This window comes from Phocoena phocoena, chromosome 7, assembly GCF_963924675.1.
Source record: "Phocoena phocoena chromosome 7, mPhoPho1.1, whole genome shotgun sequence".
Taxonomy (NCBI): domain Eukaryota; kingdom Metazoa; phylum Chordata; class Mammalia; order Artiodactyla; family Phocoenidae; genus Phocoena; species Phocoena phocoena.
In genome coordinates, this window is record NC_089225.1 from 53,765,911 (window position 1) to 54,054,268 (window position 288,358).

The 288,358-nt window shown below is 38.1% G+C and overlaps 1 protein-coding gene and 1 non-coding gene across 2 annotated transcripts; one reads left to right on the forward strand and one right to left on the reverse strand.

Moving 5' to 3' along the window:
• Window positions 1–17,105: 17,105 nt before the first annotated feature.
• TLK1 (tousled like kinase 1) lies at window positions 17,106–166,347 on the reverse strand. The gene is made up of 21 exons (XM_065880125.1): window positions 166,102–166,347; window positions 121,187–121,305; window positions 98,265–98,336; window positions 77,828–77,903; window positions 74,773–74,819; window positions 73,177–73,272; window positions 71,362–71,451; window positions 70,236–70,328; window positions 65,840–65,950; window positions 65,589–65,725; window positions 62,159–62,347; window positions 47,294–47,360; window positions 35,740–35,837; window positions 33,419–33,500; window positions 29,522–29,613; window positions 29,347–29,436; window positions 29,018–29,187; window positions 28,569–28,704; window positions 25,384–25,495; window positions 23,849–23,956; window positions 17,106–18,870 (listed from the first exon to the last, which is right to left on the reverse strand). Exons 1-21 carry the CDS (start codon window positions 166,238–166,240, stop codon window positions 18,694–18,696), a joined length of 2,301 nt encoding a protein of 766 aa, XP_065736197.1. The 5' UTR covers window positions 166,241–166,347; the 3' UTR covers window positions 17,106–18,693.
• Window positions 34,406–34,477, forward strand: TRNAE-UUC (transfer RNA glutamic acid (anticodon UUC)). Its single transcript has one exon. It is a non-coding gene; the product is annotated as a tRNA-Glu (tRNA).
• Window positions 166,348–288,358: the final 122,011 nt, after the last annotated feature.

The following is a 288,358-nucleotide window of genomic DNA, read 5'->3' on the forward strand; positions in this document are numbered from 1 at the left end:
CAACCACTGCGCCACCAGGGAAGCCCCCCTGTATTTAGTTTTTAAAGGAACCTCCAAACTGTTCTCCGTAATGGTTGTACCAATTTGCATTCCCACCAAAAGTGTAGGAGGATCCCCTTTTCTCCACACCTTCTCCAGCATTTATTGTTTGTAGATTTTTTAACGATGGCCATTCTGTCCAGTGTGAAGTGATAACTTCATTGTAGTTTTGATTTGCATTTCTCTAGTAATTAGCGATGTTGAGCATCTTTTCATTTGCTTGTTAGCCATCCATACGTATTCTTTGGAGAAATGTCTATATAGATCTTCTGCCCATTTTTTTATTGGGTTTTTTAAAAAATTTATTTATTTATTGGCTGTGTTAGGACTTCATTGTTGTGTGTGGGCTTTCTCTAGTTGCAGCGAGTGGGAGCTACTCTTCGTTGCAGTGCACAGGCTTCTCATTGTGGTGGCTCCTCTTGTTGCAGAGCACAGGCTGTAGGCGCACGGGCTTCAGTAGTTGTGGCATGGGGGCTCACTAGTTGTGGCTCGCAGGCTCTAGAGTGCAGGCTCAGTAGTTGTGGCGCATGTGGTTAGTTGCTGCATGGCATGTGGGATCTTCCCAGACCAGGGCTTGAACCCGTGTCTCCCTGCATTGGCAGGCAGATTCTTAACCACTGCACCATCAGGGAAGCCCAGGTTGTTTGCTTTCTTTTTTTTTACAATTTTTTTTTTTTGCGGTATGCGGGCCTCTCACTGTTGTGGCCTCTCCCATTGCGGAGCACAGGCTCCGGACGCGCAGGCCCAGCGGCCATGGTTCACGGGCCCAGCCACTCCGCGGCATGCAGGATCCTCCCGGACCGGGGCACGAACCGGTATCCCCTGCATCGGCAGGCGGACTCTCAACCACTGCGCCACCAGGGAAGCCCTGTTTGCTTTCTTGATAGTGAGCTGCATCAACTGTTTATATATTTTGGAGATTAATCCCTTGTCAGTCACTTCATTTGCCAATATTTTCTCCTATTCTGTGGGTTGTCTTTTTGTTTATGGTTTCCTGTGTTGTGCAAAACCTTTTTTTTTTTGCGGTACACGGGCCTCTCACTGTTGTAGCCTCGCAGACTCAGGGCCATGGCTCACGGGCACAGCCGCTCCGCGGCACGTGGGATCCTCCCGGACCGGGGCACGAACCCGTGTCCCCTGCATCGGCAGGCGGACTCTCAACCACTGCGCCACCAGGGAAGCCCTGCAAAAGCTTTTAAGTTTAATTATGTCCCGTTTGTGTGTTTTTGTTTTTATTTTCATTACTCTAGGAGGTGGACCCAAAAAGATATTGCTGCAGTTTATGTCAAAGAGTGTTCTGCCTGTGTTTTCCTCTAAGAGTTTTATAGTACCCAGTCTTATATTTAGGTCTTTAATGCATTTTGAGTTTATTTTGGGGTATGGTGTTAGAGAATGTTCTAGTTTCATTCTTGTACATGTAGCTGTCCAGTTTTCCGAGCACCACTTATTGAAGAGACTATCTTTTCTCCGCTGTATATTCTTGCCTCCTTTGTTGTAGATTAACTGACCATAGGTGTGTGGGTTTATTTCTAGTCTTTCTATCCTGTTCCATTGATCTATATTTCTGTTTTTGTGCCAGTACCATACTGTTTTGACTACTGTAGAGTTGTAGCATAGTCTGAAGTCAGGGAGCCTGATTCCTCCAGCTCTGTTTTTCTTTCTCAAGATTGCTTTGGCTATTTGGGGTCTTTTGTGTTTCCATACAAATTTTAAAATTTGTTGTTCTACTTCTGTGAAAAATGCCATTGGTAGTTTAATAGAGATTGCATTGAATATGTAGATTGCCTTGGGTAATATAGTCATTTTGACAATATTGATTCTTTTAGTCTAAGAACATGGTATATCTTTCCATCTGTTTGTGTCATCTTCAGATTCTTTCATCAGCGTCTTATAGTTCTCATAGTACAAGTCTTTTGCCTCCTTAGATAGGTTTATTCCTAGGTATTTTATTCTTTTTGATTCAATGGTAAATGGATTGTTTGCCTAATTTCTTTTTCTGATCTTTCATCGTTAGTGTATAGAAATGCAACCAATTTCGATGTATTAATTTTATATCCTGCAACCTCATCAAATTCATGATGAGCTCTAGTAGTTTTCTGGTAGCATCTTTAGGATTTTCTATATATAATATCATGTCATCTGCAAACAGTGACAGTTTTACTTCTTTTCCAGTTTGGATTCCTTTTATTTCTTTTTCTTTGACTACTGTGGCTAGAACTTCCAAGACTATGTTGAATAAAAGTGATGAGAGTGGACATCCTTGTCTTGTTCCTGATCTTGGAGGAAATGCTTTCAGCTTTTCATCATTGAGTGTGATGTTAGCTATGGCTTTGTCATATATGGCTTTTATTATGTTGAGGTAGGTTGTCTCTATTCCCACTTTCTGGAGAGTTTTTATCATAAATGGGTGTTAAATCTCGTCAAAAGCTTTTTCTACATCTACTGAGATGATCATATAATTTTTATTCTTCAATTTGTTTTGTTTTTGTTTTTGGCCATGCCACCACACAGCTTGCAGGATTTTAGTTCCCTATCCAGGGATTGAACCCAGCTCATGGCAGTGAAAGCTCAGAATCCTGACCACTAGGCCACCAGGGACCTCCCCTCTTCAATTTGTTAATGTGGGCTATCACACTGATTGACTTGCAGATATTGAAACATCCTTGCATCCCTGGGATAAACCCCACTTGATCATGGTGTATGATCCTTTTAATGTGCTGCTGGATTCAGTTTGCTAGTATTTTGTTGAGGATTTTTGCGTCTTTGTTCATCAGTGATATTGGTCTGTAATTTTCTTTTTTTGTGATATTTTTGCCTGGTTTTGGTATCAGGGTGATGGTGGCCTCGTAGAACGAATTTGGGAGTGTTCCATCCTCTGCAATTTTTTTTGGAAGAGTTTGAGAAGGATGGGTGTTAATTTCTTCTCTAAATATTTGCTAGAATTCAGCTGTGAAGCTGTCTGGTCCTGGACTTTTGTTTGTTGGAAGATTTTTAATCAGTTTCAATGTCATTGCTTGTGATTGGTCTGTTCATATTTTCTATTTCTTCCTGGTTCAGTCTTGGAAGGTTGTACTTTTCTAAGAATTTGTCCATTTCTTCCAGGTTGCCCATTTTAGTGGCATAGAATTGCTTGTAGTAGTCACTCATGATCCTCTGTATTTCTGTGATGTCAGTTGTTACTTCTCCTTTTTCATTTCTAATTTTATTGATTTGAGTCCTCTCCCTCTTTTTCTTGATGAGTCTGGCTAAAGGTTTATCAATTTTGTTTATCTTCTCAAAGAACCAGCTTTTAGTTTTATTGATCTTTGCTACTGTTTTCTTTGTTTCTATTTCATTTATTTCTGCTCTGATCTTTATGATTTCTTTCCTTCTACTAACTTGGGGGTTCTTTTTTTTGTTCTTTCTCTAGTAAGGTTAGATTGTTTATTTGAGATTTTTCTTATTTCTTGAGGTAGGATTGTATTGCCATAAACTTCCCTTTTAGAATTGCTTTTGCTGCATCCTATAGGTTTTGGGTCATCTTGTTTTCATTGTATTTGTTTCTAGGTATTTTTTGATTTCTTCAGTGATCTCTTGGTTATTTAGTAGCCTATTGTTTAGCTTCCGTGTGTTTATATTTTTTACAGTTTTTTTTCCTGTAATTGATTTCTAATCTCATAGCATTGTGGTCGGAAAAGATGCTTGATATGATTTTAATTTTCTTAAATTTACCAAGGCTTTATTTGTGACCCAAGATGTGATCTATCCTGGAGAATGTTTTGTGAGCATTTGAGAAGAAACTGTATTCTGCCGCTTTCATGAGGAGTGTCCTATAAATATTAATTAAATCTATTTGGTCTGTTGTGCCATTTAAAGCTTGTGTTTCCTTATTTATTTTTTGTCTGGATAATCTGTCCATTGGTGTAAGTGGGGTGTTAAAGTCCCCCACTATTTTTTTTTTTAATATTAAGACATAGCTTCATCTCTCCATTTCATTATTCATTTATTTTTGGCTGCGTTGGGTCTTCATTGCTGCACGTGGGCTTTCTCTAGTTGCGGCTAGCGGGAGCCACTCCTCATTGCAGTGTGTGGGCTTCTCACTGTGGTGGCTTCTTGTGTAGTGGAACACAGGCTCTAGGTGCACGGGCTTCAGCAGTTGTGGCACGTGGGCTCAGTAGTTGTGGTTTGTGGGCTCTAGAGTGCAGGCTTAGCAGCTGTAGTGCATGGGCTTAGTTGCTCCATGGCATGTAGGATCCTCCCAGACCAGGGCTTGAACCTGTGTCCCCTGCATTGGCAGGCGGACCCCCAACCACTGTGCCACCAGGGAATTCCCCCCACTATTATTGTGCTACTGTCTGTTTCCCCTTTTATGTTAGCATTTGCCTTATGTATTAAGGTTCTCCTGTGTTGGATTCATAAGTATTTACGATTGTTATATCTTCTTCTTGGATTGATCCCTTGATCATTATGTAATGTCCTTCCTTGTCTCTTATAATAGTCTTTATTTTAAAGTCTATCTTGTCTGATATGACTGTTGCTACTCCAGCTTTCTTCTGATTTCCATTTGCATGGAATATCTTTTTCCATCCCCTCACTTTCAGTCTGTATGTGTCCCTAGATCTGAAGTGGGTCTCTTGTAGACAATATATATATGGGTCTTGTTTTTCTATCCATTCAGCCAGTCTACGTCTTTTGGTTGAAGCATTTAATCCATTTACATTTAAGGTAATTATATGTGTTCTTATTACCTTCTTGTTAATTGTTTTGGATTTGTTTTTGTAGGTCTTTTTTCTTCCCTTCCTCTTTTGTTCTCTTGTGATTTGATGACTACATTTAGTGTTGTGTTTGGATTGCTTTTTCTTTTTTGCATGTCTATCTATTGTAGATTTTTGCTTTGTGGTTACTATGAGGTTTTGATATAGCAGTCTGTATATATACAAGTTTGTTTTAAGTTGCTGGTCTCTTAATTTCAAATGCATTTCCAGTATCCTGCATTTGTACTCTCCTCTTCTCACGATTGCTGGTTTTAATATCATATTTGTTTGTTGAAGAGTCCTACCTTTACTGTATGTTTGCCTTTACTGGTGAGCTTTCCCATTCATAATTTTCTTGTTTCTAGTTGTGTCTGTTTCTTTTCCATCTAGAGAAGCTCCTATAGCATTTGTTGTGAAACTGGTTTGGTGGTGCTGAATTCTTTTAGCTTTTGCTTGTCTGTAAAGCTTTTTATTTCTCCATTGAATCTGAATGAGAGCCTTGGTGGTAGAGTGTTCTTGGTTGTCGGTTTTTGCCTTTCATCACTTTACATATATCATGCCACTCCCTTCTAGCCTGCAGTGTTTCTGCTGAAAAATCAGCAGATAACCTTACAGGGATTCCCTTGTATGTTATTTGTTGCTTTTCCCTTGTTGCTTTTAATATTTTCTCTTTGTCTTTAATTTTTGTCAGCTTGATTATTATGTGTCTCAGTGTGTTCCTCCTTGGGTTTATCCTGCATGGGACTTTCTGCACTTCCTGGACTCAAGTGAGTGTTTCCTTTCTCATGTTAGGGATGTTTTGGGCTATTATCTCTTCAGATAATTTCTCAGGCCTTTTCTCTTCTCCTTCTGGGACTCCTATAATATGAATGTTGTTGCGTTTAATGTTGTCCCAGAGGTCTCTTAGACTGTCCTCATTTCTTTTCATCCTTTTTTCTTTATTCTGTTCCCCGGCAGTGATTTCCACCAGTCTTTCTTCCAGCTAGCTCACTTATTCGTTCTGTCCCATTTATTCTACTATTGATTCATTCTAGTGTATTTTTCATTTCAGTTATTGTATTGTTTATTTCTGTTTGTTCCTTAAAACTTCTAGCTCTTTATTAAACATTTCTTGGATTCTCTAGGTCTGTGCCTCCATTCTCTTTTGACGGTCTTGGATCATCTTTACTGTCATTACTCTGAATTCTTTTTCAGGTAGATTGCCTGTCTCCACTTCACTTAGTTCTTCTGGGGTTTTATCTTGTTCCTTCATCTGGAACGTATATCATACTGTTTAACTTTCTGTGTTTGTGGTCTCCATTCCTCAGCCTGCAGGATGGTAATTCTTCTTGGTTCTGGTGTCTGCCCCCAGGTGTGTGAGGTTGGTCTAGGGGCTTGTGTAGGCCTCCTGGTGGAAGGGACTGGTGCCTGCCCACTGGTGGCTAAAGCTGGGTCTTATCCCTCTGGTGGGCAGGGCCATGTCAAGGAGTGTGTTTATAGGTGGATTTTGGCTCAGGGTGACTTTAGGCAGCCTGTCTGCTGATGGGCATTGGTTTGTGTTCCCACCCTGGGGTGCTGAGGCATCCCAGCACTGGAGCCTGCAGGCTGTTGGGTAGGGTCGGGTGTTGGTGCCAAAATGGCAACCTCCGGGAGAGCTTATGCTGATGGGTATTCCCTGGGGTGTCTGCTAGTGTCCTTGTCCCTACAGTGAGCCACAGCCAGCCCCTGCCTCCCCGGGAGACCCTCCACACCTCTCAGGGAGGTGTGGCCCCAGCTCCTATGGAGTGACTGCTTTGCCCTGGGTCCCAGTGCACATAAAAAACTTGTGTGCACTCTCCAAGAGTGGAGTATCTGTTTCCCCCAGTCTTGTGGAGCTCTGGCACTCAAGCCCCACTGGCCTTCAAAACCAGCTCTGGGGGGCTCCTCCTCCCAATGCCAGACCCGCCAGGCTGGGGAGCCTGATATGGGGCTTAGAACTCTCATTCCTATGGGAGATCCTCTGCAATATAATTACTTTCCAGTTTGTGGATTGCCCACCTGGCAGGTGTGGAATTGGATTAGATCATGACAGCACCCCTCCTATCACCTTGTTGTGGCTACTTCTTTGTCTTTGGGTATAGAATGTCTTTTTTTTTTTTTTTTGGTAGATTCAAGTCTTTTTTTGTTGATGGTTCTTTAGCAGTTCATTGTGATTCTGGTGTTTTTGTGAGAGGAGGTGAGCTCAAGTACTTCTACTCTGCCATCTTGTCTCCAGCTCCTGAATCACTGCAGAAATATTCTGGAAATGAAGCATGCTAATCTCCTAAGCCCATTTAGAAATACCTTTGATCATAAGATTTTTATTCATTTTGTTAATGCAGCATATTATATTGAATTACAGATGATTTACTCCTTCCATTCCTGGAGTTAAATCCCACTTATTCAGTCATGGTGCATGATTTTTTTTAATGCATTGTTGAATTAGGTTGGCTAATATTTTGTTGAGGATTTTCACATTTGTGTACATTAGGGATATTTCCTTGTAATTATCTTTTCTGGTGTCATCCTTGTCTGGTTTTGGTGTCAGGGTAATGTTAGCCTTGTAAAATGAGTTTGGAAGTGTTCTCTTCTTTTCTGTCTTTTTTTTTGGATGAGTTTAAGAAGAATTGGTGTGTATTGTTTAATGTTTGGTAGAATTCAGCAGTAAAGCCATCTGTTCCTGGACTTTTGTTTGTTGGGAGGTTTTTTTTGTTTGTTTGTTTGTTTTGTTTTTTTGGCGGTACGTGGGCCTCTCACTGCTGTGGCCTCTCCCGCTGCAGAGCACAGGCTCTGGATGCGCAGGCTCAGCGGCCATGGCTCACAGGCCCAGCCGCTCTGCGGCATGTGGGATCCTCCCGGACCGGGGCACGAACACGTGTCCCCTGAATCGGCAGGTGGACTCTCAACCACTGTGCCACCAGGGAAGCCCACGTTGGGAGGTTTTTGATTACTGATTCAATCTCCTTATTAGTAATTGGTGTGTTCAGATTTTCTATTTCTTCATAATTCAGTCTTGGTAGGTTGTATGTTACTAGGAATTTATCCTTTAGGTTGTCAAATTTGTTGATGTATAATTATTCATAGCAGTCTCTATGATCCTTTGTATTTCTTTGGTATCAGTTGTAACATCTTTTTCATTTCTGATTTTGAGTCCTCTTTTTTGTTGGTTAGTCTAGCTAAAGTTTTGTCAATTTTTGTTTATCTTTTCAAAGAACCAGCTTAGTTTCATGTTTTCTATTGTTTTTTTAAGCCCCTGTTTTATTTCTGCTGATTTCATAATTTCCTTTCTTCTAACTTTGGGTTTTGTTTGTTCTTCTTTTGCTTGAAGTGTAAAGTAAGATTGTGATTTGAAATTTTTCTTGTTTCTTAAGATAGGCATTTATCACTATGAACCTCTCTTAGAACAGCTTTTGATGCATCTCTTAAGTTTTGCTATGTTGCATTTCCATTTTCGTTTGTCTCAAGGTATTTTAATTTTTATTTTGAGTTATTCTTTGACTCATTGGTTGTTCAGTAGTATGTTGTTTAATCTCCACATACTTGTGAATTTTCCAGTTTTCTTCTTGTAATTGATTTCTAGTTTCAAGCCATTGTGGATGGAAAAGATTCTTGATATGATTTCAATCTTACATTTATTAAGACTTGTTTTGTGGCCTAACATATGATCTATCCTGGAGAATGTTGCATGTGCAACTTGAGAAGAATGTGTATTTAGCTGCTTTTGGATAGAATGTTCTATGTACAGTTGACTCTTGAACAACATGGGTTTGAGTTGTGTGGGGGCACTTATACATAGATTTTTTTTCAATAAATATATGAAAATATATGTGTAGAACATTGTGCACAAGACTTGTATTGAAGTGGATAGTCTGTCCTTACATAGACATAAGGTGAGTGATATTTAATATGAAACTAATAATGTGTTAGTTTTCTTACTGTTTTATAACTTTGCTTTCAAAGAATTATATTACCATACAGTATGCCTCTCTCTCGTAATTAGAGAATCAACCTATCTTCACAGATAAATTTTTTTAAAATGTGTAACAGTGTTTTCAATACTATATTATGAGTACGACTGATACTTTGTGCCATAAAATTTTCAGTGATTCATTCATTAGTGTGTAGGCTAGGATACTGTGATGTATTCCTATGGATTACACAAGACTACCATAAAACAATCATATTACTGCTTCTTCATTATCAATGCATGAATTGTTATACCTGTAAATAAATATGAATTTTTTCATTTTTGATATCTAGTGTTAATAATACATATATCTGCAGTGTTTTGTATAAGACAGTATTTTACTGACAGATGATTCATCTTGTAAACAATGTAAACTTACGGTATCAACAAGTACAGTACTGTAAATGTATTTTCTCTTCCTTATCATTTTCTTAACATTTCTCTAGCTTTATTTTAGGAATACAGTATATAATACATAGAGCATACAAAATGTGTTGATCGATTGTGTTATCAGCAAGCTTTCTGGCCAATACTAGGCTATTAGTTTTGGAGGAGTCAAAAGTTATACATGAATTTGACTGCATGGGGGGTTGCTGCCCCAACCCATGTTGTTCAAGTCTGTTAAGTCCATCTGGCCCACTGTGTCATTTAAGGCTGATGTTTCCTTGTTTTCTGTCTGGATGATGTATCCATTCATGAAGGTGAATATTTAAGTCCCCCACTGTTATTGTATTACTATTTCTCCCTTTACATCTGTTAATATTTGCTTTATATACTTATATGCTTCTGTTAGGTGTAGAAATAGTTGCAAATGTTATATCCTGTTTATGAATTGATCCCTTTATCATTATATAATGCTCTTCTTTCTCTCTTATTACTTTCTTTGTCTCAAAGTCTATCTTGTCTGATATAAGTATAGCTACTCCAGCTTTTGGTTTCCATTTGCATGAATATCTATTTTCATCCCTTCACTTTCAGTCTGTGTGTGTCCTTACATCTGCATGGGTCTTGCCTTTTTACCTATTCAGCCACTCTTATCTTTTGATTGGAGAATTTAGTCCATATACATTTAAAGTAATTATTGATAGGTATGTACTTATTGCCATTTTGTTAATTGTTTCCTGTTTTGTAGTTCCTTTGTTCCTTTCTTCTTGTTCTCTTCATTTATGCTTTTTCTGTAGTGGTGTGCTTAAATTCTTTCATCTTTTGTGTATCTACTGTAGATTTTTGCTTTGTGGTTACTATCAGGGAAAAAGTTTTTTACTAATAACTATGTGTGGATATATTCCATACCTCTGGGAAGGAAGCTCACAGGAATAAAATTCTAAAACATTCCTACTGATGAAGTCTAAATTGTCAAAAAGAAACATTAATTTTTTTTCATCAGTCCAGCAACCACCATGATGATATTTAATATTCATGGTGGCTTGAACAGAAACAATCTTGAGATCCAAATAGCATTTCTAAAGTGAAGAAAAAATAGTTCTGGAAACAGAGACCAGTTAGGTCTCCAACCCAAAATAGTCATGTGCCTTGGATGTGCAAGTCATTAGTTGTGTAAACTTCCAAAATAGCTGCATGTGCTGGAGTGAATGGAGTCATTTATGGAGTCTACCTTCCGTCACTGATGACAGGGAGGGCTCATACTAAGCAATTATGCAGATATGAGTTAAAATACAGAAACATCTCCACAATGATTGATAAATGGCTGCTGCTTGGAGTCTCCCGAGTTCCTACCCCAACTGGTCCCATCCCTTCCTCAGAGTGTCCCACAATTACTCTTGACCCTCTCTTCTGCACTATGGCCAGCATTTGTTCTGACTGGTTAGAGCTCATGCCATATTAGCTGGAGGACCTTCTGAACCCACTTTTAGTGCTAGGTGCCTGAAAGGCAGGTACTATTTTTTTTTTTCAGTCAATAGTCTTTATTAACATGCAGGTATCATGTGCCACAAAATACAGTTTTTACTAATCTTTCAGTTCTATTTCAATATTTTGAACTTCAGGTAACTTCTGGACCTAACATATAAAGTAACCTACTAAAATGGATCAAAGTTAAACTGTATGCTAGCTATCACCTTGACCTTTAAGATCACCACTTAGGTTTATAATCGGCATTATTGGTCACCAAGTAGCAGAATTTTTTTTTTTTTTTTTTTTTTTTTGCGGTACGCGGGCCTCTCCCGTTGCGGAGCTCAAGCTCCAGACGCGCAGGCTCACCGGCCATGGCTCACGGGCCTAGCCTTTCCATGGCATGTGGGATCCTCCCGGACCGGGACACAAACCTGTGTCCCCTGCATTGGCAGGCAGACTCTCAACCACTGCGCCACCAGGGAAGCCCTGAATTTGTTTTAAATTTTATTTATTTATTATTTATGGCTGTGTTGGGTCTTCGTTTCTGTGCGAGGGCTTTCTCTAGTTGCGGCAAGCGGGGGCCACTCTTCCATCACAGTGCGCGGGCCTCTCACTATCGCGGCCTCTCTTGTTGCGGAGCACAGGTTCCAGACGCGCAGGCTCAGTAATTGTGGCTCACGGGCCCAGTTGCTCTGCGGCATGTGGGATCTTCCCAGACCAGGGCTCGAACCCATGTTCCCTGCATTGGCAGGCAGATTCTCAACCACTGCGCCACCAGAGAAGTCCCCAGAATATAATTCTTGTACTTGATAATTCTATACTAAAATATGTAACAGTATGTCTTAAGATGTTACTAAAATATATGCAATTAACATTTATATTTAATTGCTTTCAATAACAATGTTAGGTCTTCTAAGAGGAAAAATTACTTTCATCGATCTTGGTTGTTTATGGATTTTGCTGGTTCCAGAAAAACTGGTCCATACTGAACCAGTCTTAGAGAAGTAAGCTGAAGACTTAAATTTATAGACCCTATAATAACAGCTTTGTTTTACTACTAAGATAGAGACAATAATAACCCCAACTCTAGTGCTGCTTTTTCCACGACTAGGCAGAGACGCTCTATTATAGTTCTTCAAAATTTTTTTTGTCTTAGCGTAAAAGCTGAATGACCTGTTTTATAAGTTTGAGTTCAGAAGACCCACATTATGGATATCATGTCTAGTGGGACATACATTAATAGAAGATAATTAATATACTATATCAAAGTGCATTATTAGATTTGTACTGCATCTCTCCACGTTTTTCATATTTTATAACATTTCAGTTGATTGGAGGAAGACTGGAATTGTCAGAAGTCTTGTTCTTAGGATCTAGATGAAGTTCACAGTGAGTCTTTTAAAACATATTTAAATAATGAGAAGTGTAATCACAAGGGACTGTATAAGAATGAATATTGCAAAGGAGACATTATAGTCAATGGATTGGCCAAAATGCAAATGAAACTAAAGTCATGTAGTTTACTTGTTGACCATGTGGCTACAGTTCAAAAAGTCTCTGCTCCAAAAGCTGTACCTAGTAACCTTCCAAAACTGATTTTAAATAAGTTCTTAAATTGGATCAAGAAACAAAAAGACAAGATACACTTAAACAATACTGCAGTTTATCAAAAGACACATAAGAAATTTCAACTCTCTTGTCTTTGACAGTTATAAAAATCAATATTTTGGCTAAGTTATAAATTTGTTTATAATGCAATTATATGCAGTTGCGTAAGTCTAGTAATGCTAATGACAGCTATTAAGATCAGAATAGGTTTTTAAAACAACACTAAAAACATAAAAACATGTAGTCCCATTATTTACCTGTAGAACGTGTTGAATTTATGCCTAAATTTTAGCATTTACTATATCACCACTGTTCTAATTTAAAAAATCACATCCAAAGGATAAGGCAAAAACACCTATGAACTGGCCTATTTATTTCTCAATTTGTAAAAATGTCCTTAATTTGTTGATGTAGCAAACAAATTTCAACTCTGATTGCTATGCAAAAGAACAGAAGGCAATCTGCTTTGCAACGAACTTTAAAGTCCAACTGCACACAGGCAACATGCTATATACGAAAAAACTACTAACTACAGGTATTAAATACTGAAAAAAGTTAAGTTTATTATAATTTATTTTATTTAACAAATCTAGGAAGTTTGCAGCCATCAGCAGTTCCAGTGCAATTTCAGGTGCAATTGGAAATTCAGGAATCTCCATGGAGCTGTTAGTGTAGCGAACCTTGTAGGTAAAATACATGCATACTTTTGATAGCACATGTGAAGGGATCTCGCTAAAATTGACTTCATTAGTTTCGTTCTCAGCAAACTGACCTGGGCCACTCAACATGCCTTTTTTGTCCTGATGTTAGCGCATGTTCTCTTTCTATAATAAATTCATGACCATCCGAAGATATCAATTTGACTACATGGCATCAGAGCAGAGCCCTCACAGCCACGATAGGTTTTCACTTCTCCATCCATTATGTTCTTATGAAATTCTACTTTGCGTCCACAGGAACTTTAGTAGCTTCTCTTCAGCCCTGCAGCCACTGTACTGCGTCCCCGCGCACTGCCACAGTCCCTACACCAGCACCCCCACACACACCCCCACCCAGCTGCCTGCCCGCAAGTACTATTAATATATACACTTTACAGATGTGGAAGGTAAGCCGAGAGAGGTTAGTCAGTGACTTCTCTAAGGTCATCCAATTATTAAATAGCAAAGCCAGGTGCAAAGTCAAGTCAGACTTCAAAACCCAGACTTTCCCCACTTTTCACTCTTCTGAATACCTCCTTAAAAGGAAGTTATGAATTTGGTCATTAGCAGACATAAAGAGGTGAAATAGGATCGACAGGACATAAATCAGCCATACTCATTCTTTAGATCAGGTAATTTTAGTATCTAAGTTTGTCCCATCCTAGAAAAAAGTCCTCATCATCTGACCATATCAATGGTATTTAAACCAAATATACCATATACTCCACCAAGAACAGTGGGGGTGCTGGTCACGCACGTATACTGCTTAGCTTAGGTGTTTGGTTACGGGAACAGCCTAAGTTCTTCAGATGAAAATGGATCACATATTTATAGAAAAATTTAATTACAAACAGACTTTTAAAAATCAAAGTGAGAGTCACTTGATAAAGTCAGGATTACTCATTTGTGATCTTGGCACTGGAGCACCACACATGGGTAATTTCATTAGATTTATAAGACTTTCTCAAGTTTTTGACTTAATAGAGTCAGTTTTCCAGATTTATTAGAGACCAACCAGTACCATTGCAGGGAGAGGAAGAATATACCTTCTATGCTCATGAAAGTGGGCTGAGGAGGAGAAAGGTGAACTAACTGATCCCTGCAAGTTAAGCAGAACCTAATCTGATCGTTGACTTAAATTAAAAATGCAATGAAAAACAAGTGTGAGAAGAGGAAAAGGTCTGTGACCCACTCTCTGCCTTGCCTAGAATGAATCTGGACAGAAGCCCTTCTGACATGACTCACAGCCAGCCATCAAGGCACAGCTCAGATGGCACTCCTGATCTAACAGTTGAAGAATTCTTTATATTTGCTCTTTTATGGTGACAGTTACGTTTCTATCTGTTCATTTTTGTCATTTTGAAGAATCATGATAATTTAACACAGTAAACAAGTTTTATAATAAAGAGGCAAGCGAAATGTTAGCATGGTTAAGAACCTGGCTTTAGGACTCCAAAAGCCGGGCTTTAGTTCTGATGTCATTTATTAGTTATGTGGTCTTACCAAGTTATTTCTTTTCTCCAACTGTTTCCCCCTCTGTGAAAAAACTGGGATAATACCACCTATCCTACCTCAAATGGTTGCTACTATCAAGGAAAACCCTAGGATGTACGGTAGAATTTCCTCTGATGAAATAGCCTACATGGTTAGGGTATGATCATTTGGGTAATTACAGTTGAGACAGAGTTACTTTTTCTTGTTGCTGCACCCCACCACCTTCCCTTTTCAGGTAATCTAATCATCATTTGAAATGAATAAAGTATTGTAAAACTGTTTCTTAAAGGAAAATTTATCACAGGAAGCAAAGTAGACTGCATCTTGTATGTAGGATAAAAGCAATAGAACAATTTTTGAGCCTTAAAAATGAAGAGGGCTTCCCTGGTGGCGCAGTGGTTGGGAGTCCGCCTGCCGATGCAGGGGACACGGGTTCGTGCCCCGGTCCGGGAGGATCCCACGTGCCGCGGAGCGGCTGGGCCCGTGAGCCATGGCCGGTGAGCCTGCGCGTCCGGAGCCTGTGCTCCGCAATGGGAGAGGCCACAGCAGTGAGAGGCCCGTGTACCGCCAAAAAAAAAAAAAAATAATAATAATAGCAGCTTTATATACGTGGTATTACAATGTGCTGGGTTTTACATATGTGAGCTCATTTACTCCTTGCAACCACTCTGTATGGTCGCACTGTTATCTTCATTTTCAGATGAGGAACCTGAAACACAGGTAGGAAATGGCAGTCAACATTTAAGCCCAAAGAATCTGGTTCTAAGATATGAATTCTTAACCAGTATTATTATTACTGCCTTTTTAAAAAGTCATAGGTATGTAGGTAACCTACATCTCTAGTATTTTAAATGAGTGAGGATTTCCAAGTGAAAACTATGCATTTTGATCCTAATGAAAGATGACTCTTCTAAGTTCTCCTCTGGCTCTATGCAATCGTTTTGAAGTTAGTTTATATACATTTACTCAAATCTTTCCCATTCAAAAATCCAAGAATTCCCAGGGAGAAAAATCCTCAAAAAAAGAAAAAAAAGGAGGGAAATGAAAGCAGGGGAAGGTAAATGGAGATGTGTATGTTGTAATTCAGATCACCAGATAAGTTATAGAAATTCTAAAACCGTTACAGAATTCCTGAAATCCAAGAACTAGAATTCTAACAATTTTATTTAAAAACTAGGTGCTAAAACACTTTTTGAAACAGATTAAGCTTGGGAAGAAAATGATCAGATAACATGTCAAAATTTAAAGTGGGATTAGAGTAAGACGTGCCAATGTGATTTTAAAGGACTAAGAGTAAGGCTGTCTTTTTCACACAAATCAAACGGTAATGTAAATTCTAAGAGTAAACCCACAATCTAATAGGACTGGACCGTCTGCACTACCACTGCAAAACACAGCTAATAACGTCTGATGGTAATCAGCATTATTGCATTTAATAACAATCAACAGCAAAACACAATATACTCTTTAAATTTGTTTCACTGAAATTCTACCATTTTGGTTTCATGTAATGAGGTATTTGTAGAAGTATCTGTTCACATTTTATGTACTATTTAAATTGAAAATTATTTTTAAGGAGCAGGGGATGGCAGCAAGTAAAAAATAGACTTGAAACTTTATTTCTGAAAAACCATCAGGTATCTACCCAACTCCAGACTTAATAAATTAGGGTGGTTTCTACACTTACTTCCTCTCAACATGCATGCACTAAAGCTAATTCATACCAAACAAAGATTTCAAATTCTATGCAAAAAACTGTACATTTACCTTGCAGTGCTTAAAGGGAGAAGACCTTGGCTACTGTCTTAGGCATATAGGAAATACTTTAATTCTGAGGACAGAATTCAGGAGACCAAAAAATAATGTAAGCTTCAAGATGTTAGAGCCAAAGATTGCCAGAGTGACTGAAACTACTTAGTGACAAATCCCAGTTTCCCAGGTGAAGGTAACAGTACTCACTCTGGCTCAATTAGAGCTATCTTGTACCTGCTGAGATATGGGCATACTACCCCAAATCTGTATCATTTCTTTGGAAAAACTTGGGAAGGAATAGATGGTCTCTAAACTCATTTACTGCCTATACATCTTGGACTCTAAACAGATGATTACCTAAACCCAGGGAAGCACTTTTATTCTATGGCTTGTTTTCCTCCTTTTCCGCATTTTGACAGTAGCAGTCACTTTCATTCATTTGAAAATAGTGTGGTCAAGACCAGTGATCTAGGTCTGTACCACTTCTTCAATCTCATGTTAGATGTACACATCCACTTAAATATCTCACCAAAATTTTAAACAAACTGATGATTTTCTTTTAATTCAGGACTTCAAATAACTGTTACTATATGAACATAGTATTTTAGGATTCAGAAAGATGAAAACTCACTCAAACAAAATTGAAAAATTGGCCGACAGCACCTAAAGCACTCAATTGATGCTACATTCCATTACCACATCAATATTTTTTTTAATAGGATTTCTATCTTCATCTACAGAGGAACAGGTATAGCCCTTAAACCATTCCCGATATGGCTAAGTGTTACTTACCCAGGATTAGCTTTGATAATGGTTATTAGGTATACTTTAACAGCTTGAAACGCTTCATACTTATCCTGAAGTATACTTCAAGAATTTATTCAGTTAATTCTTAAGGAGCCAAGTCAGTCAATGTCCTAAATCTTGAAAGCTCCCTTCAAATGTAACTTCATAGTCTTTAAATTTTAACTGTCATTGTTTATTACTGTTTTGGCTACATTCTCTACAATTTCAGCAGCATCTTAAAGAGACAATGTGTCTATGTACAATGAAAGAACAAAGAGCCATGGTTTAACTGTACAATATTAAGGGGAATCTGTGGTAAGCATAGCCTCCTTTTTCGGCAATATGGGCAATTCACATGTAAGTATCAGCATTATGAATGTGATGATAAGGAAGTTTCTTAGAGGAGTGACATACAGCATCCTGAAAAATAATGGTTTCTACCATACAAGGCAGTTAGAAAATGTTCACATTTTAACAAATCTGTACAAACCACAAGAAACTCGTTTAAGGGACCATCCTCCCACCTTGCTGATAAGAACTTTCTAGAAATGTAGGATTACCATGAACAATTTATAAATCCTAGTATATATGTGCTCCACAGCCCTAGAAACCAAGAAACTGATTTCGAGAGCTCTTTATGTCCAACACGGATCATTTTTACATGCCTTGATTGTTAATAAATGCCTGCTTTTAATAATCTCTCTATAATGTATAGTCAACTTGCACCTTTAAGGAGGTCATTTGATTTTTTTAGCAAAGAAGCAACATCATTTAGCAGCAATTAAAGCGCCTTCAAGAAGACTTAAAAAAAATACAATATCCAATTAGAAAAGGCATTTTTTAAACATTTGTACAAGAATAAGCTGCTGAAACTCGGTAATTGAAATACGACATCTGTACACAATTTACAATAGAGCTAGAAGGGAATTTATCATTATCCTGCATAGAACTGGTCTGCATTTGGTTACGTATTGTCACTTGTTTGAATGAACAAGGCCTGGTAACAAAAGAAAAATACCTGTTAACAATTCTAACATGTTGAGAACACTGGAGATATTATAATTTAGGGACTTCAGCTGATTTCAAAACAAGCAGCTCACTTTGTCAAAGGTGTAATGTATCTAGGAATAGTTCTCCCTTTAACATGACCAGTGAAAAAAGCGGACATGTGATTTCGAGGTACAACTTGGTAAAAGCCAGAATAGGCAAATGACAAAAGTCTAATAACTTTGTCCAAAGAGTCTAACTCTCACATTCTATTACTATAAAACACAACTGTCACTGTCATTCAGTTCTTACTTTGGTTGCAGCAGATAAACTGCTGAATGCTGAAGAATGTATCCAGGCACTAGATAGTTCCTGTGTTAGAAATATGTCTCATATTTTTTCCATGTGTTTTTAAATAATGAAAAACCACCCTTCATATTAGAACTCTCTAGTAACAACCAAATGTATTTAAGTATTATAAACGTTATTTACAGTGTTCCCCCCAAAAAACATTGTTCTTTTATCTTAACATGGTATTCCTGTTTCTGTGCAACAGGCAGTCACCCTTCACTGCTCAAGATTACAGTCAGAAGTGTACATTTATTCACTGCCCATGATCCACTCTCATACAAACGATGCTATGAAGAACTTCAGTTCACAAACAGTCCTCAACCATATCCTGTGTAAAAAAGAAAACAACAAAAACACTCAAAAGCTCTCAAACTCAAGTATGCATCTGGAAGCAATTCAAAGACATCATGCCAATTTTGGAGGAAAGTCAGTAAGTAATTATGCTTGAAGAAGGGGGTGTAGGGGATGCTGTCAGTCCAACCATGTGTAAGTTTCCTGAAGAATTGGATCTTCTCATGTGTGGGAGAAGATAGGGGTCATTTGCCAGTTGGTGCACATCAAACCTATCTTCTTTTCGGTATGCCAAACAGCGTCTTATAAAGGCCTTAAAAAAAAAAAAGTCAGCAATTAAAATCTTTTCCTCTTCTAAATATCAATCAACTAAATATTACAGATGATGGACACATTTAAGACAATAAATAGATTTTACTTCACTGGGGATTCAAATTTTTTAAGAAATTGTAGCAATAGGGCTTCCCTGGTGGTGCAGTGGTTAAGAATCTGCCTGCCAATGCAGGGGACACGGGTTCGAGCCCTGGTCCGGGAAGATCCCACATTGCGCGGAGCAACTAAGCCCATGAGCCACAACTACTGAGCCTGTACTCTAGAGCCTGAGAGCCACAACTACTGAGCCTGCGCTCTAGAGCCTGTGCTCCACAATGAAGAGTAGCCCCCATTTGCCACCACTAGAGAAAGCCCACGTGCAGCAACAAAGACCCAACGCAGCCAAAAATAAATAAGTAAAATAAATTTAAAAACAATTGTAGCAGTAAAATTATCACTCCAAATTCAACTATCAACTCACAGCCTCCTAGTAGTTCACTTTACAATCTAAATACTATTACTACCATTTAAACTTATTGCTGGAAAGCTGCATTTTTTTCCCTTAATTTTTATTGAGATTAAAATATACATAACATAAAAATTAGCATTTTAACCCTTGAGTGTACAATTCAGTGACATTAAGTACTTTCACATTGCTATACAACATCACCACTATACATCTGCAGAACTTTTTCACATCTAAAACTGAAATTCTGCACCCATTGAACAGTATCTCCCCATTGCTCCTTCCTCCAGCCCTTGGTAACCACTTGTGTTCCTTTATGATCTGACTATTCTAGGTACCTTATATGAGTGGAATCATACAATATTTATTTGTCCTTTTGTGTCTTTCACTTAGCATGATGTTTGAGTCATCCATGTTGTAGCATGCATCAGAATTTCATTCCCTTTTTTTTTTTTTTGCAGTATGTGGGCCTCTCACAGTTGTGGCCTCTCCCGTTGCGGAGCACAGGCTCCGGATGGGCAGGCTCAGCGGCCATGGCTCACGGGCCTCATTCCTTTTTAAGGCTGAATAATATTCCACTGCATGTACATACTACATTTTGTTTACCCATTTATCTCTTGGTTGACATTTGGATTGTTTCTACCTTTTAACTACTGTGAATAATGCTGCTATGAATGTTGGTATATAAATATCTGAGTCCTTGCTTCCACTTTTTTTGGTATCTACCTAGAAGTAGAAATGCTGGATCATATGGTAATTAAAAAAAAAAACTGACATATTAGTTTCAGATATACAACATAATGATTCAACATTTGTATCGTGAAAAGATCACCACAATTGTCTAGTTAACATCTGTCACCATACGTGGTTACAAAATTGTTTTTCTTGTGATGAGAACTTTTAAGATCTACTCTTAGCAACTTTCAAATATGCAATATAGTATAATTAACTATAATCCCCAGGCTGTACACTACATCCCCATGACTTATATAACTGGAAGTTTGTACCTTTTGGCCCCCTTCACCCATTTCGCCCACCCCTCACCCACCCACCTCTCTTCTCTGTATCTGTGAGCTTGGTTTTTTTTGTTTGTTGTTTTTTAAGATTCTACATATAATGGCATATGTAGAATCTTATATATGACATATAATGACAAGACATGACATATAATGGCAAGATTTCCTTTTGTTTAATGTCTGAACAGTATTCCATTTTATATATGTATATATATACACACACCACATTTTCTTTATCCATTCATCCCACGATAGACACCTAAGGTTGCTTCCATGTCTTGGGTTTTGTAAATAATGCTGCAATGATCATGGGGATGCACATATCATTTTGAGTTAATGTTTTTGTTTTCTTCAAATATGCAAAAGTGAACTGCTGGATCATATGGTAGTTCTATTTTTAATTTTCCAACGAACCTCCACATTGTCTTCCATATTGGCTGCACCAATTCACAATCCCACCAACAGTGCACACAGGTTCCCTTGTCTCCACATCCTTGCCAACATTCATTTCTTGTCTTTTTGATAACAGCTATTCTACAGGTATGAGGTGATATCTCACTGTGGTTTTGATTTGGATTTCCCTGATTATGAGTGATGTTGAGCATCTTTTCATGCACCTGTTGGCCATATGTAGGTCCTCCTTGGGAAAAAACCTATACAGATCCTCTGTTTGTAATTGGACTGTTTGATTTCTTTATATATTTTGGATATTAATCCCTTATCAGGTATGATTTCCAAATATTTTTCCCATTTGGTAAGTTGTCTTTTCATTTTGTTCATGGTTTCCTTTGCTGTGCAGATTTTTCATTTGATGCAGTCCCACTTGTTTACTTTTACTTCGTTGCCTTTGCTTTTGTTGTCAAATACAAAAATTCCTCACCAAGACCTATGTCAAGGAGCTTACCACCTATGTTTTCTTTTAGGAGTTTTATGATCTTAAGTTCAAGACTGTCATCCATTTTGAGTTACTTTTTGTGTATGGCATAAGATAGTGGTCCAGTTTCATCCTTGTTTATGTGGCTGTCTAGTTTTCCCAGCACCATTTATTGAAGAGACCACCCTTTCCCCATTGTATATTCTTGGCTTCTTTGTCATAAATTGACCATACATGTGTGGGTTTATTCAAGACTCTCAATTATGTTCCATTGATCTGTGTATTTTTATGCCAATACCATATGGTGGTTTTTTTTTTTTTATAAAGAATCAATTTTATTTATTTATTTATTTTTGCTTGTGTTGGGTCTTTGTTGCTGCATGCGGGCTTTCTCTAGTTGTGGCGAGCAGGGGCTACTCTTCATTGTGGTGTGCGGTCTTCTCATTGTGGTGGCTTCTCTTGTTGTGGAGCACAGGCTCTAGGCATGCAGGCTTCAGTAGTTATGGCTCGTGGGCTCTAGAGCACAGGCTCAGTAGTTGTGGCACACAGGCTTAGTTGTTCCACAGCATACCGTACTGTTTGTTTTGAATACTATAGCTTTGAAATGTAGTTTGAAATCATGGAGCATGAGGCCTTCAGCTTTGTTCTCAAGATGGCTTTGACTATTTGGGTCTTTCGTGTTTCCATATGAATTTTAGGACTGTTTGCTCTATTTCTGTGAAAAATACTGTTGGAATTTTGATAGGGATTGCACTGAATCTGTAGATTGCTTTTAGTAGTATGGACATTTTAACATTAATTCTTCCAATCCATGAACATGGAATATCTTTCCATTTACTTGTGCCTTCTTCAATTTCTTTCATCAATGTCTTACAGTTTTATTCTTTCTGATGCGGCTGTAAATGGGATTGTTTTGTTTTCTCTTTGGCTGCACCCCAACCAGGGATTGAACCTGGGCCCCAGCAGTGAAAGCGCCAAGTCCTAACCACTGGACTACCAGGGAAGTCCCTGGGATTGTGTTCTTAATTTCTCTTTCTGCTTTTTTATTATTAGTATATAGAAATACATAAAAATTTGTTGCATTGATTTCATATCCCACAACTTTACTGAATTTGTTGATTAGTTCTAACTTTTTTGGTGGTGTCTTAAGGGTTTTTATATATAAAATGATGTTATCTGCAAATAGTGACAGTTTTTACTTCTTCCTTTCTGATTTGTATGCCTTTTACTTCTTTTTCTTGCCTAACTGTTCTGGCTAGGACTTCCAACACAGGCTCACCTTGTTCTACTGTACTTTGCAAATACTGCGTGTTTTTTTTTTTTTTTTACAAATTGAACGTTTGTGGCAACCCCACATTGAGCAAATCTATCAGCACCATTTTTCCAACAGCTCACTTTGCTCACTTTGTGTCTCTGTGTCACATCTGGTAATTCTAGCAATATTTCAAACTTTCCATTATATTTGTTATGTCACTATTATATTTGTTATGGTGATCAGTGATTTCTGCTACTATTGTAACTGTTTGGGGGAGGTCATGAACTGCATCCATGTAAGACTGCAAACTTAATTGCTCAAATGACAACAAAGGATTTAGAATATTACATAAAGCTAGTTCATAAAGCAGTGGCAGGGTTTAAGAGGACTGACTCCAATTTTGAAAGCTTTTTACCCACAGTAGAACTTCTTTCAAACAGCACTGCATGCTACAGAGAAATGGTTCATGAAAGGAAGAGACCAAGAAATTGCCTCAGCAGCCACCACCCTGCTCAGTCAGCAACCGTCAACAGCAAGGCAAGACCCTCCACAAGCAAAAAGACTACTGGCTGAAGGCTCAGAGGATGGTTAACAGTTTTTAGCAAGCAAGTATTTTTAATTAAGGTATGTACATTATTTTTTTAAGACATAATGCTACTGCAGACTTAACAGACTACATTATAATGTAAACATAACTTTTATATGCACCGGGAAACCAAAAACTATGTGTGACTTCTTTATTGCAATATTCGCCTTATCTGCAGTGGTACAGAACCGAACCCACAGTATCTCTGAGGTATGCCTGTAACTGTGTTGAATGTGGAATACTGCATTTCTCCCTACAAAATTCTGGAGTCTTCTTTTTCTGGAATTTCTCTTCTGTAAAACACTCCTTTCACCCTCATTCCACTTTACTGTCAATTTAGTTTGGCCAAAGGGTATGATGCCATTTTTGCCCTAGTGTTTTCTTCCTATTGAGCATAGAGTGTACAGCACAAAGTGAATATATCTGTGTAACTGGCAAACAGATCAAGAAAAAGAACTTTATCAGAACTCCTAAGACTCTTCATGCCCACTTTCAGGCACTGGCTCTGCCCCCAATCTATTGGGGTAACAGCTATCCTGACTTTTAAACACCATAATTGAGTTCTGCTTGTTTTAAACTTTATGTAAATGTAATCGTAGATTATGTTCTCCTTTGCCTGGCTTCTTAAAAGAATCACAGACCATATTTGGGTCCTTAAAAACTATCACAACCAAAGGCCTAAAGCAACTCTTTTCCAGAGCAAATCACCAGCCCCTACTGGACAGCTTTTCCTGTGGCTGCAATCTTTACTTCACAAAGCTTATTTTCATAAACTTTAGTACCTTTGCTTCACTGCTTACAACCGGTTTTACAGGGAACTGGACATCTGTGGCTTTTAATATTGTATTTTCTTGAAGAATGTCTTGTTGAGATTGATTGTGACCAAATGGCTTAAAAAAAAAAAATACAATGTTGAGAAATTTATCTCACAAAATATTTAAACAGATATTATCAGAGAATCCCCAAGATACAAATGATTTGTGTTCTAAAAAAATCTTACTCTCAGTTACTTGCAAGCTGGGATGCATTCTCATAGAAACAAGGTTATAACTGATAGCAGGCTGAGGAAGAGCATCTGATCAATCCTTAGCATAGCCAAAACATTGTGAATAAGCAACAGAAAATACTACCATTGCCATATAAGTAATTAAGATAAAAATAAAAACAAAACTATTTTAAATTTTATTCTGAATGTTTAAAATTTAAGTTTAATTAGAGAAGAGATGGAGAAGTAGTGGAAACATCCGTGAAAAAAGTCCAAAGAGTGAAATACCTTGAGTATGACACACTAACTTAAATGAATCAGCTCTGGGTTTGGTCCTAACATGCAGTGAGTTCCCAGACAAGTCCCTGAATCTCTCTTTTCACACTGATGGAGGGACTGAATGGGATAAGGATATCTATGGTAGCTTACAGTTCTGACTTCAATGTAAAGAGAGGTTTGGGAAAAATTAGTACTAAGTTTGATGGAGTTTCCCTGAGGAAGCACAGGAGGAAACATGCTCAGGCCAAACTGTGTGTGTGTGGGGTGGGAATGGGGTAGAGGAGGTGAGGAAGTGGAGAGAATGGAGGATCATGAACAGTTTTGACTCCTTTATTCCTAGCAATAGAAAAACGTTAGCACTGTTAACAGATTAGTTACTTCTTCTTCTTAAAAGAAAAAAAGGCAAAGAGCAGGCCAAAGAAGCTGTTGTGACATTAAAATAATTCTGATCCACGGAAATTTTAGGAAGTGATAATATATTTAAGATCATTTAAAAAATCAAATGGAGTAACTATGGTTCAGGCATCCAAAATGGAGCTGGGTGGCCATTGTGGATGTGGTTTCAGACCCATTCCTGCATCAGAGAAAACCTGAACTTTCTGAACTGTATCAAACTAAAGGAAACCACTAGATGTTTTCAAAACCGTATCTATCTGCTAGCAATCGCCAGCTGCAACCTTGTACTTTCAAAGTCCCCCCCTGCAACTATGTCATCATTTCAAACCCCAATCTTTGCTTAACAAGCACCCTTACTTCTCGCCAGCTCCAGTCCTAATTCTTGACAATTTGTGTAAGCTTGCAGTTTTTTGCCTATAAGCACCCTCCTCCGCTTTTGTAGTCCAGCGGAACACAATTCAAGTGCTTTCATGTATTTCTGCTTCCCAGTCTGCTCCTAACCCCAAATAAACGGTTGTTTTGGTTTTTTTTGTTGTTGCCTCAACCAGGTCTGCATTCTTGGAATTCTTGACTAAATTGACTTCAAGTTAATGAAACTTTAAAAGGGGAAAATTCAACTTATCTCCATATAGCTGAATCTGTTATACTTCAACTTACTTTTCTACCATAAAGACACTGAAAGAAGATGACTCCGACTGACCACACATCAACCTTGTTGGAAATCTTCGGTGGTTCCTTTCCAACTACAAAACACTCAGGAGGTAAATACCTAGGTTTTGGGGGGAGAAAAAAAGGAAAGGATATTAACAATTTATAATTTAAAACCTTCTAAATGTAAAATCTTACACTCATTTTATCCATACAAAAACCTTAGGTGATTTTCACTGATTAAAGTCCTAACGTTTAAGGCATTTGTATCCCTGTATCATTTGACTTTAGAGCCAAAACAAACAACTTTGTGGTTAAAGTGTGTAATATACAGTTGACCCTTTTCCAACACGGGTTCACTTATATGAGGATTTTTTTCAATAGTAAATACTGCAGCACTACACAATCCCTGACTGGTTGAATTTCGGGCATGTGGAGGAACCACGTATATGAAGGGCAACTGCAAGCTATACTCAGATTTTTGACTGTGCAGAGGACCGGTGCCCCTGCACTGTTCAAGGGTCAACTTATATACATTTCTGTAGTGTATGAGCTACAGAAATGATAAATTATCATTAGAAATTACAATGTTCTAAGTATCTACTAATAGAAGAAATCCTCTCCTATCCCCCCTTCACCAATCTTCAAACTGTAGGAAGTTCTCTTCCTAAAATACACATCTGATCAGCCAGTTCTTTTGTTTAAAGAACCTCAACCTCACTCACTGCCCAGGCAAGACCTCGTATCTCTTGCTTGTAACACGAGACCTGTCCTAATCTAGCAGCAACTTAAAATTTCCAAAATCTCTTCTCCTGACCCCCAGCCCCTCAAACTGGTTAGGCAAAGCCGATTCACTTGGTTCCCTACACTGTGCTTCCCCTCAATGCTTCTGAATATGACAACCTCTTATGCCTTCCTTAACTACTCCAGTTCACACAGTGACCACCCTTTCTTCTTCAAGACCCGCCCAACTTTCACAAGCCTTCTCCGCTTCCCTCCAGGCAGATGTTACCTCCATTACAGCGTTAATTCATTGTACAGTTTCAAACAGTAGCAGCATCAGAAATATATGGAGCATTCAAAAACACTATTTTTATTTATAAATTTATAATTTTAGATAAAGAAAAGGTAAAAATAGATTGTAAAATTTATTTAAAAGGTAAAAATACATATAAGTAAAAATAAATTTTTACTTTTAACCTTAGGTTATAAGTATTGATAAAAAGCTCCATCAGGATGCAAGCATCTCACACTTCAAAAATTTAGATAAACTACAAAGTCCTGAAAAGGAATAATACAGCTAAATGGGAAGCTACTCTTTTTAGTTTTATACTCACTATGCTAAAATCGTTTAAATTTCAGCAGAACATTCACAGATGACCAATAACTTATTTGTGACGTAAATCCTTTCCTACCCTCCAAATCAAGTAAAAAGCCAGATTTGTTTTATGAATAAAAGCGTATATTTTCTGTAGGTTTATGTGTGTGTAACTGAAACAAGAATGACTCTTAAACACTGTGCTATACCGTCTCTCAAGGTAAAAGGGTATATAAGCAAGGAGAAGAAGTGTAGGAATAGATACCAAAGCTACTCGGGGAAAACGACAGCAGGATTTAGTGGATGCTTGCATTTCAGACCCAAGAGGAAGGGAGAAACAAAACTCGTTTTCTTCTAAGCGATACTGACAAATAATTTAAGCTTCTGGGGATGATGTGTAAAAGCACTACATACCTATATTCTAAAAGTTTGTATATGAATTAAAAACTAACCATTTTGGGGAAAGCTGTTTCTACAAGAAGTATATAATTCCAGGTTCCTAACATGGAAATGCCATGACTGTATCTTCTTCCTGCACAGCACCCTAAAACATAAGCTTCCCTGTCTCATGCCCATCTGTCAGGGGGAAATTTCCTTGCCCTGCCCTGCACTTAGGGAAGCCAGAGTGAGAGGGAAACAGTATGGTGGGAGTCTCTGCAGAGGAAGGATGATCTATTACTTAGAACATGGTTTTCAAGCTGTCTGCCACAGAATACAGGGTTCTACCAAGAAGCCTTATTTTTGTTGGTTTTATTAGGAGTCTAAGATTTTCTGGTGAAAAAAGGAGCCTTGTTGCTAAAAGAAAGAAGCCTAAAGACTACTGACTGAGGGTACTGACTTTTAAGGAGTTACTAGTTTGAATGATAGACTTTTAAAGAATATATATTGAAAGAAAATTATGATACATTATCTTATATTCCTAAAAAATGCCACAAGCATCATTTGAAACTCTAAACTGGCTTTAAATGAATACATGGAACATGACTAATCCTTACTCTGAAAAGTAAGGTCCATACCAACCTGTGGCATTTTATAGAATTGGTTATTATTGCCCAGGCTATGTGAAGATTGTTCTGAAGACTCCAAAGTCACATTTATGTTTGTAGTCACCATCCTGCTCAGTGAAGCTGAGTAGTTATCTCCCTTCCATTTAAGATTTCTTCACTCTTTTTGCTAAACTAATTTATTCTGAAAACTAAATTAGTTTTGAAATTTTATAGTCTATGTGCTCCACTTTGGCAAATTTGATACTAAGTTTGAAAATTCACACTGAAGTAATTTTTGTCAACACGTAGGTCACTCCGAAGGGAATGACATTCATTTAGACTCGTATCAGTGAATCTATGGTTCTATCTAGATTTATATCTGTATGTATGAAGTTATTAAAAAGATTTTTGAGCGTTAAGGCCAAAGACCAAGATTGTACCAAATTTCTCTTTCATTCATTATCGACAAAACATCCATCTTAAACAAAAACTGTAACCACAAAACCTCTACAGAGAGGGCTTAATGCTTATTAGTTATTGCTTTTAATAGCTAAGATATTATATTAAGTATCATTACTCATGATAAACATCACTCCAACGTTACAGAACAAGATTCACAAATTCTCCATGTTAGGAGTTTCTGGCTGGTAGGGAACTAGCTGGTCGTCACCTGCTGATGCCAAGTTTTTCTTCTTCCGGTTTGCTGATAGTTACAGTGAAGACCAGGTGAGAGAGAAACAGGACTGATGATAGTAGTCTCTCAGCTCAGAGACTTCATATCAGTACTCTCATCACACCACAGTAATCTCAAAGGTATGCGAAAATAAACTCTCATTAAAAAGACTGGGCACTAATCTAGGTAATTTTGGTGTTTTTAATAATACACTTACCAGTAAGTGCCTGCCCCTTGGGAAGTTAGATCCATTCCATCTACACCATAGCTGTCATCATCCATAATCTTGGACAGACCAAAATCAGTAATTTTAATTTCTCCGCATGCTGTTCCATCTACCAGAAGGATGTTTCCTAAGAACAAAGTATAAAGTTCTTTTAATGAAACATAAATGAAAAACATTATCTTTACTACTAAGGCTGGACTTTTGGGAAATAATACACTTAACATGCATATGTAAAATTTTTAATCAATTAAGATATACATTTAAAATATAGTTTTAAAATGCAGTGATATAAATTTTAAAAACCCTTCAGCTACTACCACTAGTATTCCATTGACTTTTAAAAACTAAACCAAAAAGCATATTTTCGGATAACTTAGCAAGCATGACTTTTAAAAATTACACTCTTTAAAGCTTATTTAGACAAAAATTTTATTAATTACCTGGTTTAAGATCATAATGTATAATAGGGGGTTTGATTTCATTGAGATATCTTAGTGCATTTACAATCTGCATTACAATAGACCTAGCTTCTTTCTCTGACATTAATTTATGTTGCTTCAGATAGAAATCCAAGTCATTGCCTTCACAGTATTCTAACACTGTACAAAACCTACAATGGAGAAGAGAAAAAAATCAGACATAAAATATTATCCAATAATTCAGAATCACAATGGACAAATGAAGAGTATTTATATTATCACTATGGAATAGGGGAAGCAAAAGCCAACATGTCTTTTCTTAAAAAATAAATCCTTTTATATTCACTTACGTATCTGTATCCAAGGAGAAATAATCATAGAGTTTAACTATTCTGGGGTGATCCAGTTCTTTGTGTATTCTATACTCTCTGCAGGCATGTCTACGAGAAAGAGAATATATTAATTCTCCATGACAATTAAATATATTTTCAAAATTGATAAAAATCATAAAGAATTAATATTTACTTGTGGTAGTTTTCCTTCTTCTCATCCCTCCAGCTTTTATTAAGCTGATGGATCTTCACAGCAGCATATCTTTGTTCATAAAGGTCAAAAGCCTAGGATTCAAGGAATAGAAGAGTTTGGACCAAAGACCAACTGAATAGTGAAGAGATTTTTTTTTTTTTTTGAGTGATAATTTTTGCAATAATATGGAATGAGAATACACATTACGATTTTTGGTAGTCATCTCTGCTAAGGTTATATATAGTTCAGTGGCACATTTATTATCAGAAACAAGATACAAATTCCATGGTGCTAAATCAGAGAAAACCTTAATGTGAATTTTCACGTTCAAGTTTTATAAGTGCCAATATATTGAATCAAGATAAAACAATAAAGCTCTCTGGGTTTTGTTTTTTTTTTTTGGCTGCGTTGGGTCTTTGTTGCTGTGCATGGCCTTTCTCTAGTTGCGGCAAGTGGGGTCTACTCTTTGTTGCGGTGCGCGGGCTTCTCTTGTTGCAGAGCACGGGCTCTAGATGCGAGGACTTCAGTAGTTGTAGCACACGGGCTCAGAAGTTGTGGCACACGGGCTTCAGTAGTTGTGGTGCATGGGCTTAGTTGCTCCGCGGCACGTGGTATCTTCCCGGACCAGGGATCTAACACGTGTCCCTTGCACTGGCAGGTGTATTCTTAACCACTGCACCACCAGGGAAGTCCCAAGCTATCTGTTTTTAACATAGACGTTCTTCTCTATACTGGTAGTAGCAGTAAGTGGCCAGGAAAACAGGCGGCTGTAATACATTTTTGGTGGGTTCCTGTATCCTTTCCTAGCAACTCCACCTTTTTTTTCCCCCCCTTATTTGAAAATTAACAAGTTCCTAACAATTTCCCAACTGTTCTAAAAAAATTCTGAACTTTTATTATGAAACTGTTTAAACATAACCATAACCATTAACCATATGTAATTATCATACCTAACTCTATCAGTAATATTTCCTTAATCTGGGCTCAAAAAAGGTTTTATACTTGTTTGTTCAAATGACCAGACTATTTCTTAAATAAAGAATGATCAATATTTTAAGGCTTCAGGTGACTTATAAATGTTTTTTAAAAACAGTATCATTAAAGAGGAATTTAATAATTTAGGTTCAACTGTGAGTTTTACACAAAAGCGCTCCCTTAAAACACTAAAAGCTTACATATTTATTAGGAAGAAGGTTCCTAGTTCCCACTGCCTCTATCAATTTAACCTTAAAATAAGCAGTAGGGGTAAACTGCTTGTCACGAAATTATAAAAGCATGAGATCAGAAATAATACATGATGCAGAAATTAAGAATATTTACTTTGGAGTCAGATGAACTTATTAGCTGCATGACTTTGTGCTTAATACCCTCTCTAATAGCCTCAGTCTCATGAAGTTTGGGTTGTTGACTAAATGGGGTGAAACATATAAAGTGTTCAGAATAATATATGATTCATAATAAATATCCAATAAACATTAGCTCATTATACTATTAAAAGTTAAGTTTTAAGAAATATAAAAGAAGTTCATGTGAGAGAAAGCAAAAAAGCTTTTATAAAACTCAAAGGCAATCATAGTAAAAAAAATAGGAGAAAATAAAATTCTAAGTACTAATAAAGTTATCATCCATGTATAATGATTATAATAACTGTATATGACACATCTTTCTCCCAAGATTAGGAGAGTAAAGTATACCTTCCCATAAAGCTAAGATGGTAATCACTGATCAACTGATTCAATGCTTTCCACCTTGGTATAGAGAAGAGTCAATTTTTTGACTTACAGTCAGCTACTTTGTTTACCAAGCGACCTGGCAACAATGAAAGGACTTGAAGGGGTCGGAGGGGCTGTCATTAGTATTTAAATCAGTAATGAGGGTTCAAGTCATTAGGGACCCACAATCTGCATTTTCTAATTTCTACAGAAGCCTTTTCTTCCAAAAGAAAAGTCCCTTTTATACCCTATCTATGGGGCTAAAAACAATGGAAATACTATTGGGCAGTGGCAGAAGACTGTCATGAAAGCTATCAGTAGGCTCAGAAGCCAGGCAACTTCTAGGCGGAGCTAGTGCTAGCTAACTATACTTTTGGTGATTTTTAGATCCACAATGAGCAACATTATGACCTTCTTTTCTACCTTGTGGCCTAAGACTACTCAACCATTAAGTGCTTGAGGGTGAACTACCATTAGAATCAGAGAAACAGGAATTGGAAGAGAGCTCACAGATCACTCTTTTTTTTTTTTTTTTTTTTCACAGATCACTCTTGATGGGTGACACTTAATGCTCATCCAAGTTAACAAAACAAAAAATAGTTCACGGTTGAACCAAGATCAGAAATGAAGTTCTCTGAATCCAAATCCCATAATTTGCCCCAGAGTCAGAACTGGATACAGGTTGTCTCGTTGAACAGAGAGGATTTCTAATAACAATCTAATGAGCTTACATTTTCTCAGCAACAAAGTTCTTTGTGATTTTCCTGTGATAGTTCGTTTAATCACTATAATGATCCTATGATGTAGGTACTATAAGCATTACCAGGTGAAGACAGGCAGAGGATGGTAAGCAATAAGCCCAAGTTTATACAGCAGTCAGAATTAGCCAGGATTCAAACCCAGCCTGTCTGGCTTCAGAACCCAAGGTCTTAATTGCTGACTATACCAATACGTAATGAAGCACCAAGTGTTACAAGGAGCTAATCAAAGGCAGACTAACAGGGAAGCCTTCTATAGGAATTGAAGTTTAAGGTGAAGCTATGACCTTCATATGACTTTATGCTAAGAGCAAATGGGAAGCCACTGGGGCTTATAAGCAGGGGAGTGAGATGATCAGACTGCATTTTATAACAAGGCCACTCTAGCTGCAGCATACACAAATGAACTGGAGAAACTCAATGCCCAGAAAAAAGGTGATCAGCTAGGCAATGCAACAAGAGACAATGAGGCCCTGCGCTAAGAGAGAGGGAGAAGGGTCATTGCTGGATTTAGGAGAGCTTAATGACATTAATAATGACAGATACCAGGGACTGGTTATGTTGGGGGAAGGGAGTTAAGGGCAAGGTGAATTGAAGGATGGCTTTTATGTTTTTCACTTGAGGGACTGGGCAGATAAATGGCAGTGCTGTGTATTAAAGTAGGGAGCAGTGTTAAAAGGGGGGGGCGCGCGTTGGGAGAAGAGAGAACTTCTATTTCAGATGTGAGTTTGCAGTGCTTATGAAGCATCCACATGAGGTGAACAGATTAAGTCATATAGACCAGCAGGTACAGGGCTCGGAAGGAAAGTGGGGGGTAGATAGCTATGTATCTAACATCTGTATCTGAAATCAAATAGGTGATAACTTAGTGAATGGGAGGGGGATATATTTGAAAGGAGAACAAGAATGATGAGACCTTAGGAACTTCAATATTTAAAGGTTGGGCAGAAAGATAACATAAAGTGGAAAAAAAGTAAGGTATAAAGCATTAAACATATGAGTAAATATTTCTACATTTATAAATACACATTTGAGAAACACTGGCCTTAAAACAGGTAGAAATTAGGGTAAATTCAGGACATGTAAGACTTGTGACACATGTTTAAATTAAGGGATACAACCTTTCCATAAATGTACTATATTAAATGGCTACCTGCCTATCTTGATTCTAATGGTTGTTATTACTTGTATCAGACTGGCTAGTGATAACCAGGTACCAAATATCAGAGGGACTGCAAAGGCACAAGGATAGTTTTTAGACTCTTGAGATAAGACAGTGTAAGCCACCACAGACTCTTTTTTGTAATGAGAGGACATAAAAACAGTCAAAAAATCATAAAATCAATAAAAAGACATGTACTTCTTAACCACATATTCCTATATCTTTGTCGTATTAGTATGAAGAACAGGAAAAAAATGTACATTACCTTATACACTTCACTAAAGCCACCTCTACCAAGCAGATGGAGTAATAAATATCTTTCATTTAACGTTGGGTGATCTTTGAACCTTAAGGGTGGGGAAAAAAACACTCAGGCACATGAAAACACCCACGAAAAGGTTTCGTCCACAACAAAGTTAGCTCTTATTCTACTCCCAGCTACTTCTTTTTCAGCTACTCTTCTGCTAATTTTGAATTCCATTCCATACTACTTTTCCTTCTCTAACTGCATGACTATCACCCATCTTAACGCTCTGGTGTTCACAAAGCTTAACATTTATAGCCGAATATTCAGGTTCAATGACCAATTATAGCACTGTGATAAAGACCTACCGACTACTGTATTACTAAGAGCTTTATGAAATCCCGTATCTGTTCAGCAGGAATTACTTCCCTTGGAAAAATATACTTTTATTTTGGGAGTTACAGTTAATCAAGTTTTATAATATTGACATATGATTAAAAATAATTATATTTATAAACTGGCTTTCATCCATGGTGAAATTTTACAGCCTTTGCCTTTTATAAATAAAAATTTAATTCCCAATCAAAAAAGAAATCCTTTAAAAAAAACCACCACAGACAATACTGCTATTACTATTTAAAGCTTATTGCACCTGCTATACATTAAGCACTCACCTGTATTATCTCATTTGGTTCTTAACCAACCCTTTGAAGCAGGCCCTGCTACTACCTCTATTTTACAGATGAGGGCACTACTGCACAGAAAGGTTAAGTAACTTGTCCAAGGTCAACAGCTAATACATGGCAGGGGTTAGCAGAAAAATGTGGTTCCAAAATGTACACTCTTGATATTTAAGGAAAAAAAAAAAATCAATGATAGCTTTATAATTCCAGATGCAAACACATGATATTTTATTCAATAGCAACACAGCTTTGATAATTTAAGCTTTTCCTGAGAACTTATAAATAAAAGAGATTTCTGTTAGTTTTAAAGCAAAATGTAGGGAATTCCCTGGTGGTCCAGTGGTTAGGACTTGGCGCTTTCACTGCCATGACCCAGGTTCAATCCCTGGCCGGGGAACTAAAATGCCGCAAGCCACACAGCCAAAAGAAGAAAAAAAGAAAGAAAAGAAAAATGTAAAGCTGTAACAATTTATTTAATTTCCAACAAGTGGATTAAGTAATATCCACAAACAAGTTTGGACATAATTTTCAGAAGAGCCAATTTTAAATTAGTTTTGTCTTATCTGCGTTATCAGAATTTTCATCTGGTACAATTAAGGATATTACATAACTATTATTTCATTGACATTATACATTGGAATGATTGTGTTCATACAGAGATGATCATAAATAGGCCTTCTTTTAAGCAAGATATTTGTATTTCACGGCAGAAATAGGCCACTTGCAATTCTGACACTTGTATTAGGTCATGAAGATTTAAATTACATAAGTCTTAAAGTGTAAAAAGACATCCTTCCTGTCCTCTACATTGACTAAATCCAATTAATTCCTTGTTTAATTTCTATCTTCTTCATAAAGTTCCCACCAGTCCACATATATTTTCTATTCTTTGAATTCCTTTAGCGTTTAATGTCATTTTGATAATTAGGGATTAAGGACAGAGACTATAACTTAAACTACTTTTCTATTTCTTCTCCAGTTTTTACATAATGCTGGATACACGGCTTACTGAAATCCCTTTGGCTGAAATAATTTTTTCCTCACTACAATAATATTAACTTTGGTATTTAGTTAACAAATATTTATTCTGTGCCTACCATATGCCAGGCACTGATCTAGGTTCTGGGGATATAGCAAGAACAAAACTAAGTCCCTGCTCTCATGTAGCTTACATTCGAGTGAAAGGAAACATAAAATAACTGGAAAAAAAAATTTGTAATTCCAAATAGTGATAAATGCTAAGAACAAATAAAGTAAGGCAAGGATACTGAGATAGGGGATGGAGTGAGGCAAGGACTGCTCTTTTAGACAGGGTGGCTTCTCTAATGACCACGGGGAGTGAAATAAGGAGTAAGCCACTCAGATATTTAGAGGAGGAACATTTCAGGAAGAGGAAATGGTGAGCACAAGAGCCTTGAGGGAACAAGTCAGACATGTTTGAGGGGGCCAGTGTGTCTACGACATATAAGTGAGGGGACGATGAGAGAGATGGGGTGGTGAGGTGGCCAGAGACCAGATCAAACGAGGCCTTCTGAGCCATGGGAAGGACTTGAGGTCTATGGTGAGAAGCCCCCCGACAAGGAAATACTCTGTTTATGATCTCCAAGGGGAGAAAAAACTTTTATTATGTAAAACTGTGAAATACAAATAATGACTTACTGTGAATTATCTTCATTATTTATTCTTTTGAGCTCTCGAATGTGAAGATTTCTGACTCTTTCCAAACGTTCAAGTTCTGCCTGAATTTCTGCCTCTTCCTGAAAATGAAGAGAGGGGACTATAACAAGCTCAATTTATTTGTGATATAAAAAAGATATTTTTACTCATGCACCAATTTTTTACAGTGATGGGAAGAACAGTGTATTATAAAGTTCCACTGAGTTAAAAGACCAAAGTGTTCTTTTCAATGCCTGAAAGATAGAAAGAGATAAGGCAAAAGCCTATTTCAAGAAACCATCCTCCACATGAAAATCTTTATACCTAACGAGATGCTGACTTTTATTCTGTACCACAAGAAATCTATTTTTATAATGTCTAAACTGAAAATGACTGCAAGGTAGTCTGAAACTGACTTATAACACAAAATGAGCTGAAAGTTTTATTTCTGGTACATCCAAATTTTAATTTACGAGGGAATAATTTACTAGTACAAAACAAATGAAATGAAGATATGTCACAACAGTCAAAAGAGGAAGAAAGGTAGGAGACAGAACTACTGATTATTCTGAGACCTTACAACATTTGGAATACACACACACACACACACACACACACACACACACACACACACACACACACACAGTCTGACCACTCACTTTGGATAAATCCCACTACAATTTTAAAGAGAAATCCCACTACAATTTTAAAGAGACTCTTAAAACAAAAATTTTACGAATAGCTGTGGCAGATCCTTAGTTATCAGAGCAGACCTAGGCAAATCCTAAAGAAATTTACTTTAACATTCATTTAATCTAAACATTTTGATAAATATTTTTCATGTCTCAAAATATATAATTTTTAGAACATTTAAAAAAATTAGACACCAAAACAAATAAAATCACCCATTACACACATACCTCTTGATTTGTCAATATAAATTTAAGTACTACTTAACAAACAAGAACATACCAAATTTCAGTGAAAAGTTCTATGAATGCCCAATTTTATAATATTTTTGAATAACTATTTATTAAGTAAACAAATCCAGATTGCCTTGGCCTAAATGTGTACCACTACCGTTATAAATCTATACCACATGGAACAGAGGTTATTTAAATATTTGTTTTTCATTAGCACTGTCTCTTAATGATTTATCTTCTGATATATTTTTTTAAATCCTTTATCTCAAAAAATTAATAGTTCTGAAATTTACTTTGAAAATATAGATATTATTTCATTGTAAAGCAGATAATAGAGCTATAAAGTCTATTACACCTGTATCTAAGGCTTAAAGTGAAAGGAATATTCTAAGTATCATAAAGAAAAACAAAAAACAAACGTTCACAGATTAAAAAACTAAATCTAAGTATGTTGTTCATATTCCACCTGACCTTAAGATTATTTGTTATTTTAAAATGAAACAACCACTACTTGTTGCAGAGATATTTAATGTAAATTAGGCATTAGATGATACATAGAAACCTTCAAAATAAAATTTAAGTAAAAAAAGAAAGAATAATAAATTTAAGTGAAGATGAACTTTTCTAAAATTCTGGGGAGCATTTTCTAAAATAGATACACTAAATTCTCTGAAATTTCCTCATTTAATGTAGCTTCAGTTACAAATATTTCTAATTTTAATGAAAAAAGGTAAGATAATGTCCCAGGGGATTAAATAACTGAAGATTCATTATAAGGAGAGGAAATAGATTAAATAGCTTTCAAACAATAAAGTCAAACCACAGTTCAGTTGTCTCCATTTAGTTATATAAAGTAGAATAAGAAACTGGCCATATAGCTGTGCCCATGAGTATGAAACAATTCAAATTCATTTATGCCACAGAACACAGAAAGTGGTAACTTTCTTTCTTCAGATTACTAATGTTTGCTGCCTTAAAACCTGCCATTAATTTCTTATACATGTAGGAAGCTACTAAACACTTAGTAAGTTGGTATAATTTAAAATAATCTGATAAAACAGTGAAATGCCTATTAGAATACCAGCAAAAATACTTGTTTCAGCTTTCATTTGAAAAATGTGGTATGGGGATACTATTTTAAAAACGAATTTACAGATATTAAATTTTATTAACTCATAAATATATAATTATGAGATTCAACTAGATTGTTGACACATAATTACATTTGTTTTATAATTTCTGGTAATCTTCAGATGTTTATACAATGGCAGTAATCAATATCATAATATACTTACTAAAGAAAATAAAATGTATGTCTGTGCCAGCTAAGCAAGCTTTTTACCCTCTATAAAACATGTCAAGTATGCCCCGTAAGATCTTACAATACAAAAGCACAGGCAAGCTTCATTCAGTTTGAATTGTAAAGTTTACAGGAAGAAACAAAATGTCAGGAGCACTAGTTTAAAAGAAAAGCTGGATCCTAGGTATTTAAGAGGCATGTCAGGGGAAGGAACTATAACAAAGTCATATGCAAATAGACATAAATCCTCCATAGTCCTCAGTGAAATATATTTACATCTTCCATATTGTAATTTAATATTTATTCCACAATATCCTGGACCTTAAAGTGACACAATTCTAGAGGAAAGATAATTCAATAACTCTAGGTAACTTCTCTCAAATCCCACTGAGAAAAAGTATACATGCTATTATGGATTGAAGGTTTGTGTTCCTCCCAAATTTTGTATGTCTAAGCCCTAAACCCCAACGTGATAGTACCTGGAGAAGGGGACTCTGTGAGGTAATTAGAGCTAGCTTAGGTCCCGAGAGTGGAGCCCTCAGAATGGGATTAGTGGCTTTTTGAGGAGGAAGAGAAAGAGATCTCTCCTTCCAACCCCACCATCTCTTTGTGGGAGCACAGAGAAGAAAATCATGTGAAGGCTTGAGAAGACGGCCATCTACAGACCAGGAAGAGAGCCCCATCAGAAACTAAACCCTGCTGGACCTTGATCTTAGACTTCCAGCCTCTAAAACTGTGAGGAATAAGTTTCTCTTGTTTAAGCTGTCCAGTCTATGGTATTTTGTTATGGCAGCCTGAACAGATAAATACACATACTTTTAGGCAAACACTAGGCAATACTGCTTAGTATCCTCTCCTTACAGAAAGGGGCAAGGCCCAGTTCTGGTCTAGCCCCAAGGTACAACAGTCTAGAATATGGTAGTCTTAGCAACTAAACTTATCTTTACTGCAGATCATTTCCAAAGATCTATATACTGTAGGCCACGCTCTCCTGGCTTGAGACTGACATTAGCCTCTGGGCCATCCTCAGAATTAATTGTTTTCAGAGGGTTCGGGAGAAGCAAGGCAGACCTGGGCTCAAAACTGATCTGAATCATTATGGAATGGAATCCTGTAATGCATGGCAAAGGTAGTCCAAATTATTAAAATAAAAAAAAGAGGCAATCCAGACAGCTAGATCATGTTTAGTAAGAACACCAAGTTTCAATTCTCAAGTCATCCACCAGCTAAGCAATTAAAGCAGAGAAGGTCTAAGAAGAAACAAACAGCATCTCTGGAAGGGAACTGGTCTCTGTAGACAATTATGGTGTTGAAGGGACGAGTAAGAAAAGATCCCATTAAAGAGAGAGGTAGGTTTGGTAATCACATACAATAAAAGGACGTGGCTCTTTTCCATTTAAACAAAAAGATATAGCAATGGACCTTAACAGTACACACTACAGCTATTTTAACAGTATTTTAAAATAAGATCTAATATTCTGAATTACTTAAATATATTAAAATACCCAGGTTAGACAAGTATACAACAGATCTCAATATTGCCTCATCATTTAAGTAACCTGCAAAACATACCACCTTCTAAAATTTTTAACTTTTAAAAATTTATATGGAAGGTAAAACCAGTTTGTCCCTCACCAGATATTTAGCATAGAAATGCTTTCTATTTGTAATCAAAGTCCTTTCTGGCAACTTAGTATCCTCTTGGCTTAACATTCTAAGCTAAAATTACGTTACAGCAACAGTAGAATCTCTGTAAAATGTCAGATTAAAACTGCTAGGCAGATTTGGGGTATTTTTGAGCATTTCCTTTAATGGCAATTTTGTTTTTTAAGTGGGGGTGTGTAGGCATTAAACTATAAAGCTTAAAGAGTTATAAAATGCATTTTCACATGTAAAACTAATGGATTTCCTGAAAAAGTTAAACATCCTAGTTTAAACTTCTTTAGCAAATCTTTAATGTATGTTACATGTCAGCCCCACAAAAAAACCCTCAATTTCGAAGAGCAGCCTTTCTATAAAGCCAAGATAAGACAGAAAGTATTTTCTGATATATCGTTCTCAGCTTGCCTATAATCCATGAGGGTTGGCAGAAGAATTCTGTGTGGTACATTATGAAGATGGTGAAAGCAGAGAAAAGCTTATCACTTACAATAATATATTCAACAGCACCATAACAGCATTAGTCCATCTGGGAAAACTAGTTCAGAAGGAGGTTTCAGCAAGTTTAACACCAAATTCATTTAGCAGTATGAACAATACGGATCCCTCAAAAGCTAGTATCTCCAGGTCCTCAAATTAAGTTTTAATTTCATTAAATATTTATAATGTCATTCTAAAAGTTTATCACCAGGAGAGTGAAATGTGAAATTAACAAAAAGGCACTATTAAAGGCTAACAGAAAGAGCAGTGCAGAAAAAAAGAACTAAGAAAATTTTTACCGATTTACTTCAAATTTATCCTTATTAAATGTCCTCAAATTTTTCTCCATTATATTCTTTAATATATCTTAAATATGGATATGAGAGACACGAGCCATTGGAAATATGAACCAACCAAAAAAACACGTTCAATGTATAGAGATGGGTTTTGAAACTACTGCCCATAATCCTATTTTTGCTTGAGTATGGTTGTATAGATTGAGGACTAGGGTAGGAGGAGGAGAAGGGACAAATATTATGAAATTCCTAGGGAGGTTTTCTTTCCTAACTATATATATGCTCCCTCCATGCCCATCCTCAATCACTGAGCTGGATATTACTGAGGGGAGCATACTGCATCAAACATACCTCAGGTGTGTTTAAATGACTTAATTACTTTAGAACCTTAATGTTTTCCTCTCTCTGCACTTCATTTCCTTCTTTGCGGGGTGGGGGGTCGTTAATCTCTCTTCAAATGCATAAATATATACATCAAAACCCTTAAATGGGAGTAAGTGTTAAAATGGACGGGTTTTAATTCTGTCAGTTCCCCCATTCTGTTTAAACAAACCCAACCCTACCTTCTCAGCAGCAAATACATGTAACAGTTCAACTCTCTGGCAAACTTTAAATATTTAGTACACTTCCTGAAAAAGAAATCACAGGTACTGTATTCGGGGGATGAAATTCCTTGATGTTAAAAACACTAGCCAAGGTGCTGACACCAAGCCTTAGCACATTCAGGTACAATGCCTTACTACTATACTTTCCTCCAGCTTTCTGCCTCCTTTTAACCTTTTTTCAGGACTTTGGTGGATTCCATATTTTTTTTTAAGTATGAAAAGATTTAACTTTCTACACAATAATGAGAAGAACCTAATCTTCTAGACTCTCTCTGTACATATGCATATAAACGGCATGGAGTTACAGTTCTTGGCCAGTGGCCAAGCAATTGTTCTTTTTTGTGAAACAGTGATCTCTACACTGAACTTACAAACCTGAATAAATTAAACCCTGCTCTAACCAATGGTTAACTTGACTTCTAAGATTCTTTCCAAAATTAAAAAAATTCCATTGCCTATATAACAACTGGATTAATATCGAACACTACAGAAGTAAAACACATTTTACTGCTAAATTTTCACTTTGGTAAGTGAACAATCATCTACTACCAAGTAAAGATGTATAATTATAAATGGTGGGGAAAAAGCCAGGAATATGTTTGTAGGTTTACAATGAGAGTAGGAAGTAGAGTATACACTGGGAGCTTTCCTATCTATAGCTAGTTCCATGTTCTCTCAGCACAGGCAGCTTTCATAGATGGTACTCATTTTTAAATGGAAGCAGTACTAAGCACAAAATGTCAAGTTTAGAATTCCAACACTCTTCTTGGCACTTTTCTTGCCCACACATGCCAAGAAGTCAGGAACCTCATAATATTCTTCATGGGCTTAATGGTGACTTTTTCTAGTACAATGCATTTTCACTAGATTTCCACTGAAAACTACTTCCTACACAAGTAGCATCTTGTGTTATGTTCTAGAGAAACATAATGTACAATGTGGTTGGCTCTGAGAGAAAAATTTCTTGAATATAAAGGTGCACACACAGTTTTAGAGATTAAGCCCTCTAGCATTATTTTCATACTTTTATTCGAAACTAAAGTGACGAGATGCCACATATGCAAACTTATTCTTTGTGGTCATACTAAGGATTTGAAAAATCAGATGACAGTGGTATTCTAGAAAGAAAGACCGAAGGAGATATCAAACTTCAAGAATATTTGGGGGTTAATTCACCTAAAACCAATGCCCTGTATCCTCCACTGTTCAAAAGGCTTGCAGACAATCCATTGTCTTCCATTTCAACTAGTTGCATGGTCCACTGTGAAGGAGTGAGAAAAGAGCTGTGTGCTTGTTCTTGACCTGTAAAGATTTCATCATGGAAGATTAATACTGATGCTGCGGCTGCCTGTTACTGGTTGTTTCTCTTTGCAGGTGCCAAAATCGGTCAGAGAACAGGATTTCAGTGGCAGAGTTGTTGCTATACTGTTATCTCTTCAGAACGGAGGCACAAGGAGAGATGAATGCCACATCGCAAGGAGCAAAGGAGAGAGAGAGAAAGAAATGGTGTCAGGTGGCATGTTGGATGCGATTTTTGTTTTAGTAGAGATTGAGATGACTGTAATTGTTTAGCTGATTCCTTCGGTCTGCAAAGATACACTTGTGTTGGTGCTGATGGTTCTTGACTAATCCTGTTTCAATTACAAGTTGGTTATGTTTTTCCAATAAAAATTTCTGACACTTATATTCAGGGCTTCTCTCTCTCTCTCACACACACACACCCCAAAACACATACATTAAAGCCAATCCCTACAATACTATCTAATATTCCATATTGAGATGTCAAATCTTCTATGTGCATTCTCTCCAACTAATCAAATATTTAAAATCCAGAAGACAAAAAAATTCGAAGACTAGAAAATAAGGAGCAACACCTCCACATGTTGTTCACATCACAAACTTGAATAATAGTGGTGGCATGACATAGTTATTGGTCCCAATAACTTTCAAAATTCTTACTTCCTCTTTATTTTGGCATATCATGATTGGTAACTTGTATCTTTTAAATGATAATATGACTACGGAGATAATCTATTACAAGGAAAACGGTTTTTCAGGGATTTTTTAAAAAGTTGTTTGTGTTAGTTTAGTAACAATTCTTGGAAAGCACATCCACGTAGTTTTCTTCAATTCCAGAATAAAGATCTGAACTATACAAACAACAACCTAGCAGAACTCCTCAAATCACAAAGTTAAATGACTTTCCCATAACTAGAATGTATCAAAGACTGGTATCAAAACAGGATCAACCATAAAAGCTAACTGGTATGTGGTTTATTAGTTTCCTTAAATCCAGAGACTCCACATGTAGCACAGGTGCAATGGGATTTTAAATGGGATTTAGTTGCTCTGCCTCAAAGGAACAACTTTTGGAAGACAGGAAATTATTCCCATTGCAACTACAAGCTTTTAATGAGTGATAATTAAGGAAGTTTGTGCATAATTACTAGTAGCAAAAAAGTTATTTTTTAATAAGTTTTAGGAATAATTTGTACAGTCTCCATATACTTTAATATATAGTTCTTTTCTGTTCTATTCAATTAAATCTTTAGCTCTATAAAAGGTAAAATTATACTAGAGTGTATTCACACATTTTAACCAAGAAAAAGTGCTTTCCCTGTTGACCTTTAAAAATAAACTTAGAATGAAAAACAATGAAGCAGCTAATAATAAAGAAATACTCTAGTTGATAGAACAGTCACTAACAGGATACCCAAGGAAAGTAATATATAAGAGAAAGAAAGAAGTATGTGTGTGTGGAAAACTTAACTGCTCTCCTTTATCTGCAATGAAAATGAAACAGCATGTTTTTTGGGGGAAAAAAAAAGGAGCAAACATTCACACTACTCTAAGAAACATGCAGAGAAAGCTACAAGTGAATTAATTCTTCTGAATACAAAAGGATCAACTTGCTATTTATCTACAACTAGAGAACTGTAGGAATAAAGCGTAAGGGTACTGCCACTGAAATAGGAGAAAAAAAAAAAAGAAATAGCAGTGAGAAAAGGTTCAAGTTTCGCTTTGCCGGTTACTAGCTGTATTAATTTAAACAAAGCAAGCAGAGAAGATCTTGGCATTCAAATTTAACATTAATGTTCACTTTAGAATGGTTAAAACTTCAAAGTGAATAAAATGTAATATTATGTAATTCTCCTGAAATGGGAATTTGAATCATGCCTGATTTAGGCAGTGTGGAAATAAAGTGAATTTTGGTGAATGAGTGAGCAATAATTTCACAAACCGATCAATAACTAAAACAATAAATATTAAATAATCCTTGCTATATTAAAAAAAGATGATGCTCCATAATAACTTTCCTAATTTCAAAAGAAAATAAGCTCTTAAGTAAGTTTACATTTACTATTTGGTGGTTACCAGAAATATGTATTTATTTTAGCCATGGACTTACTGCTCAACTCTCATTTGTTACTCTATCACACTAACAGATTCATTGGATTTGGATTTATTATGTTTCTAACCCTACAGAATAGTATAGAATATGAACTGAATTTTATGATTTATTCAATGGTAAATATACTTTCTCATATTTCAGCTTCTCTATTCAATTATTATGATTCTCTTTATGAAACACAATGCACATCATAAATTATTTATCTCAAGAAAAAGTAAATAGGCCTTCTAGTCTCCTATGTCCAAATGGTATGGGTTTTGTCAATGATGGACATTTTTTCCTTTGGTGTCAACAAATTTAATCTAATAATTCCATTTAACTTCAAGAGTTTTTATTAAAGGGAGACTAAGAGTCACCTTTGCTAATGCAGGAGTATGCTGGGCTTCATATCTAAACCCTAAGCTGATGTAGGTCACATGATTAATTCCTATGCAGGTTACATGGACACCAAATACAGATCAGATCCAGCCTATGGCAGAAGCTATACAGTTACATGTCAGGGCATAGTTCATGTTGGCTTAAGATAGAGGTGATAACATCTTTTCTTTTAACTCAAGCTTGCTCTGTATGTGTTAAAAGTGTCCAATCTACCTGTGTTTTAGAAAACAAAATGACCTATTTTTAATGCCCTACTTTCCAACTGTGCTTTAGAATGCCAAATAACTTATTTTTAACACATGTAACTGAATGATTATTATTTTTAAATTGTATGACTCAAAAATTAATACCCAGTGGTAAGCAGACAACTGCTATTTATTTGTGCTCTAAGGTGACACTACTTACTCAATTTTGTTCTCTGTGTGTACTACTAGCCACTTTCTTCATAATGCATTCATTCTCCTCACCCAAAATAGTCTTTCAGAAGAAAATGTGAGAATTCAAGACATGATAGTATATTTCAGCATTATTTCATCCACTCTCCCAAAATATTCCATGACGGAGATCAAAGAAAAGTAATGTTGTAAATTGGTTAAGAAGAAAAAGTTAGAAATCTAAAACTGCTCAGTAAATTTGATAAAAGCTGAAAAAAAATAAAATAGGAAAAAGATTATGGAGGGGACAATTATTAGAAAGAATGAGTAAATACAAAAAATGGAGAAGTCAAACACTGGGAAAGAAGATAATATGGAGGTTAGAAGAAAAGGTGTAGTAATCTACAACAGCTTACAACTGTTTATGTAATATCTAGACATTTAAGTATATGTACCTCACTTACAAAATAGAAGTGTTTCAGAGAAATGAAATATTTTCAATGTACCAGGAAAGCTTTAAAATCAACCAACCACCCACCAACCAAAAACAAAAACAAACCCTCCTCTGAATCCTTTTAAGTGTTTTTGTAATACAAATAGCTGATTCCTAATTTAACTGCTTTACAATTTCAGATTTTATAATAAGTTTTCATAAAATAAAACATGTAAAATCTCATCATTAGAAAGAGTAACTTGAAATTTACTATTATGTGAAAATAATAACCCTCCAGTTAATTATATTCTTTAGTATCCCATTATCATGACAGGCTGGTTAGAAAATAATTGATAAATCTTTATATGGGACATCAAACACAGGTCTCTATGAATTTATTATCAAAATAGCTTAAGTGGGCAGACAAATACTTGTACTAATTATGAACTACAAAATCCCCTCTTCCCTTCCGTAGTCCCATTACAACTCCATCGGATACAAAACAGACTGAAGTTGCCTACTTACACCAAAGAGCAAGAGAAATGTCAATAATTACAATAGAATACAAAAACAAAACAGAGCAGAATAAATCATTTTAGAATTTACTGTTCAAGTAGTTTAGGTTGAAACTTTTCTGAGCAGGGGAATAGACAGATATGACATAGTAAAGAACACTAACACAAATTACACATATATATATATGTGTATATACATATACACACATACATATGTACACAAAATATAATTTTTTTCTTTCCCCCGTAGTTAAATGGCAGGGATCTAAAGCATGGTGATAACATTCCAAAACCAAAAACATCTATAGTGAGATGGTAGCTGCTGCAAGAATGGGCTTCTCTGACCTACCTTACCCTACCCCAGGGAGATGACTTCATAGACACTATCTTCAATTAGTTCACTAACTCAGGTTTAGCTATTATTCAGCCTATTAAAGAAATGTAAGTAATGTGACAAGCAGAAAGCAGAATTAAAAAATTGGATCAAAGGCAAAGAATTTTATATCTGTCGGTAACTTCATTTTGAGGGGGAAAACCTACTCTATTATTTCTTTAAGTGGTTTGAACTAAAAAACAATGAACTGATTACAATTTCAGAGTTTACAAATAAGTACAAAGCTACACATTATATAAATTTACTAATAACATATAACAATGTTTTTCTAAATTATATCACTTCATATTATTACTGATGATCAGGTTCTTCTAAATTTGCCAATGTACATATTTTAATTGAAACATTTAACTGAGCATTCAATATCTTCAAAGTTAAGCCAAAGAAACATGTTTGTTATTAATTTATACTTATTTCAATTTATTATGAAATGGACACAAACAATATGGAATCTTACATTTCATCTTAAATATGAAGCATTTTTTAACAAAAAGATAACATCTAACAGAGTAATTGTAAGAACCTGGAGGTCTGGCCAGGAATCATTCCTCCATTACAGGGACATAGTATCATCAGCATCTCAAATGTCTGTAAGTTGCCACAAGGTAAAGGAATGTTATTTTAATATATTCAACATAAAAATGCAACTTTAATGCCCCTCCTTTTTGGTCCAAAGTTTTTAATTTAAGTGCTTTCTCTCTCAAGTTTTGACTTCTTCAATATGAAACTTATAACACAACTTTCCACAACCTCTGGTAAACTAAAAATCCAGCATATGCTTCACATACCTTTTTGAGATGTCCTAGTCTAAGTTTGAAAATTTCTTCCTGTTCATGATATTCTGCCAAAGTCAACCTGTCAAAATGGAATTGTAATTCTAGATATTAAGATTAACACTTATTATTTCTTATTAACAACCAACAAAAAATAAGATAAAATTAATCAAATGGAAATACTAAAATGTTGACAACTTTCAGCCCAAAATACATAAGCCAAAAGCATTCCTCAGAATACATCTTATTGAAGGTATCCTTCAGAATACATCTAATACTTACAGATGGAACAATTGACTGATTCATAAATTCAACAACTATTTAATGAGTGCCACGAATCAAGTGATATTCTAGAATTTAGATCTTAAGGATACAATGAAAAGGACAGTTTCTCCTTACACTCTGGTTTGAACTTACACTCCATAGTGGGGGTAAGAAAGCAGAAGAGAAACAATTTAGTCCAGAAATAAAATAATCCCAAATAACAGTAAGTGTTATGAAGAAAATTAGAAAGGGTGGTGTGATAATGACTGTATTACACTAACTTGCACTGAGTTTTAGGGAGGTAATCTTGATCTAAATATCAAAAAGGACCTAGGGGAGTATGTTCTAGACATAGGCTAAAGCAAGTACAAAGACACTAAGATGGAAACAGGTTGATATATGACGAGAGGAAAAAATGCAAGTATCAGAACATAGTCTAAGATGCTGTCAGCAAAAGACGTAAAGCAGGGGGGCAGCTTCTGTATGGACTTTTAGGCCAAGCAAAGAATTTCACTTCACTTTAAGAGTACTGGGAAATCACTACAAAGGGAATCAGTCCAATTTGGGCGCTGGTTTAAAAAAAGAAAGAAAGAAACTAAGACATTTTTCCCTTCTCTGCCTCCAATGTGCAGTGAATAACTGAGATATAGGGATGCTAAAACTATAGTCAAACCATCAAATTATTAATAAATATAAACAGACATAAGACTTGAAAGTACTTTATGGTTGTTTTATTATTAATTTCAAATATTCCTATATAAATTTGAAAAATAATTGCAGCTAACCCTTGAACAACAAGGGTTTGAACCATGCAGGTCCACTTATACTAAGATTTTTAAAAATAAATACATATTACAGTACTACATGATCTGTAGCTGGCTGAATCTGTGGATGCGGAACTGCAGACACAGAGGCCAGCTGTAAAGTTATGTGCTCAATTTTCAACTGTGGGAGGGGTGAAGCCCCAACCCTCATGTTGTTCAGGGTTCAACTGTAGTTTAATGTATGTAGAACCATAACAAGACATATACATATTATAATATTTCCTAAGAAAAAATGATTCTGTATCATTAAAGTGAAAGGAAGAGAAAAAAAAACCACTCAACAACAAAACAACTGCCATTTCATACACCAGTATTGAAAAAATTGCTTTTATCTATCACATTCAAGCCCTTGTTTGTTTACTTATGTGTTCTGGGTGTATTTGGTTAAGCTCCTAACCCAAGTATGACTTATTTACGCTTGGTGCAGGTCCCTCAGCAACATTCAGTATAAATGCTATTTCCCTTTAGCTAGATGCTAATTAAATTTACTAATTCTCAAGAAAGGGTATTCAAATGAAACAATAAAAAACCTCCAAGAAATTCAGTTAGCATTCCATTAGAAATATCTTAAGAGTGAAGAAGTAAACACTTAAAATTAAATCTCTCTACCCAGTCTTAGGTTAACACAATCACTGGATTTTATTATACTGAATATAGCTGTATAGTTGCAGCGGCTGCTTAAATTCAGAGAACTAAATGTTGCATTGTGAATGTGAAACATTCATGCAGATGGAATGAAAGAAGAAGGGGGTAAGGTGATATTTTTAAAAAATGAGGTTTGGAAACTAAAATTGATAATATCTCAACTAGCCCAGTAAAGTAAAGCCATAGGAATTTTGGCAAATAGCTTCTGGATTGGCATATATGCCACCAATGGAAATCACCTGTATAAGAATATCATAACTTCCTATTCTTAAAATATGGTTTTAGGCCCACTGGTAGAACATAGGATGGGCTCAGAACTAATTTTTTAAAAATATGTAAATATTCTGTTTGCTTCTATACAGGAATAAAATACAATTCTATACTTTGGTTTTTACTGAGTTAAAGTATAGCTAAATTTAGTATTCATAAATTAAAATTCATATGACTAATTTAGTTTCCTAAAATTTTTGATACTGTATTCTACTAAGAAGTTTGGCTACCATGCAAAACTGTACAGCTACTACACACACAGATGGCTGGGAATTTCTGCAATTTGGAGGGAAGATATTTTGTTGTCTTGAGTTGGTAGTAGTTTTCAATAGCTACTTTTCTTCTGAGTTAATAATAAATCAATGTCAATTAACTCCATGATAACTTAGTTTGTTGAATACTGTTTGGTTAATCTTGTAGTATATAATGTAATGCATATTTGCTATTTACTAGTTCCAGTTGTTAATATGTTTGTACTGTGGTTCAAATATAAATAGTCCACATCCCTATAGCTAAAGCAAATGCACACAAATACTTCATTGAGTTCAAAAGCTTTGACCTCAGAGCATTATTTTATAGGTCTAATCCTAATATGAAACATACAATTCTCACTAAAGGTTAACGGTAACTTTCAGCAGCAGCAGCAGAACTCTGCTATTTCCTTACTGCATTTTGATTATTACTACTACAAAACTTCAAATAAACAGCAAAGAAAAAAATATATATATGTTAATTTCTCTCTGCTTGGTTTTAAAGCATCAATAAGCAGATTTCATAGACAGTATTAAATACTGACTATTTAAATACTGTCTAAATACTATTAAATTAAATATTAAATACTATTGACTTTCTTGGGCAGTGACTCTTACCATTTTGCGATCATGGATATCTAAAAATAACCTAGGGACTTCCCTGGTGGTGCAGTGGTTAAGAATCCACCTGCCAATGCAGGGGACACAGGTTCGATCTCTGGTCTGGGAAGATCCCGCATGCCGCAGAGCAACTAAGCCCGTTCGCCACAACTACTGAGCCTGTGCTCTAGAGCCCCCAAGCCACAACTACTGAGCCCGCGTACCACAACTACTGAAGCCCGCATGCCTAGAGCCCATACTCCGCAACAAAAGAAGCCACAATGAGAAGCCTGCGCACTGAAACAGAGTACCCTCCGCTCGCAGCAACTGAGAAAGCCCGCGCGCAGCAATGAAGACCCAACCCAGCCCAATAAATAAATAAATAAAATTATTTAAAAAAAATCAGATGTGTTTGTATACACCAGCAATTGAACAATCTAAAAAAGATATTAAGAATACAATTCAATTTATAATAGAATCCAAAAGAATAAAATACGTAGGAATAAATTTAACTCAGGAAGTGACCTGCACACTAAAAACTACAAAATATTGCTAAAGAAATGAAAGCATACTAATTAAATGAAAGGACTTCTGTGTTCATGAATTAGAAGACCTACTATTGTTAAGAGGGCAATCCTCCCCAAAGTGATCCACAGACCCAATGTAATCCTGATCAAAATACACATCACCCATTTTACTAAAATGGGAAAGCTGATTCTTAAATTCATATGGAAATGCAAGGGTCCTCAAACAGACAAAACAATATTGAAAAAGAAAAAGTTAGAGGACTTACACTTCCTATTTCAAAAATTAAAACAAAGTTATATTCATCAGGGCTTCCCTGGTGGCACAATGGTTGAGAGTCCGCCTGCCGATGCAGGGGACAGGGGCTCGTGCCCCAGTCTGGGAAGATCACACATGCCGTGGAACGGCTAGGCCCATGAGCCATGGCCGTTGAGCCTGCGCGTCCAGAGCAGCCCGCATGCCGGAAAAAAAAAAAAAAAAGTTATATTCATCAAAAGAGTGTGGTACTGCCATAAGGATAGACACATACTGTATGATTCTTTTTAATGAAGTATCCAGAAGAGGCAAACAGACATAGAGAAAACAAACATAGAGAAAGCAGATTATTTGTTACCAGGAGGATGTAGGGAGGGAGGCATGGGGAGTGATTAATTAATGCGCATTAGGTGTTCTGGGTGAACAAAGTGTTTTGAAACTAAAGGGAGGTTGTGGTTGCATAACATTGTGAACGCACCAAATGCCACTGAACTGTATGTGCTTTTTTTTTTTAAAATAAATTTATTTATTTATTTATTTATTGGCTGTGTTGGGTCTTCGTTGCTGTGTGCGGGCTTTCTCTAGTTTTGGCAAGCAGGGTTACTCTTCATTGCGATGCGCGGGCTTCTCAATACGGCGGCTTCTCTTGTTGCAGAGCACAGGCTCTAGGGCACGTGGACTTCAGTAGTTGTGGCACGCAGGCTCTAGAGTGCAGGCTCAATATTTGTGGCTCACGGGCTTAGCTGCTCTGCGGCATGAGGGATCTTCCCGGACTAGGGCTTGAACCCGGGTCCCCTGTATTGGCAGGTGGATTCTTAACCACTGCGCCACCAGGGAAGAAGTCCCTGTATATGCTTTTAAGTGGCTACTTGTATGTTATGCAAATTTCACCTCAAAATTTTTTTTTTTTTAAGTATCACTGGGGAAAAGAAACGGGGGTGTGTGGGAAGGATGAAACTAGTCTGCTTCTGAAGAGCCCAATATTCACAATAGAATAAAAACTGAATTGAGAACTAACGACTTACACCAAGTGCCAGTGTGGTGTGTAGAGTAATGGCCTTATAAAGATGTCCACATCCTAATCCTTGGACATGTGAGTACGCTAAGTTACACAACAAAGGAGAATTAAAGTAGCAGATGGAATTAAAGTTGCTAATTAGCTGACTTTAAAATAGGGATTTAGGGACTTCCCTGGTGGTCCAGTGGTTAAGACTTCACCTTCCAATACAGGGGGTGCGGGTTCAATCCCTGGTCGGGGAGCTAAGATCCCACATGCCTCGTGGCCAAAAAGCCAAAACATAAAACAGAAGCAACATTGTAACAAATTCAAATAAAGACTTTAAAAATGGTCCACATCAAAAAAATCTTTAAATAAATAAATGAAATAGGGATTTATTCTGGATTACCCTTTGGGGATGTAATTACAAGAGGCCTTAAGTGCAGAGAGAAGGGCAGACATCTCAGAATCACAGTGACATAACATGAGAAAGACTTGACTTGCTACTGCTGGCTTGCAGATGGAAGGGGATCACGAACCAAGCAATATGGGCAGGGCCTCTAGAAGCTGGAAACAGCAAGAAGATGCATTCTCTTCTAGAGTAACACAGCCCTGACAACACCCTGACTTTAGCCCAGGGAGACCCATTTTGGATTTGTGATCTCCAAAACTGTAAGGTAATAAATTAGTGTTGTTTGAACTCACTGAATTTGTGGTAATTTGTTACAGCAGCAGTAGGAAACTACTACAGATCTTGGTACCTGGAAATGGGATGTTCCGATAATAAACACCTAAAAATATGGAAGTGGCTTTGGAATTGGGCAGTGGGCAAGAGGCTAGGAGAATTTTTGAGGGGCATGATTTAAAAATAACCTTAGACTGCCTTGAACGGACTACTAGCAGAAATACGAATGTTAACAACTCTGCCAAGTGAGGATGCAAGGAATTCCACGAGGAGCATTGTACGGAAAACACAAACAGCCTTAGAGAACACCTAAATTGTCATGAATGGACCGTCAGTAGATAGTAGAGGTGCCACTGGTGAGAACTCAGAAGGAAATGATAAACATGTTCTGAAAACTGGAGGAATCCTTGTTATTATGAAAGAAAGCTTAGCAAAACTGTATCCTATAGTTATGCAGAAAGCCAAACATGTAAGAAATGAACTTAGGAAATTTCCAAATAGAGTGTTGAAGGTGTGGACTGGTTTCTTCTCACTGTTTATATTAAAATGTAAGATGAAAGAGGTAAATCAAATGGAAGAAATGTTCAGCCAAAAAACCCCCCAGGATTTAATGTTTTAAGAAATTCTCATCTTATTCAGAGTACAAAATACACCAAAATTGAGATTCATGGTCAAAGCTGCTCTTAAAAAGAAGGATGTCTGGACAACCTTTTGCTAATACTCCAGAGAAGTCGGAGTATTCATCACATAAACAGTCTTTAAAAAGATGAAGTGGGTGACTCGTAGATCCTCTTAGCCTTCTCTGCAGAAGCCAAAAATAGCGATGAAATTATCTAGAAAAGAATCATAGAGGATCCTCTTGTCTAATGGAGTGAATCCTTGTGTCATACATGAAAGATCCACAAGATTCTTGGGAACTTTATACCAGCAGAAACACTACCAGCTTGGATTTTAAGGGACAGAGAGTACAAAATGAAAGGCTGCCAAACACTCAAAACTCTACAAACAAGAAACTGGTTGAAAAAGCTACTCAGCAACAAATACATGTTAACCTTCATGAAAAAGGAATCTTCATGAAAAACACTCAGAGGACAGAAACTTGCAGAGCCACATGCTACAGAAAAATTATTACCAGAACTTGAAATCAGAGTTTGCCGGGATGGATTTCGAAACTGTGGGGATCAGTGACACCTTTAATATTTTTCTGTTTGAACGGAAAATGTCTCTAACTCTTAACCTATGCCTGTCTCCATCGCTGTATTTTGAGAAGAGTTAACTTGTTTCTTGAGGTTCACAGATTAAGAGGAATTGTTCTCAGCGTGGATTATACACAGTCTCACTCATAACTGATTTAGATAATGAGATTTAGAATGTTTAAATTAATGAGATTTAGATAAGATTTTTAGATGTGGAATGAAGGCTGTAATGAGGTTGAGACTTTGCAGATAGGACAAATGGATTTTGCATGTGGGAAAGATGTGCATCTTGGGTCAGAGGGCAGATTGTATAGGTAGAATAATGACTTTCCAAAAATGCCACATCCTAATCCTCGGGACTTGTGAATATGTTTAAAGGCCAAGGATCAAATGGGATTAATATTGCTAATTAGCTGACCTTAAAAGGTGACTATGGTGGATAATACAGCTATGAGTACACAGTGTAAAGAAAAAAAAATTTTATCTGAAGGAAGCTGGGAGAAGGCACAGAAGAGGTAACCTCTGAGCCTGGTTAAACAGGAGCAGCAGAAAGAAGCCAGGAGGAAGAAAGAGGGCACACAGGGGAATGGTGACCCAGAAGCACAGCATGTAGACGTGCAAGCAAAAAGAAAAGCCAATGTATACTGCAGATTAAAGAACTTATCTTCTAGTGTTTGCTAAGAGTTTAAAGACAGATCAATGCTGAATTTTATATATTTTGGCATCTATTAAGATGATCATATAATCTTTTTCTTTATGTAGAAAATTACATTGATTTTTCTTATATTAAACCAACCTAGCATACCTGAAACAAATCAAACTTGGTCTTGATAAATTATCATTTTTATATATTATCTGTTGGGTTGCTAATATTTTATTTAATATTTTTGCATTTACTTTTTTAAAAAATTTATTTATTTATTTTTGGCTGCATTGGGTCTTCGCTGCTGCGCGCAGGCTTTCTCCAGTTGCAACGAGCGGGGGCTACTCTCCGTTGTGGTGCACGGGCTCCTCACTGCAGTGGCTTCTCTTGTCGCGGAGCACAGGCTCTAGGCACATAGGTTTCAGCAGTTGTGGCTCGCGGGCTCAGTAGTTGTGGCTCATGGCCTCTAGAGCACAGGCTCAGTAGTTGTGGCGCACGGGCTTAGTTGCTCCACAGCATGTGGGATCTTCCCGGACCAGGGATCGAATCCGTGTCCCCTGCACTGGCAAGTGGATTCTTAACCACTGCGCCACCAGGGAAGTCCTGCATTTACTTTTATAAGCGATATTAGACTACGACTTTCCTTCCTTGTACAGTCTTTCTTGAATTTTGAGACGACTGTGCTGGCCTACATAAAATAAGTTGGACGTGTTTCTGCCTTAGCTGCTCTTCAAAAGTTTTTAAAAGATTAGCACTATTTCTTCCTTAAATGGTTGGTAGAATTCATAGATGAAGTCCTCTGTACCTGGAGTTTTCTATGATCAAAGATTTTAATTACAGGTTAGATTTCTTTAACAGTTACAGAACTATTTGTTTCTTCAAGTGTCAATTTTGTTAAGTTGTATCTTTCTAGAAATTTATCCATTTCACAAAAATTTTTAATTTAAGTCATTTACAATATTTTGTTTTCCTTTAAAATACCTGTAGGCTCTGTAGCAACATTCCTTTTTTCATTCCTGATAATGGTTGTCTTTTCTCTCTTTCTTGTTTCCAATTTTATTAGTCCCCCTCACCCACAAAAAAACCCCACACACCTTTTTTGGATTGGTTGATTCTCTATATTGTATCTTTGTTTCCTGTATCAAAATTTCTGCTCTTTTCTTTCTTCTCCTTCTTCTTTAATTCTGCTCATCTTCTGACTTACCGAAATAGATGTTCAGTTTATAAAGTCTTAGTCTTTCTTCTTTTCCTATATATGTATATAAGGCTATAAATTTCCCTCTAGATATTGTTTCAGATTTATCTCACAAATTTTTGCTGTGTAGCACTTTCATTATCATTCATCTAAAAATATCTTCTCATTTCCACTGAGACTTTTGCACTAGCTTTTTTGTTTCTGATTTCTAGTTTAATTCCACTGTGGTCAGAGAACATATTCCACACGATTCCAATCCTTTAAGTTTCACCCATGAGTTCTACTGAACATTTAAGGAAGAAACAATGTCAGTCTTACATAAACTCTTTCAATCCTCTGAAATTTGCTGAGACCTGCTTTATGACCCAACATGGTCAATTTTTATAAAAGTCCACATTTAAAAAGAAGATACATTTTGCAAATGTTAGGAGGTTACATATTCATTAGGTCAAGTCTGTCAATCCCACTGGATTTTTCTATACCCACACTATATGTTCTGTTTTATATTGTTTTATTTTTATCTACTTGTTCTATTACTAAGACATGTGTGTGTTGAAATCTCCCATTATAATCTGTGGATCTGTCCATATCTCCTAAAAGTACTGTCAATTTTTTATCTGTCTTGAGGGTATGTTACTATGCACACAAATTTAGAATTATTGTATGTTCCTAGTGATTTTAAACTTTTATAGTTATGAAACAATCACCTTATTTCCTGTAATTTTTTTTGCTTTAAATTTTACTTACTGTGTCTGATATAATACAGCTTTCTTTCAGTTGATATTTGCCTAGAATGTTTTCTTTCTTAACTTTTATTTCTAATATATTTTTTCCCCCTTTGGCTGCTTTTGAGAATTTCTCTTTGCCTTGATTTTCTGAAATTTCATTATCATGTGTCTGGGTGAGTATTTCTTTATATTCATCCTACTTGGAATTCTCTGGCCTTCATGAATCTATAGACTGATCTTGCTCATCTGTTTTAAAATATGCTCAGTTATCTAATCTCTAAACACTGCTTTTGCTCCATTCAAGATTGTCTTTCTACAGAGTCAGCTGACTTGTCAATAGTAATAATTTAAGTCAGTAAAATAATATCTTCAAATAACTACCAACCTAAAATTCTAAAACCAGTAAAGGTACTTCCCTGGTGGTCCAGTTGGTAAGATGCTGCACTCCCAATGTAGGGGCCCCGGGTTCAATCCCTGGTCAGGGAACTAGATCCTGCATGCATGCCGCAACTACAGAGTTTGCATGCCACGGCTGAGAGTCTGCATGCCACGATTAAGAGTCTGCATGTCGCAACTAAGAGTCCCCATGCTGCAACTAAAGATCCCGCATGCCCCAACTAAGACCCGGTGCAGCCAAAATAAATGAATTTTTAAAATAAATAAATAAATAAAACCAGTAAAAATATTTCAAGAATGAAGGCAAAATAGTTATTTTCAGACCAACAAAAACTGAAAGACATCACTACCAACAGACCCACACTAAAAGGAAATTTCTAAAGGGTATTCTTAGGCAAAAAGATCTTACTTGAGGTAAAATCAGAGATGTAGGATAAATGAAGAACAAAACAGTGATAAATACATAGGTAAAGTTTAGATGAACACTGACTATACAAGACAATGTCTTTAGGTAGGGGTGTGTGTGTATATATATGTATGTATATAAACACAACATACTTCTAATACAGAAAAAGAATCAAATAAACAAAAACTAAGCAATCCAAGAAAAGGTAAGAAAAAAGGACAGAGACTAGGCAGGATAAATAGAAAGCATGAGAAGAAAGATGAGATTTAAGCCCTAATAAATAAGTAAATACATGAAATTAAAATGGATTAAATTCACCAATGAAAGATTTTTTCAGACAGGATTTTTTTTTTTTTTTTTTTTTTTGTGGTACGCTGGCCTCTCACTGTTGTGGCCTCTCCCATTGCAGAGCACAGGCTCCGGACGCACAGGCTCAGCGGCCATGGCTCACGGGCCCAGCCGCTCCACGGCACGTGGGATCTTCCCGGACCGGGGCACGAACCCGTGTCCCCTGCATCAGCAGCAGGCGGACTCTCAACCACTGCGCCACCAGGGAAGCCCCAGACAGGATTTTTAAAACATCAATTACACATTTGTAAAAACCCAGAGAATATACAACACCAAAAGTGAATCCCAATGTACACTACAGTTTGGGTGTCAATGCTGTGTCAATGTAGAGTCATCAATGGTAACACATGTACCACTCTGGTGCAGGATATGTTGATCGCGGGAGAGGTTGTGCACATGTGGGGACAGCAGGTATATGGAAACCATACTTTCTGCTCAATTTCGTTGTAAACTAAAAGTGCTCTAAAAATACATCTTATTACTTTAAAAAAGTCAGTTATGTTAACTACCAGAAACAAGCAATCAATCAAATAAGAACTTCATGCTATATAAAATATAATCTTGAGTTAAAATTTAAGCTTTAAATGAGAAAAGAGTGACCTCTAAAACTTCACTCATATAAAATATAAGGTAAAATATTGTTTACTTTGCAATCATCCTCCGTGAAACACAAAATATACAGATAAAATCAAAACAATTTAAAACATATTTAACATGAAGTCAAAATCTTGATTAAGATGTATTAATAATATACAATTCAAGCAAGGATCATTTAGACATTATCCACAGCTAATACTAGCTGTGCAAACTATTTACTCTGAATAGTAAGTCTTTGTGACTAAAATGACGAATTACTACCTAAAAAACTAGACTGAATCTTGCTGGTAGTTAAAAATTAGTTAAGAGCCAGGAACCATGCAAGTACTTTATAAGCATCACCTCATATCATCCTTTGAACATTATGATGTAGGTACTTTCACAAGGAAATGGAGGCTCTAAGAAGTAAAACAGCTTACCAAAAAAACAACCTGGAAGAGTCAGGGCTGGATTCCGTATCTGTCTGACTACAGAGCTTAAAATGCTAACCACTACACAGTAGTGACTTTATTTTCTATATTAATTTCTTGATAGAAAAATAATGAAAAATTCATGATCTCTATTCTAATAACTATGCTAGATGTTCTGCACAAACAGGGATTCAAAAGAATTTTTCAGAAGACAGTTGCAAAGTATGGCTGCTAAAATCAAATTAATATATATGAATCAAAGTGCTTCTGTGGCTTTTTTCCCTATTTAAATCTATATTTGTATAAGGATGCAATCTAACTGCCATGTAGTATTACTTCATTTGCCACTCCAGGAACAGACAGCAGTGTAAGTTCGAAGTCAACACATGCAATAAAATGGGATGGCAATGAGACAAGTCTACGACTAATAAACTATAGTTAGGGCTGTTAGCACCCTAGAAGACAAGTCGGAAGCAAAATACCTGTGGCAAACTAGACAAAATGGCCTTCTGATAAGGAGAAAATGAAATTCAATCAAATGCTTATGTACTGTAATTTAGTATTTACTGACCACTTTCCATATGCCAGGAACTGGATTAGATATTGGGAGTATAGAGATAAAATAGTGAGATAAATGTTACAATATTGACAGGCATGTACAAAAGGCACCTAACTTGAGGGGAAATGGGAAAGAAACTGGGAAGGAAAAAGGTCACAGAGGATTTCCTATGGGAATTGGCACTGGAGGCAAGACTTTAATGATAAATGGAAAGTGAGACAGGTAAAGAAAGGCAAGGAACAAGATGTACAAAAGCACAGAAACAAGAGAGCATAGTCCATTTAGATAGAAACCTGAGTTTAATATAGGATGCATAGGGCAGACATTGGAGAATGAGAGAAAAAAGAAGGCCTATAAAGGGTTTTCATGAGAGTGAATTTTATCTTGAAGGCCAGTGAAGGAGGTTAAACATGAAAATGACATGATGAGATATGTAACAAACAGTAATTTAAGTTAAAAAAAAAAAAGAGAGATGCGGTCCTATAGTAAGATAGTGGTAATGAAGACTGACAGATACAAAAATGTTATGGAAATAGACACAGAGAACAAGGGAAAGGCAAACATCTAAGGTGTTTCTAGTGTCATTAACTGAGTGAATGATGACGCTGTGACTGAATACACAGAGGGCACTATGGCAATACCGCAAAGTGCTAATTAACTCCTATCCTTCAAGGATCAAGGAAAAGCTCTCAAGAGGAGGAAATATCTAGTATGGGATTTTAAAGATGAGCAGAAATCAAGACAATGGGTTCGAGTTTAAAACTTGGTGGTGTACATATATACACTAATATGTCTAAAATAGATAGCTAATAAAAACCTGTTGTAAAAAAACCCAAAACAAAGAAAGTGGTGAGTGGGAGGCACTGGTCAATGCCAAAAGATGAGGCTAGAGAGGTCAGAAGCTGCCAAGTCAGAAGTGCTTTTTGGATGATATCACTCAAGCAATGGAGAGCTATGTCAGGTTTACAAGGAAGAAAAAGAAAGGACCATATTTTTATTTTGGAAAAAGAGATTCTGACTACAAGTTGAAAATGGATTCAAGGCCTAGACCAAAGCTGAAAGGTGATGGGGTGGGCAGGGGTGGGGAGAGAGAACCCAAGTAAGAGGCGGCAGGGGACGCATTTGAGCTCTAGAAGATTGGGTGTCTACAGGGATGGAGTTAAGCTAACACACACTTTCTCCTGTATAATTGCTCATCTACCCATCTACGCTTTTTAAAGCAACAAATTTACTAATTTATGAAAAGTAAATCGTTTGTTGTCATTTTTTAATATCAAGAGCCAAAGGATTTAACTCCAACTTACAACAACCCCTCCAAAAATTAGGAAAGGCTTAAGGAAGTACGTTTTAGACTTCAAAATATAAGATTATCATCACCTGTTTATTAATGGAAAATAAAATGAAAATGGATTAAGAAAAATAAATGGAATCTTGATCAAAAAGCTGTGAGTGACAACCAGAATTCTGGCATGTGGAACTGCGAGGATGGCGGTACCAGGTACTAATTGGAAGAACACGGGAGGTGGCAAGGGGTGTGCGTGTGTGCGTGCGGTGTCTGTGTGGAGAGAGAGAGAAAAAGGGGGTGTCGGGGGGACTGAAATGGGAACGATAAAGATAAACACAGTTTTTATTTTGTGTGTTTAGTAAATACAGTTTTGAACAGGCTGCATTAAAGGCTCTCGTGAGGCATTTAAGTACCAATATCAACTAAGCAAGGATATGACATTCAAGATTGAGATACAGACATTTGATGATACTCAAGAGAGGAAAGTGGGCTGGAGACAGAAGTTTGGATGTCAGCAGGATATACATGCTAACTGAAACCCTAGGAGTAGCTAATACTCAAGGAGAATACACAGAGTAAGTAAGATGGCCTAGGACAGACTCTTAAAATCCTACATTTTACAAATTGGTAAGGTAAATGATGTCCGAAGAAGAGACTGAGAAGATGTAGCCAGATGAGTAAAAATGAAAGTTAGGAGAACAGGTTATTTCAAAAACTAAGGCAAGAAAGAGCCTTTTGGGAAAAAGTCAACAATATCCAATGCTGCCAAGTTAAAGACTCAAATGTCTATGGTATTTAGCATCAAGGAAATAATCTTTCAAAGAACAATTTCAGTTAAGAAAGGAGCAATTTGGAAAGTGAGGCAGAAGAGACTGCAAGCACAGGCAAGTCTTTCAAGAAAACCTAGTTATAAAGATGACAGAATATGGAGACTGGAGGGATTTAAACTGAGGGAGAATTTTTTTGTTTTGTTTTGTTTTCTGAAAGGAAGGAACCAGTAGAGAGCAAAAGGTTGAAGATGTAAAATAAAGGAGGTATCAGTAGAAGAGGTCCCTGATGTAGCAGGGGATGGGCTTCAAAGCATAGATGAAACATTATTTCTCAACAAAGGAGAAACATATTAAATATAAAACGGAGGGTGTGTGTATGTGTTTTCTACTCACATAAACTTATATGAGGTCTTATAGAACAGAAAAATTATATAAATTAGGTTGAATCTATACACTGAAATTCTAACAATGCTGTTTTCTGTGGGACGGGATCAAGGTCTGTACTGTTTCATTATGTTCTTTCATATTTTCTGAATTTCCTATGATAAACACATAATTTTTTTAAATGCCTTTGACTTTTGAATTATAAAAAGTAATTCATCATTAGAGCAGAAAACCTAGAAAACAAAGAGAAGCAGAAAGGGGAAAAACAATACCTATAACCTCTGAATGAGCTGCTTTCATAGGTTGAGATTACTTAACATTCTCAGAAAAAGGAACACTAATAGGAATGTTGAATTGGAATAATCAGTACTGATAACTGACTCTATCATTCAGACATGGAAGAAAAAGTGGATTCCAGCCTCTTCTTAGCTACCTAAGTCTTCATTTTAAAAGAGGATTAGTAAATCTCCACTTAGGTAGAATTCAGATTGGGGGCTTATTATTATTTTAGAAGCAAATTTTTTCAATACTGCCTTCCTTCCTGGCCATAATGAGTTTTACTACTTACTTAAAAATAACATCCATTACTAACATTCATGCTCACTGGCAACAATTTAAAAAAAGGAAAATTAAAAATGCAGGCTTACAGTTGTGGTAAATTTGGTCTAACAAAGGGATCATTTTCTGCTCCATTCACTGCTTTGTTTTTCCTTTGTTTTGGTTCAGAATTGGTAGAGGGTGCCTGAGAATTATTAGCTGTGGGAGGTTTGCGTTTGGCTAGAAGTTTCCTTTGCCTTTCAATATCTTCCCTTTGCTGATTCACCCATTCTTGTTGCCTGCATAAAAATAAACATAAAAGAAAATTAACCTTCCATTACTTTTCACAGTTAAAACATGAAAATACATTAGTTAAACATGAAAAATCATATAATATAAATTTGTAACCTTATGGTCCCACCCTTGTGAACCAACACTTTCGCACTGTCCACGTCTCATCTGAAACATTCACTTCTGAAGAAGGTCTTCCCTAAACCCCCTGAACTAGAAAAAGATGTGTTGCCACATATAATTTCATAGTACCTTGTAGCTCCCCACCTCCTCCTTTCTAACAAATATTCCTACAGACACTTGATCAGAATTTGTCTGGTTAGACTAAATCACTCCATGAGAATAGAGACCACAACTACTTTATACCCTAGTGCCCAGCACAGTGACTGGCACATACTAGGCATTCAATAAATATTTGTTGAATAAAATAAATGAGCTATTAAAAAATAAAAAAGAACAGAGTTAAAGAGTAGGTTTTATACATGCATCTCATTACTTACTGTTTAAAGAAAAACTTACAAAAGACAAATGTGAATTTAATAGTGTTATTTTCTAAATGTATCTCTGTCAAATTTTGGGAATGGGTAGGTGATATTTTGAAATGAAACAAAAATTGACCTCAGAAATTTAGGAAGAAAGAAAGAATTTTGACACTTTAAAGAGAAAATAGCAAGAAAAATTTACATGGCTTTGAAAAATAGGCAATTAATATAAGTAAAAATATTACTGCTTCCAACTGATGCTTTTAAAAACCATCCTATCATACAACACCTTAAGCTTGTTCTAATATAATTATGTTCTCTCTTAGGTCACCTCACCACACTAGGAAAAAATTTAAGACTCTACATGGTGGTGATACTCAGATTCAGAACAAGTCAAATATTTCAATTCCTTGCTCCCCCGCCCCTATTCAAACCAGAACTAGAGAACTTCTACGCTGCTGATGAAGAATTGGTTTTACATTCATTTCCTTGTCCTATGGTTCTAGCCAGGTAGTAGCAGAATATGGTAGGAGGGAAAGAATCAAGAATCACCTAGGTAAAAGAGTAAAACGGTGGAGAAAAATCTCAAGAATAGCAAAGTTAGAATAAGACTTTAATCCAGTTTTCTCCTTGAAGTGGTTATAAATAATTTCAATTTATTTAAAAATTAATTTTAAAGCTAGTTTCAGGTACAATCAAGATGTTATTAATGAAAATAAACAGCAATAACCTACTGAAATAATGAAAGGAAAGAATTACTGGAATGGATATATATCTAATCCCTGATTATTCAGTAATGACCTAATTTTAGAGATTATTAATATAATACTACTGGGCTTCCCTGGTGGCACAGTGGTTGAGAGTCCGCCTGCCAATGCAGGGGACACGGGTTCATGCCCCGGTCCGGGAAGATCCCACATGCCGCGGAGCGGCTGGGCCCGTGAGCCATGGCCGCTGAGCCTGCGCGTCCAGAGCCTGTTCTCCGCAACGGGAGAGGCCACAATAGTGAGAGGCCCGCGTACCGCAAAAAAAAAAAAAAAAAAAATATATATATATATATATATATACACACACACATAAGTTACTAATTTTTATTTATTTCTTTTCTCATCCTCCAACTACTTCGGGTTATATCACAGATATATAGCTTGATATATACTGATAAATATCAACTGCTTGATATAAAATATGTATATGTAACAACATACAGTATGCCCTCAGTAGATGATTATCAGTAATAAGAAATGCAAGTAATTTTTTAAAAACTAGATTACTGTTTTATTATAAAAGGATACAACTCAGAAATAGCCAGATGGAAGAGATGCATAGGGCAAGGTATGGGGAAAAGACATGGAGTTTCCATGCTCTCTCTGAGCCTGATACCCTCCCCAAATCTCTACATGTTCACCAACCCAGAAGCTCCAATTTTACTCTTTTTTTGACAGCTCAATGGAGAAATTTTAACAACCGCCAGAGTTTATATTTTAAATTCATATTATTAGTTTATATTTAAGGTTATATTATATAAACTTCTCTTTTATTCATTACCAGGATAACTGTAGATCTGGGTTTAGTAGCTCAGAAAAACACTCGAAAATTATAAGTTCTATCTCAACTGTATTTCCTACTCTCCATTTCTACTGTTAATATTTTAGCTCAAGCCTTATCACCCTTCATTTGGATGCTTCTCCATCTGAACTGTCAACAATCTATGTTCTTTCCAATATTATTCCCACATCACTACCAGCTCCCTTTCTAAAACTCAAATCTGACCCCACACACCACACATAACACTGTAAGAGCTCACTATTATCCACAGAATTAAAACCCAAACTTCCTACCATCATAAAGACACTGTCCTTCATTACAGTATACCTCACACCCAGCACAGTTGTGTTGAACAGAAGATGGATAAATCAACTGAGACAGAGAGACCATTCTGGAGATAGAGAGAAGACGATTCTGTGCTTAAGTCCTGGGAACCAGTGTTTGAAACAGCAGTGTTTAGGTGATATTATGTGAAATAAAGCTTTGCCTCCATTTTCCATTTAACTGGACTGACTCTGGGAAAGCTGATTTAGATGGTGGCACCACTCTTGCTTTAAAGGTTATTAAAAGTTTTCCAGCTAAAAAAAAAAACCCCAAAAAACAAAAGGAGGAGCATAGATCCCGGCTCAACACATAAGCAGTCAACCTACCCTTAGCTACAACCATCTGAACTCAAGAAAACATGGCAACAATGATTTCTCCATTTTAAAGTTTACCTCAGAAGTGCTAAAGCCACATGCTCAGTTCAACTGACTTATGAGTTACTATGTCTGAGGCTGCAGAGAAGATGTTCGTGTCTTTTCCATAGGAATAGAGAGCAGGCAAGTGCTGACGTAAGGACTGGGGAATGGGGGTCGGGGGCGGTGGGGAGAACTAAGCAGAAAAATCCCAAGATATACAGATATAAATCTTCCAATGAAAGTTCAAACTTTTAACAATTTCCCTCCCAACTAACCTATAAAAAGCTAGGTCAGTTTATGTTCTGGAAAAGTCATATTTAGCGTAATACATCATACTGTACAGAAGAATGCTAACTAATCAAGAAGTTTGCTAAAGCTAAAATTGTAATGCCTGTTCTATGTTCCTTTCAAATGTATTAAATTCTGATTTCAAAGAGTAGTAAGGAGTAGATGTAGAACATAATTCCAAATCTATAATCTCTGAAAGTAATGAAAACCCAAAGGAATACTAAATTTTTTAAAATGTAAGAGTGACTAACTTTACAAGATTCTGAAATGCAAAACCATCTGTCCATTGTTCAGTAAATGAAGCACCATGTCTAACGGTCGTGAAATGCCCAAGGCGTAATCTGTCTTGCATACTCTTCTCTCTGCTTGACAGTTTTTCTTGTGTACTCTGAAAAAAGGAGGAAAAATCATCATTCAATTTTATTAATTTAAATTTTAAAAGCATACAAGGTAAAAGGGGCTAGTGAAAGGAGAGGGAAAATTTATTGAACTTTTAACTTACCTTTTCGATAAGTAGTTTCTTGCTCATTGATATGCACTTATTTAATCGTTCTTTGTATTTTTCAAGTAATTTTTGTTGTTCATCTATCTGCCGTCTGAGATCACAATTAGCCTACAACATAAGTAGATGATGAAAAAGGTCTACAATTTGTGTATATGAGACATTTAAGAATATTTATACATTTTGAACAAATTTCATAAAGGGATTAATAAGATTAAGTATTTGAATATGATTCTAAAAATTTTGTTAAAACATCTACTTACCGTGGGAATAATACTGTTATATGCTGCTTAACTGTGTGGTGGAAAAGTACATGGAATTTGTATCCATACTCCATGGGTTCAAATCCACACTCTAGGATATATAATCTGGGCTAAGTCAAACAAGTTATCTGAACCTTAGCTCAGTTTTCTTATTTCTAAAACAGAGCAACACCATTCTATCTCATTTAATTAAAAATAACTGAAATATAGTAATACAAAGCGTCTAACACTTAAAAATGAATGTGAGTTCTCTTCCATCTTTTGCAACTAATAAAACTTTTTTCTCCATTAAACTTGTGCAAGACACTGCAGACGCCCATCCAACAGCTAACATATTCTCACCATCTTTCTTGGCCGTATGAATACAAATTTTGTTAACTTTGTAGGCAGCCATACGCTCAGGCGAGGGTCTTCTCTCTAAACTCAGAAGATGAGTCTGATTAGTCTAGTACAGTCAGTCACCAGGGAACAACCTGGAGAGCTTGCTGGAACACAGATTACTGGAACCCATTCCCAGTTTCTGAATTAGTAGCTCTAGGGTAGGCGCTAAAAGTTTATTTCTAATAAGTTCCCTAGTAATGTTGATGCTTCTGGTCTGGGGATCATTCTTTGAAAACCATAGGTCTAGGCCAATCATGGTGGAAGCCAAAAGACAGCGACATAATACATCAAAAATGCTGGGAGAAAATACTGCTGCCAATCTAAGAGTATGTATCTAATAAAATTGTTTTCCAAGGAAAAGGGTAAAATAAAGATACTTTCAGAGGAACATAAATGGAATTTAGCATCAGACCCTTATCATTAGGTGCAATTCAAACAGAACCCCAACAAATTGTTTATGTGTGTGAAAACTGAAAAACTGACTCTAACACTTCTCTAAGACAGCAAAGGGCCAAAAATAACCAAAAAGGAGATGATACTTGTTCAACCACACATCAAGGTTTAATATAAACCTAGAGTCATTATAATCACCCAAATCTCTCCTTCTTCCGTAGTAATGGAAAACCAACATTTTATTATGGATTGATATATGTCTAGCTAAAAGACTGTATTTCCCAGCTTCCCTTGCAGAAGTTGTTCAGTGGAATACCCAAGAAGGCTGCACACAGAATTGTTGTATTTTTTATTTCCTTCCTCTTCCTGTTTTCTGCTTAAGAACACAGATATCATAACCGTGCCTCTAATAAATATTTTGTACCTTGATATGACCTTCAAGATGAAGGCCATGAACTAACAGTGAAAGAGCAGAAAAACTGAAGGAGCCAAGATCCTATATGACACTGTAAAGCCATCACACCTGGGCTGCCCACTTCTGCTCTTCTCTCAAAAAATAATATTGTGTCTCATTTAAAGTACTGCTGTTTATAGAAACCTGTCCGCACACCTACGGCCTGAGCAGCCCAGTTGTTTCTGCTTGATAGCAAGGCTCTGCCTGGCTGGAAATAAAGCACGGCCAGTTAAATGGCATTTCCACAAAACCTACTACCTTCCATTCAAAGGCCCGTGGCCCCTTATGCTTTGTCCAGGGGGATAACAGCCCAACCACACATCACTGTCTGGACAGATGAACAGGCTCCAGGCCCTCCTCAGTCACATCTGGGATGAATGGTCAGTGTGGCAGTAGCAGCTGCAATTGCAGTGCCCCACCCAGCCTCCCTCACTAGCCCAGGGGCCAGGGAAAGACTGCGCCTCCACCCTTCTCCTCACAGAGGTGAGCAGCATGCAGAGGAAAGGAAAGCCTATCTCAGGTGTGTTAGTGAGGGGCACTGTGTTCCATGGGTTATCCCAGCGCCATTTCCTCCTGGGCCTGCTATGGAAGGGCCCACCTCCATCCCCAACTGGATTCGGTTTTGGGCAGGTGACTCAGTGGGCAGGAGACTCTGTACCCTCATGCTCTGACTTGGAGCCCCCCCCTTCTGTTCTACTCTCAAAAAATAATATTGTATATCATTTAAAGTACTGTTGTTTATGTTCTCTGTTACTAACAGCCAAAGACAACTGCTAAATGATAAAAAGATGCTGTTGTACCAGTATAGGAATAAAATAGAATATGGAACTTAACACAGAACACAGAAATAGATCCACTTGTATATGAAAATGAGATTGCATGGTGGGGCTGGCAGTAAAAAGTGGACTTTTAATTCTGTGGTCTGGACAACTGGTTCTCTACATAGAAAGAAATTAAAATGAAACCTTACTTCATGCTATACCCAAAAATAAATCCCAGTGAGAACATGTACTGAAAAAGCAGACTATAAAACTTTTAAAAGAAAATATAGAAGAACATCTTTATGATATTAGGGATAAAAACAACAAATTATTTTGGTATACTTTTGATAATAATTTGGTACAAACTATAAATAAAAAGATATGCTTAATCATATAAATTTTAAATGATCTAATCATCAAAAGACAGTACAAAGAAATAAAAAGATAATTCACACACTGGGAGAAAAATCAACATATATGGCCAACAAAAAACTGATATCAATTTAAAAAACAACAGGAACCCATTAAGAAAAATGAGCAAAAAAAATGATCATTTACTTCACGGAAGAAATACAAATAGTTAATAAATATTTTTAAAGATGCTCAAAAAATAAAGTGAATGCATAATAACAAATACCTTGTTACACCCATTAAATTGAACCCCCAAATTAAATATGATTATAATGAACCTTGGCAAGGATAATAAGCAATAAGATTATTTCTTGCTCATTGTTGGTGGAATGGAAACTGATCCAACAACCTTGGGAAAAATTTGCTATTATAAAGTAGAGTTTAAGATATGCATGCCCTATACTCTGGCCATGTCTCTGCTAAGCATATACCATAGAGAAATTCTTCCACATCTGCCACAGAGATATGTATAAGAACATTCTTAGCAGAACTGTTCATACTAGCAAAAAGTAGAAATAAAATGTCCACCTAGAGCAGAAAAGATAAATTATAATATATTCATATAATGCCTTACTATATAGCAGTGAAATGAACAAACTATTACATGACAAACCCACATATAATGTTTAGTGAAAACAAGCAGGGCAAAATGGTACAAACAGTGTAATTTTGTAATTTATATAAAGTTCAAAAATAAAGTGAAATAATATGTTGTTAAGAATGTATAAGATATATGTAATATAACTATAAAGAAACATAAGGCATAATAAATAAATACAAAATTTAGAATAGTGGTTAATGGTAAAGGGATATAAGAGAGTGAATGGGATGGGACCAGGAAAGGCACACTGGATGTTTCAAAGGTATCAGTAATTATATGATCACAGATGACAGTTTCATTGAGTTTCTATACCAACAGTTCTCAGTGTTGGCTAAATTAGCCGTTAAAACTACCAGTGCCCAAGCCCTACGTCATATCAATTTAATCAAAAACCCTCAGGGTGGAGTTTAAGCATCAGTACTTTTTATAAAGTGTCTTCCACACTTTCCATCCAGTGATTCTAATGAGCAGCTAGGGGTGAGAACCACTGCTTTACCCCTTACTCACCTATTAGGCATACTTTTTGATGTGTCTTTTTATAAAGTTTCCATTAAAAATCTCACAAAATTGCAGTAGTTACTTCCTCTAGTATAGTGTCAAATGGCAGTCAGGTTTATAAGAGTATCAATTAACTTTAAAACTACCACGGGGGCTTCCCTGGTGGCGCAGTGGTTGAGAGTCCACCTGCCGATGCAGGGGACACGGGTTCGTGCCCCGGTCCAGGAAGATCCCCCATGCCCCGAGCCATGGCCGCTAAGCCTGCGCGTCTGGAGCCTGTGCTCCGCAACGGGCGAGGCCACAACAGTGAGAGGCCCGCGTAGCGCAAAAACAACAACAACAACAAAAAACTACCATGAAATGGATATCTGTCTTAGGATAGTTGATCAAGTAAAAATAAATTTTATAAACTTCTATTTCTCCAAATGTTTCTCAATTCACATTTAAAGAGCTAATAAAATAGTTTTTATCGTTTAATAGTTGATACTTTCAATTATGTACTTACACTAAAAGCAAAGGCTTATTTTTTTTTCCAGTAATAGAGGTTTTTTTTACAATGTAAGTATTTTCTCACCAGTTTTTCTACTGCCAAATAATTTACTCAAGTTTTTCCCCTCCATGACTTCTTACTTACCCTGAGCAAGTCATCTATACGACCTTCCTTTTTTTCCAGGTCCTGGTTTTTATTACTTTCTAATGCTGCTAACTTCAGCATTGTAAGGTCAGTCTAAACGAAAGAAAGCTATGTTATTACTCCATTATATATATATCACTGCATGCAAACATAAAATTAGATTTTACTCTGATTCTAAAGAGCAAAGAAAGTATTGGAGTTTGTGTGTGTATGTAAAGAGTATCATAAAAAGTCTTACTGCAGTTTTAAGTTTTAATATCTTCAGAAGCATAAGTGCTATAAACTTAAAAAGAAAAATTTTTAAGGTTACTTATTTAAATTTTTAGAATATTGATATGTTCTTCATTAAAATTCAATATAAGCACTGCTTTGTGCTATCAACTCTAGCTGACTTTTGAACACGGCAAAAACTTTCACAAGCTGTTTGCTGACTGAAAGCAATGTACTTATAAATCCTGGCCTAAAGATCATCCAAAGATAGAAGTTTTGATGCACGCACAACAGTTTGGACATGACCAGAGAGAAGAAGTGTAATGGCAATAAACTGAACAGCTAAAGTGGCAAGCAAGAAGATCTACTTTTTCAATCCTTAATCTCAGTCATCCAAAAACTGTCACATGTATGAAATTAAAATGAAAACCTTAGTACTCAAAATTCATAAAACTAAATAACTGTAAAAGATATCTGATTAATTTTCAAATGATTTTTAAATGTGTAGCATATATGAATATACAAAAATACAGACACATGGAACAAACTGCTTTAATGTCCACTTATGACAAATATAACACTTTCATGAAGGTATCGATTATATGTACTTGGATGTTAAGTTCAAAAAGGACCAGTAAACAGAATTGACATGTTATGGTTGTTCTGTTTATTTAATTTGCTTAAAATATATATTTAACCAGTATGTAACAAAGGACAAGATGATAGTAAATTGGGTGTTTCAACTTCTCACCCCCTAAAAACTGTTTTTTTTTGTTTGTTTAGCAATTAGCTTTCTTGATACCGAATTTTACTTTATGACCATGTCTAAAACAAAGAGAAGACATCTTAATTGTGTGTACAAAGTTGGTCAACGGCTTCTCAGAAGTCATACAAAGAAATTTTAATTACCATTTACCTGAGTAATTTTAAAGGATAACTGCTTTGGTTGTACAATAGGGTGGTCCCCAAAAACTAATGCAGTAGGAGAAGGGCTATTCGGTCGAACCTTAAAAAAATATATTAAAAATTTTATATTAGCAAGAAAAAAATAGGCTTTTGCTTAGCAACAACTAAACATTTCTTAAGTTTTTATCAGGATAATAATTCAAAACATAATTGGGGACTTCCCTGGTGGCACAGTGGTTAAGAATCCGCCTGCCAATGCAGGGGACATGGGTTCAAGCCCTGGTCCGGGAAGATCCCACATGCCGCAGAGCAACTAAGCCTGTGCGCCACAACTACTGAGCCTGCGAGCCACAGCTACTGAGCCCACGTGCCACAGCTACTGAAGCCCGCGCGCCTAGAGCTCGTGCTCCGCAACAAGAGAAGCCACCGCAATGAGAAGCCTGCGCGCTACAACAAAGAGTAGCCCCTGCTCACCGCAACTAGAGAAAGCCCACGCACAGCAATGAAGACCTAACACAGCCAAAAATAAATAAATAAATTTATTTTAAAAAAATCAAGAATTAAAAAAAACATAATTGAACTTTAAAAATTTTTTATCACCATTTATTCAATAAGCATTCATTAAGTACCTCCCTCTTATAAAGCCCAATAAAAGAGACAACCAGCCATATATGCCGTGCCCTCAAGGAACTTAACAATCTGGTGCCATAAAAGCAAATTTAATGCTTTCAATCTGTTAACTAAAACAAGGCCAAATACATTATTTTAAAACAAAAATATTAAACAGATTATAATGGTTCAAAAAGTAAAACTGTAAAGACCTTAATACAGAACTCTTTTAGTAGTGGGTACAATAATGCATGCCCATATGTAGTATAATATCAATTAACTGATAAGTTTCATGGTTTATCTAGTCACTGGTTTTAAAATACATTCACCGAAAGCAAAAGATTACATCGTGTACCAATCCTATCACTACAACTCAGTTATTGTTGAGTCTTATGCTTTACTTAGTATATGGCAATATGATGTGCCCCAAGGTACAAAATGAATAAGACATTAAGAAGTATATGTCTACAGACAGAACTAGAAAGGGACACTGGAAGTAAAAACAGAGTACTTGAGTAAATAAGATACTCTGATTTTTTAAAATGTTAAATTCATCTTTAAATTACTGAAAGCCAACACTGTTTTTCTGGTTAGACAATGAACTGTCACATAATGAAAGTAAAAAAAATAGAATAAAATCTAACATGTAGAAAAATGCATATAAAAGAACTAGGTCTTAAAAATGTTAGAAACAAACCAAAAAGTTGTAAGACAATTTTCAGGTCCAAGATCCTTCTCCTATGCCAAACTACATTATCTGAGGCTGATGGCTGCCTACTCTTTATTTCAGGATTCCCAGAAAGGAATTAATTATGCTACCATTTTAGTGGTTAAGAAATTTAATTGTTAAGATCCCTGACCAGGGATCAAACCCGGGCCCCGGCAGTGAAACTGCCAAGTCCTAACCACTGGACAGCCAGGGAATTCCTGGTCCCATCATTCTTTTATAGAAACATTACTTCTTTGGGGAACAAATTCCCCCAAAGCGAAGAACACGTCTTATAATTAATTCAGGAAATCTTTAACTTTAGAATCTTACTTTCAGAAATAAAGTTCTAATAGCATCAAATCATTAAAAAGAACTCATCTCACAGAATGATTTTTTTAAAGATAAACGCTAATATACGTAAAAGGTCTCAATAAAGACGAATTATAAAAGTTATCATTCAGTACACAAAAACTCTGAGACACAAAGACTACATACGTAAAAACTTACAGATGAGGAAGGAGTGGAATGTGAATGTGAATTCTGAGGAGAACGGATTGCAGGAGGTATGCCTCTTACTGGACTTGAGCCATTTCCACCTTGGTACTGAGGGAAAAAGGAAACATCACTATTTATTAACACAGGTTTAGACAAATATGATTTTAGATATGGCATTATGAATTAATTTAAATATATCTTATTATTATTTTTGTGGCAGACTCAAAGACAAATTCCCCCAAAGCAAAGAACAAGTCTTATTTTTCCTTCAAATTTTAGCACAGTTCCCTTATGTTTGTTAAACCAGTATGATCCCTAATCCCAAGAAACTTTAACATGTTCACATGTAGATGTTAGTGAACATAATCAACTATCTTAAAACAGAGCTGTCAGTCCCAAGATCTATTAAGTATCTAAATGTTCACAGCACTATAAAGAACTATACAAACTAAGTCCCTTCTTTTTAACAGCACAAAGTCTAATAAAAATCAATCCTTTCTTACATGCATAACATGCATTACAGTGCATGACTTAATTGCATACGAAGAGAAGCCAACCTAATTTGTTCCATAGCTTTCTCAAGTCTCATGCTTCTGAACCAAGAATGGAAGGAGAAAACAATTTGCTGCTAATGGCTTCATCTCAGGGTATATGTATGAACAGCAGAGATGGGGACTTCCTAGTGTGTTCATTAAACAGCTTCCTGCAACCTAGAAGCTTTGTCTAAATTTCTTATCTATTGTGCCTAGCGTAACACTTAGCACACAGTAGGCATCCAAGACACCTGAGATTTGTTTATTTGATCCTACTTTGGCAAAGATTTTTAATGATATTAACACTAAGGGACTGACATCAACTAAAGAGCATTAGGTGTATCTTATAGTCTGCAACAGTTTTAGCTTAGACACTGTAAATTCAAGAAAGAAAAATAATGGAGGATAAAAAATATATATATTTTTTAAACACAGCCCTTCTCCTAATCACCAAATTCTGCTCTCTTTCAAGGAAATATAAATATTTTTCAACTGAGTAGATCATGTTTGTTTTAATAATCACATTAATATTTCATAATGAAAACTGGTAGGCAGAAGTGTTTCTGTGTAGAAGAAAGGAAACATTCCAGACTAAGAATTTAAATTTACCACTGCTTATTATTTTCAGGGACTCTTAGATTCACATCTCTATCATTATTTAATCTCCATCCACAGGGCTCAACTGTTGCTGTGGTACTGACATCAGAAAGAATTCTAGAGGCTGGGAGACTTAAAGCTACTCTTTGCTCTTCAATTTAGAAGTTGCCTTTACATAGGCTACTTTATATCTCTGGCTCTCAGTTTCCTCATCTGTAAAATAGGAATACTAATAACACCTACTTTGACTATCTCCTGGATATAAGCAAATACAGGAGAAAGTACTTTAGAAATTATGATGTGCCATACCAAAGTAAAAGTAAAGTTTAATATTCCTAAGAAGTCAGGACATCACATAGTACTGAAGTTCTGCTCTAATTAAGCAGATAATCAAAAGTTGACTTTGTGCTTCAAACAAATTATTTCAGCCCACAGCAAAATTATATTAAGAACTGAAGATATTTCTCAATGAACTTACTTCAAAATAGTCGCTAATTTTGTGGCCACGTCCCCCAATACTTTTTCCTAAAATACAGAAGTAAAAAATTTTATAGATTTAAAGTCAGTCATGACTATCTACCACATACTATATGAGAATGTACCAAACTTAATTTCCCTAATACACACAAAAATAGTCTATTTAATAAAAAGAATATATTTTAGTTGGGTAGTGATGGGCATCAAAAGAACATTAAGAGCCCTCAGAGGGTCAGATGCCGACTTCAGAATTCCAAAAGTCAAATGATATTTCAATAGATACATGTCAATTTTTAAAAGTCCTGGTTATGGGAGAATCAAATAAATAAATCATATTAAAAGATCTCTGCTTTTAAAACTACGCTATTCAGATTGCTTAATGGCTAATAATTTCATAAAAACACGTCAATTAATTAAAAAAAGACAAGTGGCAGCTGTATAACTGACAAACCAATTTACACCTGTAAATAATGATAAAAAAGCTTGGTCAACACAAACCATAACAAACTGACAATAACATGCTTTAATATGAATGCTATTTTGTAAAATGTTTTGATTTTCTAAAAAGTATTTCCAAATTAATAGGATTTTTAAAAAACTAAACTAGATTTTAAATATTGTCCTTATATGACCATATTGATAGTGATCCACATTATTACAGATCACAGTTCTTTAATTAAAAGTTTTGCTCTAAAATGGACTTTTCCAAAAAAAAAAAAAAAAAGACAAATAACAAAGAAACAAAATGGACTTTTCATTAGTTTTATAAATCTTGAAGTAAGAAGTTGCTAAGAAATATGGCGTTTTGGATGGGAGGCATCCATCCTTCACTGGAATTACACTGAATAATTTCTTCAAGCTACAAAAGAAAAACTTATGATAGCATGGAGTCAAAAGCTTTGGATAATATATAAACATATACATTTATCAATTCAATACTGACTTATATACATTCATTCACTTATTTTATTCAACAAATATTTCTTGAGTGGTTACTATGTGCCAGGCATTACTGAGATAAACAAACAATACATTTAGAAGTTCAACAACCTCAAATTCCTTTTTGGAACAAGGTAGGGGGAAATTTTTTTTAAACTAATAAGTAATCAGGACTATAAATACTACCTAGAAATTTTGAACACTAGTTTTGTACAGATTTATTCAGAGGTCAGGGAGCACTATAAAAGTTTTATACCAAAGAACTTCCCTTCTGCCTGTAACAACTTTCCTGCAGATTCTGAAGAGGTGCTATTTTTTAATGAAGACAGAGACATTTTCTGGTTGCCTACCCAGAAACTATTTCCCAAATTTTTTTTCCCTAATTGAATCCAAGTTTTATTCTGTTAACATTCCCTCCCCTACATAGCACATGTAACTTCAGGAGAGGCTGACTCCCATCTGGCCTCTGTTCCTAGTTCCCCTTCCTTCCTTCAGATTAGAAATGCAATTTTGTTCAGGTATCATGCCTTTTCCACACAACCTGTACTTCTAAATGGAACTTTACCCCATTTTCATTTTCAGAGATGGGCCTGATTTTTTAAAAAATATTTATTTATTTGGTTGCATCGGGCCTTAGTTGCAGTAGGCGGACTACTTAGTTGTGGCATGCAAACTCTTGTTGCGGCATGCATGTGGGACTTAGTTCCTTGACCAGGGATCGAACCCGGGCCCCCTGCATTGCGAGCATGGAGTCTTAACCACTGCGCCCCCAGGGAAGTCCCGAGATGGGCCTGATTTTAAGGGCAATAATACCTCTCTTGGACATAACTGGTTTTGGAATGGACACATGACCCTATCCTGGCCAAGAAGATGACAGGAGAGGTTTGCTATGGACTTAAAGAAGCCTACATCAAAGAAACAAGGAAAAAAGAAAAACACAGAAAACCAGCTTCTCTCTAAAGCAAATACAAGTGTGGAAGATGAAATGAGGAAATGCAATTAAAACTGGCCACAGTCCTAAAACCATAAGAGAAAAGCAGACAATTCTGTGGATGGCAGACCACAAAGAAAAAGATGTGGCTTCTTAAAGACACAGGTTGGATCAACCTACCCAGAAGTCCCAGGCTATTTTGGGACCTGCTTTTAAAAGTGAGTTTTAAAATCTAAAGTTATATCTATCATAACTAATATAACTAAATAAATCCAAGCCCACTAACCACAACTTGGGGAAACTACACTAAGATCAAAAAAGACCTCAGGGCAGATTGTAATACAAAGTACCACAAACTTAGAAAAAGGTGCTAGAGTGACTCAACTCCCTCCTTCCACAAAGATAGCTGCTGCAAGTGTATTTCTTGATGCCAGTGCCACATGTAAACACTAGTAAGCCACGGGTTCATGGCTCTAGATTTTGTGGCTCCAAAACATGTAATATATGTATAAAATCATCATTACATATGATTTAAGAGCCCAATTTATTGTATTTAATTTTGAGAAGCCAAATTAAGTGACAATACTATTTTGTCCATTATAAGAAGTTGTGTAGTCTAATGAAAGTAATTTTCTTATAGTTCATAATACAAAATGTAAGTATGAAAGAAAGGATGAAGAACAGGTATGGAAAGAAAAAGATGGTGCTTTAATCAAGTACTTCAATCATTTTTATATAGTCTTTTTTTTTTTTTTAAATAAAAGGGATGAGTAAGTTTGGGTACTTGTCTAAAACTAAGATATAAAGTTCTTATTCAAAAACGAGAAGCCATTTCAATACCATAATTCATATAAAGAGAGAAAACAGAAAGGTGATAAAGGCAATGCCTGTCAGGTTTGGACATGACATTTTTCTTTCTAATTCTCAAATTAAAAAAATAAGGGAAATGTCAAAAGCCTGAAAACAGTAACCATAAACTACCTGTGGTACAAAAAGATTCCAATTTCATATAATTATTATTTCTTATGCAAAGTACATTCCTAAACTATTAATGCAGAAATTACATGGTATCTATAGAAATCACAAAAACACACTACTTTTTAAAAACATTATTAATTGATTAAAAACCAGAATAATTAATCATAAATGCCTCTTCGGCTCTTAAGGAAGATTTTGCTTCACTTACCCTGACTACTTTCATTCTGATTTTCTGCTTTTCTCTTTCTTCCTCTGGATGATTCCGATTGTTTCTTCTCTGGTGTCTACAGAAAGCAAGTTAACAGAACTTTAAATTATAGTTTTAACAGGCAAAATTTTACAATCACTATAAATGTCGTTTTTATTTTCGAGGTAAAAAATTTTGCTCAACAGCATTCATGCAATGTAAACATGTAATTATTACATACAATTTATTTAAAAGATAAAATTTCCTATTGTGTAATTTTTTTTTTTTTTTTTTTTTTTGTGGTACGTGGGCCTCTCACTGTTGTGGCGTCTCCCGTTGCGGAGCACAGGCTCCGGACACGCAGGCTCAGCGGCCATGGCTCATGGGCCCAGCCGCTCCGCGGCATGTGGGATCTTCCCAGACCAGGGCACGAACCCGTGTCCCCTGCATCGGCAGGCGGACTCTCAACCACTGCGCCACCAGGGAAGTCCCCTATTGTGTAAATTTTTAAAATTTGAAGTGTAGGAGACCTGGTACACAGTACCTGAAATTTACATTTACAGAATTTGACTTGAGGTGGATGAGAAATTTGAGAGTAATCAGCCTTTAAAAGATGCCCTTCAAATTCTTAACTGGATAGGGCAAAAAAAAACCCCACAAAATAACAACAAAACACCATATGTTTTCCCATTAGTTTTCTACTATTCATATATATTCTATAGGAGTAAAATAAACTTGGGCTAGAAAAAAAGAGCAGAACACAAACCTTAATATACACAATCCCTACTAAAAAGAACCATTCACCTAAATGCCTAAAAATTATTATCCAACAACAATCAAAGCAAATTCATAGATTATATCCTAAATCAGGTGTCTGCAAACTATAGCCAGATGGCCAAATCTGGCTGGCCACCTGTTTTTGCAGGGCCCATAATCTAAGCATAAATTTTACATTTTTATATGTTTGAAAAATATAAAAACCGAACAAGAATATTTCATGATATGAAAACTATAAGAAATTCAAATTTCAGTGTCCATAAATTTGGTTCTATTGGAACACAGTCACACTCATTCATTTATGTACTGTCTGTAGTTCCTTTCACACTCCAGCAGCAGAGTTGAGTAGCTGTAACAGAAACTGCATGGCCCATAAAGCCTAAATACCTGGCCCTTTACAAAAAAAAAGTTTGCAGAGCCCTGCCCTATGTGATGGCTTGTTCTTAAATTACAGGTTTGCTCTTTTAACTGATAGGAAGTATTTCCATCAGGCTAAAACAAGTAATTTTTGTGCAGTCTGACAGAATGTTGTGCTTAGTGAAAAATTAAAACCAAATGTGCACAAGGCAATGGCACAGGGCCCTCAAATTCTAGAAGCTTGGCAAGTTTGTCTGGTGACAGAACAAAGGATATCTGAATGAATGAAACATCAAGGCAACTTAAAATAAATCTCTAAAGGCAACGTAGTCCTCCAACAAGGAAGGGACTTAATCCGTATTTTGATGTCTCTTGTAAGTAGTTCTATGATTAAATAGTATGAATGACAATGAACAACCTAACTCATACTGAGCATCTATGGTTCCCCAAAGTATTATCTGGGGAATTTTAAGTTCTCTCACTGACATTCTGCCAACAAGATAACAGATTCAGAGAGGTTTAAGTGAATGTTACTAAACTCTGAATTCTTTAAAGACAGAAGTTATATTTTCTCCCCACCTCCTCCTCCCACCTCCATACCTAGCATGATAAATAACAAATATTAAATAACTTACTCAAGGTAACTAGGATTCAAATCAAATTCAATTCTGTGTATTTCCAAGGCCTAAATGCTTTTTTCCCTTCTATGTGTTATGATTATATATCCTACATCAAGAAGTAACTGAATGAATCAACCATACAAAAATACTTCAAATTTTCATTAAGTTCATAAATAAAATTCATTATATCCAATAAACTGCCTATATGTTTTCACATCGTAAACCAGAGATCTTAAAGAAATCCACTCTAACTAGCAATCTATTCAGGACACAGACTGACATACCACAATTTAAGGTAAATAGTTCATTAGTTTAGTTTCATACTCAAAATTACCAAACTCAGACTTCAGTGGTAACCAATGTTATTCTTCTTGGAATAAAAGTATCACCAAATTAAAAATTCTAAGTTAACAGTTTTATAAAGAACCCTATAATCTATCTTAAAACAAAGGACGGGACTTCCCTGGTGGCACACTGGTTAGGAATCCGCCTGCCAATGCAGGGGACCCGGGTTCGGTCCCTGGTCCGGGAAGATCCCACATGCCGCGGAGCAACTAAGCCCGTGCACAACTACTGAGCCTGTGCTCTAAAGCTCGCAAGCCACAACTACTGAAGCCCACGTGCCCTAGAGCCCACATGCCGTGAACTACCGAGCCCGCACACTTAGAGCTTGTGCTCCAAAAAAAGAGAAGACCACCGAAATGAGAAGCCCGGGCACCGCAATGAGGAGTAGCCCCCACTCGCTGCAACTAGAGAAAGCCCATGAGCAGCAACAAAGACCCAATGCAACCAAAAATAAATAACATTTTTTTAATTAAAAAAAAATAAAACAAAGGAGAACTCCCAAATAATAATTTATTCATATCCTTCCCAAATTAATCTACATAAAAAATATAATTTAAGGTCAAGGAAATGTGGTTTTTCAGAACAGTTTTAATGGTATACTAATTTTTAAGCATGGCACAATCCTTTTGGATTTCCATCTTAAATCCTGACTAGCTTCTTTGAACAAGCAAAACAAAAAACTAAACAGAATAATAAAATTCTGAAAGCTATATTGGAAACAACATTTTCTATCTAGAAAACTAAAGAATATATAATGTTGTAAATGGTTCCATACCATTTTCTAAAGTATATTCCAAGGAACACTGGATCAGGGATAGATTGAGAGGATACATTTTAAAATGGAAGGTATAGTAGGGTGGTTCAACTGGGGGTGAATAAAGTTAGATTTATTTATTTACAAAGCTTCTAAGAACCATTAAAATACTAGCACTCACTGGCTATCTCCAAAAGGGGGATGGGATGCAAAGATACAGTATACGTGGCAATTCTCAAACTTATTTGGGATAATGTTCATTAAATACTTTACTGGATATAGACTTCAACATATTTAAGGTCTTTTTTATTTTCATTTTTTTAAGACATATGCGGTAACTTAGTAAAAACTTTTTCTCCAAGGCAAAATTTCCCTAAATTTAAAATTTTCTGGAATGGGGACGTGAGACAGTCTTTTGGGGGAAATGTCATTTTGTTTAGAACAAACTAACAAACCCCCCAAATGCATAATGATTACAATGAAGAAAAAACGGCAACAGGCTTCCCTCTTTTAAACCAGAGAAGAATTTGAGGAAGGAAGATGAAGAGTAAAAGGAAGATGAAGGAAAAAAAGGATGATAGGACTAAAATTAATTTTAAGACTGTAATCTGGGATTCCCTGGTGGCGCAGTGGTTGAGAGTCCGCCTGCCGATGCAGGGGACACGGGTTCGTGCCGCGGTCTGGGAAGATCCCACATGCCGCGGAGCGGCTAGGCCCGTGAGCCACGGCCACTGGACCTGCGCGTCTGGAGCCTGTGCTCCGCAACGGGAGAGGCCACAACAGTGAGAAGCCCGAGTCCCCCCCGCCCCCCCGCCAAAAAAAAAGACTGTAATCTGGGCTTCCCTGGTATCGCAGTGGTTGAGAGTCCGCCTGCCGATGCAGGGGACATGGGTTCGTGCCCCGGTTGGGGAAGACCCCACATGCCGCAGAGTGGCTGCGCCTGTGAGCCATGGCCGCTGAGCCTGAGCGTCCGGAGCCTGTTGCTCCGCAACGGGAGAGGCCACAACAGTGAGAGGCCCGCGTGCCGCAAAAACAAACAAACAAAAAACCGACTGTAATCTAACACTAATACGAGTAAGAAGTTGGAAATAGCTAATAAAAAACTGAAAAGTTGAACAAAGCAAAAGATGAGAAAGGGAAACCTAGATATACCTGATTTGCCTATAAAGTAAATGTAGGCATTATAAACACACCATTTTGCCTTCCCATGAATTTTAATCTTTTTTCACCCACATCCTACCTAGTATGACTACCTCGTGCTGACCTTTGACTTCATTCTCATCTCATAGATTATTTTAGGGCTGTTCTGTCAGCCTCAATGGACCATAATTTCCTCAAAAGAAAGTACCATGAGTCTTTGAAAAAACACAGACTAAGAATCCAACTCTGGGTCCACTATTTACTATAATTCAGTATGTTACTTAACCCAAGACTCAATTTTCTCATCAATTTTAAAGGTGATAATATGGCATAAAAGGATTGTGGGGATTAAATGAGAAACATACCAGAAACATAAGTAGTATAGCATCTAGAACAGTGTATATATAGTCTGTATCAGTAAGCTATTCTTATCTGAATGGCTATCCTTCTATTACTCCAAATAATCCGCGCACTTTCATGTTTCAAAACTTCAATCACGTGTCACTTGTTAAATAATTAGCAGCTTCTGCCCTAACAGTTTACAAATAACTTGTAGGGTTTGCAAAATAAGCAATATTTCAACTCTGATCTCAACCATAAACCACAGAACTTATAGTCTAGGCCCTAAGTATTACATCACTAACCCTAAGACAAATGTACTTTAAACAGTTTTTTTGGTTTTGAATTTAAATAATCTGAGCAACACCTATATTAAACAAAACAAAAACTCTCAATGAAGCCCAATGCTGCCAATTCTCCTAAGACATCCTTTGTGTATGGACTTATTTGGGGATTTAAAAGCTTGAGGATTTAGGGTAGGCAGAAACTCATCAAATATTTAACCTCTAAAATGGCTCATCACTGAGAAGAAAAAGTTCAGAATACTATCTGTGACTTTCAAATTGTACTCCAGAGACACCTTAGGGGAGAGAAGGTTGTGTCTCCAAAGTTACTAAAGGAAAGGAAGGAGCAGGTGGCTGAGCTAAGGCTCTAGCCACCAGAGACACATCCTGTCTCACCTCTACCCTATCCCTGGGAACACAGCATGTCTTATTTTAATATTGAGGTTCTATATCAGATTTCTTCAAAGAAAGAGCTTGATGGCTTCAAAAATGTTTGAAAAACCACTGATCCTGACCAATCGATTTCCTAGAAAATCTAAGGGACATCAACCAGGCCACTATTGTATTTCTGTAACGTGTAAAACTTGGACATATTGAGCATTTTATATACAACATTTTCAAGCTTGTTACTGCTCTCACTAATGCTGTCACTCTTCCCTCTATATTTTCTCAATTACTGTACTATAACTGACCACAATAGGGAAGGATTATTATGGAAGGCAAAATAATATGACTTGGCTTTAAAGTAAAGATGGAAAGACTACAGTATTACAAAAAGTTAAAGAATTCCGACACACAGGGGAACAGTGATTAGGAGAAAATGATGGAAGAAGAAATTGGTATTCTTTAAATCAATTCAGCTTTATAAATGCTAGTTTGTAATCATACCAAAACCTGAATGATTACTCTGATATTTAAATGTTCCAAGATATTAGTGTGAATTTACATAGCATTTTACAGAGTTGGAAGGAAGTTCAAAAAACAAAGACAAATCTAAAGGACTCAAGAGGTGATAGTGATATACCTAATGTTCCGGAATTTAAGTCAGTGATTATTAAACAAGGTTTTCATATCTAATCATGTGGCCTGTTGGTTTATCTTGCAATAAAAATAAATCTGCCTTTCATCAATGCAAATAAGACCAAATATAAGGAAATAAGAACCTTAATGCTATCACAGAATGAGGGAGAAAGCAATATGGATTGTTCCATGAAAACAGATAACCACCTCTACAAGCCTCCAACTAGAGATATTTTAAATTACTGGCATAAATGCATTATAGAAAATTGTAACAGTATGTGAAAAGATATTATGACATCAACAAAAGAGGAGTGGATATTAAAATTTATTTTTCACCTCTACCTTAGGTAGAGTCCATCAGCCCCAACTGAACAGAACAAAAAGAAAAGTGAGATAGCATCACCTGTAACAAAATTACTGCTTAAAGTTAAGAGACACTGATATATTTAATTTCTTTCCGTTAAAGGAGAAAATACTTTAAAGTAGAAAGAAAAGTAACTCTAATATTAAATAATACCTGTTACAAAATATTCAATATTCAAACTTGTCAGAATGAATTTTTTTCTGATTGACTCATTTAGCTAAAGACTGGTTTGTAAAACACTACTCATTGGCTATTTCAGTGATTCATATAGTTACTCAGGTCTCAAATTCAAGGTCACTATACTTTGAACAAATGGCACATAAACCTTTTTGCCCGCAGCTGGTAATAACCATGTTTTATTCACATTTCTAGGCAAAACTTAAAATGTGGGAGAAATCTTTGTTATTTACTGAACTAAAAAGGGAAATCTGGAGCCTTATAAAAATAATCAACATAAAATAGACATTCTAGTCAAGAATATCAGAGACACAAGATACTATTTTTCCAACATTTTGCCATAAACATTCGGTTAGAATAATGCACTATAAGAAAACTGAAATTCTGTAGTGAAAACTTCCTTGCTGCTTTGTATCCAATTTACATTTAGATAAAACGTATCATAAAATATGTGTACCCTAATTCCAGGATGATTTTGAGCTGGCATGACCTGAAATTCAGTCTTTCTCTGCCCAAGAGTCAAACTTTAATACCAACTATTATCTGTAAATGTTTGCTTGAATCTCTGACACCTAAAAGATCTATTATTTTGCTGATTTCAATATAAAAAGCATAAAAAGTTCATGTATGCAACATTTTGGGATCCTATCACCAAATAAGAGCATTTCCTTGCTGTTCAAAGTAAACCCAATCAACATATCCGCAATTTTGAGTGTAGCCTATTTTCTCCTGTATTGCCTTATCATTTAATAATACTTAATATCAAAGATGGTAGAGAGCCAAAGAGGCGAAATCAGATAACCCTCAACTAAAATGCACGCTGCCTTACCGGTAACTAAAAGTGTGCCAGCTCACAGCATTTTTAAAAGCCTGAAGGATTTTTACTCCCTCCACAAACATACAGCATCCATAACCACATCAGTAACTAAAAGAAATATAATACTTAATCTTATTTTCAATTTTTAAAAACTACCTTACTTGCCATCCTCACAGCTGTACTTCTTAGGTTCCTATTACCTGGACCCATTTTAATTGACACTCACATATGCTTAAAAGGAGCATACTAAATCTTCGATATTGATAAAGCGCAGTTTTGTTTGCCATTTTCTTATCATTTACATAGCATAACTACTTCTTTGCATTTTCCCTTCTCTGGCTTTCGCTTTGACTTAAGGCTTTATCTGTTAAATAGTATAAACCATAAAATTAGAATAAAGCTGAACTTCCTCCTCTGTTCATATGATCTGACAAGCAGTTTTCAAATCATACAATCAGAATAAAACAGCCATAAAGAGCAAATGCTGTGGAGGGTGGGGGGAAGCAAATTTTCAAGACAACTTAGTCTGGAAATGTTGGCATTTTGAAGAGTACCTGTAATAGTAAAATTGAGAACGTGATTTCACAGCTTTTCACCCATTGTGACACTCATGATGAAGTAACATATCCTGTATAGTATCCCTAAAGACACTGGTTGAACATGAATCCCTAGATCCTTATACAATTATGTCTTTGGAATAGGCACTTTTTTTGTGTGTGTGTGGTACGCGGGCCTCTCACTGATGTGGCCTCTCCCGTTGCGGAGCACAGGCTCCGGACGCGCAGGCTCAGCGGCCATGGCTCACGGGCCCAGTCGCTCCGCGGCACGTGGGATCCTCCCGGACCGGGGCCCAAACCCGCGTACCCTGCATCGGCAGGCGGACTCCCAACCACTGCGCCACCAGGGAAGCCCGGAATAGACACTTTTAAGTGTAAAAGCTGTGCCAGAGATTATGCACATTTAAAAATTTAAAGATATTCCCAAATTGTACTATGAAAGGTGATATTAAATCTTTACTCACACTAAAACTGTATGAGGGGCTTCCATGGTGGCGCAGTGGTTAAGAATCCGCCTGCCACTACAGGGGACCCGGGTTGGAGCCCTGGTCCGGGAAGATCCCACATGCCACGGAGCAACTAAGCCCGTGCACCACAACTACTGAGCCTGCGCTCTAGAGCCCGCGTGGTGCAGCTACTGAAGCCCGTGCGCCTAGAGCCCATGCTCCGCAACAAGAGAAGCCACCGCAGTGAGAAGCCCGCACAGCACAATGAAGCGTAGACCCTGCTCACCACAACTAGAGAAAAGCCCGCGCACAGCAACAAAGACCCAACGCAGCCAAAAATAAAATAAGTTAAATAAATAAATTTTTTTAAAAAACATTCATTTTATAGCAGTATACCATATATACTGAATAAATATTTGTTAATCAATAAATATTTTTTAAAAAAACTGTATGAGAATGCCCCAAAATCCTTTAAGATGTTTACCTGATGTGTTTTTTTTAAAAAATAGTGGGATTTCATTGTTACAGTTTTCTCTATAGCAATACTGCATTATAACCAGAAAAAAAGGGTTGATTTTATCTTTTAAAGGAAATTGGTCTATCATTTATCTATTAGCACTGATTCTCAATGTTGACTATACTTCATAATCACAAAGCTGTTATTTAAAGCTCATGCTGGCATCCCCATTCCAAATGGAAACATCTCTGGAGGGAGACCAAAGGAATCCATATTTTTTAAAAGCTCCAAAAGTAATGCTGATATATCATCAGGATTAGCAATATAACCAATCTAATATATAATAATATAGCATGTATTTCCTGCACATTCCACTTTAGAGAATCCCTAAAATTAGTAAGTTATTCTATATATAACCTTCCATTAAGAACTGCAGACCAAAATTGTGACATATAACAGAAAATTCATTAGGATAGGAGAAGTCCAGTGCATTGTCATGATTACTCAGTTATTTTAGAAAATGAGAATTAATCTTAAAGAAAATTAGTAAAATACTCACTATGTTCTGCTGATATAAAAATACACCTAATATTTTTAAAACTCTACTATAGTACAAGCATACCTCCTTTTATTGAGCTTTGCTTTATTGCGCTTCACAGATACTGCATTCTTTTACAAATCGAAGGTCTGTGGCAACCTTGATCTAGCAAGTCTTTTGGTACCATTTTTCCAGTAGCATTTGCTTACTCCTCTCTCTGTATCACATTTTAGTGATTCTTGCAATATTTCAAACTTCTTCGTTATTATATTTATCATGGTGATCTGTGATCCATGATCTCTGATGTTACTATTTTAATTGTGTTGCAGCGCCACAAACTGTGACCATATGACAGTGATCTTAATCAATAAACGTTGTGTGTGTTCTGAGTGCTCCACTGACCAGCCATTCTCGCCCTCTCCTCGGGCCTCCCTATTCCCTGAGATACCACAATATTGAAATTAGGCCAACTAAAACTCTACAATGGCCTCTAAGTGTTCAAGTGAAAGGAAGAGTTGCACATCTCTCACTTTTAATCAAAAGCTAGAAATGGGGCTTCCCTGGTGGCGTGGTGGTTGGGAGTCCGCCTGCCAATGCAGGGGATGCGGGTTCGTGCCCTGGTCTGGGAGGATGCCACATGCTGCGGAGCGGCTGGGCCCGTGAGCCATGGCTGCTGGGCCTGTGCGTCCGGAGCCTGTGCTCTGCGGCGGGAGAGGCCACGGCGATGGGAGGCCCGCGTACCGCAAAAAAAAAAAAAAAAAAGCTAGAAATGATTAAGCCTAGTGAGGAAGGCATGCTGAAAGCTGAGACAGGCCGAAAGCTAGGCCTCCTGAGCCAAAGTTGTGAATACAAAGGAAAATTCTTGAAGGAAATTAAAAGTACTACTATAGTGAACACACAAATTATAAAAAAGCATAACACCATTATTGGGGATGTGGAGAAAGTTTGAGTGGTCTGGATAGAAGATAAAACCAGCCACAACATCCCCTTAAACCAAAGACTAATCCAGAGCAATTCTATGAAGGCTGAGAGAGGTGAGGAAGCACAGAAGAAAAGTGTGAAGATGCAGAGGTTGGCTCATGAGGTTTAAGGAAAGAAGCCATCTCCTTAACATGAACATACAAGGTGAAGCAGCAAGTGCTGATGTAGAAGCTGCAATGAGTTATCCAGGAGATCTAGCTGAGATAATTATTGAAGGTGGCTACACTAAACAACAGGTTTTCAATGTAGATAAAACAACCTTCTCTTGGAAGAAGATGGCACCTAGGACTTTCATAGCTAGAGAAGTCAAGGCCTGGCTTCAATGCTTCAAAAGATAGGTCGACTCACTTCTTAGGGGCTTAAGCAGTTGGTGAATTGAAGTTGAAGCCAATGTTCATCTACCATTCTGAAAATCCTAGGGCCCTTAAGAATTATCTTAAATCTACTCTGCCTATGCTCTATAAATGGACAACAAAACCTGGATGACAGCACATCTGTTTACAACATAGTTTATTGAATATTTTAAAGCTACTGTTGAGTCCACTGCTCAGAAAAGAGATTCCTTTCAAAATATTACTGGTTATTGACAATGCACCTGGTCACCCAAGAGCTCTGATGGAGATGTACAAGATTAATGTTGTTTTCATGCCTGCTAACACAACATCCATTCTACAGCCCATAGGTCAAGGAGTAACTCTGACTTAAAAGTTTTATTATTTAAGAAATATATTTCATAAGGCTATAGCTGCCATAGTAATTCCTTTGATATAATTCCTTTGATAGATCTGGGCAAAGTAAACTGAAAACCTGGCAAGGATTCACCATTTTAGATGCCATTAAGAACATCTGTGATCCATGGGAAGAGGTCAAAATATCAATATTAACAGGAATGCGGAAGAAGTCAATTCCATCCCTCATGGACAACTTTGAGGGGTTCAAGACTTTAGTGGAGGAAGTAACTGCAGGTGTGGTGGAAATAGCAAGAAAACTAAAATTAGAAGTGGAGCCTGAAGATGTGACTGAATTGGGGCAATCTCATGATAAAACTTTAATGGATGAGTTGCTTCTTATGGATGAGCAAAGAAAGTGGTTTCTTGAGATGGAATCTACTCCTGGTGAAGATGCTGTGAAGACTGTTGAAATGACAACAAAGGATTTAGAATATTACATAAACTTAGTTTATAAAACAGCAGCAGGGACTGAGAGGACTGACTCCACTTTTGAAGGAAGTTCTACCATGGGGAAATGCTACCAAACAGCGTTGCTGCTACAGAGAAGTTGTTGGTGAAAGGAAGAGTCAATGTGCAGACATCACTGTTGTTTTATTTTTAAAACGGCCACAGCCTCCCTAACCTTCAGCAACCACCACCCTGATCAGTCAGCAGCCATCAACACTGAAGCAAGACCCTCCGCCAGCAAAAAGATAACAACTTGCTGAAGCTCAGAAGATGGTTAGCATTTTTTTTCAGCAATACAATATTTTTAAATTAAAGTAGGTACATTGTTTTTTCAGATATAATGCTACTGCACACTTAGACTACAGTATAGTGTAAACATAATGTTTATATGCACCGTGAAACCAAAAAATTCATGTGACTTGCTTTATTTCAATATTTGCTTTATTATGGTGGCATGGAATTAAACCTCCAATATCTCTAAGGTACACCTGTATAAGATATTGAAACCAAATTGTTCAGTAATGTCAACTTGTGCTGAATGTACTTGTCTAAAAGCATATTTATCAGGAAAAAAATCTGTGAAGTGCTGCCAGTCCAGGCATATCTTGGATTGGCAAACTATAAACCATCTTAAATCTAAATATTTCCAAAAAAGAATACCACTTTTTTCAAAAGACTAACTAGGGTCATTTATCTAACTAATAAGTTAGATACTACATTAGTTATACAGAAAGAGTATAGAACAATAGTTGAGAACATCACTTTGAAATAAGACAGACACTTTAAAATTAGAACTTTGACTATTAACTTACTATCTGTGGGCAAATTAACCTCTCTGGGCTTCTGTTTTCATACCCAGAGATGTGAAACTTATAGAGCTGTAATCTAGCTCCACAGGTAACATGCTACAACTTTATTTTCCCTCCTTCATTAATGGGGTGGTTCCCAACTAGAGGAGATCTGCCTCTACCCCCCGAGGATATACGGCAATATCTGGAGACATTTTTGGTTGCCACAACTTAGGGGTAGGGAGATGGGCTACAGATATCTAATGCATCATGTAGAGATGCTGCTAAGCATCCTACATTACACATGACAACTCCCTCCCCACCCCGAGACTTATCTGGCCCCAGATGTCAATAATGTTAAGGTTGAGAAAGCTTGCTTTGATGAATACATAAGAATCACATGTAGCTGACACAAAAACTGCCTTATATTATACTACAACTAAAGTACATTATTAAATTTATTTATTCAACAAATATTTACTGAGCATCTACTACGATTAAGTGCTATACCAGGGTCCACTTCATTCTTAAAATGACATGGCATGTTCCTCTTCGAATCTTGTTTACAACAGTCAGCTTAGAACCTTCTTGCTCTAAAAACCACCCACCCACACTAAATGTACTTTTAAAACGGGAAACATTTAACAGCTGTTTGTTTGCTTTCTTATTAAATGGCCTACAGAATCAATATTTCAAGATTTATTGATCTATGAGAAATCAAAAATTATCTAGACAGAGTATTATCAGAGTTTCCAAGAAGGGAGCCTAAGTGCTTTGATTTTGAAAAGGTGATTCTGACACACATAGTCCTCCACCTTTATGGAAACAGGGGCACAGAGTCAGCCAGTATCAGGCCATTTGATTTACAGTATTTTTCCTTCCAGGAGACTAAGGATGTATATATTCAACCAGGATAGACCTACTTCCTTTGCTGTGGACTCTGTCATATAACACATTTTAGAGTTAGACACTCCATAACTCTAGCTGAATATACTTCCTGTAAGAGCTCGACCTTTAGGGACTTCCTCCGCCCTTCACTGCAGGGGGCTCAGGTTCCATCAACAACAACAACAAAAAAGAGTGTGTCCTTTAATGTTTAGTGGCAGAATTAAATAGTTTTCTCTTTTTAAATAAAATGAAAATTTACAAAGTAATTCCAGGTATTTCACAGGAACTATAATTTCTAAGTTTGATTATTAGTCTTAACAGAGAGAGAAAAAAACAAACTTATTTCCTTACTGAGAAAATGCCTTTATTGCTGTTACAAAATCTTACTAACCTCACCTAATAATACAGTAAGAAGAAATCAATGAGAAAATACTGCCAAAATGAAGATAAGGAGAAGACAGAGGAACCAATCAAACAGAACACCACAAAGGGCATTTATCAGGCTAAAACATTTCAGAAAATAATGTAGGTTACAGGACACAAAGAATATTTCTTAAAATTGATGAGGGCATTAAACTAGGTATCTAACAATCTTTAGAAGCTGAACAGATTTAAACAGAATAAAGTAAAAAATAAGGTAATTCATTTAGGGGGAAATAGGCATAAAAATGTTAACTTTCAGCCACACTTAACTATACATCACTAAATTCATTTTACAAGTTTTCTTTCTTATTGGGTGCTCAGACTAAGACATTAAAGACAAGATTTGTCCAGGTTATAAGATATATATACATATATATTAAAAAAATATTTTTACATATATATATTTTACATATATATATATAAAACTTAAATGAATTTTCAAAAATCCATCTGAAATTTTATGCTGGTATTATCTCTATTTTCAAATAAAATCATAACTTCCAATCAATCTAAGGTAACTAACTGCTTCTTGAGGAAACATTTCAGCTAAACACTATTTAGAAGGCAAAAAGCAAATATAAAAAAGTAGAGATGGGGATGTATATAAAAACTAGGTGAAAACTGGAAATGCTCATTTCTTAATCCAGCCAATTCACTAACATCAGAGCCATCCCATTTAATCAATTATATATGTCCATATATAATTTTAAATATCAAAAAAGATTTTTTAAATTAAAAAACTATTGAAGAACTATATAAATAATATGACTTGTTCTAAAAATGAAAATAATGCCCCCCCAAGCTAGGTCTAAGGTAGTTTTAGTTCTAATTCTCTAGTATTCTTAATTTCTACTTCCTCCAAAATATGAAAATAAGAACTCACACATAATGTGGCCTTTAAAAATTATTTTTTAAAAAGAACAGAACAAAGCATTAATTAACTCCATAACTTCAATTCAAATAAGGAGGGGAAAAATCTGATTTAAATACCAAGACTACTTCTAGAAACTAAATTCAAATGAGAAAGTTAATTAGATCTTCTTTCATAAAATGGGCTTCATTAATCAACATTACAGGTAAATTAAGACAATCAAGGCACTGTATCCATATTATATTCCTCTTTCATTACAATCATTACAATTCTGAAAGTGCATCTAAGTTTAAATGTCTAGATGCAACAACAGTCCTAGCTTCTGTATATCTATAAATTAAAATCCTTAATCTTAAATAGCTCAAAAATCCCCAAAGGCACTTGGATCAAAAATAAACAGTAGGGACTTCTCTGGTGGCACAGTGGTTAAGAATCCACCTGCCAATGCAGGGGACACGGGTTCGATCCCTGGTCAGGGAAGATCCCACATGTCGCAGAGCAACTAAGCCCGTGTGCCACAACTACTGAGCCTGCGCTCTAGAGCCCACAAGCCACAACTACTGAAGCCCGTGCACCTAGAGTCTGTGCTCCAAAACAAGAGAAGCCACCGCAATGAGGCCCACGCACCTAAAAGAAAAGTAGTCCCCACTCACCGCAACTAGAGAAAACCCGCACGCAGCAACGAAGACCCAACGCAGCCAAAAAAAAAAAAAAAAAAAAAGTTTAGTTTAGTTTCTCCTCTCTCTTCAGCACTTTGCTTGTCCTTATCCCATCACAGGTCTGCTATAATCCTTTCCCTAGCACATAATAGGTCAAGTCTGTTAGACTCTGGATACTGCCTCCTTTTCTTCACAGTCAAGATTCTTCCAAGAGTAGTCAATATATGCTCACTTTCCAAGTGCTCCTTAATCAACTAATATCTGGCATCTTGCTCCCATTAGTCTACTAAAAGTAAGCCTAAGTGACAAACTCTTAGTCACTTTTTAGTCATTATCTTAATTGATTTCCATAACCTTTAATTCTACTCATTATTCTCCTCCTCTTCTTTCTCATCTTTTATCCACCTCCTTACCTGCTACTACTCTTTCTCTAGCACACACGTCTCGCCTGCTCACATTTCCTAGCATTACACACACTATCAGGATGAGTTCATCTGCAAAAGCAGTTTTTAAACTTCTGGGTCTCAAAACCCGTCTACAAACTCTTAAAAACTCTTGAGTTCCCCAAAGAGCCTTTCTTATGTGGGATATAACTACTGTTCCTTACCATTTTGGGATTTAAAACTAAAAAAATTTTAGAACACCAGAATACACAATCCATAAATCATCAGAATAATGATATCATCACATGTCTTACAGCCTTTGGAAATTTTCACTGTAAACTCATGGAGAAATGAAAGTTAAAAAGCCAGGGCTTCCCTGGTGGAGCAGTGGTTGAGAGTCTGCCTGCCGATGCAGGGGACACAGGTTCGTCCCCAGTCTGGGAGGATCCCACATGCTGCGGAGCGGCTGGGCCCGTGAGCCATGGCCACTGAGCCTGCGCGTCCGGAGCCTGTGCTCTGCAACGGGAGAGGCCACAACAGTGAGAGGCCCGCGTACAGAAAAAAAAAAAAAAAAAAGCCAAATATGTCTTAGCATTACTGTAAAAGGGCAAATAATGTCTTAGCACTGTTTGTATGCCAAGACCCACTAAGTCTTCATCTTTAGCCTGACCTCCTTCCTGAGCTCCAGACAGCTCCTCTGCCTTGGTCATTTCATAAGTATTCAAACTCAGTGCTGTCCAGAATTTAATTCATTACCTTCTATGCTAACCTATTCATCTTCTTTCTGTGTTGTCTATCTCACTCAAAACCACTACCATTCACCTAAAGCTAGCTACCTTTAAATAATCCTAGGCTCCTCCCTTTCCTTCTTTACCCTCATTCAGTCTTCAAACTCTACTGCTTCTACTTTTTTTTTTTTTTCCCTTGCGGTCCGTGGGCCTCTCACTGCTGTGGCCTCTCCTGCTGCAGAGCACAGGCTCCAGATGCGCAGGCTCAGTGGCCATGGCTCATGGGCCCAGCTGCTCCGCGGCATGCGGGATCCCCCCAGACCGGGGCACGAACCTGTGTCCCCTGCATCGGCAGGTGGACTCCCAACCACTGCACCACCAGGGAAGCCCTACTGCTTCTACTTTTAAAATCTAGTGGAATCTGAGAGCTTGTCAGAAATGCAAACACTCACTCCAGACCTGTAAGAATCCTTGGTAATTCACTTGCGTATTAAAGTTTGAGAAGCATGGGCCTGAGTGGTGATATCATCAATAGTTACAAAATCCAAAGAAGGCAGAGCCCAAAAGGCAAACTTGAGAACACTGTAATTAGAACCCCCACTTGAAGTTTTTCTTCCTGTTAAACCTTGGAGTTTTGTAAAGGCAGCAGCACTCCTTAACTAAATGGTCTTTCCAACTTAGGTATCACCTCCCTCCCATCCTATCCTATACATTGCCCCCTGAGGGAGCCTTCTTCATCTCTACTTGTTTTGTTTCCTCTCCTTTCATCTCCTAGAAAGAAGTCCAAATCCCTTACTATGAAATACAAGAGCATTCAAACCCTGACCCCTGCCTATCTTTCACCATTCTTACATATCTTCTCTATACCAGAAGTTTACAAACCAGATGAATCACCCAGGCAGCTTGGTTTTTTTTTTTTTAAGCTCCTCAGGTGAGCTAAAAGGCAGTTAGGATTGAGAACCACTGCCTTACATCTTGAACAAAACTATGTGCCATGCTTCCATGGAAAAGCAAAAGCACATCTTAGTGCCTCTGCCTGCTTTCTTCTCATACTTTGCCCTTGTCCTCTGGGATGAATCCACAGGCTTTCTTAACAACTTAACTATCACCTGTTCTATTTTTTTTTAAGATAAAGAGACTAGTTTTTTTATTAATTAATTAACTTATTTATTTATTTTGGCTGTGTTGGGTCTTGTTGCCGTGCACAGGCTTTCTCTAGTTGTGGCAAGCAGGGGCTACTCTTCGTTGCAATGTGCGGGCTTCTCATTGCGGTGGCTTCCCTTGTTGCAGACCATGGGCTCTAGGCGTGCGGGTTTCAGTAGTTGTGCTGTGTGGGCTCACTAGTTGCAGCATGCAGGCTCTAGGGTGTGTGGGCTTCAGTAGTTGTGGCATGCAGGCTCTAGCGCGCAGGCTCAGTAGTTGTGGTGCATGGGATTAGTTACTCTGCGGCATGTGGGATCTTCCCAGACCAGGGTTTGAACCCGTGTCCCCTGCATTGGCAGGTGGATTCTTAACCACTGCGCCACCCGGGAAGTCCCTATCATCTGTTCTTTGAGGGAAGACCTCTCTTTCTCTTCCTTCCCTACCTCTCGCCTGCAGGCAGATGGAATTAGGGGTTTCTTGCTCTTTGCTCCTACAGTACCTTGTGCTTACATCTATTATAGCATAGCTCACACTGTTTATGAAACAGTTTGTCCTACTAGACACTGATCTCATGTGAAAGCAGAATTGTATCCTATTCATCTTTATATACTCCGTGCTTGGGCACAGAGGCTAGAAGATAATAGATATGTAACAAATGCTTACTGAAAAATTTTGGAGCCCGTTGAATAAACCTACAGTGATGTAAAATAAAGCAAAACAAGACCAACACCTTCCTATCTACTAGACGATTTCATTATAAAAAAAAAAAACCTTTCTGTTTAACAATTCTACATTTAGAAATAAAAGGCAAGTTTAATTCATATATAAACTGCAGTGAAAATTTTCAGTTGAAGTAGATTTAATCAACCCAACAGTGAATATCAGATGCTTTTCACTTTTAATAGTAAAAGGACAGATGAAAACAAGAGGGTTCTGAGTGTCTGAAAACAGTATTAAGAAGAGGATAGAAAGCAGAGGGTTATTAGTAGGTTAACATCTTCATAAATACTAAGAGGAAGTCACAGATAATGTCCAATTGATGAATCAAAAGATATGCATATTATTTATATTAAAATGTGGAAATAAATACCAGGAAGAAAAGCTAAGAGAATGGAGAGCGAGGTGGGGTAAGGGTGAGTGGTAGAGAACTACTATTAAAAAATAATAATAATAAACCTTTCAGCACTATTTGTCCATAAAAACAAAAACCGTTATTTTTTAAAATGTGATGGTTCAGGGGATGGATTACCAAAAGAATAAAATGACATCAGCAGACAACGAAATACTACATAAACTTTACTGTTAGGTGTACTGGGGAAAAAAAGAAGTACTTCTATCCTGCAGCTGTTTACTGCCAACAACTTTATTCATGACTTATAGGAATATCTATATCGAGATGTATACGAAATTTCACCCCAAGGGAGTCCATTAAGGCATCTAGTACAGAAATAAAACCTGGGAACCATTTTCCAGACAAATCACTTCTTAAATGGAAAGACAGACCACCCCCCCAATTTCCTTCTTCAAATTTTAAGGAAAACATATAATTCATAGTCATTTCCAAAATATTATGCCACTTAACCATTATTTTGCAGAAATTCCAGATACAGAACACAAAACAGCAAAAGCCAGAAAATTTTAAGATTTTTCTATTGTGTCCCCAAATGTCAAAATTTCTACACAAATAAAGCTAAGTACATCCAATGGTGAACCAAATTGTATTTTAGTGCAAATACCATTATGGTCTTTAAAAAAAAATGGTTTTTAACCTAAGAACATAGCCAAAAGTGAGCCTTAGAATTCTTTTAAGGGAAGTGGTATTTTCTTACAAACTGATTCTTTTGTAAGAATTCAAATATTGCATCTACCAACTCATACTGGGAATACAGATACCTATAAAGAACATAGAAATATATAACCATTACACGTGGTCTAACTTTTACTATGTTTTTCTATTTAAAAAATCCATCAGAAACACTAGATTTGGTGAACAGGAAAGAGAAATATCTAAAATTATTTTATTGCCCTTCATAACATAAAAGCCTACGAAAAGCGGAGGCATGTGAAATTACTATATAGACCCAATCTGTGGAAGTATCAAGAAATGTTCCAAAATCCAGGAAATATAAAGTGAAAACATTCTTGATATGGTTTTTGAAAAAAATGTACTTTGACAAGATCTAAACCTACAATTTTTAAGGACTTAATGTGTGTTAATTTGATAAAAACTAAACTGTGATAATCTGGTGCTACAGGGGCTACTAACGCTTACCTCAAGGGAACCTACTGCAGATAAAGTCCCGTCACTTGCACAGTCCTTTCAGCTGCCTGCCAGTTGTCTCTGTGGAAGGGAAAGCCTGATGAGTGAGAGCCCTATGCCACACTCCTTTGGAGTGTCAGGGTGCCTGCACAGAACTCCACAAAACTGTCTACCTAGAGATTCCTAGATGCTTTCAATAACACAGGGCTTAAAAAGATGCCACCTTTGATATTCCCCTTCCACTGAATACCAAAACCAAATGCCTAAGAGTTACTGGGTGCTAATGACCTATGGTATTATTATCATGGTGATATATCTATACTAACCCAAGCAGAAAAAAGACTAAAATGGATCAAGCAGAAGTTAACATTGACAGGGAAAAACACACACACACACACACACACACACACACACACACACACACACACACACAAATGTTGAAAAGTGACAGAACTCCATAATCTGAGAAGAGGAAATATTACAGACTGTATCTGCAAAAAGTGAAGTTGCAGCATCAACAAATGAATGCTACTACCCAAAGAACCTCCTGTCTAAACATTTTTTAAAATGCCATCAAGAATATCATGCTCAACGTGAACTATACCATGGATCCAAATACCTACTTATAAAATTCCATATATTTTCTTAGTGGAGAGAGTAAGTGGGTGGGGGAGGAGGGGATTTTTCAGATATTTTAAAATATGTAAAGTGAAAACCAACAGCATGAAATCCCACAAGAAATTTCAAAAAAAGAAAAAAAATGTGTTTCTGTATCTCAGAAAGTAAACAAACCTTTACTCAGGACCAAACTAAGAGGGAAGTAGAACAAGAAATAATAGAAAACTGCAAAATACAACGTATTGCAAAACCACGTTCATCTCTTAGAATTATGAACGGCTAGTAATTAAGAATATCTGTCAATACCATTAATGTACAAGTTCACCTACATAACCAAAGAAACTATATTTTCTTTCTAATGTCCAATACAGTCTTCGGTTTGAATGCTCTGCTTCATAAAACAGAATAAAATGCTCCTACAAAAAACTTAACAAGGATTAACCTTTAGCACAAGTATTAAAGAAGGAAAAAAATTAATTAAAAAAAACAACAGTGATTCCAACTTTTACTTATTAATAGCACCATATTTAAAATGAAGTTACTTACCTCTGATTCTTTGTCACTCAAAGATCCCAAGCTTCCAAAACTGTGATTAGAGCTTTCATTATTTGTTGAGGCCTGTTGAAAATTTTTAAAAAGGTAAAAATTAGGAGTAATTTTAAATGGAACATTTTACAAAGTAAATAATATCTTTATAATTAAAAATAAAATATGATTCCTTTAAATAGGGAAGACAAATGAAGTAAAAATAAGAAACACCAACTTCTTAACACTACACTTGGAAAGTTTTATCAAATCAATAAAGTTCTGCTGTGTTTCAGGAACTGACTTGTGTTAGCTGACTTTTTAGAATATCAAATTCAGAAGCAAAGGAAGTGAGATGTTGTTAGGATAAAAAGATCCCTAAAATTACTACCCAATGTATAAAAACTAATGCCTCCTTTAACTGAAAGTATTATTTGTGTTCCTTAATTTTTATCACAATCTTATGAAATTCCATCATATCTCACCTACACCCCTTTGCCTCTTCATATTAACAAACTGGTCAATCTCTGGTTTCTGTTTGTTTGGGTTTAGCCTTTTAAAAAAATCTTTTACTAACTTGACCATTTTAACTGTGTCACTCAAAGAGTTTAAATTTCCTTTACAATATTTTTTGAACTGTGACAGTAATGAACTATCACTATGGCGGATAACATTTTCTGCTTCCAATGTTTCTATGATGGTTATTACTTTGTCGACTTTTTTGGACCATCAGTACATTAGATCAATGTCTTCCAGGAATGTTTAGACCAGGCAGACTATAGCATATATGCCAAAGATGACATATGAATGAACTTCATGTACAAGCAGGCTAGGTGGTACCCGTTTCCCTTCAATTTGTCAGAGTAGCTGCTAATACTACCATTACAAGGTTGCAAGTTAGCCTATAATTACCCTTAGACTGACTAATTTCCAAACTGATGACTGATATGATACATTGCATATATGTCCAGTGATATGCTGGACACTGTAAAGGCTATTTTCAACACAAAATAGCATTTGAACTAAGATTCAAGCACTAGAGGAATTATAATCTAATTAGGGCAAGATTATCAAACTTGAAAAAGAGAACACCATAAACAGCAATTGATAAGTGATAAATTATAAAGATTCAAGGACAATGGAGGCAGTGGCAACTTTTCTGAGCATCCCTAAATCCCCAAACCCACATACAACATTTACAACAAAATTGGGTGACAAGGAAATCTACATAAATCTCCCTAAAACAGCAAGTGGGAACAAATCACCAACAACCATAGAACCTGCATGGTATGAGAAGCAGCAGAAGAAAACAGAGTGTCTGACACATCTGAGAACAGAGACTCCCAAAACAGCTATAACTGGGTTTCTGCATTTTCCTGAAGTCTGAAGTTGGGGCAGTTAGCCTCTATGAACTCTTAAAACTGATCCTTCACTAACAGTGTCACAATGAGGATAAGCTACTGAGCATGGAATCAAAACTGAGCACATTAGGTACAATGAAGATTAAGGAATGAGAATAGTGGGGAAGAGAACAAAGCCTTAGAAATCATAGAAAGCAAATGCCACACTTTTTTTTTTTTTTTTTTGTGGTACGCGGGCCTCTCACTGTCGTGGCCTCTCCCGTTGCGGAGCACAGGCTCCAGACGCGCAGGCCCAGCGGCCATGGCTCACGGACCCAGCCGCTCCGTGGCATGTGGGATCTTCCCAGACCGGGGCATGAAACCGTGTTCCCTGCATCGGCAGGTGGACTCTCAACCACTGCGCCACCAGGGAAGCCCCAAATGCCACACTTTTGAAGAGTTCCCAAAAACAACAGTAGAGGGGGCTCTGTAAGAAATGCCATCCTAAACCATAAAAAAGTAAGCAACAGAAAATGATGTAGGTCAATCCTATGAAATTATAAGGAAAAAAAAAAAAGATACAGAATTACATCCTGATAATAAAAGCATACCAGAAACATATGCCCACGAAATAGGTGAAAATTATAACTACTTCAAAATGAGATAAAAGTCATTACAAAAATGACTCAAGACGTGCAAGAACAACATAAATCAGATTTCAAAAAACTCAGAAATAAGGTAACAGAACTCAGGAAAGCATTAGAAATTGAAAAAATTTTTTTCAGAAATGAAGATTAGGGGCTTCCCTGGTGGCACAGTGGTTGGAAGTCTGCCTGCCGATGCAGGGGACATGGGTTCGTGCCCTGGTCCGGAAAGATCCCACATGCCGCGGAACAGCTGGGCCCGTGAACCATGGCCGCTGAGCCTGCGCATCTGGAGCCTGTGCTCCGCAACGGGAGAGGCCACAACAGTGAGAGGCCCGCGTACCGCAAAAAAAATAAAAGAAATGAAGATTAAGCCTGAATGAACACAAGAGAAAATACATACAACAGATAATGCTTTAAGAGAATGAGAAGGTAAAATGGAGGAACAGTTTCGAAATCAAAAGAAATGAAGAGATTAAAAGGATGAGAGAAAGCAACAACTTAATGAAGTAACAAGGATCCAACATTCAGATAACAGAAGTCTTTAAAGAGCACTACCATAAGAGAATAAATAGTAAAGACTATAATTCAAGAAAACTTTCTTGAAAAAAACAAAACCTGAAACTACTGACCAAAGCACTGTGTACACTTAAGAACTCAGCCCAGAAGGCCAACATCTAACTTTTCAAAGGCAACACTTTATTTATGCCAGAAGAAAACAGAGTAACATATTTCAGATATTCAAGAAAGAAAATCTGAATTAAAATCTGTCTTATATTTGGTAAAATTGATTTTTATCACATGGAAGACACAGATAAACTTAACGTAAGGCCAAAAATTGGGAAACACTGGCTCCCATGAGCCCTTCCGAAAGAATCTAGAGAATAAGCTTTAGACAACCAAAATGAATAGTTTCAACCTAACAATTTATGGCAAGCAATATTATTATCTACTTGTTGATAAAGACTAAATGAGAAGTACAAGGAAGAGAGTATAAAATTTAATGGCTAAATGCACGCAAAGTTGTTAACACAATTTTTTAAAAAACTGTGCTATGGAAATTCATGGAAAGCACAAGCAAAAAATGTTTTAACTATTTTCCATAATCTCTTTGGTCATTGTGATAGTACACATTGTTGAGACTGCTGTGTGTGTAAGATACAGAAAGGAGTAAATAAATAATTATGTGATATTCTAATTCTATCATCTGCTTTATGTCCTTCAGAACCACAATTCTTGGTATAGAAGAAAGAAGATACAGATGTAAATAAAAACCTTATAGTTCTGAATTGAACTGGAAATATTAATATAAATACATGAGATTTTTACTTTTTAAAACAAACAAATCCTGCCATGAGTAATAACAGAATACCTCTTATCACACCAACATTCCCTCAGACAACAATAAATTCTGGAAAAAAATATAAATAACAACTACCTGAAGGCACTTGAGCAGCCAAAAATAGGCAGAATCTGGTTAGGAGACAATATTTGGAAGGAGGAAGTAGAAGTGGATGGGTTTCCTGTTTTTACAGCTTTTGCCTGAGGGAAAACCCCTAGATTGAGCTGTACAGAGCAGCTGAAATGTGAATCAAAAGATGCAAATCTTACTGGCTTGAAAAGCAGAGTTTGGAGCCACCAAAGCAGCTGAAAAGTAAGAAGGCACATACTGGAAAATAAAGAACCACAAAGAGAGAGAACCACAAAGAGAGAGAACCACAAAGAACTCTACCCATGTCTCTGACTGGTCACTGTTCTATGCAAGAGTGGATCAGACTCTAAGCAGTCCAGGTAAGACTAAAATGACTTAGAGACATCAGCTGCCATCCTCTGTGGGGAGACATAATTTAGATTTCAGTTCAGCCAAGTTAATTGCTTGCTAATACAAATAATAACCAAAATATTAACACTCTCCAGAAAAATACACTAAACCCCAGAGTCACTATAATGTATCATTCACAGTATGCAGTATATAACAGAAAATTTCTAAGCATAGGAAGAAACAAGAAAATGTTACCCATACTCAAGAGAAAAGACAATCAATAGAGACCAACCACAAGGTAACCCAGGTATTGGAATTGACAAAGATCTTAAAGCAGCTACCTGCAAGTATGTTCAAGACACCAAGGGAAAATAAACTTATAAATAAAGGAAAAAATTGTAAATTTCAGCAGAGATATAAAGAAGAGCCAAATGCAAATAGCAAAACTGAAAAATTCACTTTCTAAAATAAAATATTCACCGTATGGGCTTAACAGCAGAATGGAGAAAGTACTGAAGATAGATCAAAAAATTATTCCAAATAAAAAATAGAAAAATACTGAAAAGCAGTTGTCTGTTGGACACTATTAAGTAGTCTAACATAAATGAATTTGGAGTCATAGAAGGAGAGAAAAAGGAGAAAGAAAAAAAAATTGAAAAAGCAATAGGAAGAAAATTCTAAACACTGGTGAAAGACATAAATTTACAGATTGAAGTAGCTCACTGATGTCCCCAAACAGGATAAGTACAAAGATGATCATACCTAGGTACATCATAGTCAAACTGCTGAAAACCAAAGATTAAAAAAAAAACCTTACCTCATACATGTTAGAGTGGCTATTATCAAAAAGACAAGAAATACGAAGTGTTGGCAAGGATGTGGAGACAAGGGAACCCTCCTACACTGCTGGTGGGAAGGTACTGGGTTGGCCGAAAAGTGCCTTCGGTTTTTAAGTAAAAATAAGACACAGTTTTCATTTTCACCAAGAACTTTATTGAAAAACGGATTCACCCTTTTGTTCCACTACCTTCCGCCATTTTTCAGGCAACTTCATAATTTCACCTTCCCAAAATTTTTTATCTTTTTGAGCAAAGAACTGTTCCAGGTGCCTTTTACAGTCTTCCAGGGAACCGAAATCTTTTCCATTAAGAGAATTTTGTAAAGACTGAAGTAAATGGAAATCCAAAGGTGCAATGTTTGATGAATATGGAGGATGAATCAGAACTTCCTAGCCAAGCTGTAACAGTTTTTGCCTGGTCATCAAAGAAACATGCGGTCTTGCATCATCCTGATGGAAGATTATACGTTTTCTGTTGACTAATTCTGGACGCTTTTCGTTGAGTGCTGCTTTTAGTTGTCTAATTGGGAGCAGTACTTGTTGGAAATAATCATTTGGTTTTCCAGAAGGAGCTCATCACAGAGGACTCCCTTCCAATCCCACCATATACACAACATCACCTTCTCTGGATAAAGACTGGCCTTTGGTGTGGATGGTGGTGGTTCATTTCACTTGCCCCACAATCTCTTCCTTCCGTTCCACATTACCGCACAGTATCCACTTTTCATTGCCCGTCACAATTTGTTTTTAAAATGGAACATTTTCATTATGTTTAAGTAGAGACTTGCATGCGGAAATACAGTCAAGAAGGTGTTTTTCGCTTAACTTATATGGAACCCAAACATCAAAGCGATTAACATAACCAACCTGGTGCAAATGATTTTCAACACTTGATTTGGATAGTCTGAGTATGTCGGCTATCTCCATGGTATAACGCTGATTGTTCTCAATTAATGTCTCGCTTTGATCACTATCAACTTCAATTGGTCTACCCAACCATGGAGCATCATCCAGCAAGAAATCTCCAGCACAAAACTTCGCAAACCATTTTTGACATGTTCGATCAGTCACAGCACCTTCTCCATACACTGCAGAAATCTTTTTTTGTGTTTCAGTTGCATGTTTACCTTTCTTGAAACAATAAAGCATAATAGGCCAAAAATGTTTTTCTTCCATCTTCAGTACTAAAATGGCTACACAAAAATTCACCAATTTTGGTAAGCCTTTTTTTTAAATGCATGCTGATATGACAGCTGTCACATATAATCTAACAAAATTGTTTGGAATGAAGTTAAAGACAACTAACTGCTACTAGAGCCATCTTATGGAGAAAAATGAATGAAACTTTTGGCCAATGCAATAAACTGGTGCAGCCACTATAGAAAACAGTGTGCAGTTTCCTCAAAAAATTCAAAATGGAACTACCATATGATCCAGCATTTCCATTTCCAAGTATTTATCTGAAGAAAACAAGAAGAGTAACTAAAAACGATATCCGCAACCATAAACAAGACCAAAAGACAACCTTCAGAATGGGAGAAAATATTTGCAAATGAAGCAACTGACAAAGGATTAATCTCCAAAATTTACAAGCAGCTCATGCAGCTCAATTAAAAAAAACAAACAACCCAATCCAAAAATGGGCAGAAGACCTAAATAGACATTTCTCCAAAGAAGATATACAGAGTGCCAACGAACACATGAAAGAATGCTCAACATCACTAATCATTAGAGAAATGCAAATCAAAACTACAATGAGATGTCATCTCACACCAGTCAGAATGGCCATCATTTAAAAATCTAGAAACAATAAATGCTGGAGAGGGTGTGGAGAAAAGAGAACAGTCTTGCACTGTTGGTGGGAATGTAAATTGATACAGCCACTATGGAGAACAGTATGGAGGTTCCTTAAAAAACTACAAATAGAACTACCATACGACCCAGCAATCCCACTACTGGGCATATACCCTGAGAAAACCGTAATTCAAAAAGAGTCATGTACCAAAATGTTCATTGCAGCTCTATTTACAATAGCCAGGATATGGAAGCAACCTAAGTGTTCATCAACAGATGAATGGATAAAGAAGATGTGGCACATATATACAATGGAATATTACCCAGCCATAAAAAGAAACAAAATTGAGTTATTTGTAGTGAGGTGGATGGACCTAGAGTCTGTCATACAGAGTGAAGTAAGTCAGAAAGCGAAAAACAGATACCGTACGCTAACACATATATATGGAATCTAAGGAAAAAAAAAAAATGGTCATGAAGAACCTAGGGGCAAGACGGGAATAAAGACACAGACCTACTAGAGAATGGACTTGAGGATATGGGGAGGGGGAAGGGTAAGCTGTGACAAAGTGAGACAGTGTCGTGGACATATATACACTACCAAACGTAAAATAGATAGCTAATGGGAAGCAGCCGCATAGCACAGGGAGATCAGCTCAGTGCTTTGTGACCACCTAGAGGGATGGGAAAGGGAGGGTGGGAGGGAGGGAGAGGCAAGAGGGAAGAGATATGGGAACATATGTATATGTATAACTGATTCACTTTGTTATAAAGCAGAAACTAACACATCATTGTAAAGCAATTATACTCCAATAAAGATGTTAAAAAAGAACAAAAAAACAATGGGAAAAAATGATATCTGCACCCCAATGTTCACTGCAGCATTATTTACAATAGCCAAGACATGGAAGCAACCTAAGTGTCCATCAATTGATGAATGGATAAAGAAAATGTGGTGTGTGTGTGTGTGTGTGTGTGTATATATATGAATACTATTCAGCCATTAAAAAAGGGAAACCTTGCCATTTTCAACGACATGGATGGTCCTAGAGGACATTATGCTAAGTGAAATAAGTCAAAGAAAGACAAATACCTTCTGATCTCACTTATTTGTGGAATCTTCAAAAACAACAAACAGAAAAAACCCCAAGCTCACGGATACAGAGAAGAGACTGGTGGCTGCCAGCAGAGGGGGGGTTGGGGGGGTGGGTAGAGGGGAGAAATGGATAAAAGGGGTCAACAGGTACAAACTTCCAGTTATAAAATAAGTAAGTCTTGAGGATGTAACAGCATGGCAACGATAGTTAATAATACTGTATTTGCATATTTGGAAATTGCTGAGAGAGCAAACTTTAAAACTCATCACAAGGAAAAAAACTGTAACCAAGTATGGATGTTAACTAGGCTGCGGTAATCACTTTGCAACATATACAAATATGGAATCATTATGCTATACACATATACTCTAATCTTACATGTAATCTAATCTTACATGTAACTCACCTATACCTCATTTAAAATTTTATGTTTTTAAAAAAGAAAAGAATCTTGAAAGCAGCCAGAGAAAGATAACATACTACATTCATGACAACAAAAAAGGATATGACTGATGGCTAGCTTGTCATAATAGATATTGGAGGTCAGATTTCATCTCTGGAAAAGGTGAGCCAGAAGAACTCTGGATTGAGACACATAAGGCACAGCTGAGGAAAGAGAAGACATTAAGTGCATGTCTACACACTAAATGAAGAGACTCAGCACCTTCCTGTGCTAAATTCTGGAAAGTCAGCAGCCAAACGTAAACTCTACAGGCTGGAGAGTACAGAATTTCTCTCTAGGAAAATAAACCATCTCAAGAGACAAGACTTACAGACACCAAGAATCAAAAATCTCTCAGAAAAATGACCCAGCCAAGTCATGCTACTGTAATAAGTCCTGCCTACTCAAACAATACTTCCAATAAGTGTTTCAGTGCCTAAAGCATAGAAATGCAAAGCCCAGTATCACCAAATGTCTGAAAAATATAAACAAATATTTTTTAAAAACCCATAAGAAAAAGACAATCCAGGGAGCAGGAAAAAAATTCACATAGAACTATTACTAATATCCTAGTGACAGCCAGCTACGAAAATGAAACATTTCAAGAACAACCCAAGGGGACTTTTCCTTCTGGTCCAGTGGCTAAGACTCCACACTTCCACTGCTGGTTGGGGAACAAAGATCCTGCATGCTGTGCAGTGCAGCCAAAAAATAAATAAATAAATAACATTTTTTGTAATTAAAGAAAAAGAAACACCCCCCTCCCCCAAAAAAACAACCACCTGGAAATTAAAAATATGATAGCTGAAACACACAGGAAAAAAAAAAAAGGATGAATTCAAAGATAAAGTTGAAGAAATCTTCCCAGAAAGAGACCAAAAAACCTCAAAAAAAGAAAACTAGAGAATCAGTCCAAGAGGTACTGCTCCAAATGAGAGTTCCAGAAAAAAAAGAGAAAATTAATCAGCTAAAATTATCAAAGAAATAATTCAAGACTTTTCAAGAAGTGAGAGAGTAGCATTGACATATATACACTACCAAATGTAAAAAAGATAGCTAGTGGGAAGCAGCTGCATTGCACAGGGAGATCAGCTCGGTGCTCTGAGACCACCTAGAGGGTTGGGATGGAGATGCAAGAGGGAGGGGATATGGGGATATATGTATACATATAGCTGATTCACTTTATTATACAGCAGAAACTAACACAACATCGTAAAGCAATTATACTCCAATAAAGATGTTAAAAAAAAAGGAACTGGAAAACAGTTTTTGGATTGGAAGGACACACTTTTGAACCAAGCACACTGGCTCAATGAAGATCCATACCAAGGCACATTATAACAAACAAATTGAAATGCCAAGGATTTGAAGCTTCTAAAGAAGACTAAACAGGAATACCTACAAAGGATCAGGAATGAGAATGGCACTGGAGTGCTCAGGAGTAACACTGGAAGCTAGAAAGCAATGGAACAATGCCTTCAAAATTCTGTTAAAATGATTTCCAGGGCTTCCCTGGTGGCACAGTGGTTGGGAATCCGCCTGCCAATGCAGGGGACACAGGTTCGTGCCCCAGTCCGGGAAGATCCCACATGCCGCGGAGCAGCGGGGCCCGTGAGCCACGGCTGCTGAGCTTGCGCGTCCAGAGCCTGTGCTCCGCAACGAGAGAGGCTACAACAGTAAGAGGCCCGTGTACTGCAAAAAAAAAAAAAAAAAGGATTTCCAACCTAGAATTCTACACCCAAACTAACAACCAAGTGGGAAGAGGAGAATATGCAAGGTCTCAAAAATCTGACTACCCATTTACCTTTTCTCAGGAAGTGACTAGAGAATCTGCTCCACCAAAACAAAAGAATAAACCAAGAAAGAGGAAAATATGGCATACAAGAAACAGGAGCTCAAACATGGGACAGACACAAAAGGAATTTCCATGATGATAAAGAAGAGGGATTCCAGGATGACAGGCACCCAGAAGAAACAGAGAGTAACTAGCCTAGGTAAGAATGGAAGAATGGAAGATTTCAGGGGTATGTCTACAGAAATATAAGAATAAAATAAATAAATTTATATTTGAAAATGAGAGGTTTACACACCTCTGCTGGAGATTATATGGATGCTTACACTGAACACTAACAAACTAAATAAATAAATCAACTCTAGGAAAAACAAAAAGTTGTAAAAAAGAAGAAACGTAATCATGGAATCTCACAGCTGTGAATAAAATTTAGTCATAACATAAACAATGAAATAATGACCTAACCCAAAACTAAAATATTTCTAAATCAGGATAGGGTCAGGGAAGTTTGAGTATTTCTACAGGGGTAGAGGGTTGGATCATTTAAGAGTTAACAACTCATCTTCTATAACAGGAAGTCAATAAATATCTAAAACTGAAAAAAAAGAAAAAAAGACAAAGAACTATAATAGTCTTACTTAGAAATACAGACATAAATAAAACAAAACATATATAGTATAATAAATAAAAAGCTACAGGTGAGAAGGACTGCCTCTATGAAGAATAAATGTAGGGTTAAAAGAATGGGGCATGCTTCTACTAATTTTCATTATAGGCTTGGTAGGACAAGTTGACTTTTAAAACTCTGACCATGGATTGTATGTCTTTTCCTTCTTGATCTGTAGGAATTCTTTACATATCCTTGGTATGAATCCTCTATGACTTGGCCTTTCACTCATACATTGGTATCATTTGAACACAGTTTCATTTATCAAATGGTTTCCTTTATGGATAGAGCCTTTTGTGACCTATTTATGAAATCTGTCATTGTTCTTATTAAAGCTTTATTATTTTTCACATTTAGATCTACAGTCACTTGGAATTGATTTTTCTATCATGGCAAGAAATGAAGGTCGAGTTGTTGTTTTTTCCCCATGTGGATATCCAATTGATCCAGCATCATCTATTATAAAAGACGACCCTTTCCACACCGCACTGCTGTGTCACCTTTGTCATATATCAAGTTACTATATATGAACGGCTCTGCTGCTGAAGTCTATTCTGTTCCACTGGTCTATTTTTCTTTCCTGTGTCAATATCACAGTGATATAATTCTACTCCTTGGTAGATAACTAAGAGAACTGAAAACATATGTCTACACAAAAACTTGTATCAGAGTGTTCACAGCAGCATTATTCATGTCAAAAATGGAAACAACCCAAATGTCCACCAATTGATGGATATACAAAATGTGACACACATCAATATAATGAAACATTCAGTTATAAAAAGAAATGAAGTATTAATACATACAACATTCATGAACCTTGAAAATATTATGCCAGGTGAAAAAAGCCAGACACAAAATGCTATGTACTATTATTCCATTTATATGAAATGTTCAGAAGAGAAAAATCCATAGAGACAGAAAGTAGACTAGTGGTTGCCAGTGGATGAAGTGTAGGGTAGGAAAGCAGGGGAATGAGGAGCTGCTGTGAATGTTTATAAGATTTCTTTTTGGGGTGATAAAAATATTCTGGACTTAGTGGTGATAGCTGCACAGCTTTGTGATATACCAGAAACCACTGAAAAGTACACCTTAAAAGGGTCAATTTTATGGTATGTGAATTATATCTCAATACAAAAAGTTTCAAGTTATTGAGGAAAAGGGAGCACAGTTGGGGGTGAGTGTGACAAAATATAGTACATAATCATTTATACATTCAGACATACAGTATGTGCACATGCAAGCACACACAGACTTTTGAAGCCTTCAAGGTGAGAATAGAGCTGTTTTTTTTGCAGACATTCATGAGACATTTTTTAAAATATAAAACACAGGCACATAGAAAAAATTTCATTACAGAAATATAAATATTTCCCTCCTGCATTAGTCCTACTATTCAGAGGCAACAATTTTTTTAAAATTTAACTTAATTAATTAATTAATTTCTTATTTTTGGCTGCGTTGGGTCTTCATTGCTGAGCACGGGCTTTCTCTAGTTGCAGCAAGTGGGGGCTATTCTTCCTTGCAGCGCGTGGGCTTCTTATTGTGGTGGCTTCTCTTTGTTGTGGAGCACAGGCTCTAGGCACATGGGCTTCAGTAGTTGTGGCACTCAAGCTCAGTAGTTGTGGTCAGGCTCTAGAGCACAGGCTCAGTAGCTGTGGCACACGGGCTTAGCTGCTCTGCAGCATGTGGGATCCTCCCAAACCAGGGCTCGAACCCATGTCCCTTGTGTTGGCAGGTGGATTCTTAACCACTGCGCCACCAGGGAAAGTCCAAGAGGCAACAACTTTTTAAAAAAATTGTTTTTAATTAAAATTTTCAATAGGTAATAAAAACAAACTACTTCAGTTCATTTCTTATCATCTTTCTAAGGCTGTATGTCTACACTAACAAATTAAATATACGTTCATTGATTCCTCCCTTCTTACTCAAAAGATAACGTTATGCAGACCGTCCCACATCGCTTTCTTTTCTCTTTATGTTGGAAAAATTCCAAATCAATACATAGCTTCTTCATTCCCCTTTTCCTTTGCTACTTCCTTTCTTTCAAACAGGTGCAGAGTATTCCACTGGATGTACTACATTTCAATAATTCTTTATTGACCCTTCCATAAAAGATGAAGAATTTAGCTCACTGGCATCACAACTTCCCCTTCTTCCTGATGTTTTTATTTTCAAATCTTCAGTTACTTTCACTTCAAATAATGAACAAACTTTTTTTTTCTTTAAACTGTGCATGACTCCTTAATATGTAAAATAAAATAAATCTTTACATTTCCTCCTTCTCCCAACATGTTAGCTACACTAACTTTACAGCAGTACAATTTATAACATTTACCTTTACCTCCTATCTGTATTCCTGCAACAGAGCCACAAACTCATGCCACAAGGATCTGTGGCAAGTAAAATTAACAGGTGAAGTAGGCTTGGGATAAGAAAAAAAAGTGGCATATGATAGAATAACAATTCTTTCTCTTCCAATTTTTGTTATCAGCTGTGAACACTGAATTAGCAAATGGTGAATCCTTGATGTTAAGGGAAATACAGGATTAGGTTCCTGCAAGCTTCTCGTCACAAGTTCATCAACCGATCAACACATAACATTGTTTTGTTTATATATATATATATATATATATCTTGGCTGTGCTGGGTCTCCATTGTGGGCTTCTCTCTAGTTGCGGCGTGCGGGCTGTCTAGTTGTGGCCCACAGGCTTAGTTGCCGCGCAGCATGTGGGATCTTAGTTCCCCTGACCAGGGATCAAACCCACGTCCCCTGCATTGGAAGGCAGATTCTCAGCCACTGGACCACCAAGAAAGTCCCCATAACATTGTTTTATATAAAAGTGTGTTTCTGTTTAAAGACCCCTTGTTTAATATGTACTGTCAATTCATTCACATTGAATTCATGGCCAACAACACTGTAACTCATGCCTGAATGAAGCTAATCTAACAAGCATATTTTCCCCCTAAGGCACATCGCAGTCTTCTTGTGCTTAGAACCCTAGATAACACTTGACTACTACCCTGAGGGGCTATTTTAAACAGTAGAACTACCAACAAAAAGCACAAAAATGTGAAAAACATGGCATTAAGTAAACTGAGAAAAGAATACTTGCTTACAGTATGAGAGCTGAAAATGTAGGCAGAGTGTCACTTTATTCAGCCTCAGGTGACTCAAATTTTTCACCACTCTGCATATGCACAGGCCCGAGAATGACCAGCAAAAGCAATGTAAGTATTGGTTTTGAAGTTACAAATAAGTTGAATAAAGAGTATTGATTGTGTGTATCTATCAAATCAAGCTCATAATCATATTGTGCAAATCCTGTATAGCCTTGCTCTTTTATATATGTTTGAACAGTCAAAATCCAGAAGAATTATATTAAAATCCCTCAATATAGCTGTATTTTAATAAATTTACCATGTATTTTTAGAACTGTTTGCTATATAAAAGTTTATAACTGTCATATCTTTTATGGATGCTTAGTCCTTAAAAAGTATCTACCTTTGTTTCATTCAGGCTTTTGGTTTTAAAGACTGTTTCATTTGATACTCATTCATGCATTCAAAAATAATTATTGAGGGCCTTAGTATTGTTGTAGATGCTAGGGATATAGCAGTGAGAAAAAAAAAACACTTAGGTCCAAGTGCTCATGAAGTTTACGTTATAGGAAGGGAAACAGACAATAAACAAACATATAAATATTTAGTAATATAAAAGGAACCAATAAGTACTTTAAAAAAACTAAGTAGAGAAAGGGGAGTGGTATAGGTATCATACCTATACATAGAGCAGTCAAAGAATGCCACTGTAAAGAGGTGACATTTGAGCAGAAGCTTGAATACAGTGAGAGAGAAGTGTGTTTGAGGCAAATGGCAAATAAACCAGTGTGGGTGCAGTAGTGGGACAGTTATTAGTTGAATAGGGTAGTCTAGAACTAGATCAGACGGTCTACTTAGAGCATTGAATTTTATTTTAAATGTGATGGGAAGTCTTTGGAAGGGTCTGAAGTTGGGGAGAAACTGATCTCAAATTTGTATTTAATTCTACTTTCTTTTACTTTATGATTATCGGAACTATTTTCTTTCCAGTTACTTCCAATCTTTGTCATTTTGGGGGGATGTTTCCTGTCAACAGCCTAAAGATGGATTCTCATTTATTATCATAATATATACTTGGCTTTATTTCTTCCATATTATATAATTGCAGGTAAAAATAGAATATTTTTGTTCGCTCTTTCTCTCTTCCTCACTTTTATTAGACTAAATTTCTTTTTGTTCCTCCTCCTATACCCTATCACAGTAAAAGTTCTATGTACAGTATCTCTGTTGCTTGTGCTTATTACGTTCCTACTTTTAGCAAACATATAACCCTATTCTCTATAGACAAATTAATGAATTATTCTGTAGTCCTAGATGATTTTCTTACCTTTCTTCGCTGTTCCTCGTCTCCCAGAGCATGATCACTATCAGAAATATGATCCTTCAAATGCTTTTATATCCACATTACAAACTCCCGGTGTCACTATTATTAAAATCTGCCCCTATTAATACTGCATTTCACAGGCACATTATCACCATCAATTTAAATAAAAACACTGTAAGAGTCATTGCTCACCACTACATTACATTCTGTAAGCTTTACCGTTATTTATTTATTTATTTATTTATGGCTGTGTTGGGTCATTGGTGCTGCGCACGGGCCTACACTTGTTTTTAAATTTAAATGAATATTTTTAAAATACAAGCTTACCCCCCAAAGAACAGTAAAACCAACATTAATTCAAGATCATCATCCAACATACAGTCCATACTCAAATCTCCCCTGTTGTCTCAAAAATGTCATTTAAAACTGTTTTTCTCCCAATCCAGGAGCAAATTAGAACCCACGGATTCACACATTGCATTTGGCTACTAAGTCTCTTTCGTCTCATCCAACCTAGAACAGTCCCTCTGCTTCCCTTTGTTCTTCATGGCACTGAATACTTTTAAAGAGTCCAGGCCAGCAGGATGTCCCAGGAGTATTTCCTCATGATTAAATTCAAATCAAACATTTCCAGCATGAAAACTACAGGTGATGAGTGTTCTTCCTATTGCATCACCCTCAGGATACATATAATGTCAGGCTCTCTGTGACACTGCCAATGCAAAGCTTGACCTTACCTATTATGGTGGTAACCAACAAATCTCTCCTTTTTAAAGGCATATTTTCTCTTTTATAATTAATAACTAATCTATAGAGTGAAACTTTGAGACCTTGTAAAACACTGTTCTCCAAAACATTTTACTAAATGGTTTTAGCATCCATTGATGATCCTTACCTTAATCAATAATTATACTAGGAAATACTGTGTTGATTTTCTGATTCTATATTCCTTCTACATTAGGTAACATTCTTCTAAGAGACTGCCACATAACAATAAGCATACCTAGCTTGGTTCCTAAGTACCATTCCCCACTAAAATGAAGCAGGGCTCTTTGAAAAGGTCTGTTCACATTCAGCACAGAGACCACAGTGAGAGATGGTAGAGATGTGTATGTATACATAAGCATAAAATTGGCAAAAATATTTATCTTTCTTAAATCTAGATAGAGTATACTAGTATTCTTTGTAAAATATTTCCAATTTTTCTAAAGGTACAGTATTTTTTTCAAAGTAAAATGTTGTTTAAAAAACAAACAAAAGGGCTTCCCTGGTGGCGCAGTGGTTGAGAGTCCGCCTGCCGATGCAGGGGACACGGGTTCATGCTCCGGTCTGGGAAGATCCCACATGCCGCGGAGCGGCTGGGCCCGTGAGCCATGGCCGCTGAGCCTGTGCGTCCGGAGCCTGTGCTCCGCAACGGGAGAGGCCACAACAGTGAGAGGCCCGCGTACCACAAAAAAACAAAACAAAACAAAACAAACAAAAACCGGGGATAGGAGGGGAGACCCTGCAGGAATGCATAAATATCAGTTTGAGAGAACAGAAATAAAAAAATGGGTATAGAGTGTCATCATAAAACCAAAACTAGAATATGTAACTTTAAAACATCAGGAAAAACTCCATTTGTCCAATGGAAAGCAACGAGTAGAAGGGAATAAAAGTCAAGTACGATTAGAAGATATCAGCCAATAGATGGCAGAACCAAGTCAGAAAATAAAAATAATTTTAAGTATAATGGACTAAACCCACCATTTAAGAGATAAAAATGCTCATATTCCATCAAAAAAGTTGACATATTGTCTACAAGAAAAACACTTTAAAACAATAAAAATTAAAGAATAGAAAAACATATACCTAACATGAACCAAAAGAAAGTTGAGGATAGTATTCTTAAAATTTGGAAAAAACAAGTATTTAAAAAAATTATATAGTCATGAAATGAAAAGAAGATATATGCATGTAAAAATATAGCCTCAAAATACATCAAGCAAAAACTGATAAACTACAAGCTGAAATGCATAAAGCTGAAATTTATACATCAATAATCACAGTTAAATACAATTAGGAGCTATTAGATATGAAATGTTTATAAAACAGGGCACATTTCAGGATTGATGCCATATGAACTATATTTTGAAAATGTAATGCAATAAATTTTAAGTCTGTAACAAAAGAATAGCTCAAAATAACTAATAATCTAAGAGGAAGGAATATACAAATGTTTATAGTAGCTTTATCTGTAATTCTTAAAATATTGAAAGTAACCTAAATGTTCCTTATCTAGAAGAAATGGATTAAAAAGAACTGTGGTATACTTTTACACACTACTATATAAAAAATAGATAATCAACAAGGACCTACTGTATAGCACAGGAAACTGTACTCAATATCTTATAACAACATATAATAGAAAAGAATCTAAAAAAGAATATATTATATATATATATGTATGTATAACTGAATCTGCTGTACATCTGAAATACAACATTGTAAGTCAACTATATTTCAGTAAAAAATTTTTTAAAAATTGTATATTTTATACAATAGGATACTATTAAATAATAAAAAGTAACTATTGGTAACATTACAACAACATGAATGAATCTCAAAGAAATGCATTAAGCTAACTTATAAAAAGTCAGACTCAAAAGGCTACATATTTACAATACTTACCCCATTTATATGACATGCTTGCAAAGGCAAAACTATAAAAACAGAAAACAGATCAGTGGTTGCCAGAGGCAACCTAAAGGGGTAGAGTGCAAAAGGACACTGGGGAGTATTTTGGGAACTATTTTATATCTTAATTGTGGTGGGAGTTACACAATTGTATACATTCACAAAACTTATAGCAGAACTATATGATAGAAAGGGGTGAATTTTACCTTAAGTAAATTATACATAACAATAAAAACCATGGGGGGGGCTCTCATAACCAAACACTTAAAATCTATACATTTTATCGTATGTTAATTCTGTCTTTATATAAATAAATAAATAATCTGATTCATTCAACTCAATAGCTGGAAGAACAGCCACGAAGCAAATCCAAAGTAACAAGTAAATTATGATGATAGAAATCAATGGAGGAAAAAAAGTGAAATAGATTAAAACCAATATCTGTTTCTTTGATTAGTCAGAGCTCTGGCAAGAATGAACAGAAAAGGAGAACTGAAAGAATAAACAGAAATGAAATAACAAAGGAGATTTTAAAGTGTTATAACCATACACTAATAAGTTTGAAAAGCTTAATTGAAATAGATTAATAAACTAAGTAATATTAAAGAAATTTAAATGGTAGTGAAAGACCTTCCTTGCAAAAAACCCCAGGCCAAGACAGTTTTACAGGTAAATGTCTACTCATCTTCCCATGAACATTTTGTACCACATACAGGATGTTGAAAAAACTGAAAATAGTGAAAGAAGCAGCAGTTCATTTTATGGGGCTAGCTAGTGTGACACTGTTTTATAAAACAGACAAGGTAGAGTGATGAAAATGTTCTGTACCTTAAAAGGAACATGGATTACTACGAGTGTACACATTTGTCAAAACTCACTAAATTATTACTCTTCAGGTCTGTGCATCTATTTCTCTTATAAGCATATATGTAAAAATCCTAACTAAAATAGTTAATCATGTATTAAATCCAGAAGTATTTTTTAGTATTTATTTATCTTTATTATTTTGGCTGCGTCGGGACATTGTTGCAGTGCATGGGCTTCTCTCTAGTTGTGGCGTGAGGGTTTTCTCTCTCTAGTTGTGGCGTGCATGCTCCAGAGCGCATGGGCTCTGTAGTTTGTGGCATGCAGGCTCTCTCATTGAGGCGCGTGAGCTCAGTAGTTGTGGTGCGCAGACATACTTGTCCCACAGCATGTGGGATCTTAGTTCCCTGACCAGAGATCAAACCTGCGTCCCCTACACTGGAAGGCAGATTCTCTACCACTGGACCACCAGGGAAGTACCCTAATAAAGTATTTTTTAAAATAGTGTTATCAGGGACTTCCCTGGTGGCACAGTGGTTAAGAATCTGCCTGCCAATGCAGGGGACGTGGGTTCAAGCCCTGGTCCAGGAAGATCCCACATGCCGCAGAGCAACTAAGTCCATGCACCACAACTACTGAGCCTGTGCTCTAGAGCCCACGAGCCACAACTACTGAGCCCACATGCCACAACTACTGAAACCTGCATGCCTGGAGCCCATGCTCCACAACAAGAGAAGCCACCACAGTGAAAAGCCCGCACGCTGCAATGAAGATTAGCCCCTGCTCGCCACAACTAGAGAAAAGCCCATGTGCAAAAAAAAAAAAAAAAAAAAGCCCATGTGCAGCAACGAAGACCCAACACAGCCAAAAATGAATAAATAAATAAAATAGTGTATCATAACCAAGTAGGGTTTATCACAGCAATGCAAACTTCAACTTTTTTTAAAATTTGTTATACTTATTATTTTTAAAACAAACAGAAACTTCTTAACTAACCAGTAACAGAAAAGTTCTTCTGTAATTTGGTCATGGTTATATACACAAAACCTGTAACAAACACAACACTTAATGTTGAAACTTTAGATGATTCCTTCTCAACAAGACATAGTACTGAAGCTCATGACCAATATAAAAAAAAAAATGGGGGGAAGATAACTATTTGTCTTAGAGAAACCTAGAGAATCAACAGAGTAGTACAACCAATAAGAGACAAAAAGCAAGACTGCTACATACAAGACCAGCCTATAAAAATTTTAAAAAACTCTAGGTCAGCAATAGCCAACTAGAAAATATAATAGAAAATACTTCAGCCACAAAAACTTTAAAGTATCCAGGAATAAGCCCCCCAGATTCATAAAAACTAGCCAAGAATTCTTAAGACCTCTACAGAGAGAACTGAACAAATGGAAAGACATTTCATGTACTTGGATGGGACAACCTAATCTTACAGATTTCAGTACTCCCAAAATTAATCTATAAATTCAATGCATTCAGAATAAAAATTCCATTTGAATCTTTTAAGGAAAAAGATACAAATAAGTTATTATAGAAGAATAATCCCCAAATGCTAACAAGTAAATAAAGAGATGTTCAAATTTTATATGAGGGAATAAAGATCCATAAATAATTAGGTCAACCTTACAAAAGAAGATTAAAGGAGAGACTTGCTCTACCATATAAAGAAGACATACCAAAATACAACTGTATTCTTTTTTATGTGATACTGGCACAAGAACACAGAGAGACCACCAGAACATTAGAGAAATCTCAGACACAGATTGGTATATACACATGGCAACTTAATATATGATACAGGTGCCAGTACAAGTCAGTGGGAAAATATGGATAATTTAAGAAGCATTGTGGAGAAAACTGGTTTACTACATGGAGAAAAATAAAACTCGATCTCTATCAATACTATGTAAAAGATAAGGCCTCGGACTAAAGAGTAAATATAAAAGTAAAACTGTACAATTAATAAAAGGAGCTGTAGAATATCTTTGTGCCTCAGGGGTTGGGAAGAAGTATTTAACTTTTAGAATACCATCAGAGTCCACTGGACCCAATTTTAGTTTTTTAGCTTCTTTTTCAAGTAATTCTGTTTATAATAATTAATATTTCAGGACTTTTATTCTTTGAGATAATCCATAGAATAAAACTAAGATTTATTTTTAATAGAATAAAACACATTCTAGCTTGCAATTAATTACCAGATGTCCACTGGCCTTTCATCAATCTACAATACATTATGGGATCTTACTGATCTTACTTTTCGTATATTTTGTTATTACACCATCCTAGGAACTCATCATTACTTATCACTGTTCATCAATTATTCCCAACTATGCTAATACAAAGAAAAACCACTAAAATAAAAAGAAAATGGAAGAATGATGGTATGATAGGCAAAATATTGGCCTCCCGGTGATGTCCATGCCCTAAACAGCAGAATCTGTGAATGTTATTTTACATGGCAAAAGGGACTTGCAGATGTGATTAAGGATAAGAAATTTGAGTTGGGGGAATTATACCAGGTTATCCAAATTGGGGTGGGCCCTATCTAATCACATAAGTACTTAAAATAGGCTATGATCCAAAACATGTGACTGCCAAAGAACCGTAAGAGAGATACAACATTGCTGCCTTTGAAGATGCAGGAAGGAAACCACCACCAAAGGAATGCAGGCAGCCTCTCAAAGCTGGAAAAGGCAAGGCAAAAAGATTCTTCCCTAGCGCCCCCAGAAAGGAATGCAGCCTTGCAGACACCTTGATTTTAGCCCAATGAGAGCGGTGTCAGACTTCTGATGCTACAGAACCATAAGATAATAAACCTGTACTGTTTTGAGCAACTTAGTGATAATTTATTATAGTAGAAATAGAAAAACAACACAGATTTAATGACCTAAAAGAACGATGCAATAGTCAAATAAATTATGATCTTTTAGTTGTCTTCTTGCCTTGCCCAAAGTACCACCATCATCTTTCAAAAATGTATAAATGACTAAGAAACCATCTTTGGAGTCTGATTTTAGCTTTCATTGACTCCAGCTGAGAATTAAGAAATTTTCATTTTCCACTTAAGATAATCAAGAGAAGAAAATGACAGAAAACGATTTATAAGTATTAGACAAATCAGAAAATAAATACAAAGAGATAACAGCACCTAAAACTGACGATGGTGACACTGACTATATAAATGAAATCTGAGTCTTCAAATGACAGTATCCTAGATGAATTTTCTCAAATTCAAGAATCAATGAATTGGACAATATATTTCTAAGGGGAAAAAAAAGGGAAACATGGTATTCTCATCAGTTAAGTCGTTCAACTGAAGGACTTCACCATACAATATTCTGCAACAAGAACTTGGACCATTTCATTATGCTCAAAGGACACATAACAATATCCTTCATCTTTTATGATGTTTGTGCACCAAGATTTACTTGATACAAAGTGATTTTTCAGTATGTTTAAATTCAAATTAAAATTTCTAATAAAGTTGTTTTTCATTATAGTTTTATTCTTATTGTTGTAAATTAGTAAAACAAAATATAAACATAGCAAAAAGGTCTATTTGACCCAGATGGTTAATGGTGACGACTGTTTTTCTTAGGTACAGACCATAAAGCAAAAAAATTGGTGACTCTGAATACAACAAAATTAAATACTTCTGTACAACGATGGATACCATGAACAAAGTTAACAGACACGACAAAATGGCAAAAGTTATTTGCACTGTATGTAATCAACATGGAATAAATATGTAGAATATACAAGGAACATGGGAAAATCAGTTTGAAAAAGAAAGTAATTCTGACAGAAAAATAGGCAAAGAACTGGAACAATTTATAAGACTCCCAAAAAGCTAACAAGCATTGAAGAAATGCTCAAAATAATTGGTGGTACAAGTAAGACAAAGATACATTATTTTGCACCAACTAGACTATCAAAAATGAGGAATCTGGATGATGCCAAGTGTTTCTGAGATATGGAGATATAGAAACAGTTGTATAAAACTAATCTCCTAAGAGTGCAGGTTAGTTTTATTAGTTTTATACAACTATTCTGAATAGCAATCTTGCGCTGTTTATTCAATTTAAATCTATACATACCCTACGCCTTATCAATTCTGCTCTTGGGAATATATTCTAAACAAATGCTCACAAAGTTCCATAAGGGAACAATTACAAGAAATTCACTGCAGTGTGAGGTAGTGGGGAGTTGGAGACAACCTGAAGGCCCAACACTGGAAGGCCCAACAGATACACTATTAATTTTATGCAGCAGTGAGCAGCAGTGGATTAGTGTACAGATAGGAACACACAATAGAAACATGGGTGATGAGGCAAGGAAGAAGCAAAAACAAAGGACAGGTGAGGTAAAAATTATGTAAATAGGAGAAAGGCAGTACAATCCACCAAGCTCCTTTTTACCCCTGAAACCTATAACCTATTATGCTATATTATAACATAATGCCCCAAAATATATTATGCTATACTAGAAATCAGGTATAAAAACACTGGATTTTTTTCTACACATTATAAAAATCATAGTAAGTATAATCTGCTGTTAAGTATGTATGTAGGGATCCTTTACAAAATATATTTTATATCATTTAATACAAGGAAAAAATGTCAAATAAAGATTACAATTTTACTCACTTTAGCTCCAACACTGCAACTGCCCGTGCTCCCAGTGCTCCCACTTGCAACTCCTGTAAATCTAGCTTCCAATAATTCTTGCCTTCTTGGATCCAGACTATGAAGCTCATCCATTGCACCTATTAAGATAAAAAAAAAAAAAAGTACATGCACATACATATATATGTATTTATATACACACATCACAAAATATGTGTATGTAATTAGTTCAGATGTAAATATAAACTTAGTGAATTCTAAAAACAAATGAAAGTAAGGACTTAAAGATTTTTATAATGTCCACACTTATTTATCAAAATAATCTATGGTGATGGTGGATTTCCAATACTTTTTTTTTTTTTTTTGCGGTACGCGGGCCTCTCACTGTTGTGGCCTCTCCCGTTGCGGAGCACAGGCTCCGGACGCGCAGGCCCAGCGGCCATGGCTCTCGGGCCCAGCCGCTCCGTGGCATGTGGGATCCTCCCGGACCGGGGCACGAACCCATGTCCCCTGCATCGGCAGGCGGACTCTCAACCACTGCACCACCAGGGAAGCCCCTCCAATACTTTTGACTGCAATCTACATTAAGACATATATTTTCACCCAAATCAGTACACACATACATACATATATTAAAAGTTCCACAAATACTTCTTACAGTATGCAGTACACTCCAATATTTTCTAGTCTATTCTAGTCCATTAAAAAGGAAAAACACTGATTGTGAGCTATTAAACTGATTTCATGAGCCATTAATGGACCCAGGTCCATAGCCTGAAAAATACCACTTCTCATAATGCAATCTCCCTATTCTAAGCTGATACAGAATTTTGGCACTAAGTGGTATTATTACTTATTTTGCTTATATATACTTTATCTAACTAATTTTAAACTGGGAAGATTCTTATTACTGTCACATCCCCAAAATTTTTTGTACAGTTGATAGTTTTCAGTTTCTATCAGACAGACAGAAAACACACACATATATCAAGCAGATAACTGAGGTAACATCTATTATTAAACAATAACCCTGAAGATTAAGGGGGAAAAATGAGTGCCCTCCCGTAACCGCTACTATGCAAACTAAAGCACCACAAATTCTAGTTAAAGTTCAATTAAACTCTTAAAAATTATTTTATCCATGTCTGCTAATTCTCTACTGATAAAACCTTAGAACTGACATAAATAATTGGTTCTCAAAGGGAGTAGGGAGGATATTATCAGAATTCAGAATCACATGGGGAGCATTTATAAATTACACTAGACCACTTCCATGTACCCTGACATTCCTCTCCTAAAGGTTAAGAGCTATTCCTATAGATCTTACCCTTTTAAGTTCCCTTCATTACCTTCCATCTTCATCTGGATAGAGGACTACATGGATAATGGCCATCCTTCCATGTTTATTAGCATTCCTGTACCTGCATATATCTTCCCTGGCCATTCCTCATTCTTCCATCTTAGACAAAAAGGTAGCTACCTTAAAAAAAACTAAAGCCTTCCGATCTTGCTTTTGATCCCATTCCTTCTTGATATTCAAGGAATCTTGCATTTGCATGTAACCCCCCCCCCCCCCCCCCCCCGTCTCTCTTGCATCTTGTCCCTCCCTGCCTCCTTCTGCCTTGTTTATATGTCTTTAAAAAGGAAAAAACAAAAACAAAAAAACTTTTGCTTGAATTTCATGCTGTTAATATTATCATGTAATCCTTTCCTTGAACTAGTGATTTATAGCCCTATCCTCCTTAGGTCCCTGAAATCTGGTTACTATTATAAGTATACTCCTGACAATGTACTTTCAAGTATCACCAGGACTTCCAATTTTTTTCTGATTCTGCTATTACATCAGAAACAGTCATTGTCAGATGATAGATAGATAGATAGATAAGAAGAGCATTTGCTCCAAGGCTCTGATTTTTTTTTCCATTTTCTTCCTAATGTTTGACAAGCAGAAGTGTCTAATTTTGGTGAAGTGAAAATTGTCTAATTTTTCTATTCACAGTTATTATTTATCTATTTTTTCCAAGAAAACTTTGCATGTCCCAAAGTAAAAAACATAGTGGATTTAACCAAGATGGCAGAGTAGAAGGACGTGCTCTGCGAGAACACCAGAATCACAACTGGCTGCTGGACAATCATCGACAGGAAGACACTGGAACTCACCAAACAAGATACCCCACATCCAAAGACAAAAGAGAAGCCACAGTGAGATGGTAGGAGGGGCGCAATCACAGTAAAATCAAATCCCATAACTGCTGGGTGGGTGACTCACAAACTGGAGAACACTTATACCACAGAAGTCCACCTCCTGGAGCAGAGGTTCTGAGCGCCATGTCAGGCTTCCCAACCTGGGGGTCTGGCAATGGGAGGAGGAATTCCTAGAGAATCAGACTTTGAAGGCTAGTGAGAATTGATTGCAGGACTTCAACAGGACTGGGGGAAACAGAGACTCCACTCTTGGGGGACACACACAAAGTAGTGTGCATATCAGGACCCAGGGGAAAGAGCAGTGATCCCTGGGGAGACTGAACCAGACCTACCTGCCAGTGTTGGAGGGTCTCCTGCAGAGGTGGGCGGATGGCTCTGTTTCACCGTGGGGACAAGGACACTGGCAGCAGAAGTTCTCGGAATTACTCGTTGGCGTGAGCCCTCCCACAGACTGTCATTAGCCCCACCAAAGAGCCCAGGTAGCCTCCAGTGTTGGGTTGCCTCAGGCCAAACAACCAACAGGGAGGGAACCCAGCCCCACCCATCAGCAGTCAAGCGGATTAAAGTTTTACTGAGCTCTGCCAACCAGAGGAACAGCCAGCTCTACCCACCACCAGTCCCTCCCATCAAGCCTCTTAGATAGCCTCATCCACCAGAGGGCAGACAGTAGAAGAACTACAATCCTGCAGCCTGTGGAACAAAAACCACATTCACAAAAAGATAGAAAAGATGAAAAGACAGAGTGCTATGTACCAGATGAAGGAACAAGATAAAACCCAAGAAAAACAACTAAATGAAGTGGAGACAGGCAACCCTCCAGAAAACGAATTCAGAATAACGATAGCGAAGATGATCCACAACCTTGGAAAAAGAATGGAGGCAAAGATCAAGGAGGTGCAAGAAATGTTTAACAAAGACCTAGAAGAATTAAAGAACAAGCAAACAGAGATAAACATTACAATAACTGAAATGAAAACTACACTAGAAGGAATCAATATCAGAATAACTGAGGCAGAAGAATGGATAAGTGACCTGGAAGACAGTATGGTGGAATTCACTGCTGCAGAATAGACTAAAGAAAAAAGAATGAAAAGAAATGAAGACAGCCTAAGAGACCTCTGGGGCAACATTCAACTCAACAACATTCGCGTTATAGAGGTCCCAGAGGAGAAGAGAGAGAGAAAAGACCAGAGAAAATAGTTGAAGAGATTATACTCGAAAACTTCCCTAACATGGGAAAGGAAATAGCCACCCAAGTCCAGAAAACGCAGCGAGTCCCATACGGGATAAACCCAAGGAGAAACACGCCAAGACACATAGTAATCAAATTGGCAAAAATGAAAGACAAAGAAAAATTATTGAAAGCAGCAAGGGAAAAGTAACAAATAACACACAAGGGAACTCCCATAAGGTTAACAGCTGATTTCTCAGCAGAAACTACAAGCCAGAAGGGAGTGGCATAATATACTTAAAGTGATGAAAGGGAAGAACCTACAACCAAGATTACTCTACCCTGCAAGGATCTCATTCAGATTCGATGGAGAAATAAGAAGCTTTACAGACAAGCAAAACCTAAGAGAATTCAGCACCACCAAACCAGCTCTACAACAAATGCTAAAGGAACTTCTCTAAGTGGGAAACACAAGAGAAGAAAAGGACCTACAAAAAAGAACCCAAGGGCTTCCATGGTGGCACAGTGGTTGAGAGTCTGCCTGCCGATGCAGGAGACACGGGTTCGTGCCCTGGTCCGAAAAGATCCCACGTGCCCTGGTCCAGGAAGATCCCACATGCCGCGGAGTGGCTGGGCCCGTGAGCCATGGCCGCTAAGCCTGTGCATCCAGAGCCTGTGCTCCACAATGGGAGAGGCCACAACAGTGAGAGGCCCGCATATCGTAAAAAAAGAAACCAAAAAAAACACGAACCCAAAACAATAAAGAAAATGGTCATAGGAACATACAGATCGATAATTACCTTAAATATGAATGGATTAAATGCTCCAACCAAAAGACACAGGCTTGCTGAATGGATACAAAAACAAGACCCATATATATGCTGTCTACAAGAGACCCACTTCAAACCTAGGGACACATACAGACTGAAAGTGAGGGGATGGAAAAAGATATTCCATGCAAATGGAAAACAAAAGAAAGCTGGAGTAGCAATACTTGTATCAGATAAAATAGACGTTAAATTAAAGAATGTTACAAGAGACAAGGAAGGACACTACATAATGATCGAGGGATCAATCCAAGAAAAAGATATAACAATTATAAATGTATATGCACCCAACATAGGAGGACCTCAATATATAAAGCAACTGCTAACAGCTATAAAAGAGTAAATCGACAGTAACACAATAATAGTGGGGGACTTTAACACCTCACTTACACCAATGGACAGATCATCCAAAATGAAAATAAATAAGGAAACACAAACTTTAAATGACACAAGAGACCAAATAGATTTAATTGATATTTATAGGACATTCCATCCAAAAACAGATTACACTTTCCTCTCAATTGCGCATGGAACATTCTCAAGGATAGATCACATCTAGGGTCACAAATCAAGCCTCAGTAAATTTAAGAAAACTGAAATCGTATCAAGCATCTTTTCTGACCACAACGCTATGAGATTAGAAATGAATTACAGGGGAAAAAACGTAAAAAAAACAAACACATGGAGGCTAAACAATACGTTACTAAATAACCAAGAGGTCACTGAAGAAATCAAAGAGGCAATCAAAAAATACCTAGAGACAAATGACAATGAAAACACGACGATGCAAAACCTATGGGATGCAGCAAAAGCAGTTCTAAGAGGGAAGTTTATAGCTGTACAAGCCTACCTCAAGAAACAAGAAAAATCTCAAGCAAACAATCTAACCTTACACCTAAAGGAACTAGAGAAAGAAGAATAAACAAAACCCAATGTTAGCAGAAGAAAAGAAATCATAAAGATCAGAGCAGAAATAAATAAAATAGAAACAAAGAAAACAGGAAAGATCAATAAAGCTAAAAGCTGGTTCTCTGAGAAGATAAACAAAATTGATAAACCATTAGCCAGACTCATCAAGGAAAAGAGGGAGAGGACTCAAATCAATAGAATTAGAAATGAAAAAGGAGAAGTTACAACAGACACTGCAGAAATATAAAGCATCCTAAGAGACTACTACAAGCAACTCTATGCCAATAAAATGGACAACCTGGAAGAAATGGACAAATTCTTAGAACAGTATAACCTTCCAAGACTGAACCAGGAAGAAACACAAAATATGAACAGACCAATCAAAAGTAATGAAATTGAAACTGTGATTAAAAATCTTCCAACAGGGCTTCCCTGGTGGTGCAGTGGTTGACAGTCTGCCTCCCGATGCAGGGGACACGGGTTCGTGCCCCAGTCCGGGAAGATCCCACATGCTGTGGAGCGGCTAGGCCTGTGAGCCATGGCAGCTGAGCCTGCACGTCCGGAGCCTGTGCTCCATAACAGGAGAGGCCACAACAATGAGAGGCCCATGTACCGCAAAAAAAAAACAAAAAGAAATCTTCCAACAAACAGAAGTCCAGGACCCAGACAGCTTCACAGGTGAATTCTATCAAACATTTAGAGATGAGCTAACACCCATCCTTCTCAAACTCTTCCCAAAAGTTGCAGAGGAAGGAACACTCCCAAACTCATGCTATGAGGCCACCATCACCCTGATACCAAAGCCAGACAAACATACTACAAAAAAGAAAACTACAGACCAATATCCCTGATGAATATAGATGCAAAAATTCTCAACAAAATACTAGCAAAAAGAATCCAACAACACATTAAAAGGATCATACACCATGATCAAGTGGGATTTATCCCAGGGATGCCAGGATTCTTCAATATATGCAAATCAATCAATGTGATACACCATATTAACAAACTGAAGAAGAAAAACCATATGATCATCTCAACAGACGCAGAAAAAGCTTTTGACAAAATTCAACACCCATTTATGATAAAAACTCTCCAGGAAGTGGGTACAGAGAGAACCTACCTCAACATACTAAAGGGCATATATGACAAACCCACAGCAAACATCATTCTCAATGGTGAAAAATTAAAAGCATGTCCTCTGAGATCAGGAACGAGATAAGGATGTCCACTCTCACCACTATTACTCAACATAGTTTTAGAAGTCCTAGTCACGGCAATCAGAGAAGAAAAATAAATAAAAGGAATGCAAATTGGAAAAGAAGAAGTAAAACTGTCACTGTTTGCAGATGACATGATACTATACATAGACAATCCTAAAAATGCCACCAGAAAACTACTAGAGGTAATCAATGAATTTGGTAAAGTTGCAGGACACAAAATTAATGCACAAAAATCTCTTGCATTCCTATACACTAATAATGAGAGATCTGAAAGAGAAATTAAGGAAACAGTGCCATTTACCATTGCAACAAAAAGAATAAAATACCTAGGAATAAACCTACCTAGGGAGACAAAAGACCTGTATGCAGAAAACTATAAGACACTGATGAAAGAAATTAAAGATGATACCAACAGGGCTTCCCTGGTGGTGCAGTGGTTGAGAGTCTGCCTGCTGATGCAGGGGACGCGGGTTCGTGCCCCGGTCTAAGAAGATCCCACATGCCGCGGAGCGGCTGTGCCCGTGAGCCATGGCCGCTGAGCCTGCGCGTCCGGAGCCTGCGCTCCGCAACAGGAGAGGGCACAACAATGAGAGGCCCTTGTACCGCAAAAAAAAAAAAAGATGATACCAACAGATGGAGAGATATACCATGTTCTTGGATTGGAAGAATATTGTGAAAATGACTATACTACCCAAAGCAATCTACAGATTCAATGCAATCCCTATCAAATTACCAATGGTATTTTTTACGGAACTAGAACAAATCATCTTAAAATTTGTATGCAGACACAAAAGACCCCGAATAGCCAAAGCAGTCTTGAGGGAGAAAAATGGAGCTGGAGGAATCAGACTCCCTGACTTCAGACTGTACTACAAAGCTACAGTAATCAAGACAATATGGTACTGGCACAAAAACAGAAACATAGATCAATGGAACAAGATAGAAAGCCCAGAGATATACCCACGCACCTGTGGTCAACTAATCTATGACAAAGGAGGCAAAGATATACAATGGAGAAAAGACAGTCTCTTCAATAAGTGGTGCTGGGAAAACTGGACAGCTACATGTAAAAGAATGAAATTAGTACACTCCCTAACACCATACACAAAAACAAACTCAAAATGGATTAGAGAGCTAAATGTTAGCCCGGACACTATAAAACTCTTAGAGGAAAACATAGGAAGAACACTCTTTGACATAAATCACAGCAAGATCTTTTTTGATCCACCTCCTCGAGTAATGGAAATAAAAACAAAAATAAACAAATGGGACCTAATGAAACTTAAAAGCTTTTGCACAGCAAAGGAAACCATAAACAAGACAAAAAGACAACCCTCAGAATGGGAGAAAATATTTGCAAATAAATCAACGGACAAAGGATTAATCTCCAAAATATATAAACAGCTCATGCAGCTCAATATTAAAGAAACAAACAACCCAATCCAAAACTGGGCAGAAGACCTAAATAAACGTTTCTCCAAAGAAGACATACAGATAGCCAAAAAGCACATGAAAAGCTGTTCAACATCACTAATTATCAGAGAAATGCAAATCAAAACTAACATGAGGTATCATCTCACACCAGTTAGAATGAGCATCATCAGAAAATCTACAAATGCTGGAGAGGGTGTGGAGAAAAGGGAGCCCTCTTGCACTGTTGGTGGGAATGTAAATTGTCACAGCCACTATGGAGAACAGTATGGAGGTTCCTTAAAAAATGAATAATGGGGCTTCCCTGGTGGTGCAGTGGTTCAGAGTCCACCTGCCAATGCAGGGGACACCGGTTCCTGCCCCAGTCAGGGAAGACCCCACATGCCACAGAGCAGCTTGGCCCGTGAGCCATGGCCGCTGGGCCTGTGTGTCTGGAGCCTGTGCTCTGCAGCGGGAGAGGCCACAGCAGTGAGAGGCCCGCATACAGGAAAAAAAAAAAAACAAAAAATAGAATTACCATATGATCCAGCAATCCCACTACTGGGCATATACCCAGAGAAAACCATAATCCAAAAAGACACATGCACCCCAGTGTTCACTGTAGCACTATTCCCAATAGCCAGGTCAGGGAAGCAACCTAAATGCCCATCGACAGACAAATGGATAAAGAAGATGTGGTACATATACACAATGGAATATTACTCAGCCATAAAAAGGAATGAAATTGGGTCATTTGTTGAGACGTGGATGGATCTAGAGACTGTCATACAGAGTGAAGTAAGTCAGAAAAAGAGAAACAAATATCGTATATTAATGCATGTATGTGGAGCCTAGAAAAGTAGTACAGATGAACTGGTTTGCAGGGTAGAAGTTGAGACACAGATGTAGAGAACAAACGTATGGACACCAAGGGGGGAAAACCGCAGTGGGATGGGGATGGTGGTGTGATGAATTGGGCGATTGGGATTGACATGTATATACTGATGTGTATAAAATTGATGACTAATAAGAACCTGCAGTATAAAACAAACACAAAAACAATACTAAACTTTCTTTGGGTTATTTGTATGGAAATATGTTAATATAATGTTTCAGACATTACATGAAATTTCTAAAACTCTTATATGTTCTGGTATAATGTTATAAATCATAATTCTAGTTATTACTTTAAAATGTATATCTCAGAAATAACTAAAAAAAAAACCCATAGTAATCTTTGTAAGTTTTATGTTTTTCTGCTTAGGTCCATGATTTATCCTAAATTAATATTTGCATATGGTATGAGGGCAAGGATTTTTTGCCATGTGGTTTTCCTGTTTTATTAACCACCATTCATTGAAAAACAAAGACAGCAAAATTCTGCATCCACCAATAAATAGCCTTGGTGGCTTTGTCAAAAGTCAAAACATATATATATGGTCTAATATAAAGACAGACATATAAACCAATGGGATAAAATAGAGAGCCCAGAAATAAGAGCACCAAGACCATTCTATGTGGAAAAAAGCTTTTTCAACAAATGGTATTTGAAAAACTGGATATCCACATGCAAAAATGTTAAGTTGAACCCTTACCTTAACACCAAATACAAAAATTAACTCAAAATGGATCAAATACTTAAACATAAAGACCTAAAGCTGATATCCTTAATATCATTAATCATTAGGGAAATGCACATTAAAACTACAATGAGATACCACTTCACACCCATTAGGGTGGCTATTATCAAAAAACAGACAATAACAAGTGTTAGCAAGGATGTCGAGAAGTTTGAACCCTTGTGTGTTGGTGGTGGGAATGTAAACTGCTGCAGTCACTGTGGAAAACAGTATGGCAGTTCCTCAGAAAATTAAACATAGAATTACTACATTATCCAGAAAGTTCCATCTCTGAGTGTATGTGTGTATGTGGGTGTGCTTCACCCACAAAGGAAGTGAAAGCAAAGACTCAAATAGATATTTCTACATCCATGTTGATAGCATTATTCCCAATAGCCAAAAGGAAAGCACACCCTAAGTGTCCACCAATGAATGAATGGATGAATAAATTAAATGTAGTATATACATAAAATGGAATACCATTCAGCATTAAAAATGAATGAAATTTTGACTAGAACGTAGATGAACTTTGAAGACATTATGCTAAGTGAAATATGCAAGACACAGAAGGACAAATACTGTATGAACCCTTGTGTGTTGGTGGTGGAAATGGAAACTGGTGCTGTCACTGTGGAAAATAGCATGGCTATTATACTAGAGTCCTAGAGTAGTCAAATTCAGAGAGACAGAAAGTAGAATCATGGATGCCAAGGGCTGAGGGACATGGTGGAATAGGGAGTTAGTGTTTAATGGGTACAGAGATTTGCTTGGGAAGATAAAGTTCTGGAGATATGGTGGTGATGGCAGTAGGACAGTCAGAATGTACTTAATGCCACTGAACCATACATCTAAAAATGGTTAAAATGGTAAATTTTATTTATGTATATTTTACCACAATTCTTAAAAAATAATTTTTAAAAAAGAAAATGATAAATTTAATCAAAAATTTGAATTTGCTAGTTCAAAAAACATGGTTATAAAAATGAAAAGGCAAGCAAGAGACTGAGAGAAAATGTTTACAAAACATGTATATGCTATATATACTATGTCCCCTCTTTGGCTTGGAAACTGGTTGCTGGCCCAATAGAATTTAGCAGGAAAGATGAGGACATTAGTCCCTACTTTGACTTGCACCAGCTAACAATGTGGTATTTTGTTTCCCACTGTTTTTGTTTCTTAGATGTATAGCTTTTTCTCCTCCATGAGGTCCTAGAGGAAGTTGTACATTCAAGGGAAAACAAAACAATTAGCTTCTAACTGAAAACCCTTACTAGGGTTCCCAACTCCACTGTGGTCCTTAACACCTTCTAAGAAGTTTTTGTGATATTTTAAAGAGTCAGTATATCCAAAAGACCCTGGTATAACTCCTGGCACATAACAGATGCTTAACAAATATTAGCATACCTGTCTAAAAATCTACCTAACCTTGAATACTAGAGCCTTGCTTCTCAAAATGCAGTCCACTGACAGCAGCATCTGTTATCACCTCAGATGCTTATAAGAAAAGCAAAATCTTGGGTTCCACTCCAGACCTACCAAATCAGAATCCACATTTTAACAAGAGCCTCAGAAAATTATGTACATTCAAGTTTGAGAAGCACTGCTATAGAACAGAGGACAACACAAACTTTGGAAAGAGCCTAATCATAAATATTTTAGTCTCTGTAGGCCACTGGGCATAATCATGTAGATGTTTATATAACAAGAGAGAAAAGCTTCCCACAAACTTTTTGTTGACAAAATTTAATGATGTAATGGGACTTCCCTGGTGGCGCAGTGGTTAAGAACCCGCCTGCCAATACAGGGGACACAGGTTCGATCCCTATTCTGGGAAGATCCCACATACCGCGGAGCAACTAAGCCCATGCGCCACAGCTACTGAGCCTGTGCTCTAGGGCCCATGAGCCACAACTACTGAGCCCGTGTGCCTAGAGCCCATGCTCCACAAGAGAAGCCACCACAATGAGAAGCCTGCGCATCGCAACAAAGAGTAGCTCCCACTCGCCGCAACTAGAGAAAGCCCGTGCACAGCAACTAAGACCCAATGCAGCCAAAAATAAAATTAATTAAAAAAAAAAAAAAGAAATGGCAGTGACCTGCCCAAAAGCCATTCTATGTTAAAAAAAAAATTATAAAAGACACTATAAAGACCATACCATCCTTAAAGAATACCCCATCTCAAAATACAACCACCTGTCTACTGCACTGCTCCCCCAAATCTATTGTAAACCCAAAACTTCACATAAAACATATAACAAGAGATGTCACTACTCAAATTAGAGATCAATCACATCCTATTTTAAGAAGAACAATTTTAGGAAAACAACATAAATAAAACCACAATTTGACCCATTAGTGCAGTCTGTCATGGCCCCTTCTAATAACTTTTTTTTCCCTCTCTCTCTCCTTCTCTTTCACACACACACTCACAAACTCACTCAATAAATGTTAATTATTATACAAGTATGGCCTCCCAAGGTGGTCAGTCTAAAAAAGGACACATGTATTTGGACATATTAGCAGCTCTGGTTGGTCAACATTACTTTATAGTTATAGCACCTTTTTTATGACAATGAATCAATTTTTCATTATTTCATTTTTAAAGTACCTTAAGTCTTCATCTTCTTTAGCAGAGAGTCAAAACAAAATAAAAATATCTAGAAAGCATGTTTTCAAAAGGTTAAAACCAGAATACCAGTTACCAAAAAGAAATGAGTTTGTTCAATAAGACCTTTCTAATATTAGATTCAACTGCTACTCAGCCATTACTTCATTTTTTTTAGATTTAAAACTTCCTTTACTCTGAAAATATTTTAATTCATTCCAGGTTTTAACTGTTACTTTTCATATTACATATGATAAGCTGATTTATACAGAACAGTAAAGTCTTTCTTCAGTTAATACTTTTCATATTATGCCTGACAAGGCAGAGATTAAAAACAGAAATACCATAATAAAGTTAGAAATTATTTCAACAAGATAAAATATTCCATTTAAATCATTCCTTTTCATTAGTTTTTAAAATGCACTTGAAAGTATAGGAAACTAAAAGAATTCAACAAGTTTACACTGTTTAACACTCCAGAATTACCTGTGACTCGTCTTTAAACATCCACTCTAACATGGTTAATAAATAGAACATATCTATGTTCATATACAGTATTTTGTATACTTAGTGGATATACTTATTATTTTTGTTGACTAAATTGCATTTCATCATTTATTCCACTGTCTGATCTCCTATTTAAAACCAAATATTCTAATTTTTTGGCAGTTAAATGAATGTTAAATGACCTATCACAAGAGCAGTCCAAATTCCAATTTCTAAAATACTACCTAAAACAATGCATTATAATAAACAAGGATAAAATATTCCAAATGTTTATACATTTCTTAATATACCTCCTCCCCCAGGAATCCAATAAAAATACCACCCACATTTTTTATAATTATTTAAAATATTAACATTTGGACATTTAATTCACTTAAAATTTAACTGTACATATCTAGGATTTTTTCCAAAGGGAAATATCATACAATTTCTCACAAATTTAACCTTTCCCTACTGATCTGAAATACATCTCTAGTCATGTGTCACATTCTGATATAAACATAGGTGTGTTTCTATATTTAATTCTGTTTCACTAAACTATTTCTGAACCATATATATCTCCATTCTATCTAACTACACATACAAATATTTATGTATTGTACACATACACATAAATATTTCACCCAGAATGACTGAAAAGAGTATGTATAAAAAGCCAAGTTTCTGAATCTATTCTACTGATACACATTCAGTTACATAAGCCTGTGGTAAAGAGAAAACAGGTCTGATCTAGAATCACTCCAAGTCAGATTAATACCTCACCTTATCTTTAAGATAAGTCATTTTAAACACTTTAATTATAACCCTTCCAGCAAAGGATTCAGACAACCTGAGACCCAATTTTCATATAACGATATGCAGCTTGCCCCAGAGGTGAGGCACAGAGTTCTCGTTTATGCTTCTCTATACTGTCATAACCTTGGAGCATGAGAATAATTTAATTTCAATTTTATTCTTATAAATAAAAAATGTCTTGACAGCTACTTTTTCTTTCATCAAAAGTAAAACACACACACAGATAGATAAGTTGTGTCAATATGGCCAAGTTCCTTAACCTCTCCATGTTTCAAGTTCCTTATGTATAAAATGGAGATAATAAAAGTATATACCTTATAGTTGTTAGAGTAAAATAAGTTAATATGAAGAGTTCTGAACTATATCTGTCACTTAGTAGTCAATAAATGTGAACATATATGTATGCTAAAATGCAAGTGCTCAATAAACATTGGCATGTATAATGTATATAATATAAGCTCTCTTCCAGCTTTCTCCCTGAAGCTAGAAGTTCCTGGTAGGTAGAATAGCATATACTTCAATGCCTCATTTCTTTAATGTATTAATAACATGACTAACTCCTCTTCCTCCAGCTTATAATAATTTACCTTAAAAAGCAATCATACACATATACATATATACATATATGTATCACACATACATATATGTATGTATACATACATATATATCTTAATAATAGGCTATTTTTCTATTCTAACATATAGTTCTCATTTTAAAGATAAGGAAATTGAGACACTGAGAGGTTATGCCACAATGCCTTTTGTTAAACTTATATCCACTCAACTAAGCACCCTTGTCCCAAAGGAATGGTCCAAAAGAAGGGTGTAAGGGTGTGTGTGGGTGTGTGTGGGTGTGTGTGTGAAAGACAAAGAGTGCCTGCCAAGAGAGCACGTGACTGCACACGTAAGAAGGAATGTTCTCCAAGAAAGCTCCAAAAAAAGGATTTTGGTAAAACCTCCTCACTACTAGGAAGTCAGCTGGTATCCTGTCACTAACCAAAGTTCTAATTACTTAAGAATCTTTTCTAGTTTCATGCCTTTTCTCATTACTAATACAAAACATACATGTATTATAACAATAATAAACAATACAAAAATAGAAAAGTGAAAAGTCCGAATACTTCCCTGTCTCCCAAAATCCCACTCCTCACAGGTAACCATTTAACATGCCTTAAAAAGCACAGCGATGATTTACTGCCCACAGTACTCCTTCTTGGTCTATTCTTCTATCCCAATAGTGCAGGGTAAAAGAAGGGCTACAGAAGTTTTAGAGTTCATTTGCAACAGGGAAGGAAATCTCTGACCAGGAAGTAAGTTGCATGTACTACACATAAGAAGTCCAACTTGAGCACTATCTACCTATTAAAATACTACCTAAAACAATGCATTATAATAAACAAGGATAAAATATTCTAAATGTTTATACAGTGATTTCAACATAAGTATCATTTCACCAACACTGGCTCTATCATGGCTTCAACAAGACTCCTGAAATGAATTTCTTCGGACATTTATTGTAGCAATATAACTTTAGGGCTAAGGTGGGCTATGCTGCAAGACTGAGTTCAAATCCCAGCTCTGCCACTTAAAGACCTCCTCATCCATAAATTTCTGGTAATAACAAAGTCTAGCTCACAGGATTGTTAGGTGTATTAAATGAGGTGATACTTGTAGCCCTTAGCAGGTTCCTGGAATATACAGCCTCATTAATTTTTGCTTACTCTTACTAAGTGCCAGAAAAATAAGCAACTTACCCAAAATTGCATACCAAACAAGTGATGTGAGGAGAGAAAGCAACAAAAAATTATCATGAGACAGGAGAGCAAGCCAATTTACTCACTTACTTCTCAATTTCTCTAGCCTAAGCCTTCATATAAAGAAGAAATATATATTTCTCTCAATTAATAGATCTACAAAATTTCCAGCAAAACAGACTACTCTGTTTAGGAACCCTACCTGCTCTAAGTGCATAAACATGTTCAACACAAATTAGACTGCTCGATGAAAATAAAAATAATCTTTAACCATCACTCCTAACTCTGAATTGATGTAAAACTCCAGAGTGCCAAAGTTTAGGATCCAGATACATAAATTAGCACATAAGCCCACTGAGATCATAACGTTCCTCTAGAAAGACACATTTCCCAATGAGCAAATACCCAAAAAACAAAAAAAGTTTAATTTCAGTAATAACTTCTATTACCTGCAACCTTAACAGAAACACCAACCTGTAACTTGAGATAAATATATAATACAAACTAAGTAAACCAATTTGAACAAAGGATGAAATATTATAATTTTTAACAGGTTCAACTGTATGAAGTTACAGGTATTCAACCATTTTTAATCTATAAAATAGGTTCAGATGGTTCAACCCAATACTCAATGGCCTACGGTATAATCAATCACCTAGTGCCTTTACAAATGATTATGACGGTCATTTTTTACGGTGTTCAGTGATTCAAAGAAATTGTGGGTCACATAATTCTCATACATCTTTATTAGTGTTTAAATCTCAAAACTGCCAAAACAGAGTGACAGATGCAAAGTCTTACTAAGTGCATAGCTTATAAGGCTGGCCCTCAAATTTTAACCATAGTCTCTAGCAAACCTATACAATCATTTAAAAAGTCTGACTTGGGGCTTCCCTGGTGGCACAGTGGTTGAGAGTCCGCCTGCCAATGCAGGGGACACGGGTTCATGCCCCGGTCCGGGAGGATCCCACATGCCGCGGAGCGGCTGGGCCCGTGAGCCATGGCCAGTGAGCCTGCGCGTCCGGAGCCTGTGCTCCTCAAAGGGAGAGGCCACAACTGTGAGAGGCCCACGTACCACAAAAAAAAAAAAAAAAAAAAAAAAGTCTGACTTATATACAAAGTTTTCTTTCAATTATAGAAATTTTCCAACATTTCTTTCCCAATGCCTATTTATTTGCCTTATGTAAAAAGGGACATGTATTTTTATAAAATCGTGACGATAAGGAAGCAATTTGAAGTCTTTTCCTTTTTTACCCTTGGTCATGAACCCAAAATTGCCAACAGTACAGAAAAATGCAAAAAACTAGAACCTAAAATAATCCCACCCATTGTCTACTACCCAAAGATAACTAAAGTTAACATTTAGGTTTATTTTCTTCCAGTCTTTTTTCTGTATACTTTTTACTCAGCAATTAAGATTTCACTTTATAGTAGCTCCCGGCATTCAAAGATGTTTCCACATTTCTAATTTCAACCATCTGCAAAAGACTCTGAAAGTTGATGACATAAAAACTGCTGAAGTGATGCTAAATGAGAGAAACTTATAACACAACCTCCATCCATCCAATTCTCAGTTCAGTTTTGTTTTTCCTTGTCTGTAGTCATATATCCGGAAACTCTCACAGTTACTCCAACCCCCCACGAAAAACATTTTTTTGGGAAAAATGTTTCCCCCAAATAAATGCAATTAATAATATTAATGATAAAAATGACAGCAGCAGTTATTTGCCATAAAAAGCAAGCTTCAGGTGACTTCTCTGGTGGTCCAGTGGGTAAGACTCTGGGCTCCCAACGCAGGGGGCCCGGGTTCAATCCCTGGTCAGGGAATTAGATCCCGCGTGCATGCCTCAACTAAGAGTCCACATGCTGCAACAGCATGAATGAATGAATGAATATTAAAAAAACAAGCTTCAGATAAATTACAAACTTATGTATTTATATAATACATTCACTGCATGTTAATGTCCTAATAATATAATGCAGTGTACATGTTTAATAAAGTTTATTTAAATTTCTTTACAAATAACTCCAACTTTTGTGTTAAAGTTGATGAGTATTGAAGCTGTGTGATGGGTACATTAGGGTTCACTGCAATATGCACTCTACTTCAATAAATTAAATTTTTTTCCCATAATAAAAAGTTAACTTCTTACATTTTCCCACATTTTTGTGAGGAAATTTGTGTTTTAAGGGCATTTGCCAATTTCAGAACTAGAAAGTTGTCTGGCATCCATTACTACTGTCAAGATCCTACACTACTTACTGCTTTCTACCCTCTGTTCTTCCAATTATACAAAAGCAATTTTCCACATTATTATGTTTTCATGAACATTATTTTCATGGCTACCTAACATTCCATTAAATGGATATACATTAATATGTTTAATTATTCCCCTACCATTGGGGATTCAATGGTAGGTTCATGACCAAGGGTATTACACCACATCTAATTTCTTGCTATTAAAAACAGTGCTGCAGCAAAACTGTCCTACCTAAAATGCTTAATTTGAATGTAGGGTTATTTCCTTAAAACAATGACTCCCAAAGCATGATAAGAAAGACGATTGTAAATATTTACTATCCTTCCCCAGACTCACCTCAGCAATCTCCATCCAGAGTCCTTAGGTAACTGTGCAGGAAAGGGTTAACACAGTAGACCTGAGGACGCTATCTTTAGAAAGGCCTCCCAGCAAAGAAATCCCCACCTTTCCCTAAAGATAAGGTGGCTCACAGTGCCTAGGTTATACAAACAATGTAGTATAACTAGGAAGAAGATGCCCCCGTAGAAACCTTGAATGCAGAGTCTCTAGTGGACTTCCCTGGACACACACATTGCACACAAGTTGCTGAAATTTCACTGCTGGGGGAAGTGTGTGCACTCCCTGTGCCCCCTCTTGTGAGGGAGAGAACATAAGGAAGCCTAAATATGGATCCCTCCAGGCTCTCCCTACGCTTTTTTCCCATATGATCCGGCTGTTCATCTTTACTATGTCACCATAATACATCTCAACCATGAATACAACTATATGCTGAGCCCACTAGTCTTTATAGCAAAACTGACACAGTATGTGAAGCCCACAGACCACTCTAAGATACCATGTTCAGAGCTCTAGGCAAGAACTGGTGATTACCCTGCTTTCTGAGGTTATGGAGAACCCCCTATGTAAGTTAATTTTACATACCTCCTTCCCATGCCAAGACAGGTGAATGCTTCTTAGTTTTGAAACTCCCTGGCAGACATAGTCATTCTGAGTCTGCAACTGTATCAATGAGCTGGCTTATCTCCTCCTCTCACAAGAATGTAAGCCCCAAAAGAACAGGAATTTGGGGGTTGGGGGCGGTTTATTTGTTCACTGAAATATCCAAGTGCCTAAAAGAATGCCCAACACATAGAAGACTCTCAATAAGTATTTGTTTAACGAATAAATGGATATTCTCGGGTATCCTAATCCCAAATTCTCAAAATGAAGAAACCTACTAAGGGCTTCCCTGGTGGCGCAGTGGTTGAGAGTCCACCTGCCGATGCAGGGTACACAGGCTCGAGCCCCGGTCCAGGAAGATCCCACATGCCACGGAGCAACCAAGCCCGTGCGCCACAACTACTGGAGCCTGCACGCCTAGAGCCCGAGCTCTACAACAAGAGAAGCCACCTCAATGAGAAGCCTGCACACTGCAACAAAGAATAGCTCCCACTCTCAGCAACTAGAGAAAGCCCGTGCTCTGCAACGAAGACCCAACGCAGCCACAAATAAATAAATAGAATAGAATAGAATAGAATATATGCTACTTACAAGAGACTTACAACTTTTATGAACAAAAGTTGAAAGTAAAAGAAGGCAGAAAGCTATACCGTGTAAACACTTAGCATCTGAAAGCTAGTGTTATCTGTCTTAACGCTAGATAAAGTACATTCTAAGGCAAAATGCTTTACTAGAGGGACATATCATGATAATAAAAGGCTTGATTCAGTAGGCAGACACAAAAATTCTTAATAGGTAAGCACCTGTAACATATTTGAAATATATAAGGCAAAAAGGGCAGAAACTATACAGAGAAACAGACAAATCTGTAATTGTTTTTGGACATTTTAACAAATCTTCCTCTTAATAAGAGCAAATAAACGAAAAAAGTAATGATAACAATTTAAAAAAGAAACACACTTGATATAACTGATATACCTATTACACCACATCTAACAACTGTACCCAACAAAAAAATTTTTTTTGTTCTATACAAGGAATATTTACCAAGACAGACCATATGTTGGGTCATAAAGCAAGTCTCAAATTTTAAAGCTGAAATTTTATATCTTTAGTTCTTATTATGGTACAGCTAAGTTAGAAATTAGTAACAAAAAGCCATTTAGAAATACCTTATGTTTAAAAATTAAGCAGTATACTTCTGAATAATCTATAGCCCGATGAAAAGACTTATGAACTGGTAAGATGGGTCAAGAAAAGAGACAAGACACAGACAGTGACTATCTGGAATGAAAAAGAGGACACCACTACAGACCCTAGATACAGAAAGTTCACAAGGGAATATTTACAATTTTATGCAGACACATTTGAGATTTTAGATAAAATGGAGAGATTCCTAGAAGATACAATTTACCAAAACTGATATGAAAATTAAAACTCTAAAGAGTATTGTGACATTATAGAAATTGAAGCCATTACTTAAAACTTCACAGAGAAAACTCCAGGACTAGAAAGCTTCAGTGAATTCTACCAAGTATTTAAAGATGCTGGACTTCCCTGGTGGTGCAGTGGTTAAGAATCCGCCTGCCAATGCAGGGGACACAGGTTCACGCCCTGGTCCGGGAGAATCCCACATGCTGCGGAGCAACTATGAGCTCCCATGTGCCACAACTACTGAGCCCGTGTGCCACAATTACTAAAGCCCGCACGCCTAGAGCCCGAGCTCCACAATGGGAGAGGCCACCACAGTGAGAGGCCTGCATGCTGTGGCGAAGAGTGGCCCCCGCTAGCCATGGCTAGGGAGGGCCTGCGCGCAGCAACAAAGACACAAATAAATAAATAAATAAAATAAAAAATAGATGCTGTAACACCCTTCTTACATAAATTCTTTGAGAAAAACAGTAAAAGAAAAAGTATTTCCCAACTCATTTTTATGAAGTCAATGTTACCTTGATAAAAAACCTAAACTTTTTAGAAATGAAGATTAAGCCTGAATGAACCAAAGAGAAAATACATACAACAGATAACGCTTTAAGAGAACAAGAGGGTAAAAAGGAGGAACAGTTCTGAAATCAAAGCAAATGAAGAGATTAAAAGGATGAAAGTAACCACTTAATGACATAACAAGGATCCAACATTCAGAAAACAGAAGTCTTTAAAATGCACTACCATAAGAGAATAAACAGTAAAAACTGTAATTCAAGAAAACTTTCTTGAAAATTAAAAAAAAAAATTGAAACTACTGACTGAAGGAGCACCATGTATACTTAAGAATTCAGCCCAGTAGGCCAACAACTAATTCTTCAAAGGCAACACTTTATGCTAGAAGAAAACAGAATAGCATATTTCAGATATTCAAGACAAGAAAATATAAAGTGTCTTATATTCAGTAAAACTGATTTTTAGCACATGGAAGACACAGATAAACTGTTATCAAAATGCCAAAAATTGGGAAATACTGCTCCCATGAGTCCTCCCAAAAGAATCTAGAGAATAAGTTTGCGAGAAAGTTAAGTTATAGACCTATCTCATTCATGAACATAGGTGTAAAAATACTAAACAAAAGATCAGCGAAGTAATTTGTATAAAAAGAATTATAGCTCACAGATATACAGACTGCCAACAAACACATGAAAGAATGCTCAACATCATTAATCACTAGAGAAATGCAAATCAAAACTACAATGAGATATCATCTCACACCAGTCAGAATGGCCATCATCAAAAAATCTAGAAACAATAAATGCTGGAGAGGGTGTGGAGAAAAGGGAACACTCTTGCACTGCTGGTGGGAATGTGAATTGGTTCAGCCACTATGGAGAACAGTATGGAGGTTCCTTAAAAAACTACAAATAGAACTACCATACGATCCAGCAATCCCACTACTGGGCATATACCCTGAGAAAACCAAAATTCAAAAAGAGTCATGTACCAAAATGCTCACTGCAGCTCTATTTACAATAGCCCGGAGATGGAGACAACCTAAGTGCCCATGATCGGATGAATGGATAAAGAAGATGTGGCACATATATACAATGGAATATTACTCAGCCATAAAAAGAAATGAAATTGAGCTATTTGTAATGAGGTGGATAGACCTAGAGTCTGTCATACTGAGTGAAGTAAGTCAGAAAGAGAAAGACAAATACCATATGCTAACACATATATATGGAATTTAAGGGGAAAAAAAAGGTCATGAAGAACCTAGGGGTAAGACAGGAATAAACACACAGACCTACTGGAGAACGGACTTGAGGATATGGGGGGGGGAAGGGTGAGCTGTGACAAAGCAAGAGAGAGGCATGGACATATATACACTAACAAATGTAAGGTAGATAGCTAGTGGGGAAGCAGCCGCATAGCACAGGGAGGTGCTTTGTGACCACCTGGAGGAGTGGGATAGGGAGGGTGGGAGGGAGGGAGACGCAGGAGGGAAGAGATATGGGAACATGTATATGTATAACTGATTCGCTTTGTTATAAAGCAGAAACTGACACACTACTGTAAAGCAATTATACCCCAATAAAGATGTTAAAAAAAAAATTATAGCTCACAATTAAATTGGGTTTAGTCCAGGAATACAAGGTTGGTTTAATACTTAAAGAGCAATAAAATAATTTATCACATTAAAAAAAAAACCTGGAAAAAAGTTAAATGATTGTTCAAATAGATGCAGAAAAAGCATCTGATAAAATTCAACAGCCATTTGTGATTTGAACAAAACAACAAAAAAATTAGTAACTAGTAACAGGAATTTCCTTGACCTGAGAAAGGATAGACCCAAAAGAGCCATATAATAAATTGTAAAATACTGAAAAATTGTCTCCCCACTTCTAAAATTAGTAACAACACAAGGATTCCCACTATAACCAATTTATTCAATACTGTACTAGAGGTCACAGTCACTATAATAAGGCTGGAAAAACAAATTAAGTATAAGGATTGGAAAAGATAAAATGAAATTATCATTCATAGGTCGTATGTTTATAGAAGATGAATCTAGCTGAGATAAATTATCAGAATTATAAGCAAGGTTGCTGGTTACCAAGTTGATATGCAAAAATTAACTGGATTTCTACATATCAGCAATAAATAGAAAATAATAAAAGTTAAAAAGAGATCCTATTTACAATAACATCAAAAAGTAAAAATAAAACATCTAAAAGTGCAACAGTAATTATGCAAGTTTATTACAGAGAAAATTATAAAACATTATTAAAATGATGAAGGGAATACACTATATATATGAATTGTAACACTCATTATTATAAAGATATGATTAATAGATTCAGTGTAATCTCAATGAAACCCCCAACAGATTGATGTGTTTATTTGTTTGGTTTTTGAAATTAGCCAAAAATAGCCAAGGCAATGTTGAAGAAAATCAATAAAGTGTATATTAATTCCCTATTGCTGTCCTAGTAACAAGTTACTACAAACTTAGCAGCTTAAAACACCCATTTATTATCTCCAGTTTCTATGGGTCAGAAATCTTGGTGCAGCATGGCTCAGCTGGTTCTCTGCTCAGAGTCTCACAAGGATAAAATCAAGGTATCAGCCAGGCTATGTTCCTGTCTAGACACTCTAGGAGAGAATACATTTCCAGGTTCATTTAGGATGTTGGCAACACTAAGTTCCAAGCAGCTGCAGGACAGAGGTCCCCATTTCCTTGCTGTCCATCAAGCGGGGTTTAGTCTAGCTTTTAGAGGCTCCCTACATTCCCTGGCTCATGGTCCCCTTCCAAAGGCAGTAGCAGCAGGTCAAGTTCTTTTCATTGCTTCTGAGTCAAATCCCTCTGACCTCTCCTTCTTCCCCTTTCCTCTTCTGCTTCCTTCTTCTGCCTTCTTCTCTTCTGACTTTTCTATTTTTAAGGGCTTGTGTGATTATATGGGACCCACCAAAGTAATCTCACTATTTTAGGTCTGTTGATAAGTAACTTTAATTACATCTGCAAAATCACTTCACAGCACTTCCTAGGTTAGTATTCAACTGAACAATTTGGACAGAAATGTTGGGAAAACATCTTTAGAATTCCACCTATCAAAAAACAGGGAAGTTTGATTTACTGGATATCAACCTAATTATGAATCTAAAGTAATTAAGAAAATATGATACCAGCACAAAAACAGACAAACATAATACAGAATATAGAGTCTAGAAACTGACCTGTTTCTGGGCACAGACACTTGGTTTACAAAAAAGGGTAGCACTGCAAAACTATTCTTTTCAGTAATTTGTGCTGGGACATCAGGACACTCACAGGGAAATGAAACCTACTCCCATCTCACACCACACAGAAAAAAATCAACTTCAGAAGGATTACAGATCTAAATATGAAAAGCATAATAACAACAAAGCTTCTGAAAGATAATACCGGAGAGTGGGACTTTAGGAATAGTGGCATGAGGAGCTCGGTGGACCACTTCTCCAGTAAAACAATGATTTAACTGGTGAAAAAAAAAATTTTTCAACAACCAACCATTTAATGTCTCTGAAAATTGTCCTAAGGGCACACAGCAAATGGAAAAACATTTATTCAAGAAAACATACTAAACAGAGGTGAGAACAGCAAGTATCCATGACATATGGGCCATAAGCCACTCCCAATTACACCCCTCCACTCAGGGTGACAGAAGTTCTACACCAGACAGGTGCTACAGGAGCTCCCACACTCCAGCCTAGGACTAAAATTTCACCCCAATAGGGGAAGGCTGCTGGCATCTCTCAACTGTTGCACCCCCCAGCTCCATGTTGCAGAAACTCCATGCCAGGGAGTCCTGGATGAAAAGAACAGGGGTCCCTCCATCCAACCATCCCCCATGTATAAGGCAGAAAAGCTCTTCTCCAGGTGGAGTAGGCCAAAAACACTAGGTCCCAATTCCTCACTCATAAGGCAGAAGTTCTTTACCAGGAGGGGCAAGATGAAAGTTGGATTTACTCTCCTTGCCCAGCACACTACTCCTAGAGTGGGTGTCACTTCAAGAGAAGTGATCTCCTTGCCTCTGACCCTAATTTCACTGAGGCAAGGCAGAGGTTCTTCCCAGGGGAAAAGGTAGACCATTAGGATCAGAAAGCTCTGTCCACCCCACCTGACAGAATGACTTTACTAGGACAGACTGGGGGGAACCTCATTTCAAGGGCAATGTCCAAAACTATGGAGATCCTGGAGGTGAATAACTAAAAGGAAGCAGGTAGTTCCACAACAGTAGTAGCAACAAGCAAAGCTACAAACCAGCTAGAAGTTTAACAGAGAGAACGAGGCAAAGAAAAAAGGCAGTAAGATTCCTCAAGGTAAGCAGCACAAGTCTCAAAGGCTGGCAACACTTCGCTTCTGCAGAGACCTGACTTTAATGCAATCAATCTATGGAGCAATTTATGCCCTGGGATGTCGGTGAAAACAACAGAGCAATAAGCTAGCAGTCAGTGGAGGCTGACAGCTGGCGCTGACAGCAATAGAGGCAGACCAGCCAAAAGCTTAATGGGGAGATCAGGGAAAGAGGCAAAGAAAACAAGGCCAAAACCAATCAGCTCTGGTGGTCAGGGAGACTGCACATGACTTTGAGAGGGCCCAGATGTTGGATTCATCAGACAGAGTTTAAAGCAGCTATTATAAATATGTTCAAAGAACTAAAGGAAATCATGTTTCAATAATTAAAGGAAGGTATTATTACAATGTCTCATCAAGCGAGAATATCAATGAAAAATAGGAATTACACAAAATAATCAAATGAGAAAATATGAATACTAGTAAAGAGCATAACTGCATATTTCTTCTCCTTTCTTCCCTTAACTAATTTAAAAAGCAATTACACATACAACATGTATATAACTGTATTGTTGGGTCTATAACATAGAAAACAATATATTTGACAGTAACAGCACAAAGGAGACATATGGAAACAAACTTTATTGGAGTAAGGATATAACATCATATGGTATAAATCAAATCTACATGAGGTAACATCGACATATATACACTACAAATGTAAAATAGATAGCTAGTGGGAAGCAGTTGCATAGCACAGGGAGATCAGCTCAGTGCTTTATGACCACCTAGAGGGGTGCGATAGGGAGGGTGGGAGGGAGGCACAAGAGGAAGAGGATATGGGGATATATGTATACATATAGCTGATTCACTTTGTTATACAGCAGAAACTAACACAACATTGTAAAGCAATTATACTCCAATAAAGATTAAAAGAAAACCTACATGAGGAAATGAAGAGAACCAGGAATAATACATAAGGTCAGTACAAAAACGATAAAGGGGTTTTCCTTTCTCATCTCAGTTTATTTAAAAAAGACTATAAATCATATAAAATATTTATAACAATTTATTCTGGGGTAACATATAGCAACATATATAACAAAAAAAGGGGAGGATGGAGTAGAGCTATATAAAGAATAAAGTTTCTATATACTGCTTAAATTAAGTTAGTGTAAATCTGAAGCAGATTTTGATAAGATGTATAATGTAAACTTAGAGCCATCACTAAGAAAATAACTCAAAAAAGAATTAAAAATAACAAAAGCAATTAAAATGTTACAATAGAATATACTCAATGCAGAAGAAAACAGTAACGTAGGTACAGAAGGATAAAAAGACATGAGACACAGAGAAAACAAAATGCAGGGCTTTCCTGGTGGCACAGTGGATGAGAGTCCACCTGCCGATGCAGGGAGACGGGTTCGTGCCCCGGCTCGGGAAGATCCCACATGCCGCGGAGTGGCTGGGCCCATGAACCATGGCTTGGGAAGATCCCACATGCCGCGGAGCAGCTGGGCCCGTGAGCCAAGGCCGCTCAGCCTGCGTGTCCGGAGCCTGTGCTCTGCAACGGGACAGGCCACAACAGTGAGGGGCCCGCGTACCGCAAAAAAAAAAAAAAAAAAAAAAAAAATGCAAAATGGCAGACATAAATCCAACCATAACAAACATATTGAATGTGAACGGACTAAGCAATATAATCAAGAGGCAGAGACTGTGGGAATCGATTAAAAAAGAACAAGATCAAATTAAATACTGTCCACAAAAGACACACTTTAGATCCAAAGACACAAATGGGATAAAAATAAATGGATGGAAAAAGACCCTGCAAACAGCAACCACAGAAGAACTGAAGTGGATATACTAATATCAGCTTCTAAAATAATTTTAGAGATGAAGAGAAACATTTTATAACAAAGGGTCAATCCATCAGTAAGACATAAAAATTATAAACATATGTGTACCTTATAACAGACCTTCAAAATACTTGAAACAAAGCTGACAGAAACAAAGGGAGAAAAAGGCAATTCAAAACTAGCTGGCAGATTTCAATACTCCATTTTCAATAGCAAATAGAACTAAGCAGAAAAACAAAAAGGAAGTAGAAAACAAACACGATAAACCAACTAGACCTAAAAGACATCTAGAGAATACTACATTCGACAACAGAATACATGTTCTTCTAAGGCACACATGGAACACTCTCCAAGAGAAACCATATGCTAGGCCACAAAACAAGAATCAACAAATTTAAAAGAGGTGAAAGCACACAAAGTATGTTCTCTGACCACAATGGAATTAAATTAGAAATCAATTACAGAAGAAAATTTGGGAAATTCACAAATATGTGGAAATTAACATACTCCTAAATTACCAATAAGTCAAAGGAAGAAAACAAAAGGAAAATTAGAAAATGCTTGAAATGAATAAAAACAAAAACACAACATATCAGAACCTACCGGATGGAACTTGCACAAGCCCCTTAGATAGCCTCATCCCCCAGAGGGCAGACAGCAGAAGCAAAAAGAACTACAATTCTGCAGCCTGTGGAACAAAAACCACACTCATAGAAAGACAGACAAGACGAAAAGGCAGAGGGCTATGTACCAGATGAAGGAACAAGATAAAACCCCAGAAAAACAACTAAATGAAGTGGAGATAGGCAATCTTCCAGAAAAAGAATTCAGAATAATGATAGTGAAGATGATCCAAGACGTCAGAAAAAGAATGGAGGCGAAGATGGAGAAGATGCAAGAAATGTTTCACAAAGATCTAGAAGAATTAAAGAACAAATAGACAGAGATAAACAATACAATAAATGAAATGAAAAATACACAAGGAATCAACACCAGAATAACTGAGGCAGAAAAACGGATAAGTGACCTGGAAGACAGAATGGTGGAATTCACTGCTGCGGAACAGAAGAAAAAAGAATAAAAAGAAATGAATACAGCCTAAGAGACCTCTGGGGCAACATTAAACGCAACAACATTCGCATTATAGGGGTCCCAGAAGGAGAAGAGAGAGAGAAAGGACCCAAGAAAATATATGAAGAGGTTATACTCGAAAACTTCCCTAACATAGGAAAGGAAATAGCCACCCAAGTCCAGGAAGCGGAGCGAGTCCCATACAGGATAAACCCAAGGAGAATCATGCCGAGACACAAAGTAATCAAATTGGCAAAAATTAAAGACAAAGAAAAATTACTAAAAGCAACAACGGAAAAACAACAAATAACATACAAGGGAACACCCATAAGGTTAACAGCTGATTTCTCAGTAGAAACTCTACAAGCCAGAAGGGAGTGGCATGATATACTTAAAGTGATGAAAGGGAAAAAACTACAACCAAGATTACTCTACCCAGCAAGGATCTCATTCAGATTTGACGGAGAAATCGAAAGCTTTACAGACAAGCAAAACCTAAGAGAATTCAGCACCACCAAACCAGCTCTACAACAAATACTAAAGGAACTTCTCTAAGTGGGAAACACAAGAGAAGAAAAGGACCTACAAAAACGAACCGAAAACAATAAAGAAAATGGTCATAGGAACATACATATCGATAATTACCTTAAATGTGAATAGATTAAATGCTCCAACCAAAAGACACATATGCTGTCTACAAGAGACCCACTTCAGACCTAAGGACACACAGAGACTGAAAGTGAGGGGATGGAAAAAGATATTACATGCAAATGGAAATCAAAAGAAAGATGGAATAGCAGTACTCATATCAAATAGACTTTAAAATAAAGAATGTTAGAAGAGACAAGGAAGGACATTACATAATGATCAAGGGATCAATCCACGAAGAAGATATAAAAATTATAAATATATATGCATCCAACATAGAAGCACCTCAATACATAAGGCAACTGCTAACAGCTATAAAAGAGGAAACTGACAGTAACACAATAATAGTGGGGGACTTTAACACCTCACTTACGTCAATGGACAGATCATCCAAAATGAAAATTAATAAGAAAACACAAGCTTTAAGTGACACAAGAGACCATAGAAACTTAATTGATATTTATAGGACATTCCATGCAAAAACAGCAGATTACACTTTCTTCTCAAGTACGCATGGAACATTCTCCAGGATAGATCACATCTTCGCAAGGTCACAAATCAAGCCTCAGTAAATTTAAGAAAACTGAAATCATATCAAGCATCTTTTCTGACCAAAACGCTAAGATTACAAATCAATTACAGGGAAAAAAATGTAAAAAACACAAACACATGGAGGCTAAACAATACGTTACTAAATAACCAAGAGATCACTGAAGAAATCAAAGAGGAAATCAAAAAATACCTAGAAACACATCACAATGAAAACACGACGATCCAAAACCTATGGCATGCAGCAAAAGCAGTTTTAAGAGGGAAGTTTATAGCTATAAAAACCTACCTCAAGAAACAAGAAAAATCTGAAATAAATAAATTTAACCTTACAGCTAAAGGAACTAGAGAAAGAAGAACAAACAAAACCCAAAGATAGCAGAAGGAAAGAAATCATAAAGATCAGAGCAGAAATAAATGAAATAGAACCAAAGAAAACAGCAAAGATCTATAAAACTAAAAGCTGGTTCTCTGAGAAGATAAAATCGATAAACCATTAGCCAGACTCATCAAGAAAAAGAGGGAGAGGACTCAAATCAATAAAATTAGAAATGAAAACGGAGAAGTTACAACAGACACCGCAGAAATACAAAGCATCCTAAGAGACTACTACAAGCAACTCTATGCCAATAAAATGGACAACCTGGAAGAAATGGACAAATTCTTAGAAAGGTATAACTTTCCAACACAGAACCAGGAAGAAACAGAAAATATGAACAGACCAATCACAAGTAATGAAACTGAAACTGTGATTAAAAATCTTCCAACAGGGCTTCCCTGGTGGCGCAGTAGTTGAGAGTCCGCCTGCCGATGCAGGGGACACGGGTTCGTGCCCCGGTCTGGGAAGATCCCACATGCCACGGAGAGGCTGGGCCCGCGAGTCATGGCCGCTGAGCCTGCGCGTCTGGAGCCTGTGCTCCGCAACGGGTGAGGCCACAACAATGAGAGGCCCGCGTACAGAAAAAAAAAAAAAAAAATCTTCCAACAAACAAATGTCCACGACCAGATGGCTTCACAGGTAGGTGAATTCTATCAAACATATAGAGAAGAGCTAACACCCATCCTTCTCAAACCCCTCCGAAAAACTGCAGAGGAAGGAACACTCCCAAACTCATTCTATGAGGCCACCATCACCCTGATACCAAAACCAGACAAACATACTACAAAAAAAGAAAATTACAGACCAATACCACTGATGAATATAGATGCAAAAATCCTCAACAAAATACTAGCAAAAAGAATCCAACAACATATTAAAAAGATCATACACCATGTTCAAGTGGGATTTATTCCAGGGATGCAAGAATTCTTCAATATACGCAAATCAATCAATGTGATACACCACATTAACCGACTGAAAAATAAAAAACATATGATCATCTTAAAAGATGCAGAAAAAGCTTTTAACAAAATTCAACACCCATTTATGATAAAAACTCTCCAGAAAGTGGGTATAGAGAGAACCTACCTCAACATAATAAAGGCCACATATGACAAACCCCCAGCAAACATCATTCTCAATGGTGAAAAACAGAAAGCATTTCCTCTAAGATCAGGAACAAGACAAGGATGTCCACTCTCACCACTATTATTCAACATAGTTTTGGAAGTCCTAGTCACGGCAATCAGAGAAGAAAAAGAAACAAAAGGAATCCAAATCGGAAAAGAAGAAGTAAAACTGTCACTGTCTGCAGATGACATACTATACATAGAAAATCCTGAAGATGCCACCAGAAAACTACTGGAGCTAATCAATGAATTTGGTAAAGCTTCAAGAGACAAAATTAATGCAGAAATCTCTTGCATTCCTATATACTAATGATGAAAAATCTGCAAGAGAAATTAGGGAAACACTCCCATTTACCACTGCAACAAAAAAGAATAAAATACCTAGGAATAAACCTACCTAGGGAGACAAAAGACCTGTATGCAGAAAACTATAAGACACTGATGAAAGAAGTTAAAGATGGTATCAACAGATGGAGAGATATACCACGTTCTTGGATTGGAAGAATCAATATTGTGAAAATGACTATACTACCCAAAGCAACCTATAGATTCAATGCAATCCCTATCAATTATCAATGGCATTTTTTACAAAACTAGAACAAAAAATCTTAAAATTTGTATGGAGACACAAAAGACCCCGAATAGCCAAAGCAGGCTTGAGGAAGAAAAATGGAGCTGGAGGAATCAGACCCCCTGACTTCAGACTATACTACAAAGCTACAGTAATCAAGACAATATGGTACAGGCACAAAAACAGAAATATAGATCAATAGAACAAGATAGAAAGCCCAGAGATAAACCCATGCACCTATGGTCAACTAATCTATGACAAAGGAGGCAAGGATATACAATGGAGAAAAGACAGTCTCTTCAATAAGTGGTGCTGGGAAAACTGGACAGCTACATGTAAAAGAATGAAATTAGAACACTCCCTAACACCATACCAAAAATAAACTCAAAATGGATTAGAGACCTAAATGTAAGCCCGGACACTATAAAACTCTTAGAGGAAAACATAGGAAGAACACTCTTTGACATAAATCACAGCAAGATCTTTTTTGATCAACCTCCTAGAGTAATGGAAATAAAAACAAAAATAAACAAATGGGACCTAATGAAACTTAAAAGCTTTTGCACAGCAAAGGGAACCATAAACAAGATGAAAAGACAACCCTCAGAATGGGAGAAAATATTTGCAAAGGAATCAATGGACATAGGATTAATCTCCAAAATATATAAACAGCTCATGCAGCTCAATATTAAAGAAACAAACAACCCAATCAAAAAATGGGCAGAAGACCTAAATAGACATTTCTCCAAAGAAGACATACAGATGGCCAAGAAACACATGAAAAGCTGCTCAACATCACTAATTATTAGAGAAATGCAAATCAAAACTACAAGTTATCACCTCACACCAGTTAGAATGGGCATCATCAGAAAATCTACAAACAACAAATGCTGGAGAGGGTGTGGAGAAAAGGGAATCCTATTGCACTGCTGGTGGGAGTGAAAATTGATACAGCCACTATGGAGAACAGTATGGAGGGTTCTTAAAAAACTAAAAATAGAATTACGGTATGACCCAGCAATCCCACTACTGGGCATATACCCAGAGAAAACCATAATTCAAAAAGACACATGCACCCCAATGTTCACTGCAGCACTATATACAATAGCCAGGTCACGGAAACAACCTAAATGCCCATCGACAGATGAATGGATAAAGAAGATGTGGTACATATATACAATGGAATATTACTCAGCCATAAAAAGGAACAAAATTGGGTCATTTGTAGAGACGTGGATGAATCTAGAGACTGTCATACAGAGTGAATTAAGTCAGAAAGAGAATAACAAATATCGTATATTAACGCATATATGTGGAGCCTAGAAAAATGGTACAGATGAACCGGTTTGCAGGGCAGAAATTGAGACACAGATGTAGAGAATAAACGTATGGACACCAAGGCGGGGAAGTGGTGGGGGGTGGCGGTGGTGGTGTGATGAATTGGGCGATTGGGATTGACATGTATACACTGATGTGTATAAAATGGATGACTAATAAGAACCTGCTGTATAATAAAATTTTAAAATTCAAAAAAAAAGATTTGTAAATATTGTTAAATTTATTTATTTATTAACCTTTGCAAATTTTTATATTGCGTGTTTTACAACTTGTGTAATATATCAGCATATACTGTAACATTTTACAAAAAAGAAAAAGAACTTACAGGGTGAATTAATTGAGTGCTTACAGGGAAATTTACAGTTGTAAATGCCTATATTAAAAGAGAGAAAACATAGGAAAACATTTTTCATGTATTGAGATACTTCTTAAATACCATAATGGAGTGGGGGAATAGGCCACAGAACTGGGGAAGGGTGTTAATAAAAAAAAAAAAGTACTTATCCAAAATACAAAAAGAATTTCTTCAATTAATTTTTTATTTTTGTAAAGAGAAACAACACAAAGGAAAACTGATCATACGATCTGAACAGGTACTTCACAAGATATATCCAAAAGTCAATAAACTTATGAAAAAATGGTAAACCTCTGAACTCATCAGGGAAATGACAATTAAAACCACAAATAACACCTCATATCCACCAGAATATCAAAAATAAATAATTTTAACAATTCCAGTTGTCGGTGAGGGTGTAGAGCAATAGGAACTCTCATATACTGTTCATGGAAATGTAAATTGTTACAACCACTTTGGGAAACTGGCAGTATCTACTAAAGGCAAACACACACATAGCCTATAACCCAGTAAACTTACTGTTAGGTATATACTCAACAGAAATTAATAGCACATGAAGAGACAGGTATAAATATGTTCATACAGCATTATTAGTCATAATAGAGAAGTGGAAACAACCCAAACATCTATCAACAGATTGCATAAATAAACTGTGGTATACACATACAAGTAATATTATAGAGCAATGAAAGTGAACAACAGTTACAGGAATTAACATGGATGAAACTCTAAAACATACATGAAACAAAAGCAGTTAGAAAAAATATATATACTGTATGAGCCCGTTTATATAAAATTCAGAACAGGCATAATTAAGTCAGAATAGTGATTGCTTTGGAGGGAAGGGAGAAGGTAGTGAATGACTGATGAATGCAGGAAGAGAGCTCTGAAATGCTGCCTATGTTCTATTTCTTAACTGAGTGGTCGTTACCTACATCGATTTATAGTAATTCACTGAGCATTATTTATCGTGTGCATTTTCTGTATGTATTAATATCGTGATACAATAATGAAAGGTAAAGCACCATATAACATTAAAAAATAAAATCAACTGAATCACAGTAAAATTAGAGTACTTGAACTTTAGAGAGTAATAATTTTTTAAAGACTGGGCTTTTGATATAAATATTAAGTTCAGTCTCACTAGCAATCAAGACACACCAACTGAAACAAAATGATAACATTTAATAGTTAAACTGGAGGAAAACTGTCTAATTCCCTTCTCTAGGGAATACTCTGTTCAGACCTATTGACAGAAATACGATTTCCTTCCTTCCCACTTTTCCTTTTTAAAAAACTTTCCTTCACAGCACTGGAGAGGGTTAGTCTATGATCCACAGGAGAATAGTGCTACTGTGGTTCCTGAATTTCCAGTTTCTAGTTCGGTCCCCTTGAGACCTAAATGGGTTCTAAGAGACACTCAGCCCTATATCCTTCTAATAATAAATTTGTTTTGCTAAAGTTTTTTTCTAGCAACCAAATGACCAATGAATATAACACCTTGATATAGGATAGGCTACAACCACATTACATAAAAATTCTGTTTATATCAGAAGTTGAAATTGGCATCACAAATTGTTTTATCTGACCCACAAAGTGTTTTTTTTTTTTTTAAGTATAAATTACATGTTATGAATTGTAGTCTTCCTCACTAGACTCTGCCCAAGCTCCTAGGAGACAAGGACTATATCTTACATACCTTTGTTTACCCAGTGCTATGCTCCAGGTCCAAAAATACTTGCTGAATGAATAAACAAACTATGCCAATAAGGTTTCTATAAAACTCTAAAGCTCTGACAATTGATTCACTTCTGAGAAGCAATAACAGATTTTAAAATCCTGGTTATCCCATAGGGAAAACAATAGTGACAATACACATTAAATGACATTAAAAAATTCATGCCCTTTTGCCCAATAAAGCAAATCATTAAAATGTAAAATAAAGAAATAAATCAAAGGAAGAAAAATTGTATGTATAATAAATACCACAATATTATATAGTGAAAAGAAATGAGACTAACAATTATGATTATCACTTGAAATCTGCCTCTGTCATACACAACCCTGCTAGAATTCTTCAACAAGCCAGGGAGACAATCTATGTATGTCAAGTGTACTCTGGTCATAAGGATCTTAATCCAGATGGTACTTGTTCCCTATTCTTGACATTGAAACAAAGAAGAAAAAATTTTTAATTCTAAAGCATCCTTGTATCTAAATATAATAGTAACAGTTAACACATACTGACTTGTTAACACGCCACAAATTTCTCATTTAATTCTCACAACCTTATGAAATAGTTACTATCTCTTATCTCATCCTACAATCAAGAAAACCTAGGAATTCACTGGCAGTCCAGTGGTTAAGACTCCACGCTTCCACTGCAGGGGGCACGGATTTGATTCCTGGTCGGGGAACCAAGATCCCGAAAGACGCATGGCCAAAAAAAAAAAAAGCATTTAAGAAAAAAAAGAAAGAAAGAAAATCTACAGATGCATGGAGAGGTTAAGTAACTTACTACAGTAAGTGGCAAAACCTAAACTGATATCCGGATCTAACAAATATGTGCTTGTAACTACTTCTACATAATAATGCTTCTAACATAAGGTACCAATATCTAAGTATAAAAAACTAAGTATAATGCTGTCAACTAGGTCAGAGAAGTAGGAGACACTGATAGGAAAGAGAAGTAGGGGGTCAAGAGCTTGCCGAGGACTGCCATTCATTAGCCTTTTGGGTTTGTTGTTTGAAACTATAAAATGAAAAATTTTTAAATAGTGAGAGAAATGCCCGGAGAAAATATAATAAAGCATTTGATAAACTGGATTAGATACATGTCCAGTATGAAGATCGCAACCCTTTGGTTAACTGCAAAGCACTGTGTTAATAATATTTAAGCCCAGTAATTCCTAGGATGAGGTGAACCCCACCTGGTTCAAAAATACATGCCTATCTCACGCATTGCTGCTATGAGTGGAACACAATTCTTCAAATAATAATTTGGCAATAGTTATCAAAAGCCTTTAATTAATTGTTTTATACTTTTTGCCTTGATAATTCCATCACTGGGAATCCTCTTCGGGGGGTGGGGGGAGCTTTTACTCAGAGATATTATATCAATATCTATTGTAGCCAAAAAGTAAAAGTAAAAAGAAAAGAAATAACCTAAATAACTAACTACGGTAGTTAAGATGTTTTTGTTCACCATGATCCATTCCTCAGGAAAACTACCATTCACCTAATTTGTGTGAACTTCAGTGGTCCGTCAATCATGGCTTTCTGTGGATTCCCCAACTCACTCTACCTACAGCCATAGTGGCTACCTTGCTGTACATCTCCCAGGTACCAGTGACTGGTTAAGGAACTGACAATCATAATACATCAGCATCAACCCAGAAGTGACATGTGGACATTAGGAAAAAGTTTTGTCTGTCAAGTGTGGTTGCTAAGCCAAAGGTATGTGACTGGGCTCCAGAAGCAAGAGGCTAGAAGAACCCAGAAATGGAGTCAAGAGGCTCAGTGACATTATTTGAGATGTTGGATCTAAGCTGTTTCCAAAGCCATTCCATCCTCCTCCACACATATAATTCCCAGTTACGTGAACCAGTAAATTCCTTTTTTAACTTACCAAAGCTTGTGTTAAGTTTTTATCACAGGTAAGCAAAAGAATCATGACTAACACACTACCAAAAGAAGAATGGTTAACTAAGTAAATTAGAGTACATCCATTCAGTATCCCTGTGGCTAAAATTCAGTGGAATAATGCTAACAGAATAGTATAACAGTTAAGAGCATGCACTCAGGAGCCTAGTCTGAATCCTGACTCTGCTACATATTCTCTGTGTCCTTGGGTTAGTTAGTTAACCTCTCTGTGGCTCAATTTCCTCATCTGTAAAATAGGGATACAATAGTACCTACTTCATGACTGTTAGAAGTAAATGAGTTACTATTTACAAAGTGCCTAGAACAAGTCCTATCATTAATAAGTATATGTATCTTTTAAATAAATGAGATAAGCAAAAATATATATACAAAGTTAACTAAACCATGTAACTTCACTGATGTTTTTTAAAATCTGTGCACAGAAAAAGGAAAAACTATGTTTTTAAAAAAGCAAAAATACCCTATTTGTCAAAAAAAAAAAAAAAGAAAAAGAAACATGCCTCAGGTCTCATGAAAGACAGGATGAATCTGATCGGCCTCATACAAATCCCCCTGACCTTCTCCAGAGGCACCATATTCACCATCAGACAAGAAGCACATACATAGTGTCAAGTGTGGAATTCTGAAATCACAATGTATGACATTAAACACAATACCAGCAAATACCAGGTTAAAGTTTAATTTAAACCTAGAAGTCATTTCTCCAACTAAACTAGTTTCCAGGGAAAGGTACAAATTTATGAGCAGAACGAACTCTTAATAATCCATATAAATGAAGGGGAACAAATATTATGTCAGCCCCCAAAAGCACTCATATTTGGCTTTGCACTGCATCTTTGTAGCATACAAGCACTTTAACTTAAATAGAGGTATAACCTGTCTTTGTGAAATTCACAAAATTTCAAACCTAACAGCGAAGCCACATTGAGAAGATTTAAGTTTCACAACCTACCACCTATTCCAGATCTGCATCTTTCTACATCATGCTTTGAATTCCTATCAACCCTTTCAAATTCTTTCTCTCATTAGATACACTAAATAATACATGTTACCAAGGGATCTGTTTTGTATGCAATAATTAAAGCTTTAAGTGTTCTAAAAAATACTTCTTATAAGATGAATCAGATTAAGCTTCAAGCTTCCTTTCCCTGCCATATTGAATACTAATAAAACTCAAACATCTGCCACTAAAGCATCTCAATTTTGTTCAGAGCCTCATGCACCAGGTTAAAACCCTCCACAATAAGTGGACTATTCCTATATGGACAGTCAAAAGTTCTCCATTCAAATTCTAATGTTTATTTGTTATTGATGTGGTGAGCTTATGAGGTCAAAATATTAAGATAAATGGCATCCCAATTTAATTATTAAATATGAAAGTAAGATTTTTCATTAGTATACCTCTAACATTTTCCATGAAACGTAAGATCTGTACAAATTGGTTTTGGATTTTTCTTCCTTTTTAATCTTATCTCCACATACATACAAAACTCATGCAAAAAAATAATAATGACAAAGTTTACCAGTAAACTGAATGAGCCTAAAAGACTGATTGATTAGTAAATTAAAATATCTTAAGGAAAAACTAAGAAATTACCCAAAACTAAATTTCCATATCTTAGGCAATATATCCCAGTGGTTAAAATGCAGACTTGATTCAAATCTCAGCCCTAACATTTACTACTCTGTGTCATACTGGGCAAGTTTCTTTACTTCTCTGTGCTTTGGTTCCTCATCTGTAAAATGAGAATGATAATTGTATATACCTCACAGAGTTACGAGAATTAAATGAATTAACATGTACAAACAATAAACTTTAGCTATTATTGTTACCCATTATCACTCTCTAAAATATAACTTGCCTATGAATTACTAAAATGAGTATCTCCCTGGGTCTGAAATACGTGCATATTAAGTATACAATCACTCCGTTTAAAAAAAAAAAGCTTTAACAGATCTTCAACAAAACTTTTTGTTAGGTGCCACCTCTATAGAGCAGCAGTCCCCAACCTTCTGGCACCAGGGACCGGTTTTGTGGAAGACAATTTTTCCACGGACAGGGGTGGGGAATGGTTCAGGCGGTAATGCAAGCGACAGGGAGCAGCAGATGAAGCTTTGCTCACTCGACGCCACTCACTTCCTGCTATGCAGCCCAGTCCCTAACAGGTCCCTAACAGGCTGCAGACCACAGCTGTAGCGGTCTCCCGGGGTTTGGGGACCCCTGCTCCAGAGGACATCCTACTACGCACTGAGAATATGGAAATGAACAAAACATAGTCTCTGAATTCAAGACCTTTCTGTCTAGTACACAAAAAAATAAAACTATAATAAAAGGTAGTATGACAAGGGTGCTATGAAATAGACAATCCTATATGACACTAAGGAGCAGAGGAATCTAAGTCCGGGGGAAACACCCCAGAAATAATTTCTGAGGAACAATCACCTAGTTACTTCACTTCAGGGCACCACATTATTATTTATGTAATTTACACAGCTTTTAATATATTCATAACAGTATTTTAGAATATAGATCATTAAAAAGACAAGATCACCTAGCATACTACTGCTTACCATGCTCATAAATAAACTTAAAAATCTTTTGGTAATAATGAAGATGAGTATCTTCTCTTAACAAATTATAACATAACCTTGAAAAGGTCACATTGCTTCTTCAAGAAACATTTTTTTCACCAATAAATAAAAGCTACAAACTTTCCTCCAGTAAATTATAATTAGTGCTAATGTCAAACGAATAATATTTTTGAGCTGTTAGAGAACTCTGAAGGCTTCGAATTCAACTCCCTCATTTTACAGATGAAAAGGAGCCACAAAGTATAATGGAGAAAGCACTAAGCTGAAAGTCAGAAAACTGAATCTTGGTTCCACCTCTCCTACAGTAAAAGCCTAGGCAAATTATCTAAGTTTCCTCATCTGTAAAATGAGAGGTTTGGATTCATTTGCTTCCAAGGTCCCTTTCAGCTCTGTAATTCTCATTTTATGAAACTGAAGCAGAGACAGGCAACTTGCCCAAAGTCACCCAGTTAGTTAATGGCAAAATTGGGACTACACCTGGATTCCAATTATCAATGCACTTTCTCTTCTCTACCATACTACTTCTCCTACTTCACCATTCCTCTCAATTATTCTAAGATTTCTGGAAATTATTAAAGAGCATGAAGGAGTTTATTAAACTAAATGACTTAATCCTATGGCTCTTCTATAGAAAATGAGCTTTAAGTCTAAACGCAAGAAATACATGAAGTCTCAAGCTGTGTCACTACACTTAAGTTGACCCCAAGAAAGTTACAGGAGTTTAACCTTGACTTCCCAGCATCTAAAATCTAACCTTTCAATACACCTCACAGAAGACATTATGTTCCACATTAAATTAAAATATGAATTGCTATAGGTAATGATAGCCATTACATGCATAATTCTCTCAATAAGATGAGAATTTAAATTCTTCACTTTATGTTCTGGTTTTATTTAATATGCATTTTTAAATTCAAGAGAGATCAATTTAAATGCTTTGCCTTCATGCATCCTTTTTTCAGACTCTCTAGCTTTAAAACCATTAGATTAAACACATTACTTCTGAAATCACATACACAATTACAAATGAAAGACTATACAGACTGCTGACAGTTTCTCTTTCTGAACTGAAAATCAGCCCCCCACAGCATTCTAAAATTCTGTGCTCAAGTATATGACAACTCTACTAAACTGTATCGTAAGCAGCATCTGATTCCCTAAAATGTCTTCAAAGCTTATTGTATTTCACAGGGAATTCATCAGGATTTCAAGACTGACAGTGTTGATTCCAGAAAATACAGAAAAATCCTCAGAGGAAAAGCACAATAAAAATGCAAAAGAGTAATAAAGTCAATGATAGTTTCATGCTACTGACTTAAGAGAATATTCAAAAACATTCATGGATATGTAAGTACAGTTTAACTATATTTACGAATTTTCAAAGAATCACAGAATGTTTGCAATTTTTAACTGGATGGGACCTTAAGTCACTTAATCTAATAGCACACAAAATAAGAATCTACAGAATTTATCTCTAGCTCCCCCAGAAAAGTCTCCGTAGTTTGCTTTAAATTCTTTAAGCAGTTCTTTCATTGCTGGCCAAGTCTAGTAGTTATACAGTTTTTACATTCTTGTCAATAAATTATACTGAATTCATTCTGCGCCTTCCTAACTTTCACCTGCTGGTCCATCTTCTATAACAGCATAATGAACACATTCTCTCTTCAATTTATGTGATTGAAATGCCTGAAAACAGCTATACTTTTTCCCACCCTTTAGTGTCTTCTTTAGTCTAAATGTATGGTCCACAGATTTCTTGTAGGTCCTGAAGACACTTCCAGGATAAAATGTACTTCCACAATCACAAGTACCTTTAAAAAAACTGCCACTTGTCGAATTTTGGTGTAATATCAAAGAATAACTTCCAAAAAGACTATTAAAACAATTCTTTTGGGTTTCCCTGGTGGCGCAGTGGTTGAGGGTCCGCCTGACGATGCAGGGAACACGGGTTCGTGCCCCGGTCCGGGAAGATCCCACATGCCGCGGAGCGGCTGGGGCCATGAGCCATGGCCGCTGAGCCTGCGCGTCCGGAGCCTGTGCTCCACAACGGGAGAGGCCACAGCAGTGAGAGGCCAACGTACCGCAAAAAAAAAAAATTAATTCTTTTGCAACTACATATCTATGTGAAGTTGGATTCTCTTCATATGCCTCAATCAAAATATATTTCAACAGACTGAAAGAAGAAAATCCAACTGTCTTCTAGTAAGCCAGAAATTAAAGTGATTTGTAAAAATATAAAACAATGCCACCAGGCTCACTGAAGCATGTTTTTGTTTTAATTTTTGGCTGCATTGGGTCTTCGTTGCTGTGCACGGGCTTTCTCTAGTTGCGGTGCGTGGGCTTATCACTGAGTGCAGGTTCAATGCAGGCTCTCATTGAGTGCAGGCTCAGTAGTTGTGGCGCACGGGCTTAGTTGCTCTGCATTATGTGGGATCTTCCCGGATCAGGGATCAAACCGGTGTACCCTGAATTGGCAGGCGGATTCTTAACCACTGTGCTACCAGGGAAGTCCCCTCACTAAAGTTGTTGTTTTAGACTATCTTCATTTTAAAATTTGTTAACATGTAATCAGATTGTTATTTTTAGATAAATATTTTTGAAGTTATTTCATTTCAAATATAGTAAATATCAATAGACATAACCCACATAAACCAAATCTCTTCCTCAATAATTTTTAAGGGAGTAAAGGGGTCCTGAGACCAAAAAGGCTAAAGCACAGCCTATTTCTCAGGGGCAGATTCACAGACTTCTAACTATCTTGGATTTCCCTCTCTCCTCTAATATGTACATATGCCTCTGTAAGGGAGGCACCTACCACATATCTATATATTCATGAGCTAGAATCCTTAAACATACAACCCTGTCTTGCTCCAGCAGGTGACTTCAAGAAATTAAAGGGCCATCTGGTACACTTAACTGTTAACATCTCCCTACAGGTATTACTCAATCATCTGGAGTCAAATACTTTAACTCTTCTGTCTAAAGGATGCAGTCTGTAAATATGGAAACAGAGAGCAAGTTTATTTAAACTGCAATATTATCTTTTTGACCAAACTACTTTCATTATTTATATAAAAGTAAAGCAAATTATTCATATCTGGCAAGATGAAACAGAAAAGCCAAGTCTTTTGTATAACCATTTATTTGACTCTTAGCAGTAACCCATTCAAAAGTACCTATGTATCGATATGCAAAAAAACCACCGCTCATCTAGCCAGTACACACACCAGGTTCCTCGGCCTCGGCCAACAAACCTGACCTTATTTGAAAATTTAATTTCTTAACTTCCCACATCCTTATTCACAGATTAGAAGATAAAGTGGGATAGAGAATTTAGCCACAGGTTTAAAAGACCCAATGTGAAATCTAGAGCTACACTGCCGAGCACCTCTCAGAGAATTTTAAGATTGATAAAGGAAAAGCTTTGGCACTCCGAGGGAAGAAAGAAGTCTATACTGTATCATATAAATTCCTAAATCTTATGAGTTAGGCTTATAGATACTTATGGAACAACTTTGAAAATAGCCCATTTTCAAAGTAAAGTTTGCTTAAAAGGAGTTCTTCACATATGTAACTTTATATATGTACATATACATATATGTGTGTATCTCTTTTAAGTTTAAAAATTTCTATTATATATTACATTTAATTGGCTCCATTTTTCAAGAAACAAAGTTTAGGGCTTCCCTGGTGGCGCAGTGGTTGGGGGTCCGCCTGCCGATGCAGGGGACACGGGTTCGTGCCCCGGTCCGGGAGGATCCCACATGCCACGGAGCGGCTGGGCCCGTGAGCCATAGCTGCTGAGCCTGCGTGTCCGGAGCCTGTGCTCCGCGACAGGAGAGGCCTCAGCAGTGAGAGGCCCGAGTACTGAAAAAAAAAAAAAAAAAAAAAAAAAAGAAAGAAAGAAACAAAGTTTATTCTCTCCTTGATACACTCAAGTTCCATTAATAGTAATGGTTCTTACTATCTATCAGTCACCAACAATCAAAGCTCTCAATTTACATCACTTTACACAACATACTAATGTTACTTGGAAAAGATGCAAAGCACTTGTTAAAATTAAAACTGGGATCACACTCAAAAGAAAATGTTTCCATCTCGATACCTAGGGCTTCATATATGCAATTCCTATTAGCGTTTGTGAAATCTGAAACTATAGCTTCAAGATGAATATATATAATCCTAGAGAGAATTAACAGTTTTAACTTACTTCCTGGTTGGTCAAAAAAAGCAATGTACCACTGTCACCATACAGGTACTTGGGTGTGAAGTATAACTTCCACAAAAGCATGTCCTGTTATTTCATTAGTAAATAGAGACACACTATTCTGGTTACATAAAAATCCAAACTGATGGACAAAATTTCTGGTTATTTGGAGGGTCAAGCTAAATTATTCCAACCCCTGAAAACTTTAAAACATCAGGAAAATTGCAGAATAGTATGAAAATTTTTTAACTAGAGTTGAAGTAACCTCAGAAACTCACAATCTAGATTTTTCAGCCCCCAAATTATTAATTACAGATGTTACAGATGAGCAATTCAACACTATGCCCTCAGTATCTAGCACAGTGCTTAGCTCACAGAAATGGCTCAGCAAATATTTAAGAAATGAATGAAAAAAAGATATAGCCTTAAAAGAGAGTCTTTCCCAAGACCATCATTTACTATCACTCATTACACTATATCATTCCTAACACTATCATTAAGCATCTTAATAAAAGTATAGACAAAAGTAAAAGCATGCTAAAAGCACCAACTGCTCTGTTTACAAAATAGATTTTAAAACATTCATTTACAAATTTTCAAATGCAAAAAGAAAAATCTCCAGGTGTACTAAATTTGAGTGAGTCAATAAATAAACTTTTATCTTCTAATAATCAGAACTCAGGGTTGGGGGTGAGATGGAAACGGGAAATGTCATGTCAATGTATTCAACATGCTTAATGGATGCCATAAATCAAACCTTCTCCTGAATTTTCCAGAGCAAATTCATACCAATCTTTGAGCCTATTGTCACTTTCACACATGCTCACAGGAACAAAATGACAAAGAATGCTGTGCCTGAACCACTGGATTCAGGGCACAAACCACTTGATTAACAAATGTCAAGGCTCTGAGTCGTAAATATTGACAGATATTTTCAAGATAAATTAATCCCACCGACTCCTGCATAAATCAAAGCTCCTGGTATCTTTAAAGGATTCACTAGACTACTGGACTTCCAGACGTTTTTTCTGAAAATGTGGCTACAGTCTCCCTGTGTGACACAACCGGCGGTGAACAACCCATTTACCAATTGCTGATGAATACCGCTAAACGTTTTCCAGACAAAAGAGCGTTAAACGTGATTCTACGCACATTTATTCTTCCCCCATAATTCTCCCAAATTTCATTTTCTGTCGTATACTTAAAGTTAAATACAGCAAGTTGAAATTTTAGTCAAAAGCACTCCGATGTCTTACTAGCTGTGTAACTGCTACATCTGGTGGCAGCACACTTGCATGCAAGAAGCCAGAAAACTTAGAAAACAATTGTAACCGATCTGGTGCGTGTTTGCAGTAACCTTTACGCAGATATTTCCCACAAAACCCACGACCCTGTCAAAGAACCGTAGCCTACTTGCAGTAGAGAGAGAACGCACAAACACGCAGGAGATGATGGCGAAGCAAAGTTGCAACCATCTGGAGGGATGGTTTTAAAAGCCTGCCCACGAATCAGTCTGTTGTTTAAACTGCTCTAGGGGGCCAGGCAAGGGATCAAAGTCGGCTTTGATAATTTCAGAGGCTCCCCGCAAAGGGCAGAGACCCTGCAAACGAGAGGCATCCTCCAGGTCCTGGGCAGCAAAGCTCGCAGAGCGGGGACCGCCTCTAGGGGAGGAGTGCGCGAGGGAAGGGGAGGGGGCTCGAGGATGAATGCTTCACCAAGAGGGAAAATCCACCAGAGACCCGAGGCCAGGAGGTTAAGAGTACTGAGTGTACTAGCAAATGGAGCAGAAAGGGGCTCGCGTCCGGGGTCAGGCTTCCCATCCCAGCAGGACTGGCTCTTAAGAAGCCCAGGCGAGTCTGTGCGCCGCGCCTCGCTCCGGCCCCTCCAGCGCGCACCCCCTCGTCGGTCTTCTCAGCCACCCGCGAACCACCACCCACACACGGAGCACTACCTCCCCGGAGCCGGGAGGCCTCGAGTCCACCTCGCCCCCTCCCCCACCCCGGGGTCGGAGGAAGGAGACGCGGCGGCGCGGGGACCGCGGCGCAGGAGGGGAGGCCCGCGAGCGGGCGCGGGCGCGACGGCGCTTACCTTCCCTGGGCCTCCCGGATGGCGGCGTGTGATTCAGCAGGGACCTGGCCGCCGTCGCCGAGCCCGGGGTTGGAGACGTGGAGAGCTGGGACCAAGATGGCGGCCCCTCCAAACTTCCACTGCTACTTTGGACACTCATCAAGCTACTTTCTGGGAACCCGACTCCCCCCCTGCGACGGCAGCGGCGGCAACGGCAACGGCACCGGCACCCGCCTCCGTCATGGCGGGGGCCGCGCTGAGGGCGAGCGAGAGAGCGAGGGCAGGGAGGGGAGATTCAAGGGGATGGGGGAGGAAACCGAGAAGGGGGGAGGTGGGGAGGGTAGAGGTGAGGGGAGGAGAGGGGACGGGGAGGAGGAAAAGGGGGAGAAGTGAGGGAGCCGGCGGGCGCGCCGGGGAAGAGGCAGAGGGAAGGAGCGCGGCGGCAGAGGTGTCGAGGGGGCGCCCGCTGGGGCCGGGGTCGGAGAGCGGGCGGAGCGCGGGCTGCGCCGGCAGAGAAGACTTCCGCGGGCGGAACCTGCCGGCACCTCTGCAGTGCGTCGGCCCCCGGCGTCGCCCGGGTGGCGGCGGCGGCGGCGGCGGCGGGTGGTGGGTGGCGGCTGAGGCGGCGGGGTAACCTCTGCATCAGTTACAGGCGGCGGCGGCGTCACGCGCCGCCTGTGCAAACACTATCGCGAGGCTCCTGCGCCTCCGGTAGCAGCGGCGGCGGCGGCGGCGGCCGCGGGAGCAGGCTTGAGGGAGGGACTGCCAGGGGTTGGGGGCGGGGGCGGGGGGGCTGGGGAGGGAACGAGCGCGCGAGGGAGGAGACGCGGGCGCCGGGCGCTGCTGGCTCACCAGCGGATAGCAGCGCTGCGCGGGAGCCCGGCCGATCGACTGGCTTGCGCGGGGGTGGCCTCCCCGAGCCGGCCGGAGGGAGGCGCATCCCGCACGCGCCCCCGCCGCGCAGCACTGGCTCCCGCGCCCGATCCGCTGCCACCTGACTCCCCTTCTCTCTCGCGGAAGCGCGCCTGGCTTCCGACCCACACCCAGCCTGGAGAGAAATGCTTTTGCTCTTGCTGGGCTGTCGTTTCTCAGGAGTTCGATGTGATCATTTCTCAAAATGGAACTGAAAAGTTGAGAGTCGCGTCTTTCTTGCCCCTCTATACTGTGCAAAAAAACCGATGTGCCTCTCCCCGTCTACAGAATGGGCGTGATTATCGAATAAAAGAGCTAAGAAAATAAGTTGGGGGGGGATGTAAATAAAACTTTATGAATGTTTTCCAAAAAAGAAAATCTTTACCGGTGTTCTGCGCTGTATGTGTGGTCTAGCAGTTCTTTGTTTTAAAACAGTAGGTGGGAAATCTAAGAAAATTTTGATCACCGAATTCACATATTTAGGGAAACTATCCAGGGTTCATCTTGTAGAAGAGTGCATGGTTTCTAGAAAGTTCCAGGGCCGCTCCTGAGCCCTGACTACAAAATCCTAAAGCAAATTGCAGCATTTGCTGAAATTTATAGGTACAGTGTAACTTTCTACACACCCACACACGGGCAGACACATCAGGGATTGGGCATCTTGTACATAAAGGAGCTGTCTAATAGTTCAGGAAAAATACAAGGCGATTGCTCTCTTTAAAAAACCAAATTGAATAGAACACTAAACAGATTATGATATACAGCAATTGTACTGGCACGAGGAAATGGCATGCAGGGGGACAAAAATGTCATTTCTATTTCTTATTTTTATGACTTTGCATTTCTCATAGTAATGTTTTGTTCAGATAAACTATCATACTAGAATAGAACCTTGGTTGTCAGTTATCTCCAGAGGTAATTTTAGTTTTCTTATGCTTCAGATTCTTCAGTGAGCTTTTAGTAACGTTCTGCTTTTCAAACTTAAGAGGGACATCTCACAAATTAAACAATTTTATTATTTTTTTAAATTAATTATCTATTTAGGCTGCTCCGGGTCTTAGTTGCTGCACGCGGGATCTTCACTGCAGCACGCGGCTCTTAGTTGTGGCATGCATGCAGGATCTAGTTCCCTGACCAGGGATGGAAGCCGGGGCCCTTTGCATTGGGAACACAGAAGTGTTACCCACTGGACCACCAGGGAAGTCCCCTAAATAATTTTAGCGAGATATAATAAACACATATTTAAACTGTACAACTTGATAAGTTTTGATGTGTATACAACCCTGAAACCATTTATAAAATCAAGATAGTGAATATGTCCATCAGCCTCCGAAATTTCCTCTACCCCTTTGTGGTTCCTCTTCCCCTACACCCCCATTCCCAAGTAACCACAGATATGCTTTCTGTCACTTAGATTAGCTTGCATTTTCCAGAACTTTAGATAAATGGAATCGTACGGTTTGTACACTTTTGTCTGGCTTCTTTTACTCAACATAATTATTTTGAGATTCATCTACATTGTTGCATTTATCAGTAGTTCATTTCTTTTTATTGCTGAGTATTCCATTGTGTGACTATACCACACTTTGTTTATCCATTCACCTGTTGATGGACATTTGCATTGTTTCCACTTTTTGGCTATTATGAATAATGCTAGTATGAACATTTGTGTACAAGTCTTTGTGTGGACATATGCCTTGCTTTCTCTTGGATACATATCTAGAACCTTACCATTAGATTTTTATACCAAAGCACATTAACCCTAAGGCAAAACAAGAATTCCTATATGATAGGTAATAGGCAACTGTATGCTCTCTCAGTATTTTAAAAGAGTAAGCTTAGTCAGCTGATTGTGGTGAAAAGAGCACAGGACAGGAAGGAAGTCAAGAGGCCTGGGTACTAGTCTCAGCAGGTAACAATCCTTCTCTATTCAATTTCCTCATCTGTGAAAAAGAGGTTAGAGTCACTAGGTGATCTCTAAAGCTCCTACCAATTCCAAGACTTTACATGGAGCGCAGCTCCTCTCGAGAGTAGTAAACAAAACCCAACCAAAGAGATTTGATAGTAGGTTATCTTCCTCCCAACCCTCCCCAGAGCCTCAGGTTACCTTTACACCAACCCCGGTTATATTTTATGCAGACTGACTCCTTTTATTTTAAATGGTAACTAGAGGATCACAGCAAATAACATAATCCAATTACTTTCGATTTATTTTTGTTACAAGTGCTGCCTTGGAAAGACAATTAAATGATTGATTCCTGCTTTCTTGTAGCTTATAAAGATAGTCAACACTGACTTATAAAGAGGCTACTGCCAGCAATAGGGAGCTACTTAAATAAACCGTGGCTTAGCCTGAAAATGGAATGTTATGCCATCACTTAAAATGATGTCTTTGAAGAATACTGAAAAGGATGATAAAATTTTCATGCATATTGTAAGAGAAAACATGGGTTTGATCCCGATTTGTTTGTAAGTATGCAAAACAAATGACTGCAAGGTTGCACCCCAAAAAGTGCATGGCTAGCCTTGGGCTGTAAGATTGCATAATCTTTTCTACTTTCTGCTTTGCCAAATTTTGTACAATGAATCATGTATTTCTTAAGTTATTTAAGCATAAAAAAGGCTGGGGGCTTCCCTGGTGGCACAGTGGTTGAGAGTCCGCCTGCCGATGCAGGGGACACGGGTTCCTGCCCCGGTCCGGGAAGATCCCACATGCCGTGGAGTGGCTGGGCCCATGAGCCATGGTCGCTGAGCCTGCGCATCCGGAGCCTGTGCTCCACAACAGGAGAGGCCACGACAGTGAGGGCCCGCGTACTGCAAAAAAAAAAAAAAAAAAAAGGGAGATCTAAGCCCTGATCTATAGGCTAGTCATAATTTACAACTATGTTTATTAGACTCTTTTCTATTTATATACCATAGTAAAAAATATTTACAAAGCATCCAATATTATAGATATAATAAATTATTTTTATACCTCTTAACATTTGATTCCTTCTAAATTTGAAGAAACAATTAATGCTTAAGTCCCTTTCCCCCAAACCAGTCAGAAATGAGCCCAGAGACTGGATGAAATGTCCTTTCTTAGTACTCCCCCATACAGGGGGCTGCTGGAGCCAGTTCATACCACTCAGAGAGCAGATTGTACAAGTCTCTCCCTCAACTCAGAGTTCAATGATGTCACATTGGTAGCTTGAAACTGGTCATGGTAAGAGTATTTACAACACCAAAGTCAGCAAAATCTACAAATCAAGGCTTCCTCACCAGCACACCACTGCTCCCACAGTACATAGATCATTGCCTTATTATCCTCCATTTCCCCACCTTGGCTAAAAGCCTAGAGAGGGCAAGGACCTTGTCTGTCATGTTTACAGTTATAGTCCCAACATCTAGCACCTGCTTGGCATACAGCTGGTGCTGATACATATTTGTTGAGCCAATCAATTACCCACAGAGCTGGTTAGCAAGCACCTGAGCCCCCTGAGCTAATCTGCTTGTAAACAACTCTGTTGGCCATGCTAGCAGAGGAAGAAAAGGCCAAATACTCCCCCACCCCCTCACACTTTCACTTCATTGGCCAATGTTTGTGATTTGATAAAGTTCACTGACCTTGTTAGGGTTGCCAGATGAAATATAAATTTTGCAAGGGCCATACTGATACTAAAAAGTTATTTGTTGTTTATGTAAAATTCAAATGTTAAAAAAAAAAAACAAATGTAACTGAGCATCCTGTATTTTTATTTGCTACATCTGGCAACCCTAGCCCTTTTGAACTAAGCAAAACATAGTTAATGATGTATTACCTAGTAAAGTTGAAGATACTATTACCTGGCAATTCCATTCCAAATAATATATCTTAGAGTAATTCTTGTTCATGTGCACCAGGAGAGAGAACAAGCATGTCCGTAGCACTACTGTTAATAGCTGCCGAAAACTGGAAACCACCCAAATGTCCAACAACAATAGATAAATAGAGTTACGTATATTCACACAATAGGATACTATACAACAATTAAAATGCTCACAGGCGTAATGCTGATTTATAAGAACAAGTTAAAGAAGGATGAAGGCAGTTTGATTCATTTATAAAACATTCAAAACTAAATAACATAGTGTTCAGGAATATATATGTGGCAAAACCAGAAAGAAAAACGAATGAGAAGCCAAAATCAGAGTAGGTACTTTCATCAGGGAAAAGGGGGGAATGTGATCATGGAGGACCCACAGGGGCTTCAAAAGCGTCAATAAGTGCACTACTGTTAAGTTTGGTGAGAGTGTGGAGGTTTGCCTTACTCTTTTTCTTTAAACTATATATATTTATAATGTGTATATATATATATATATATATATATATATATATCAGATCTGCTCTAATATGTATGAAATATTACATTACAAATGTTTAGGAAATGGAGTGTGCTGGGCCCTTTTATTAGAGTGAACTGAAATGCCCAGCCTGTCTCCTCTTGCCTGAACTCACCCCCAGATTTGATTTCCTTCTTTGTCTGAATGTATGCACACAGATCGGAGCTCTCAAGATACCTGCCCTACCATCGTGACATGTCACCTTAGTAGTCCTCTTTTTGGTAGATGCTTGGACAGATGACTCCATTGCATAGAATTATGAAGAATTCTCATTTCACTGTGTTCTACCTGCCCTGCACAATTCACAAAGCCACTGCTTGAAGATTATGGTTTCCAAATCCCTGCAGAGATAGTTTCAGGGTTTTGTGCATAACAAGCTAGGTTACACTTCCTCTGCTCTCTCTAGCAGTGGAAGTGGTTTCCTTCTGGTTTGTCAACTCATTGGGGGAGGGGGGCTTGATCTATACATAACAAAAGCTGGAATTATTAGATTCTCAAAACAGATTCATTTCAGCTTAGGTTAAAAATTATAATCAGCTTCAAAACAATATTACCTCCCCCAAAGAGCACTAGAGGCTGTTCTCCAAGGGCATGAGTATTATGAAATGTTTACAAAAACAAAGTGCAACAAGCAAACAGTGCTCATAGCAGATTTTAAATCAACAATGTACCCCTTAACAAAGCAGTCTACTTAGAAAAGTGATTAAGAAAACATATAAAACCAATTGTAATCTAGTGTTCCACTTCACTCATCCTAAGTCTTACTGATTAAACTAAAATATAAATTCATCACTTCAGAGGGAAGAACAAAGATTCCCAAAACCTTACTTACATTGGACTTTGTTTCTGCAGTCCGAATCTTTTTGTAGGCAAAAAAACTGATGTTCCTTTTCATAAACATTAATATCAAATATACTTGATTTTTTTTTTTTTTTTGCGGTACGCGGGCCTCTCACTGTTGTGGCCCCTCCCGTTGTGGAGCACAGGCTCCGGACGCGCAGGCTCAGCGGCCATGGCTCACGGGCCCAGCCGCTCCGCGGCATGTGGGATCTTCCCAGACCGAGGCACGAACCCGTGTCCCCTGCATCGGCAGGCGGACTCTCAACCACTGCGCCACCAGGGAAGCCCTATACTTGATTTTTGACAATATCTTTCCAACTGTCTGGTTTCAAGACTTTCGAAATCACTTAATGCAAACAAAAACAAAAACGCAAACAAAATAACTTAATGTGTGACTTCCCTGGTGGTGCAGTGGTTAAGAATCCGCCTGCCAATGCAGGGAAAACGGGTTCAAGCCCTGGTCCGGGAAGATCCCACATGCCACAGAGCAAACTACACCTGTGCACCACAACTACTGAAGCCCACGCACCTACAGCCCATGCTCCACAACAAGAGAAGCCACCGCAATCAGAAGCCCACGCGCGGCAATGAAGAGTAGACCCCGTTCACCAAAACTAGAGAAAGCCCGCGCACAGCAACAAAGACCCAACGCAGCCAAAAATAAATAAATATTTTTAAAAAAGACCCATCATAGCCAAAAAGTTAATTAATTTTTAAAAATCACTTAATGCTTTCCTAGCAAATAAAAAATGCTCAATCTTTCTTAGATACACGAAAAAATAATGTGAGATATATATAACCTCATACATATTTAGAAACTTTGAAACAATATAAAAACATCAAATATTGATGAGAATTTCTCCCCCTTCCCCCCCAAAAGTCAAAAAGTCACCATGAAGCAAGAGAGGGGTTTCTGAGATGCAGATAGTATTCTGTTCCAGGTGCTGGTTAGAAGTGTCTAGTTTGTGAAACTGTACACTTACAGTAAAAAGTTAGAAAAACTTTTTTAGAAAAAATAACCTGGCATTTGTGATTCTAAGTATTTGCACACGTGCATGCACACACACGCATGCAGGCATACACTCTAAAGAGAAATTTCTCGTTTAATGAGAAAATAAAAAGGAGTATTTTTTTAAAAAGGAAAATGTTGTTAATATGAGGGGAAATGAATGGCAGTTTCTTATGGAAAGAAAATGTCTTGAAATCAATAAACACACGATGAAATTTCCAAAACTGCCACCATGAAAACTTCCTCAAGTAAATATTTATTACTTAGCTATTGCTCACTTTGAGCACTTAATAAAGTTGTTTGGGAATGGTTTATAACTTGTATATCCATTGGTTTTGAAAACTGTTACAGACTGATAAGCACTGGTTTCAGGAATTATTTGTTGAGCACCTATCGGGGATAAAGCAATTTGCCAGCTGCTGTGGAAGTGCAGAGTGAGTCACACATGTAGCTTAGAGGTAATGATCAAAGAATAGTCCAGCAAATGACTACTATCCAAAGTAGAAAATGATGCATTTTCTAGAAAAATGGGAGAATTTGGAGGCAGGAAAGATTACATTTGAGGCTTCCTAAATGAGGAGCAATTTCAGCTGGGCCTTGAAGTGCATCAAAGTGATCTAAATTATTATTTCCTTTTCAAGATTCAAAATTTATCCATCAGAGTCTGGATCTATTCCATACACCAACTTAAGTCTCCATTCTATTTTTTAATTATATTTTCAGTTTCAGATAGTCTTGAGCACCTAGTTAGATCTTTGCTTATTTCCTGTTTTTCCCCGTTTAGAAGCCTCAAAACACTTTTCCAATCCCTCCTAGAACTGCATCTTTCAATTTACCATAGGCTTCTCCTTGCTCTATGAGTTGGGAGAGGACATGGACACTAGTATCAAAAAGTAATTTTCCTGGCTGGTTCACTTTGTTGTGCAGCGGAAACTAGCGCACCATTGTGGAGCAATTATACTCTAATAAAGATGTTTAAAAAAAATATGGACAGTTCCAAAAATATAGAGTAAAACAGAAGAGAAAGCAGAAAAAAAAAGTAATTTTCCTCACTGAAACTAAGTCACCTGCTATGCAACATGGAGAAAAGAAAACAAATTAAGTTACATAAAGCATTGACTTTATTGATAATCAACAAAAAAGCATATCAGGAACATTCTCCCATGAATCTGACACAATTTGATGAGTCACTGAATCATAAAAAGAACTCATGATTTGGAAGATAGGGTTGGAAAGAGTTGGTGGAGATGCCCAAAACAATAATAAGAGATGAATTGATGTTAAGTCTGAAATGCTAAAAGAACTATAGCAACAACATTTTATTTAAAATGATGGGATTTCTTTTGGGAAGCAATTTAGCAATATGGATCAAAAATCCTTTAAAAATGTATTCCTTTTGGGACTTCTCTGGTCCAGTGGTTAAGACTTTCCGCTCCCAATGCAGGGGGCACAGGTTCGGTCCCTGGTTGGGGAGTTAAGATCCTGCATGCCGCACACTGCAGCAAAAAAAAAAAAAAAAAAAAAATAGGTATTCCTTTTGACCCACTAATTTCATTCCGGAAATCTGCCCTAATGAAATAATCCTAAATTAGAAAAAAAGTGCTTTTTCTCCTTTCGCACAAAGATAATTTTATTCAATATTATTTACAATAATTAAAAGTTGAAAATAACCTAAATGTACAACAATAAGGATGTGGTAATAACTTATGGCTCGTCTAACATGAGAAGGTCATTAAAATGATTGTGAAGATTTTATATAACCAAAAACAACTGGTTTGCTTATAAGAGCATTTCAGTGAATAAAGCAGCATATAAAAATTATATATACAATATAATCTCAATCACATAAAATGTATATAGTAAAAAGACTGAAGGGACATATACTAAAATATTAACAGTGGTTGTCTTCATGTGATAAAATGATGGCAGATTTCCGTTGCTGGCCTTTGTACTTTTGGGTATTGTCCAAATATTTTATAGGAATAGCAATTAGTTTATGAGAAAAAAACAACTGTATTTTTCCAAATGACTGGGTTTACTACCCCAGATTAGATTAATGAAGACAAACAAAAGGAAGGATCAGCAGGTGACAGGGAAAGAAAAAAATGTTTGGTGCCGTCTTTTCCATAGTTTCCACAGGTTATTGTTTGGCTTTTTATTGGTACAATTAAACAAGTGTAGATTTTAAAAGTATTTGTGGAAAGCTCTCAGGAACCCACTAGCAGAATCAGAGGAATGTCCACCTTCAAAAAATCACAGTAGAAAATAAGAGAAAACAAAACCAAGTCTGCAGAGCAAATCACAAAACTGCAAAGAAACAGCATGCGTGTATGAAAACAAAGGCACAAAATCATGGCAGTAGTGAGACAAAGCATGATCAGTTTACTTATTAGATTTAGATTCCCTGCTCACAGAAAAAGCCTCTCAGCTTGTGTTAAAGATCAAAATCCAATACTTTGCTGCTTATAAAAAATACGTCTAAATAAAGTAACATAAAAAGACTAGAGGGCTTCCCTGGTGGCGCAGTGGTTGAGAGTCCGCCTGCCGATGCAGGGGACACGGGTTCGTGCCCCGGTCTGGGAAGATCCCACATGCCGCGGAGCGGCTGGGCCCGTGAGCCATGGCCGCTGAGCCTGTGCGTCCGGAGCCTGTCCTCCGCAACGGGAGAGGCCACAACAGTGAGAGGCCCGCGTAACGCATAAAAAAAAAAAAAAAAAAAAAAAAAAAAAAAGACTAGAGAAAAGGATGGGTGAAATGTAGTAAGCAAGCTTGCAATAAATTACAGAAGCATTATTAAGTCAAAATAGAATCCAAGGCAAAAAATCTTAAAGGTTATTTTGATTTAATATGAATATTAGATACCCAAAAAGGATAAGCAGCAATAGACAAACAATTCACACAGTGGAAATATGATTAGTTAATTGAGGGAATGTGATGGAATCACGATCTCTCTGGTATCTGTTTTTCCTCTCCACCCTGGGCATGTGGGAAAACTATACTTCCCAGATTCCCTTCAGTGAGATGGGGCCGTGTTACTAGATATAGACATCAGAACGTGAGCTGCAATTGGGTGTGTCCCATCCAGGCCAAGAATTTAGGAGTCAATGTGCCACCATAGCACTCTCTTTTCTTCTCACAGGGATTATAGAGACCACACAATAATGTGAAGTCACATGATGGAAGTGACCTGGATCTCCCAGTCACTGCAGGGAGACCAGCTGCCTTATAAATTGGCCCACTGGCACTGGACTTTGCATGAGGAAAAATAAACCCACGTTATTTTAAGCCTCTGAAATTTGGGGCTTTATTTGCTACTATCCTGTCTTAATTAATACAATAAAGAAACGGCAAACTGCCCAAACAGTCAAGAAATTTGAGTCTAACAATGAGGTTCCACTTCCCATGTGTTAAACAGAAGAGAGGAAAAAAACCTTAAAATATTAATACTCAGTGCAGTGGGGGAAAGGATGATCTTTTCAATAAATTAGACTGTGTCAAATGGATAGCCACATAGACTATGCATCTTGATCCCTACCTTACACCAACTACATATTCCAGATGGATTGCAGATCTAAATGTGAAAATAAAAAATAAAGCATTTAAAGGAAAACATGGGGGGACTTCCCTGGTGGTGCAGTTGTTGGGAGTCCGCCTGCCAATGCAGGGGACAGGAGTTCAAGCCCTGGTCCGGGAGGATCCCACCTGCTGCAGAGCAGCTAAGCCCGTGCGCCACAACTACTGAGGCCCGTGTGCCTAGAGCCCATGCTCTGCAACGGGAGAGGCCACCGCAGTGAGAGGTCCACGCACCACAACGGGGAGTGGCCCCTGCTTGCTGCAACTAGAGGAGGCCTGCACGCAGTAACGAAGACGCAATGCAGCCAAAAATGAATAATAAATAAATAATTTTTTTTAAACTAAAAAAAAAAAGAAAACATGGGGAAATATCTTCATGGCTTACAGGTGGGCAAAGATTTCTTAAACAGAACACAAATGTGCTGACCATAGCAAGAAATTTGACAGACTGAACTATATTAAGAATTTCTGATCACTAAGAGACTTTATCTAAGATGGTGGAAGCAAACATGGAGTCAGAAGACATTTGCAATATATACACCTGATAAAGGACTCATATTCAGAATATGTAAAATAACAATAATAACAACACTAACCTCCTACAAATCAATAAGGAAAAGACAATACAGTAGAAAAGTAGACAAAAACCTTGAACAATTACTTCAAAAGGAGCATATCCAAATGGCTGAAAAACATATGATAAGATGCTAAACATCTTTGGTTAACAAGGAAATGCAAATTGAAGCCAAATAAGATACCATTCACCAGAAGACTAAAATGAAAAAGACAAAATATCAGACAGCATGTAGAGCACCAGGAACTCCCATACACTGGTGGAAGTGAAAAGTGATGCCCTTGGAAACGGGGCAGTAACTTCCAAAGCTGAGAATATACATATATTATGATCCATCAGTTCATTCCTAAGTACATTGCCAATAGAAATGCATACATATATTCATCAAAGGACATATGTAAGTATGTTCATAAAGCAGCACTGTTCATAATAGCCCCAAACCAGAAACTACCCAAATGCCTACCAGAATAAATACATTGTGGAACTTTCACACAATAGAATACCATACAGAAATGAGAATTAAGGAATCATAGCTACACGAGTGACATGATGAATTGTACGAACATAATGTCAAACAAAAGATTACATATTATGTGATTCCATTTATATAAAGTTCAAAAACAGTTAAAACCATCCTATAATGTTAAATCATTCAGCACACCTTTGGAGGGTATATGAGGGAGAATTCTGGGAGGCTGGTGATGCTCTGTTCCTTGATTTAGGTTCAGATTATACAGTGCGTTCACTTTGAAAATTCGTCAAGCTGTACACTTAGATTTGTACACTTTGGTGCATGTATATTTTACTTCAATGAAATGTTTAACATATATAATAAAAATATATACGTTCCACAAATACATAATACCAAATTATAGCAAGGACCTAATTAAACTTGTATTTTCATACATTATTGCTATCAAGGAGAAAATGGTACAACCATTTTGGAAAGTAATTTGGATGTATATGTGCAACATACATTAACTATATAACAACACACATATATTCCCATTTCTGAGAATCTTTCCTAAGGAAAAAATCCAAAACATGGGAGAAAACTATGACAAAAGTTTTTATCACAAAGCTAAGGTCAACTATAACTATAGCATATCCTCTTGGTATATTTTTATTCAGTTTTGACTGCTTTGAAAACTCTAGCGCAACATGAGAAAAACTTTTGGTATAATGTAAGGTGAAAAAGGAAAAAGGAAATTGCATATACCTAATTATTATAATTAAATAAAGATACAACTGAGAATAAAATGACTAGAAAGAAAAACACACAAATGACACGTACACAACATCCCTGCCCAGTCTCAACCACTCCATAAATCACATAGGTAATGATGCCCCTTTAATCTGTATCTCCAGCCCACACATATCTTTTGAGCCCCAGGATATTCAAACTCATCACTACACATCTTCCCTTGGATGTTTCACAGGTCCCTCAATTTTTTCCTCCTATATTTTTTAACTTGGGTGGAAACTCAGCCAAGAATGAGAACAGGGATAGTTATCTAAACCAGAGATCTGAGAGTCATTCTTGTCATCCCTCACTATACATTCCTAATACCCCCATCCCTCACCATTCCCTAAGTCCACACTGTCTCCTAAAGAGCCCTTTGAATTCATCCCTCTCCATCCATCCATCTATCCATCCTTCTGCCATTGCCTTTACCATTTTCCACCTAGATTATTGCAAGATCTCTCTAACTAGTCTACCTGCTTTCAGCCTCTTTCAATTCAGCTGCTGTGGTTATAGTTGTAATACCAAATTTGAGTGTGCTTTTCCATTTTAAAATTCTTCTGGGGACTTCCCTGGTGGCGCAGTGGTTAAGAATCTGCCTGCCAATTCAGGGGACACAGGTTCGAGCCCTGGTCCGGGGAGATCCCACATGCCGTGGAGCAAATAAGCCCATGCGCCACAACTACTGAGCCGGCGCTCTAGAGCCCACAAGCCACAACTACTGAAGCCTGTACGCCTAGAGCCCGTGCTCTGCAACGAGAAGCCACCACAATGAGAAGCCTGCACTCCACAACGAAGAGTAGCCACCCCTCGCCGCAACTAGAGAAAGTCTGTGTGCAGCAACGAACACCCAACACAGCCAAAAATAAATAAATAAAAAATAAATAAATTTTAAAAATAAAATAAAATAAAATTCTTCTGTGGTTACTCATAAGTGACTGGATAAAGTTCAAACTCTCTAGTACAGCCTATGGTGATTCATTTTATCTTGTTTTCTCCTGCCTATCTCTCCAGTTTTATGTCTGGTTACTCCCTCCCGGGAATCCCACACTCCAGCAACAAAGTTATTACAGTGGCCAAACAGGTTGTATGCTCTGTCTCACTTCCCTTGACTTCTTCCAGTTACCAGAATTCTTTCTCCCACCATTTCCCAACCTTATTTACCTGGCCCATCATCCAAAACTCAGTTCAAGATTCTCTTTGACTGGGAAAACTTCAGGGATCATATTTTTATATGGTTGTAATCATGGGGTACACTCAACTTTCCACCTGGTTTCTATCACTAACATTACAGCATGAGCAATTTTCTAGTTTGCCAAGGTGCTCTTCATAATTATCATTTAACATGCAATAAATTCTCTGTCTTCTTTGCTCCCACCGTATGCTCCATATAACCTTTATTACATCACCTGTCACTTTGTTTTGTAGTCATTTTTTTACGTGCTCACCTCCCCCACTAGGCCCTGAATTATTTGAGGGGAGAGATCTTTGTTGTATTTGTTTCTATATCCCCAGCACAGAGTCTGCTGCACAGAAGGAATTCACTAAATAAAAGCGAACGAATGACTAAATAATGGTTGAGTTAGCTCAAGAGAATATGAGTTAGCTCAAGTAATATATTTTTTTTCCTTTTCTCAGTTGCCCAAACTTTCTGTGGCTACTTATTTACTTAGATTTGCCATCTTAAAAAAAAAAGGGGGGGGGTGCGGGATTTAGAATATAGTTTTCAGTAGTATTATATTACCTTTACTACTTTAAATTATTTTTGATTTATCAAACATATTACAACTCCCAACTTTGCTTAATATGTATGTGTACAATGAAGCCTGGAAAAGCATTTGTTATCTCCTGCTCTATTTGTAACACACTTTCATTGTACCTAATTAACGCTCACTCCTTATCATACTAGTCCTTCTAGTATGTATTTGATTCAGCTGATTACTCTGTCCTCCTTGAACCTCTGTCTTCCTTTGACCTCTGGAACACTATCCTGGTTTCCTTCCTACCTTGTTACCTTCTTCTGATCAGTCCTGTTGCTGGGCTCTCTGCTTCCTCTTCTGATCCACTAAATGTTGGAGCCCACCAAGGCTCAATCCATGCTTCCCCTCTCTTCTCTCCTGCAGCCAACTACCTCACTCCCTTTGGCCCTGGTTCTCAAGCCTAGCTACACATTAGAATCACCTGAGAAGCTTTTAAAAAGAAACGCCAAATCCAGGTCCCTTTTCTATCCGAAACTCTATCAGAACCTCTGGGGGCAGAGCCAGGATTTCATAGGTTTTAAAGCATCTTAAGTGATCCTAATGAGGGACCAGTATTGAGGATCACATTGAATGGGTTTAAATAACATCTCTATGCAGATTAGTTCAAAATATATGTCCCCAGCCCTGACCTCTCATTGAGCGTCAACCTCAAATATCCAATTGGTTCTCAACAGCTTCTCTTGGGCTGTCTAATAACTACCATGTCCAAAACTAAATGCTTGACTTTTGCCCCCAAACCTGCTCTTTTCCCAGTCTTCCCACCTCTGCAAATGATCCCATCATTTAGTAGTTGCTCCCACCAGAATCCTAGGAATCATCTTTGAATCCACACTCCTCTCACTTCTCACATCCACATAATTCAGTCCTGATCTGTTGTACACTAAATGTATTTTCCAAATTTTACCATTTCCCATCTCCTCCAGGCCTACTGCCCTAGCCTAGGCTGGCATTATCTCTTATAGAGCTAAAGAAATAGCTGGTAATTAATCTCCCTGCTTACACTCCTGCATTCCTAACCTCCATTTTTTTCCCTTGTGATGGGAACTTTTAGGATCTACTATTGGCAAATTTATATATACCACACAGCAGTGTTAACTAAAGTCATCATGTTGTACATTACATCTCCAGTACTTATTTATCTTATAATTTAAAATTTGTACCTCTTGACCCCCTTATTCCAATTCCCCCACCACCACCAATAGTCAAAGTAATTTAGACTCAATGAAACATGGTAGTAAGTACTCAAATAAATAACATAATGGGCTGGGGGAACTGAATAAACATATAAGTAATTAGAATAAATGTTATATATCTGGGCCAAAAAACTTATATCCTGGTTAATATAGAGAGAGAGGAAACACACCATAGAAATAGGAGATTTTCGTTGGTGTGAGAGGGGCAGAAAACCCCGGGTTGCACCTCAAACACTGCTGTGGGAGCCCTCAGCATGCAGAATCCTAGGTGTCTTGAGGGCAAAGAGAGAGTCACTGGAAACAGAAATCAAATTTGGAACAGAACTGATCATCAAAGAAAAAGAAGCATCAAGGATACTGGACAAAGGTTTGTCCAGAACCTGTCTCTTCTCAACTAACAAAGTGATACAAGTATAGCATTTTTTTAGGCTCAAAGTCACTGCTGAATAAGATCCCCCAAAAGATATGGGAGTATCTCCTACCAAGGGTTTAGTGCATTTTTTAAAAACAGATATATTTTTATATTAATAGCACCAGTGTTTTTTTAGCTAGCATTTTTCGGTTTGGTTCGGTTTGGTTTTTGGCCACACGGTGCAGCATGTGGGATCTTAGTTCCCTGACCAGGGATTGAACGCGTGCCCCCTGCATTGGGAGCCCGGAGTCTTAACCACTGGACAGCCAGGGAAGTCCTAGCTAGCATTTTTTAATGCTTACCATATGCCAGGTACCACGCGGAGTGTTTATATGCATTATCTAATTTGATTCTAACAATAAACTCTATGAGACAGGTACTATTGTTATCCTCATTTTACAAATGAGAAAGCTAAGGCTTAGAGGAATTAGGGAGCTTGTCCAAAGTCATGCAGATATTAAGGGAAGAAACCAGAATTGAAACCCAGGTCTGCTTGGGGCCAAAGTCCATGCTCTCAACTGCTCTGGATACTGCTTTTTATATATTTCTATCCCCACTAGACTATGACTAGAAGACTATGCTTCTAAATTTCTGGATGGAATGTCATGGAGCTTTTAGTTACAAACTGGAGCCAAAAGGAAGTGTGCTTTTTAGCTTTTCACCCTTTCCTACTTCCTGACCATCTTTCTTCTTCCTTGAAGAAGAAATATAAGATAAACAGACTTCGTTGCAGACATACTTTGAGACAAGGGTAACAAAAGCTATCAAACCATCAGAACAGCAGTGGAAAGATATCTCCAAGCTTGATGATCAAAGTAACCAAGATACATTTAAGCAAAGTATTAGTCGAAATGGACTATTGTCAGGTTATAAGGAAAACTACAGAGAAGCTTCAGATCTCACTTCCTAAATAGATTCAAACAAAGCTGCTATAATGTATATTGCCTTTATACTTTTTGCTAAACATTTATAGACTTATTAAACTAAAGAAATATAAGTGTGAGTTATGCTTTGTGTCACTTTTCTGGTTTGGGGTATCAATTTAACTTAACATTATCAAAACAGGCTTAATTTTTAAGTATTATATAGCCTTTTACACTGATGACTTTTTTTTTTCCAGAAATGATGTTCCATTTATTCACTGAAAAAGAGGGAGATTAGGCCTTCTTGATGAATTTCTTCCAATCTCCCCAAACTCCCTCTCTTCACTTTTCCAAAATAACACATTGAGAAACATGTTTGTACAAAACCCACATATTATTCCCCCCTCACAAAATCAGGTGGCTGTATTACAGGAATGAAAACAGATCAAAGACGTAAAGAGAAAAATCGCCACTTATACTGAAACGTAACAGTGTAAGAATTCAGGTATTCTGTAGAATTATTACCAGCATAGTAAAAATTCTTCCACTTGGATCTTTTAAATTTGAAAGTGATCACATTAAAGACCTGACCTTACAAGAGACCACAGTATGAACCAGAATTCCATTTTCCTTCTAAGACCTCAGTGGAAAAGGTAAGTATTTGGAATGAGTTTCCTTTGGGAAAGACTGGTGTGAAAATAAAACCCTGGCCATTGTCAAAAGGCATGGGGGTCTTTCTGGAGTGAAAAGCAATGGAATTAAACTTCAGTAGGAATAAGCTCATTTCCACTCCAAGAGTCCAGAATGAACTCAAAAAAGGAACAAGGTCTCCCTGGTTCCAGTACTCTGATGGTGACCAGGGCCACCTGGTTAGAGGTAACACCTGAGGGTTTGAAAGGCAAATCTTAATTGTGGTTTAATTTTTTTTTTTTTTTTTTTTTTTTGCTTTCTGGTATTAAGGAAGAAAGTTCTAGGGTGTTTTATAAACACCTTCCCACACCCTCACATATGTAAAGCTTTATAGAATATATAGGAAAGGTATCCAAAAGATGTTCCACTTTGCATTCTAAATGAAACTGCCACTTGAGACTGTGAAGAGGCCAGGTGCTTTGGAAATCAAGCTCTACTCAAAACACCCTTTCCCCACCCATGGAAAGACAGAGAAGAGGGAAGAAGGACAAGAAGAGAAAACCAAGAACTCTTACGTCACTCATACACTGATGACTATTAAATCTTATATATACTTTTTAAAAATATATACACTTTTTATCTCATTGGATAATTCAGTGTATTTTCAGTGCTGTAATTTTGAATGACTCTTTCCAAGGTTCTGAGGTAGCTTGCATCTGCTCTAGTTACAGCTTTTTATAGCCGCATCTAATGATGGATTTGAAGACTATTCTAATATTTATTGTTACACCAGAATAGGTCTTACATTCCACGTAAGAAGGTATGGAACAGCAATTCCCAACTGTATAGGGAAACTGACAATGCTTCTCTGATGACAAGCACAGTTGTGGTGGTGTGACCAATTTACTCATTTCCTTAATAAGCTTCATAGCTGTAATGAGTCATCCCTGTCTCTTATTCTAAATTATAGGGCACCCTTTTATTCCCAAATCAAATGAATATACATGATGACATTTTTTTCTTTCTTACTCTCATTTTCAAGACTTAATTTTTCATAATCTGCTGTCAAAAGCATCAGACAGACATAAGTTGGAATCCTGGCTAAGAGGAAGAAAAGATGAGAGAAGGTGTGGATTCCTCCGCTGCCCCCTCCTTGTCCTCTAGACATCTTTCAGAGGCTTTGAAACACAGCCAGGCTCTTCGTTGCTGTGAGACTGACATTTAAGCAGCTAGGCCCTTCCATTCATTTTATGAAAAAGGAAAGAGGAAGAGAAAGAGGAGAGGAGGAAGTAGTTTTTGGTTTGACAATCAAGCAGACAGTATTTGCTCTATACATCAATTTCATTATTCACAAATATGGAATTTTTAAAGGAGTCGTTAAAGAAAAGTCATCTGAGGCTGTAGAGAAAAGGGAACCCTCCTACACTGTTGGTGGGAATGTAAATTGGCGCAACCATTATGGAGAATAGTATGGAGGTTCCTTAAAAAACTAAATATAGAACTACCATATGATCCAGCAATCCCACTCCTGGGCATATATCCAGAGAAAACCATACTTCAAAAATATACATGCACCTTAATGTTCATTATTGCAGCACTATTTACAATAGCCAAGACATAGAAGGAACTTAAATGTCCATCAACAGATGAATGGATAAAGAAGATGTGGTACATATATACAATGGAATATTACTCAGCCATTAAAAAGAATGGAATAATGCCGTTTACAGCAATATGGATGGATCCAGAGATTATCATACTAAGTGAAGTAAGTCAGACAGAGAAAGACAAACATATGCAATCGCTTATATGTGGAATCAAAAAAAAAATACAAATGAACTTATTTACAAAACAGAAACAGACTCACAGGCCAGACTTAGAGAAGGAATTTATGGCTATCAGGTTGGGGGGCGGCACGGGGCAGGGGGAAGGTTGAAGGGGAGGGATAGATTGGGAGTTTGGGATTGACATGTACATGCTGCTGTATTTAAAACTGATAACCAACAAGGACCCTACTGTATAGCACTGGGGACTTCTGCTCAATATTCTGTAATACTTAAATGGGAAAATAATTTGGAAAAGAATAGATACATGTATACATAAAACTGAATCACTTTGCTGTACACCTGAAACTAGCACAACAGGGTTAATCAGCTATGCTCCAATATAAAATAAAAATTTTTTTAAAAAAAGAAAGAAAAGTCATCTGAGAAGGCAGAGGAACACGTCCACCCTCCAGGTCCCAGTGTGTTAGTAGGTGGTATTTATCATAGGAATTTTGATGCTGAGCTGATGAGAAAGCCAGCCTCAGCATACTCCTAGTTGTTTTATCCATGCTGTATTCTTTCTTCTGGAGTATGGATAATTGACGTCACAGGTTAGCAACACAGTAGTGCTGCAAACTAAAGAGACCAGCTGTTTTCTCCTATGATTCCTCGAAACAGAGGAGGAACTATCTCAGCAGAGAAGATTGCAACATGTTTTAACTTGTTGCTTCAGCAGCACACAAGGCTTTTCTAAATTGGCTTAAAAATGAGTGACTGTTATTGAGACAGATTAGAAACCAAATTTTCAGTCACGTAAATTCTGCAAATGAGTCACTTGACATGTTAGAAGGAGTATATGGGCATGAAAACAATGGTAAGAGGAAGTATATTTACTTTAACATAGAGTTCAAAGTTAGAGAAGATGACACTCATAAAACTACAGGCCTAACAAAAATGTTGAAAAGTTCACAGATGATTAACTCTGATAATAATGATGATTGAGGAGTTGTATTTACATGAAGGAACAGATTCATTCTGTAAGAAACCTTGAGCACAAGAAAGTTTCTGTTTGGATTATGAACAAGGACAATAAAGGTCTGCCATTTGTTCTCAACTTTCAACAGAAGCTGGAAGAATTAATGTCTCATTAAGAAAAATAGTAGCTGAAACAAAATATGGTGTTTCTTTTAGGAAATGGAAATAAAATATCAAAGTTGGTGGTGTAAAACTCTAACATCACCAAGACCCCCAAATTGTCAGACTCACAAGTGAAGGCAATGTTGGTTTTCTTCCTGACTCCAATAGGTATGCATCATTCCATACCAATGCTTAAGCATTGAGGTGAAAATATAAACACTTTAAAGCTTTAGTGAACATCTGAGAAATCCAAAGTGAAAAGCCATGCCAACACTTGAACCCAAGTCTTCTAATGTCTTGTATGTCTCCAGACCTGCCTCTCGACCATGTTAACATCATCAAGGTTCTAGGTCCTCACCTCTCTCCATTTCTTCCTAATCTGTCAGCTCCCTCTGGTTTCACTTCCTTCATTATCCAGTCAGACCCCACAGTCCATCTCTCCAACTCCACTCTTGCCAAAACAATTAACTTCCTTATTCCTTTGAAAGTCATTCACTGAACCCACTCTGAATCAATCCAAGCACTGGCTTCTCCCTCTTATACCTGAACATCTGGAGAAATAAGAATCACCAGGCTATCAAAAATTGATGTTAGTACTGGAGATCATTTTGTAATATATAGAAATATAAAACTGCTATGTTGTATACCTGGAATTTACATGGTGTTGTACGTCATTTATACCTCAATTACAGAAATAAGAATTAAAATTAGGGCTTCCCTGGTGGCACAGTGGTTGAGAGTCCACCTGCCGATGCAGGGGACACGGATTCATGCCCCAGTCCGGGAGGATCCCACATGCCGCGGAGCGGCTGGGCCCGTGAGCCATGGCCACTGAGCCTGCACGTCCGGAGCCTGTGCTCCGCAACGGGAGAGGCCACAGCAGTGAGGGGCCCGTGTACCACACACATACAAAAAAATTAAATTAAAAAATTATGTTAGTAATGGATATCTGGGAATATAGGGAAATTTCACTCTCTGTACTAATAAATGTAGAAGGAATGATGGAATTAGAAAATCACATTTTGGCAATCAGCATAGTAACAATTCAGGCACGAGGCGTCAATGGATGTTAATACTAAAGTCTGAAAGAGGAATGAGGAACAGAGCTCTATACAGTCTCAAAGTACTTCCTTCAAATACCTATTAATTACAAAAAGGTAGAGGAGTAATTTTTCAGTTGAGAAACCTGTCAGATACCATCTTAAGCAACTGATCAAATCAATGCCACCAGAAATGGGACAAATTGACGTCATAGGCTACATATTGGGGTTCAATAAGAAGAATCCAGCTTCACTTCTGTGATGTTCCAGGATGATCTGGGTCTAATCATAAGGAAACTTCAAATAAACCTATATTGAGAGGCATTCTACAAAATTATTGGCCTGTAGTCTTCAAAAATGTCAAGGTCATGGAAGTCAAGGAAAGACTGAAGATCTGTTTCAGGGTGAAGGCAACTAGAGAAATGTGACAACTGGGTACAGAACCAAAATATGTGTTTTTACAACATCACCAAGCAATTAACTCAATTCTGACATCATCTACCTGGAGATAGCATCAGATCCCACAGGTTAACGTCTCAGTCCAACAAGACTGCCTCCCGCACTTCAAGATACCAGTCACAAATCCAGGTTGTTATTTGTACTTCTGACCAATTGGCTATAAATTAGAAGCTTTCACAACCCTCTCCTCGGGTTCAATTAATTCGATAGAGCAGCTCACAGAACTCAGAGAAACATTTACTTATGTATACCAGTTTATTATAAAAGGATATAATTCAGTAACAGCCAGATGGAAGAGATGCCTAGGGCAAGGGATGTGGTAAGGGGTGCAGAGCTTCCACGCTGTCTAGGTGTGCCACTCTCCCCACACCTCCATGCGTTCACCAGCCGAACTCTATCCTTTTGAGTTTTCAAGTAGGCTTCATTACATAAGCATGATTAACTAGATCGCTGATCATTGGTAATTGATTCAACCTTCGGCCCCTCCCTCCTGGAGGTCAAGGGGTGGGACTGAAATTTCCAACCTTCTATCTATCACATGGTTGGTTACCATGGCAAGCATCCCCAACCTTGCAGGCTTTCCAACTCACTCATTAACATAACTCAGGTATGGGACTTCCCTGGTGGAAGTTAAGAATCCACCTGCCAATGCAGGGGACACGGGCTCAAGCCCTGGTCCAGGAAGATTCCACATGCCGTGGAGCAACTAAGCCCGTGTGCCACTACTACTGACCCTGAGCTCTAGAGCGCATGAGCTACAACTACTGAAGCCGGCACACCTAGAGCCTGTGCTCCACAACAAGAGAAGCCACCACAATGTAAATCCCGAGCACCACAACAAGGAGTGGCCCCGCTCACCACAACTAGAGAAAGCCCTCGCGCAGAAACAAAGACCCAACACAGCAAAAATAAATTAATTAATTAAACTCCTACCCCCAACATCTAAAAACAAAAACAAAAAGAAAGAAAGAAAACATAACTCAGGTATGGTTGAAAGGGGCTTGTTATGAATATCAAGACACCTTTATGGCTTAGAAAATTCCAAGGGTTTTAGGACCTTTGTGCCAAAAAAATGGGGTGAAGACCAAATATATATTTCTCATTATAAATCACATCACAAACACGTGAACCTGGAGTGAATCCTTTTGCTATAAAGAATATTATTGGGACAATTGCCAAACTTGAATAGGGCTTCTAGACAAAGGATATATGGGAGCTCTTTGCATAATTCTTGCAACTTTCTGTAAGTTTGAAATTTTTTCAAATTCTGTAAGTTGTTTCCAAATAAAAGGTGAAAAACAAAAAAAACAACAAAAAAACCAACAAAAAAGTGAAAAACAAACCTGCTTTTCCATTTTTAAAATCAAGAATCATTGGATACATACATGCACAAAATAAGTATAATGTATATGTAAGTTATGACCTTTAAAAATAAAAATGAACTCCTGTGAATTTACCACTCAGTTTGAGAAATTAAATATTTATCAATAATGTTAAAGTTTCCAGTGTGCTCCTCTCCACCTCACCCCCACCCCAGGAAATAGTATCCTGAATATGTTTTATCATTCCCTTCTTTTCTTTAAAGATTTACCACATATACAGAAATTCCTAAATAATATTTTCTAATAACTAAAGAAATTTAGCTTTTCCTCCTTCTTTATTTATTGGTTGCTTTGATTTCATCTTTAAATCATCTTTTTTATCATTTGCCCATTTTTCTAAGTTTTTTCCTTATTGGTTTGTAAATACTCTTTATATACTACAGGTATTATCTTTGTTATTTATGTGGCCAATATTTTTTCCTAGTCTGATGCTTATCTTTTTTTTTTTTTTTTTTTTTAATTTTTCCGAACACGCAGGCTCAGCGGCCATGGCTCACGGGCCCAGCCGCTCTGCGGCATGTGGGATCTTCCCGGACCGGGGCACGAACCTGTGTCCCCTGCATTGGCAGGCGGACTCTCAACCACTGCGCCACCAGGGAAGCCCTGATGCTTATCTTTTAACTTTGTAAATTTCTTGTGGTGCTTTTCACTTTACAGATGTTTTGAATATTTATTGGGTCAAGTCTGTTGATAGTTTTATTTACGACCTCTGGATTTCTTATCCTATCCAGGAAGGTCTTCCTAATTTAAAGATATCCTCCTGTGGTTTCTTCTAATACTTTGGTAGTTTTGTTTATTTTTATGTTTAGATCTTTAATCCATAAGTAATTTATTCTTTGTTTATGGTGTGAGGCAGAGATCTAAATTGACATTTTTCACCTGTGATAGGCAGAATAATGGCCCATAAGAGAGGTCTATACCTTAAACTTCAGAACCTGTAAATGTCACCTGATATGACAAAAGAGATTTTGCAGATGTGATTGAGGTTATGGAATTTGAAATGATGAGATTATCCTGTGTCATCCAGGTGAGGACTAACCATATGAGTCCATATGAGTCATCTAACCATATGAGTCCTTAAAATTGGAGAACCTTTCCTGGCTGTGGTCAGAAGGAAATGTGACCATAGAAGAATGGTTAGAGGGAATTCCCTGGCAGTCCAGTGGTTAGGACTTCACGTTTTCAATGCCGAGGGCCTGGGTTCAATGCCCGGTCGGGGAACTAAGATCCTGCAAGCTGCACAGCATGGCCAAGAAAAAAAAAAAAAAAATAGGTGGGGGGAGGGGGAAGAAAGAAAAAGAGTGGTTAGAATGGTTAGAAAAACCACATTGTTGCTGGCTTTGGAGATGGAAGGGAGGCCAAAGAATGAGGATGGCTTCTAGAAACGGAAAAGACAAGGAAATAAATTCTCACCTATAGCCTCCAGGAAGGAATGCAATCTTGCCAACACATTGATTTTAGCCTAGTGAGCCCCATGTCAGACTTCTGACCTAAGAAACTGTAAGATTATGAATTTGTATTTAAGCCACCAGGTTTTTGGTAATTTGTTAATTGGAAAACTAATATACCCCTCTAACCAACACTTTTTTTTATCAAATATTCCATCTTGTTCCTAGTAAATTAAAATGCCATCTTTATATAATTCCCAGGCACATGCTGGTTTCTGAACTCTCTATTCCGATCCGTTGATCAGAATGGATCTCTTTTCCTGATCCATAATCATATTGCTTAATTACTGTTACTTTATAATTTTTTTATATTTAATGTCTTAAATCCTTCCTCTCCTTTTAATTCCCACTCCTACCTCTCTATTTAGGACCTCTTCATTTCTCTCCTCTTTCCTGACATCTTAACCACTCTGTCTCTGGTTTCTCCCTCCTCCAGTTCATTTTCCACTCTATTGTTAGAATGATTTGAAATGCAAGTATCCTCAGACTTCTATCCTTTGTGCAAGTATCCTCAGACTTCTATCCTTTAAGTCCTTCACAGCCATCCTTCATCTCCAATTCAAAGTCCAAATTCCTTAGTATGGTACATGGAAGTGTTAGGACAAATGATGCTGCCTATCTCACCAGTGTCATCTCCTGCCCTTCCCTAACAGACACCAAAGAACTTGAAGCTTGCGGAATGCACCACACTCAATCCTTTGTAGCTTGGATATGTTACTGCAACTGCCCAGAGTATCTTCCATTCCTCCTCCAAGCCAATGAGCACTGCACATTCAAAACTCAGATAAAACATCAGATTCCCTCAGCAAACTTTCCACATTCCTCATTGTGAGACTGAGCTAGTGCCCTTCCTTTGCATTCCTATAGCCTCATAAGTATGCCCCTTCTAGCATGCACTTATATGTTTGTACTGCAATTGTTGGTTCACTTGCCTCCCTACCTTACTAGATACTGAACTCCTTAAAGGCAGGAATTGCCTTTCATTTCTATACCCACAGTACTTAAAACAGAGTGCTAACAACATTGTAATAATAACGAATATGAAAAACAATGAAATAAGTAGTACCTGTTATTAAAACCTGGGTTAAGTGCTTTTCATAATTCAATAACTACGAAGTGTCAGCTCATAATTTTGTGTTTTGTGGAACTGTTTTCAACTAAAAGTAATATTATCCAGCTTGTTCACTCATCTTATTCACAAGGCTTGGCTACAAGTGACTTTGGGTTGTTTCCAAAGGAAGAAAGTCTCCTCTGTTGAACAAATTCAAAAGAACATGACTCAGGCTCTAAAAGTAATCCAGAAAAGAATTTCTAAAATATTTTGAGTAGGAATGGTATTATTGGATTGTTTCGGTAGGAATAACACTTAAACACCTGTGAGAACCACCAGATTCATTTAGGTGTCCCTCCTCTGTGCTCCCATACAGATGAACACAAATAGCTAGCCTAGCACATATCATATGGAAGTAATGTACAGTCATCCCTTGGTACCTTGGTACCCTTGCTATTGGTTCCATGACTCCCGTGGATACCAAAATGTGCAGATACTCAAGTCTCATATAAAATTGCATTGGACAGTCAGCCCTTGGTATCCCCAGTTTCACATTCATGGATTCAACCTTGAATATCTTTCCACCAGTGGTTTTCAATCAGGAGGATAATACAGCTCCCTCCTCCCCGTAGGGGGTTTAGGGAAATTTTTGATTGTCCTAATTATGCGGGGCGGGGGGGGGGGTGGTTGGGGGGGTGCCCCTGTCATTTAGTGGCTTAGAAGCCAGAGATGCTAAATATCTTACAATGTGCAGGACAGTCCTGCGTGACAAAGAATTATCCTGCAAGTGTTCACTAAACCTACTGTGGTAATCATTTCATGATGTATGTAAGTCAAAATCATCCCTCTCTACACCTAAACTTATACAGTGCTATATATCAATTAAATACCAATAAAACTGGAAGAAAAAAATATCCTCCCCAAATTGCCCATAGTGACCCATTAAGAAGCTGACTTTTTTTTTTTTTTTTAAATCTTTGACTCCCCATTGGCTTGGAAAGCCCAGAAATAAAAGTCACTCTGAACTGAAACTGCAAAGGGATGGGGGCAGGAATACTTAGCCATAGTCTGTAAGTTATGTGGGCTTAAATAATCAGTCCGTTACTTTGTGATCACCTTTCATAATTACTTCTATATTTCTCTCATATAATTGATGAAACATGAATGATTAGAGAATAAAGTCATTAAATCCAGCTATTTCTTTTTTCTTTTTTTGGTTGGTTCAGTTAAGGTTAATTCTAATCGAAATAGCAAGAAAAAAAAAAGTTAATCTTCAGTACTTTCTTCCATCAATCCACCCATCTCTAGGAGTCTCCTTCATATTTTGGCATCCATCTCCAAAAGCCTCCCCAATTTGGCACCAATCTAGGAAACAGACATCTTGGCCTGGAATATGTACACCTGATAACATCATTCCTTCAGGGTCCAAGGTCTTAATTGTTTGAGCTGATAATTCAGGTAGCTCTCAGATAATACAGTTTCTACATTATATCGAAATTCCCTTCCGGTTTTAACATTCTATGATTCAATACCATTAAAAATCTGTAATATTTTCACAAGTCCTTTCTAAATTTACTCATGACACTAAGCTATTTATCAGTGTTAACAGTTTTTACAAGAATAGTGCCAGTGCCATGAGTTGAAGTGCAAGAGAGAATTTTAAAAGGAGAAGGGAGCACAAGACCGTTTCAGCCAAATGCAAGATATTTTTTGAACTGCTGGATTTAGGGTTCCTCTAATCACGATTTTCAGGAAAGCAGCTTGCCACTATTCCCTAGATCCATTCCTAGTTTTTATTTTATTTTACTTTTTTAAGATTTCTTTTATAATATGGACTATTTTTAAAGTCTTTATTGCATTTGTTACAATATTGCTTCTGTTTTATGTTTTGTTTGGTTTCGTTTTGTGGCTGCAAGGCATGTGAGATCTCAGCTTCCCGTCCAGGGATCGAACCCGCACCCCCTGCATTGGAAGGCAAAGTCTTAACCACTAAACTACCAGGGAAGTTCCCATTCCTAATTTTTAAAACAGCATTGTTTATTGCTTGCTTCTGCTAAAATGTCAACTTCATAGGAGCAAGAACACTGTCAGCTTTATTTGTACTGCATCCCCAACACCCAGAACCATATCTATTCTATGGAGGCGCTCATTAAATATTTGTTGAATGAAAAAGTTATTTACTATAAGTAGAGATTTAATCATTTACCAATACAAGAATACAGTGATATTCTAAAACAAAAGGAAACTTCACGTTTAGAGGAGATTACATGACATATTGTGAACCCTGTACTGAAATGCAAAGTCATGGGAGGGGAGAGAAGCAGGAACCATCCATATGCATAACATGAAATATAAAAGCAGATATCACTGAATTATAAGGAGCACTTAATCATGGTGCAAAGGTCAAGTGAAATTCATTTATCCCTATGTTCAATTTAGGTGAAGAATATCTGGTAGGCTCTCAGCAAAAATAAGATCAATTTTAATGTATTACCCTGAAAAGCCCAAAGTCCACTAGTTTAAGCAATAATTCTGGACACACTTAAAATATAATTTTACAAGATCCTAATATGCACGTTAAGACCAAAGCAAAATACTTCATAGAAATAATGTTTAATACTTTACTGAGGACATACAAAGAAATTACAACAAACTCATTTACCCCATTTACGTTTAGTAGGAACCAGCAATTATTTCCATTTTACAAAGGACAAAATAAAGATAAATGAAATGTAAGTCAACCATGGAAATCATCTTAAATCAATACCACATCCTACGTGAAATTTCCATGTAGCAAGATAATATTGAGGGAATTCAAATAAAACTGAAAAAAATCAACTCAAATATTGATAGTATAATCTTAAAACTTCAAATATTCCTGACTTTAAAATGTCAATGAGAAGCATGGGAAAGACTTGTGAAAACACTGCGCATTTTTCATTGCATAGGCAACCAATTTTTTAAATGTTCCAAGTCCCACAGAGGGCTGCAAAAGAAATTCTGTCTCCTGGATCCTTGATTCAAAATCAATACCAAGGGAAGCATTTTAATTTGTGATTGCATTCAGCAGCAAATAACAGAAAACATGACAAGTCTTTTTCATGTACCAACAAGCTTGAAGGTAGAGAGTGACCTCAGGTTAGGAACCTTATATCTTTCTGCACTTCCATCTTAGCATATAGTTTTGCCTTCATGTTTTTATTTTGTGGTCACAAGATGGCTGCTCTACCTCCAGCACTGCACATGAGCTCCAAGTAGGAAGAAAATGACAAAGGCAAAAGGCATATGCCATTTAAAACTTGGAAAGAGATTTATCAGAAGCCTCTATTCAGTGAACTTTTGCTAAGGTCTCATTGACCAGAACTTGTCTCACATGGCCACTCCAAGCTGCAAGGAGAGCGGTGAAAGGTACTGTTTCACTGGCATTATGCCACACTCTTCATTTCTATAGGATTTATGCATAGTAAACTGTTCCAAGTTAATGTAGTATTGACTATCCAACTGGGGGGTCCTGAGTAAGAAAGGGTGTGAAACTCAGAGGCAAATTTACCCTAATGCTAATGAAGCTTAAACTCAGCTTCCCTCACGTATACAGATCCCTCCAAGACCCTGGGAGAAGTTCTGGAAATATGTTCACAAAGTCATAAATTTTTGTAAAATTTGTACACTTAAGATTGCAATTAATTAATACTACTGTTCTTTTCTACTCTGACTTTCCCACCCCTCAGGACACAATGTAAGTGTTGTTGGTGTGGCCATGGGTATTTGGAGGATCAAGCTAAGGGGAAGCTAAATTGAGGACACATTCAGTTTGAATTTAGTGGATTATATTAAGGAGGGTCACAGGTGCTTCAACGTATAGTTGAGTTACTGCCAGCCATCAAAGTGTAGGAACCATTTTCAGGAATACTCCTGCTGCCCACTGTGCTAACTCACCTGGCACCATGATGGGAAGGTAAGGGCTCAACATAAAGGTCATGAGTAAGCCACTACAAGAGGACATTGGTGACAAGCTATTCAACAAATGTCTTCAACTCAAAGAGTTACATTAATTACTGACAAGAAAATTTGAAATGCTAAGTCTCATATATGAAAGACACTAGGTAAAAGTTTGCCAAAATTTGAAAATAATCCTAAAATTCTACATGCCGTTTCCAATAAGTTGTGATGCTGAAAGAAACTCTTCTAAATGATCAATAGCAAAAAACAAAATTCAAACTTATTAGAGGAAAGCCTGGATTACCTTTCTATTCTATATAAAATGTAATTTCAAAATTTGAAAGCTTCATATGAAGAGACAAATAACAAGGATGCAGCAAAAAATATTTTTAAAAAATAGAGGTGTGTTAGGCAGTTAATAAAATGTGTGTTGTTTTTCTGGGTTTTGTGATATTCATGGTTTTTGCCAGTTTTAAATTTTTAATTTGTTGTGATTCCTTTCCTCATTTTAAATAGTCACTTTTTTTTTTTTTTTTTTTTTTTTTTGCGGTACAAGGGCCTCTCCTGTTGCGGACACGCAGGCTCAGCGGCCACGGCTCACGGACCCAGCCGCTCCGTGGCATGTGGGATTTTCCCAGACCGGGGCACGAACCAGTGTCCCCTGCATCGGCAGGCGGACTCGCAACCACTGCGCCACCAAGGAAGCCCAAATAGTCACTTTTGTTCCTAATTTTGTATTTTATTTCTCTTAACAAGTTCCCCCAACCTCCAAGTTGGGTAATTTTCAAGCTCCATAGAACCTGGTTCTGCCCTTGTGCCTTGGGACCCCAGTGAGTCCCCTAACAAGAAACACTCCCTAAGGCCTTCCAAATTTACCTCCACATCCACTTTGGGAAGAAAGTGTAAGGAGAGTGCCATTCTCCTAAGTCAGAACTGGAGCTGGCCAGAGGTGCCTACTTGAAGTGTCCTTTCCCCTGAGCTGCATGCTGAATTCACTTAGCCTTCTTAGATGAAGGTCACCATCAGGCATCTCACAGCAGCCAGGAGACGGCCACAAGAAAAAACAAAAGGGAAATAAGTTTTAAATTCTCTTACTCCTCCCAGTGAAAACTAAACCCCTTGGTCCCACTTAGGGACTCCATTTTGTCATTGACCCATATTGGCATTCTTTCTAGCTGGATGTAAGAAGGGGTTCACCCAGCATGGCCAACACACTTCCCTGAGGGTGTCTTGTGAAACAGCAGTCTAACAAATCTCTGCTCCTTCATATTACAGTATATAAAATAGAAATAGGGACTTGCCTGGTGGCACAGTGGTTAAGAATCCGCCTGCCAATGCAGGGAACACAGGTTCAAGCCCTGGTCCGGGAAGATCCCACATACCACGGAGCAACTAAGCCCGTGTACCACAACTACTGAAGCCCACGCGCCTAGAGCCCGTGCTCTGCAACAAGCAGAAGACACTGCAATGAGAAGCCTGAGCACCTCAACAAAAAAAGTAGCCACCGCTCGCCTCAACTAGAGAAAACCCACGTGCAGCAATGAAGACCCAATGCAGCTGAAAAAAAAAAAAAAAAAAAACAGAAAAAAACGGAAATAGACCCACAGACATAGAAAATGAACTTATGGTAACCAAAGGGGGAAGTTGGCGGAGGGGCGGCGGGCAGGAGAGGGATAAATTAGGAGTTCGGGATTAACATATACACACTATTATATATAAAATAGATGACCAACAAGGACCTACTGTATAGCACAGGGAACTCCACTCAATATTTTGTAATAACCTACAAGGGAAAAGAAACCTGAAAAAGAATATATATATGTATATATTCACATATATATCTAGCTGAATCACTTTGCTGTACACTTGAAACTAACACGACATTGCAAATCAACTCTACTTCAATTAAAAATTAAAAATAAATTGGGGGAATGCTGCATAATAGAATCTTCTCTAAAGAGTCCCAGGGCACACTAGCATCTTCAGAGCTTTCAGAAGTACAGAAGTGAGTTGACTTTGATTCCACATTTTCTAATCTAATTTGTCCATAGGATCCTTTTTACCCCAGAATACACCTTGAGAATTTTTGCTCTAAATACATGTACAAACAGTAGTACTATTATTATTATATTCATAACATAAGTGGCAAGCCTCCAAAGGGCATTCGGATTTTAAAGAGCTCTTGGTAACAAAAGAAAGCAATCTGTAACACTGGACTTCAAGGGGTCATGGCCACAAGATCAGAGATAGTTTAAGACAATGCTAGGGGACATGTTTCAAATCCCAACATCTTGATAGTTGTTGTTCTAGCCATTCATAAGACTGGTCTTGAGCCTGTTCACAAAAAAGAAGATTTATGATGTGGGATGTTGTTACTTGATTATGCTTCCATGCTATTACACTCAGATTTGGAATTAGTTGCCTAATGGATCAATAATACTTTAACACATGAACTTGTTAGTTTTTAGTTACAGAATCTATAGAATGATTAAGATGTAAAGCGTGCTAATTTTCCTTGGTTAATAATAAAGCCAATTTAAACTGCTATGAGAAATTTTGTTTAAATTCGCTCTTTAACACATTCTGCTCAGGTACAAACTTGTACAGTATTGGTAACCACACATTTGGTAAAAGAAGGAAATCTGTGAGCTCAGCCATATGCTAAGATAAATCAAGTACGTGAAGCCAGTAGCCATGCTTAGAAAAATCAATACGAGGGGTGAATGAATGAAAGGCCTAATTTAGGGGGAATGGACTCACTACCACTAGGACTTCATAAACCTAACCAAAACCCTTGTGTCTTCAATGATATAAAATACATCTCCATGGTGACTTTTAATTTTTTGTTTGTTTTTATTATTTATTTATTTGTTTAATAATGCAATTGCCCTGGTCACGGCATGTCTGGATATTTTTTCCCTCTTGTGCCAAAAGCAAATGGTTTACATGCCAGTGTGTCATGGATACAGTTTGGGCTCTGCATTGATGAAATGTATTTCTTTAATTTCTCTTCATATTAATCTGCAAACATAATGCTCAGGAAATGTAGGAAAATGAGCCTCTTCTATTAGGGCTACCATATATAGTTGTGCAGGTTGTGGACTGTACAACAGTCCACAAAAGTTGATGGTTCATTATGTAATTTTAGGTTCCACATTCTTTATTATGGAATAAACTAAATTTTTCTGGTTGAGAAAAAAGTTCAGTGAAATAAAATTTGAATAAAATTAGAAGTGAAAGCCATTGTATTTATTTTCCATTGAGAGGAAAAAATCCATTTGTTTAATATTAGAAAAAAAAGAGAGGAGATTGAAGTGCAAGGCTCTTGGCAACCACTATGTGAATCATTATTCTGCTCCTTCTTTGCTCCTTTTCTAACATACCCTTTTCCTCAATCAGTTCAAAATGCAGAATGTCTGTGTCTGGCAAGTGGAGTCAGCAGCAAAATTTCTCTGAGATGCATTTTTATATATTTGCTGTCAGTAGAGATGAAACTAGTGAAATTCTTCCAGCTCTCACCACTGAAGACATGAAATACTCTTCACAACCCCAAACACCCTTTTCCCAACAAGATAACGTCAGGCACTAAGAAGAAAACAGTACCTGAACAAGATCTATAGTCTATCATTTTCCAGGGGGCAATAATTAAATATATCCTCATGTTTTGCTCCTGAAATTACACATATAGTCCCTGAATAATCAATACTGTTTATTTTGTGTGCTATCGTCTTCTTAGATCTCTTTTTGGTTGAACGTGTGGATAAAAACCTAAAAATGATTGCTCTTGTAAGATTTTCTGTTGAGATCCCAACTGGCTCAAAGGCATCGTAGCTGCTTTAAGTGAGATGTGGTGGGACTTTTCATTTTGTTTAAATGTAATACAGACAGTTGTCTCTTCCTTATTAGAAAACATCAAATCCAGGAGGATTTTTTTTTTAATGATCTCAAAAATTGACATATATATGCCAGTATTACATATATAATCATATATATAAAATATAGGGCAGCCAAGTAACTGTCAATTTATATATATGTATATGTATATGTATCTCCTCAGGTGCGTGGACAGAGGTTGTAGACAACTAAGGTGAGGGGAATGGATTTCCTCTCTGTAGGTTGAGTGAGGGCATCCCTTTAATCGGCTCTAAGAGACTAAGCGGCTGGCAGTTGATATACAAAAAAGGTATGTGAGGAAGGAAGTAGTCTGGGGGTCATTATCAGCCTGGTTTTAAGAGAGACTTCACAATGAGTTGAAAAAGAAAGTTTAAGGACTTCCCTGGTGGCGCAGTAGTTAAGAATCCACTTTCAAATGCAGGGGACACCTTTCAAATGCAGGGGACACGGGCTCGAGTTCCTGGTCTGGGAAGATCCCACATGCCGCAGAGCAACTAATCACGTGAACCACAACTACTGAGCCTGTGCTCTAGAGTCCGTGAGCCACAACTACTGACCCTGTGTGCCACAACTACTGAAGCCCACATGCCTAGAGTTCGTGCTCCGCAACAAGAGAGAAGCCACGGCGCGCACCACAATGAAGAGTAGCCCCCCGCTCGCCACAACTAGAGAAAGGCTGCGTGCAGCAACGCAGCCAAAAATAAATAAATAAATTAATTAATTAATTTTAAAAAGTCACCCAACCGTACGTTCTTGAAAAAATAAAAAAGGAAATGTAAAACTGGAATTGGGGGAGGGAGTGGGTGGTGGGACTCTGCCTGGTCAAACTAAAGCATTAGTGAAAAAAATAGCAAATTCTACCTGTATGAATGAATAGGTCTCCAAAAACTTACTTGGTGAGATTATTTAATGTTTTGCTTTGTTAAAACTTCTTTTCATAGTCTCTTTCAAAGTAGTGAAATATGGCTAGAATCTGCATCTCAAGGAAATCATAATTAGGGTCTTTAGTTAGACTAGAAAAAACGAAATGTTCCTTTCCTCCTGGAAGCGGGAGACCCTACTTTCAGGAAGAATATCTGTGAAGAAAAAACAGAGTAGTATACTTTGAAATCTGACTTCTACAAAGTGATAACATTGTTGTAATAGTGTTATAAAGTGTTTAACTGTATGGTTTAATGGGGGGGACGTGGACGAGACGACATATGATAAATGTCTAGGTTTTTAGCAAAGAACTCATACTTTAAATCTTCTTACACTTAAAGAGTTAATCTCTGAATATGAGAAGATTTCTTAGTTAAAAGTGCCAGAGAAAAAATATTTATGGAAAAGGAAACTGGTTAAATAACATTTTCCTTTAAATAGCATTTTGAAAAAAAACTTCATGATAACAGTCCAGAGCTACAGGCACAAATATTAAACATTCAATAGGATTTAATGTGGTGCTTTCAAAGTTTTATCAAGAGACTACCTGCAACAGACTCACTGGGAGGGTTTACTAAAATGCAGATTCCTGGGCCCCACCCCATACTTTTAAAATTGGGGGAGATGAGAACTCCAGAATCCAAATTTCAACTAATACCCTCACATGACTCCTAAGAACACTAAGCTATGAGAACCACAGCACCCAGGTTTCTTGTGGGTAGAATACATCCAATGTACCCATTTTTGTACCCTCAGTACCTAGCATCCTTCTTGGCCCAGAGCAGATGTTCAGTAAATGTTTACTTAAGCAACTTGTGTAGGGGAGATGGTCTTTCTCCTCTAATCATAGCGTTATAAGTCCGGGTGTTTACTTAAGGAAAGTATTCGTCTATGTCCTATAATTACCAGGAGAAAACAAGTACAAAAGAAAAAAGTGAAACCCAAAGGACATGGGCTGGAGAACTGGAAATACATTATAAATGTATTTGACATGCATATTTATTGTGTGATATAAATGCATAAGCTCAATTAATGTGCTATAAAGGTGTCAGCTCAATTAATTAAAGCATGAAACTTTTCTGCTCAGAGGCACCATTTAAGAAACAGGGCTTCCCTGGTGGCGTAATGGTTGAGAGTCCGCCTGCTGATGCAGGGGATATGGGTTCGTGTCCCGGTCTGGGAAGATCCCACATGCCGCGGAGCGGCTAGGACTGTAAGCCATGGACGCTGAGCCTGCGCGTCCGGAGCCTGTTGCTCCGCAACGGGAGAGGCCACAACAGTGAGAGGCCCGCGTACCGAAAAAAAAAAAAAAAAAAACAAATAGCAATGGGGGCTTCCCTGGTGACACAGTGGTTAAGAATCCGCCTGCCAATGCAGGGGTCACAGGTTCGAACTCTGGTCCGGGAAGATCCCACGTACCGCAGAGCAACTAAGCCCATGTGCCACAACTACTGAGCCTGCGCTCTAGAGCCCGCAAGCCTAGAGCCTGTGCTCCACAACAAGAGAAGCCACTGAAATGAGAAGCCCGCACGCCACAACCAAGGGTAGCCCTCACCGCAACTAGAGAAAGCCCGCACGCGGCAATGAAGACCCAACGCAGCCAAAAATAAATAAATATAAATTTATTTTTTAAAAAACTGTTTATAAAAAAAAGAAGAAATAGCAATGGATCAACATAGCCCAACATCTCAACTGCAAAAAATATGTAAAATATCTGCCTCTTATGATGAGTAGGATAATTTTCAATACAAAAATTAACACATTTAAAACTGCAATGGAAAGATCCTGGAATGAGTGTGCCAAAGTCGAGGACTGGAATGGCTTTGGATAGGATATAAAAAAGGGCCATTAAAACTATTCAATTAGCAGGTTGTGAGACAGCTGGGCAGGATAGAGTTGGTGGTTGGGTTGGCGGTAATGAGAATGGGAAGTTAGACCAGTATCCAAACATGTACCAGAAGTAGGTCTGATTGACTGAAGGATGGAAATGAGAAATTATTGCAAATGCCCTTAAAACCCTGCATGATCAGAAAAACGTGAACCTAATATACTTATCCTCCCATCTACAAAAGAAAACATTTGCCTATTTTAGCTCTTTTCTTAAAGTCTTTCCTATCTATTTACCTACTGATCAATTTTAAAATAAATTTATAGCACACTTCTGCAGTTAAGGAATTTATTTAAAAGATTAAAATGAACAAAGCATGGCTCTGATAGCGCCAGAATCAACCTTTTTTTGGTAATATGTAATGTGCATTATTAAAAAATAAAAATCAAGTCCTGTCCATCCAGTAAGTTTCCAATGAAAGGGTCATGTACCCATTTTTCAAAACAATGGAAGGATTGCTTTTTTTTTTTAAAGGTTATCTGTAACTAAGTTGTTTGCTACTTGGAACTATTTCTCTTAGAAGTAGTGTTATGTTAGTCATGTGCCCCTTTTAGATTAGTTTTCTACGCTAGCCCACAAAATCATGCCAGGGTCACTCTGAACTCAGAAGTCCCAGAAGTAGTGAGTCTTTCTGAGCCTTGAGATCTGAAACCCAGAGTCATTCTGAAGTTGGAAGGATCCCTTGCCAGTGGGTCTTCCAGGAGGTATGTGTTGGGGTGTGGCACAGTCAAAGCGGTAGATCCAGCGGTCCTCTTTGTTGGGGAAAAACTTCCCTGTCATGGGAAGGGTCATCTTATAAATTCAAAATTTGGAGGTTTCAGAGCCTGATCTATTGAAAAGGTTCTAAAAGGCAGAAGTCATGGAATATGAGATTTGGTATTTTCATGTCTTCATCATACAGAATACCAGTGAACAAGTAACCTGAGATTTTGTTGATATTTCAGACAGAGCAAGTCTAACGGGGAAAAAAAAAGTTATCCCACAAAGGGTAATTAGCAATTGCCAAGTAGATGGTACACCTTTGACACAGCTTACAATAATGGCTCATGAACTCCCTTTTCCTTGAAAACGTGGGAACCACTAGTATTAAAGTGGGAGACTGTAAAGAGGCCAACATGGCAAAAGATTTTTCCCTTAATTAAATCAGAACCAATACTAGTAGAAAATAAAGCCCCATTGAAATATACAAATAAGCGTATTGCTTCCTTGAAAAACATGATAGAAATAGAAATTGTGGGTTTTTCATTTTCCCCTCCCATCAAAATGCTATTTCTCAGCATTCCACAGTTATATTACATTATTTTAAGTGTGTTTCAGTGTATCCTTCAGGTGTTTCTTTTGCCATCCCATATCCTGGGCTGTTAAATTTCAGTTAAGGGATACCTTTGCACACAGGAGTTTTAAATTTTGGTCTGTGTAGCAATAATGATTTAGGTTTACCTTTATCATATGACTATCAGGAAATGGTTCTTTTCCCTGCATACCATTGGGATGACTTACATAGCCCACATTTTACAATCTTGGTGTGATGTATTGGGATCCGTAAAGGTAGGCTTGATTGCTAGTTCTAAAAATCCATGGACCTCCAGGTTAAGAACCCATTCTTAGAGGGTTTTTTAAACTCTCCATTGCAAAATTTACTAAAACAGCTATTTGATATAGTGTTAATATTGTTAATTTTCCAATTAACGTCACTAAACTTTGAGGAATAAAGCTAGTGCTTTTTCCATTGTAAAAGTAATTTTAGGAGAAATAGGTCCTCTCATACCCTACTGTTGAAAGTGTAAATTTTAAAAACATCTTAATTGTGGTAAGATACACTTAACATAAAACTTACTATCTTAACTATTTTTAAGTGTAAGTTTCAGTAGTGTTAAACACATTCACATTGTTATGTAACCAATCTCCAGAATACTTTTTATCTTGCAAAAATAAAACTCTATACCCATCGAACAACTCTTCATTCCCCCCATCCCCAACCCCTGGCAACCACCATTCTACTGTCTAGCTCTATGAATTTGACTAATTTAGGTAACTCATATAAGTGGATTCATACAATACTTGTCTTTTTGAAGCTAGCTTATGTCACTTAGCATAATGTCCTCAAGATTCATCCATGTTGTAACATGTGTCAGAATTTCCTTCTTTTAGAGGCTGAATAATTACCATTTTTATGTATATATCACATTTTGTTTATCCATTCATCTGTCAGTGGACACTGGGGTTGCTTCCTCCTTTTGGCCATTGTGAATAATGCTGCTATGAGCATGAGTGTGGAGAGTGAAAGCTTACACAAAATTTCTTGGAGGAAATTTAGCCATGTCAATAAAGTTACTGTGGATTGGCGATTGATGACCTAAATAAGGATTATAAAAGAAAGGATGAGGGGCTTCCCTGGTGGCGCAGTGGTTGAGAGTCCACCTGCCGATGCAGGGGACACAGGTTCGTGCCCCGGTCCGGGAAGATCCCACATGCCGCGGAGCGGCTGGGCCCGTAAGCCATGGCCGCTGAGCCTGCGCATCCAGAGCCTGTGCTCCGCGGCGGGAGAGGCCACAACAGTGAGAGGCCCGCGTACCAAAAAAAAAAAAAAAAGAATAGTTAAAAGAGAGGATGATAAAATTATGGTTAAGTGAGGGGTTAAACATTTAAGTAGGTATGTTGTATAGAAAACAAATTAAAAATTTGTGTATTAGATCAGAATTTTGAAGAATTTAGCGTTAGATTGGAATATGATTGTTAAAGTGGATAAATTAATGTAAACTCGAGATTTTCTAGAGAAATACATTTTCCAGCTCTGCATAGGTGGCCTAGCAGTGTTATCATCCCGGCTACACCAGGACAACATGAAATGATATAATTTGTAACTTGAGCATGTACCCAGATTTTGGTCTTTAATTCTAGCAGCCATTACAAGTAGCTAATTTCATGTCCTACAACAGGGAGAAAAATCAACCTAGGCTTAATATATCTTAATGTTTTCAGAAAGCAAGGATGTTGGGCTTCCCTGGTGGCGCAGTGGTTGAAAATCTGCCTGCCAATGCAGGGGACACGGGTTTGAGCCCTGGTCTGGAAAGATCCCACATGTCGCAGAGCAACTAGGCCCGTGAGCCACAACTACTGAGCCTGCGCGTCTGGAGCTTGTGCTCCACAACAAGAGAGGCCGCGACAGTGAGAGGCCCGTGCACCACGATGAAGAGTGGCCCCCACTCACTGCAACCAGAGAAAGCTCCCCCACAGAAACGAAGACCCAACACCGCCAAAAATAAATAAATAAAATTAAAAAAAAAAAGGAAAGCAAGGATGTTTTTTAATAGTCACTGCAATGTTGAAAGCACAATGGAGCCAACTTAAAGTTAGTCCTGGTTAACTTACCTCAATTTGAAATTTCAAAAAAAAAAACAAGATAATTATGGCTAATTGAAATGAGTTGCATCTGTGAAAATCCATGAGTCTGTAATGGTGCTCAAAAAAGAAAAATCTACATATATTGTATAAAAGGAAACTGTGACCTAAGTATGGCAAATAAAATAGAATATGCTTAAGTTTTAAAATGTATTTAATTAATTGTATTTAAGTAAGTGTATGTAAATGTATTTTTAATAAATAGGGAAATGACATTTGTGGATGTCTTATTTTTTCTGTTAAATATATCACAATTAATAAATTATAGATACGTATTTATGATTCTAAGATAGTGCTTTTTTTTTGCATTTTAATATGTCTGAAATTGTGCTTCTACAGTGGATGGCCTTTTCAGTTGCTGTTGGTGAAGAGCTGTATGTTCATACTTGGTCAGAGCTGTTTACAATGTTTTCACTTCAGTTGAGTAATGTGCATTGTTAGTATTTTACAGGTTGAATTTAACCACCATTTGAAATGTCTTTTAAAATGTTTCTACTGTAATTTTGGCATTGAAATGAAGTATTGTGTACACAGAGAGGCAGTGAAACAGAGCAATGGAATGTGCCTTTGATATTAGTGAAGGCTTCATCTTCTGAGGAATGTCAACATATTTCCCATATTTTCTTTCAATGCAACAACTATGTGCTTTATGGAAACTGAGAAAGAGAGATACCCACAAGTAGATGAAGCTATGTTATACTTTGTCATTAGGATACATACAAAAAGATTCTTATTACTCAACAAAAAATACAACTGAAGGCAGGAAAAATTGCCAAATCCCTTGTAATAATTTCAGAACAATGAGAGGCTAGTTTAACTGATTACTAAAGTCATGCAAGACTATTGTTAAGGCATTGTGTCATAGTTTAATTAGTTTTTTCCTTCTTATATAAAGGAAGGTATATAAAGGTATATGAAATAATGGAGCAGCTGACAGTAGCATCTTATGCTTGATAAAGTATGGTGTGCATTTTTTTCTCTATTTGATTAAGAAGGGAAAGAAAAAGTTATGGAACTCTTAGATAGCCAAATAATAATGGAAAAAAGGAGGAATTCTACAAGGATAGGAAGAACGAGGAAAGAGAGTCCAAGAGAGGGTAGAAAGATGGTGGATTAGACACATGTTCCAAAGAGGCAGGTGGGGGCTTCCCTGGTGGCTCAGTGGTTAAGAATCCACCTGCCAATGCAGGGGATATGGGCTCGAGCCCTGGTCTGGGAAGATCGCACATGCCGTGGAGCAATTAACCTGTGCTCCACAACTACTGAGCCTGCGTTCTAGAGCCCGTGAGCCACAGCTACTGAGCCCCCATGCCACAACTACTGAAGCCTGTGCGCCTAGAGCCCATGCTCCACAACGAAGGGTAGCCCCTGCTCACCACAGCTAGAGAAAGCTCGCACATAGCAACGAAGATGGAACACAGTCAAAAATAAATAAGTTACATAAATAAATGTATTTTTAAAAAATAGGAGAATTATAAAATAAATTATGATGTGTCTATGACAGAATACTATATAGTGATTAAAAATGATGTTGTAGGTATATAAATTCATGGAGAAATGTTAAAAATATATATAATGGGTAAGAAAAGCAGGTTTTGAAAAGGTAATAATGTAAGATCCTATAATTTGAAGAATTATATTCACTTCTTTTGTATAGCTTCCTAAAGGTAGAATAACTCAGTAAAGTGTCCTTTTTCAAAGTCTATTTGTTTAAGTCGTAATCTGCAGTAATCTCAGAGTATTACTATATTTGAAGGGACTTTAAAGAGGTAAAGTTAAGTTAAAATGAGGTCATTAAAGTGGGCCCTAATCCAATATGACCTGTCCTTATAAGAAGAGGAAATTTGGACACAGATACATACAAAAGGAAGATCATGTGAAGACACAAAAAGATGGTCATCTGCAACTTAAGTCCTCTGTACTTCTAGCATGTAGCTTCCCAACTGTGATAAACATTATAAATCCATTCTGTCCTCATCATTTTTATCATCAAGGAGCGAGGCCTCAGAAGAAACCAACCCTGCCTATACCTTGATCTTGGACTTCTAGCTTCCAGAATTGTAAGAAAATAAATTTCTGTTGTTTAAGCTACCCAATCTGTGGTTTGTTATGGCAACCCTAGCAAATGAATATACTATTGATCCACCTTCTCAAAATTTTCAGGAGCTTGTACCACGAGTGATGTATGAGAATACCTGTTTCATACCTTCTACTAGTTAATTAGTCAGCCAAACTATAGTATCATATCCTAGTCTGCATTTCTTTGCATTTTCCTTATGTTAAAAAGTTGTATGACTCTTCTGAATTTGGATGTCATTATACTGCCATGATCGGTGAACCAACTGATTACTCTTAGATGAATAAAGCTGAGCCGGTGACCAAGGTGTGTATTCATTGGGCCCCTCTGAAGGGGGAATCAGTTATCATGTCACTCACACCTTCACCATCAATATCGCACCCCCTGTGTGTGTGACAGCCCTGGCTATAGGGCTGCTCCCCACCATTCCTCCTCTTACCACCCCTTCAGGCCTCACCATGACTACTGTTTTTCCAGTTTTAACACCAGTTCTCCCAGAAACCACACCCAGGCAAGTATGTGGGACAGGCAAGTATTTCAATCCTAGAAATAATCAGAAAAATCTCCATAGTGAGCACATCTAATGGGCTGAGCACCACAGTAAACAAAGACAATTTCCCTGTGCAAAACCTAAGTAAAACAAAACAAACAAAACCCCCCCAAAACCCAGTCTTAAAGCTCAGGGATACTTTGGACCCTGAAGTTATTTGCCTTGTATTGCAACATCCTTATACCTGAACCACCTAGTGATTAAACTAGGATGCTTTACAAGGGAAAACTTGCTAGCTAATTAAATTAGGGCAAGGTTAATTCATAGAGAATGCCATGAAATGTGAAGGAAATAGGCTTTTCTGACTGTTAACCAGCAGGAAAATGGAAGCTGCATTTGAACCTGAATACATCCCAGAGGCTGAGAGTAACTTCACCCAGCAGGTGTGTACAGCTGGGTGGACCAGGGAGAGCAGTTATGAGCCGGCAGCCCAGAAGGTAGTTCTAAAGATACGTCTACTTATCTCATAAGATGTCTGCGGCGACCTCCTTTGGGCACATGAAAACCTTCCTTCTGGTTGATTTCTCTACTTCCTGCCCCATGTTACATTCTTAGAAACTGAAAAGTGCTCTGAAGACAGATGCTCGACAACTCAGAGAACTCGAATCTTACACGACTGTCACTGTCCATAACATGGTACATATTGCTGTAGAAACTTCATGCAATAAAATTTAAAAATATCATTTTGTTACTTACCTGGCTCACTTTCTATAACAGATTTTGGTGGTAGGAAGTCTTTTGGTTTTCACCACGAGTTATTTCAAACCGTTTGCCATGGTAAATTCACTTCCTCTTCCTTTTCTTGCATAAACTTACCTAAGGTGCCACAGTGTGGTTACCCCACATTCAAATACACCAGAAATATAACTATAATACTTCATTGATGTGCACACCAAAGCTTAATTTTTCAATGCTATTTTCTACTGACAACTCTCAGTCTAATATTCTACACCATAAATATGTTTGGTGATATCTGAGTTAAATGGACACTCCTTCTCCCTTTCCTCTCAGTTTAAAGCCTGACTAACAAGCCTTGCCAGTTTGGAACTCCAGAAATTGATTAGCATCTGCATAAGTGCAGCCTGGCCAGTCCAACAGTTGTGTTTTATCATAGAAAAACATTCCAGATTCCCTCCCCCCCATCCACTCCTCCTTAGGCTGACTTTTTGCCACTTGAACCTAACATCTCCTAATTTCCTGAGATCTCTTGGGTTGATATTATCTTTATATCTTATAAGTCCTGATGTTTGATTCCATCGTATCTTTCTTGCCTGGGTAAGTTAATATGGTTCCCTCAAGCATATAAGAGACATCCTATTACACTTCCTTTATCAATGTCAGTGTGGTCTAAGGGAGAAGGACTCTGAACCAGGGGACAGAAGATTTCAATTCCAGCACCAGCTCTTTTTATAACTGGTTATGTGACCTTGGAAAAGCAATTTAAGTCCTCCGTGCTTCTAGCATGTGGTTTCCCGACTGTAATAAATATTATAAATCCATTCTGTCCTCATCATTTTTATCATCAAAGAACATTTATCAAATGCCTACTTGGTGATGGCACCTTGCAGGGTGAGGCAGGCAGGCAGTCAGTGCCCCTGTTATTCAGGGGTCTAAAGCAGAGACTTTGAGCCTCATATGAGCATTTGATCACAAAATTTTACTGCTCTTTGGAGAAATAAGAGGAAAACACACAGTGGAAAAAAAAATTTTTTAAGGTAAATGTATTTAATATTTTAAAAAAATCTGTCTTTTATCTAAAGATTAAATCTAATATATTTTTGGTATAAAAAGTCATCTCTTTTATGAAACACGTCATTTCTTTTACAAAATTATGGTCATGGTAAATGTTACCTTCTAAAACTGTTCTCACCAAAATAAAAAATTTTGCTTTTTAAAATATTTTATCTCCAAAAGTTTTTACTAATGGGGGAATTTCAAATCTGAGATCTGGCTGGGCCATATATCCCTTGAGAAAGGGTTTTCATCCCACCTCTAGAAGCCATCTTTCACTTGGAGACTCTGTGGTGTGTAGTTCTAGAACATTCTGAGTTGGTAGTCTCTGGGCAAGCGGGGACCTAGTGCCCCTACTGCCTGTGTGGTGTGGGTAAGCCCTTTAGTCCCTCTGCACCTTAAGTTCCTCATCTGTAAAATGGGGTTGAGAGAGGTCACCTTTTAGTCTAATGGGTGACAAAGACTCTCTTCTTGACCTAACTCTAGTCTGGTTCCTCTAAACTCTCAAGGCCCTGACCTCAGGCTCTGTCCTTGAGACATGAGTCCAGTTTTAGTAAGAATCCTGCTGGGTCAGTTTAGTGGAAAATCCCGCACCCTTGATATCAGATCAAATTCCTCATCCCCCACTCTTAATATCTTATCACCCTGGCTTGCCTTCAGCAAGAATCCTGTTGAGTCAGTCTAGCAACAATCCCACTGGCTTTGATATTTTATCTTAGTAATTTTCCATACACTGATCCCCATCCTGCTCTTTGGCTATAAATCTCCACTTGTCCTTGCTGTGTTAGGAGTTGAGCCAGATCTCTCTCCCCTCCAACACACCCCATTGTGGTAGTCCCCTTGAATAAAGTCTTCCTTTTAACAAGGATCACAAATAACTTTTTCTTTAACATAGGACACCTGAGAATGACATGTGTCTTTGCATAGCTCTCTGGGCCCCATTCCCTGGGCACTAATTGTATACAACTTCACCCCTCTCACTCTCCCTTGATAAAGCACACCTGGATGCCAAGTGAGTTAAATTAATTCCATTTTAACAGTGGTTCTCAAACTGGAGTGTGCATCGGAATAACCTCTAGCACTGGTTTATCACAGGTTGCCCCACCCTAGAGTTGCTGATTCAGTAGGTCTGGGGTAGGACTTGAAAATTTGCATTTCTGTTGAATTCCCAAGTGATGCTGCTACTCTTGCTGGTGGTCCTGGAACCACACTCTGAAAACCATTGTAGGGTAAGAACTTTGAATCCAATAGAATTTAGTGATCAACCAATCAATCAGCCAATCATTCACGAACTGTACTCTTATTATTTGTAATAAATTACTTTCTATACTTTGGTTTATCTGCTGAATTAGCGACCTCCAAGGACCGTCCATCTAAACAATTCTTTGCTGTTTGAGGCAAGACAATGGGTCTTGATTCAGTTGAAGCCTGACTCCCTCTGCAATCATATCCTCTTTCAACTCTTTCCAGTACCCCACCCACCCCACCTACCTAAAGACTCTAACACTCAGTGTTGTAGGGACCAAGGAGGGCACACCGTGTCTTGGTTTCCTGCATAAAAATGGAGTGCTTTTCTCCAGGTCTTGCCAGCTGTAAGGAGAATCTTCTATTTTCCTCCGGGATCTAACTAAGGGGATCAAATCTACATTCTGGCTCTCCTGAGGGTGGAGGGAGGTCATTCCAGGCCCAGTAAATGCTGCAATTTGCTTTTAAGAATGTCCAAGACAGGCACCACGGTGATATATTGCTTTTTCTCTGATATAGCCTACAGGTCATTTTAAGTTGAAATCCAAAAGGAACCAAAGAAAATACACACACACACACACACACACACACACACACACGTGTGTGTGTATATATATGTATGTTTTCCTAATAGTGACATGTTGTCCGTGAAATATTTTAATGAATTGTTCCTCAGAGGCTGGTGGTCTAAAAGAAAGAAGAAATATTTCTCTGGGAATTTTGGAAGTCTACTGGAAGTCTGCCAGAAGCCAGGGAAGACAGCTTAGCATTACAAGGAGTGAGAAGTACACTGGGCAGCTGACCCTTCACTCCAGGTCCAGCGTCTTTTAGAAGGAGGCTCTGGTAGGTGCATTCACACAATGGAACGCTTTATCCCCTCAGGCTTTTTTACAACAAACCACCACCATGCCTTTCTAATGAGAATTAATTATAAGAGTAGTCAACTCATGGTAGCTCATTTTTAATTAAAAAAGCTAACATGTATCACGGTTCTCTATGTGGCAGGCATTATTACAAGGACTTTCTTGGTATTAATTCCTTTAGTCTTTACAACAATCCCATAAGTACTATTACTATCACCATGTTATAGACAAGGAAACCGAGGCACAAAGAATTAAGTTGCCCAAGGTCACACCACTTATTAAGAGGTAAAGGTAGAATTCAAACCAACTCTGGCCCTGGAGTCACATTTTATGCTGCTTTTTTTTTTTTTTTTTTTTTTTTTAAATAGAGGACAACAGGGCGTCCCTGGTGGTGCAGTGGTTGAGAGTCCGCCTGCCGATGCAAGGGACATGGGTTCGTGCCCCGGTCCAGGAAGATCCCACATGCTGCGGAGCGGCTAGGCCTGTGAGCCATGGCCGCTGAGCCTGCACGTCTGGAGCCTGTGCTCCACGACAGGAGAGGCCACAACAATGAGAGGCCCGCGTACTGAAAAAAAAAAAAAAAAATAGAGGACAACAACCTTGCAGATTAATCAAATCCATGATTCAATGTTTTATTGAACCACTCAACCATCAGAAATTGTACTGGGTTAAATCGTGTCCAACCTCCCTCCTCCCCGCTGTGAAGATCTCCAAGTCCTAACCTACCGTACTCCGGAATGTGACCTTTAGAAATAGGGTAGTTGCAGATGTAATTAGTTACAATGAGGTCACACTGCAGTAGGGTGGGCCCCTAATCCAATATGACTGGTGTGCTTATAAGAAGATGGCCATTTGTAGAAGACCTTAATAGACATCTCTCTAAAGAAAACATACAGATGTCCAGTAGGCACATGAAAAGATGCTCAATATCACTAATTATTAGATAAATGCAAATCAAAACTACAATGAGGTATCATCTCACACCAGTTAGAATGGGCATCATCAGAAAATCTACAAACAACAAATGCTGGAGAGGGTGTGGAGAAAAGGGAACCCTCTTGCACTGTCGGTGGGAATGTAAATTGATACAGCCACTATGTAGAACAGTATGGAGCTTCCTTAAAAAATGAAAAATAGAATGACCATATGACCCAGCCATCCCACTACTGGGCATATACCCAGACAAAACTATAATTCAAAAAGATACACGCACCCCAATGGTCATAGCAGCACTGTTCACAATAGCCAGAACATGGAAACAACCTAAATGTCCATCAATGGATGAACAGATAAAGAAGATATGGTACATATATACAATGGACTACTACTCAGCCATAAAAAAGAATAAAATAATGTCATTTGCAGCAACATGGATGCAACTAGAGATTATCATACTAAGTGAAATGAGTCAGAAAGAGAAAGACAAATAACATATAATATCACTTATATGTGGAGTCTAAAATATGGTACAAATGAACCTATCTACAAAACAGAAACAGACTCATAGACAAAGAACAGACTTGTGGTTGCCAAGGGGGAGGAGGAATGGGGGAGGGATGGAGTGGGAGTTTAGGGTCAGCAGATGCAAAGTATTACATATAGAATGGATAAACAACAAGGTCCTACTGTATAGCACAGGGAACTATATTCAATATCCTGTGATAAACCATAATGGAAAAGAATATTAAAAAAGAATGTCTATGTTTGTATAACGGAGTCACTTTGCTGTACAGCAGAGAGTGCCACAACATTGTAAATCAACTCTACTTCAATTAAAAACAAGAAAAATTAAAAAAAAAGAAGATGGCCACTTGAAGACAGAGACCCACAGAGCTAACACCACGTGGCTATAAAGGTAGGTGTTGGAGTTAGGCAGCTGCGAGCCAAGCAGCACCATAGATTGCCAGCAAACCATCAGAAGCTAGGAAGAGGCAAGGAAGGAGTGCCCCTCTAGCCCTCCAAGGAAGGTTTCAGAGAAAATGTGGCTCTGCCAACCAACACCTTGATTTCAGACATCTAAACTCCAGGACTATGGAGATGATAAACGTTTGTTATTTTAAGCTCCCACTTTGTGGCATTTTCTTATGTTAATAAATGTTGTGGACTGAATGAATTCTTCCAGCATTTACTAAGGGACTACTCTTTGCCAAGACTATCTAAAAATGGGGCAACAAGTCTTAAAAATCAAGAGTAGACAGTGAATAACATTCCCCCCCTCAAATTTACAGATGACTTGATAAATATTAGCCACCAAGGTGTCTTCCAGAATCCCTAACACAAACATGACTGTGTTAAGAGTTACTTTCTGGGCCCTCCTGTTCCATTAATCTATTTGCCAGTAATGCTTCACCTCTTTTCCAGTTCCTTGCCCCCCTCTGGTGGAGGTGCTACAGAATGTAGAAAGGTATGAAAAGCAGACGGCAGGAGGGAGAAGCACAACTCCCAAAGCTGATCATGAGAGCCTACACACCACTATCAAACTGTAGAAAAAGCACTCTGAACACGTTTCAGACATTAGTATCTAATGAAGGCTTATCAAGGTACTTTAAAAAAGGTTTGCCCAAAGACAACGAATGAAACGATTATTCTGAGAGTAAATTTATTGAACATGTTGAGTGAAAAGAAAAGTATATGTCACATAGTCTCATTTTTGTAAAACAATGATAAAAATTCCTGTGTACATATGTGTGTGCAAAACTGTTTATGTACAGTTATGTATATTTGAGATTGTATGAACATGGAGAAAGAGGTGAAAGTATACTGTATTAGTTCCCTATGGTTGCTATAACAAACTGCCACAAACTTGGTGCCCTGAAACAACAGAGAGTAGTTAAATTCACACAGATGGAAAGTAGAATGGTGGTGTTCAGTTATTGGCGAGAAAGGGGGAGGGGGAGTTGTTACTGAATGGGTAAAGACCTTCAGTTTTGCAGGATGAAAATAGTTCTGGGAATTAGTTGCACAACAGTGTAAACACACTTAACATTAAACGTACATTTAAAAATAGTTAAGATGATAAATTTTACATTCTGTATATCTTACCACAGTTTTTAAAAAAGCTTTACACTCTTCAGATAAGTATTATTTTTAACCCTATTTTGGAGGAAATGAGGCACTGGAACTTGCCCAAGATCACAATCATAGTAAATGGCAGAGCTGGGATTCAAATCCAGGACAATATGACTCTAAAGACCTTCCTCCTAAACACTATGATGTATCAAAGATAACCTGAATGGGAGGGAAGTCCAAAAGGGAGGGGATATCCGTATGTGTATGGCTGATTTATTTTGTTGTGCAGTGGAGGCTAACACAACATTGTTAAACAACCACACTCCAATACAAATTAATAAAAAAATTTTTTTAATAAAAAGAAAAAAGACAACCCCCCCCCAAAAAAAGAAACACAAAGTCATTCTCTTATGGTTCTGAAGGTCAGAAGTCTGCCATCAGCTTCTCTGGGCCAAAATTAAGGTACTGGGTGGGCTGCACTCCCTCTGGAATCTCTAGGGGAGAATCTATTCCTTACCTCTTCCAGGTCCTGCTTGTTGCTGGTGTTTCCTGACTTATGGCTGCATCACTCCAATTTCTGCCTCTGTGGTCATATTGTCTTCTCCTCTCCTGTGTGTCAAATCTCCCTCTGCTTCTCTCTTATAAGATCCTTGTGATTGTATTTAGGGCACTCCTGGATAATCCAGGATAATCTTCTGTTTCAATATTCTTAATTTAATCACATCCGCAAAGATCCCTTTTCCATATAAGATGACACAGGTTCCAGGAATTAGAATCTGCTATCTTTTGAGAACCATTCTTCAGCCCACCACAGATACAAGGGGAGGAGCAGAATGGTAGCCAGCCTTCAAGATGAGCCCCAGTGATCCTTCCCTTTTGATATTTGTGCCTTTTTGTAGTCTCTTCGCACACTGAATGAGGGCAGTCTATGGGTCCATCATGAGGTGGAGAAGTGACAGTGTACGATTTCCAGGCTAAGTCACAAAGGGCATTGTAGTTTCTGCTTTGCTCTCTTGGATAGACTGCTCTGAGGGAGACCAGCCATCATGTGAGGACACCCAAGCAGTGCTGTGGAGAGGCCCATATGCAGAGGAACTGAGGCCTCCCATCAACAACGAGCACCATGTTGCCAACTATACGAGTGTGCCACCTTGGAAGTAGATCCTTGAGCCCCAGACAAGTCTTGAATAATGACGGCATTCTCAGAACTGCCCAGATACCCAGCCAAGTTTTCCTGACCCACAAAAAGGTATGAGAGATAATAATGCTTATTGCTGTTTTAATTGTGGGGTAATTTGTAGCAATAGATAGTCCCTATGTGAAAAGGAGAAACCAAGCCAAAAAACCAAGTAAACAAAACTATACTGAAAGAAATCCCTCTTTCTACCCCTGCATTTAAGTAAAATTATATATTAAAAAAATTCCACAGAGAATATTTTGGGCTCATACGATATTCATCTCTGAGAATAAGAAATGGATTTGAGCGACATACAGCATTTTACACTCTCAGGAGCAGAGGGGAAAGAGCGGGAAGTTTTGTTGTAGTTACTCTGCATCTTCTATACTGAGGAGTATAATTAGTATCTGCTGTTATTGCTTACCCTGTATCCATTCTCCTTCTTTCTAGCAATAGGGCTCCACTTTTCCTCTAGGGAACTACTCTGGAAGAACATAAAGGAGCAAGAGAACAAAAAAAGAGCCTATTTGAAGGCAGAATTGATTGAAAAATAAATAAACAAAGGAAGCCTCTGGATGCTCTGCTTATAACTTCAATAATCTGTGTAGGTCATATATTTAAAGGTATACCTAGTTATGTGTGTGTGATGCCAATGCACTCCTCTTCTAAACCTCATAAACTCCTTGGATAAAAAAAGATGATGTATTGCTGTACAAGCTGTTAAAAAATTCAAAGCTTTCCACTGCTTCACAATTAAGTATAGATTAGTTTAAAGCATTCTACAATATGATCTAACTTATTTTTCTAGTCTTCCCTCTCTCTATGTGGCTAAAACATAGACTCAGAGCTCAGAGCTGCTGTAGCAAGATGCCATAGACGGGGTGGCTGAAACAGTAGACATTTATTTTTTCAGTCTAGAAGATGAAAGTCCAAGATCTGGGTGCCAGCAGTGTTGGTGTCTGGTGAGACCTCTCTTTCTGGCTTGTAGACAACTACTTTCTAACCATATCCTCACATGGCCTCTTCTCTGAGCACATGTAGAGAGAGAGAGAGATATCTGGCATCTCTTCCTCTTCTTATAAGGATACCAGTCCTATTGCGTTAGGGCCCCACCTTTATGACCTCATTTAACCTTAATTACCTCCTTGAAAGCGCTGTCTCCAAATACAGTCACATTGGGGGTTAGGGCTTCAACATATGAATACTGGGGGGAGAACACAATTCAGTCCATAACAGATATTGACTGCTCACCAAATATCCATGTGCTCCCTAACATTTCCCAGGCTCCTTACAGTCAGTCAGGGTCACGTGACTAGTGGTGGCCAGTTGGCTGCAGCAAAAGACATTTCTGATTGAAGATTTTAAAAGCTTGGTGCATGACCTTCAGTTCTACTTTCCTCTTAATGACTTAGAAGCCATATATTCCAGATGGTGCAGGTATAAGATGACATGGCCTCCATTAGCCTGGGTCTTGAAATGACTATGCTGGGGCAAAACCCCCTGTCAGCTTGCAATGGGCATGTGTCATGAATTACAAGTAAATCTTTGTGGTGTTAAGCCTTTGTGATTTCAGGGTAAATTCGTAATTAAGCAAAACCTTGCATATCCTGACTAATTCTTAAACCCTATCCTTCGAACTACTAAATAAATGGAAAGATGGTCCATGTTCATGGATCTGAAGTCTTATTATTGTTAAAATGGCAATACTCCCCAAATTGATCTACATATTCAACACAATCCATATTACAATCTCACTTTTTTTTAAAGTGAATTTTACAAGCTAATCCTAAAATTCATATGGAAATGCAAGGGACCCAAAATAGCCAAAACAATCTTGAAAAAAGAACAAAATTGGAGGAATCACATTTCTCAATTTTAAAACTTACTACAAAGCTACATTAATCAAGTCAGTGTGGTACTGGCATAAGGACAGACGTATATATAAATGGAATATAATTGAGAATCCAGAAATAAACATTTACAATCAACTGATTTTTCAACAAGGTTTCCAAAAACTAAGTAAGGAAAGAATAGTCTTTTCAACAGATGATTCTGGGACAACTAAATATTCACATGCAAAAGAATGAATTTGGACCCCTAAAACACACAACATACAAAAGTCACTCAAAATGAATCAAAGGCCTAAATGTAAGGGGTAAATATGACAGCAGAAGCATAAACAAAAAAAGAAAAAAATAGATATATTTGACATCATCAAAATTAAAAATTTTTGTGCTTCAAAGAACATCATTAAGAAGGTGAGAAGCAACTCACAGATTGGGAGAAATTATTTACAAATCATATATGTAATAAGGGTCTTGTATGCAGAATATATAAAGAACTCTTACAACTCAACAATGAAAAGAAAAAAATTGATTTAAAAGTGGGCAGGACTTCCCTGGTGGCTCAGTGGTTAAGAATCTGCCTGCCCATGCAGGGGACATGGGTTCGACTCCACATGCTGTGGAGCAACTAAGCCCGTGTGCCACAACTACTGAGCCTGTGCCCTAGAGCCCATGAGCCACAACCACTGAGCCCACGTTCCACAACTACTGAAACCCACGCACTCTAGGGCCCATGTGCTGAAATTACTGAGCCCGTGTGCTGCAAGTACTGAAAGCCCGCGCACCTAGAGCCCGTGCTCTGCAACAAGAGAAGCCCACACTTACTGTAACTAGAGAAAGCCCGCGTGCAGCAACAAAGACCCAACGCAGCCAAAAAATAAAATAAAATAAAACCCCATATTAAAAATAAATAAATAAAATTTAAAAACAGAAAGAAAACAGTAGAGCAACATCTTTACAAAAAAAAAGTGGGCAAAGGATCTGAACAGACATTTCACCAAAGAAAAATTAAAAATGGCCAGTTAGCACATTAAAGATGCTTAACATCATTAGTCATCAGGGAAATGCAAATGAAAACCACAATGAGTTACTACTTCACACCCACTATGTTGGCTACAAGAAAAAAAGGAAAAAAATTTTGGAGAGGATGTGGAGAAATTATAATCTTTATACCTTGCTAGCGGGAATATAAAATGGTATAGCTGCTTTGGAAAATGGTTTGGTATTTTCTTAAATAGTTAAACATAGAGCTACTATGACCCAGACTTTCCACTCCTTGGTTTATACCCAAGAAAAGTGAAAATATATATCAACAAAAAAACTCGTACATGGATGTTCATACATTATTATTTATAATAGCCCCAAAGTGGAAACAATCCAAATGTCCGTCAATTGTTGAGTGGATACCTACGTGTTCTTTTTTTTGAATAAATTTATTTATTTATTTGTTTGTTTATTTGTTTGTTTGTTTTTCGGCTGCACTGGGTCTTCGTGGCTGTGCACGGGCTTTCTCTAGTTGCAGCGAGCCAGGGCCTACTCTGTTGCGGTCATGGGTCTTGAAATGACTATGGACTAAGCCCATGGTCATGGGCTTCTCACTGCGGTGGTGTCCCTTGTTGTGGAGCACAGGCTCTAGGCGCATGGGCTTCAGTAGCTGTGGCTCGCGGGCTCTAGAGCATAAGCTCAGTAGTTGTGGTGCATGGGCTTAATTGCTCTGCGGCGTATGGGATCTTCCCAGACCAGGGATCGAACCCATGACCCTTGCATTGGCAGGCGGATTCTTAACCCCTGCACCACCAGGGAAGTCCCTACATATGTGTTCTTAATTTCTGGAATAATCTTTACCTGACCCAAACCTAGAGTCAAGTCATTTCTCCAAGGAGTCCTGGTTTCTTTCATCATTAGTGAATGGAATTTAGAACCAAAGATCTGGGCACTAAGTATACTCGTTGCTATTGGGTTAGTTGCTTCTAGGCACTATCAATGGACAGAGCTGGGTTTTCTGGTATTAGGTTATTTTGTGTGTGTGGTACGTGGGCCTCTCACTGTTAGGGCCTCTCCTGTCGCGGAGCACAGGCTCCGGACGCGCAGGCTCACTGGCCATGGCTCACGGGCCCGGCCGCTCCACGGCATGTGGGATCTTCCCGGACTGGGGCACGAACCCGTGTCCCCTGAATCGGCAGGCGGACTCTCAACCACTGCGCCACCAGGGAAGCCCTTCTGGTATTAGTTTTAAAAATAAAGCATCCTAATTTATAAATTTATAGGATATTCACCCGCCCCTTAGAGTCTTCCGTGAGTATTTATGGATTTCCCTTGATGGAGTCCCACATACCAGAGCCCCAAGGAAACAAACTATGGTAATCCATGGAAAATGCTGGAACATGTAGTGAGAATGAAAAATAAGCTTTTGTTACTGTAAATCCTTGAAATTTGGGGTCATTTGTTACAATCAGCCTAATCTAGCCTAATCTGACTGTTACAGTAATTAGCACAAAGCACTGGACTAGATACAAATATCATTTTAATGTAAGTAGCAAGAAGTATTAGGAAGTTAAAATCTTGCTTGCTTTCACATAAATATGTAAGACATCAGCAGAGCAGAAGACCTATCAGAAATTTCTAACTTGCCAAACTTCCTAAAAAGCATCTGGTACTCAATTCTGACATAATTAAGGCCAGTCTCTATATAATAGAGGTTAAAACCCCAGGAGAAACAGGGTAACAAGGGCCATGTTTTCCATATAAAAATGACTTCACTAGAATATGAGGACTCCATGTCACTGTACAGATTTATGAAGAAAACAGAATTCTTAATAGAGCCTCGGGCATCTGCTCATATCATGAAGGGAAAGCACTCCCAGAAGCAAGTAGACAACATTTGCCTAGAACCTGCTATTATTACACTCTGTGCATATGGTAGCTAAAAACTCATTAGTTCTATAATTCTGGCTGAAGTTGGCAAGCCACCTCCAGAAATATTTCATACAAGCAAAGTGACAGAAGGCAATTTCCTTTGTTACAGGATTAGCTGGTTAGGATAGTGGTCATGCACACAAAAAATCATCCAGATAAGAGTGAAAACCACTCTTATGAAATTTATTTGCAGCTTCTGGTAAGTCAGTCTTCATGTCATTGGCCTCATTTTTCTCATCCAAGAATACATTATTGGTCTGATTTACATAATTTTTTCAAATAGGATTAGAAAATATATTTCAGTAGCCACCATGAGGTAGATATATATTTTATTTTGTAGCAACAAAAGAACAGGGTGTAGTTGCTTTGTTTTAATTTCCCTCCCACAGCCGCAGTTCCTTCTGTAGGCATTGTTTGTTTTCCTCTCCAGTGTACCATCCCCATCCTCTTTCTTTTAGTAAAAATGTCCCAGTAATACTTTGAGGCTCCCTACCACCCCTCGCCAGGTAGAGCTGACCCCCTCCCCCATCCTCAGGCTCTAGGGATGAATACAGGATGCAGACCTGCTCAATAAGGATATCAGTATGTCTTGCCCTCATGACTGGTTCAGAGATGGGCATGTGACCCAGTTTGGGCCAATGAGAGTCTCCCTCCAGTCTTGTGCTGAAACTATTAAGAAAGAGATACTCTCTTTCCAGTGGATAGAATGTAAGCCTGGAGTTGCTTCTGGAATCTTTGCTACCACTTCAGGAGAGCCTGTCAGACAATGCAGCCATACAGAGGAAAGCAGAACTAAGAGATTCCTGGCTTTATCTTTTGTGTACCTGGATCCAAATAATCTCAAAGCCACCAACCCTGCACTCTTTTCTTTTACATGAGTCAGTAAATACTCTTTTTCCATTTAAACCAGTTGGATTTCTTTCATTTTCAACCATAAGAATTCTAATGCACTCACAATTATAGGACATACAGCCAGAAAAATATTATAGTCCTCTCTGGTATTATCTCTATGACAAGTCATTGAACCAGAAACACAACACAAATAAAATTTCTTCCCAATATAGTACATTTTCCCAAAGAATCTCAAAGCATTTATAATCTCAGAAAACCATACCCTGAAATATAAGAGTCACCTTGAAAGGACACCTAACTCTTGTTTGTAGAGTTGAAAATAACATTGCTCTTTTCCTGAGAATAGGCTATGTGCCAAGAACTGTACAAGGCATTTTATAGCTTTCCTGTATTTAATATTCACAACTATTTTATTAGGTTGGTATTACTATGCCTACTTTACAGATAAGGAAGTTGAGGCCCAGAGAGATTAATTTTCCTGAGGTGATTCAGCTCATAAATGAACTCTCCAGCATTTAAATTCATGTCCTTCTGGCTCAAAGTCTGTGCTCTTCTATTTATTTATTTATTAGTTATGTATTTATTTGGCTGCGTCGGGTCTTAGTTGCAGTGTGGGGGGCTTCTCTCTAGTTGTGGTGCGTGGGCTCTAGAGCGCACAGGCTTAGTTGTCCCATGGCATGTGGGATCTTAGTTCCCAGACCAGGGATCCAACCTGCGTCCCCTGCACTGGAAGGCGGATTCTTAACCACTGGACCATAAGGAAAGTCCCAAAGACTGTGCTTTTCTAAGCAACATGGCTCATCTCTTTTCTTATTATGTCAATATTGACCTTTCTGTCAATACTTGCCTACTCAGTGCTGACAACTGGCCTTCCTCCTCCTGAGGTCCTAGCTGCATGGACCAGAAATGGACATCTTACCTGGGCAAGGTAATTAGATCCATTCACTTGGGAATTTAAATGTGAGACCCAGAAGGATGTTCGCTCAGTGGTAGATTCTCGAGCTGAAAAGGCTTATGTGTCACCTGTAAGATGTACTTTTTCAGCTTAAGGAACAATATGGTCCTACGTCTTTCATTTTTCCAATAATTTACTCAAGTTCTCGCATGTACTTTTCCAGGGTCTCCTCTGTGAGGACTTCCCCCTGAATTATGCAAGGCTCCCAGGGGCTTTCTTAGTGCAAAAGGATCCACCCTGTCAAACCTCAAAAAGAAAGAACTAGAAAGGTGATTAGTTTACTAGCAGTATTAGTCTTGTCCCTGCCACACAGCATTATGCTTCAGTGCTGGTCTTGTGCCTGCTGGTGGATGACTGCCTGTCTTCGTTAGCCCAGAGTCTCGTACTTGGCCTCTAAGATCAGACCTTTGTTGACTTGCATTCACTTATTCAACACAGTGCCAGGAGAGCTGGGTCTCACAGAGAATCCAGCTATCAGAATTTTGTGTTTAGTCCAGGTCACCAGTTTAAACTCACCCTCCCCTTTGGAAGGCGCCATCTTTTTGGAAACTGTATTGTCCTCTTCCACCAGAGGACAGGCTCACCTTGGTTGACCCTGATAGGCTACTGGACTTCATTTCTAAGAAAAAATGGGTAGAGGGTCTCTGTTCTTCTGTCCCAAGAAGTCCTTTCCTCAAGAGAAAGGTGCTAATGGCCCTTATATTTACATGATTAAGGAGGGGGCATTCAAAGGATTCCTTCATTAACAATGAAACTTGGGTCCTGATTTAGTTATTGTTTCCACCTAAGAACACAGACACCTGCTAAAACAATTTCTATATTGTACCTCACCATACATCCTGTGCCATCTTGAGTCAGAGGCATGACGAGTTAATTAGTAGAGGAAGCTGACTGATGAGAGAGAGAGAGAGACTTTCTGAGTTTGCATAAAGCTCCAGTTCCAGTGCATAAGACCTTGCTGTTCTTCTCGCCCTTCTTAAGTTCCACCCATGTTAGTAAGTGGCCACCTCTGTTTAGGAGTTCACATTGCAGGTCAAGGTTATATTCCAGGAGAAGGTAACTTAACAGTACAAAAGACTAATAAAGGGTAATTATTTCCATAATGATTAGTATGAAAAATTAATATACATTTCCAGAATCCCACCCTCCAATTCTTCATCCATTAACTGTCACAAACACTTTAAATAACACTACATGGTCTTGCAGAAATAATAAAGAAATTTTAAAAACTTTGTGTAACCATTCTTGAAAATGCTAATGTTGGGCTTGATGCTAGAATTTCTGGGGACTTCCCAGGTGGCACAGTGGTTAAGAATCCGCCTGCCAATTTTCCCAAAACAGGGGACACAGGTTCGATCCTTGGTCCAGGTAGATCCCACATGCCGCGGAGCAACAAAGCTCATGCGCCACAACTACTGAGCTCTGCTCTAGAGCCCAAGAGCCACAACTACTGAGCCCACATGCCACAACTCCTGAAGCCCACGCGAGCCCATGCTCCACAACAAGAGAAGCCACCACAATGAGAAGCCCGTGCCCTGCAACGAAGAGTAGCCCCGTCTTGCTGCAACTAGAGAAAGCCCGCGTGCAGCAACGAAGACCCAATACAGCCAATAATTAATTAAAAAAAAAAAGAATTTCTGAATGTTCTATGGAGAACACCAAAAGCAAGAACTATAAAATTTTTTTGGTGAAATGGCCATAGTTATGTAAAGGAGAAATGGGGCAGAGTTCTGTCACTATCCTCCACTGTCGAGCCTGCAGGTATCTCGGGAGCCAAAAGCAGTTGGGAGACACGGAGACGCATTTTTTCATAGGTTTCATGAAATATATATAATATATATATGCTTTAAAATTATGAGTTGTTTGAAATATATAGAAAATGCAGAGAATAGTACCCATAAACCTCCCAGATTGGACATATTTTTACTTTTTGCACCATTGTATCAGTTTCCTAGGGCTGCCATAACAGGTTACCACAAACTTCATGGCTTAAAACAACAAAAATTTATTCTCTCACAGTTCTGGATTCCAGAAGTCCCAAATCAAGATGTCAGCAGGGCTGGTTCCTTCTGGAGGTTCAGGGGGAGAATCTTTTCCATCCCATCACTAGTGGCTGCCAGCAATCCTTGGCGTTCCTCTGTGTGTCTTCTCCCCCTCTCTCCTCTTCTAAGGGTACAGTCAGCCCTTCGTATCCACGGGTTCCGCATCCACAGATTTAACCAACTGCAGATGGAAAATATTCAGAAAAAAATGTCTAGAAAGTTTCAAAAAGGAAAACTTAATTTGCCATACTCCTGCAACTATATACATAACATTTACATTGTATTTACAACTATTTACATATAATTTACATTGTATTAGATATTATAAGTAATCTAGAGATGATTTAAAGTATACAGGAGGATATGTGTAGGTTACATGCAAATACCACACCATTTTATATAAGGGACTTGAGCATCCCTGAATTTGGGTATCCGCAGCAGGTCCTAGAACCAGTCATCTGTGGACACCAAAGGATGACTACTCTTGTCATTAGATTTAAAGCCCACCCTAATTCAGGATGTTCTCATCTCAAGATCCTTAAATTAATTTCATCTGCAAAGACCTTTTTTCCAAATAGGGTCATATTCACAGGCTTTTTGTGGAACATATTTTTTGGGGGGCCACTATTCAATCCACTACAACTATTTACTTCAACTCTTACAAATAAATTGGCACAGATATCATTAAAATAACTTCCTCAACCTTCTTCTATTTCACTTCATCTGCAGTTGTAACAACAATCCTAAGTGTTGCTGCTCTGTAGGCTTAATACTTTTACTACCTTCGTATCTGCAAAGAATTTGCAGTTTTTTATGTATAGACACTATCTTTGTAAGACTAAAAGATTTCTGTAAATGATATCACCCTGTACATTTACTTTTGCAACTTGTTTTTTCACTGAATATTAATATTTTAAGATTTCCCTATGCAGATACATATAGCTCTGATTTACTTATTTTGACTATGGCATGAATATTCACAAATTATTTATCCATTCCTCTGTTGAAAGAGATTTACTCTTGTATGATTTGGGGTGTTATAAACTTTGTGGTCAGGATCAACCCAGGATGTATCTCCCTATCCTTATATATACACACATGTGAGAATTTCTCTAGGATGGATACCTTGAAGTGGAACTAATAGTTGTTGTTGTTTTTTAATTTTATTTATTTATGTATTTTTTTTTTGGCTGTGTTGGGTCTTCGTAGCAGAAGGTGGGCTTTCTCTAGTTGCAGCGAGTGGGAGCTACTCTTCGTTGTGGTGTGCGGGCTTCTCATTGTGGTGGCTTCTCTTTGTTGCGGAGCATAGGCTCTAGGCACGCAGGCTTCAGTAGTTGTGGCACGCAGCCTCAGTAGTTGTGGCTCTCGGGCTCTAGAGCACAGGCTCAGTAGTTGTGGCGCACGGGCTTAGTTGCTCTGTGGCATGTGGGATCTTCCCGGTCTAGGGCTTGAACCCGCGTCCCCTGCAATGGCAGGCGGATTCTTAACCACTGTGCCACCAGGAAAGTCCAATAGTATTTTGTTTTCTTTTTTTCCCCTCTATTTTTCTATTCTCTTGAAGAGAATATGTAGATACTACATATTAACTGTTGTTTCTTGAAGGTTTGCTAACACCAGGCTATAAACTGTCTGGGCCTTATTCTGTTTGGGGGAAGGATTTTTTTTTTCACTCTAATTTAATTTCTTTAATGCTGTAAGTATATTAAAGCTTTAAAATTCCCTTTTTAGTTAATTCTGGTTTTTTATATTTGTCTGGAAAATTTGCTACTTTATGTTTTCAAATGTTTGTGTTTATGGTTGTTCATAATGACGTGGAATTGTGGTTTTATTATATAAGGTCAAAAGATTGAATATTGGCAATTTCATGTGACGACATAATAATTTCTTGTGGCTTTAAATGTTCTTCCTTCCTTTGTAATTATGAACCCATTTCATTACTAATATCATTATTTGTACCCCCTGCATATTTTTGGTTTATCACCAAACATCTATTTTACTAGTCTTTCAAAATATAAGATTATCTCTGCTGTTTCTTCTTTTTTGCCGTACGCGGGCCTCTCACTGTTGTGGCCTCTCCCGTTGCGGAGCACAGGCTCCGGACGCGCAGGCTCAGTGGCCATGGCTTACAGGCCCAGCCGCTCCGCGGCATGTGGGATCTCTTCCCGGACCGGGGCACGAACCCGTGTCCCCTGCATCGGCAGGCGGACTCTCAACCACTGCGCCACCAGGGAAGCCCGTTTCTTCATTTTTTATTTCATGAATTTCTAGTCTTGTTTTTATTTCTTCTCTTGCTGCCATCTTGTGACCTTTGAATTTACTCCGTTGCTCTTTTTCTAGATTCTTCAAGATTGAGCTCATGGCTTTTTAACACTTCTATTATCTGATATACATGCACTTAAGGCTATACTCTCCCAGATGTATCCAAATTTTACCGAGGCATTTTCATTGTCATTTGGTTCTACATATTTTTTATTTCTCTCTTAATTTTTTCTTTGAAAAGTAAATTATTTAAAAGTATATTTTTTAGTGTCTAAAATACATGAGGGTTTTGTTCATTTATTTACCATCTTTTTAATAATTCATTTAAAATTTTATTTAGAGAAAATATATCAATTTTTTGGTATTTCTCTCTTTTTTACGCCCTAATGTATGATTTATTTTTTAAAGAGTTTATGTGTGCTTGAAAAGAATGGGTATTTGGGGACTTCCCTGGTGGCGCAGTGGTTAAGAATCCGCCTGCCAATGCAAGGGTCACAGGTTCGATCCCTGGTCCAGGAAGAGCCCACATGCCACAGAGCCACTAAGCCCATGTGCCACAACTACTGAGCCTGTGCTCTAGAGCCTGCGAGCCACAACTACTGAGCCCGTACACCACAACTACTGAAGCCTGTGTGCCTAGAGCCCGTGCTCCACAACAAGAGAAGCCACCGCAATAAGCCTGTGCACCGCAACAAAGAGTAGCCCCCACTTGCCACAACTAGAGAAAGCCCAAGCGTAGCAACAAAGACCCAGCGCAGCAGCGAAGACCCAACGCAGCAAAAAGTATAAATAAGAATGGGTATTTTATAATTTTTATGGTGAAGTACTGTTTTTATGTGAAGCTGATAATTATGTAGTTCTAGTCTTCTAGAAGCTTACTGGGTTTTTTTGAGTCTTTGATCTATCAGTTTTGGATGGATGTATTAAAATCTACTATGATTCTAGATTTGTAAACTGATCCTGTTCATTTTTCCTTTTTATATTTTGAGGTTTGTCTATTAGGCATATACAAAGATGACAGTTATTTTCTCTTAGCACTTTTAAGACATTAATTCCATTTGCCTGTGACTTCTATTTTGTTGTCTATCCAGCTGTTGATCCAGTGTAGGCAATTTGTCTTTCCCTGCTGTTAGTTTTTTGAGATATTTTCCTTTGTCTTTAATGTCCTGCTATTCCATTATGATGTTTCTAGGTAGATTACCCTACTTGGAAATCTTACAGAGTCCTCACACTACTGGTGCTGCCACTCAGCACCCATTCCCTGTGGCCAATATCCTGGTTTGGTCTTACCCTGAGCTATTGGCAATTCTGGCTCTTATTACTCTGGTTTTGAGTTTTTGCTTTATTTCCATAATTCATTGTTTTCTTCTTTTTTTGTTGTTTTATTTCTCTTGCTTTTTTCTTTAATTTTTTCACATTAAAAAATGATTAAGTAATATTGTATCCAGCATTTTTATGTGATTATAGTAGGAAGAAGTTCTTTGTCAGCTCTGCTGTCCATACTGATGAATCAGAAGGGTCTGAAATCCCTTTTTTTTTTAAGCTTTTTTCTGGCTGCATTGGGTCTTCATTGCTGTGCACGGGCTTTCTCTAGTTGCAGCGAGCAGGGGCTACTCTCTGTTGCAGTGCGCAGGCTTCTCATTGAGGTGGCTTCTCTTGTTGCGCAGCATGGGCTCTAGGTGCGCAGGCTTCAGTAGTTGCAGCACGTGGGCTTCAGTAGTTGCAGCATGCGGGCTCTAGAGCGCAGGCTCAGCAGTTGTGGCACATGGGCTTATTTGCTCTGCAGCATGTGGGATCTTCCCAGACCAGGGATCGAACCCGTGTCCCCTGCACTGGCAGGTGGATTCTTAACCATTGTGCCAGCAGGGAAGTTCTGAAGTCCTCTTTATTCTTCTGTGAGATCGTGAGAAGAAAATACAGAGTCAACTGCTTTCCACTAAGCGCCCAACATTGAGAATCAAGGAATAATATTCTCTTCCATCCAAAATCCCTGTCTGACTTAAGATCAGTATACTTAAAAAATGTGATGACTTACAGAATAAAATGTTTTGTAGAAGTGAGTGATGCCATTATGAAAGGACATATTATTATTCACATTTTATAGGGGAGAAACTGAGGCTCAGAAGCTAAATAACTTCCCAAAGACAGTAAGTGGGAGAACCAAGATTTTAAGCTATGATTCTGAGACCAAAGCACACATTTCCCCTACTATGTTGCCTCCTAGGAAATTGTAATCTTTATAACAAGAAGAGACATTTTAAAAAGGTAAGAATTAAAGAATCAGAATACATTTACGGGTTAAACTGTGTAGTACAGAAAAAACTATAAAAGGAAGATATCAATGTGGAGTATATATATATATATATATCCTTCATTCCTGTTGAGAGAAACCAAATAGCTGCATGTCAGTTGAATGTATTCCTCACAGATAGAATTACCTGTTGAGAACAGTTTTGGAGGAGCTCAGCAGATGGCATTCCAAATGAGAGATGCCCACATGGACTGTGAAGGCTATAAGGGATTTCAAATGTCTGTGTCTGTCTCTCTGGTAAATGACATTGCTTTGGAAAGGGCGATTTTTTTTTCTTTGTCTTTTAAAGGCTGTATCCACTTGTAAAGAGAGGCACATTTGCCTTATATGGATTGGATCTAAATCTGTGTGGACATCAGACTGTGTGTGGGAGTTGACCCAATGATATTGGGTGATTCTGAGGTTAGAGGTACTCTAGCTGATTTTTTTACTCTTAATATTTCAATTCTTACTTCTTCATAAGATAAAGGGATCTGACTTCCCAATCAAATATGATATTTCCTGATATAAAGCTGATGGTAAGAGATGTCTCAGGTTTTCATTCTAATGCTTTTTTGTTGTATATAACAGAAAACCCAACTAAAAGTGGCTAGACAATAAGGAATTAATTTTTCCACATAGGAATTCTGGAGGTAGAGTGATTTACAGGTTGGTTAATTTAAGAGCTCAGGAGTGTCATTAAAGACTGGCTCTTTCCCTGTGTTCTTGCTCCATCCCCAGTGTGTTGGGTTTTGTCCCCTTGCTTGTCTCATCATAGTTCTGAGATGGTTGCCTCACCTTCAGAAATCTTCCCCTCATACAGCAAAGGAGAGACATCAAAAAAGGGCAGTTTTTCCTCTCTCCCAGAAGCTACCACTCACCCCAGAAAAGTTTCTTTCACACCTTATTTGCTAGAAGTGCCTCACACACCCATTCCTAAACAATCAATGGCAAGGAAAATGGAGTTTCCACAATGGATTTTGCTAACAGAGGCTCATTCTTTGGGGCTGGAGAGGGCCTCCTTCACCGAGTACATGGTCATGGTAAGGCTGAACCAAATCAGGGTTCTACTGGTAAGCAATACGGGAGGGACTGGCTGTCCATAGGTAACCAATAATACTTGCCACACTTAAGTCTTGTTGGACTAGCGAAATGTGCTAACAATAGTTACCTTGGTCAATTGGTTTAAAAAGTGACTATTATTACTTAATCACCAAAGAACTATGAATGACATTTTGTTTTTAACCAGAAATACTTTCTCTTTTTCAATTCATGAAGCTTGCACCTATATCTCAAAAAACTACAGTTCTGAGGCTTCCCTGATGGCGCAGTGGTTGAGAGTCCGCCTGCCGATGCAGGGGACACGGGTTCGTGCCCCGGTCCGGGAAGATCCCACATGCTGCGGAGCGGCTAGGCCTGTGAGCCATGGCCGCTGAGCCTGCGCATCCGGAGCCTGTGCTCTGCAACGGGAGAGGCCAGAACAGTGAGAGGCCCGCATACCACAAAAAACAAAAACAAAAAAAAAAACAAACAAAACAAAAAAATACTACAGTTCTTTCTGCTCAAAACATCATCCTTTTTTTTTATTATTTTCTTTTTCTTCTTCTTCTTTTTTTTTTTTTTGAATGCGTTGGGTCTTAGTTGTGCCACACAGGATCTTCACTGAGGCGTGTGGGATCTTTTTCGTTGTGGCATGTGGGCTCCTACTTGCAGCATGCGGGCTTCTCCCCAGTTGTGGTGTACAGGTTTTCTCTCTCTAGTTGTGGTGCGGGGGCTCCAGAGCACGTGGGCTCTGTAGTTTGTGGCAGGGCTCTCTCGTTGAGGCGCGCAAGCTGTAGTTGTGGCGCGTGTGGGCTTAGGTGCCCCGTGGCATGTGGGATCTTAGTTCCCCAACCAGGGATCGAACCCACATCCCCTGCATTGGAAGGCAGATTCTTTACCACTGGACCACCAGGGAAGTCCCCCCTTTTCTTAAAAATAAAATAAAATAAAATAAAAATTTTCACCACTCCAAACAAGTGAATCTTTTGTCCGTTGTTAATCACTGTACCTACTTCTCTGGCCACAGAGCTGAGCATGTGACTCAGGATGGCCATAGTGATTGGTCTATGATGGGCACACGGCTCAGGCTAGGTCAAGTGTCTTCCTCAAGAGTCTTCTACCTGGAGATGGAAGAAAATAATCATTTTTTTGAGGGTTACGGTGGGAGTCACATACAGAATTATAAAGCCTAGACACAAATGCAGCCATGATTCTAGATGATATTAGGTTGGCCAAAATTTTCATTCGGGTTTTTCCGTATCATCTTACAGAAATAGTTATAGCTGTCCTGAAACGATGAGGTCACATGCAGATAAAAATAGAAGCAAGGTTTGGGGTGGAAAGAGGGAAAGAGAAAGAAAGAAGGACAGAAAAAGGAACCCTCCTGCACTGTTGGTGAGAATGTAAATTGGTGCAGCCACTATGGAGAACAGTGTGGAGGTGCCTTAAAAAGTTAAAAATAGAGTTACCATATGATCCTGCAATCCCACTCCTGGGCATGTATCTGGAGAAAACTCTAATTCGAAATGGTACATGCACCCCAGTGTTCATAGAGGTGCTATTTACAATAGCCGAGACATGGAAGCAACCTAAATGTCCACCGACAGATGAATAGATAAGAAGATGTGGTATATATACACAATGGAATATTACTCAGCCATAAAAAAGAATGAAATAATGCCATTTGCAGCAACATTGATGGACCTAGATATTATCATATTAAGTGAAGTAAGTCAGACAAAGACAAATATCATATGATGTCATATGTGTGGAATCTAAAAAAAATGATACAAATGAACTTATTTACAAAACAGAAATGGACTTACAGACAAGAAGACAAGAAGACAAACAAGACAAGAAGACAAACTTATGGTTACCAAAGGGGAGAGCTGGGGGTTTGGGGAGATAAATTAGGAGTTTGGGATTAACATATACACACTACTATATAAGATAGATAACCAACAAGGACCTACTGTATAGCACAGGGAACTATACTCAATATCTTGTAATAACCTATAATGGAAAAGAATCTGAAAAAGAATATATATATATATAAGAATATATATATATATAACTGAGTCACTTTACTGTGCAGTTGAAACTAACACAACATTGTAAATTAACTATACTTCAATTAAAAATAAAGGAAGGAAGGAAGGAAGGAAGGAAGGAAAGAAGGAAGGAAGGAAAGAAGGAAGAAAGGAAGGAAGAAAGAGAGAAAGAAGCAGAAAAGGAAGAAAGAAAGAAGGACAGAGACAGAGACATGGTAGTGTCTGATTCACTGAACCCCTCATTTCTGCCGTTTTTTGAGGTTTGGTGTTTTGGACCAATAAACTCTTTTTTTTTTTTGCGGTACGCGGGCCTCTCACTGTTGTGGCCTCTCCCGTTGTGGAGCACAGGCTCCAGACGCGCAGGCTCAGTGGCCATGGCTCACGGGCCCAGCTGCTCCGCGGCATGTGGGATCTCTTCCCGGACCGGGGCACGAACCCGTGTCCCCTGCATCGGCAGGCGGACTCTCAACCACTGCGCCACCAGGGAAGCCCTAAACTCTTTTTTATTTAAGCTAATTTGAATTATATTACTCTTAATTGCAACAGGAAGAATCCTGACTAAACAGAGTCTTTTAGTTATCTAAACTATATAGTTGAGGAGGATCAACATTCAAATTGTACAATGGAGGCACTGTATCAGTCAAGGTCCAATCAGGAGGCAGAAACCATACAGTAATTTGAGCAGAGGAATAATATAAAGAATTATTAACCATAATAGAGGATCAGAGTAATGAGGGAATGGGTAGTAAGAGGTAAGGAGAATTTTAAATAATATGGGAATAGCAGATGTAATGGAGCAGCCACTACCCCTAGGGCTGAGTTAGAGTAATCATGGAAGAGTCTGCCAGCCCCTCTAGGCTGAGAGCCAGACCTTGTTCAAGTGGGCGGGCTGTATGACTCACTGAATGGCAGAGAAGTCCCTGTGGTGCCATGTTAGGGCAACTTGCTGGAAATACACCTTCCTCAGAAAAGTTTTTAAAGGAGAGGTATCTTGCTGGAGGCAGTCCACTACAAAACATTCCGAGTGGAGTGCCAAGGTAGACTGCTGGCTACTGGGTACTGCTGACCACCGCCCACTGCAGTAGCCCAGTTCTGGAGAAAACTCACCTATCGCTGGTTGCCAGAGAAACCACCTACACTGTAGGAGCCTGCTGCAAGGCACACAGGAGCCAGCAAGAAAAACATCTTCTTCCTGAAATGTCTCTCCAGCAGCTCCTAATGACAAAGCTTAACATTATGTCAATTGGCAAAGGAAACATTTTTAAAGGGCTCAGCTTCATTTTTGTAGAGCAGGCAATGAACATTGAATTTGGAGCTGAGAGGCAATAAATTGAGAAGTGGCAAAGGTATCTTACTGGAATGTCTTGAGAACCCCATAATGTGCTGAGTCTGGGGTCCAAGAATAAAGATTGCCTTACTTGACCTTGAAGAGACACGCAATTTTAAGAGTGTTTCAGGGTAACTGTTCCTTAAGCAATTTCTTTCAGCAATGAAAAAATAAGACTCAGGGCCATTCAACTCACTTTATGTTTGTTTCATAAGCAAACTGAACACCAACAGAAGATTCTGACATGGCATAGATTTTGTTGGATAGCTTATCCCCTGCCATGAAAGGCAGTACAGCTTGTCAAAATCATTTGGTAATTTTGTTAGTCTAGGGCTTAGAGAAAAACATTCTCCTTTACAGGGAAGAGGATACTACATCATGGACAGCATGCAGGTTCTAGAGTTGAAGCTTCATTTGGCCCTTTACTAGTTATTCAATCTTGTGCAGGATACTCAACCATTCCTTCTTCTATTTCTTTCATTTATAAACTGATTATAATAATAGTCTCTCCCCCAGTGGTTGCTTTGAGGATTGAATGAGTTAATATGCTCAGTTGCTTAGAACAATTCCTTACCTCATAGTAAGTGGTTGGTAAATGGTAGCTATTATTATTAAAATCAGACCCTGGAAAATACAACCACCAGAGAGGGCTATAAAAGAAGACAAGGTTAAATCATTTGCAAACCCAAACTCTCATGTGCTTTAAATCTTGATGCTATTCTCTACCAAAAGACCTCTTCTAAGTGGGTAAGACAAAGAGAGAGGAGAGGAGAGAGGACACACACACACACACACACACACACACTATGGGCCCCATTCATCCACTGTTTTCTTGGTCCCTCAATAACAAAGTGACCAGTTTCTGCTCTATTTTCCCATGCTCCTGATTAGGATTTACTTGACTGAAGAACCCAACATTCTTTGATTTCTATAGTGAAGTCTAGGTCAGTGGCAAGAGGAGTCCCTATCCTCCTCAGCTGACATTTTCTCAGAGAAAAGAGCAGCTCTGTTCTGATTTTATTGTGTAACAGATGATTGATAAAGTGAATAGCCATTGTGTCAGTTTAAATTATGCTTTCTATCTTGACCCTAAACAAAAAATTGCAAAAGATCCTCTCTTCAAATTGCTTTGCTCAGAAGTACCCTCCCCATGAAGCTTTTCCTTCTATTCATGGACCCCAAAATGCAGCAGTGGGACTGGGGGGAAAAGAGCCTGGGAAAGGGAAGGCCTATGGCAGTGGGGGCAGGGTAATTTGCTGACTTGAAATAAGGAAGTGGCTGACTGTGCGAATTCCAGGTGGCAGAACAAAGACCCAAGAGTAGAAGTGAGGGGAAGATTTTGGCTGACTGTTAGGTAACATTTCCTGATAGTGTCACTCTAAAACAAGATGGGTCACTGTACTAAGTAGTGACTTCTCCAAAGGAGACATGTTCAGGTGCAAGTGATGGATATTGCAGAGCAGATTCCTGCCTTGGTGGGGAGAATGGATGAGGTGACCTCTAGACTTTCTATGATTCCATGACACTTGATGGGACAAAGGGATAGCTGTGCTCTGACAATCAGTCTTATAGAGAGCTACTGGATAATGGTTACTTGTTCAAAGGCTTGGGCATAAACCAATTCTTATTTGGGTATTCTGACTGACCAGACATTGTCAAGCCTTTCATTACTTAATCCTCTCAGCAAGCCACTATCAATTATTATTCCACTTTTACAAAAAAAGAAACTGAGGCTCAGAGAATTTAGGTTGCCCGCCTTAATTAAAATCCAGTCTCAGCTGTCTTTGAAGACAGCATTATTAAACACTTTACTAAACAGAAACACTGGTTACAAATATGTAAACATATTTTAGATACTATACAAAATTAAGCAGTCAAATAAATTCAGATACAAAATTTTGTTACTATGTCATTAACAGCCATTCCTTAACAAAATCTTGATTTTTCTCATTTACTTTTCAGAAAAACCTTCCCCACTCCCCACCACCACCACCCCTCAGTTTTAAAGCTTTCAGGCCCATGGCATGCTATGAAAAAAATCACTCTTTAAAAATCATAATAGACATCACGGTGTTTCTCCTTTTGCATAAGCTAATTCAGAATTTTGAATAGTATGACTTCCATGTCTTTAAATTGCATCAATCTTTCTCTAATATCTCCTTTCCTTGCTCTTTCTGCTCAGGAAAAAAATCATGTTCTTATAGGGGAGGAAAAAATTTCCTTTCTATCCTTCTAGGTTCTGTGGCTGGCCTAAGAATTAAATTGACATTAGACAGATTAACAGGAGGAAGACATTTTTTAAATTATGGGCAAAGGAGCTTCACAAAAGTATGAGTGAGGCTGAAAAGGCAGTTTCTTTCAAAAGCATCTGAAGAAGAATATATACGTATGTGTGTGTGTGTGTGTGTATATATATATATATATATATACACACATATACATGCATATATAACTGAGTCACTTTGCTGTACACCTGAAACTAACACAACATTGTAAATCAACAATGCTTCAATTAAAAAAAGCAGCCAGACAATTAAGACACATATCTTCCTGAGCTGAGGAAAGAGACAGGTGTCTGGGGCTTCTAGGTGGTGGAGGGGGTGAGGCAATTTCTGGGAAGGTGAGAGGAGGAAATACATGGTAAATAATGAATGCCTTGTTATGCAAATAAGCCACTCAGGGGAAAAAGTTATTTCTGGTAGTAATTCTCTTCCTGGTCCGGTTACCCTTTCTAATGAAAATTCCCTTTATAAATGTAGATTTTCCTCCTACAAATGGAGAAATTTACACTTACTTTTCGGTAGTTAAGGGAGGGGGGTGGGCATTTAAAAAGCTTTCCTGAGGTTGCTGGGCCTTCAGCTAAAAATCCCCATGCCAAAGTGGCATATTTTGGGGTGGCATGTTTTGAACCCCTTTACTCTCCTGGGCTGTCCAAAGTCTGTGTCTAACCACTTTGTTTCCTTTTAACAGGAAACATTTTCCCTAGTAACCAAATTACTAATTCACTCAATTAACTTCCTCCTTCATTACTTCTCAGTTGGTTTAAGTGACTTCTTTGCTAAACCCTGCAGTTTTACAATCTGCTCTGGCCAACCTGCACCTTCAAAGAGAGTTTTTAGTTTAATCAAAATTTTAAATACTTAACAGAAAAGAACCATTTAAAAATTAAGTTATCTATGATGAAGGCATAGGCATAGCTAGTCCATATACCTCACTTGATTTATCTTCTCAAAAATGGTGCTATTAATAAAACTGATGTAAGTTGAATCTGATTTTCTCCTTTCCCCATAGGAAGGCGAAGAAGCATCTGACTAAGGGCCTGAAGCCCATGATTTAATGAATGGTAGTGAAACTGTACAACTCAGATTGGGACTTGAACCCACTATCTTTTAATTGATATCACACACCTGGTTTCAGGACTTAATGAAGCTCAGGTTCTTTATGTCTGGTTGCAGAAAGAATTCAGTGAGAGATAAAGTGATAGGTAAGAATTGGATTTACGTAGAGAGATATACATTCAATAGACAGAATATGGTCTGTCTCAAAGGTGAGAATGGCCCAGGGAGAAACACACTTCACAGAGTGTGGGCCATCTCAGAAGGCAAGCGGCCTCAAAATATGGGTTGGTTACTTTTTTATGGGCTGGGTAATTTCATAGGTTAATGAGTGGGAGAAATATTCCAAGTACTTCAGGGGAGGGGCAGGGATTTCCAGGAATTGAGCCACCACCCAATTTTTGGCCCCTTATATTCAGCCTCGGAACTGTCATGGTGCCTGTGGGTGTGTCATTTAGCATATGCTAAGGCATTACAATGAGCTTATAACGAAGCTTAAGGTCCACTGGAAGTCGAATATTCTGCCATCTTGGGCCTAATCAATTCTAACTAGTTATGTCGTATACTCAAGGACAGTGTCATTCTTTTAAAGGTTGTGCCCTGCTCCCTTTCCTCCTGTTTCATTAGGAATTCATTAAAATGTAACAAGTGAGACACTAGTAGAAAACTTAAAAATCAACCGGAGACTCCATTTCTTCTATCTTACAAATATGGGATAGCAAGCTCACACTTCACAGTCAATAGCTTATATATTTAATGCTGAAGAGTGTATAGTTTTCAAAAATATATGTAATCCAAATAGGAATTCATCACATCCAACTTCAATTTTCATGATAATAACATATAAACACACTACAAATAGTCTTTTTTAATATTCTTCATAATTTGTTCCCTATTTTTGCTGTAGCAAAGCAAAAATTGAAGGATCATTACACCTTGAGGCAAATGAATAATTTCTAAAGGAGATTTTGAGAAAGCTTTTTGGGAAAGCAACTTTACGGGATATTTCAGGAGAGTTTTGGGTACCTGGCTCAGGGAAGTTTGTTTCATTGTCTAACTTCCTAGCTTTATAAATCAAATTAATTGTGTTGGATTGTGGTATAATAAAAATATATGTTCGGACTTTGTCCCCAGTTTCTGGCACAGAGCTCCTAAAACACTGGGAAATTTCCTGAGTGATAGGAGTCTTTTGTTGTTCCTAAGGCACCCCTTTCACACATATCAGAGTCTGTACTAATGAGATGACTTAAGGTGGGGCCCCTAGATAGTTTCAGAAAGCCCAAACAAGTATTAGTGGGTTGCAACTTTCAGCAAACCCTCCCCTCCAGGGAGGGGATGGGGGCTGGAGATTGAGTTCAATCACCAATGGCCAATGATTTAATTAATCTTGTCTACTTAATAAAACTTCAGTAAAAACTCTTGAACATTGAGATTCAGAAATTCCGGGTTGGTGACTCAGATGTGCTGAGAAGGAAGGCATGAAAACTCTGCACCAACCCCAACCCTACTTCCAATACCTTCCCCTATGGATCACTTACATGTGGCTGTTCCCGAGTTGCATCCTTTACAATAAAGCAATAAACAAAAGTAAAGCTTTTTCCTAAGTTCTATGAATTGCTCTAGCAACTTATCATACCCAAGAGAGGGTAACGGGAACCCCTGAGTTTGTAGCCAAGTCAGATGTAAGTGCAGGTAGTCTGGGGACCAGGGACTTGGGACTGGCATTTGAAGTGGGGATGGTTTGAGGTACTAAGCCCTTAACTTGGGTCTGCACTATCTCTGGATAGTGTCAGAACTGAGTGAAATTGCAGGATACTCAGTTGGTGTGGCAGAATTGGAGAATTGGTGTTGGAATGACATATTTGTTGTTGGAAAGAAAACACACATTTGTTGTCAGAAAAAAACATGCATGAATGTATGCAAGGTTTGTGTCCCCTCAAAATTCAAATGTTGAAACTGTAACCCCCCAACGTAATGGCATTTGGAGATGAGGTCTTCCGGAAGTAACTAGGTCATGAGAGTGCTGCCCTTATGAATAGGATTAGTGACCTTATAAGAAGATGAAAGGACCAGAGCTTTCTCTTTCCACCATGTGAGATTACAATGAGAAGTCGCCAGTGTGCAACCCAGGAAAGGGTTCTTACCAGGACCTGACCATGCTGGCACCCTGATCTTAGACTTCCAGATACCAGAACTGTGAGAAATAAATGTCTGTTGTTTATAAAGTTTATGGTACTTTGTTATAGAACTAAGACAGGATCCATTTTCTCCCAACTGATCAGATGATGCCACCTTGCAGCATTTGTATCATTATGATGAACTGCTTGTTTACCTGTCCGTCTGACCCACTAGACTGTGAGCAATTGGAAGACTGAATTGGGCTTTAATGCATCTGCATTCCCAAAGCTACATATCTTAGGCAAATCTAAATTCTATGGGCATAAAACTTATACAATTTGGGGAAGAGAAGATTCTTCAAAGGAACACAAAATTAGGTGAGAAGAAATCACAACAAATTACAAATATAAAAAGCTGATAAATACCATCAAATTTATAAAAATAAAATATTTTTATTTATTAACTGCTTGACACATCTCTATGATACAATTTTTCCTACTTTTTTGACTTGTACTCTTTGATTACCTCTTTCTTGCGACAACAATTTATAAGTTCATTTTCTATAGTGATTAGAAAGACAGTTCATGCTTTTCCCTAGTGTGGTTGATCAACATGTTATTCTTTGAATTGACCATACTCATATTAACCAGTGTATCATCAATGGCTCTGCACCTTCAGGTCACAGCAGAAGGTGACTTGGCACAATGAAGGGTAGGAATATACCTACCAGCCATTCCCATGCTGGCACGGCCAGCAATAACTTTAAGTATTCACAGAAATGACTGCCAACTACATGAATTTTTACCACGAAACTCAAAATGTGTTCCTAACTTAACTTCCCTTAGTTGAATCCCTGAAATGACCACAGACTCTCCAAGGTCATCAGACACAAGGAAAACTTATGATAGAAGGGATGTCAGATTGGAAAGAGATAATAGTCTTAACCAATTGTGGTTAAAATATTTTACTTTTCCAAATTTTGCAAAAATACATAACCAGTGAATATATATTGCTAGGTGTACCCCTGGAAGAGGTCCATGAAATTGTGTCCCTGAAGATCAAGCTTTTTTGGCTTCATATCAAATTTTCCACTCCCTGGCATGGTGCCAGGCACAAAATAGGTACCTAACAAGTACCCAAAGAGTGCACAGTGAATGAGAGAGTTCATCTCTGTGCAGCCTGTTGAAGGGCAGTAATGATAACATAGGAAGGGAAGGAGTAAGGCCAGTAATGATAACATAGGAAGGGAAGGAGTAAGAGTAAGTGCTTTGAGTTAATTATTCTAAGAAGTCAGGGATTGTCTGATCTTTCCTTTTAAACATTTGTTCCAATGTAGTAAAAGAAATAAAAGGTTCTTCCGGTTAAAAACAGTGAAGTGATTAAATCCTAACAGCTCTGAAAATAACTTTTGCAGCACATACCTCATAGTCTCTTCTTGCTGCGTAAAAGCAAAGAGAGGGCTGGCAAATCCACTGGAAGATCAGGAGGCCTTCCAATTCCCTGCTGTCTTGATTCTGAATATCCCGCTAGTCACTTAGCCTTATCACCTCAGTGAGTATCTCGACAATTTGGGACATTCTTTAAAAACTTTGATATGATAAGGTCTTTCTCATTTTCAGATCAGGGTTTAAGTTTTATATTCATCAAATTAAAATGTGAAAAGAAGCTTTTAAAATTTTAATTGGCACTCATAGGCACTATCAGGAGAATGCCTTCACAAACTGTTTAGGGAACATTTCTGATCATGAAAATAACCAACATTTCCAAAGCTTGAAAGGATAACTTTAAGAGTTCATATAGGACTTCCCTGGTGGCCCAGTGGTTAAGAATCTGCCTGCTAACGCAGGGGACATGGGTTTGAGCCCTGGCCCGGGAAGATCCCACATGCCGTGGAGCAACTAAGCCCATGTGCCACAACTGCTGAAGCCCGCGCGCCTAGAGCCCGTGCTCTGCAACAAGAGAAGCCACCACAGTGAGAAGCCTGTGCACCGAAAGAGAGAGTAGCCCCCGCCTGCCGCAACTAGAGAAAAGCCTGCACACAGCAATGAAGACACAATGCAGCCATAAATAAATAAATAAATAAATTTGTTTTTTAAAAAAAGAGTTCATATAAAAGCCGACCCCATCCTAATAATTTGGGCCACTTACACCCTAGATGAAAAATCAGCTCTTTGCTAATGTTATGGAGTATGGTAGAGGTATATATTGTTGTGTGGTTTATTTTTTCCTCTTACAGCGTCAGTTCTGGGTTGTGCCCCAAGTTATGACTTAGGGGGGCAAGTGGCTATGACCTCGTTGGAAGTCAGAAGTGGGTTTTGGGTTTTAGCAAGAACAAGTCCAAAGTTTGAGAAACTAAAGCTAATAAAAATAGACTAGATGGCCAATAAGCACATGAAAATATGCTCTACTTTGCTAATTATTAGAGAAATGCAAATCAAAACTACAGTGAGTTATCACCTCACGCTGGTCAGAATGGCCATCATTAAAAAGTCTACAAATAATAAATGCTGAAGAGGGTGTGGAGAAAAGGGAACCCTCCTACGCTGTTGGGGAGAATGTAAATTGGTGCAGCCACTATGGAAAGCAGTATGGAGGTTCCTCAAAAACTAAAAATAGAGTTGCTATATGATCCAGCAATCCCACTCCTGGGCATATATCAGGAGAAAATGCTAATTCAAAAAGATACATGCACCCCAATGTTCATTGCAGCACTATTTACAATAGCCAAGACATGGAAGCCACCTAAATGTCCACCAACAGATGAATGGATAAAGATGTGATATACAGATATATATATATATATATATATATATATATATATATATATCCATCTTTATCCATTCTCTCTCTCTCTCTCTCTCCACACACACACACACACACACACACACACACACACACACACACACACAGAGGAATATTACTCGGCCATAAAAAAGGATGAAATAATGCCATTTGCAGCAACATGGATGGACCTAGAGACTATCATACTAAGTGATATGATATCACTCATATGTGGAATCTAAAATATGATACAAATGAACTTATTTACAAAATAGAAACAGACTCACAGACATAGAAAACAAACTTACAGTTACCACAGGGGCAATCTGGGGGCAGGGGGAGGGATAAATTAGGAGTTTGGGATTGGCAGATGCAAGCTATCGTGTATAAAATAAATAAACAACAAGGTCCTATTGTATAGCACAGGACACTATATTCAGTATCTTGTAATAAACTATAATGGAAAAGAATATGAAAAAGAATATGTATATATATGTATAACAGAATCTGTTAGCTTGCTGTACACCAGAAACTAACACAACATTGTAAATTAACTATACTTCAATAAAAAAAAATAATAGAATAGGCTATTTAAAGGATAAGAGGCCACAGACAGGAACACTGGGAACATACCCAGGCTATAGGTCAGTTCTGCTGGATGCGTATTTGTAGTTTCTCCAACATCAGGTAGTCAAACATCTCCCCTTAAAAATCCCACATAAGAGATATTTATTGTCATCGATGTTTATACTCAGCATCTGAAACTCTCTCCTCCGTTTGGGGAATGAATGTTATGTTATGAGTCTCAATGGGAAACAGTGCCTACTTCTCACTGTAGAGGCAGAAAATGCCAAATGCTTATTTCCCAGCTTCCATATTGGAAGGTTGTGCCACAGCATGGGTAATGCCAATGAGAAATACCTGCCTCAGTGACCCAAAAGTGAGAGTCCCCCCACTTTTTTTTTGCAGGGGATGGTGGCATCAGCAGCAACATCAGTTGTGGGGGCAGCCTCGGGTGACATGGTTTTAGCCATGGTCCTGGCTGCTTCCTGCCCTCCTTATTCTTACCCATTTTTCATTTGTGGGAGTTGCTCAATATTGTTTCAAAATTTTTCTGTCTCACACACTCCCTTAAAAAAATTTTTTTTTCTCTTAAATCAGCCAGAATTAGTTTTTGTTGTGTGAAACTCATGACCAAATTGTAGCTCAGACACCTCGGACACAGGTAAACAGCTATTTTAGGGGGTTTGAAGGGCACTTTGAAATTTTCATTAGTTCTCTTAAGTATTTAAATATGACTCTATCCTAAATTTTAAACCTTAAAAAGAATGTTGACATCTATTATGATCATTGACCCTCACTGTAACACTTAAATAATTGGTGCACATATTATGAATCCAATTTTACAGCTTAGGAAACTGAGGCACAGAGAACCAGAGTGCTCTGCCCAAGTAACAAATCCACTTAATGGCAAAGCTGAGAATGTTGAAACCCAGTCCCAGATCTTTCTCTTTTTTCTTTACTAAATCTTTATTGTGAAAGCAAAAGAAAAGCAGAGAGAAAGGTCCAGCACCAGAACTCAATTCATATAAAGAGCAGAAAGGTAAAGACCAGCATCAAAAAGACTTGAGGCAGCTGCTTCTGTCAAGGCAGCCCCTCAACTCAAAATAGGACGTGAAGGCAGCAGAAAGGGCTTTCAGGTCCCTCACTGTCTTCTGCTGCTAAAAAGACACCTCAAGAGAGTTCTCCTTTTCCTATGGCCAGCTTAGACTGTGGCCGATTGGGAAGGGCAGTGACAAGATAATCAATCATCAGTTTTCTGTGTTTAAGAATGACCTCTGTGAGGTTATCTTAAGGGGAGCAATTACTGCTAAAAACACAGTCATGGAGTAGTAATCAGAAAGGCTTTCTCTAATAAAACGACCAAAGGAGATATTTGTACTGAATAACATACTTAAAACAAACCTACGTTGCAGAGTACATTTCAGTTTCCTCCTAATGCTTCTGCTTTATATAAAACTCAACTCTGTAAAGAGTAACTTGAACAATCAGAGCTCCCAGGATATCAACTCCCAAACAGTCGTATGCGTTTAATGAGAACTTCAAGGAATGTTCCTTAATTTGGAAGAGGTGCTGTCTATAGGCAACGATTGTAGTTATTGCAGGAAACCACTGAGAGTTCAGCTGTTGTGTTAAAAACAAACGGTCGGATTCCATCTTGGAGTTTCTCACAGATTATGTTCTATTCACACTGACAAAAAACAAAATGCTTTGGGAAGTTATTTTTTTGTGCACTGCTTTAATTCCGGTTTTTGTCTAAATTAGTTTAAAAATGTGTAGCTGATCCTTTATTTCCTCTATCACCCAGCCGCAGATGATAAACTGCAAATTGAGCACAATGTAGAGAGCAACTGCTGTCTCTGGTCGTCTGTGGAAGGCTGGGGAATAAGTCTAGCAAAAGGGAAAGTCTAATTTTTTCTTTTTAATAAAGCTTTTATTTTAAAACAGTATTAGATTTACAGAATTATTGTGATGATAGTACAGAGTTCCCATATACCCCACACCCAATTTCCCCTATTGTTAGCATCCTACATTAGTATAGTACATTTGTTACAATCAATAAATCAAAATTGATATATAGTTATAAACCAAAGTCCATAGTTTATTCTGCTTTCCTCAGTTTTCCTCTAATGTCCTTTTTCTGTCCCAGGATCCCATCCAGGACACCACATTATATTTAGTTGTTATGTCTCCTTAGGCTCTTCTTGGCTCTGACAGTTTCTCAGTCTTTCCTAGTTTTAAAGACCTTCTGAGGAGGACTGGTCAGGCATTTTGTAGAACATTCCTCAAATGAGATTCGCCCAATGTTTTTCTCATGTTTACACTGGGGTTATGGGTTTTGGGGAGGAAAACCACAGAGGTCAAGTCCCATTCTCACTGCATCCCACAATCAACACAACCTGTCACTCTTGAAGTTTGGAGAGTCCACTTTTTCTCTCATTCTTAGGTACCTTCTTGCAGGTCCCCCAATAACACTCACTTGCTTTCTTTTCCAATTACTGAATTATTATAATTTCAAAAGTAAAATTGAAGATCCAGTATTCAAAGGTAGAGAGAGCACCTAAGGTAGGCAGGAATTCTATAAATTCCAAACCTGTAACATAGGAGGTGGCAGAAAGAGAAGCCTTCTCGTCTAAGCCTCTGCCTTCCTATTGTTCCCCTGACAAATCAAATCACCTCAGACTGAGGAGGCACTTCCACGTCAGCATATAAACCAGGTGATACTGTCAGTAAAGGACAAGAGGAATTGCCAGTTGTGTCAATCATACTGTCCAGTATATTTTTATACAGCTTTCGTTTGGCTAAATATAGTTGTAATCCATTTCTGTTGCTAAGCATCATTTTTTTTTTTTTTTTTGCGGTACGCGGGCCTCTCACTGTTGTGGCCTCTCCCGTTGCGGAGCACAGGCTCCAGACGCGCAGGCTCAGCAGCCATGGCTCACGGGCCCAGGCGCTCCGCGGCATGTGGGATCTTCCCGGACTGGGGCACGAACCCGTGTCCCCTGCATCGGCAGGCGGACTCTCAACCACTGCGCCACCAGGGAAGGCCCCAGCATCATATTTTTATTAGGCGAGGTACTCTATTTGAAAACGCAAACGGAGTCTGAGTCTTGTAGTGAAGAGCCTGGGAAAAAAGGGGCAGACTCTAAATGTCAATGACTTTGGTATGTTTGAGCTTCCAGATGAGTGTGGTACAATTTCCTAAACCTACCTTACAAATGAGTCCGGGGAGTGACTCATCTTGCAGCCTCCTTGATTTTATTGCCATCTCTGTGTGTCTTATTTCACATATCTTTCCTGTCAGCTATAGAGAGGCTGAGCTACGGCTATGGCTGCTGAGCTGTGTCTCTCCACAGTCATGTGGTTCAGATGACAACAAAACAAATAGCTCACTCAGATGAGCAAGGGCTCTCCAGAGCAGGGTGATCTGTAGGAGAGGGGAAACCAAAATCTATTTAAAATCCTTCCTCGTGAAGAGATGCTGGGAATATATTAGACAGTGCAAGGAGTCTACGGGTTGCTAAAAATTGCAGCAGGTGACCCATGGAGGTTTATGTAGAAAATTCTTCTCTGGCAGTTGAAGAAAAGCAGAGTGGATGTTTGTCTATCTCAGTGGCTTAAGAATAAACTTCTCTGAAACAGGCATAGGCTAAATGTATTAGTCCGGGCTCCTAGTTGCAAATCAGACACCAACGGTAGGTCCTTTAAGCACAAAAGGAATGTTTTTGCAGAGCTCAGCAAATTGACCTGCCACTTACTTTTGTATGGCCCGAAAGTCAAGGAAAATTGTTACATTTTAAAATATTGGATAAAATTTTTTTAAAAAGAATGATATTTCCTGACCCATAAAAATTATATGAAATTCAAACTTCAGTATCCATAAATAAAATGTCATTGGAGCCCAGTCACACTCATTTGTTTACATATTGTCTTATAGCTGCTTTCATGCTACAGCGGTGGAATTGAATAGTGACAAAGACTGTGTGACCCACAAAGCCTGAAATATTTACTAATGTCTTAGCTCAGGCTGCCACAATAAAATACCATAGACTGAGTATCTTAAACAACAGAAATTTATTTTCTCACAGTCCTGGAGACTAGAAATCCAAGATCAAGCTGCCAGCATTGGTTGATTTCTGGGAAGAGCTCTCTCCTTGGGCTGCAGACGGCTGCCTTCCTGCTGTGTCCTCCCATGGAGGAGAGAGAGAGAGAGAGAGACAGATAGCAAGCTCTCTGGTGTCTCTTTTTATAGGACACTACACCCATCATAAGGGCCCTATTCTCATGACCTCATCTAAGCCTAATTATTTCCCAAAGCCCTATATTCAAATAGCATCATATCGTGGGGTAGGACTTCAACATATGAATTTTGGGAGGACACAATTCAATCTGTACAACTAACAATTCCTTTACAGAAAAGGTTTGCTAATCTCTGTACTAAAGGATATTAGGACACACACAGACTCTCCCAAGAGTGCCAGAAAACCATGCTACAAACTGTGTTGGAGGCAACACAGCTGGGAAATTCACAAAACACACTGCAAATTGGTTTAGGGAGACTCTACCACCCCAAGGTGCTGCTAATACTCCCAGCACCAGGCACTGGACAGGACTGCTAGAGGCCTTGGCATTGCTGCCTCTGTAAACTGGGGTGTTGCTCTTTGCACCCTACCAGAATGCATTCAGCCAGTGTCTGCTACTTGCACACAAGCTTTTGATTCAAAGTCTGATGTGGGTGAAGCTGATTGGTGTATCCCAGATCATATGTCTGTGTTACCTACAGCTGCAAGGGATGCTAAGACAATGTGAGCTTCTGCAGGGAAGTGGGTGGGAAACCCATGATGTGGCAAATTCTCTAAAGGTACTATCTAACAGTAAGTCACAATGTTAAAATGACTTCTTCCTACATTGTTTGTCCTCCACCACTTCCCCTGAGAATTGTTACCTCTGGAATAAACCCCTCTTCTCCATGGGAAATATCCCCATGTGGCATCCCAATATTTGACTTCCTGGATCCAGAGATTGTTTCTAACAAAATTCCCATTTTGGGTAAAAGTGGGGCTCAGTGATGAGGAACCTCTCTGCAATGGCATAATACGCTGTGTCTCTCCCTCCTTCCCTTATTAAATTCTCTGTACCAGAGATGAGTTGCTATCAGTGTTTCCCACTTTGGAATTAGGATCTGCCTCCTCTATCTGGGTCAGAATTTACTTTAATTCTTTCTTATTACAGCAACATGGGAACTCTGGGAGAACTAGAAAGAAAAAGCTCAAAGGGTTTCATATTCCCCTTATTCTTTTTAAAATACCATGTGAGGAGAACCTCCACTTTTAGCTAAGATGGGGTAACAGGGACCAGATTTGGCTTCCATTCCAGAACAACCAGATTTTCCCCTTTCCACCAACACCCCCACCCCAAACCTGAAAAAAAAAACAACCCAAAATATATAAAACAATGGTTTTCTAAGCACTGGACATCAGGCATTGAAAGATACAAGATGAGCCCTATGATTGACCTTGAGAGAGATTCTAGATAATAGTGCAGGGAGGAGGAACCCAGAAGGAGTATGGCAGACTCTTTGAGTTGAGAAGAACAAGCTGAGAGTTCTGGGTGATCAAGAAGGCTGGAGTTCGAGGGAGGAAATTGTTCCACAGAGAGAGAACTTTGGAAATCTGCAGAGATTCCCACTTGAGCATTCAGTAGAGTACACACCAACCCATGTGAACAAGGAAACTCCCAGGCTGGAGAAAAAGCAATCTTAGGGCTTGAAAGAACAGTGTTCATTAGTAACACAGGACAAGAAATGCTGACTGTTCCCACCAGCTAATCTGATAAACCTCAAAATTCGCAAGGCATTTAGGAAAGTACTAAGTAAGACCTTAGTGGGGAATTGGTCTCACCTGACAAATCTCAAAAACAAGATGCAAAATGTTCAATCTGCTTCCAAATAATTTAATTACATCCCAGAACAAAACCCAAGAATGTTTATAAGCAAACAAAAATATCCATCTCCCAACAGAGTAAAATTCACAATATTTGCATACAGCAAAAACTTATCAGGTATGCAAAGAAGCAGGAAATGAGGAGAAAAATTAACCAACTGAAACTGATAGGAAACTGACACAGATACAGGAATTAGTGGCAAGGACATTAAAACAGTTGTTATTATTGTATTCTAGATATTCAAAAAAATTATCAGAAACAGGGAAAAATCAAATTTCTAAAGATAAAAACTAACATCTGAGATGAAAATTTCACTGATGAAGTCAATGGCAGAAGAAAAGATTAATAAACTTGAATACATAGCAATAGAAATTATCCAAAAATAAGAGAGAAAAAAAGATTTTAAAAAAAGGGAAAGACCATCAGTGAGCTGTAGGACAACTTCAAGCAGCCTAAATTACATGTAACTGTATATCCAAGCTGGGGTAGGAACAGAAAAACTATTTGAAGAAATGATAGCTGAAAATATTCCAGTTTTGATGAAAACTATAAACTCACAGATCCAAGAAGCTCAATGAATTCCAAGCATAAAAAACATGAAGAAAACTACACTAAAGCACATCAGAACCAAATTGCTCAAAATCAATGATGAAGAGAAATTCTTAAAAGTAGCCACAGAAAAAAGACACATTATGTACAGAAAATCAAAGATAGGAATGACGGAAAATTCTTCATAGGAAACAATGCAAGGATAATACAGTGGAGCAACATCTTTAAATAAATGAAAGAAAACAAAGCATCACCTAGAAATTTATACCCAGCGAAATATCTTTCAAAGAGGTTAGAACAAAGGCTATGCCAGACATACAAAAGCTGAAAGAATTCATAACTAACAGACCTGCACTATAAGAAATGTTAAAGGAAATCTTTCAGGCAGAAGGAAAATAACACCAGATAAAAATGCCTAACACCAGGCATATCTCAGAGATATTGTGAGTCCGGTTCCAGAACGCTGCAATAAAGTGAATATCACAATAAAGTGAATCACACAAATTTTTTGACTTCCCAGTGCATATAAAAGTTATGTTTACACTATAATGTAGTCTATTAAGTGTGTGATAGCATTATGTCTAAAAACAATGTACATGCCTTAATTAACGAATACAATAAAGTCAATAAAGCTAAAAAATAATAACCATCATCTGAGACTTCAGTGAGTTGTAGTAGTAACATCGAAGATCACTAATCACAGATCACTGTAATAAATATAATAATAAAGAAAAGGTGTGGGGCTCCCCTGGTGGCGCAGTGGTTGAGAGTCCACCTGCTGATGCAGGAGACATGGGCTCCTGCAGTCCGGGAAGATCCCACATGCCGCGGAGCAGCTGGGCCCGTGAGCCATGGCCGCTGAGCCTGCGTGTCCTGAGCCTGTGCTCCGCAACGGGAGAGGCCACAGAGTGAGAGGCCCGCGTACGGCCAAAAAAAAAAAAAAAAAAGAAAAGGTGTGAAATACTGTGAGATTTACCAAAATGTGACACAAACACATGAAGTGAGCAAATGTTTTTGGAAAAATAGTGCTGCTAGACTTGCTAGATGCAGGGTAGCCACAAACCTTCAATTTGTAAAAAAAACTTGAAATATCTGCAAAGCACAATAAAGTGAAGCACAATAAAGGGTGATATACCTTTATGGATACACACAGAATAGAGAGCAACAAAGATGGTAACTACATAACCAAATATGTTAAAGTTATTTTTCTTATAATTTGAATATCTTTTAAAAGATAATTGATGGTTTAAACAAGAATAATAACAATACATTGTGGGGATTATAACATATGCATAAGTAAAACACAGGAAAACAATAGCATAAGTGTTGGGAGGGAGACATAGAAGTATACCATTATAAAATTCATATAGTATATGTAAAGTGGTATAATATCATGTGAACATTATATTAAATAATGTAATAAACATATAATAACAACCTTAAAACAGCCACTAAAATAACAAAATGAAAAGTTATAGCTAATAAATCAACAAAGGAGATAAAACAGAATCATAAAAAATACTCAATCCAAAAGAAGACCAGAAAGGAATAGGATAATCAAGAATATATAAGTTGAGGGACTTCCCTGGTGGCGCAGTGGTTACGAATCCGCCTGCCAATGAAGGGGACATGGGTTCAAGCCCTGGTCCGGGAAGATCCCACATGCCACGGAGCAACTAAGCCTGTGTGCCACAACTGCTGAGCTTGCACTCTAGAACCCACAAGCCACAACTACTGAGCCCCCGTGCCACAACTACTGAAGCCCATGCACCTAGAGCCCATGCTCTGCAATGAGAGAAGCACTGCAATGAGAAGCCTGTGCACCACAATGAAGAGTAGCCCCCACTTGCCGCAACTAGAGAAAGTCCACGCGCAGCAACAAAGACCCAATGCAGCCAAAAATAAAAATAATGAATAAATAAATTCATTAAAAGAAAATACAACACATCAAAATTTGTACAATGCTCCTAAAGAAGTACTTAGAAGATCATTTATGGTTCTAAATGCCTATATAAAAGAAAAGAAAGGACCCAAATTAATGACTATATTTTCCACCTTAAGAAACTAGGAAAAGAAGAGCAATGAAACTCAAAGTAGGCAGAAAAAAAAGAAATAAAAATCAGAGCGCAAATCAACAAAATAGAAAACAAAATCAATAGAAGAAATTGATGAGACCAAAAGCTAGTTGATTATCCTTACCTGCAAATGGGATTTGCAAAGCTTATATCTGATAAAGGACTTGCATCCAGAATATATAAAAAAACTCAAAACTCAATAATAAGGAAACAAGCCACACAATTAAAAAAAAATAGGCAAGAGAATTAAACAGACATGGATGGCAAGTACACGTATGAAGCATATGAAAAGATGCTCAGCATCACTAGTCATTAGGAAATGCAAATTAAAACTACAATGTAAAACTACTATATACCTACTGAGGGCTAAAATTAAAATAACTGACCATATCATGTGTTGGCAAGAAGGCAGAGGAATTTGAACCCATATATACTGCTGTGGGAATATAAAATGGCACAACCACTTTTGAAAACAGTTTGTCAGTTTCTTAGAAAGTTAAACATACACCTACCATATGATCCAGACATTCATTCTTAGGTATTTACCCAAGAGAAAAGAAAGCACACATCTACACAGTCTTGTCCTTGAATGTTCATAGCAGCTTCATTTATAATAGCCCCAAATTGGAAACAACCCAGACGGCCATCTATGGGTGAATGGGTAGCAAATAGTGGTATATGCACCCAATGGAATACTACCCAGCAATAAAAAGGAATAAACTATTGACACATTCAACAACATGGATGAATCTCCAAATCATTACACTGAGCAAAAGAAGCCAGACAAAAAAGAGTGTGTTGTATGAGTTTATTAATATAACATTCTAGAAAATTCAAACTAATGTATAGTGACAGAAAACAGGTTAGTAGTTTCCTGGTGGATGAGGAGATGGAGAGGTACAGAGGAAGGGATTATAAAGGGCACAAGGAAACTTTCAGGAGTGATGGATATTTTCACTATCTTGATGGTGGTGATGATTTCATGGGTGGATACATACATCAAAACTTACCAAACTGTACATTTCAACCATATGTTACTTGTTATATGTTATATACCTCAAAAAAAAGTCAGTTATTAAAAAAAAATCAAGATTGGGCATTATGCATACTGTGTTTCTTCAGCCATTGTAATGGTTCAGGCCCAGAAACTGGTAGTTCTTTCGTGGGGTTTGGGGTGGTCTCTTACAGCCAAGTCTTTGCAAGCCATCCAAGGTGATAGGAAGGGGAGGGAGCCACTGTGTTGAGCTTCTGTATTTCTTTCTTCAAGGTAGAAATCAAAGGTCTTTGGGGTCTTTCCAATCACAATTCTTTTATCTCATTTGAGTCACTGATGGGTAGGTTTCTTTGTTCTATTTTACAGAATATAAAGAGTGAGCATGATTCCTAAACAAAGTAGGGTATTTGCAGATGTTCTTGTCCTTTGACGCAGATATAAAGCCTATCTTCTGAGGCTGGTGGTCCAGTGGTTAAGACTCTGTGACCCTGTGCTCCCAATGCAGGGGGCCCGGTTTGATCCCTGGTCAGGGAACTAGATCCCGCATGCCGCAACGAAGATCCCGCGTGCTGAAACTAAGACCCGGCTGGCCAAATTAAAAATGAATAAATAAATAAAACCTATCTTCTGAGAAAGGACAAAGAGATTCATATGTGCCTTGCTTAAGAAGAACAGACTAAAGTCGCAGTCTGTTAATCCCATCTGCTTCCCATAGCAAGAAAGATTTTTTACAATGAGGTGTCAGAGGGTCTTCAGGCCCCATGGAGGGGATTTTCCTGAGGGGATCCCTTAACAACCTTCCCGTGTATTTAAGCCAACATGCTCCATCTCCTAGGGTAGTATGTCTTATCTCTAATTGTGGAATATAAGGCTTTGTTTTATTAAAAGAATTTGAGGCATGAGGAGGATGGAAAGTATTTGGTTGGTGGGGGTGAAGTCACATGGCTGCATACTTCTCTGGCCTTGATGAAATCATTTATGTAGGGAAGAAACATCCAAAGTAAAGTACTGTCAGATATATTCCAGAAATTGGTAGCTTTCCCAAGGCATTCAATGATTGGAGCGGATAACTTGCTGGCAAAAGACAAGTAAGGACCAAAATAAAAAGCAAACAAACTCAACTTTGAAGTCCATATTTCTCCATTCTTTCTTTTCTGGGTTTGTGGGGATATGTTTGCATAGCAAGAGGTGCCCCTTTTCCTCCCTTCCCTAGCAGAACTTCCCAGACCTCAGCTGCCTCCCTGGCTCCGGGGCTTCTATCCCAGCAGGCCAAGAGGCAGGCTGCTCTGCAATGTGATGCATGGGCATCCAAAGGGCTTCCACCCAACAAACTTCCCTTCTTTTACAATGATTCTAGCCATCTTTCCAGTCTTCTGCATACTCGGAGTGTGTGAGGGGAATCCTCACAGGGGAGTTACTCATGTGAAAATGAAAAAAAGGAAACTTCATTCAAATTGGAGTCAGGGGGATTCCCTGGTGGCACAGTGGTTAAGAATCCGCCTGCCAATGCAGGGCACACGGGTTTGATCCCTGATCCAGGAAGATCCCACGTGCTGCAGAGCAACTAAGCCTGTGCACCGCAACTACTGAGCCTGTGTTCTAGAGCCCACAAGCCACAACTACTGAGCTTGTGTGCCACAACTACTGAAGCCCGCACGCCTAGAGCCCGTGTTCCACAAGAGAAGCCACCGCAATGAGAAGCCTGCACACTGCAACGAAGAGTAGACCCCGCTCGCCACAACTAGAGGAAGCCCGCACACAGCAATGCAGACCCAACGCAGCCAAAAATAAATAAATATTTTAAAACCCCCATAATTTATTAAAAAAAAAAAATTGGACTCAGGAAGGCCAGAAGTGGAAGCTCCCACACTCTACAACTCTGTGATATCTGCAGACCCCAAATAGGACTAGACTACCTTGCATTTCCAAAAGGCAAAAGGTTACTACTTTACTACCCCAGCAGGAGGCAGGAAGATTTTTTTCCTCGCTTGGCAACGGCTCAGCCAATGAGATACCATCATCACAACTCAGCCAATGAAAAGCCACTACACTTTGAACTCCCAGTTTCCTCCAATGGACTCTTTCTTTATAACAGCCCAACTTCCCCTTTCTCCTACAAAAACATGTTCCTCTCCATTGTTTCTCCAGACTTGCCCGTAGGTTTTGCTACAGCGTGCTTACCTGAAGTGCAGTTTTCTGCTATTCCTGAAGGAACCCATTCTGCTGGTAAAATAACTGGCTATTTTAGTTTTAAGGTCAACACTTGCCTACTCCGGGCAAGTTTCCCTGCCAAGGAATGCGGCTTTGGCCTCAATCAGCTGGATGGGGTCGGAATGTATTTTGCATATCCGGGTTCCCAGGATATGTGTTCCTGCTTCACGAGAGTGTGAAACTGGGGGTCAGCTGTATGGCTGGGGAGATGTGTGAAAAATAGTGTGGGCATTTCACATTATGCCTGAAAACTACTATGAAACTCTAGGGAGAGCCTCAAAAGTGCATAAAAATAAAAATTGTCCTCTAGTAATGTAATCTCTCCTCATGAGACCTCAGAGAATATTTTCTAACAAAGGTAAGATCTGAATAAAATGAAAAGCGTTACTTTTATCCCCATTACTTGTTGGACAATGTTAGGCTACTCTATTCTTTAGGGACCCGTCACCAGTCCCAGAAACCTTGAGTATAGGAAAATTTTGTATGGACAGAGAACATTAAGATAAACCATACTGACTAAACTTGAGTGAAACCCAACTCTGTGCTTTGTCCTCCCTCAAAAAGTGCCTAGTGAATTAGTTTGAACAGAAATGAAACCAAAATTTAATTTGAAAAATAAATACATAAACATGAAAAACATTCAACAATAAAAAAGGGGAATACAATGAAAGTAATTCCTCATCTAACCTCTGCCCCTTGTTCTCCTCCAAGGAGCACTGTTAATAATTACTTATCTATACATGGCATTGACATATATGTATACATTATATATATTCAGACACATACAGAGAATAGATGGATTGATAAGTAGATAGATACAGATATCTCATGTATTCTTTTTTAGATTGTGAATTTCTCCATATATACAAAAGATTATAATGTATAAGTGAGGGACAAAGATTATGACTAACATGAACATTACTGTATCAGTCATGGTCCTAGAAACAGATGGCAGGTTCAAACTGGGAAACTGAGGAGAGTTGAATAAAATATTTTCAAAGTTGTAGGCAGGTTTACAGGAACAATAAAGATAATGCAGTACTCAATGGTTTATCCAGATTCTGTGGAGTTCTAAAGCATATTCAGTTTTTAAAACCTTCTTTAAGAAAAAGAATGCAAAATCATTGATATAAAAGTATGTACAGAAATGAATTTAGAATGAGAAAGAAAACATCAAATCACAAATTGATAAAACTACAAATACCACAAATATCACAAAATCACAAATATCTCATCATATCACTATTAAATTTATTATATCTCTTTAATACTTTTCCCTACTTTTTTTTGCTATGTGCTCTTTGATCCTCACATGACATTGACATCATCCTCCACAGAAAGAATAGAAAGCTAATTCAGACTTTCCCCTGGCATAGTCTCTTTCTGGGTTCCCTATTCTGTTCTGTTGGCCCATGAGTTCCTCCCTACAAAAGAATGAGAATAGTCCAGTGTCACAGTTAGAAAAACAAATGCTAGCACTTGTCCTGCTGAGCGCTGGTCAGAGGTACCATTTTTTAAGAGTAAAGGTCAGGGCATTTTACAAAGCTAAGGAAACTCTCAGTCCATCTTCTATGCCTAAGAATGGTTTTGTCACTGCCTATGCCAAGCACTTCCATGGCTCCTTATCCCTTCGGGACAAAGTCTCAACTTCCCTGCATGACAAATGAGGCTCTTCATCCTCCTATTCCTTCTCACCCACCTGGCCTCATAGTAGCACCTTCCTTCAATTACCTCTACCTGTTCTGTACAGTTTATACTCCAGGAACACTCAGCTACCTACAGTTCCAGAACATCCTGTGCTCAGTCCCATTCCTGAGGCTTTCCACATGATGTTCTCTCTGCTTGGAATACCCTCCGCAGCTTGTGCACCTGGCAAACCCACCCCATGCCTTCAAGTCACAGATGAAATGCTGGTTCTCCTACAAAGCTTTCTTTCACTCCCTTAGACACACTTCAGGTTTTCTTCTCCTTTGTCACAGTCCCACTGATGCAATGATCTCACACTAATGCAACTGTTTGTAGGCTTATCTCCTCACTAGCCTGTAACTTTCTGGAGATCAGACTGAAACTTCCCATCCTTGGATCCTAGGCACCCAGCACAGGGCCTGGCACACAGTAAGTACTCAATAAGTGTGTTTTCAATGAACAAGCATTGAGCAGACTTCTATATGCCTAGCACCATACTAAAATGTTATCTCATTTGTGCTTATAACAACCCTATGAAGTAGTGTCATCCTTATTTTACAGATGAAGAAACTGAAGTTCAGTGCGTTTAGTTTGCACATAGCTCTTTCCACCCAGTTCTGATGCCAAAAATTTATGCTGTTCCTCGAAGCAGGTAAACTGTGCTGTTTCAGTAGCACTTAAGCTAGCAGCAAACGGCATGGCTGATCCACCTTTTTCTGAAATAACATACTGTTTTTCCATCTCTCAGAGATCAAAACCCCCATTATGTTTCTGTCCCAACCACTCCCACTGAAATTGCTCTTTTTCAAGGTCACATGTGATCTCTCTGCTGCTGAATCCAACGACCATTTTTCTCTTATCTTTTTTTGACTCTGGATAGTTTTCTACAAAGTTGATCACTACTGTTGTTCTGGGAATAATTTTTTCTCTCAGCTTTTGTGACAAACCATTCTCAGTTTCTTCATGGCCTCACTGGGCACTCTGTCTCATTTCCCCTTTCTGGCTCTTCCTCCTCGTTCCTACCTCTAAACACTGGATTTCCTCAGAGTGAGGTCTTGAACTAGCTCCTCTTCTCTACCCAACCTCCTGCCCCAGGTGAGTTCACCTGGTCCCGTGAAATTAAATAGGATCCACATGCTGTTCGCCAATGGCATATCTCCAGCCCAGTTGTCTGCTTACGTTCATATATCCGACTAACTACTTGATATCTCTACTTGATTGTTTCACTGGAATGTCCTCAATTTTCATTGGCATCTCTTAATTTCTCCAGTCTCCCAGTGTTCCAGTTACTATAGCTATGTGACAAACAACTTCAAATCTTTTTTTTAATTGAAGTATAGTTGATTTACAATGTTGTTAGTTTCAGGTGTACAGCAGAGTGATTCAGTTTTATATATATATAAAACTTCCTGTTTGGTAACCATAAGTTTGTTTTCAATGTCTGTGAGTCTATTTCTGTTTTGTAAATAAGTTCATTTGTATCATTTTTTTTTAGATTCCACATATAAGTGATATCATATTTGTCTTTGACTTACTTTACTTAGTATGATAATCTCTAGGTCCATCATGTTGCTGCAAATGGCATTATTTCGTTCTTTTCTATGGCTCACTTCAAATCTTAATAGGTCAGGAATTTGATACATGATAGCTAGCTAGCTAGCTAGATGTATTCATCCAATGGCAGCAAAAGAAGAGATATTTCTTCGTCAGTGCCTCTTTCACCAGGAAGAAAAAATAATTCCCTTAAGAAGTCCTCCCTCATGAGAGCCCAGGTCCAGACTTCTTGAGATTCCAGACATTAGATCCAGGTCCTGGAATGGACCTGGCTTCTCGGATCACGCTCTGTCCCTGAAGTCATGCTTGTCAAATGATCAAAGCAATATATCACCTATATCTCTTATAGGAGGTGACCTCATTAAACCACACTTGTTTCTGGAGCTGAGAGAGGTCTGTGTTGGGTTTCCTAGGATCCCCATTTTTATCCAGGCAACCATGTGCAGCTAGGCCTGACCATCCATTTCTAGATCATCTCTGTAAATATTGTACAATTCCAAACATTGAAAGACACAGACACAATGGTTTCCAAACACTCTGGATTTGTTACAACACTACATTTATGCCTTTTAGTCCCCACTCACCTAAGAGCTATAGGCATCTATTTGATTTTCTTGAGCTAAAAAGAATTACAATGAAGAGATTTTGAAAGCATTTTTGAAACTTTTGCCAATTTCTTTAAGCTTGGTAAACAGCCTCAGGTGTCAAAAGACCAGCACTCCAAATCACCCATCTAAAGGCCTCTTGACAATGTCATTAGTACTGAAGGTTGGTTTACCATTTCATTTGGCCTTTTCAAGATGTTATTTTTTTCCCTTTTACTCACACTAGAGCTTCAGCCAAGAAAATGTACTCCCAGCTTCCCTTTCAGGAAGATTTTGCTTTTATTGTTTTTACTGCATTTATTTTTCTTTATTTTTTTTCTTATGATAACTTGCCATATTCTCTCTGTTTTATTCTTAAGATGATATTTAAGCCCTTGATACCTGCTACCTTTATTGATAACAAAATGGAAGCTTATTTGTCTCTTCCCTTTGAAACTCAGGAAGGATTTGTCAAGTGTGATGTTTTTTTTAAAAAAAAAACCAACAAACCAACTGTACTGGTTTGGCAAGGATTCACTGCTGCATTTGTGACGCTTTTCTCCAGTACTTTTCCTGGGACTGACAGTTTTTTGGTCTATTTCACTAGCTGCTGTAATGTGTTCTCTTACACTGTCTCATCCCCAATGGTTTGGTAGCAAGTCTGTGTGATGAATGAGTCATGGCGAACTGGAAACCAGAGTTAACACGTGGAGCCCTCCACACTCTCCCTCAACCCTGTAGAGGCCACCTCACATCCTTTCCCTGTTGCAAAGAGCCAGGTAATTTACTCTAATACCAATTCATCCGTCCACAAGATGAGATTGTAGAGACCTCACTGAGAGACTGTGAAACTTTAGTGAGTACAAATCTGGGATTTTCTCAGCTACCCATTTCCCAGTGGAGAGTTTGCATTGTTTAAAATTTAACTATACTGATATCTAAAGGATCGTTTTCTGGTTAGGAAAAAGAAAGAGTGAATGCTAATGAGCAACATTTTAATTAATTCTCTCAAGCTTTACCCAAACCCATCGACAATCTTATTGCTAAGGAGGATTCTACAAACTCTTTTCAGATGGAAATCCTTTGGACTGGTGCCTTATAGATCAACCTTGAGAACAATTTAATGTGACTGGTCTTTTATTGTTTTCAGTTCCTTCAAAGAAAAGCAAATATTTACTACATCGGATACTTTGTCTCTAGTCAACTGATGTTTTAAAAAGACAAGGTCTCTTTGAGCACTTTATTTTCTTCTAAGTACTCGGAAAAGTATTCTGTTCTGCAATGCTTTTCATAATGTCCCATCTGTTCTGATTTTTCAGAGGCTTTTTTTTTTTTAATCTCCTCAGAAAATTCAATGAAAAAAAGGTAAAGGCTTTACTGCCAGTAAATTTTTGTTCCTCTTCTTTCTGGGAAAGAGCCAGTTTGAGTTTAAAAATAGACCTGAGAAATGTCTACAGCTTGAGATTCTTTCAACCCACTAATATTTGCTCTAGAATAATAAGATTTGATACATCTGAACTAAAATGATCCCCATATTTGTTACCTTTCCATTTCAGATCAAATGAAACACCAAAGCAGCCTTCTCTCGAAGCAAAATCCATTATGTCAACCACCCCCTCTTATTTTTTTATTTTTGCGGTACACTGGCCTCTCACTGTTGTGGCCTCTCCCGTTGCGGAGCACAGGCTCCGGACGCGCAGGCTCAGCGGCAATGTCTCACAGGCCCAGCCGCTCCGCGGCACGCGGTATCTTCCCAGACCGGGGCACGAACCCATGTTCCCTGCATCGGCAGGCGGAATCTCAACCACTGCGCCACCAGGGAACCCCTCTTATTTTTAATTTATGCTGAAAAAAGTGAAGTTGGCAGTTTAGGTCATTCTAAGTGCCCCATGATAAACATTTATCAATTGATGCTATTTATTATTAATTTCCAATAGCAGTTACTGTGGTTCTAACACCAGATTTTTCTCCACTGGGAGAAACATATTGAGGCAATAAAAAAGAATGACTTAATTTTAAAGTTAAAAAAAATGATATTACTGAGGTGTAATTGACATCAATAAAATTCACAAAATTTAAGTGTACAATCAATAAATTCTCTTAAGTGCATATATTTAACTGCCCTCACAATTATGGCGTAGAACATTTCCATCAACCCAAAGGGTTACCTCTTGTCTCTTTGTAATTCTTTTCCTATCTCTGGCAACCAGTGATCTGCTTTCAGTGACTCTAGTTTTGACTTTTCTAGAATATTACATAAACGGAATCACACAATGTATGGTCTTTCATGCCTACCTTCTTTTGCTTAGCATAATGCTTTTGGGACTCATCCATGTTGTTGTGTTTATCAGTAGTACGTTGCTTTTTATTGCTGAGTAGTATTCCATCATTTAGATACAGCACACATTGTCAACCCATTCACGAGTTGATGAACATTTGGGTGTTTCCAGTTTTTGATTATGAATAAAGTTGTTAGGAATATTCAAGTACAAGTCTCTGGGTGAAATATGTTTTCATTTCTCTTGGGTGAATATCTAGGAGTGGGATCGCTGGGTCTGATGGTAAATGTATGTTTAATTTCATAAAGGATGGCGAGTTTTCCAAAGTAGATGTACCATTTTGCATTCCCACCAGCAGCGTACAAACATTGTGGTTGTTCCACATCCATATCAGCACTTGGTATTGTCTGTCGCTTTTATTTTAGCCATTGGAGTGCTGGTGTAGTGGTATTTCATTGTCATTTTAATTTGCATTTCCCTAATGACTAATGGTATTGAACATTTTTTCCTGCACTTATTTACTATACTCTTCTTTGGTGAGATGTCTATTCAAATCTCTTGCCTTTTTTTTTTTTTTTTTTAAGTGAAGAAGGACGTCAGCTCAGCTTTTTATTTATTTATTTATTTTTGGCTGTGTTGGGTCTTCATTTCTGTGCGAGGGCTTTCTCTAGTTGCGGCAAGTGGGGCCACCCCTTCATCACGGTGTGCAGGCCTCTCACTATCACGGCCTCTCCTGTTGCAGAGCACAGGCTCCAGACGTGCAGGCTCAGTAGTTGTGGCTCACGGGCCTAGTTGCTCCGTGGCATGTGGGATCTTCCCAGACCAGGGCTCGAACCCATGTCCCCTGCATTGGCAGGCAGATTCTCAACCACTGCGCCCCCAGGGAAGCCCTCTTGCCTATTTTTAAAAATCAGGTTATAGGCTATAGAAATAGCTCAGTTGGGAGCGCGTTAGACTGAAAAAATTTCTTCTTATTACTGAGGCTTAAGAGTTCTTTATTCTGAATATAAGCCCTTTATCAGATATATATATAAAAAATATTTTCTTTCAAAACAATGACTTAATTTAGCTAAAAATCAGAGGACTTCTGATGAGCTGACAAATCCAAAAGTGGGGTTGCTTGAATTTCTAATGTCAAATTAGAGTTATTGCTATTAATACACTGATGCTGTGATGCAGCCACAAGGACAATGTCAAAAGACCTCTATAATAAGATGATTTGGATGTTTTGCCCTAGGAGCAGTTCATCTATGCATACAAAATCTATTCTAAAGGAGCTGTGGGTAAATTTCTCATATAAACTGTTTCCAAAGTGAAGTAAATATCCCTCTCCCCCACAATGGGGATGAACTTAAATTATGGCAATTCTAAGGCTTAGCAGAGTAGGGTGTTTTCTAGGAAGAGGAGTAGATAAGGGACATTTAGGTGGGCAAGGTCCTGTGTGTCCTCTACTGGTTTCTGTCTTATTCTCCTTAAAATAAGTGTTTCCTCTCCTTGGTAACTTTTTATCCCGATATAATTTCAAACTTACAAAGAAAAGTTGCAAGAATAACACAAAGAACTCCCATATGCCCTTACCCAAGCTCACCAATTTTTTCATTTTGCCCCAACTTAAATAAATTTTACATTTAATTTTTTTGTTTCAGAAAAAACAACTAAGGTCTGGTTCTTTTTGAAGTTTTTATTCCCACTCATCTCCAGCCAAAGTGGCAGAAAAAGTAGCAATCAACACTCCCATTTTACAGCCTGGAAGACTTGACACACAGAGAATCCTATCACAGGACTCTGGGGACCCGGTACTGCCTGTAGCCACCATAAAGAAGCCAATCACCATTTAGCTTTACAGTCCATTTCCTTACCTCCTCCTGGTATCCTTGGCTCATATCTAAAGTGCTTGCACCTGACTCTTTGTTTTGACAACTGATATTGCTCTTATTATCCTGATCTTTGATGTGTCCTCTACCTTTGGTTACTCTGGGAAACAAGGTAAGGGATCTGAACTTGGTACTCTGCTTTGCCTCAGTTTTATCAGCAGGCAACTTGACAAGCAGTAGTATTTACAAGTCTGCATAGCTAGTGATACCAGGTATCCCAACACCTACAGTCAGAGAACCAAGGGATATTAGTGCTGAAACGACCTTGAGATCATTCAGTACAACTCTTTCATCTTCAGATGAGGACACTGAGGCCCCAAGAGATATAATATTTTGTCCAAGGTCACACAGTGAGTTGGTAGCAAAGGTATGACTAAAATTCTAGTTTCATGCTTTTTTCCTACAATATATTGCTGCCTCAAATTTTATTACTACTAATAATTAATTCTCAGTTGTAAAAGTTCATGTACTTTTCCATGGAGTTAACATATATTTATTGTGCATTTATGAGGCACTATGCACGAGGTGTACATGAGACTTAATTTCTCCCCCAGAGCTTACTTTTTGGCAGATAAACAGATGATTAAAAAGTAATTATGCATGGTGGATAATAGTATTGTGGTTCCTCAAAAAATTTAACATAGAACCACCAGCAATTCCACTTCTTGGATTGGAAGCAGGAACTTGAACAGATACTTGTACACTGTATTTGTCAGCTTCGGCTACCATAACAAAATGCCACAGACTGGATGGCTTAAACAGAAATTTTTTTTCTCACAGTTCTAGAGGTCAGAAGTCCAAGATCAAGGCACCATTTGGGTTAGTGAGATCTCTCTTCCTGGCTTGTACATTGATCATCAGGAAGAGTATTCAGAGAGGTATTGTTCTGGTATGGCCAAACCCATAACCATAGTCTAATCATGAAAAAACATCAGATAAAATCTAATAGAGGGGCATCCTACAATATACCCTTCTTGCTATGTCCTCAAATGGACTCTTTTCTGTGTGTGCAGAGAAATCTCTCGTGTCTCTTCCTCTTCTTCTAATGACACCAGTCTTATTGGATTAGGGTCCCACCCTGTGACTTCATTTAATCTTAATTATCTCCCTAAAGGCCCTATCTCCAAATATAGTCACATTGGGGGCTAGGATTTTTTTTTTTTTGGCTGCTCTGCGCAGCATGCAGGATTGAACCCATGCTCCCTGCAGCGGAAGCACGGGAGTCTTAACCACTGGACTGCCAGGAAAGTCCTGGGGGCTAGGACTTTAACATATGAATTTGAGGGGGACACAATTCAGTCCATAACATACAGCAATATTCATAGCTGCATTAGTCACAATAGCCAAAAGATGGAAACAACCTTAATGTCCGTCAACAGATGAATGGAAAATCAAAATGTGGTATATACCTACAATGGAGTATTAGCCTTAAAAAGAAAGGAAATTGTGAACCATGCTACAACATAATTGAGCTTTGAGGATATTATGCTAAATGAAATGAAATGAGCCAGATACAGAAGGGCAGATTTATACAATTCCCCTCATTTAAGGTATCTAGAGTAGTCAAATTCATGGAGACAGAAAGTAGAATAGTGGTTTTCAGAGGCTGGGAGGAAGGAGAAACGTTATTATTTAATGGGTTAAGGGTTTCAGTTTGAGATGATGAGAAAGTTGTGGAGATAGATGGTGGTGATGGCTGTACAACAATATGAATGTGCTTAATGTCACTGAACTGTACACTTAAAATGATTAAAAGTAAGTTTTGTGTTAACTTTATTTATCACAATAAAACAAAAAAGTAATTTTGGCTTCAGTATGCAGCTATGATACTGAGAAAGTGTTATTACCGCCCCCCCCCGCCCATTTTAAATTGAAAAACAAGACAAAATACGAAGTAATGGTTTTCAAACATTGGAAACACAACACCTAGGACAGTAATTCCTCAGAGAAAAGAAGTAAATGAGGTGAGCCTTATGACTGCCCTAGTTTATTGCCTAGAGAGTTCCAGGCTACAGCACAGGGAGGAAAAACCCAATCAGAGCCTAGCAGCCTTCCTGAGTTACGTAGCCAGAGTTGAAAATCTGGAGGATATAAGGTGGAGAGAATTCACAGGGCAGAGTGTCAGAGAGGAGAGAGCTGCACGGAGACAAAGTGAGGGCTCTTTCTGAGTCTTCAGTTAGGAACTAACCAGATATGTGAGTGAGGAACCCATCCAAGTAGAGGAAAAGACCCATTGGAAAGAAGCAGACATACAATCTTCAGACTTTACACAGGGCCAGGAATAATTCATGTTCTCAGCAGCCACAGTGGAAAAATTCTGTGCTACACTGATCATCAGGAAGAGTGCCCATGGGAACTCCCTGGAGGTCCAGTGGTTAAGACTTTGCCTTCCAATGCAGGGGGTGTGGGTTCGATCCCTGGTCAGACAGCTAGGATCCCACGTGCCTCGCAGCCAAAAAAAACCAAAACATAAAACAGAAGAAATATTGTAACAAATTTAATAAAGGCTTTAAAACTGGTCCACATCAAAAAAAAAAATCTAAAGGAAGAGTGCTCAGAAACGTATTGTTTTGGTATGGCCAAACCCATAACCCTCATCTAATTATGAAAAAATATCAGATAAAATCCAATAGAGTGGCATCCTACAATATACCTAATCAATACTCCTGAAAACTTTCAAGATCATCAAAAATAAGGAAAATCTGAGAGATTGTCAGAGCCAAGAGGAGGGTGACGTCTACTGGATGTAATCCTAAAACAGAAAAGTGATACTAGGGAAAAACTAAAGAAATCTGAATAAATGAAAAATTTTAGCTAATAATAACATACCAATATTGGTTCATTAATTGTAATAACTATACCACATTAATGTAAGATGTTTATAGTAGGGGAAACTGGATGTGGGGTAGTGGGTGCGTGGGGTGGGTAATAAGGAAACTCTCTGTACTACTGTATTACTCTTCTACAGCTGCCCTAACAAAATACCACAGGTCTGGTGGCTTAAACCATGGAAATTAATTTTCTCACAGTTCTGGAGGTGAGAAGTCCAAGATCAAGGTGGCTTCAGGGGGGCTGGTTTCTGGTGAGATCTCTCTCTTCCTGGCTTGTAGACAGCTGCCTTCTCTTTGTGTCCTCACTTAGCCTTTCCTCTGTGCACATGTGTGGAAAGAGATTGATCTCTGGTGTCTCTTGCTCTTCTTATAAGGACACCATGCAGTTGGATTAGAGTCCCACCCATATGACCTTATTTAACCTTAATTACCATCCTAAAGACCCTACCTCCAAATACAGTCACTTAGGGGGTTAGAGCTTCAACATATAAATCTGTGGGGAGGAGGGAGACACAATTCAGCCCACAACAGAGAAGAAAGAGATGGGAGGACCAAAAAAATATTTTTGTAGAAATAATGGCTGAAAAATTTCCAAACTTGATGAAAACTCTAAACCTACACAGGAAGCTCCAAGACGCTCAACAAACCCAAGCACAGGAAACAAGAACTACACCAAAACACATCATAATCAAATTGTTCAAAACCAGTGAAAAGAGAAAAGTCTTAGAAGCAGTCACACACAAAAAAGATATGTACAGAGTAAACAAAAATAAGAATGACAGTAAACCAGCAAACTCTTGTCAGAAAAAATGCAAGCCAGATCCCAGTGAAGGAACATCTTTAATGTGATGACACAAAAACAAAAAACCCTGTCATCCTAGAATTTTATACCCAGCAAAAGCATCTTTCAAAGTGAAAGGCCAAATAAAGACTTCTTCAGACACAGAAACATTGCAAAGCTTTTCGCCAACAGATCTGCACTACAAGAAATGTTTTAAAAAATCCTTCGGGCACAGGAAAATTATACCAGATGGAAATCTGGATTACACAAAGGAAAGAAGAGCACCAGAAATGGTAACTGAGGGTAGATAAAAGACTTTTTTTCCATTGTTATTTTTAAACATCTCTTTAAAATATAATTGATTGTTAGGACTAAGAGATACAAACTGCTATGCATAAAATAGATAAGCAACAAGGATACATTGTACAGCACAGGGAAATACAGCCATTGTTTTGTAATAACTTTAAATGGAGTATAATCTATAAAATTACTGGATCTTTATGTTCTATACCTGAAACTAATATATATTGTAAATCAACTATACTTCAATAAAATATAATTGATTTTTTAAGTAAAAATAATAATATATTATGGAATTATAGTAATTATAATAAAAGTAAGTTTAGAGCGATGTTATGGGAATAACCTGCAGCTATAAAATAGGGAGAGCTGCAAGAGTTTTAACTAAAACTGCGTAATTCCTCAGAGAGCTTACAAAATAAACCATTTTTGTTTCACTCCTTTAGCATTAGTTTGATCATAAAGCAAGATGATTATGGGACTTCCCTGGTGGTGCAGTGGTTAAGAATCCACCTGCCAATGCAGGGGACATGGGTTCGATCCCTGGTCTGGGAAGATCCCACATGCCATGGAGCAACTAAGCCCTTGCGCCACAACTACTGAGCCTGCGCTCTAGAGCCCGTGAGCCACAACTACTGAGCCCACTCGCCACAACTACTGAAGCCCGCGTGTCTACAGCCCTTGCTCCACAACAAGAGAAGCCACCACAACGAGAAGCTCATGCACCACAACAGAGTAGCCCCTACTCGCCGCAACTAGGGAAAACCCGCATGCACCAATGCAGCCAAATAATAAATAAATGAAAAAAAAAAAAAGATGATTATGTTTCATCCAATCTTCTTACCACCTGTTGTAACCTTAGTATAGTGATACCTAGGTTCACCATTCCTCTGGGAGTAAGACTCCATTTTTTAATAAAGTCTGGCTGGAGGAATAAGGGGCTCAGAGTCCTGTTTTTACTGATTTCAAACATAATCCTTTAAAATAAACTTAGGCTTAGCTTCTGCTACAACTTGATGGGATGCTCCTTTTGGTAGAAGTATCTGCTTAAAAGTTAGAGGCAGACATTTGATGAAGGAGATCATACATGGCATAGCTAACTCTGTGCCCTTTCTCAACCAAACAGAGGAAAAAAATGGACACAACAGGCTGGGCTAAAGATGGAGAAGAGGATTTGGGTTAGTAAAATGGTCTGGATATTTCCTTATTCTCACATATGCCCTTATTAGAAGCACCATGTTGGGTCACTGTTTTATAGCCTTATGTTATTTGTCATTTTTCCCAAAAATATGGGTCTTGCTTCCCCATGTAGAGAGCAGAATGCTTGATGGTAGGGACCGCACTTTTGCCTCTCTGAAAGTACAGCAACTAGTCCATGGTAGTTGTGGCAAAATTAATAAGGAGGAAAAATGCTTTATATTTATGTAAACACAAGTGAGTTAAAAAGTGATTGTAGGGAATTCTCTGGTGGTCCAGTGGTTAGGACTTGCCGCTTTCACTTCTGGGACCCGGGTTCAATCGATCCCTGGTTGGGGAACTAAGATCCTGCAAGCTGTGAGGCGTGATCAAAAAAAAAAAAATTGTAGGGATCATGCCTGCAAGTTGGAGAGGGGTTGAGAAGAAGTCAGTTACCGTTTGGTACCTGTTTGGACTTTTCTCAGCTTTGTTCAGGTATAATTGACAAATAAAATGGTAAGATATTTAAAATGTACATTGTGATGATTTGAAATATGTGTGCATTGTGAAAGGACATTGAGTAAAACAAGTAGGTAATAAGATAGTGTGTAGTGTGTGGCAAGATAGATATTTATCAAGCTGAGTGGTGTGATCTTACTTCTTTTTTTCTTGTTTGCTCATCTGTATGTTCTACTTTCTTTACAAGGGGCATATTTCTTTTTAAATAGGAAAAAATTATACAAGTATGTTTTAAATTGAATGAAATTCTGGATTCTCATTAATAATTTGGACACTCAGGAGACTTTTCAAAATTCTCACTTGTCTCCAGTGGCTCAGAGGTGTTCTTACCTGGGGAGAGGGATGTGGGTGCATTTCCTTCAATGGAAGATAAACCGCTCTTCCAACAGCCCAGGCAGGTCTTAAAAGAACAGGGCTCAAGAAACTGACACAGAAGCCTCAGGGATATTGGAAACAACCTAATGGTCCAACATTATGGGATTTAAAAAGTAAATTATAGGACTTCCTTGGTGGCACAGTGGTTAAGAATCCACCTGCCAACGCAGGGGACACGGGTTCGAGCCCTGGTCCAGGAAGATCCCACATGCCACAGAGCAACTAAGCCTGTGCGCCGCAACTACTGGGCCTGCGCTCTAGAGCCCGCGAGCCACAACTCTGAAGCCTGCACACCTAGAGCCCGCGTTCCACAACAAGAGAAGCACCGCAATGAGAAGCCTGTGCAGTGCAACGAAGAGTAGCCCCCGCTCACCGCAACTAGAGAAAGCCCGTGTGCAGCAACGAAGACCCAACGCAGCCAAAAGTAAATAAATAAAAATGTAAAAATAAATAAATAAATAAAAGTAAATTATGGTACCTCCTGGTAACTGGAATATTTGCAGCCATTAAAATCTGTGGTTTATAAGAATATTTAATAACACGGGAAAATGCTCAAATTTTAACATTAAGTCTAAAAAGTTACATGCAGTGTTACGCTATTTCAAAAGAGAATTATATGTGTAGTTTAATTTCCAAAAGGAAATAGACCCAAATATTAATAAACATTATCCTTGGGTAATAAAAATATGAATAATTTGGGCTTCCTTACCCCTTTTGCTATTTTCAAAAATTCCTACCATGACTTACTTTTATAATTAGAAGACACACAATATTATTATTACAATTATTTTTAAAGAAGTTGGCTTGTAGAACTGGAGAGTGGTTTGTGGCACTGAAGCAGACAGCCTGGGTTTAAATTCCAGTTCGGCCAGTCCAGCAAGCCACTGTCCCTTTCTGTGTCTTAATTTCCTTATCTTAAAACAGACATAATGATAGCACCTACATAATAGGGTGACTGTAAGATTAAATGAGTTAATTCATGATAGATTACTTAACATAATGCCTGGCAGTAAGCACCCCCCAATTAATCTATTATTACTACTATTATTATTGTAGATTGAAAGATTCCAGCGTCTTACCTATTACAAGTTTAGCTATTTCAAATAAAGGCTATTTTCTGAATATAATCACAGACCTCCAAAACCAAGGGGACTGCATACAATATTTATTGCAAAAAACTGTAATGATTTCCTTGAGGATTGGGTATATTTAGCTGTTGAATTAGGCAATGGAGAGCAAACTAGCTAGAGAGCAGCTGTCGCTGCTTTTCCTCTTTCTCTATAGCTTTAATGCTCCAGGTGGGGTCACTGCGTTATACCTGTTTATTCAAAGAGTAGAAGGATAAAGGAGCCCTCTCCAAATTTTTCTTTGGTGGGCTCTAAATTTAGAGCTGTATCTCCACCTCTCAGAGTTTGGTTCAATCCCATGAAACAAATTTGGGTGAAGAGATTCCCTGCCCAAGATTACCCAGCTAATAAGGGGCAGATGTGGAACTTGAACTCATGTCTATCTGGCTCCACGGGTTAGTGTTTAATTTATATAATACCTTCCAACTGCAAGACGAAAAGCTTCAAGAAGGCCACTTCATCCAAGACCCAACAGTGGGACATAGAGAGGATCAATTTGTTTCCCACTTCTCATTCCTAAATGCCATCAACATAAAACAAATCAAGATCTAGCATGGCATTCATACAAAGATCAGCTCCTGACTCTAACATAGAGCATAGGGCAAAAGGGACCTACTTTCTTCATAAAACAGAGAAAGAGTTGTAAAAGAGGCCCCATGTGCACCATGAATTGGGCTAGAAATCTGTGTCCCAGTGTCATTATCTCAGGGAAATCAATCTCAGTTGAGGCAACAACTCTAGGTGACTGCTTAGGAAGGGAGGGGCAGAGAGCACAAACAGTTGGTGCTCTGAGAGCCTAGAGTTTCCCTGGCTCCTGCAGCACTTACAGTCTGTGCCATCAATCCCTGTCTGTTGTCTGTATCTCTGCCTAACTAGTAGTGATCTCTTTCACATGTCTCGTTCCTGCTTAAAAACTAGAATACCACCACCTCTGTGAAGCCTGCCCCTACTCTCTGGGGGCAGCTAATTATTTCCTCCCTACTGAGCTCATCAGCTCTGGGCCTGTTCCTTCACGGCAGTGCTTCTCCCACTGTGTATTGTTCTCTGTCCTGTCACAACCCCAATTAACTCTCTGAGGTCAAAGACTACAACTGTTTTTTTAAGGTTGATGGGAGAATAAGTTGAGATGATGTAAGTAAAGTGATAGACAGTGCCTGGTACACAATAGGTATTCAGTAAATGTTCTCCCACTTTGTTGGTTCTCTCACTTGTAGACCCAGTACTCAGAGCAATTCCTTCAAGGCCACGGTTACTAAACACATTTTTCTTGAATAAATGAATGAGTAAATTAACAAGTGCATTCCACCTCCTGCCCCCAGGGCAGGCGTCACATCTTATACTGATCTATATCTCCTGGAATATCTTCTTCCTTTTATGTATATCCTCTGAAACATCTGTAACAATAGTGATCACATGACTGGGCACAGTACATGACGGACTTTCTCTTCTTGCAAAGGGTATTGATAGATTGAACATTTACCTCTAGGACAGCTACAGGAAATATATTTTCTATCATCTGTTTCATCTTGAGTAAGTGAGATTGCCTGGGGTCTTATAGACAAAGCTTTCAATCTTGCTAGTAAAACTCAATTTAACTCACTTGCCAAGGAGAGGGCTGTTTTCCTTTCTTTCTTTCTAAACAGTTAAGAACGAATATAAACTAAAGAAGGATAAGCCCTCCAAAGTGAGAACCCTGATGAAATCCAAGTGTTAACTGTTTTGATCCTAAAATCTCATTTATTTCCATATCCCCATGCCAGCCTCATAGGTACTCAAAAAAGCGTTTCTTTACTAAATAAAATCCCTTTTAAGGCGATAAAGAGAAGGAAAGTGATGAACTCTACAGTGTAATTTTGTGACAGTCTGTGGCTTTAAAGGCAAACAGTACAGAGGAGAGATGAAAAAATAATAATTCACATATCTGGATAGCATTACACAATTGTAAAAGCTTTTCCCCCACATGTTATATAGTATTCGTTACATAGCATTAATTGAACCCTTAGTGTATAATAGGTGATTTAAATACCATTGCGTCTAATCCTGACAACAAATCTTGAAACGTTATGACAGTGCTCATTTTATAGTTGGAAAAAACAAGCTTAGACAGGATAGATGATTTGCCCAAGGTCACAGACCAATATTGATTACCTTCCCCACGATTAAAATGTGAGGTTCATGAGGGCAGCATCTCTAGCACCTAGAACAGTACCTGGCATATAGCGGATGCTAAATAAATATCTGCTGAAGAATTAACCTTGTTGGCTGACTCCAAAGCCTTAGCTCTTTCTGTAATGTCACCTGCTACTCTGTCAAATGGTCTTTTGAAGCATCCAGAAGTAGTACCCTCTTTACACCCATGAGAAACTGAGGTTCTAGGAGATGAAGTTAATTTGCCTAGAGCTAACAAGGATAGCTGGGCCAGGACTGGAACTCAAGGTTCCAGACTCCTAGCAGTATTTTTTTTTGGCTAGTCTGCACGGAGGCCACGAGGCAGACACAAGTTATAGCCCACTTTCTTTCTCCGAGAAAATCCACGGAGTCTGGCCTGAAGAGAAACAGTTAACAAACAGTTCGGACGAGGGAGGGATAAATTAGGAGTATGGGATTAACAGATACACAGTAACATATATAAAATAGATAAACAACAAGGATTTACTGTATAGCACAGGGAACTATATTCAATGTCTTGTAACAATCTATAATAGAAAAGAATTGGAAAAAATATATAAAACTGAATCACTTTGCTGTACACCTGAAACTAACACAATCTTGTATAACACAATACTTCAATTAAAAAAAAAAGTTACATCCAAGACTTTCTGCCTAGAAAGCAAAAGGCAACATGATGCTGGAAGAAAATTATGTCCTCCAGTAGATGAGTGGACATTTAGGGTTACCTTCTTATTACACCAGAATTTGATGTTTTGAGATAGGGCTAGTCATGTGGTGATGTCTAACCAGGCAGCAGCAACCTGACAGAAGCTACTTCATCACACAATTGTTTTTTTCTCCTAATCATATTACTTCAAATCACTTCAAATTACTTTTAATTTTTCAAGGAAGAGATATGTATTCAATTAAACATCTTAAGGTTATACAGACATCATATATATACACATTTTTTTTGCCAGAGACTTTTTTCTTCTTTTTTCATTTTATTTTTAATACCAAAGAAAATGTCTATGTATATCCTACAGTTATTATAAGTTAGTAGCTATGGCAACTCCTATATCGATTTGTTAAGTACCCAACTTAACAGTGTCCCTATGCTAGGTATAGTGTAAGACAAGTAAGTAAATATATATGTACATAAGTTAAAAGTTTACAATATTCCATACGGCATTAAAGAGGCCATGTAAAAGTAGATAAACTTATACCAAACCCACAGACAATCAAATAAACCTATTATTATCTGATATAATGGACAATGAAATATTTATAGCTATATTGGTCAAGGGACTAGCCCATCTCAACTGCCATTCCTTTTTTACTTTCAGGCTATCCTTCCTCCTTCTTTTTTATTAAAAAACAACAACAAAAAAACTTCCGAGTATTTTCTCTGTTTTTCTTTTCAAAGCATCAAAATCAGTGGAGACAAACCAGAGCCTATTCTGGTTACATCCACCTCAGAAATCCCCAAACCTAAGTATCTGGCAACAGCTTGCAGAAGAGCCATACAAACTACTCCTGGTGGGGAAGGAAGTCATTGACCTACTAGCAGCTCATGTGCTGACAAAGCCCCAACAAAGGAGATTATACGTGGTCATAACAGCCACATGGATACGCCTTTTGCAGCTGACACATCAGTCCCTGGATTCTCACACTGTGTCTGCTGTATGCCCTGGCAAAGCTCACTCTGAGGCCACCGTGGAGAACTGGAGCCATGTTTTCCTATAGTTCCTTCCCTCATCTCCACATTTAATAACTCCACATTGTACAGTGAAACCCTTGGCAAGGTAAGAAAGAAATCAAGCCTGGAAGCCAGGGACAGCTGCTGTCACTGGAAGGGATTTGTGACTGTCTCTTGCCCTTCTCTCTCCTCCTCAGTGCACTTTTGCTCCCCCTTAATTTTTCTATCGTATACATCTTTTATTGTTTTCTAAATATAGACTTGCTAAAACCTCAGTGGAAAGATCGTCTGTTGAAACCAGAGTGATAGCAAGTAATGTGCCGGCAAATCGCAAAACAAATAGAGGGTACACTCAGCACTTTTGCTTCTGCTGCACAAAAGAACCCAAATAAGGCTCCTGGAAACATGGGTTGAGTAATCAAGTCTTTTTCCTGGATGTACAACCGCACAGCTTTGGGAGATAACGAATTCAGCTCGTGTAACTGTATACTCATCTAGAAGAGCAAAAGGAAGCACAGAAAGCGAGAAAAGGAGAGCTGGCCAAACTTTTAACTGCTTGCCCTCCTTCTGCACCTGCCATGACTCGCAAGCGTAATATCATGTCCCCGCTGGCCATCTGTCCTGAATTCTGAGACCCCAAGACACCCATTGCCCTTGGAATTAAAGAATTACAAATGGAATTTTTGTACCTGCAAATTAAAAAAAAAAAGATAAGTGAGAGAACTTAGAAAAGATCCTTTGAAATGTTTCTATCACCCTTGTCAGGCTGTTTTCTGCCCCTGGTGAATGCTAACCAGACATATGAGTAAGGGCTCCTGAGGACCATTTGGCTGTTTTACTGAAATTAATTTTGGTTCCTACAGATTAACCATAAAGACATGCGTTGGCTGCAGGTGTGCCAAAGCCAGCGTTAGGAGCAAACCCAGCAAATTTTGTGGAGATGGCTAATGACTCCTGCAAAATTAATTTAAATTGAAATAGGATAAGAACATATGGAAAGAATCAATCATTCCCCATTTTGAGCGAATATTATTTTAGTATGCATAGATTTCTGATATAATTTTCTTTCTTTCCCTTAAGGGCTGGGATGTACTCACACACTGAGTCTTCTTGCAAAAGAAAAGATTTTCTTTTTTCCCCAGGAAAGAGGAGATATGTGTTTCATAAATCTTTTTCCTTGTCTAATGCCGAAACATACATCTGGGGCTTCACAGATGCTGATAAAAGCCCTTGCAGAAAACACAACTCTGTTCTCGGGGTAATTATGCAATCCTAGTGGCTGGACACTGGCTCTGGCTTCCATTTAGAATAAGATCTGGGCCCACTTATTATGCATGTCCACATTAACTGGATGATTTATAGAATTTAAATGTGAAATGAGGAGAAAGCAGAGAGGCAATGGCAATAGAATGGAAAATATAAAAGAAAAATATTTTTCAAGTGTTTGGAAAGAAATGACTACATTAACAAAAATCCCACAGCCACACGTTCACACACTTGTACTCCCATTTCATGTGCAAAGCCATCTCCAAAGTTTGGCTCCAGTTTTTCTGGAGGAGAATAAGACAGAAGTAGACACACCCATTTTAAGGGGTGGGTTCCCAGAGCAGGACACCAGTGTAGTCCCTTCTTTTCCACAGACATTCTTCTAATACTATTTATAGTTTATGTACCTAAGTTATTTATACCTTATTCCAGAAAATATTTAAGGTAACGTTATTGATATAAATCCACATCAAACACAAATATTTATTGATATTTATTTAATGATATTTATTCATTCTTTATTCAACAAATACGGATTAAGATTCTGTTCTGCACCAGGTATTGTGTTAGGTACAGGGTAGGGGAGGATACCAAGAAGAATGTAGACTAGCTCCTGGCCTTGGGGACCACATAATTCAGGGATGAAACTGCCACATAACCTCCTAAATTTAAATATAGCAAATTCGTTCATGCAGAAATGATCTACTGATTTTTTTCCCCTCTTTTTACTTTGGACTTATTTTCACATGTATTTATTGGACATCTATTATGTGGCAGGCAGTATGCTAGGAATTGGGGATATAAATTTGGATACAAAAATCAAAAGAAGAATTTCAAAACAACATTCCACAATTCTAGGGACAGCAGATGAGAAGTCAGAAGACATCTATTTGTAATATTGTGCCAGGGGAGGTGGAGAAGAGAATTCAGAAAATTAAAAAAAAAAAAATCATTCCTATGTGGCTTTGGAAGAGATCCTAACTTTTGTGGAAAGCAGGGAAATAGGGAGTGGTGACGAACTAATGACTGTCTAATTCAATTTTCCTTAGGCTCATGTTATCACTAATCTCTGTTCCCTGAGCATTCATCAGCTGGGGACAGGGTGGGGATGGGAGGTTGGTGTCGAAGATTAAATCCAGATTCCAGTAGTTGGTTTTCAAACTTTAATTGTATAAAACCCACAAAAGAGATCATCTGGAATTGGGGATGGTAGGGAAAGAAAGGGGACATGAGGTAGCCAGGAAAGGAAGTCCTCAAGAGAAAAGGCAAGCTGGAGGAGAGTAAAATAAAAGACAAAGTCAGATAGTAACAGACCAAAAGAACATCACTCTTCTTCCAGCCTTGCTGACTAGAATCCTGGTGTAAGCACTTAACCAGGTAATCAGTTTATGTGCTCCATCTGCCTAGCTAATCCCTAGGGGGCTGTGACTACGTTCTGGTCATCCCGTATCTCTAAACCTCAGCAGGGTGCCTGGCCCAGAGTTGGCTTTCAGTAAGTGCTGGTTAAGTAGATAAGAAAATGAATCAAGTGAAGGAGAGGACAGAAATAAGTTCAACATGCATATGTATTCTGTGCACAGGAGGCTTTAGCTGCATCCTATAAGTTTTGGTAAGTTGTATCTTCATTTTCATCCATCTCAAAGTAGTTTCTGATTTCTTCTTTGACCCACTGATTATGTAGGTGCATACTGTTTAATTTCCACATACGTGTGAGTTTCCCAGATTTTTCCATAGGAAAATGATACTGTAAACTGCCCTAGTCTGGTAGGTCCAAGAAGAACACCATTTGGAGAGGACATGAGTGTACAGATTAGAAAAAGCACAAGATTTCCTGGTAACCTCTGCTCAGGATGAACTTATCGATATAAACCTGCCCTTCAGCTCTCCACCCAGAGAACACAGATGTGTTCAGCAAGTGAATATTCTTCCAAAATATAGATGAAATATATGTCCAATCACACATGATCCCAGACACAGAAAGGCGTGGCACATAGCACAATCAGGATTCCAGGCAGGCCATAGAGCATCATGGTTAGGAGCTTAGGTTCAAATTCCTATTCTGCCATGTTTTTGGCTGTATGATCTCGGGAAAGGTGCTAATTTCTCTAGGTTTCAATTTCCTCCTTTGTAAAATGGGGATAATAATAGTACCTATCCCATAAGGTTATTGTAGTAATAATAATAATCACATAAAACACAGCACCATAGGAAGCTTCCAATAAATGTTAGCAGGTATTATTGTTAGCACTTTGGGGCCTGGAGTCTGAAGCTTTCAATGTCAAATATGCTGCTGTATGTGTGCCCCCCTGAATAAAGGAACTGGAGCCATCCTTCCTGAGTTTGAATCCCTGCTCTCCCACATAATAGCTATTTGACCTTTATCAGATTACTTAACCTTTCTGTGCCTCAGTGTCCTCATTTCTAAAAGCGGGGTCAAAAAGACCTGCACAAGGTTATTCTGAGTAGATGAATTAATATAGGCAAAGCTCTTACAATAGTGCCCTTCCCATGCTAAGTAGCCAGTCCCTGCAATGATGAGACTTAAATTTTTATTAAGGCAACAGACAAAAACCAATAAAGAGACAATTAAAAGTTACAAATTGTGGTAAGTGCTATGAAGGCAGTAAAATAAGGCTGAAATAGAGAATGGGGAGGGACACCTAATTAAGCTATCAAATGGTCAGGGAAGCCCTTCCTGAGGAGTAAACATTTGAGCTGACAGTTAAAGGAGGAAAGGACTGAGGGACATTCCAATCTCAACCTTGCCAAGAACTGAAGGAAAAGCCTCTTAGGCATAGGGAACAGAAGAAGCAAAGGCCAGAAGTGTATTTCAAATTGAATTCCTAACAATATCTGCAATCGTCACATTCCTTAACATATCATGTCTATGTATCTTGTTTATATCAGAAGCATGATGTAAAATGATGTAACATGATGAGACATGAGGACACGTGCCAAATTCACATGCCTGATCCTTGCTGGGCACTTCCTTGAGCTATGCACGTGTGTTACGGTGGTCTACTAAAGCGTACCATTTTATATGAGAACATGTGTAGATCTGAATTTTTATAAGAGATTAATGCAGACCTAAGCCTTCCTAATTCATGATCATTTAAGACATTCAAATAAAAGTACAGAAGAGGCAGGAGGACTCTTATTTTAGGCTTTTGCACAAAAACAAATTCACCTGGCAGCACAAGTTGATGATGACTTGTTTCCAGTGTGGGCACAATTTTGATATGGAACACATGTGTGTGTGTGTGTGTGTGTGTGTGTGTGTGTGTGCATGTTGTGTTTTAGCAGAGTCTTTTAAATAGTTAGGAAATATATATATTTAAAACAAAGGAAGAAATGTCTATGGAACTCCTAATTTCACTAAACTCAGTGTCACAGACAGTTTGAAAAGTACTGTTGCAAAAATATCCCAGGTGGGAAAAAATTAATTTATCACTGTCCTCCATTCTCTCCCCATTGGCTACTTTTATTTCATTCATTCATTTAACATGTTTATTGAGCTCTGTGCTAGTTATTCTTCAACTTCTGCCCCCTCCTGCTCTAATCTATTTATTCTCCACTTTACTCTGCACTGCTTAGGGCCCTGGGAGGCACATCACTCAGGGTCCCTTGCCCTTAGGCTTTTGGTTCCCTACAGCTGGTGGGAGCAGAGCAGAGATCAAAGGTGAGTTCTCTTCCTGCTTGGTTCCTGGTTCTGGCAGTGACTGGGCCCCTCTGTAACTAGAACTGCTGCTAAGTGATCCTCTACGGCACCTCCAGGGCTCATCAACTCTAGTAACATCATTTCCTCCCCTTCTTTTATAGACTGTTAACTGCTCCCCTCTGTTGCTAGTGTCTTGGTGCTTCGGCCTCCTTTGTGGATGTCTTTAACCACACTTCTGTGAATTGTCCCTTCATTAACATCTCTTCAAAATCTAAACTGAGTATATCTTCTTTTTCCTGCTAAGACTCTGACTTGAACAAGCCTCTGCTATGTTCTAGACCAGTCCTGTCCAATTGAAAATATAATTTTAAGCTTTTTACTAGTAAAAAGAAACAGATACAATTAATTTTAATAATATATTTTAACTCATTCAAAACATTATCATTTTAATGTGTAATCAATATAAAAACTTAGGAGATATTTTACATTCTCTTATTCATATGTCAAAACCCGATGTGTATTTTACATGTCTCAATTTGAACTAGCCACATTTCAAATGCTCAATAGCCACATGTGGCTGGTGGCTACCTTACAGGATAGTGCAGTTCTAGATACTGTGTTGGGGCTGGAGATACAGAGAGGAAAGATCTTATCCCCCGCATCATGGAGTGGATGCTCCAGTAAAAAATATGGACAAGCAGACCATTACAAAATAATGTAGTAAATGCATAATCAGTGCTATGCATAAGATGCTATGGAAGCAGAGCTCTCTCTACCTGTGGGGTTTAGGGAGAAAAGATAATAGGGAACACTTGAGTGGGTCCTGAACACTGATTAGGATTCCGCCAAGGAATGGAGAGTGGAGAGAGCAATGCAAGTGGATAGAGAGTCCTCACCTTTCCATCTGCCCTAGCTACGTCAGGCCTTTTGGACTACATCTGAAATGGACATCCTGACCACTTAGAGTACAGTTGAATCTCCCTAGTTATTCTGGTACAGATTTGGATAGATCTCTGTAGTCTTAGGCTTTGGGATGAAAAGTTTTCAAAGGAGACTCAACTAGGCGATAATGGGGAGGGTGCTGGTGAGATATGTGTGTGAGGAGAATGCCTATAAACAGACACATTGAGAGAACCTGGATCCATTTTCCAAGGTAACGAGAATCTGGCCACTGATTGGCTTAGTTGGTTCAGGTTCCTGGGCACAGAGCCCAGTTTTATTTTCCTTATCTCATCTGTTGCCCTTGCTATTCTATAAGTGTTGTCACTGGACAGATATTAAAACTCACTGTTCCTATCTTTTGGAGATGCTTCTTTGTTGTTGTTTGCTGTTCATTTATTCTCCTTATATGAGCTTCATTTCTTCAGCGGTTCTGAGGACTTAAGGCTCAACATCAACATCCCCGAAGTCTGTGTCTCATATGAAAACCCTACTGCCTTTAGCCAAATATATCTGTCTTTTCCCATTTCAAATGCAGACTCCCTTTAGGGCAGCTCAAGAAGTTCCTACTTCCTATCTGAGAGGCACTGCTGGTTCTCTGCTCTTTGAACAGAGGATATAACTTAAGTGACAATAAGGAATGGTCACATCTTTTCTGCCTCAATTCACCTTCGCAGCATACTTCATCAGATATTTCTGGAAGACTCACCTGACTCTCCTGAATCCCCCAACTTGTTTTCTAGCATGAAAGTACTTCACACAGGGCTTCCCTGGTGGCGCAGTGGTTGAGAATCTGCCTGCTAATGCAGGGGACACGGGTTCGAGCCCTGGTCTAGGAGGATCCCACATGCCGCAGAGCAGCTAGGCCCTTGAGCCACAACTACTGAGCCTGCGCGTCTGGAGCCTGTGCTCTGCAACAAGAGAGGCCGCGATAGTGAGAGGCCCACGCACAGCAATGACGAGTGGCCCCTGCTTGCCACAACTAGAGAAAGCCCTCGCATAGAAACGAAGACCCAACACAGCAAAAATAAATTAATTAATTAATAAACTCCTACCCCCAACATCTTCTTTTAAAAAAAAAAAGTACTTCACACATATAACAATAACAAAATAGAGCTGCTCACCTTTCAAGCCTAGGGCCTTGTGCGAGGTTCCTCTGATCCTGTTTAGGAGGTAATAAAGTACGCTGCAGATCTCTTTGGGTAATTTCACAGTGCTTAATGGCTGGTGAGGATTTTTAAGGATACCCAAACAGTAATGAGAGAGGAAAGGAGGATAACTATTCTTAGATACTAAAAAAGAAGTATGTGCTTAACTCAGACAAACATTCTGGAGCCTTTCTGTATGAGCAGAGCTCTGATTTCCAAGAGGTTGGAGAGCTATGGCTGTTTACATCCTTTGTCTGCAGCAGTCAGATGGTATATACACTGCAGCCTTATTTTCCTTGTCTCCTTCTTAAGTCAACCATAAATCATTTTCGATGCCGAGCTTTCCACAAAAATTCCCTGTGGTTTCTTACGGTCTCACACTCCAACTATCACGTTGCGATTTCCACTGGCAATAATGTCAGCATCTGTTCTTCATATCAGCACTATTTGCAAATACTTTGAGACCAAGTCCTGATTACTACTCAAAAGTTCAACTTCTGTTTTCTCAGAGCCAAAACACATACTGTATTATTCAGTTTAAATAGTTTCCAATCCTCATCTGGGCAGCGGCTTTTTTCAGTTCCTCCCACTACTCATATTACTATTTTTAAATTTCTCTTTATCCTTTTCTTTCAATTCATTCACTGTATAGACGATTAACTTGGGTCTTGAACATGGCTAACTTTGCTCTTCTGAGCTCCCTATATCCCTTCTGAATTCCCCCCCTAAGGATTTCTTCCATCCATGCTGATGTGGACTCTGAGTTCTCTTACTCCCAAAGGCAATTTATTTATTGATGCCACCTTTTTGTTTTTCCTGAGTGGTCTAAGTCAGATCTCAGTGTGCCAGAAATCAGGCAATGATTGCACACAAAGAGTCAATTACTCTTAAAGAGAAATTTCCATGGCTTACATCTGGCTATCTTTCATCTCTCTGGCTTAAAACCTCCACAGTTTTGTTTATTTGCAATGTGCATGTATTTACATGGTTTGTTTTTGGTTTTGGTTTTATAAGTGAGTGTATGTATGTGGTTTGGTTTTGCTTCTGGTTTTGTTTATTTGTTATTTTTCTAAATGACTTGGTTGAACAGTTCTTCAAGTGAGCTGGGCGTGCCATTCTAGGCACTGTCTGCAATAAACATTTTTATGAGTTACCCCTTTTGCATAGACACTGTGTTTCTGGATTTGTGAGAAAGTATGTACTCATATGCTTGTGTGTGTGTACACATACACATGCAAAATATAGAAATTAAAACAAGAAACAGGAAGCTACCTTACCAAACCCAGTAGACTGAAGGACTTACATCTATATTATATAAAAAGGTCTTCTATAAGTTAATCAAAGATAGGTATGCATTTATATAAGAACTAGAAAAATCATATAAATTATAAAGAAAATCACTAATATATTATTAGATAACTAATACCAGTGCTACTACTAGCTCTAATTCTAACTTTTTTTTGAAGGCCCTCCATGCGTCAGGTACTCTTCTATATGCTTTACATTTAGAAATCCATTTAATCCAACAATAACTCTATAGATAGGCACTATTATTAGTCTGTTTACAAATGAGAAAACAGAGAGTCACAGAGAGGTTAGGTGACTCATCCACGGTTGCACAGCCAGATAAATGGAAAAAGGGACAATGAGAAAATTCACAGAAGATAAAATGCAATCACAAATGGAAAAATGTTCAAGATTGCCAGTAATCAAAGAAATGTACATTGACAGTAAGTATCCTTTCATACTACACCTTTGATGAGGCTGTGGTTAAACTGTCACTCTCAGATATAGTGAAAACAATGTAAATCATTGTAAGTTTTTAGGAAATCCGTTTGTCAGTACTTATAAACAACTGTAAAGAGACTCTCTTGAACTCAGTAATCACATCCCTAGAATTTATTCTTTGAAAGTTATTCAAAAGAAGACTCATATGAATAAAGTTTGCTGCAGCATTTTTATATTATCAAATATTAAAAGCAATCTAAATTTATAAATACAGAAGTACTTAAGTAAGCTATGGTACATCAATGAAATGGAATATTATGTAGCCATTTAAACTATAATTATGAGTGATAATGATAATATAAAAACGTTAGATAATGTTAAGTAAGGTAAGTCAAATATAAAATTTGACCTATTTGTAATTATATAAAATTATGTATACATATGCTCAAGAACCAGAATGGAACATAAAATGAAAACACTTGCAAATGTTAGGATGGCAAAAAATTTTTTTCCTATTTTTAATTGCCTTTATTTCTGTAATTTCCCATATGATGGCAAAACCAGGAGTTGGGACAGAATAGAAGATGCTGTCTTTGCCTTTTGATAATATATAATTTAGCTGAGAATTTATAGAATCATTGACTTTTAGAGATGAAAGGGACCTTATCGGACTCTTTGTTCAACTCCCTGATTTTACAAATAAATACTCTGAGGCAGAAAAAGATTGACTTGCTCAATTGCTCATATTTAATTAGGAGCTAGAAATTACAAACCCAAAATGACTCACAATCATTTAGGGTACATTTGTTGCAGAGAAATTAAGTTATTAGGACCCTATCTTGAAATATATTATATCCATAAAAATGACTATTTTACTAATTCTATTTTCTTATCTGCATTATCAACTGCCTCCTTTCCCACCTGAAATAAGCTTTATACCAAAGCAAGAGCTCTAATTCTTGACTGTATGGTACACATCATGCATATTTTTGGCATTTCAAAGAATGTCAAAATATTTATCAAGAAGATGAGTATTTCAATAACAATACGGAAGCTGCTAGTCATTTTCCTCTGATGGTAACAGCAGGAATTCAATTAAGATTTGATAAAACAAATTGAATTTCACTTTAAAGCATTTTAAAAAATGTTTCCTAACACTGATTAAAAATCTATCTAAACCTCTTAAAAACTAATTTTTGGGATAGGGGCTTCCCTGGTGGCACAGTGGTTAAGAATCCACCTGCCAATGCAGGGGACACGGGTTCAAGCCCTGGTCTTGGAAGATCCCACATGCCGCAGAGCAACTAAGCCCACGTGCCCCAAGTACCGAGGCTGCGCTCTAGAGCCCACGAGCCACAACTACTGAGCCCGCGTGCCACAACTACTGAAACCTGTGCGCCTAGAGCCTGTGCTCCACAACGAAGAGAAGCCACCACAATGAGAAACCCATGCACCGCAACGAAGAGTAGCCCCTGCTTGCCGCAACTAGAGAAAGCCCACATGCAGCAATGAACACCCAACGTAGCCAGAAAAAAAAAAAAAAAAAACCCACTAATTTCTGGGATAAAAATGAAGAGTATAGGTGAATATATAAATGTTTACACAGGCCTTGTAAAGAGGCTCCCATCTACTAACGCATGATCACAAAAGAAAAACATGTCTTCAGGAAAAGTAAGACCCACTTGGCAGGTGAAGTTCTCTACTCATAAACCCATTTAGATTATGATCAATTCTGGCTGGGCTCCTCTGAAAGGACAAATGAAAAAGAAAAAACATGGGAAGAGGCTAAAGAAATTTTGGAAGTTGCAGATTGGTGTGGTGATACTAAAGTTGTTCTAGTGCATGTGTGTTGGGGCCGTTACCTCATGCCCCCATGGCTGATTTGCAAGAAGTGTGTATAAGGACAACTTGAGGTCCTCACTGCTGGGATTCTAGCATGCCTGGGCAGAGTGCAGTAGTACAGTGAGTTTCCTCGGGCATCAACCAAATAGCACCAGCAGCCAAAGTGATAGTTTTTGTTTTTGTTTTGCGGTACGCGGGCCTCTCCCTGTTGTGGCCTCTCCCATTGCGGAGCACAGGCTCCAGACGCGCAGGCTCAGCAGCCATGGCTCACAGGCCCAGCCACTCCGCGGCATGTGGGATCCTCCTGGCCCGGGGCACGAACCCATGTTCCCTGCATCAGCAGGCGAACTCTCAACCACTGCGCCACCAGGGAAGCCCAGCCAAAGTGATAGTAACGGCTGCTCCCACCAGTACCCTGTACCTGAGCCCTCGGCAGCAGCAGGAAGCAGCACCAGCTTTGGGCGCTGGGACAGGAGCATGGGCTGGGTGGAAAGCCCTGGACGCCATTTGATAGAAGAGAGCTGTTGAGACACTCTAAGGACTGAGGAAAAAGATAATAAGACACAGATAAGGAATAAGAGAGGAAGACTTTTAAGTAGAAATTGCTTATACATACAATCGATAGGTTTTTTTTGTTTTCTGATATGTATTTTATTAACCTCTCGTTCTCTCTCTCTCCTCCTCTGTGCCTCTCTCTCCCCTCACTATATTTCTTTTTTTGTCCCAGGAAGTTAAGAGATTTGATATACTAAGAAGACCTTTCCTGAGTATATAATCTGTAGTTTCAAGTTAATATTCATATATGTAGTTCAAAACCTATTCAGATTTAACTATTTGAATCTACTTTTTTACAACTCCAAATCAGTTCAAAATCCATGGAATTCTATGTGATAGTTTCCTTTAAGTCATACCCTCAATGGTCCTCCATCCTGGCTAAGTATCAAAGTCTCTGAGAGAATCACAAACAAACACCAATTCCCAGGGCCCCCGTGGACGGATAAAATCAGGATCAGGTGGTGGGATCTGAAGCATCAAAACGTGTTAAGAGCTTCCAGGTGCTTCTAATGAACAGCCAAGGTCCTGAGATCCATTGCTCCAACAGGAGTTAGAAGCTTTCTAGAACAATTCTAGTTTCAATATGCATATGAATTACCGGGGGATCTTGTTAAAATGCAGATCCTGATTTAAAACGTCTGGGATGGGGACTGAGCTGAATTTCTAACAACCTCCCTGGTGATGCTGATGCTGCAAACCACCTTTGAGTACAGAAAGGATCTAGGATAATTAGGTCCAGAATAGAGTGGGCAGAGATAAGCAACTAACAAAATAATAAACTTTTTAAACAAAAAAGAGCAAAACAGAAAGTGTGTATAGCTTCATTTTACATGACCGAAACTTTTAACTTGGTCACAGATTCTAAAGAATCTAGATATTCTCTAAAGTCAAGGAAATACTGAAATTGGTAGCACGGACCTTTCTATATTGCCTCCTACCTCCCAGGTTTGCCATGTGTGTCATATTTGTGACACTCCTTAAGACCAAGCCTTAGGGACCACAGTTGGAAGGGATATTTGGATTGAAATAGCAGGGAAGCCAAGGTAATAGGTAAGAAGATGAGCATGAACTCTGAAGGGAGATGTAAGAATCAGAAAAGGGAAATGAACTTTTTTGTCCAAAGGCAGGAGGCAGAGAGCTGGAGTAAATGCAGTGCCTAGAATTCCAACTAAGACCCTCAACAAATGCTGGGGTGGTTTTTTTCTGTTGCGCCAGCACACTGTGTGGGGAGAGTCAAATGTAACACATTTGCTTTAGGTCCTCTCCATTTACCCACCACTCCCAAGCACAAGGGTTGGTGGAAGGTCTGAAACTTTTCCAGGTCTGCTTGGTGAAGGGTTTGATGGTACATTCTTAGTGGTGGGTGTTATGAGAAGGTACTATGGTGGTGGGAGCCCAGGATCTCTTGTACTTAAGCCCTCTCTCCTGGGAGTGGGCAATGAGAGTGTATGCAAAATGCCAGGCTGAGGCCAAGTGGGCTGGGCATAGTAAAGACTGGTGGAAGGCAGGGTGGTGTGTATGGAAAGTGGACGGGAAGGGCAGAGAGCTAGAGACAGAAGGCAGCAAGTTCATGATTTGGGAAGGCCAGGCTGAACACCAGGGCTAGTTTTTTTTTTGTTTGTTTGTTTGTTTTTTGTGGTACGCGGGCCTTTCACTGCTGTGGCCTTTCCCGTTGCGGAGCACAGGCTCTGGACGCGCAGGCTCAGCGGCCACGGCTCACGGGCCCAGCCGCTCTGCGGCACGTGGGATCCTCCTGGACCGGGGCACGAACCCGTGTCCCCTGCATCAGCAGGCGAACTCTCAACCACTGTGCCACCAGGGAAGCCCTAGTTTTTGTTTTTTAACTGTGGTAAAAATACACATAACACAAAACTTACCATCTTAACCTTTTTTAGTGTACAGCTCAGTGGCACTAAATACATTCACACTGTGTTACCATCACCACCATCCATCCACACAACTCTTTTCAGCTTGTAAAACTAAAACGCTGGCAACCCCAGTCTACTTTCTGTCTCTATGAATCTGAATATGGTGTCATATTCCAAGAAATCATTGCTAAATTCAATGTCATGAAGCTTTTCTGTCTCTATGAATTACACGTAGCTGTAAGTGGAATCATACCTTGTCCTTTTGTGACTAGCTTATTTCGACTACCATAATGTCCTCAAGGTTCATCTACATTATTATAGCATGTGTCAGAATTTCCTTCCTTTTAAAGACTGAATAATATCACTTTGTATGTATACACCATGTTTTGCTTACCCATTCATGTGCTGATGAACACTTGGGTTGCTTCTACCTTTTGGTTATTATGAATGCTGCTATAAACGTATATGTACAAATACCTCTTTGGGTCCCCGCTTTTTAACTCTTTTGGATATATATATAGAAGTGGGATTGTTGGGTTACATGATAATTCTACTTTTAATTTTTTGAGGAACCACCACACTGTTTCCCATAGGCACTGCACCATTTTACATTCCTACCAACAGGGCACAAGGGTTCCAATTTCTCCACATTCTTGCCAACAGTTATTTTCTGTTTTTTGACAGTGCCATCTTAATAGGTGTGAGGTGCTTTGCAACTGTGGTTTTGATTAGTGATGTTGAACATCTTTTCATGTGCTTACTGGCCATTTGTAATATCTTCTTTAGAGAAACATCTGTTTAAGTCCTTGGCTCTTTTTTTAATTTTTTTTGCGGTACGCGTGCCTCTCACTGCTGTGGCCTCTCCCGTTGCAGAGCACAGGCTCTGGATGCGCAGGCCCAGCGGCCATGGCTCACAGGCCCAGCCGCTCCATGGCATGTGGGATCTTCCAGGACCGGGGCACGAACCCGTGTCCCCTGCATCGGTAGGCGGACTCTCAACCACTGCACCACCAGGGAATACCCTTGGCTCATTTTTTAATCGATTTTTTTGTTGTTGAGCTGTAGGAGTTCTTCATATATTCTGGCCATTAACCCCTTATCAAATATATGATTTGCATATATTTTCTCCTGTTCTGTGGGTTGCCTTTTCACTCTGCTGATTCTTTTTATTTTTTGGGGGGGGGGGTAGGAGTTCATTTATTTATTTATTTATTTTTGCTGTGTTGGTTCTTCGTTTCTGTGCGCGGGCTCTCTCTAGTTGTGGCAAGCAGGGGCCACTCTTCATCGCAGTGCATGGGCCTCTCACTATCACCGCCTCTCCTGTTGCAGAGCACAGGCTCCAGACGCGCAGGCTCAGTAGTTGTGGCTCAAGGGCCTAGTTGCTCCGTGGCATGTGGGATCCTCCCAGACCAGGGCTTGAACCCGTGTCCCCTGCATTAGCAGGCAGATTCTCAACCACTGCGCCACCAGGGAAGCCCCTGCTGATTATCTTTTGATGTACAAAAGTTTTACATTTTAATGTATTCCAATTTACCTTTTTGTTGTTGTTGCCTGGGCTGCCCGTGTTGCTGCCTGTGCTTCCTTATTCCAAGAAATCATTGCTAAATCCAATGTCATGAAGCTTTTCCCTTATGTTTTCCTCTAAGAATTTTAGTTTTAGGTCTTACATTTGGGTTTTTATCCATTTTGAATTAATTTTCCTATGTGGTATAAAGTTAGGGTCCAACTTAATTCTTTTAAATTAATCAATTAATTAATATATATTTTTTTGGCTGCGTTGGGTCTTCGTTGCTGCGTGCCAGCTTTCTCTGGCTGTGGTGAGCAGGGGCTACTATTCGTTGTGC

Excerpts from the sequence above, each read along its gene's own strand:
- TLK1 (XM_065880125.1), bottom strand. The coding sequence starts at position 166,240 with ATGAGTGTCCAAAGTAGCAGTGGAAGTTTGGAGGGGCCGCCATCTTGG. Across the intron at positions 73,273-74,772 it reads AAATTAGCGACTATTTTGAA|TACCAAGGTGGAAATGGCTC; the intron begins GTAAGTTCATTG and ends TTTTTCCCTCAG. Across the intron at positions 65,951-70,235 it reads GTATAGATGACTTGCTCAGG|GCTAATTGTGATCTCAGACG; the intron begins GTAAGTAAGAAG and ends CTTATGTTGTAG.